Genomic DNA, 220278 nt, shown 5'->3' with positions numbered 1-220278 from the left:
GTTCTGTTTTGACCTGGTTCTGTTTTTGTGCTGGTTCTTGTTTCTTTGCCTTGACCCTTGTCAAAGCAGCAACAAATGCCTTCTTTTGCAACTTGTTGATGCCTTCCCTGGCAATGGCTGCTAGTTCTCTGGCTGATTTCTTCAGCCGCTCACTCACTGGCAAACTCAAAAACTTCAGCCCATTTTGCCACTCTGAGTCTTCATCCAGGTCCTGAGGGTGGCTCCTCTGGTGATTACATCAGCAATATTTTGTGGACCAGGAATCCACCACCAGTCCTGGATCCCTGTGCTGTTTTGAATTTCTCCGATCCTATTTGCAAAGAATGTTTGATAGCCATAGCTTTCATTCTGTATTGCGTCAAGGACTATTTGGCTATCAACGAAATGGTACCACTTCCCACCTTGGATTCGGCTATGCAGCTCAAAGTACTTTCTCAGGCATGAGGCAAACACTGCGCCACAAATCTCTGCTTTGAGTGCATCACCTTTCTGATCCAAGGGAGTTAATTTGGCTTTAGACTCCACCAGCCTGACGATTGAGCCCTGGTCCGAGTTCCACCTTAGGTACATCACTGCTCCATAGGCATGCTTGCTTCCATCAGGGAACGTGATTGCCCAGGGTTCCTCAGTGAAGCAGGTGGGAGTCAGTGCCCTGGTGAACTTTACCTTGCCAAGTTGAACGTACTCCTTGAAGAGCTTAATTGCATCCTCCCTGAGGCCATCTGAGAGTGCTATGTCCCATGTGTCTTTGAATGGACACCTTTCGCCCTTTGCCTCTTGGAATGCCCTTTGTACCAGAATAGCTCTTTTCTGCTTAGCAGGAGTTACCAGGCCAACTGGGTCATACAGCCCTGATACTTGGCTGAGCAGTTCTCTTCGTGTCAGGGTGTTTGGTGTCTGGTCTGATTTGCTCTTGTAGAAGGTCTTGGCCAAGTTTCATTTTTTTCTTTCTCTTCAAGAAATTGATTGCAATCATGACATGGAGCTTGTCCTCTTCTACTATGTAGCCCAGGCCAAGTGCCTTGTTGTCATCATCACGGATTTGGTTTGGTAAGACCATGGTTTCTTCATTCTTCAAAATTTGTCACTGCCTGATTTCTTTGGTCAAGAAATCATGTTCATAGGTGGATTACCAATAATGAAACACAGCCTCAGATGAAAATCCAAAAGCTTACCCAAATGGGCAACAAAAGAATGCTCAGTGAAGGTCAAACCTCTGACTGAGGTGGGCCTTTGTAGAAAAACACTTCCATTGTACAGACAAACTGCTGTAGATCTTCATTCTCCTGCAGCTATTCTTTCAGGTAAAGAAGTAAAGTTGCAGTTCAAAGGACAGGCACCAAGAGTATACAGAAGATAACTAGCTGTTCTTTGAATGGTATTCAGTGTGCCTTGATACTGGGATTTGATTTGGAATGTTTATTTTGTTAAGTTGGTTTTGCAAGGTGGCTAGATAATATGAAGGTCAGTGCCAGGGGGAAGACATAGAAAGCCAAATGAATTGTTTATGGATTGTCCAGGCAAAACAGCCCGTCTCTCCTCTTTTCACCCTTCTCCATACCCTCCCATTGGAACTTCCTTGGTAATGAGCTTTTAAAGCATATGACACCATGAATATTGAAACCCATTATGTTGAGTATGACAGGCTAGAATAAGCAGAGAAGTCATTATCTGTGTGGCATCATGACATTTGCAAAATGTGTAGTGTCCATTTGATGATATTTGAATAGTTTGCATACCATTTCCAACCCCTTCTAGTTTGTTATGATGGTTCCAATGCTAATCGAACAGTAAAGCACTACAGAATAAACACAATATAATTGGTACTCATCTATGTGATGCATAATGTATGGTCTCACAGTGGTTTGACAGTTAAGGGGTGGAATCACTTTTGTTTGCATTGCATGTCAGTGATGAAAAGTGGCAAATGGATGTGTGAGCAGTCAATGGCATCAGGCATCACTAGAAGAACACAAATTACTTGTGAAACTGCTAGTTGAAACATCAAGGTAAATTTATTATCAAGGTATGTATACATCACCATACACAGGTTGTCCAAGATTCAAAAATCCAAGAACCTCTGAAATCTGAAATGTTTTTTGAGCGCTGACATGACATTACAAATGGAAAATTCCACAGGGCGCTAGTCTCCACACACCACAGACATAATGTCTGAGAAGTGACCTCACACATCTAATGAACAAAAGTTAATGAAAAATAGAAAATCACTGCAAAAAGTGAAAGATTAAGATCTTGATGACGTATTGAAAGAGTGGATTTATCGGTATCAGAGTGAACATATCCTGCTTAACAGTATGCTGATCGTGAAACAAGCAAATGTCGATCCCGAGGATTTGAAAACTGAAAGGAATTATTTCATGCACAAAACTATTAAAAAATACCATATAAAACTACCCTCTCTCCCATTGAAGTTGCTGTGGAATGGGCGGCTGTTTGAAATCGATGGTGGATATGAAGCCGATTGCAGCATCTGAACCCGGTAATAGACACAGTCAAGGGTGGTGATTCAGCTCTGTGGTTTGTGGTTTGACTGCAGACTGTTCACTCTGTGAGCTTCACGCCAGTGGTACATAAGCTGTATATGTAATGTAAATGAATTTCATGTTTAGACTTGTATCCCATCCTCAAGGTACCTGGTTAAGATATGAAGCTAGGTGAGCAGCAGGTGGTTTTGAAGAAGGAGAGAGGCTAGAGAAGGATTAGAAGAATGGGCAAAGAAATGGCAGATGGAATACAGTGTTGGGAAGTGTATGGTCATGCACTTTGGTAGAAGAAATGAAAGGGTTGACTATATTGTAAATAGAGAAAAAATATAAAAAACTGAAGTGCAAGGGGACTTGGGAGTCCTTGTGCAGGACACCCTAAAGGTTATTTGCAGGTTGAGTCTGTGGTGAGGAAGGCAAATACAATGTTAGCATCCATTTCAAGAGGACTAGAATATAAAAGCAAGCATGTAATGTTGAGACTTTATAAAGCACTGGTGAGGCCCCACATGGAGCATTGTGAGCAGTTTTGAGCCCCTTATTTTAGAAAGGATGTGCTGAAACTAGAAAGGGTTTAAAGAATGTTCATGAAAACGATTCCAGGATTGAGTGGCTTGTCATATGAAGAGTGTTTGATGGCTCTGGGGCAGTCCTCAGTAGAATTTGGAAGAATGAGGGGTGACAACATTGAAACTTATCGAATGGTGAAAGGCCTTGATAGAGTGGATATGGAGAGGATGTTTTCTATGATGGGACCAGAGGACACTGCATCCAAATAGAGCGGTGCCCTTATAGAACAGAGTTGAGGAGCAATTTCTTTAGCCAGAGGATGATGAATCTGTGGAATTCGTTGCCACAGGCAGCTGTGGAGGCCAAGTCTTTATGTATATTTAAGGCAGAGGTTGATGGATTCTTGATTTGTCAGGGCATTAAGGGATACGGAGAGAAGGCAGGATATTAGGACTGAGATGAAAATTGGATCGGCCATGATGAAATGGTGGAGCAGACTCAATGGGCCAAATGGCCTAATTCTGATCCTATATCTTTTATGGTCTTATTATATAGATGCAAATATTCCAAGATCCAAAACACTTCTGACTCTAACCATTTCAGATAAGGAATACTTAACCTGTGCTACCTTGAGATTTATCTTCTTGCAATAAAACAAAGAAATACATCAGTATCAGGTTTATTATCACCGGCATATGTCGTGAAATTTGTTAACTTACCAGCAGCAGTTCAATGCAAGACATAATCTAAAAGAGAGAGAAAAAAAATAAATAAAACATAATAAAAATAAACAAGTAAATCAAATATGATTATAGAATAGATTTTTTTAAATGTGCAAAAACAGAAATACTATACATTAAAAAAAGTGAGGTAATACCCAAAGTCCATTTAGGAATCGGATGGCAGAAAGGAAGAAGCTGTTCCTGAATCACTGAATGTGTTCCTAACGATGTCCTGGGTACTTTGTAGGTTAGTGCCCAAGATGGAGCTGACTAGATTTACAACCTTCTGCAGCTTCTTTCGGTCCTGTGCAGTAGCCCCTCCATACCAGACAGTGATGCAGCCTGTCAGAATGCTCTCCACGGTACAACTATAGAAGTTTTAGAGTGTATTTGTTGACATGTATCATCAGGAAATTTGTAGATGGTATTTGAGCTATGTCTAGCCACACAGTCATGTGTATATAGAGAGTAGAGCAGTGGGCTAAGCACACACCCCTGAGATGTACCAGTGTTGGTCATCAGTGAGGAGGATATGTTATCACCAATCCACACAGACTGTGGTCTTCTGGTTAGGAAGTCGAGGATCCAGTTGAGGGAGGTACAGAGGCCCAGGTTCTGCAACTTCTCAATCAGGATTGTGGGAATGATGGTATTAAATACTGAGCTATAGTCGATGAACAGCATCCTAACGTAGATGTCTGTGTTGTCTAGGTGGTCTAAATCAGTGAAAAATTATACAGAAATAAAGACTGACAAACAATCAATGTGTAAAAGAAGACAAACCCTGCAAAATAAATAAATAAATAATGTTGAAAACTTGAGTTGTAGAGTCCATGGGTTATAGAATTAATTCATAATTGAGCTGAGTGAAGTTATCCGCGCTGGTTCTGGAACCTAATAGTTGAAGGGCAATGACTGTCCCTGAACTTGGTGGTGTGGGACCTATGGCTTCAATACTATCTTTATTCATATTATTTATTTATTTAGAGGTACAGCACAGAACAGGCCCTTCTGGCCCAACGAGCCACACCACCCAGCAACCTACCTATTTAAACCATCTTAATCATAGGACTATTTATAATGACTAATTAACGTAATAATAGGTACGTCTTTGAACTGTGGGAGGAGACCAAAGTATCCGGAGGAAACATGCAGTCACGGGGGAAATGTACAAGCTCCTTACAGGCGGTTCTGGAATTGAACTCTGAACTGGGGACCCACTACACTACCATGAAGCAAGAAGAGTGTATGGCCTGGATGGTGGAGTCCTTGATGATGGTCGCTGCTTTCTTGTAGCAGTGCTCCTTAGAGATGTGCTTAGTGGTGGGGAGGACTTTGCCTGTAATGGACTGGGCTGTTTTCAGTGTTCCCTCTATGTTGTAATGACCAGTGTGGGCAAAGGTCTAGTGCTGTGCAATTCTTTGCCCAGTGATAACAACATGTGCGCACTGCATTTTATATCTAGAGGTATTTGTTTTGACAGCTAGCAAAACACTGTCAATGAGAACTTTGATCTCTTCTGGGTTTGATCGCTTTCGCTCTTGCTCATCTGCACTCTCACAAAATATATGTAGCAGGCCTGTAACAGGTAATGAAGGTTTTTCTCACCAGAGCTTTTGCACACTGTCGATATCTGATTTGCTTGCTAAATGATGCATTAAAAAGTCAAGTTCCCAAATATCTCTCCACTTCTTCCCACTTGCAAATTCATCAGCAACTTTTGCATTGCAACAATACAGGCAGGTAACACCAGTTTCAACATTGTACAAAATTGTTTCTGATAGCTGCATGTTCCTGACCTCATGAGTTTTCAGTGTAGCAGTTTCTACTGTTTCATTAAGCCATCCTGCTTTAAATGAACTAGCAGTTCTTTTGGGCTTTACATCCTTTGCTTCTTTGGAATTTGACATAGTGAAACAATAATTTATTCAATAAAAACAACATAAATAAGCCAGTTCTAAAACCTGCAGACAAATTATCGCAAGCTCCATATTGTCAACACCATTGGCATCAGAAACCAGATTGTGATTGTGTACGATCGTGAGAGATACTTAACATGCCAACGAGGTAGATGGTGACACCACACACACACACACACACACACACACACACACACACACACACACACACACACACACACACACACACACACACACACACACACACACACACACACACACACACACACACACACTCAGAACATTGGCTGTTTTCACCACTTTTTGTAGATTTTCCTGTTCTTCAGTACTGGTGTTGTCGTGTTTTGTAACTCCATAATCTAATTGAAAGGAAAACAGGAGCCATTTAGCTTTATTAAATGGCTATTTAGCTTTTCTCTATTGAGGCGCTCACAAGCGTTGTGCTGGTGACATGATGCATGCCACTCATGTACTTCTTACGTATAACCCATAATAAATTATGTAAACTAATGCTTAATCAGACAAAATATTGTGGCGAGCATTTGGTCCATAATGACAGATGTGGAAGCTCTTTAACTCAACAACCATTTTATTGTGATAGACTCAAAACAGACCAGGCACCACGACCCGGAGAGTGAACCCAACCAGTCTCACACAGACGGGGGAGGTGACCATTTACAGTTAGGGTGACCCACAAATACACAAGCAAATAACTGTATAACCCAAGCTAAAATGTAACAATAAAAGAACTGGAACTTCCCACCATAACCCCACAAAAGCATTTTAACACAAGAACAATAAAAACTACTGGTCATTAGAAATGCAGGAGCAGGCTGTTGACCATGCCCCCACCCAGAATGTCACACAGCCCCCACCCAAGGGGTCAGCTGTCCCCAGCAACCCCAGAGTTCATAGCAAGGTCCAAAAGTTCTGGTGAGCGTGGACACTGCCACCTGTTTGTATGATGCAAGGGGCAGAGCACTCAGAGTGTCATTTCCTTCCTTCAGCCTCGCTGGATCAGTGGTGGCCAGGGCTGACGCAGTGCCAGCTGGTCCCGGTGCAGCAAAACTGCCTTCCGCTCTCAGGCAACCACATCCAATATACCTCATCGGAGGTGCAGTCGAGGACCTCTCCCGGCCCCTTCCAGTGGCTTCCAAGCTGGGGGTAGTTCCTTCTTCCGGGAGGGGTTGTGGACCCATACTGGGGCCACCCAGTGCATAGGCAACCTAGACTGGCGGCCCAGTCCCTTCTGGGACTTGCAAGCGTTGCAGCAGTGCAAAAGCAGCTCCACATCCTGCCCATACCCCGGCCAGTAGAAACGTTCACGCAGCCTGCCCAACATCTCTGCAATTCCGAGATGGCCATCCCCCACCGGCCCATGCACCGACCACAGCACCGCGGCATGGAGCCCCCGGGGGACAGCTAGCTGCAAGGGTCTGTCACCATCAAACAACTGCCACTGCCGGAACAGCAACCTGTCGTGGACCTTCAGTGTTCCCCACTATGAGTATAGGGCCTTGGTCTCTGGGTCCAGGGCGGAGACCTCTGCCCACTCAGCCATTCCCTCACCTGGGCCAACATGAGATCGCTCACCTGTTCACTGCGCAGCTGTAGGTCCATGGTGGGGAGGTTGTCACCGTCGCTTGCCCATGGTCAGCTGTGTGGTGTTGGGCTGCTGTGAGGTGTGCTGCACTGTGCTGGGCTGCTGTAAAACTGGCAGTGGCTGCCGCTCCCGCTGGGACCACTTCCTGGAGATGCCCTGCTGGAGAGCCACGGTTTCAGCACCGAGATAGAGTATTGCCCCCGACACATCCGTACGGGCTCCCCAACAGGACAGCAGGTCCAGGCCAAGGATGCAGGACTCTCAAACGTCGGCAAGCCACACCTCGTGCTCCACTACATTTCTCCCCACTGTGATGTGCAGCCTCCTCTTCCTTCGCATCGCTGCATAGTCACCGGTGACCATTGCCAGTTGGACTGCTGTCGTTGTCCACGCAGGTGGAGATGGCTGTCTGTGTTGGGGAGAACACTGGGAAGGATGATGGTGATGGTTCACCCTGTGTCCACCAATGCACGGCATCTGATGCCCTCCATGATATAGTCCAAGTATAAGCCTTGCTCTTCACTCAAACGGCCCACCCAGAGGGGCGGCAACAGAGGGGATCTGCTGGAGGATTTGGGCGGCGCTGCCCACTTGGTGTTTCCCTTTGACTGTGCTGGGCTGTGGCGTGGTGCCACTGAGGGGCAGACTCGGGCCAAATGACCTTCCTCACCACACCGGTAGCAGAGATCATTTCGTGGCCAGCGGTGGGGTCGGCACGGCGCTGGTCAGACCTGTCTCACGAGCTCCTCCTCATCAGTTTCCTCCTCCGCCTCGGTGACACAAGCCCGGGTTCACTGCATGCAGGGCGATGCTGGAACACTTCGGCGGGGGCTATGATCGCTTCTGCTCTCCCCACCTCGGCCAGTGCCTCGTCCAGCGATAATGGTGACATCAGGCGTGCATGCTGCTAAAGGCTTGGAGGGCAAGCTCTTTGTGGGCCGCGGGAGGGATTTCGGGGTAGCCATGTCGAGCACAGTAGCAGAGATCTGCTGCAAGCGTCCCCAAGTTTTCTCCCACACAGCGTTGTCTGCTGCACAATTCTTCCCTCATTGCTTCTGCCCATGGCCTCTGCTCAAAATGCCACTCCAGCGCCACTACGAGGGCCCTGTAGTCACACTGCTCTGCCAGCGTTAGGTCGAGGAGGGCCCACAAGGCATCTCCCTCCAGTGACAAGGCAAGGTGCACCACTGTCTCGGTGGGGCTCCACCCGTTGTGTCATGCAGCAAGTTTGACTTGTGCCAGGTAAGGTTCTAGGCGACTGGTACCATCGTATCTGGGGAGCTTCAGGGTAGACCTGGAGGCGCATATCATTAAGGCCCTTTGATCTTCCTGTTGCTCTGGAGGCATCTGCCATGGTGCCCATCCTTCCATGGCTACAGCATCTTGGTTTCTCCAGTGAGGGTCACTACAGAGACGATTGATGTGCTCCATTCTGTCCCCCGAGTTGGGGAGCTTGGGTACGCTCGCTCCGTCAGGGCTCCCTGGGAAGGCACGATACTCAGTTCCCAAGTCCTCCCTCCAGGTCCAGTCTTCACGAGTCCTACCCATGGGTGCAGGGGAGGCATACTGCTCAGCCCCTCATCTTCTTCCCCGGGTCTTAAGGCATGCTATCCAATGTTGTTGCTCTTCAATCTCGTTGTCTATCTCGCATCCCAATCCTGACACCAATGTGGCAAGCATTTGGTCCATAATGACAGACAAGGAAGCTCTTTAACTCAACAACCGTTCTATTGTGATAGACTCAAAACAGACCAGGCACCATGACCCGGAGAGTGAACCCAACCAGTCTCACACAGAGGGGAGAGGTGACCATCACACACCCCAGTTACAGTTAGGGTGACCCACAAATACACAATAAAATAACTGTATAACCCATGCTAAAATGTAACAATAAATGAACTGGAACTTTCCACCATAATCCCACAAAAACATTTTAACACAAGAACAATAAACAGTACTGGTCATTAGAAATGCAGGAGCAGGCTGTCAACCACGGCCCAAATGAAAACGTCACAATATTTATAATATCACTCTTCCCTGTTTAGATATAAGTTTGTGGCTATGAAACAATCTTCTGTGGTCTCCTGCTCCCTCGTGGTGATTGTAGGATCTGACTCTGGACGTGCAACAAGTGGTTCTGACAGATCTGGACACTTTTCTTCTTTAACAATTGACAATTAACTATTGACCAAGGTGCCTTCTCCAGATGACATCAAACACAATCTCCACTGTATAGGTTCAGTTCTGTAGAGAGGCACAGGTCTTAGCGTTTTCTGGACATATTGGCATTCCGAACAGTATGTGGCAAGCTGCTTGATCTGCTGATCTATCCCAGATCACCAGACAAAGCCTTGAGCCGACATTTTCATTTTGATCCTCCAATACTCTTGCTCTCAACTTGGATGGTACAACTCTCAATCCCCATATAAGACAAACTCCATCAAGGGCAAGTTCATCCTGGTACTGATAGAAGGGGGGACTGGAATTTCTTCTGCACATTCCAGTCATTCTGGGTTGCCATGTAGACCTGAGAAAGTGTGGGGTCTTCTTGAGTTTCCCTTTGTATCATGTTTGCCATAAAAGGGAGAATACATCGAGGAGATTCCTCTTTTCTAAATTTTTTAGTCATTTCCTTTTCCAAGGGTAAAGGGACAATCCATCAACATTTCCATGATTTGTCCTCTTGAGTTCAATCTTGTACTTGTGAATTCCAAGAAGAAGTGCCCATCTCTGCATTCGTACTGCTGCTGTTAGTGGAACACCCCTCTGGGGATTGAAAATGGACACTAGTGGTGGATGATCAGTGTTACGTAACCTCGTAACCAGGTAACTTACCAGCAAAGATAGCGGGATCAGCTGAGTCGGATGCTACTATTTTCAAACGTTTTATTCAAAAAGGGGCACAAGCGTATGGTTAAGACAAAACATTCAGATCATATACATCGTCAAAACTCGATCTAAAACACCGGTGTAATAATAATCAATCAGAAATAAGCTCTATAGTTGTCTAGGGGTTAATACTGAGTCCAATTGAAATATAAAGAGTCACTCAGAAGTTTGCAGGCTTTTCCCTTTTGGGAACCGCTGGGGTTTCACATTGTGGAGAGAGAGAGATGGTTGAGAAAGGATAAACACTTGCCCGTTGTCTTTACAGAGCAAATCCTTGGAATCAGGGGAGCAGGCTTCCCCGTTGTTATTTAAAAGCGGTCTTCCGATGGTTCCAGCCACAGATTCAAAATTTGGAATCTAACGCACGTGGCTTCCTTCAAAATGCCTTCCCGCTCCCACGGGAATCGGTATCGTGCTTCCTTGGTGTCTCCTTGGTGCGTCTGAGGGTTGTCCCCCCCTCAGACTCTCCTTTATACTTCTTCACGGGATCGCAGGTGTCAATCAGGTTGCAGGTGATGCGATCTCTCTCTCAACCAGCCCACTTTGCCCGAGGGCTTTTCACGTGGTCTTCATGAGACAATAGTCAATATCGCCTTTATTCTGCTTCTCGGGAGAACGTGTCCTTCCGCACGTCTCTCTCTCTCTCTCCCATTTCCTGTGTCTATTCAGCACGTCTCTCCCCCTCTTGGGTCAGTTGACCCCCCTCTTGACTAGGGCTCTTGCGATTCTCACAAAGGAGGGGGCCGAGGGCATGATCAGTAATGAAGGAAAACTCTCCCGTACAGGTACTGGTTGAAATCCTTTACACCACAAACCAGGCTCAAGGCCTCTCTGTCAATTTGTGCATATTTTTTTCTGCAACAGTAAGGGAATATGATGGGCATTCATTTCTATCACTCATGATGTGTGACATGGCTATACTGACACCACAAGGTGAGGCGTCACAGGCAAGCTTCACTGGAAGACATAGATCATAATGTGTGAGTGCAGTGTCTGACATCACCATTTCCTTTGCCTTTTGGAAAGACACCACACTGCTTTGTCCATTGCCATTTCTTCCTGATCTGTAGTAATGGGTTCAAGCGGACAAGCGCAATAGCCAATTTCGGCAGGAACCTGTTATAGTAATTGACAAATCCTAAAAAGGACCACAACTGTGACACGTCCTTTGGCCTTGGGCCATCTACCACTGCTTGAATTTTCTCAGCACATTTGTGTAAATTTTGTGTGTCAAAGGTGTGACCACAGTAAGTGACTTGGTTTGAAGAAATTTCACATGTTGAGTCATGCTCTGAGCCCATAATCTTCTAATCTTTTTACCACTGTCTTGAGATTTTGGAGATGTTCCTTGTCATCTTCAGTAATAACAATGATGTCATCCAGGTAACACTGAGTGCCTGGACAGCCTTGCAACTCCTGGTCCATAGCTTTCTGCCAGAGTGCAGATGCAGATGCTACTCTAAAAATAAGCCGATTATAGTAATAAAGCCCTTTGTAAGTGTTTATGGTGAGAAACACTTTGGATTCTTCTTCCATCTCCATCTGTAGGTAGGCTTCAGCTAAAATGTTTGAGTTTTCCAATGCCATCTTTGAACGCTGCTATGGCATCATCCAGTACCTTCCTTAATTCACTTTCAGTTGACTCTTTTGCAGAGGATGTCACATGCAAATGGTGGATGAATCTCAAAGGGTTCAAAGGTCCAATTTAATGTCAAAGAAATGTATACAATATACATCCTGAAATGCTATTTCTTCGCAACCATCCACGAAAACAGAGGAGTGCCCCAAAGAATGAACGAGAGTTAAATGTTAGAACTCCAAAGTCTCCCCCCAGCTCCCCTCCCTCCCGCACATTAAGTGGCAGCAAGCAACAATCCCGCTTCCCCCCACTGGCAAAAAAAAGCACCAGCACCCGCCACCGAGCACTCAAGCGTGAGCAAAGCAACAGCAAAGACACAGACGCAGTTACCCCAAAGACTTTGTGTTTTACCTGGTATATGACATACCACAGGTGCTCTCTCTCCTTAATAAGGGAGAAAGGGGTGACTCCATTTTCCCAGCGAGCAGGAGACATAACAAACAACTCGCTGGTTTATGATGTTAAAAGTCCATTACATCGCTTTTATCGAGCTCTGTGCCCAAAGATCTCAAAGATTTCAGGTCTCTGGGCACACAGCCGTAGATATTTCGACTCCCCCGATGACCCATGGGTCTCCTGCCGTGACACCGATCAAGTTGTAGTTGTCTCAGCCAATCACATCCTCAAAATGCTGGCCCTCTTGTTTTTGCCACATACAAGCCCAATGTGGTTTGTTGGTTGTTTTATCTCACTGTTGCAATGTCATTCACACAGGAGTTATCTTTTCTCCAGTATAAATTCTTAATTGGATATCTGCAGGCTTCAGTTCAATATCTTTGAAATGTCATTCAAACTAATTTTGTGTAAGGACTGAAACAGCCAAGCCAGTGTCCAAATCCATTTTAGTTAATTGGCCATTCACTTCTGGTATAAGTCATATTGCTTGCCTATTGTTAGCTTTAACAATTTATATCTAAAGCCTACCCAGTCCTGTATCACTCTCATCATTATCAGATTTTTCATCAACTGCTCTATTTTTCTCTTCCCTGTGCAGCCCATTTATCTTTGTCTGTCCAACATGCTCATTGTATGTGACACACACAAAATGCTGGAGGAACTCAGCAGGCCAGGTAGCATCTATGGAAAAAAGTAGCGTCGACGTTTTGGGATGAGGACTAGATTTAAATCTTTTTTTCTCCAGTACTGCCGAAGGGTCTCGGTCAGAAACCTCAACTATACTTTTTTCATAGATGCTGCCTGGCCCGCTGAGTTCCTCCAGCATTTCGTGTGTGCTGCTTTGATTTCCAGCATCTGCAGATGTTCTCTTGTTTGTCATTGTATGTGTCCTACTTTGTTGCATTTTCTGCAAGTTTCCCCTTTGAACCTGCATTGGTCTGATGTATTTGAGACCCTGCCACAATGGTAACTCAGATTGTTTACAACACGTTTCTGTTTATACAGTACATTTTTTATTGATATAGCGATTTCAACTGCTCTTTTAAATGCGAGTTGTGTTTCAGTTAGGAACCATTTTTCAATGTTTTTCTGTAAGATCCCACAAACTAAACAATCTCTCAGTACATCATTAAGCCCATCACTGAATTGACAATGCTCGGGCAATTTCTTCAGTGTAGCCATGTAACCTGAAATGGAATCCCCTTCCACTTGATTCCGCTTATGAAAACTAAAGCGTTCTGAAATCAACAGCAGTTTTGGTTCTAAATGTTTCTGCATTAACTCACAATATCAGCAAAGCTCATTTCAGCTGGTTTAGTTGGAATAGTCAAACCTCTAAGCAAACTTTTTGCTTTTCCCCCATTACACTCAGTAACACTGGCACTCGCTTTTCATTGGCTGTTTCATTTGCTTCAAAATACCATTCAATTTGTTCAGTATACATCATCCATTTATCTGTTCTGTAATCAAATGTGTCTGTCTTTCCAATGTAGCCAGCCATTTCTGCTTTTTTTAAATTTATCATTATTATCACTCATTATTCACTGTACCTAAATTTTGTCCATGTTATTTATTTTTTAATTTTGACTGTTTCTCTCCCCATCTGAAGATACACGTGCTGCTCTTTTTTTAAACTAGAATGTCTCTCTTCCCCTTCAGAAAAAAATGTTCTGCACTTCAACAGGTCGGTAGTTGTCTTGGGCTCATTTTAAAACTACTTCATTGTCACTGTTATGTTTTGTAACTCTAAAAACTAATTGAAAGAAAAACACAGGAGCCAGAAAAATGTGTCTACTTAGTTTTTCTTTAGTGAGGTGCTCAGATATGATGTGGTGGTGTAATGACGTATTCCATTCATGTACTTCTTACATATAACCAATCACAAGTTATGTAAATGAGTAAATAATGCTTACTTAAACAGTATATTTACAATATTACTGAAATATTAAATATATTTAATATTTAATTTAATTTATATATGTTTCCATTCCAGGGCCATGATGCAACCTGTCAGGATATGCTCCACTGTACATCTATAGAAGTTTGTCAAAGTTTCAGATGACATGCTGAATGCATGCAAGTGTCTAAAAAAAGTAGAAGCACTTCATGGCTTCTTTGTTATGGCACAATTGCCGTCACAAAGAAGGATACAGTCCAGTCCATTACAGGCAGGTTGCTGACTTGCTCCACCTCTAATTTATGCCATGAAATACCAACTTTAATGCAAATGCTATACGGTTAACATATGACTTACCTTGGTCAAGAAATTTCCATTGATTTCAGAAAGTTATGCTGTGGCATTGGATTAGAAAGCACTACTGTTGCAGTGATTGACTAGTTGCCTTACATTGCCACCTTGTGAAACGTTGGGTTCCTCCATTAATATAAACAATTTTCACATGAGAATAGTGGACAGATGATCACTGATTACAAAAGCTACCTATTACAACCCCAATACATATTTCAGAATATCTTACATTTCTTGCATCTTCTCCAAACAACTTAAATATTAAAACAAAATTAATCCATCCAGGGGTTCCCAACCTGGTATTGGTCCATGGCATAAGAAAGGTTGGGAACCCTAAATGTGGCAAAGCTATTCAGTAGTATTTTTTCAGCTAAAAAATTAGGCAGGTGTAAAGATAATTATTCTAATTGAAATTGAAATTGAAATATCTTTATTGTCATTGCACAGTACAATTTGTCATGCACCAATACAGCAAAAATGAGGTTGCAACTCTCGTACTCAATGCTATAAAATAACAAATAAAATAAATAAACAATAAATAAAATCAAGTAACCAGCCAGTACAAGCAATGTCCAGCAACTCAGATGCATGACAGCCATAAAATCAGTATTAAAAGTAGCAATATAACAAATTTATGAATGATGCCCGATCAATTGGTTCAGAGCAATTATAGCTCTGGGGAAAAAGCTATTTTTCAGTTTGGAAGTGCAGGCATAGAAAATCTTATAACGTCTGCCAGATGGAAAAAGTTCAAACAGATGATTGCATGGGTGTATACTGTCCTTACAGATGCTTGTAGCTTTCCTTAGGCAGCGTGAGCTGTAGGTGTCCTCCAGGGCTGGGAGATGCGTCCCGATGATCTTCTGTGCACTGGAGACGACTAGCTGAAGTGCTTTTCTATCAGCTGCTGTGCAACTGAGATACCACACAGAGATGCAGTATGTTAAGATGCTCTCTATGGTACAGCAGTAAAAGGTCACCAGCATCTGTTCAGGTAGACCAGCCTTCTTCAGCGTCCTGAGGAAAAACAAGCGTGCTGTGCTTTCTTAACTATTGTTGTGGTGTTAGTGGACCATGTAAGGTCTTCTGAGATGTGTATTCCCAGAAACCTGAAACTGGACACTCTCTCCACTATGTCTCCGTTAATGTAGACTGGAGCGTACTCGTCATCCCATGACTTGCCGAAGTTGATAATTTTGCTCCTTAATACAGCTGTATAATACAGCTCTTTAGTCCTTGCTGCATTAAGAGACAGGTTGTTCTCTGAGCACCAGCTCACTACGTTCTGTACCTCCGCTCTGTACGCTGATTCATCTCTGTTGGAGATCAACCTGATCATTGTTGTGTCGTCTGTGAATTTGATGATGGTATTGGTGTGGATTTTGTTGCTTCAGGTGTGATAGAATCAGAGGGGCAAGAGGAGGAAGTATTACATTGCTTGTCCAAGAAAATATTACAGTGGTGCTTTGGCAGGATAGATTAGAGGGCTCATCTAGGGAGACTATTTGGGTGGAATTGAAGAATGGGAAAGATGTAGTAACACTTATAGGGGTGTATTAGAGACCACCTAATGGGGAGTGAGAATTGGAGGAGCAAATTTGTAAGGAGATAGCAGATATTTGTAGTAAGTACAAGGTTGTGATTGTGGGAGATTTTGATTTTCCACACATAGACTGGGAAGCCCATTCTGTAAAAGGGCTGGATGGTTTGGAGTTTGTAAAATGTATGCAGGATAGTTTTTTGCAGTAATACATAGAGGTACCAACTAGAGAAGGGGTAGTGTTGGATCTCCTGTTAGGGAATGAGATAGGTCAGGTGACGGACGTATGTGTTGGGGAGCACTTAGGGTCCAGTGATCACAATACCATTAGTTTCAGTATAATTATGGAGAAGGATAGGACTGGACCCAGGGTTGAGATTTTTGATTGGAGAAAGGCTATCTTTGAGGAGATGTGAAAGGACTTAGAAGGAGTGGATTGGGACAATTTGTTTTATGAGAAGGATGTAATAGAGAAATGGAGGTCATTTAAAGGTGAACTTTTGAGGGTACAGAATTTTTATGTTCTTGTTAGGTTGAAAGGAAAGGTTAAAAGTTTGAGAGAGCCATGGTTTTCACGTAATATTGGAAACTTGGTTCGGAAAAAGAGGGAGATCTATAATAAATATAGGCAGCATGGAGTAAATGAGGTGCTCGAGGAATATAAAGAATGTAAAAAGAATCTTAAGAAAGAAATTAGAAAGGCTAAAAGAAGATACGGGGTTGCTTTGGCAAGGAAGGTGAAAATAAATCCGAAGGGTTTCTACAGATATATTAATAGCAAAAGGATAGTGAGGGATAAAATTGGTCCCTTAGAGAATCAGAGTGGACAGCTATGTGTGGAGCCGAAAGAGATGGGGGAGATTTTGAACAATTTCTTTTCTTCGGTATTCACTAAGGAGAAGGATATTGAATTGTGTAAGGTAAGGGAAACAAGTAGGGAAGTTATGGAAACTATGATAATTAAAGAGGAGGAAGTACTGGCACTTTTAAGGAATATAAAAGTGGATAAATCTCTGGGTCCCGACAGAATATTCCCTAGGACCTTGAGGGAAGTTGGTGTAGAAATAGCAGGGGCTCTGACAGAAATATTTCAAATGTCATTAGAAATGGGGATGGTGCCGGAGGATTGGCATATTGCTCATGTGGTTCCATTGTTTAAAAAGGGTTCTAAGAGTAAACCTAGCAATTATAGGCCTGTCAGTTTGATGTCAGTGGTGGGTAAATTAATGGAAAGTATTCTTAGAGAAGGTATATATAATTATCTGGATAGACAGAGTCTGATTAGGAATAGTCAGCATGGATTTGTGCATGGAAGGTCATGTTTGACAAATCTTATTGAACTTTTTGAAGAGGTTACAAGGAAAGTTGACGAGGGTAAAGCAGTGGATGTTGTCTATATGGACTTCAGTAAGGCCTTTGACAAGGTTCCACACAGAAGGTTAGTTAGGAAGGTTCAATGGTTAGGTATTAATTAATATTGAAGTAGTAAAATGGATTCAACAGTGGCTAGATGGGAGATGCCAGAGAGTAGTGGTGGATAACTATTTGTCAGGTTGGAGGCCGGTGACTAGTGGTGTGCCTCAGGGATCTGTATTGGGTCCAATGTTGTTTGTCATATACATTAATGATCTGGATGATGGGGTGGTAAATTGGATTAGTAAGTATGCAGATGATACTAAGGTAGGTGGCATTGTGGATAATGAAGTAGGTTTTCAAAGCTTGCAGAGAGATTTAGGCCAGTTAGAAGAGTGGGCTGAACGATGGCAGATGGAGTTTAATGCTAATAAATGTGTGGTGCTACATTTTGGTAGGAATAATCCAAATAGAAATTACATCGTAAATGGTAGGGCATTGAAGAATGCAGTAGAACAGAGTGATCTAGGAATAATGGTACATAGTTCCCTGAAGGTGGAATCTCATGTGGAGAGGGTGGTGAAGAAAGCTTTTGGTATGCTGGCCTTTATAAATCAGAGCATTGAGTATAGGAGTTGGGATGTAATGTTAAAATTGTACAATGAATTGGTATGGCCAAATTTGGAGTATTGTGTACAGTTCTGGTCACCGAATTATAGGAAATATATCAACAAAATAGAGAGAATACAGAGAAGATTTACTAGAATGTTATCTGGGTTTCAGCACCTAAGTTACAGGGAAAGGCTGAACAAGTTAGGTCTTTATTCTTTGGAGCGTAGGAGGTTGAGGGGGGACTTGATAGAGGTATTTAAAATAATGAGGGGGATAGATTGAGTTGATGTGGATAGGCTTTTTCCATTGAGAGTAGGGGAGATTCAAACAAGAGGACATGATTTGAGAGTTAGGCGGCAAAAGTTTAAGGGTAACACGAAGGGGAATTTCTTTACTCAGAGAGTGGTAACTGTGTGGAATGAGTTTCCAGTAGAAGTGGTAGAGGCAGGTTCAGTATTGTCATTTAAAGTAAAATTGGATAGGTATATAGACAGGAAAGGAATGGAGGGTTATGGGCTGAGTGCGGGTCAGTGGGACTAGGTGAGTGTAAGCGTTCGGCACGGACTAGAAGGGCCAAGATGGCCTGTTTCTGTGCTGTAATTGTTATATAGTTATATGGTTATATATGGTTGTGTATTGAGTCCCATACTCTACTCCCTCTTCACTTTCGACTGTGTACCTGCATTTAACACCAATCCCATCGACAAATTTGCAGATGACACAACAGTGATCGGGTTGATCTCTGACAGAGACAAGATTCATTTTAGTGGCATCATAAAACTAGTTTCAATCTGCATAAGTAAATGAGGAAGATTTCAACCAGATATTATTGTTGCAAGATAAAAATTTAGCTAGGTGGAACAATCACATTATTTTACAAAACAGTCAGGAAAAGTAGAAACAAAATACCTTAAAATATTCAACAGGAGAGGCATAATCCAGTAAAGCAGCTGGTCCAGACAATATTCCTGGAGAAGATCTCAAAGCACACCTGGACACTACAGTAGAGATGCTGTATCTTCTTTTTCTGAAGATCTGGGAAGAAGGGCAAGTACCAACAGACTGAAAAGAGGGAGATCTTGTCAAGATTCCAGACAAGGGAGTCTTAGCATCTGCTCTAACTACAGAGGCATCAGAGTCTTGTCAGTTCCAGGGAAAGTTTTCTGCAAGATAATACTAGACAGGATGAAAGATGGTATAGACACTAAACTAAGAGATGAACAAGCAGGTTTCCACAAGAACAGATCATGCACTGACCTAAAAGCACACCATACAACATAGTGGAGCAGTCACGTGAGTGGAATTCATCTCTGTGCATCGACTTTGTCAATTATGAAAAAGCCTTCAACAGTGTTGGCAGAGAGATCCAGTGGGGAATATGAAGTACCAGGCAAGATGGTCAGACTGTCAAGAATTTGTATGAGGGAATGTCCTGCAAAGTCAAGTATGGTGGACAGCTCAGCAGCAGCTTTCAGATGAAGACAGGAGCCAGACACGGGTTTTTGGCATCCCCCTTCCTGTCCCTTCTGGTCATAGACTGGATCATGAAGACATCTACAGCACAGAAAGGAAAGGGGTCCAGAGGACCCTATGAAAACAACTGGATAACCTGTACTTTGCTGATGATCTAGTTCTCCTATCTCTTACTCACAAGCAGATGTAGAAAAAATTAACAGACATGGCAACCACATCAGTGCAAGTTAGCCTTAACATCAATAAAAAGAAAACTAAAGTCCTCAAGATCAAGTCAACCTTCATCAACCCAGTCACTCTTGAGGGAAATCCACTTGAGAAGGTAGAAGCCTTCACCTACTTGAGTAGTGTCATGACAGACAGGACAACACTAATGCTAATGTCAAGGCAAGGACTGGCAAAGCTAGAGCAGCCATCATCCAGTACTACAACATCTAGTGCTTCAAGGAAGCATCACACTGCTGTTTAATTCTAACATGAAGTCAGTCTTCTGTACGAGGCAGAGCCTTGGAGGACAACAGAGACTATCGTCAGGAAAGTGCAGACCTTTATTAATAGCTGTCTGAGAAAAATCCTCAGGATCCACTGGCTAGTAGTCATCAGCAACACTGATGTCAAAGAACACACCAGCTACCAGCAGAAAAAGTAGTAAGGAAAAGAAAATGGGGTTGGACAGGACATACGTTGTAAACCAAGTACCAACAAGCGCTGATGTGGAATCCCAAGGGAAAGTGGAAGAGAAGCTGGCCTAAGAATACCTGGCAAGGCAACCTTGAAGCTGACACCAAGAAGATGGGCTGCACCTGGGAACAAATGGAAAGACTGGCCCAGGACAGAGGACTCTGGCAAGCTGCTGTCGGTGGATTACGCTCGAGTCAGGGTGATGGGCTTAACTAACTAACAGGCAGCATCCATGGAGAAAATCAAAATTAATGATAAATAGTATCTAGTGCTTTCCCGGCATGTATGACAAATAAACTTTTCTCGGGCTTCCAGCTGGGTACAAACATTGATTATAACTGATGTTTTGGTGAGAAACTCTGTCATCTTTATCGGCGATAATGCTTGGGTATGTCTAGTCGCTGGCATTTATACCCCTGTTGTCTGTCCCTCCTGATTAGTTAGACCTCATCCAATCAGGTTTCTGCTCTCCCACGTTGTTTACTGGAATTCAATTGTATAACCTTGTGCAACAAATGAAGCTGATATTAATTATGATTTTAGTCTATAATATTTTACCTGTAATTATATAATAAATTGAAAGAGTTAAAATCTTAATGGGGATGTGTTTATTTGAACAGAATACCTAAGAGAATGATAAATTCAAGTCCAAAAAATGACCTGCTCAGACTGTCACATATTAGTGTCATATTTACTCAGGATTTTGCCTGTCATTAGGTTTGGCAGTGCAACTGGTTAAAACTACAACTTATGTCATGAGTACATTTGCAGTTTCTGAAACTAATTAAATTCCTAGCCATTAGTGAGAGAATTTGGCAGTGTACCTCTGCTCACTGCCTGTATTAATCTCAGTTCTTACTCAGCCCAGAGAAACTGAGTAAGGGAAGATAGCTTACTGCTGTGCAAATATCCTTTGAGGAATGTAATAGAGCTTACAAAACTTAGTTTTAGTCTTCCCAAGAGTACTTATTATTGTTGCTGCCTGCAGCACTAGAATAATGCACTATTCTCTGAAAGTATCATTTCTCGCCATTATGGACACAGAAGTAGCAGAGCTTCTTCAAATGCAAATGTGCTGCTTTAGCAGACATACTGTTTGTGCTTTAATTCAATATTGGTTTCAATAATATCATGTACTATATGTTTTGCTGTAGATCCACTGAAAGAGGCAAATCACTATACGCCTCAATTAGTTCTAGATCCTGTCAGATGCATTATTACCTTTTAAGCAACTTTTCTCAAAACATTTAAAAGAAAAATAAGAAAACATTTTCAAATACTTATAATTCATATTGTAAACTTCAGCTGGGAATTAAGTAGCTTGTGATTACAATGGACAACAAAGATTTTGCTTCCTGAATACTTTTGGGTTTATCTTAGGGATATGGGGCTGCTGATTGTGAAAATCACCATGAAACTTCTCTATCACAAACCATGGTTTTGAAATTGCCTGTATTTGTTATTTTAATTAATAATTCAAGTCAATTAAAATGTTGCCCACATAGTAATCTGAAAATTATTCTATCTTGTCCAGGTATGTTTAGGCAGGGCAGATGTTGGATGGCAGGACTGGTTTTAGAAAGACTATAATTGAGCTTAGAAAAAATTAGAAGTGTTGTCTTTGATCCTTCAGTTAAATTTGAAGAAACTTGGAGACCATTTATTCAACATTTTCATATGAGCTAAACCAACTTTTCCTAAACCTTACTTTCATTATCCTTAATTATTTGGATGGAGGTACGGAGTTATTGACGCTACTGTGTATATTTGACATAATGCAATGGCCCATGTTGGTTAGTTTTTTTTTTCTTTTTTGGGGGGGGATTTTTTTTTATTTTCTCCTTTTTTCATAATTACTATGAGTTTGGGAGGTTATTATATATATATGGATTATCATCTATTTGTATGTATACTTAATCTATTAATTATGTACTCTCAAACTCTCTGTATTCATGTTTCATTTATGTTTGCTTAAAATTAATAAAAGATTTTAAAAGAAAAAGAAAAAAGAAAGACTATAAAAGCATCATGCACACACTGTTCTATGCATTGTGTTTACATGTATATTAGTTTATGATAATGTTGATGTGCAGTCTCTGCACACGTAGCATATTGTGTGCACTCATAATAAAGTAATTGTATCTTCAGGAGTACTTGTGATAGCAAAACATCTTGCCAACATTGCAACAACTACAATACTTTCTGTTATATTTGTGATGAGTATGTGCTGTCATGGTCCAGTCCGTGAAATCCGCATTCCGGTTCACAGTCTGGCCCCAGTTTCTATTAAGGCACCTGATTCTTGTTTGGGCTGGCTTCAGGATTCAGCCTCTGGTTGCTGGATTGTTCCTGTCCAAACTCCCTGTCTATATCCCTTCCCTTCAACTTCTTGCCTGGAGCCTTGCCCTGTTTGGAACTGTCTGTCTGTGTCCACACCTTCGCTAGGTAGGTCTGGCTGTTTTGCCGCTACCTAGCATTGGGAACTGTCTTGTCGTGTTCAGTGTTCTGTGTAATGAGTCCTGGCCCTACGTCCTGTACCCAAGGAGATGTCCCAGCTCAGTGTTCCATGTTCCTGTCTCTTCCTTGACCAAGGCTCTGGGTTCTCATTATGTCCGTATGCCTCGCCCAGCACAGGAGTACCTTGCCCAGCCTGGTGATGGGATTCCCTCGTCCTGTGCTGAGGTTCCCTTGTCTCATCCAGGAGTCTCTCATCCTGTCCCGTGCCTCTCCTCATCCTGTAGCCTCATCTTGTCCTCGCCTGGTTCTGGAGTCCGAGCCCGAGTCAAGACCCAGGTTTTGGGTCCTTGTCCAATCTCTGGCTCAGAGTCCAAGCCCCTGGCTCCTCGTCCCCAGTTCCATGTCCTTGTCTCGTCCGGGGCCGGGGCTAGGACCTGACCAGGATAGGGAACTAGGATAGGGGACTTCACATCCTCAAAAATTTCAATCAGGCTTGTAAGGCACAACCTGCCTTTGACAAATCCATGCTGACTATTCCTAATCATATTATGCCTCTCCAAATGTTCATAAATCCTGCCTCTCAGGATCTTTTCCATCAACTCACCAACCACTGAAGTAAGACTCACTGATCTATAATTTCCTGGGCTATCTCTACTCCCTTTCTTGAATAAGGGAACAACATCTGCAACCCTCCAATCTTTCAGAACATCTCCCGTCCCCATTGATGATGCAAAGGTCATTGCTAGAAGCTCATCAATCTCCTCCCTCTCCTCCCACAGTAGTCTGGGATACATCTCATCTGGTCCTGGAGACTTATCCAACTTGATGCTTTCCAAAAGCTCCAGCACATCTTCTTTGTTAATGTCTATATGCTCAAGCTTTTCAATCCGCTGTAAGTCACCCCTACCATCGCCAAGATCCTTTTCCATACTGAATACTGAAGCAAAGTATTCATTAAGTATCTCTGCTATCTCCTCCAGTTCCATACACACTTTTCCACTGTCACACTTGATTGGTGCTATTCTCTCACTTCTTATCCTCTTGCTCTTCACACACTTGTAGAATGCCTTGGGAGTTTTCCATAATCCTGTTTGCCAAAGCCTTCTCATGGCCCCTTCTGGCCCTCCTAATTTCATTCTTAAGCTCCTTCCTGCTAGCCTTATAATTTTCTAGATCTCTAACAGTACTAGTTTTTTGAACCTATCGTCAGCTTTCCTTGTCTTCTTGACTAGATTTTCAACTGCCTTTGTACACCACGGTTCCAGTATCCTGCCATCCTTTCCCTGTCTCATTGGAACGTAACTATGCAGAATGTCAAGCAAATATCCCCTGAACATTTGCCTCATTTCTGCCGTATGTTTCCCTAAGAACATCTGTTCCCAAAATATGCTTCCAAGTTCCTGCCTGATGGCTTCATATTTCTCTTACTCCAATTAAACGTTTCCCTAACTTGTCTGCTCCTATCCCTCTCCAATGGTAAGGTAAAGAAGATAGAATTGTGATCACTATCTCCAAAATGCTCTCCCACTGAAAGACCTGACACCTGACCAGGTTCATTTCCCAATACCAGATCAAGTACAGCCTCTCCTCTTGTAGGCTTATCTACATATTGTGTCAGGAAACCTTCCTGAACACACCTAACAAACTCCACCCTATCTAAATCCCTCACTCTAGGGAGATGCCAATCAAGGCATTTCAGCAAGGTATTTGACAAGATACCCCATGCAAGGCTTATTGAGAAAGTGAGGAGGCATGGGATCCAAGGGGACATTGCTTTGTGGATCCAGAACTGGCTTGCTCACAGAAGGCAAAGAGTGGTTGTAGACAGGTCATATTCTGCATGGAGGTCGGTGACCAGTGGTGTGCCTCAGGGATCTGTTCTGGGACCCCTACTCTATGTGATTTTTATAAATGACCTGGATGAAGAAGTGGACGGATGGGTTAGTAAACTTGCTGAAGACACAAAGGTTGGAGGTGCTGTGGATAGTGTGGAGGGCTGTCATAGGTTACAGCGGGGCATTGATAGGATGCAAAACTGGGCTGAGAAGTGGCAGATGGAGTTCAACCCAGATAAGTGTGAGGTAGTTCATTTTGGTAGGTCAGATATGATGGCAGAATATAGTATTAATGGTAAGCCTCTTGGCAGTGTGGAGAATCAGAGGGATCTTGGGGTCCGAGTCCATAGGACACTCAAAGCTGTTGCGCAGGTTGACTCTGTGGTTAAGAAAGCATACAATGCATTGGCCTTCATCAGTCGTGGGATTGAATTTAGGAGCTGAGTGGTAATGTTGCAGCTATATAGGACCCTGGTCGGACCCCACTTGGAGTACTGTGCTCAGTTCTGGTCGTCTCACTATACGAAAGATGTAGAAACCATAGAAAGGTTGCAGAGGAGATGTACAAGGATGTTTCCTGGGTTGGGGAGTATGCCTTATTAGAATAGATTGAGTGAACTTGGCCTTTTTTCCTTGGAGCGATGGAGGATGGGAGGTGGCCTGATAGGGAAGTATAAGATGATGACAGGCATTGATCATGTGAATAGCCAGAGGCTTTTTCCCAGGGATGAAATGGCTAGCATGAGAGGGCACAGTTTTAAGGTGCTTGGAAGTAGGTACAGAGGAGATGTCAGGGGTAAGTAGTGGAGGCGGATACGATAGGGTCTTTTAAGAGACTCTTGGACAGGTATATGGAGCTCTAGGTAACCCTAGGTAATCTCTCAGGTAAGGACATGTTTGGCACAGCTTTGTGGGCCAAAGGGCCTGTATTGTGCTGTAGGTTATGTTTCTATGTCTCTAATATTTGGGAAATTAAAATCTCCCACCATGACAACCCTGTTATTATTTCACCTTTCCAGAATCTCTCCCTAAATGCTCCTTGATGTCCTGTTATTACTGGGTTGTCTATAAAAAACACCCAGTAAGGTTATTAACTCCTTCCTGTTTCTAACTTCCACCCACAGAGACTCAGTAGACAACCCCTCCATGACTTCCTTCTTTTCTGCAGCCGTGACACTGTCTCTGATCAGCAATGCCACGTCCCCACCGCTTTTGCCTCCCTTCCTGTCCTTTCTGAAACATCTAAAGCCTGGCACTCTAAGTAACCATTCCTGCCCCTGAGGCATCCAAGTCTCTGTAATGGCCACAATGTCATAGCTCTAAGTACTGATCCACACTCTATGCTTATTCGCTTTGTTCATAATATTCCTTGCATTAAAATAGACACATCTCAAACAGTCGGTCTGAGCACATCGCTTCTCTATCACCTGCCTATCCTCCCTCTTGCACTGTCTCCAAGTTTTCTCTATTTGTGAGCCAACAGCCCCTTCCTCTGTCTCTTCAGTTTGGTTCCCACCCCCCAGCAATTCTAATTTAAACTCTCCCCAATGGCCTTAACAAATCTCGCTGCCAGGATATTGGTCCCCCTCAGATTCAATTGCAACCCGTCCTTTTTGTACAGGTCACGTCTGCCCCTAAAGAGGTCCCAATGATCCAGAAATCTGAATCCTTACCCCCACTCCAATCCCTCAGCCACACACTTATCCTCCACATCACTCTATTCCTATACTCACAGTCGTGTGGCATAGGCAGAAATCCCGAGATTACTACCTTGGAGGTCCTGCTTCTCAACTTCCTTCCTACCTCCCTGTAGTCTGTTTTCAGGACCTCCTCCCTTTTCCTACCTACGTTGTTGGTACCAATATGTACCACGACCTCTGGCTGTTCTCCTTCCCACTTCAGGATTTTGTGGATGTGATCAGAAACATCCTGGACCCTGGCACCTGGAAGGCAAACAACCATCCGTGTTTCTTTCCTGCGTCCACAGAATCACCTGACTGACCCCCTAACTATAGACTCCCCTATCACTGCTGCCTTCTTCCTTTCCCTACCCTTCTGAACCACAGGGCCAGACTCTGTGCCAGAGGCGCGGCCACTGTTGCTTCTCCCAGGTAGGCCGAAACCCCTCCCCAACAGTACTCAAACAGGAGTACTTATTGTTAAGGGGGATAGCCACAATTGCTCTCCTCAGGGGGCCGCTGGTTTCAAGTCGCTCTCCTCAGAGGGGCAGGGTTCAAGTCGCTCTCCTTGAAGGGGTGGCTGAGTTTGAGTTGCTCTTTTCGGAGGAGCCATTGGGTTTGAGTCGTTCCCCTCAGAGGGGCTGCTAAATTCTAGCGTTCACTCTCCTTGGAAAGGTCACTGGGTTTGAGCAGATGCACACAAAGATGTTATTGAAATTCTGAGATTTATGGATTGGACTGTAGTTCATACTAGTCTCCTTCATTTCTATGTTTTTTTCCTGAGCTTTCGCCCATTCTTTCTTGTTGCCGATTGGCAGGCTGAGGGTTTGGAACTTGATGTTCTTGTTGCTGTTTCTCTGTGTGGTCAATATGTTAATTTTTTGTGTGCAAGAAAGGAGATTGGGTGTTGTGGTGAACTAGATATACCTGTCTGACTGCTCCTGTGGCTCCTCCCAAGACCCTGCTGACTGCCCCTGTGGCTCCTCCCACAGACCCCTGTATAAAGGCGACTGTGGCCTGCTGCTCTCCCTCATTTTCCCCAGGATGTAGTGTTGTTCTTCAGTCAATAAAAGCCGATATCTCACTTCCTAAGTCTCGGCGTGAGTTATTGATGGTGCATCAGGTGTTTTATGTTATTGTCGCTGTTTCTCCATGTTCAAAGGTTCATTTATTATCGAAGTATACAACAATGAAATTCTTCTCCAGATAGCCATGAAACCAGGAAAGAAATTTACGACAGCACAATCATCAACCCCCAAATCCCTCCTCCTCACACAAAAAAATGAGAAAGATTGGGTGAAAAATACAGAATACAAAAAAAAAAACCCATAAGACTGAAAAAAGGTAAATAATCCAAGACCACATCTAAAATGCAGAAAACCTGGGCAACATTCTCCCTCTTCATAGCAGAGCGATCTCACCAGTGATTAAAAGGCAGTCTCCTATCTCTGTGCAAAGCAATCTCACCAGCAATAAAAAGGCAGTCTCCCCTCTCAATGCAGAGTGATCTCACCAGTGATCAAAAGGCAGTCGCAACTCTTTGGCAGTAGAGTGATCCCCCTGCAAAGCATGCAATGGTGAAATGGAGTCCAACATCGGCTCACAGCCTTCTTGCCATGAGGTTCCTGCATGTTGCCTCTGCCTTCCGGAATCCTCTCAGAGACTGCAGAGCGCTAAAACACCCAAGCGATCTCCAAACTGAAAATCACACTCTCTAACAGTTCCAGAATCACAGTTAAGATGAAAAACAAACATTAAAGGCATAAAAGAAGTGAAATATATGGTTTCATGATCTATTTAGAAGAATTCGAACAAAGGAGTGTCGTACGCAGACGCCATCTTGACCAGACCAGACTAATCTGTAGGTGTTCTATTAGTTTTTTGTGTATGAGAGAGGGAGCTGGGGGTTTGTTGTTATTGTGACTGTTTTTTTCCCTGGTGGGTGATACATGTTAGTTTTTCTGCAAGGGAGGAGGTACGGGTTTTGGAGTTTGATGTTCTAGCTGCCGTTTTCCAGGTGGGTGATCTATTAGTTTTTCTGTGAGGGAGGGGTTGGGGAGGTTGGGGTTTGCAAGCTTTTGTTCCTTTTTCTATTCATGCAGGGAAGATTGAAGTCTTTTAACAACTTCTATAGTTTTTCTGTATCTCATGGCTATCTGAAAAAGACAAATTTCAGAGTTGTATTCTACATATATACTTTGATAATAAAATGAACCTTCAACCTTTGAATAATTGATGCCAAGATTAAGGAAGGCATTTTTGTTGGACCACAAATCAAACAGTTCATTGATGACAGGCAATTTGAAGAACTTCCAGAGGAGAAAATTGAATGGAAGGCATTCAAGGTTGTTGTTGTAAATTTCCTTGGCAACTACAGAGCACCAAACTATGTACTGCTGGTTGACAACATGGTTCAAGCATACAAAACAATGAAGTGAAACATGATTCATTTTCTGCCTATTTAAACTTTTTCCCTGCAAATCTTGGCACTGTTAGTGACGAGTGTGGTAAAAGGTTTCCCTAGGGCATTGTAGTCATGGAGAAATGTTATCAGAGCAACTGGAATCCATCAATGCTGGCTGATTATTGTTGGCCACTGAAGCAAGAAGCCTCAGACATTGAGTACAAATAAAAATCATCAATGAAACATTTTTAGTTTAGTTGAACTATTGCAAAGTGTCAGCACTGTTGTGCAATTAAATGCATTATATTCAATAAAAGTTCATTTCTTATTTCTCCAAATTCCTACGTGATACAAGTAGTCTGAAATTATATTTGTGTTCAGCTTCAAGTGTGGTATCTGACCAGTCTTGGAATAGCATTTGTGTTTTGTAGGGTAATATGAAAAATCTTTAATTTAAACTTGACAGCAAAAGTCCAGTTTTATGTGCAAGAGAGAGAAATTGGACATTTTACTGGGTGCTATTATTCCTTTCAATGTTGTTATACCTAAGCACAGACCTGACACATATTGGACCTGATATGCTGGTAAATAAATTCTGTGTTTGCACCTGGTGACTGCTGCAAGCATGCAAAACAGGCAGACACTGATGTAATAACATCACAACCAATTTTGTGCACAATATGTTACCTTAATCTTGTGCAACTAAACACGGTCAGAGTTGCACAGATTAACCTCCAAATGAAAGGGATCTGATTGGTCAATTATTTGTCTTAGCAGTTCTGCTTCAGGCATTTTACCTTAATAAGGAGTTGCACTAACAGCAATGGCAAATAATCTGTTGATCTTGAAACTTTAATATGGTAAAAATTCCAAACTACCAAGGTTCTATAGCCTACCTTAGATGACCTGCTGGAACATTAATGAAAACCATAAATACTAGAAACTAAATATTCTTCATCATTATTCTTATATTATCTGTTCAATAACATTAGCAGTATATTTTGCAAATTCTATATTGAGATGAGGGACATTTTTGGGATAATTACAATAGCATTGGGATAATTCATTAATTATCTTTAAAAAATTGGAGATGTGTTCCTGCTAAAGACAGCGCCACAAGTATTGAGGTTATTATTTGAAAACAAAAATGCAACAAAGATCAAGCTACTTAAGTCAGGTGTATGCTTGAGACCTGAATTTACATACTGTAGATGAAATTGAGACTGCACTCCCCAGAACTGCCCAACTAAATGATTTTTCTTTGAAGTTCCTTCTTTGTCTTATCTCTCCTCTTATGATCCTGATCAGTGTGAGGTGAGGCACTTTGGAAGGACATCCACATTAAATGATAGGATCGTAGCATATAATGAAAAAGAAGGAATCCCTCAAATGGCAACACAGTTAGGGAGATAAAGGAGGCATATAAAACACTTGACTCTTTTAACTGGGGCAAGAATATAACCTGAGGACTTCACCTGCAAGAAATGCATCCAACAGCAACATCTAATACTCCACGCTAAGGAGCTGGAGCTGGAAATGGATGAATTCTGAATCATTTGGGAGGCTGAGGGGATGATAGACAGAACATATAGAGAGGTAGTTACACCCAAGTTGCAGGACACAGGAAACTGAGTGACAGGACAGAAGTGTGAAAGGGGTTAAACAGCCAGTGAAGAGTACCCTGTGGCCATTCCCTTCAACAATAGGAATATCACTTTGGACACTGATGGTGGGATGGGGGTGACATAGCAAAGAAAAGCCACAGCGCTTGGCCTCTTGGCACTGAGTCTGACTCTGTGGCTCAGAAAGGAGGGAGGAAAAGAGGCAAGCTGTGATGATAGGGGATTTGTCAGATAGGACAACAGAAAGGAGGTTCTATAGACGAGAACAAGATTCCCAGATGGCATGTTGACCACCACCACCACCTCCCACCCCATGGCCAAGGTCCAGGACATCTTGGATTGAGTTCAACTCAGCATATTGAATGAGGGTGAAAAGCCAAATATCATGACATTTTCCCTGACTAGTAACCCCACCCCTCCCCCTTTAATCCCATTCACTCTGTCTAAACGGTCCATTTAGGTATCAACGATATAGGGGCGAGGTTCTGCAAGCTAAATTCAAGGAGTTAGGTGCTATGTTAAAGGACAGGATCTCCAGGGTTGTGACCTGTGCTACATGCTAATGAGGCCATAAATAAGGAGATCATATAGTTTAACATGTGGCCAAGGTTTTTGTACAGGAAGGAGGGATTCAAATTTTTGAATCATTGGGCTCTCTTCTAGGGAATGTGCAACAGTGTGCTCCTAGACTGGAGGGGGACTAATATCCTAGCGGAAATATGTGCTATTACTGCATGGTGGTGTTTAAACGAGAGTTGCAGGGGTTGGGAACCAGAGTGTCAGAACAGTTAGTGGAGTGGAGACGTTGTTTTGACCTCAGAAAAAAAGTCATATATTAAAAGGTTGAGCATGTTCTGAGTTGCATATATTTTAATACAAGAAATATTGTAGGAAAGGCACACGAGTTCAGAGCATAGATCAACATATATTGAAGCCACTAGTGAGACTTGGTTGCAGGAGGGGCAAGACTGGCAGCTCAGTATTCTGGGTTTCTGTTGTTTTAGACACAACAGAGTGGGGGGGGGGGTTACTAGTCAGGGAAAATGTCATGGCAGTGCTTACTCAGGACAGACTGGAGAACTCATCTAGTTAGGCTTAAGACCATAAGACCATAGGACATAGGAGCAGAATTAGGCCATTTGGCCCATCATCTGCTCCACCATTCAATCATAGCTGATCCTTTTCTCGCCTCCTCAGCCCCACTTCCCAGCCTTCTCTCTGTAACCTTTGATCAATAGCCCATCAAGCTCTGCCATATTTAAGGTAATGATCCAATGATCTGGCCTCCACAGCTGCCTGTGGTAATAAATCCTAGAAATTCACCTAGAAATTTCTCTGCTGGGTGGAACTGATGAATAAGAAAGGTATGACCATGTTAATGGGGCTACGTTATAGACCACCCAACAGTCTGTGGGAATTAGAGGAACAAATTTGTAGCGAGATCACAGACTGTTGCAAGAAACATAAAGTTGTGATAGTAGGTGATTTTAACTTTCCACACATTGACTGGGACTCCCATACTGTTAAAGGATTAGATGGATAGAGCTTGTCAAATGTGTTCAGGAAAATTTCCTTAATCAGTATACAGAAGTACCCACAAAAGAGAGTGCAATATTTGATCTCCTATTAGGGAATGAGAACAGGGCAGGTGACAAAAGTTTGTGTAGGTGAACACTTTGCTTCCACTGATCATAATGCCATTAGTGTCAAAATAATTTAGAAGAGGACAGGTCTGGTCCTCAAGTTAAGATTCTAAATTGGAAAAAGGCCAATTTAGGTGGTATCAGAAAGGATCTGGCAAGTTTGGATTAGGACAGGCTATTTTCTGGCAAAGGTGTACCTAGTAAGTCGGAGGTCTTCAAAAGTGAAATTTTGAGAGTACAAAGTTTGTATATGCCTATTAGGACAAAAGGTGTAGGGAATCCTGGTTTTTGAGAGATATTGAGGCCCTGGTTAAGAAAAAATAGGAGGTGCATAGCAGGTATAGGCAGGTAGATAAAAATGAGATACTTGAGGAGTATAAGAAATACAAGAGGCACATAAGGAAGAAGTCAGAAGGGCTAAAGGAAGGCATAAGGTTGCTCCAGCAGACTAAGTGATGGAGAATCCTAATGGATTCTACAGATAGGTTAAGAGCAAAAGTATTGCAAGGAACAAAATTGGTCCTCTAGAAGATCAGAAGTGTAGTCTATGCATGGAGCCAAAGGAGTTGGGGGAGATCCTAAATGGATTTTTTGCATCTGTATTTTCTCGGGAGATGGACACAGAGTCTATAAAAGTGAGGCAAAGCGGCAGCTAGGTCATGGACCCTATACAGTTTACAGAAGAGGAGGTGTTTGCTGTCCTGAGGCAAATTAGGGTGGACAAGTCCTAGGGACTGACAAGGTGTTCCCTCAGACCCTGTGGGAAGCAAGTGCAGAAATTGCAGAGGGCCCTAGCAGAGATATTTAAATCATTCTTGGTGACAGGTGAGGTACCAGAGGATTGGAGGATAGCTAATGTTGTTCTGCTGCTTAAGAAAGGCTCATTACAGGCTTCTGAGCCTGACATCAGTAGTAGGAAAGTTATTGTAATGTATTCTAAGGAACCAGATATATGAGTATTTGGACAAGGCTAGATTAGGTAGAGTAGGCATGGCTTTGTGTGCGATAGGTCATGTCTAACCAATGTGATAGGGTTTTTTGAGGAAGTTACCAGGAAAATTCATGAAGGCATTTCACAAGCTTCTGCTTTGAAGGTTGGTCAAGAAGGTTCAGTCACTTGGTCTTCAAAGTGAGGCTGTAAATTGGATTCGACATTGGCTTTGTAGGAGAAGCTAGAGTGGTTTTAGATGGCCTGTGACTAGTGGAGTGCTGCAGAGATCGGTGCTGAGTCCTTTGTTGTTTGTCATCTATGTCAACAACCTGGATGATAATGAGGTTACCTTGATCAGCAAATTTGCAGATAACATCAAGATTAGGGGTATAGTGGACAGCGAGGAAGACTATCAAAACTTACAGTGGGATCTGGACCAGCTGGAAAAATGGGCTGTAAACTGGCAGATGGAATTTAATGCAGTAAGGTGTGAAGTGTTGCTCTTTGGGAGGACCAGCTAGGGTAGGTCTTACACACTGAGTGGTAGATCACTGAAGAGTCTGGTAGAACAAAGCGATCTGGGAAAATAGGTCCATAATTCATTGAAAGTGACATCACAGTAGAAATGGTTGTAAAGAAAACTTTTGGCATATTGGCCTTCATACATCAAAGTATTGAGTACAGGAATTGGGATGTTATGTTGAAGTTGTATAAGACGTTGGTGTGGCCTAATTTGGAATATTGTGTGCAGTTTTGGTCACTGACCTACAGGAAATATGTAAGTAAGATTTAAAGGATACAGAAAAAATTTACAAGGATATTCCTGGGACTGGAGGACCTGAGTTACAAGAAAAGATAGAACAAGTTAGAACTTTATTTCCTAGAATGTAGAAGATTGAGGGAAGATTTGATAGAGGTATACAAAATTATGAGGGGTATAGATAGAGTAAATGCAAGTAGATTATGTCCACTGAGTTTGGGTGAGACCACAACTAGAGATCATGGGTTAAGGGTGAAAGATGAAATATTTAAGGGAAACATGAGGGGGACCTCTTCCTCGTCATTGAGAGGGTGGTGAGAGTGTGGAATGATCTGCTAGTGCAAGATTTTGATTTCAATGTTTAAGTGGTTTGGATAGGTACTTGGATGGGAGGGATATGCAGGGCTATCGTTTGGGTGCAGATCAATGGGATTAGGCAGTTTAAATGGTTCAGCATAGACTAGATGGGCTGAATGGCCTCTTTGATGCTATAGTTTTTTTATGGTTCTAATCTCAGATTTGTTCCAATGTAATTTTATAGAATATTAGCTGGACTTCTGTGCAATTCTGGTCACTCACTATTGCTATGGGTGGGATATGATTGTACTGCAGAGGGTTTAGAAGAAATTCATTAGTATGTTGCCTGGAGTGGAAAATTTCATTGTAAAAAGAGTCTGGAGAGGGTGGATAGGGATAGGATGAACATGGAGTAGAAAAGGCCTCAAGGCAACCTGATAAACAGAATTATGAGGTACGTACAGTATACTATTTATGACAGAAAGCAGGAACCATTTCCCCATCACAAAGGAATCTAAAACTGGAGGGCATAGATTTTGGTAGTCAATTCAAGGTTCAGGGGATAGGAGGGTGAAACACGAAGCACTAGAATAGTGGTCACCAACCTTTTTAAGCCCAAGATCCCCTACCTCAGCCTCAGTGAAAGGCAAGATGGACCCCAAATCCATTAGTTACACACATAAGCACCGGGGCAGAAAAGACCGGAAGTAAAGCCCTGCAACCCAGAAGTAGAAATAACATATGAACACCAAGGGTCAAGGGTCACCAATCTTTTTTTGCACTGCGGACCGGTTTAATATTGACAACATTCTTGCGGACCGGCCGGCGGGGGGTGGGGAGGTGTTAAACATGACCGGAATACAGCGATACTCGAAGCAGGTTCCTTACGTCTAGTCTATTCTGCAATTTAAAATTTAGTTTTCGTGGCTCTCAGCACTTAGCTGCTGTCCCGATTGCTCACGTTCTTTCCACTGGAAAAAAACTCAGCAGGTTTGTCTTTAAGTGCAGGGTGCTTGGACTCAAGGTACCGAAGCAGTTAAGCATGCACAGCGTGCCAACTATCAGGCTGGTATATGGAGAAGATGTTTGGAGAAGGACCCACAAGTTCCAAGCCCTGTTGGCAGAAGATGGAAGATGGAGAGAGAAGAGGAAGCTGAACAGTTGGTGGTGCACTGGATGGAAGACCAGCCAGCACCCGATGCCGTCCTAACTCTACAGGCCTGTAACTGTCCAAAAAAATGTTCACTCCCAAGATGTATGTGTGTTGCAAATGGCTTCAGGTGTACTGACATGTGTAGACTGGCAGACTGTGAGAACCAGGCATCCACCTCAGAGAGTGTGGAAAGTTCAGATGAAGATGTGGAAGATGTGGAAAATTATTATGATTATTAATAGTTTATGAAAGTATGGAAAGCAGTCTTTGATTAAATATATTCATTTTACAACCAAATGGGGCCTAGGTTATGGCCGTGTTTGAATTACTATACTGTAATTCTATATGCTATGACAAAAGATTGTTTTGATTTGATACAACAATATGGAAAATATCATGACATTGATAGAACTCCAGAAATCTCTCCAAATGAGGTTTTTTACCTTTTGGGGGGTGGGGTTACATTATCTGCTGTACTGATGTTAATATGGAATATATACAAAAAGTGATTACGTATTTGAATTCCTGAATAAATTCTCTACAAATCCATGTGATTATATGTGTCCTAGGGTTTTTATTGACTTTTCCAAAATAAACAACAGGTAAATATTTTTCAAAAAATTAAATGATTCACTCTACTGAAATTGAGCATTGTACTGCGAGTGCCACCAACAACATAGTTTTCAATGTAGAATTTTATAACAACATTTGATGAAAAGTGCTCGAACTCATCTATCATTGTGACAAATTTCAATGTTGAGGGATCACTAATGACAAAATACCACTAGGTTGAATATATATGTTGTACTTTATATTGGCCACTTTTCAGAAATGCTTACAGTATTTTAGGGTAGTGTTAGAAAATGCACGATACCACACATAAAGCTACCACTGGTGCAATGCTATCACATATTTTTTAACTCTAGGGATGTATACCTTGCCAAAAATCACTATGAGCATTAATCCCTTCAGATGGTACCAATCAACCCTACTGGCTCACAGACTAATAATGTTCATGGAGAATTCTACAATCCAAAAATCTACGTCAATATTGAATCAGCTTGATAACTATATCTACTGCCCAGTAAACTGAGACTTCCAATGATTCATACTTTCAAAAAGAATTCTGAGATTTCAAATTGGCCATTTATCTTGATATGCTGTCTCCTACTTCAAGATCCTCTTAACTGGGGTAGTATCTTTAACACACTGATCGTCAAGTTCCCTTAATTCATCTCATTTTTCTACACTTCAGAAGATTAAGCCTCAATCTTTTCCCCCAGCCGCTCCCCATTCTCAGAATCAGTCTGGTGAACTTTTTCGAAATTTCCTCTGAGGAGATTCATCCACCAGTGGGCTAGATGTGCTCATGTGTCAATGTGTGCAGATGTATCTATCTCTTTCTTCAGTATACCGATCAACTGAACTTCCACAGCCTTTTGTATTAAAATAATTCAAAAACTCATTCTCATACAGCATGGGAGATAAAGGTTTTGTACAGTTATAAGACTTTATTACTCTTACAATATTGGCTAACTTTTATCCTATATGTTGTAAAACTTTACGTCTTCACAATTTCTTGTACAGAAAAGATTGTTTTACTCCCAATGTCCACATTTAATAGTTTTACACTTTTCACAAATATTTCGCTTTTGTATTCCGTTTGCCTCAGTGAATAATCTCGGATTTCCTCACGTTTCATCTCATTTACCATTTATCTTCCTCACTCAACTCGCCTGCTTTTCTCGCTCTAAACTCTAGGCTCTTCTTTCATTCTCCTTCCAATTCTAATTGCGGGGCTGCACTCCCTCTTGCTCCAGCTCATGCGCTCCTTGTTATTGCAAACACACTCTCGGGGTCGGGCGGAAGTGTCGTGCGGAGCCACTCCTTACTCCTGGTGCGGCGACGTCAGTGTGAACCGAGCGTTTGCGATTTGAAAGGTACTGTGGTTGCAGCATTCATCCCATTATTTAATTTTAATTACGCTTTCAAACATTGCAATGGAAACTAAAGGCCTCTCAGGCTTCCTCCGTTATAACCCGCTGCCCGTGCACAGGGCGCAAGGAAGCGAATCCATGGATCGCCGCTTGTGCTTAGTTTTTGGATATTGTGGAGGAGGCGGGTTCCTTGTTCACGCCATTTTTTATTGAAAGGACTTTTAAAAAAAATAAATATGTGATTTGAAGCAATATTATTTGTACCCTATTGGATGTTTGTGTGATGAGAGCTGGGAATGGAAAAGAAACACGCTCTCATTTTTTTGGGAAAAAAATCTGCTTTTCAACCTTGAAAATAGATTTTTTTAAATTACCTCTTGGACTGCGAAGATCAGTGGTTCTTTTTGATTGAAAGCTGCTTCCCCTTCCATAACCTGCATTGTGTCCATGTTGTGCAGGATTTGGGCTGACCTGTTTGTCGTTATTCACCACGTTTGATCAAATTTGTGCATCTTCTATTGTTGGGGGGGGGGGGGGGGGGGGAAGACAACAAGATATACATCCATTTACTTGTGTGTGCCAGAACAAGCAAAATTCCTAATGGGACTCTTATGAGATGGTAGTTATTGAAGTTTGTCTTCCAAAATTAGAATATTTAAAAGTTTAAGAGCTTCAGTATTAATATTGCAGTGAATAGCCTGTCAGTGCCCATTTCTGTAGGCCAGATGTGCTGATACTGCTTTTAAAGTGGCTGTTATCTGTATACTCTGAGGAGGAGGAGGAGTATGGCTCCTTTTGTGTTTCTTAATAGGGATTGCTGCATATGGTTGAGAAGAACAAGCCGATTCCTCTGCGGTAACTTTACAACAGATTGTTTCGCATCAAGGTATTTTATTTCAGGAAATGTCACCAGATCTTATTATTTCTTTTGCCATCTAGACTTGTTGATGATTTCTCTTTTACTGTCTGCATTTTTTGAGCTCACAAAGTACAAGTGTCATTCTTCAGCTCTGCAACCAAAGACTTGTTGCCAAAGTTTTTTCCTGATAAATGTTAGCCTTCATCAGAAAGAGTGGCACAGCCAGTGGAGTTGTTGCCTCATGGCTTCAAAGACACAGGTTCAATCCTGATCTTGGGTACTGGCTGTGTGGAGTTTATGTCTTCTCTCTGTCTTTGCTTGTGTTTCCTGAGGGCACTCCTGTTTCCCCTCACATTCCAAAAACCTGGGGTTGGTGGTAGCTGTTGAGGATATAAGAGTTTGCATAAATAGTTGATGGTCAGCATGGATTCAATGGGCTGGTGAGCCTGCTTCCATGTTTGTTTATTTATTGAGATACTGTGCTGTTCAGAAGAAATTGAAATGCAAAAATAAGATGGGAATACAGTCAGCATGGCTTTGTGAAGGGCAGATCGTGTCTAACAAGCCTAATAGAGTTCTTTGAGGAGGTGACCAGGCATATAGATGAGGGTAGTGCAGTGGATGTGATCTACATGGATTTTAGTAAGGCATTTGACAAGATTCCACACGGTAGGCTTATTCAGAAAGTCAGAAGGCATGGGATCCAGGGAAGTTTGGCCAGGTGGATTCAGAATTGGCTTGCCTGCAGAAGGCAGAGGGTCGTGGTGGAGGGAGTACATTCAGATTGGAGGGTTGTGACTAGTGGTGTCCCACAAGGATCTGTTCTGGAACCTCTACTTTTTGTGATTTTTATTAACAACCTGGATGTGGGTGTAGAAGGGTGGGTTGGCAAGTTTGCAGACGACACAAAGGTTGGTGGTGTTGTAGATAGTGTAGAGGATTGTCGAAGATTGCAGAGAGACATTGATAGATTGCAGAAGTGGGCTGAGAAGTGGTAGATGGAGTTCAACCCAGAGAAGTGTGAGGTGGTACACTTTGGAAGGACAAACTCCAAGGCAGAGTACAAAGTAAATGGCAGGATACTTGGTAGTGTGGAGGAGCAGAGGGATCTGGGGATACATGTCCACAGATTCCTGAAAGTTGCCTCACCGGTAGATAGGGTAGTTAAGAAAGCTTATGGGGTGTTAGCTTTCATAAGTCGAGGGATAGAGTTTAAGAGATACGATGGAATGATGCAGCTCTATAAAAGTCTAGTTAGGCCGCACTTGGAGTACTGTGTTCAGTTCTGGTCTCCTTAATATAGGAAGGATGTGGAAGCATTGGAAAGGGTACAGAGGAGATTTACCAGGATGCTGCCTGGTTTAGAGAGTATGGATTATGATCAGAGATTAAGGGAGCTAGGGCTTTACTCTTTGGAGAGAAGGAGGATGAGAGGAGACATGATAGAGGTGTACAAGATATTAAGAGGAATAGACAGAGTGGACAGCCAGCGCCTCTTCCCCAGGGCACCACTGCTCAGTACAAGAAGACATGGCTTTAAGGTAAGGGGAGGGAAGTTCAAGGGGGATATTAGAGGAAGGTTTTTCACTCAGAGAGTGTTTGGTGCGTGGAATGCACTGCCTGAGTCAGTGGTGGAGGCAGATACACTGGTGAAGTTCAAGAGACTACTAGACAGGTATATGGAGGAATTTAAGGTGGGGGGTTATATGGGAGGCAGGATTTGAGGATCGGCACAACATTGTGGGCCGAAGGGCCTGTAATGTGCTATATTATTCTATGTTCTATATGTTTTGTTTGCATATAGTATTAACGTGAATAGTGTGAAGGAATAAAAGGGTTTTATAGCCTGCAAGTACTTCATAATTTATAGTTCATGATCTGAATCTACTGTAAAGAAATAGTCAATTCATAGAAAGGAAATGACTTATCTGGTGGTAGAGGAGTGACTTGGGGAAAGTAAATTGTGTGCACTCAAGAAGTAGAGGACGTGTCATGTCAGCAGGGTGATACCAATGACTTCTAGGAGGGAAAATATTTGAAAATATGCATAGCAATCAACAGAAACTAAGTCTATTGATTAGTTTTAGAAAAAAAAATATAAAAAACTATGCACAAAAGATCAATATTTAAGATTAATGTTATTTTTCTCATATATATCAGAACATCAAAGCATACAGTGAAATGTGTTGTTTATGCTGAGAATATGCAGGGCAGCCCATAAATGTTACTATGCTCTGGCACAAACAAAACATAGCATGCCCGCAGGTCAGTAGCCCTGACCTGTACGCCTTTAGATTGTGGAAAGAAACAAGAGCACCCAGAGGAAACCCACACAGTCAAAGAGAGAACGTACAAACTCCTTACATGCAGCATTGGGAATTGAAACCCAATCTTACAGCTGGCGCTGTAAAGCATTACTCTAACCGCCATGCACCATAGGCCTTAAAAAAAAGATGAATACTTCAAAGTGCTGATCTTTATAGCTGGCAAAGCTACATAAAGAATGAATTATATATTCTTAATGGAAATAGTTGTCAAACGAAATATAAATAAAACCACTTGAAAAGAGAATGACCAAGCTTTTGGTCTTTTGCCTCAAAGTAATACTTTGTTTAGGGCTTTGGATCCGGAGGCATCACTATCAGTGATAGAACATTAAGTTTGTTGCTGGTTGATTGGCTAGCGCAGGGTGTAATTTCACAGCGCCAGAAGTGGTGCAGAAGATGTAAAAGAATCAGAAAGCAAGGAACAATTTCTAAATTGAGCTGTTTGATATGAAGTGACAAAAATCTGGGTGAATGGGGACTTCGTGTGAGTTAAGACTGCGGTGTTTGTGTTTGTCATCTCAGGTTTATAAATGGTGCAGTGCAGGAGTACATTGGTCAAGTTAAATCTTGAAGTGGTTTGCAGAACCAGATGAAGGTAGGCATAGATATGAGAGTGATGGAAATTGGCAACTTTAGTCATGTGTGGCTCTAAAGTCATTTGGAATTAAATGTCCCACTTGTGTCAATGAGGATTTTTGACAAGCAGAATGGAGAAAATGTGATTTTAAAAAATTATTAGACTTCAGTGTTTCAAAGATTTTTTTTATGAATGTGATATCAAAACTGTTAAATGCTTTATCACTTGGACACAAGGCAAAACTGAAATTCCATCTTTGCTTTCTGGAGGTGGCACATTAAGACTGCTTTACCTGGAACTTACTATCCTACTTGAGTGTGTTGGCTGTCCATATCTGGCATAGGTGAGCAGAGGCAGGTAGGGACAACAGGTGGGCCTGGTCCAGGAAGGTATAAATCAGTGGCTTTGCTTTTCCAAGTACATGGTTTTTCCTTCCTTTCCCTCCCCTCATCCCCGTTCTTGAGAGATTGAGCGGGTTGGGACTTTTTTCATTGGAGCATCAGGGAATGTGGGGTGATATTATTAAGGTGTATAAAATTATGAGGGCATAGATAGGGTTGAATGCACATGGTCGTTTACCCAGGGTTGGGGATTCAAGAAGGAAGGTGGGAAAAGATTTAATAGGAGACTGAGTAATTTTTTTTCACCTGGGGCAGGGTCAGTATATGGAATGAGCTGCCAGAGAAAGTTGTTGCAGTAGGTACATTAACAAAATTTAAAAGGCACATGGACAGGAAAAGTTTTGAAGAATAAGTTTCAAGGAAGTGGGGGGGGGGGGGGAATCTCATTGAAACCTACCGAATATTGAAATAACCAGTTAAGAGTAGAAGTACAGAGGGCATTTTGAATAGTGGGAGAGTCTAACACCATAGGGCACAGCCTCAGAATAGAAGGATTTCCCTTTCGAATGAGATGAGAATTTTTTTTCTTTAGCCAGAAGTGGAGTCCAATCAGTTGGTATATTTACATGAGCCAAATGGCCTAATTTTGCTCCAATGTTTATGGTCTACACAGGTTATCATCAGCATATGGAAACTGAAGGTGTTAGCAAGTGATCTTTCCCAGAATCTAGATGAGAATTTGTCCAAAAATAAATTTTCAGGAAACAGAGATGTACCATTTGGAGTATGGGAAGGGAAGTCTTCGCAAGTGATCAAATACTTGTGTCTAAATAGGTTGGAATTAATTCTAGTGTGGTTCCCTGCTGGAATAGAGTAGAAAGTGTTTATTGAAGGGAGATGTGGTTTTCACCAATGTTGAAGGCTGCAGATGGACCAAGATGAAGGATTGATAATATCTGTTACAATCATCTTTGCCTGTCAGAGCCAGTTTGGTATTGTAGCAGAATGGGAACATTGATGAATAATTCTTAAGTTGCAGAAAAGTAGGTACCAGTGTAAGAGGGCTTGTTGTTTCAGTCAAAGAGACAGTAGTACAGGCAAAGAAACATGCAGAAAAAGTATGAGTAAACAGTGCTGGAATTGAAGTAATACTCAAAGTACTGTAAATGGAAACAATGTACATAGAATTTCAAGGAAAAACCAAATGGAGAACTAATCAAAAGTAGAACCTGAGGGCAGAATTATTCAGAAAACTGGAGCTCAGTGGGAAGCAAATTAAGAAACCATGCGGTGAAGATAATGAGTGAACGAACAGAGCAAATAATCTAATTTGAGTGTGCAATTTTTTAAAATCAAAAATCAGTTCATACAGAGGAAATTAAAGGAACTAGACAAAATTACAATATGTCTACCATTAGTGATTTGTTTTTAGCAGTAAAAAGTAAATGTTCTAAGTTCAAAAGTACTTTAAAAGCAGTATCAGAACATGTTCTGTTTATTAATACTGTGCCTCTCTTAACACTTCACATTTAAATGTGTTCTTTATTTTCTCTAATTGAATTTTTGAAATACTGTTGAGACATATGCTAGTATTGTTACTGTTGAACAACTGAGGAATTGCCAAAAGTCCTGGTTTAAAATTTCAAATAAAAGGTGATATGGTTTAGTATCTTTCCAGCTCTATCCTCAATCCTTTTTATTAAGTTGGTTTCTTATAAAAATATATGTCTGTTTAGAACAGAGATGAAGAGGATTTTTTTAAACCAGGGGGGCAGTGAATCTGTGGAATTCATTGCCACAGGTAGCTGTGGAGGCCTAATTATTGGGTATATTTAAAGCAGAGGTTGATAAGTCATTGGTTAGTAAGGGTGTCAAGGATTCCAGGGAGAAAGCAGGAGAACAGGGTTGAGAAGGTTAATAAATCAGCCGTGATAAAATAGAGGAGCAGATTTGATGAGCTGAATGGCCTAATTCTGCTCCGATGTCTTATAATAGTCAAAACCTTTTGGCGCTGTCATAAACATCAAAGGTGTGAACTGAAGTCTTGAAGGTGCAGGGCGGTTGTGGCAAAGCATGTATGGGCCAAATCCAGGCTGTGGGACCCGGGCTCAAGAGTGGGTGTTTGTTCATAGCTGGAGCGGACATGGAGGCGATTCCATGCGGCAGAACCCAGGTGAGTAGGGTTGAGGCAGCAGGGTCCGAGAATGAGGGAAGAACTGAGGTTTGATCAATTTAAGCATTGGGCTGAATTGGAAAGGTTGGGTACGGGCCAAATCGGGGTGATGGGGCCCAGGCCTGAGAGCATATTGAAGTAGTTGGGCCTGGGTCCGAGAGTGCGGAGCAACCTGAGATTTGGAGAATTTAAGTGCTGAGCCAGATTGGAAAGGTCAGGGTGTCGGGGGGCGGGGGGGGGGGGGCAGAGACTAAGGATGGGTGAGTTCAACTCGCTGCTTTGTGAGGTTTACTCATCTTTGAGTTGAACTAAGACTACGGTGATGATTTTCATGAACTTCAGTTCATTGCCAGCTTTTATTCTTTGCACAGTTTGTTTTTTTTCCTGCACATTGGATGTTTTACTAATGGGTTCTATTTGGTTTCTTTGTTTTGTGGCTGCCTGTAAGGAGACGAATCTCAAGGTTGTAAGTAGTGTACGTACTTTGATAATAAATATACTTTGACTTTGAAAATGCTTGTGTTATGCAATAGAGCTATTGTATTAATTTATAAATGGTTCTTTCCAAGCATTACTGCACTATTCATTTTAATAACATATCAAAATTTAGTCTCCAAAGTAATGCATTTGGTTTGGTGATTGTCTTCCCTCTTTCTGCCGGATTTCCTTTGCCTGAATATGTGCATTTCTCAAGAGAGTACATGTTGATTGGCCTCAGTGCAGTAGCTTTTATTCATAAGAATCTAAACAATTAACATTAGCAACCTTTTATATTAGGAGAGAGATGTGACATCTCTCAACAGTTTGAGGAGATTTGGTATGTCACAGAAGTTACTCGCAAATTTCTACAGGTGTACCATGGAGAGCATTCTAATTGACTGCATTACTGTCTGGTATGGGAGACCACTGAACAGGATTGAAAGAAGCTGCAGAGGGTTGTAAGCTTAATCCGCTCTATCATGGGCACTAGCCTCTCCAGCTTTTTCAAGGAGCGATGCCTCAAAAAGGCAGCATCCATCATAAAGAACCCCCATTGCCCAGGTCATGTCTTCTTGTCATTGCTACCATCAGGAAGGTGGTACAAAAGCTTGAAGGCACACATTCAGTGATTCAGGAACAGCTTCTTCCCCTCTGCCATCCGGTTTCTGAGTGGACATTGAACCCATAAGCACTACCTCATTACTTCCTTATTTCTATTTTTGCACTAATTAATTTAACTACATGCACTGTAATTCACAATTTTTTCTATTATTATGTATTGCTTTGTATTGCTGCCGAAATTTCACAACATATGCCAGTGATTTTAAACGTGATTCTGATTCTGACATCAGTTCCAACTTTGTTCCTTTGTTCATCTGGCATCCACCATTAATGAACTTTATTTTAGGATTGGGAGTAAAAGCTGGCCAGTGCCAGCAACACACACATTTAAAAAGAAAGAATAAATAAAGGAAATCTATTGTGATCTATGACTTGCATAATTTGGCTACGAGGCAACAATTGGTAATAATTTTGGATTTCTGTATCCCTTGTAACTGCTACTGTTGCAGGAAGGAACTATGACCGTTTTTTTTTGGGTTTTGGGGTAAAGAAAACAGGAAGGTGAATTCTGGTGGTTTTGCTTTTATTTGTGCATGTGCTATATTTGTTCTTTGATCATTTGTTAAAACTGTCATGTCTAAAATATCATTTGATGTCTTGAATTTCTTGCAAACTGTAATGCTGAGCAGCATGTATTAGTCGTGTTTGATTGTGGGCACTGAATTACAGTGTGTATTGTTTTTTTAAAAAAAAACAAGTTTTTAAAAAAAAACTTACTTTCAGTGCTGTTTATTAATGTAACTTGTGATACTCCCCTTAGAAATCAGGAAGAATATAGGTATAATCCCTGGGCGAACTGCTGTAAGGAATGTTAGCTGGAGTACCGTGGATTCTGGTTAATTGGGGCAACCACTTATTTGGAACAACTCTTAAAGAACAAAAACTAATCGAGAAAATAGCCAGGATTCCCTTCATTTATGTGGGACATTATGCTGCTTAATTGGGACAGGAGACTGTTGCCAGACAGTGTTTAATTAGAGTCAGTTGTGTGCACTTGCGTGCCCGTTAAACACTACACTGTGCTTAGAGCGAAGAGTTTTTAAATAGCATTAGTTGCGTGTGTTTGTGTTGAAAAAGCAACGATTTTTGTTACTGATAATTGGCAAGAAATAAGAATTAAGACAATTCAGAATTGTTTTGTTCACTGTAGCTTCAAGCATTCAGGTTTAGAGATGCGAGAAATTGCCAGGAGTTAAAATGAAATGATTTCACTACTTTAGCAAGTTAGGAACTACAAAGAATGTGAAGGTGTCAACGATCATCTTGAATGTTACAATGAAAATGAAGAATTGGAGGATGTAATTTTTGAAAAAGTTGTATGAAGGTAGTTCATTATCTGAACTAGGTGCCTGCACTGATTTTGTTCATTTACAGTCAATCATAAAAATACTGTACACTATATGAATTCCTCCATCGATAACTATTAAGAAACAATACATAGTTTTATAGTACTTTAGTGGTATTAGTAGTGTTATAATTTGTTCTATATTTCATTTAAATGCATAATTTGTTATTCAGTAAACCATAGTTTGTCTTTTTTATATACCCTTTAACTATTTCCATGAAACTTCAGCTAATTTGGGCAGCTCCTTAATTGGGCCAAAATGTACTGTTCCTGATGTGTCCCAGTTAACTGGAATGCACTGTACTTAATTTCACTGAAAGTACTGCTAAATGCATTTGTCAGGTAAGGTTTGAATTGGAAACATGAGAAACTCTGCAGATGCTGGAAATCCAAAGCAATACACACAAATGCTGGAGCAACACAGCAGGTCAGGCAGCATCTATGGAAAAGAGTAAACTGTTGATGTTACGGGCTGAGACCCTGGAAAGGAAAGAAGACCTGACCTGCTGAGTTCCTCCAGTATTTTTAGTGTGTGTTGCTAAAGTTAGTTGGCTCAGAAAAATCACTGAAATCTACACTTTGTCAACTGTAAGCTGAAGCAAAATAGTGGAAATGTCATCATGAATAAAAAGGACATGATGTACGAGGGCAGAAGAAAATTGCCAAAGTAGTGGAATAATGTTTCTAAAGGAAGGGCATAATGCATTAATCATTGATAACATCTGCTTGTAAATCTATCTTTTGTGCCATTCAGAAGTTATTTTTGTTTTGTTTTTATTAATCATTTCTTTGAAGAATGAAAATGTTGATTCTCTTGACTCCCTTGATTTAATGCTTAATTTTACTTTTGGTATTTAGGTGATCTGATTATAATGGCTTCAATTGTAACAGCAGTGTTTATTTCATACCCTAATAACCCTAGAGGGAAAAAATCCTTCATGTATTCCAATGGTGTTTTGAGAACTGGTCCTACAATAAAACATAACAGCAGAATTAGGACATTTGGCCCATCGAGTCTGCTCCAGCTTTGGATCATGGTTGACTTATTTTCCCTCTCAACCCTATTCTCCTTTCTCCCTGTGACCTTTGATGCTCTTAATAATAAGAACTTGCAGACTCTTTAGATATATCCAGTGTCTTGCCTCAACATCCGCCTGTGCCCATCAATCCCTTATAAAAGAGTTTCAGGTCATAATATCATTTTTTTTGTTCTAGCAAATCCTTGCATAACCATGAACACCTGTTAATTCCTCCATTAATATTCCTTGAACCTGAAAACATAGCCATTTGCTTTATATTCTTATTGTTTGTGGTTCCTTTTCAGTTTCTTGTGATGGCACAAAAGAACAAGATAAGCTCTGCTGTGGAGGTTTCGAGCAAGAAGTTGAAATCAAAACACAAGACAAAAACACAAGGTAAATTGCAAATATGATCTTTATAGATGTGGCTTTATTAGTGACTGGGTTTTAAACTCTGTTACTTCAAAAAAATCAATTTCTTTGAGTAGATTTGAATCTAACAATAAAGCTGCATTTTAGAAATGAAGAAATGTATGATTAATAAGAACATACTGTTCAACTAAGAACAAATCTGGTCTTGAATACGAAAAACAGATTTAATTTGTAGTGTCCTTTGAGACTTTGTGGCTTATTTGGTATATATAACATAAAGATGCAAGACTCGAGGTTCTGCAGGTGCTAGAAATCTAGAGCAATGCACACAAAATGGTGAAGGAACTCAGGAGGTCAGGCAGCACCTTTGGAGGGAAATGAACAGTTGACATTTTGGGCAGAGACCCTTCATCAGTATTGCACTTACAGTTATACATAAAGATGCAATTATAGTTTTGAAATAAGTAAACTACTATCAAATAAATTACTTTGCAAGTTTGCCCCAGTTGCAGACTCCACCGTATGTTGACTTGGGAAGTTATAGATTTCAATGCTCCACATTGTAAGGATACATCTCAGGCATAAGTCCATGTGATTTACTGAGCTTGACAGTGTTAATAGGGTGTAATTAACTCAACTGTTAAAAGAAATGTCTTTTCAAAGTGTGATCTGACACACATACTTGTTCTCATTAGATATAACTACTACCCATCCAGACTGTGGAGATAGCAGAACCTAATATAAAACTCCCACAAGACAGTGCCCCATCTTTGATCAGACACAAATCATTAATTTTTGCTTACTGGGTCTTCTAGATATTTAAGCGAGAATTTTTTTTAAATGTAGAACCAGCACATGGCAGTATTTCTTTCCAGAGATCTTTTCTCAAGTTAGCCAAAGCATGCTGTAGTGGTTACGCATTTCGTTATTAATGTCCGCCTACGTTGACAAAAGTGATCCATGTTTTCCAGCATCTTACAGCGTATTATAAATGCTGGGTCAGTGTTGTGCAATGGAGGTAAAAGATAACTGCCTATCTAGTGTAAGGCTTATCATCCTGTGCAAGAGTTGACTTGAGAGTTCAATGTCTGGATGTGATCATATACTGTAAATTTATGGCAAACGTTGGGGTGATCTTTCTTCTGGAGTGGAATTGACAAAGGGGTACAAGCTTAGAGGGAGGGGGCTGATGGGAAGGGTGGGGTATGTTGGAAGGAATAGGCAGTCAGCAAAACTGTGAATATTGTGTGTCCATCTGTCTATGAGAGTGGAAAATGTGCATGTTGAGCATATGTGGATATTGCCCACAATTGCATGTTGCACAGCCCTAGGACAAGGTCTGGCCTCCAATTGCCTTACACTTGTGATTATTTTAAGACCTTGCTCTAACAAGTGCATGTTGCAGTTGATGTGCAACAATGAACCTAGCTTATAAGAAATCATGGGTATTTTGCTAAAGGAGTTTTGCATTCTTCAAGCTTAGCTCTCTTTTGAACTCATTTACAATTCCATGAACTTCAATTGAATGTAACCCAGAGTGTGAGCATGTGCAATAAATAGCGGTCACAGAACTTGTGTTTAAAAGTTAGACGATATTGGACAGATATGTAAGCAACTGAGGGAGAACTTACTCTGTAATCCTAGGTGTGTTTTGCAGCCTACAACAGAAACATTTTTGTAACCCTTTATCCTAGAAACATTTATTATGATGGGTCTTATACTGGATAGAGGCCATTTGAGGTTCCACTCAGAATATGTTGTAGCCTTAAGCCTTGGAAGTGTAGCTGTTGTCTTTGGAGTGTCCCAGCTAAACAAAGCAAGTCCAACATTTGGCCTTTCTGTTGAAGATTGTTCCATGGCCTTTTTTTTGGCTTTTTGATTTCAGTCACTTGGAGGTTCTGACTTGTATACACTTGTATCAGTGTATCCATATTTTGCAAACTCTTCAGTAGCTGCATAGACACCTGAAGAGTAGACTATCTGTTGGATGGAAGCGACCAGCAACTCTGATAGAGGCAGATGCCAAGTTGTTAAGCTCACCAGTGGGAGGTGGCGCTTTAGCGCAGCTGGCCCACCACCTCGAGAGAGTCTTGATCATAAGCGGGCCGAAACTCCTGAGGACAGGTGGCAGATCAACTGATGATCCCACTGGTGATAGCACAGGACAGTTAACACCTTAGTCCACGAGTATTTTCAATTCTATTTCTTCAGAGATCCTTGCCATTACCCAATATCAGAGTTATCCCCATCTCAGTCCATAAGGATGATGTTTTTTGCCATAATAATATTAGAATAGATAAAATTTGCAATATGTTAGTGATTTCACAAACTTTTAAGTAACTGTCAGTGAAACAGAAGGATGAAAAAATTTTAAATTTTCTTTTGAAGAGTTGCTAAAAAAAATCCAGAAGTAAGAGTATCACATTGACTGACTACAGTACAAACATGCAACACTACTGCATAAGGAATGAATATAGCATAAATTGTGAAACATCATTTTTGAAGAACTATGCAGTATGTGCATCAGACCATAAGACAAAGCAGAATTAGGCCATTTGTCTCATTGAGTCTGCGCCACTATAGCTGATCCTTTTTTCCCCTCCTCAGCCCCACTCCCAAACTTTCTACCCATAACCTTTGATGCTGTGGCCAATCAAGAATTTATCGATCTCCATCTTAAATACACCCAACGACCTGGCCTCAACAGCTGCCTGTGGTAACAATTTACACAAATTCACCACCCTCTGGCTAAAGGAATTTCTCCACACCTGTTTTAAATAGATGCCCCTCTATCCTAAGGCCCAGAGCCATCAAGCAAACTATATCTGATAACCCTTTCATTCCCAGAATCATCCTTGTGAACCTCTTTTAAACCTTCTCCAATGCCAGCACATCTTTTCTAAGATAAAGAGCCCAAAACTGTTCACAATACTCAAGAAGAGGCCTCACCAGTACCTCATAAAGCCTCAGCATCACATCCCTGTTCTTATATTCTAGACCTCTTGAAATGAATGCTAACATTGTACTTGCCTTCCACACCAACTCAACCGTTAGTTTGCATTGTTCATTATTTATCAGGTCATTTTTAGTTTTTGCTATTTCAGTCCTTATTTTTCATGTTAGCAATTGCAGGTGGAAAAAATGTAAATATAAAAAGTATGAAATTCCTATTCCATCAATTCAGATTTTAAAACTTAGTTTTTACTTGTTTATCGGCAGGAACTATAAAAGAGACTAAGAGTGAAGCAAAAGTGACAACAAAAAATACAAGCAATTTGGAATTTCAGGTAAGAGTCCATTTTCTCTTCATTTTCAGTCACGTAAATCAATACTCCTTGGCCACAGTAATCAAATTGCAGCAAAAGGCCAGAGCAATTGTTCATTGTTATCTTTTATTTAGAGCTTTTCCATGTCATAGCGAAGCCAAAACAATAATACTTTTAGAAAGGATTATACCACATGTAGCAAGTTTCATATGCCTACCTTTTACAATTTGTATCCAACACATTAAGTTTTAATAATTACTTTTTACACATTGTATATTTCCCCCTCTGAGGGTGGTAATTTGTTTCCTTAAGTAATTGTGAGGCTCACATCAGCTTGAATAGTGATTGTAAGTGTGTTAATGCAGCTAATTTTCTGAGCTGCACTTTTTGTTACTGTTAGTTTTCAGCAGCGCTCGTGTAGACTTTTAGCATTTCCTTCTCTTAGGTTTGCACTGCCTATGTACGTATGGCTTGTTTTAATTTCAACCACTCGACATTCCAAGTAGTAAAAGAATTACTGGAGTACATGTAAAAAAAAAAATCACATTTACAATCCTACTGTAGCTTTGAGAATTAATCCCACAGATTCAGTAGGTTTCACTAGGTACAGAAGATTAGAATTACAAATGTACCTTTTGTCTGTTTTCCATTTAGTCATAGCTCTTTTTACCTAGCTATATATTTTTCCATCAATCTAGCTTTAGTCAATCTGAGAATCAAGTTGACACTTTGATATGAATTGCAACTTTTCATTACATAGAAATACATGAATTGCAATGAAAATGTAGAGTAGGAATGTGTATTTCAGCTGATCCATACCTATTCATGATACCAACATTTAATAGCATAAACCACTTTTTTCACCTAATTTACCTATCTTCCTCTTACGCTTTGCATTAATCTCTCGGGTTATTCTGGGAAAAGGCATACCTGTAAGGATGAAATAGCCCAAAGTCATGCAGTGGCATGCAAAAGTTTGGGCTCCCCTGGTCAAAATTTCTGTTACTGCAAATAGTTAAGTAAGTAGATGAACTGATCTCCAGAAGTCAGAAAGTTAAAGATGAAACATTCTTTTCAACGTTTTAAACAAGATTGGTGTATTATTTATGTTTTGTACAATTTTAGAGTGGAAAAAGAAGGAAAGGAGCACCATGCAAAAGTTTGGGCACCCCAAGAGATTTGAGCTCTCATAACATTTACCAAGGTCTCAGACCTTAATTAGCTTGTTAGGGCTATGGCTTGTTCACAGTCATGGTTAGGAAAGGCCAGGTGATGCAAATTTCAAAGCTTTATAAATACCCTGACTCCTCAAACCTTGTCCCAACAATCAGCAACCATGGGCTCCTCTAGGCAGCTGCCTAGCACTGTGGAAATTAAAATATATGATTCCCACAAAGCAGGAGAAAGCTATAAGAAGATAGTAAAGCATTTTCAGGTAGCTGTTTCCTCAGTTCGTAATGTAATTAAGAAATGGCAGTTAACAGGAATGGTGGAGGTCAAGTTGAGGTCTGGAAGACCAAGAAAACTTTCCAAGAGAACTGCTAGTAGGATTGCTAGAAAGGCAAATCAAAACCCCCGTTTGACTTCAAAAGACCTTCAGGAAGATTTAGCAGACTCTGGAGTGCTGGTGCACTGTTCTACTGTGCAGCGACACCTGCACAAATATGACCTTCATGGAACAGTCATCAGAAGAAAACCTTTCCTGCGTCCTCACCACAAAATTCAGCGTCAGAAGTTTGCAAAGAAACATCTAAACAAGCCTGATGCATTTTGGAAACAAGTCCTGTGGACTGATGAAGTTAAAATAGAACTTTGTGGCCGCAATGAGCAAAGGTATGTTTGGAGAAAAAAGGGTGCAGAACTTCATGAAAAGAACACCTCTCCAATTGTTAAGCACGGGGGTGGATTGATCATGTTTTGGGCTTATGTTGTAGCCAGTGGCACGGGGAAGGAAGGAAGAATTCAATTAAATAACAGCAAATTCTGGAAGCAAACATCACACCGTATGTAAAAAAGCTGAAGGTGAAAAGAGGATGGCTTCTACAACAGGATAATGGTTCTAAACACACCTCAAAATCCACAATGGACTTCCTCAAGAAGCGCAAGCTGAAGGTTTTGCCATGGCCCTCAGTCGCCCGAACTAAACATCATCAAAAATCAGTGGATAGACCTCAAAAGAGCAGTGCATGCAAGATGACCCAAGAATCTCACAGAACTAGACGCCTTTTGCAAGGAAGAATGGGTGAAAATCCCCTGAACAAGAGTTGAAAGACTCTTAGCTGGCTACAGAAAACGTTTACAAGCTGTGATACTTGCCAAAGAGGGTGTTACTAAGTACTGACCATGCAGGGTGCCCAAACTTTTGCTTCGGGCCCTTTTCCTTTTTTGTTATTTTGAAACTGTAAAAGATGGAAATAAAAAAGTAATCTTGCTTAAAATATTGAAGAAGTGTGTCATCTTTAACTTTATACCTTTTGGAAATCAAGTTATCTTTTACTCGCTTAGCTATTCACAGTAACTTGAAATTTTGACCAGAGGTACCCAAACTTTTGCATGCCACTGTATATAGGATTTTCTTGATGTATCAGTGCTTCTTCTCCTTAGGCCATTTTTACATTTGGAGATGGCCTGCTTCTATTCCTACAGATTTCCTCCAGGTACATCTATTGAGTGCAATGTCTTCCCAGTTTTTAGATATTATGCTGAAGTGTTTTGGCCATCAAGGGCTCACTGACCTTCCTTCAACTGGGTGCAAAGGATCTGTTTGGGGAGACATGAAATAGGCATCCAGATGACATGACTATCCCTTGGAGTTGTTGTTGCTTTATCATGGTGGAGATGTTGTTCATGTTGGCCTCCTCCAGTAAGCTGCTGTTAGTGCAGATAATCCTCAGAGTCTTTCATAAGGATCTTTGGTGGTACTGTTTCTGGGTTTTCAAGTGCCTACTGTAGATTGTCCATGATTCAGCTCCATGTAATAATGTAGGAAGGAAGACTACACTATAGACCAAAAGGTTTGCATGGAGTTGTAGGTTACAGTCTTCAAAGACTCTTCCTCAATCTTGCATAAGGTCCGCTAACATTATTCAAGTGGTTTTTGATCTCTGAATCAATGTCTGCTTTTGGGGAAAGAATGCTGCCAAGGTTGTGAAAGTGGTCTGCATTTTCAAGGACAATATTATCAACTTTTATGGAAGGCTAGATAAATGGCTGGATGAATTTGATGTAGTAGAGTGGAGGTAATGCACTCATTCCACTGTTTTCTTTTTTTCTTTTTTTTAATTTATTAAATTTTAGAAATTACAAAGAATAAATGTGATATAAAATAGTAAGAAAAATAATATTAACCCTCCCCCCTCCCCTTAACCCTCCCCCCCCCTTAACTCTTATCTAAAGAAAGAAAAAAAAAAGGAAAGAGAAAGATTGCCTGGATATCGGAGGATCCCCACATGCTCCATGGAGTTCAAAATAATTTTAATATTTATTTTTACTTTCCCCCATTACTTTATAATTTTATCTTCAAAGGACCTATGTATTTAATCCTATCTTTTGTAAGTATGGGAACCAAATTTTCAAAAATATATCATATTCATTTCTTAGATTGTACATAATTTTTTCAAGTGGAATACAACTATGTATTTCATTATTCCAACGATCCATAGTTAAATATAAATCAGATTTCCAAGTAACTGTGATAACTTTTTTGGCTACTGCCAGTGCAATTTTTATAAATTTTTTCTGATACTTATTCAATTTAAGTTTCGGTACTGTCCCTTCCAATGTCTCCTAATAAAAATAATAGTGGACTATGTGGGAGTTGTACTCCAGTAATTTGTTCCAATAAAAGTCTTAAATTTATCCAAAATGGTTGAATTTTAAAACAAGACCAAGTAGAATGTAAAAAAGTACCAATTTCTTGATTACATCGAAAACATTGGTCAGGCATATTTGAATTTAATCTATTTATTTTCTGTGGTGTTATATATAATTGATGTAAAAAATTATATTGTATTAATCTAAGTTGAACATTTATTGTATTTCTCATACTATCAGAACATAATCTTGACCAGTTTTTTCCATCAATTTTAACATTCAAATCAGATTCCCATTTTTGTCTTGATTTCTGCTGCATATTCCTTCTTAATTTTAGATGTATAACTTATAATCTGACCCCTTAAATATGCTTTCATCGCTTCCCATAATACAGTTTTATCCTCAACTGATTGTAGATTTGTATCCAAAAAAAATTGAATTTGTTTTTTCATAAAATCACAAAAATCTTAATGTTTTAATAAAATTGAATTAAATCTCCATCTATAGATCGATTCCTCCTTATCCATCATTATCATTGTCATTATCAAAGGGGAATGATCTGACAGTATTCTTGCTTTATATTCCATACTTTTCACTCTATCTTGAATATTTTTTGATAATAAAAAAAATCGATCCTTGAGTAAGTTTTATGTCTATTTGAATAAAATGAATAATCTCTTTCTCTTGGATTAATTTTTCTCCCTATATCAATCAGGTTTAAATCTTTCAGTAATGATAAAGTTAGTTTTGTTACTTTTGATTTTGTAACAACTCTAGTTGACCTATCCAAAACTGGATCTAAACAAAAATTAAAATCTCCACCTATTAATATTTTATCATGTGTGTCAGCCAAGTTCAAAAAAACTTCTTGTATGAATTTTGCATCATTTTCATTTGGTGCATAAATGTTCAGAAAAGTCCATAATTCTGAAAAAATTTGACAATGTATAATCACATATCTCCCCACAGAATCAATTATTACATTCTGTATTTTAATTGGTAAAGATTTATTAACCAAAATTGCAACTCCTCTCGATTTTGAATTAAATGAAGCTGCAATGACATTTCCAACCCAATCTCTCTTTAATTTCTTATGTTCTGTTTCTGTTAAATGTGTTTCTTGTAAAAAAAAGCTATATCTCCTTTCATTTTCTTAATATATGTTAAAACTCTTTTTTCTTTTCACAAGTCCATTAATTCCATTAACATTAAAACTTAAAAAATTAATTAAATTAATCATTCATAATACCTTGGGAACTCTTTAAAATTCTCCATGTTGCTATGAGTCTCTCCCCAACCATCCAGGCAAAAAAGAAGAAAAATGGAAGAAAGATAGCTAATATATAAAAAAAACCAAAATACCCCCCCACTAATGTTGCGATTAAAAAGAACACAACATTACACCCCCCCCCCCCCCCCATTTTACGGGTCATGGCAATCGCCATGATTGTACACGTGAAAACCGCAGCCATCGATCAGGAGCTCCTCCTGCTCCCCCGCAAAAAAAAAGAAAATATATTAATGAAGAAAAAAAATAATAATAATTAATGTCTCTACTACCAATTAATACTCCTCAACTATTTTTTCCCGTTATAAATGTCCATCAAGTCCAACCTTGTTTCAATCTTCATTAGTCCATTTCAATTCTATAATTCTTTACTCCTCTTCATGAACATCAGGTAATTCTTGTACAAATTTCTCCGCTTTCCAATAGTCAACGAAAAAACTTCTTTCTTCGTTATCCAGGAAAATTATCAATTTTGCTGGGTAGCCCAATAAAAATTTATAGCCCTTTTCCCATAAAGATTTTTTCACTGGATTAAATTCCTTCCGCCTCTTCAGAAGATCGTAACTTAATGTCTGGATAAAAAAAAACTCTTTTCCCTTCTATTATCAATGGCCCATTTCTCTTTTTAGCACCTTGAGTAGCCGCCTTCAAGATCATTTCTTTATCTTGGTACCTTAAGCATTTTATCAAAATTGATCTTGGATTTTGATCTTGTTGAGGTCTTGGTCTTAAAGCTCTGTGTGCTCTTTCAATTTCAATTACTTGACTTCCTTCTTTCATTTCCAAAATTTTCAGAATCCATTCTTGAAAGAATTTTATTGGATTTTCTCCCTCTGTACCTTCCATAAGACCAACAATTTTAATATTATTTCGTCTACTAGTTCTTAAGCGCATCCATTTTTTCCAACATCCGTTTTCTTTCTATTGTCCAGGCAAGATTATTGTTTTCTATCTTATCTATTCTTTCAGTGTTTTCTTCCACTTTTACTTCCATCTCTTTAACTTTATTATCCATCTTCTTTTGTTTTTCCACCACATTATCGAGTGTATTCTGCATCCTTCTTATATCTGTTCTTATAGCTTTTAATTCATTCATCATATATATCAGGATATCTTTTATGTCTCCTTTAATCTCTTCCTTCTTTTTCTTCTTCCTCTGAACTTCCCAAAGAGTCTGGTTCTACTTCCGATTCACTTCCAGCCGTAGTTGGGATTTGTAGATTTGTTAATATCTGTTCATGCATACTTTCGCGCATGCGTTGTTCTTGCCGTTTCTTCTTAGAGACCGCCGACATTACTGCAACTTCCTGTCCTGCATCATCAGAAGTGCCATGCTCTAACTTGAGTCCGAGGCTTCGCCGATACGGTTAGGCCTTTTTCCCCGCCGATTTGCGCAGTCTTCGAAGTAGTAGCTTTCTTCTGTTTCAGTTTAGGAGCCATATCAAAAGATAATCCTGAGTTGCTTATAAATAGTTTCTAGTAGGTATTTGTTAACTCTTCTTCATTTAAACCCTATTTCATTACTTTTTACGAGGGAGCTGGATTCCCAACGTCTCGATCCTACGTCATCACGTGACGTCCCCCTTTCCACTGTTTTCAAAGTAAAAAATTATTATCAGAGTACATACATATCACCACATGCAATGCTGAGATTCTTTTTTCTGTGGGCATACTTAGCTAATCTATAGAGCAGTAACTGTAAATAGGATCAATGAATAAAGAATCCTTAAAGTGAGATCATTGGTTTTGGGAACACAAGAAATAGAATGTTTGTAGTTATCCCCTTTTGTTCAGGCGTCTGATGGTTGAGGGGTAGTAACTGTTCTTGAATCTGGTGGTGCAAGTCTTGGAGCACTTGTACCTTCTATCTGATAGCAGCGAGAAAAATACCATGGCCTAAGTGGTGAGGATCTTTGATGGATACTGTATTTCTACAGTGTTTCATGTAGATGTTGGAGGGCTTTACCCATGATGAACTGGGCTGATTCCACTACCTTTTGTAAGACTTTCCATTCAAAGGCATTAGTGTTCCTATGCCAAGCCGTAATGTAGCCAGTCAGCACACTTTCCACAAATATCTATAGAAGTTTGCCAAGGTTTTTGATGACATGCCAGATCTCTGCAGACTCCTGAGGAAGTAGAGGTGCTGTCATGCTTTCTGCAGGACAGTCCTCTAAGATGGTGACCTGCAGGAATTTAAAGTTTCTGATCCTCTGATGAGTACTGGCTCATGGACCTCTGGTTTCCCTCTCCTGAAGTCCACAATTGGTTCCTTGGTCTTGCTGACATTGAGTGGTTGTTGTTATGACACCACTCAACCAAATTTTCAATTTTCCTCTTGTATGCTGATTCATCACAACCTTTGATACGACCCATAACAGTCATACCATCAGCGAACTTGTAAATGGTGTTGAACTGTATTTAACCACACAGTCGTAGGTGTAAAGCGATAGAGCAGGGGGCTAAGCACACATCCTTGTGGTGCTCCTGTGCTGATGGAGTTGTGGTGATGCTTTTGCCAATCCAAACAGTGTGGTCTGCAGCTGAGAAAATCCAGGATCTAATTGCACAAGGAGGTATTAAGGCCCAGGTCTTGAGTTTACTGATTAGTTTTGAGGGGATGATGGTGTTAAAATGCTGATCTGTAATCCATAAATTTCATCCTGTTGTATGCATCTTTGCTGTCTAGATGTTCAGGGTTGTGTGAAGAACCAATGAGATCAAGTCAAATCAAATGGTTTATTGTCATTTAACTATGTACATGTACATAACCACATAAAGCATATAGAAACGAAACGTTTCTCCAAACCAAGGTGTAAAGCGCAGAAGTACACATAACACAAATAACTCACGTTAACTTAAAAAGGTAAGGATAAAGTTTATAGATGGATCACACAGAAATAACAAACTAAAGTGCATTAATATTAAATATTGTAAGGTGTGGAATAGATTAACCAGTGATATTTTGAATACAACGTGGTGGGGAGTTCAGAAGCCTAATGGACTGGGTAAAGAAACTGTTTCCCATCGTGACCAGTCTTGTTTTTTTATGCATCAGAGTCTCCTGCCTGATGGTCGAAGTCATAGAGGATACTGGATGGATGGGTGGGATCCTTAATAATACTAAGGGCCCTGCGTATGCAGCACCCCTGATAAATGTCCCTAATGGATGTTAGGGAGACCCTTATTATCCTCTCAGCTGTTATCATAATCCTTTGTAGGGACTTCTGGTCTGATGGCTCGACTACTCACGTACCAGATGGAAATGCAAATGTAACTTGTCAGGATACTCTCAATGATGCTCCCGTAAAACACAGTTAAGTGGGGGGGGGGGGGGGGATCTTACTTGCCTCAATCTTCTTGGGAAGTGGAGTTGTTGCTGTGTCTTCTTGTTGAGGGAGGTGATATTAAGGGACCAGATGAAGTCATCTGTGATGTGAACTCCCAGGAACTTAGTGCACTTTACTTATACAGAGGAGACATGTATTCGCAAAGGGGGTAGGTGCATCTACACCTTTAAGTCCACAATGATTTCCTTTGTCTTCTCCACGTTCAGGCACAGATTGTTCTTCTCACACCAATCCACCAGCCACTCCACTTCCTCTCTATACTCCATCTCATCTTTGTTCTTGATAAGGCCAGCCATTGTTATGTCATCTGCAAACTTGATGACACAATTTGAGCTGGATCCCGTGACACAGTCATACATCAGCAGTGCGAACAGCAACAGGCTCCTTGGGGAGCATCAGTGCTCAGTGTAATAGGATGAAAGACGTTGCTGCCCACATGAACTTTCTGTGGCCTTACTGTTAAGAAGTCCAGTATTCAATTGCAGAGGAAGGTGTTGAGATGCAGTTTCACCACCAGTTCTGGGGTATGATGGTATTGAACACCAAACTGAAGTTGAAAAACAGCAGATGGCATCTGCTGTAGACCTGTTGCTTTGGGAGGCAAATTGGACCGGATCCATGTTGCCAATCAGACAGGAACTGATGTGACCATAAGGCCATAAGATATAGGAGCAGAAGTAGGCCATTCGGCCCATTGAGTCTGCTCCACCATTTAATCATGGGCTCATTCAATTCTTCCAGTCATCCCCACTCCCCCGCTTTCACCCCATACCCTTTGATGCCCTGGCTGATCAAGAATCTATCTATCTCTGCCTTAAATACACCCAGTGACTTGGCCTCTACAGCCGCTTGTGGCAATAAATTCCACAGATTTACCACCTTCTGACTAAAGTAATTTCTCCACACCTCAGTTCTAAAAGGACATCCTTTAATCCTGAAGGTGTGCCCTCTTGTCCTAGCATCCCCTAACATGGCAAATAACTTTGCCATATCTAATCTGTTCAGGCCTTTTAACATACTGAATGTTTCTATGAGATCCCCCCTCATTCTCCTGAACTCCAGGGAATACAGTCCAAGAGCTGCTAGACGTTCCTCATACAGTAACCCTTTTATTCCTGGAATCATTTTTGTGAATCTTCTCTGAACCCTCTTCAATGTCGGTATATCCTTTCTAAAATACGGAGCCCAAAACTGCACACAGTACTCCAAGTGTGGTCTCATGAGTGCCTTACAGAGCCTAAACATCACATCCCTGCTCTTATATTCTATACCTCTAGAAATGAATGCTAACATTGCATTCGCCTTCTTCACAACTGACTCAACCTAGAGGTTAACCTTTAGGGGATCTTGCACAGGGACCTATCTACCTATCTTTGTATTATCAGCAAATTTAGCCACAAATCCATTAATCCCATAGTCCAAATCATTGACATGCATTGTAAAAAAACAGTGGTCCTGACTCCTGTGGAACTTCACTGGTAACCGGCAACCAGCCAGAAAAGGATCTCTTCATTCCCACTCTCTGTTTTCTGCCATCCGGCCAATGCTCCACCCATGCTAGTAACTTCCCTGTAATTCCACGGGCTCTTATCTTGCTAAACAGCCTCATGTGGGGCACCTTGTCAAATGCCTTCTGAAAATCCAAGTACACCACCTCTACTGCATCTCCTTTGTCTACCCTGCTTGTAATTTCCTCAAAGAATTGCAGTAGGTTTGTCAGGCAGGTTTTCCTTTCAGGAAACCATGCTGCCTTTGGCCTACAGGTTTTCCCCGCTATTCGAAGGTAGAGTGTTCCTATGAAATGGTTCGTAAGCTGGAATGTCGTAAATTGAAGAATTTATTTATATGGGAAAAATTTGGGAGCGTTCGCAGACCCAAAAAGTAACCTACCAAATCATGCCAAATAACACATAAAACCTAAAATAACAGTAACATATAGGAAAAGCAGGAATGATCTGATAAATACACAGCCTATATAATGTAGGAATACTTTTCTGCAATTATTGCAGCACTGTCCACCATAGCAAAAATCTCACGCAAGCGCTCTTGACAGCACTCGCGGCAGAAACACACGGCACAAGTACGCTTGGCAAAAAAGACACTCAGAGCAAGCGCTCTCGGCAGAAACACACTTTCCAGTAACCTTTAAGCTATTAAGCTGCCAAATCATACCAAATAACACATAAAAATACACAGCCTATATAAAGTAGAAATAATGTATGCACAGTGTAGTTTCACTTACCAGAATCGGGAAGGCAGCGAGCACACTGATGATGGTGTGTTAGGCCGAGTCGTCAGAGGTTGGGGTGGTGGGAGGTAGAGGAGACTGGTGTGTCATCTCATCGTCATCTGTTTCTATCAGGGCAGGCAGGTCACCTTCTGTGTCTGCCTGCCTCAATATCGAAGGTCGAGGTTTGTCGTCTGCTGTGGCTGATGTGGAAGGCTTGAAAAATGACAGCATGCTTGACTGCTTAGCCTTGCGCATTTTTCTATCATAAATTCTCTGTAAGCACTCAAACCATCCTGCAAATATGGCCTAAACTTACGTACCCTTGCAAAATTAAAGACATACTTTTCTGCAATCATTGCAGCGTTGTCAATTGCAGCGAAAATCTCACGCAATTGCTTCATGTTCAGTTCCTGGACAACTTCACTTTCAGGCTGTTCACTACTGCATTCGGCTTTAATTGTTATCCTTTCCTCTTCATCAGCTCTTCATCTCTCAGTTCTTGGTCATGGGATGCCAAAACCTCTTCACATCATCTTCGTCAACTTCCACAAACCCAGCCTCCTTAGCCAAACTCACTTTGTCCTTACTTGGTTCACCATGATCAAAACGCTTTATTATGTCTAGTAAAAGCCTTACGCGCTCTTTTAGGCTTTTCCGATACCTTAGAACTCATCTTGCTAACGGATGCACAAAATAAATCGACATAAAGCACAGATGCTCACAGGCACGTGTTTAAGCAATGCCGGCTAGAATGCAGTTCCGGGGGAGGAGCTTGGCTGCTCGGGATGCGTGCTGCCTTTTTTTGTAACAGTGTTACACTATTAGTGAAAATAGGTAACTAATGTAGGTCTTTTGTAACAGCGAGGTGTCTTAAAGCGAACGTTCGAAAAACGGGGGACACCTCTTGTCATGTGCCTCCAGGTATTCCGTAATCTCATCCCTAACAATCGATTCCAACAATTTCCCAACCACTGATGTCAGGCTAATAGGTCTATAGTTTCCTTTCTGCTGCCTCCCACAGTTCTTAAATAGTGGAGTAACATGTGCAATTTTCCTGTCATCCGGTTCAATGCCAGAATCAATTGATTCTTGAAAGATCATCGTCAATGCCTCCACAATCTCTCCAGCTACTTCCTTTAGAACCCGAGGGTGCACTCCATCGGGTCCAGAAGATTTATCCACCCTCAGACCTTTAAGCTTCCTGAGCACCTTCTCGGTCGTAATTTTCACTGCACAAACTTCACTTCCCTGACACTCTTGAATGTCCGGAATACTGCAGACGTCTTCCACTGTGAACACTGATGCAAAATACGCATTCAGTTCCTCTGCCATCTTTGTGTGTCTCTTTACAATATCTCCAGCATCATTTTGTATTGGTCCTATATCTACCCTCGATTCTTTTACCATTTATATACTAAAAAAAAGCTTTTTGTATCTTCTTTAATATTAGTTGCCAGCTTCCACTCATAATTCATCTTTTCCTTCCAAATGACCTTCTTAGTTTCCTTCTGAAAGTTTTTAAAAGCTCCCTGATCCTCTATCTTCCCATTAGCTCTGGCTTCCTTGTATGCCCTCTCTTTTGCTTTTACTTTGGCTCTGACTTCACTTGTCAGCCACGGTAATGTCCTTCTTCCCTTTGAAAATTTCTTCTTATTTAGAATAAATCTGTCTTGCACTTCCCTCATTTTTTTGCAGAAACTCCAGCCATTGCTGCTTTGCTGTCCTTCCTGCTAGTGTCCTTTTCCAGTCAACCTTGGCCAGTTCCCCTCTCATGTCATTGTAATTTCCTTTATTCCACTGAAATACCGACACATTGGATTTTATTTATTCCCTCTCAAATTTCAATGTGAACTCGATCATATTGTGATCACTGTTCCCTGTGGGTTCCTTAACCTTAAGCTGTCTTAACACCTTTGGATCATTGCACAACACCCAATCCAGCACAGCCGATCCCCTAGTGGGTTCAACAACAACCTGTTCTAAAAAGCCATCCCTTAGACATTCTACAAATTTTCTCTCTTCAGGTCTAGTACTGACCTGGTTTTTCCAATCCATTTTCATGTTAAAATCCCCAACGATTATCATGACATTGCTCTTCTGACACACCTTTTCTATCTCCTGCTGTAATTTGTAATCCACATCCCGGCTGCTGTTTTCAGGCCTGTATATAACTGCCATTATGGTCCTTTTACCCTTGCATTTTTTAACTCAACTGATAGAGACTACACCTTCCAATCCTATGTCTTTTCTTTCCAATGATTTAATATTATTTCTTATGCACAGAGCCACACCAACCCCTCTGCCTACTAACCTATCTTTCTGGTATATTGTATATCCTTGGACGTTCAGCTCTCAGTGGCAGCCATACTTTAGCCAAGTTTCAGAGATGGCCACAACGTTGTATTTACCATTCTGTAGCTGACTTTCAAGATCGTCCATTTTATTCCTTCTGCTGTGTGCATTCAAATTTAACATTCTCAGTCTAGTATTTGTTGCTTTCTGGTTTAACTGCACCATGCCTCCATTGCCCTGTAACTCATGCCACTGTCTTCGATTAAGCCTCGTCTCCTGCCTCTTCTTTCTATAATCTTTGTTGTGCGCTATCTTTGATTTACTTCTGTTTTCCTCTTCCTCAGCCCTAACATTCCAGTTCCCATCCCCTGCCAAATTAGTTTAAACCCTCCTTAACAGCTCTATTAAATGTGCCCACAAGGATTTTGGACCCCTTTGGGTTCAGGTATAACCTGTCCTTTTTGTACAGGCCATATTTCCCCCAGAAGAGACCCCAATGATCCAGGAATCTGAATCCTTGTCCCCTTCACCAGTCTCTCAGCCACACATTAATATGCCTGATCATGCTATTCTTGCACTCGCTAACACGTGGCACAGGCAGCAATCCTGAGATTACATAAGGAATAAAAGGTCATGCCTTTCAGCTTCCTACCTAATTCCCTGAATTCTCTCTTCAGGACCTCCTCCCTTTTTCTACCTATGTCATTGGTACCGACGTGTATCAAGACTTCTGGCTGTTCACCCTCTCCCTTCAGACTACTCTGTACCCGATCCGAGTCATCCCGTACCCTGGCACCTGGGAGGCAACACACCATGCGGGTGTCTCTATCAAGCTATCAAGACTCCTGTCTGTTCCCCTCACTATGGAGTCCCCTATGACTACTGCATTCCTCATCTTCCTCTTTCTCTTCTGCTCCACGAACCAGGCTCAGTGCCAGAAAGCCAGCACCAGCCTCTCAAAACACTTCACCACTGTGGATGTAAGTGACAATGTGCGATAGTCATTGAGGTAGGTTACCACGCAATACTTGGCATCAGTACGATTGAACCTGCTTGAAGCAGGTGGGTACCACCCACTTCTGGAGCGAGAGGTTGAAGATATCCATGAACACACCAACCAGTAGGTCTGCACAGGTCTTCAGTACTCAGTCAGGTGTTCCATCTGACTGGATACTTTCCTTGGATTCACTCCTCTTGAAGGCAGCCTGCATGTCAACTTCAGATATGGAGACCAAAGGATCATTGGGAGACATGGGGGTTCCTCCCTGATTTGGTGATCAAATCGAGCATAGAAGGCATTAAGCTCATCTGGGAGTAAAGCTCTGCTGTCCCCTGTGTCACAAGTTTTATCTTTGTAGGAGGTTAAGGTATTCCAAGCTCTGTCACAGCTGTTGAGCATCCCTCATTGATTCCAGTCTAGTCCAGGATCTCAACTTCACCCGTGAGATGGGTTTTCAGAGATCATACCTGTATCTCTTGTAACATTCTTGATCTCCAGACTTGAATGCCTCTGATCTAGCTCTCAACAAATTCCGTATTTCTTGGTTCATGTGGGGCTTCTGATTGGGATAAACCCTGAATGATTTTGTGGATACACACTCATCTACAGCTATTTTAATAAAGTCTGTTTCGACCCTGGGGTAGTCATTCAGATGCTCAGATGAGTGCTTGAACACTGCCTGGTTCATTGATTCAAGGCAATCTTGTAACTGTTCCTCTGCCTCCCATGACCACCTCTTGGTTGTCTTGATCTCCAGAGCCTTGCTTTTTAGGCTCTATCTATATGTGAGTAGTAGGAGTACAGCCAAATGGTTCAATTTGCCAATACAGTCTTGGAAAGGAACTTATCGTAGCATAGTAGTGATCTAGTGTGTTGGGACCTCTGGTGCGGCAAGTTACACGCTGGTGGTAATTGGGCAGGGCCTGGTTATCATCTTCATCAGACAGGCCTGGTTAAAGTTGCCGACTACAATTTGAAATGCGTTGGGATGGGCTGTTTCTTGCCTGCAGGTGACATCATGCAGTTTTGCAAGTGCTTGCTTATAATTAGCCACTGGTGGTATACAAGCTGGTGATATATTCACATGTTCCGTATGAAGAGACTGTTCTCAATAAAATCCTGGAAGTTGCTTTTCAACTTTAGGTGGATATGGACCACAGTATACACAGCTGTGATAATAACAGCCATGAACTCCCTAAGCAGCCAGTAAGGTCTACAGAGCAGCACCAGGTACTCCAGATCCCGGGAGCAAAAGGATTTGAGAGCATGCATGTTCTGGGGGTTGCACCAGGCATTATTGACCATGAGGCATACCCTACCTCCTAGGCTCTGAATTTGCCACCCTCGGCAGTCTTATTTTCTGCTCCCTGGGTTTTGTAGTATTACTATTGAGGGATGTTTTTTTCCAATATCCTGTCAGCCTGGGACCAATGATAGCCGGCTGGTGGCATAGTGGCATCAGCACTGGATTTCGGAGCGAAGGCTCCCGAGTTCGAATCCAGCTGGCTCCTTTGCACGTTTTCCACACGTCAAGCCAGCAACACAGCCTCATAAAAACAAGAAAGACTGCTAAAAAAAATCTGTATGAATGGTTTTCAAGACAAGCTTTTTACTCAGTACATGTGACAACAATAAACCATTTCCAATTCCTAAAAAAAAAACAACAGAAAACTGAGTGCTGGCATACAGAGATAAAAATATTTTTATAGCAGTGTCATTTTCTTTTCCCTGCGAAGTGGCAGATCTGCACCAAGCCAGTAACTGGAAAATATGATTTATATTGTATATGAATGTAGTGTTCACACTTTTATGGGAGATAAAGTTGCCTATCTCTTGGGAAACTGATTAAAATCTTAGACTGCAGGAGTGATGGAGAATACCCAAGTTAAATTAGTAACTTGAAGCCAGCTATGAAAGCATTATTTATTTGGCATGGTTTGAGCAGTCGGTATATTATCTGCATAATTATATTAATGAGGTTCTTTACAGAACCTACCTGCAGACGCCAAGCTCAAACATTTATGCCTGGATACACAACTTGATTCCCAGTCTGTAAGACTACCAGATAGCAACAGAGGAAGTAGTTTTTTACAACGTTATGCAGTTAAATAGATCTTCCTTCTATGTTCCTGCATTTCCAAATCTCCACTGACCATATCTCCTTTCAAATGTGCAATTATTGGAGCATTTGTAAGCTTGCAGCAGCTCAGAATACTGTAATATCATTTTTATTATTAAGCATTGAGAAGTGAAAAAGTGACTAACATCAACTTGTACGATGTGGTATATATGGACAGAATTATACAGAGAAGACATGTTTTAAGGTACATATTTCTAGTTGCTAAACTAAAGATAACTTGAATTTATTAATAGATCATAGAAGATTACTTTCAATTTCACCCACTGGGAGATAACCTGCCTAAATGAGTTTTCAGCCTGATACACAATCTGACTCATTTTGATTTAAAAAGAAAGAAAATAAACCCTGAAATTCTCCACTGGTGGAAAATATGCTTACCTGTGTCATCATCCAATTCTGGGTAGAAATAACATGGATTATGTAGAAAGAATGTAATGTTAGAAGCTCTGCTCTTGGTCATTATTTCAGTTCTTCAACAATATGTTGGAAAATCTTAGAAAACTCATCTGGCACTTCAGAAAATTTTAAGCATGATATATGTTATGGTAGTGAAAAATTAACTGCAAGGCCAACATATTTTTTGACTTTGGAATTATGAATTTAGAAAGAAAAGGTGTACTGATTTCTTAAACTAATATTCATTCTTGAGCTATAGAAATCTGATGGAGTTTGAATAATATGTTATGAAGAATAATACAATTTGTATTGGAGAGTACCTAGCTAACTTGATTTTTATCTCTGTGAAGTATATACTACAACTGGGTGTGCATTCCACAATCACTTAATAATAATTTGAGGATTTTCTTTTCAGACTACTGAATCTCCTGAAAAAGACTTGGAACCAAGAATTCAAAAGATAAAGATCACTTTGGGAGATGAGAAGTACGTATAGTTTAAGAGATTGAATGATTTTGTTTTTGTTTAAAATTCTGAAATAGGAAGTTTTATATTTGTTTTTCAATCGAGCATTTCCCTTCAAATCATTAGTTAGCTATCTTGCAGATTTTTATGTTTAATCTTTAATGAAATTTTTTACTTTCCTGGTGAATTTTGGCAAAAGAATCAGGAGTGATGTAAGAAGGTATTTTATAAATCAGTGTGTTGTTCTTATCAGGAGTGTCCTTACTGAAAGGGGGGTGGAAGCACTGAAAATAGTAAAATTTAAAATAGTAGCAAAGTGAGATTATTTGGAGAAATCAACCACAGGCAAAATAAGGTGAATAGCCCCTCCTTTTTGTACTGTAATAACTTGCACTTATGTGGTCTCCTTTCAAGCAGAACCAGCACTTTTTAAAGTATTTAGGGCATAGACATAGACCTGAACTCCACATTGACATCTTCCAATCTCTTTGTTCTTAACCCCAAAAGCATATCCATTTATGTTCTTTTCTCACTGGCTTCCCACTAAATGCATCTAGGTTTTTATTATTCTAACTGCCTATAGTAATCAATTTACTTTCTAATCATTGTCCAGATAAAAATTTATCTTTGATTCCCTATTTAATTTACCAGTGTTTTTTTTAATATTCATCCTAGTTTTAGTTTTACCAGAAAATGGGAATTTAATTTTGAAATACATAGTGGGGATTCCAAATAACGTGTTTAATAATTTTTTCCAAATAATTTGTCCAGAGCTATTAGTTATTTCTTTAATATTCCTTTCCACTATTTAAATGTGCTTGTGTCATAAACCAATCACAAAGTTTACTTAAACTTTTTTTTCTTATTAGGGATAAACAATACAAAAGTAACTTTGTTCCCAAGGATAGCCAAGAGGAATCTTTCAGTGATGCTTCGTCTTCAGCCTCGGAAGATAAAGCTAATGGAGAGGATGATGGACAACTGGCAATTCGCAAACCAAGATACTGGTTAGAGATGAAGGGAATGGAGGCTTATGTAGAAAATTGTAAGCAGAAAGGGAAAGGTAAATTGTGTAGTTTGTGCAGAATCTCTGATCTTCATAAACTTGAAAATGGGTAGATTACTTTGCATCAGAATTGACTCTGTAAGTCATTTAACTGCAGGGAAGATTTACATTTCTATCACTAGCATTCTTAATTCTCAAGGAATGGTTTTGGTACAGTTGGAAATTGATCTTATATAAATTAGCTAAAGAGTATTTGCATAATATCAATTGATATTTCAAAGATTCTGTATTGTACTCCAAATCCCAAACAAAACAGCATATTTTGGGTAGTATACAAAACATAATTGAATTTACTCTCAATGCAACTGTTGGTCTGGATATGAGAATGCTGAGCTCTTTTAAATATTCCTTCTTTGAATTGAATTTTCTTAGAACTTATTACATTCTGGAAACATGTTTAATGGGTGAAATGTGTAAAGAAAGCACACATATACAGTGATGTAGTAATTACTGAATTAGCATCCAGAGGTATGGACTGTTGATCAGAAGATGAAAGGTCATAGATTTACATTCAGTTATTATTAATTCAGAATTAAAAGGTCTATACTCTATATTGTTGATAGCTATAAAAGCTACCAGACTGCTGTGAAAATTCAAGTGCTTCGATGATGCCTTTCAGGAAAGGAAGTCTATCAAGGTAGTGCTATAATGTGTACTACAGATCCACTAACATTGTTACTCTTGGCTTTCCTCTAAAGTGACCCAGCAAATGCTAAGTACAGCTTTGCTAATAGAATTTTTGGAGTAGGTCAGGGAAACTATTATAGCAGATAATTGCTTAGTTTAATTCATACTGTTTAAATGTTCTAAATTTTTTTCTTTGTTATTCTGCGGACTACTTCTTTAATTTGTTTAAAACAACTGTGATGAAAAGCGAAGTGGATATTGTATTTCCCCGTATCTGTTTTGTTCTATGTTTTATGCATAAGAGTTGTATTTACAGTTGCAAGAAAAAGTTTGTGAACTTGTTGCTATTACCTGGTTTTCTGCACTAATTACTCATAAAATGCGATCTGATCTTCATCTAAGTCACAAGCACAATCTGCCTAAATTAATAACACACAAGCAATTGTATTTTTCACGTCTTTATTGAACGCATTGTTTAATCATTTGTAGTCCAGGCTGGAAAAAGTATGTGAACCCTTGTATTTAATAACTGGTGGAACCTCCTTTAGCAGCAATAACCTCCACCAAACATTTTCTGTAGCTGCTAATCAGACTTGGACAAAGGCGAGGAGGAACTTTAGATCATTCCTCCATTCAAAACTATTTCAGCTCGTCAATATTTCTGGTTACCTTGCATGAACAGCCCTCTTCAGGTTATGCCACAGCATGTCAATTGGGTTAAGGTCTGGACTTTGACTTGGCTATTCCAAAACACAAGTTTTCTTCTTTTTAAACCATTCTATTGTTAGTTTACTCTTATGTTTTGGATCATTGTCTTGTTGAACCATCCAACTTCTTTTAAGCTTCAGGTGACAAACCACTACCCTGACATTCTCCTGTAAAATGTCTTGATACAATTTTGAATTCATTGTTCCAGTAATGATTGCATACTGCCCAGGCCCTAAGGCAGCAAAGCATTTTCAAACCTTGATGTTCCTTTCACCAGTTGGGATGAGATTTTGGTGTTGCCAAAAAGTTCAACTTCTGTCTTATCTGTCTGCAGAACATTGCGCAACATCCAGCTGGTCTTTTGCAAACTTGAGGCATGCAACAATGTTTTTTTTTGGAGACCAGTAGTTTCCTCTGTGGGGTCTTTCCATGGCTCCATTCTTGTTCATTGTTTTTCTTATAGTGAACACATGAGCAGAGACTTTAGCAAGTCCTAGAGATTGTTGCAGGTATTTTGCTGTTACCCTTGGGTTGTTTTTCACCTCCTTCAGCATTGCACAATGTGCTCTTGGTGTGATCTTTGCAGGACGCCCACTCCCATGGAGATTTGCAACAGTACACCCTTTCCTCATTATATGCGGGGGATACGTTCCTCATAGTCGGCGCATAATGTGAAAACGCGTAATCTGAATAATTATTTAGATGGAGAAAATAGGGATGCGTTCCAGAGGGCTTCCTAAATATGTTTTATCAATAATTTATTAACATTTTCATACCAATACGACACAAGGAAACATTTGTATATTTCATCTATTTAAGGTAATAGTCAATGTAATAAATCATAGAAAGTTAACATAGTAGGGTGTACAGTACTCACTAATAGTGGGAGGTGTGTTTGCTCCGGGAGATGAGTGGTTGTTGGGGTGTCGGGCAGCTTTACGTGGATAAGGTGGATGGTTGTGGATCGTCAGGATCATCAAGCACAGCAAGGGGTGAAGGAAGACTCACAGAACTCTTAGAACTGCCGGCAGCAGGAGATGACACCGGTTTGAAGAAAGTGGTTTCTTTGGGTTGTTTGCTTGGCAGCATTTTGTTTATCAGCATAAATTTGCTTGTAGGGAAGAAGGGTTGACGGCAGGGAACGACTGAAATGCTGACTCCGTTCTAAACTTGGGTCCACGTCCATCGCCATTTGTACCAAGTGTTCTGACTTCAACCATTCCCTTACCGTTGGTAAACTCCTGCGTTTTTCAAAATCGTCTGTTGCTTGCAGCATCTGAGAGATAGTTCGCCGTTTTAAAAAAAGTGGTGAGTGGTTGAATCAGCGATGTTGTGTTAGGCGGCAGGAAACGCACTGTTATGTTAGGATGAATGCTGTCCAAACATTTAGGGTAGGCTGGCGCATTGTCAAGCAACAAAAGAACTTTAAAGCAAGATTCTGTTCCCGACAGCAGCGTCCCAGAGCTGTGTTACCTTCAGCTAATGCCGCGCTGTTTACTATTTCCAACTTTTTTTCAAGTGTTAAAGCGGTTCTCTACTGCTCGGATGATGGCCCAGAACATGACATCAGACGCTTAGGAGGCATAGTTAAATATTTCAAGCACAAAATCACTGCACCATAGGTAAAACCAACAGAAGTTTAAGAGCGCAAGATCGCAAATCCACACCTTGCCAAAACCAATACGAGACTGGCAGGAGTGAGATTGTGAGGCATGCGCATGTGACTTCTATTGGCAGGAAAGCAGTGCTCCTTGCATAACTGAGTTTTGGACATATATAAGGAGACATTGGTAGAAATAGGTTCCTCGCATAACTGTGAATCTGCATAGTCTGAAGACACATATAATGAGGATAAGAGTGTACTGAATTTTTCTCTATTTGTAGGCCTGACTGTGGTCTGATGAACACTCAGATCTTTAGAAATGCTTTTGTAGCCTTTTCCAGCTTCATGCATCTCTACAATTCTTCTAAGGTCCAGTGAAACTTGTTTTGATCGAGACTTGGTGTCTTTTTATAGGGCAGGACACTTCTACAACCCACACCTCCAATCTCATCTCATTGATTGGAGCACCTTACTCCAAATAGCTTTTGTAGAAGACATTACCCCAGAGGTTTACATACTTTTTTTTAAACTAGACTGTGATTATTTAAATAGTGTGCTCAGTATTGACGAGAAGTACAATTGTTTGTGTGTTATTAGCTTAGGCAGATTGTGCTTCTCTATCATTGTGACTTAAATGAAGATCAGGCCACATTTTATGAGTAAATAATGCAGAAAACCAGGCAGTTGCAAAGGGTTCACAAATTTTTTTCTTGCAACTGTATATTATGTAGTATTTTAGCAAATCAATACATTTGTCATATTCCTAAAGCTAAAACATACTTTTAAAAGTTAAACTAGGTACTTTTATAACAGAGAGCAAAGCCATGCAGAAGAAAAGAAAGATGAGAAGTACTGATAGTGAAGATGATGATGATGATGATGATGATGACGATGTATCTTCTCATAAAGGAAGAAAGCTAACAGGTATAAAATGTGAACAAATTTAAAACATTCAAATAAACAGTTATTTCTGATGCTTCATTCAAGCCTAACTAAGCCTTAACATGTGTGCAGCGGCAAAGGGCAGTTGGTTAGATTTAAATATGAATTTTAAAGCTTAGATTTGCTGTCACTGGGGACCAATTGGATTGTGACCCTCTAGAGGGTGTACATAACTTATGAGTGGTCATGTTGAAGAACCTCATTACAACCAAAAAAATCTTGTACAGAAAGTGAAAATTATTTTTAAAAAGCAGAATCAAGAAGAAGAAAAAATACATCAAAAACGGATTCAAAATGTGGAGAAATGAAAGTTCATGTTTCTAAAAGTATATTATGAGCTCCAAAATGATATTCAGCCAAGTAATGATTAATCAATAAATAGTCGTCCATTGGAATTTGCCATTCCTGGCTCCTTCAAGAGCATTTAATTTGTTAATATTGTGCAAGTTACTTACTTCTAAACCCCATAATCATTCAAAGCTCATGCTCCTTTGTTCACTGGTATATTGAGCGTATGGGAGAAAGAAAATTGGTGTAACTTAAAATTCACAACTCATATCCTCACACATCCAGTATCATCCAGTACTCCTTTTGCCCATCATAGATGTCTGTTTTCTTGCCAAAATACAAATATTTTGCTATCACTACCTGAGAAATCCATAGATCCATGCTCCTGGTCAGTCAGTATCTGATCACTATGATTTCAATCAGTATCACATCTCTCCTTTAGGCCATTTATACTCATCAGGCCTGTTATTTGTAGCTACATTTCTTCTGTTGATCATTTGTGTTAGCAAACCTATTGCCTGTCGTTTCATTCCTACAGAGCTAAGTTGTTTCAGGAGTAAGCCCATGGCCCCTTTATCTTTTTTTCCATCCTGCAGCTGTTCTATACCCTGCTGATCCAGAGTTAATGAGTCAGATTAGTCTTCCGTAAGTACTGTATCTTAATCTTGGTTGCCTTGCTTAACCTATTCTTAATAGTGACCTGCAGCCCCTAATTGTCATGAATGTTATTGCAAAGACTGCAACAATCCAGTGAATTGTTTATCTTCAGGAAGATATTCCAGTGGACTTTTTATTACTTACTGGTTTACTGTAATCAGTAAATAATTAATAGGATGGCCATTTGTTCTCCTGCAATGTACTTAATACCTGCGGCATCAGGACTCAAGTACCAAAAAATAAATCTAAAGTATTTGGTAAACCTATAATAAAGAAGGAATAAATGAAAGATTTCTATAATAATAATTTTTGCAACCTTAGGGTATCCAGAGTGCCATTGAAATCCTTCTGAAATGCTGTCTCTGTTGTATTAAAAAATATACAACAGCCAGTTTGTGTGCAGCAAACTTGCAAACAGTGAAAAAGATTGGAAAATTTTTCAGTGGCTAGAATGAATGATAGATAGTGAGCACTGGTGTAACGTCCCCTACCCCACCAAAGGGTAATGGTTTAAGACCTTTTATTCCCATCTGGGAAAACTGACAAGCCATAACTTTTGCATCAAATAGTGCAACTATGAGAATGGAACACACTTGCCTGCTTAGAACATCTGTATAAAGCACTTGTGTGAATTTAATATGTTGTATCCTTCAGTAACTTAGAATGTTGAGCCTGATATAGATTGTTTGTTCATTTAAAACTATCTTTCATTTACAGTAACAAATACATTTTCTAAAAAACAAAAGTCCTTTAAAGTCAATGCCAAAGTGCAGAGTCAAAAATCTGGAAATCGTTCTCGGTATGTGCGAAAAGAACTTCCTTCGTATCCAGCAGGTAGGAGGTAAATGCTAGCTGTGTTGAAATTAACATTGTTGCAGAGTTTCCCCTTATATTTAAATATTCCTACCAGGTGATATCTTTGTAGATAAAGGAACTGGTTGTAATATTGGAACAGGTCAGTGCAAAATATGTTAGGAGGTAATATGATTGCCCTGTGATTAAGTTAAAGCACCTCCTAAAATTTGTTTTAGAAGGCTTATTCAATTCAGTACATTTTTATTGTAGGCTCAACTACAGGGGATGTATTTGAAAACTTCATTTTGAACCAGATAATTCTGATTAATCTATTATGGAAATTTAGATATACAGAAAGATTCAAGTTGTCTGTGCTGCTTTATACCATTAGTTTCAAAATGCATCCTACTGCTCTTTGATCTCTTTGCTCTGCACCTTAAAATATTTACTTTTTACAAATTTTCAACAGCTGCCTGCACTCTTTGTAATCATTTTAGTTTGATGATCATTCTTACCAGCTCCCCAGTCAGATGAGGTAGTAAAAATTTGTTTTATTCGAACAAATGTTTCAGGTTTCTGTTCAGAATTTCCATTCATACTGGTGAGTTAATGCTCAGTAAGCTGATACAGATTTATTGCAGAGCTGGTACATTAAATAATGCAATGGTGGTGGGATTCATCACTTGGTTTGCTCTGTTGCTGGACTCCATGTGGACTTTATACAGCGAGCTAGAGTGAATATTCTATGGTACAGGATCTGAGACTTCATTGAATATTTTAGAGAAATATTGGTCTACAAGATGTGGTTAGTCCCTCTGCATCCAGCTGAGTAAGTGTGAAAATGGATAGCCTTAGAGCAGCAATTCAGGCCTTTATGAAGTGGCCAGTTATTGTCTATGTACTTTTGAATATCTTTTTCCCTGTCAGATTTTTTGGAAGGGGTCCTGGATATATATTCTTCCACTTCTTTTTCATTACCCTGATAGATTTAACTTTCTTATTTACAGCAACCCAGCAGGACTTACATACAAGTGGTATACCAGAGAATAGGAGGAAACTTCCTCTGTCTGTAACTACCTCAGTATAGCCAAATACAGAGAAAGACTCTCACCAATGCAGCACACTATACTTGAAACTCAAGGTGGCAGAGACTGTTGTTATCATTCTTAAACATCAGACACTGTAAAACCCAACTCTTAAAAACTTTAATCTGCATTGTCTATTGAGTTAGTATACTGAACAGTTTTCATTTATGAGATGCAAGAACCTTCATATAAAAATAAAATTATAAAAAAACTGGCATAGTTTAAAATTCCCAAAAAATTACAACCTTATGTTACTGCTTGCAACTGGATCAACTACCGGTAGTTCCACTGTGTGTATATAAATTTATCTGTATTTCAGCTTCATATCCATATCTAGAATTTTCAAATTATGAGATAAAAGTATAACTATCCTTTATTTAATCTCTTCCTTGTAATGTTTTACATTACATTTCTCCATGTTAAGTTTCATGTCTATTTATAAGCCACAATGAACTTGCTAAGCCATCTGTCACCTATTTGACTTTGTGTCATGCTTGACTTTTATATACTAAGCCTTATACCTAAGCTCCGACATCGATTGAACACTTCAATGAACTCCTGGCTGTGCTCCCATAATGCATTTGGTATCACACCCTTCAATTTTCCTGAACAAATCACCTATGCCGAGTATTTTCAATGTCTTTTGAAATTTACAGATTTGGATATCTATATTTACCTAATTAATAGACCCATTGTTGCTTCAAAAATTAGTTATGTTGGCTGATGTTAATTATGACCTCCCAAAGCTCTATGAGTGTTTCTGGTCAGAGATTTTAACTTATTTTCCTCTGGGATGCACATCAGAGGAAACTGCTACAGCTTTCACATACAGAAAGCATGAGGAATTTGCTTACCACATGCTAGATGAACTGCTTTTTATTCCTCCAGGTATGGGTTTATTTCCACAGCACACTCTTCTGTGAATTTAAGGGCAGAGTATCTCTATGATATTTTCTTTGATTTTATTTGAATCTCTATTAAGCCATGGATGACCATGGAGGTGCGTGTGCTGCTGAGGACCTGTGACTCCACCTTCAGAGCAGGCGACAAGGCAGCCCTAACAACAACAAGGGCCAAACTGTCCCGGGCCATCAGAGGGGCAAAGCGTGCGCATGCACATGCCCAGCGAATCCACAGCCACTTCCAGGACAGTGGCGACACGCGGTGCATGTGGAAGGGCATCCAGGACATCACCAACTACAGGACAACATCACCTGACTGTGCAGGTGATGCCTCCCTCCCAGATGTGCTGATTAGCTTCTATGTTTGTTTTGAGGTGGAAAATGACGTGGTGGCGAGGAAGTCGAACCCTCCTCCAAACGACCAGGTGCTGTGTCTCAGAGAAGAACCCTCTGCAGGGTCAACCCACGGAAGGCTGCTGGACCAGACAATATTCCTGGTAGAATGCTTAGAGGATGTGCAGACCAGCTAGCAGATGTTCTCACTGACATCTTCAACATCTCCCGGAGCAGCGCCACCATTCCAACGTGCTTCAAGGCCGCCGAAGAAGTCTTCAGTGTCTTGCCTCAGTGACTAATGTCCGTTGCACTCACATCCATCATCATGAAGTGTTTCAAGAGGCTCGTCATGAGGCACGTCAAGACCCTGTTGCCCCCCTCACTGGACCCCCTGCAGTTTGTATACCATCCCAACCGTTCAACAGACAACGCCATTGCCATCACCCTCCACCCGGCCCTAACCCACCTGGACAAAAAAGACATGTACGTTCGATTGCTGTTCATAGACTTCAGTTCAGCATTCAACACAATCATCCCTCAGAAACTGATTGGAAAGCTGAGCCTACTGGGCCTGAACATCTCCCTCTGCAACTGGATACTAGACTTCCTGACTGGGAGACCTCAGTCAGTCTGGATCGGAGACAGCATCTCCAACACCATCACACTGAGCACAGGGCTGTGTGCTTAGTCCACTGCTGACCCATGACTGTACTGCAACACACAGCTCGAACCACATATCAGGTTCGCCAATGACATGACCGTGGTGGGTCTCATCAGCAAGAACGATGAGTCAGCTTACAGAGAGGAGGTGCAGCGGCTAATGGACTGGTGCAGAACCAGCAACCTGTCTCTGAATGTGAACAAACCAAAAGGGATGGTTGTTGACCTCAGCAGGGCACGGAGCGACTGCTCCCCGCTGAACATCGATGGCTCCTCGATAAAGATCGTTAAGAGCACCAAATTTTTTGGTGTTCACCTGGCGGAGAATCTCACCTGGTCCTTCAACACCAGCTCCATAGCAAAGAAAGCCCAGCAGCGTCTCTACTTTCTGCCAATGCTGAGGAAAGTCCATCTCCCACACCCCATCACATTCTGCAGGGGTTGTATTGAGAGCATTCTGAGCAGCTGCATCACTGCCTCGTTCGGAAATTGCACCATCTCAGATTGCAAAACCCTGCAGCGGATAGTGAGGTCAGCTGAGAAGATCATCGGGGTCTCTCTTTCCGCCATTACAGACATTTACACTACACACTGCATTCGCAAAGCAAACAGCATTATGAAGGACCCCACACACCCCTCATACAAACTCTTCTCCCTCCTGCCATCTGGGAAAAGGCAACGAAGCATTCAGACTCCTCAATACCCAGAGCCTGGACTGACACCAACTTACTGCCCTCTACCTTGCCTATTGTCTTGTTATTATTTATTGTAATGCCTGTACTGTTTTGTGCACTTTATGCAGTCCTGGGTAGGTCTGTAGACTAGTGTAGTTGTTTTTTCTGTGTTGTTTTCACGTAGTTCAGTGTAGATTTTGTACTGTTTCATGTAGCACCATGGTCCTGAAAAACGTTGTCTTGTTTTTACTGTGTACTGTACCAGCAGTTATGGTCAAAATGACAATAAGAAGTGACAACTTGATACCTCTATTTTCCGCACTCTTAAAGTTCCTTTTTTATTTTCGATTGTTAAATTCTGACGTTCTACATGTTCTCTTGTTGGTCTATTGTTTTTGTTTCATTCCTTCTTTCATCTGTATTCCAATTGAGTTTATTACCACAAGATCTGTTATTTGTTTTTTTTTACTTATTTATTAAAGTCATTCAAATTAATTTCCAACTCTTACCATATTCATTTGTGTAGGAAGGAAGGGGACTTGATTATACTTGAAATGAATTTTAATTTAAGGTAAGAAATTTCTATATTAGCTTTGACTATTGATATTTAAATATGATTGGATTAAATTGGCAGGAAGTCAGGAGGAACACTGGTATCTGGAAATTCTGGAAAAGGGAAAGATTACGTGCCCTACGTGTAAGGCTGTTATGAGGAAGACAGTGGAAGGGCTGAAGAAACACATGGCCAACTGCAAAGAGGTGCTTATAAGTTTTACTGTGTAACATGAAACCTACAGAGAGTTGTGCTACAGGCTGATCAAATAATTCAAGTCTTTAATTGATTGTCATCTATATCACAATATAACTGTAGGCAATTTGTGGATTGATAAATGTAGCTACCATTTGGAGTTCTAAGCTCTTACAAAGGTTGAAAGCTTTGGCAAATTAGAGCATATTTAGTTTAAATTTTCATAGAATTGAAAAAGTAAATTATAACGTTTATACATCTTAGCATTTTAATTTTGTATAACCATCAATTTGCTCTTTTCTAAAATACTGCTCTTTCCATTCTGATTCTTCTGACTTCTGTCAAAAAGAATATTGGAACCAGTATTTAATGTAACAGTGGAACTTCAGGATGGATGATTCATTTCCCACAGAATCTTCCAGGGCTCCAACAGTAAATTAGCTTTGCCTCTACTTGGAGGTGTATTAGGGGCAAGAGAGACCACCATTCTGTGAAAGCACATTTTCTCCATTTTCAAACCTTTCCTTTCTGTGGTTTTCCATTTGGTGCTGACATTATTGTCAATTGGAGCTTTTGAATAAAACTGTATTGGTATGTGATTGCAGTGTAAAACACTGGTAATTCAGTTTGTTCTAAAACTGTTGACCAATAGATTTTCTATAACAGCATTTAAACAAAGACAGTGAGATCCCAGTAAAAATATAACAAAGAATAATAGATAAGACGAGTCTGTAATAATTTTGGAAAAGTAAAAAATGATTAGCACTAATTGTGATGTTGAATGACTGTAAGGTACAATTCACACAATCAGTTATCGAGTGATTTATAATTAACTGCTTATTCTGATTTTTATGGGGCCAAAGATGTGTGAAACTCACTGCAATTTTTATCTGCTAAGCACTTGACAAATGTTATTGCCTAAAATTGTATTGTGAAGAACAATTAAGAGGAATAGATAGAGTGGACAACCAGAGCCTCTTCCCCAGGGCACCACTGCTCAGTACAAGAGGATGTGGCTTTAAGATAGGGGGTTGAAAGTTCAAAGGGGATATTAGAGGAATGTTTTTTACTCAGAGAGTGGTTGGTGAATGGAATGCACTGCCTAAGTCGGTGGAGGCAGATACACTAGTGAAATTTAAAAGACTACTAGACAGGTATATGGAAGAATTTAAGGTGGGGGGGGGGGGTTAAGGGTTGGCACAACATTGTGGGCTGAAGGGTTTCTATGTTCTATTTCTATGAACTATTCTATGTTCTATATTCTAATACTTTAAAAAGTTGTCATCTTTCTATTTTACATTGACATATGCTATTTGCATTAATAACAATGAAATAAAGTAGCAGAAATCTGAGATTCCATTCTAAAACTGACTTCTTTTCATCTAGGAACCATTTGTATGCCAACACTGTGGAAAACAGTTGAAATCTTTAGCAGGGCTCAAGTACCATTTAATGGCAGACCATAACAATATGGTAAGATAGTTAAAATCTAAACTGAATTTTGTTTGCTATGGCAACACATCACAGAGCCACAAGGCTCTCCTGTTCCTTTTTCTTGAAATAGAATTGTATTTGTGGGTTATGATCAGGAGATGTTGCTGGACATCTCAGATGTTCCTATCTATTTGTCAGAAAAGCACATAATCAAGCTAGCCATTTACGCCAGTTCATATTCTGGATCTTGATCTGGTGGCAGGTGATTAATTTTAAACACTTAAATGAATAGCAGAGTGCTGAAGTTTGAATACTTGTGAAAATCAGCCTCATGAGTTTTTTAAAAAATCATTATGTCAGAGATTATCATTTATGGTAGTCACCTTTCAATCCATCAGTCACCATATAATCTCCCTGTGGTGTACGCTCCATGTACTCTTTGCACAGTTTTGATTTGGTGGTTGATGCCTGTATGTATGTATGTAGTGGTATGATGGCACTTTTGTCATTGCTGGGCAAACTAGTGGCATCCAGGATTCTGCCTGGATTGTTATTTGACAGCAACAAAGTTTGCAAATATACTTACAATTTTTTTCAATTTCTTTTCAGCCACTTTTGAAAGATGGGGATGTGGTTGATGAGCAGACTGATAGAGAAAGACTTCGAAAGGTTTTGAGGAGAATGGGGAGATTGAAGTGTCTCCGTGAGGTAAGGGTAGAAAATGAACTTACTGATTTTGACTTCTTGGAAGTTGATTTAAGAAGAAAATGTGAATACACTAAAAATATTGCTTAAGGGATTACATTTAAAACAAATATAATGAATTATGAAGTACTTTATTTCTGTATGAGAGCAATGTGTCTTTGTATCAGGTTGTCCCACTGGTATATAGTAGCATTGTGATTATGCTACTACTTTAATATCCAGGAGCCAGTTGACTTGCAGACTCAAGTTGAAATCCCATCTTCTGGGTAATTTAAATTTAAACAGCTTAAAGTAGGAATGCTAACCGTGAATGTAGCACACTGCAATATTGGCTTACTTATGCCCTTCACTTTCGTCTGCATCTAGTTCTCAACATACAGATTTAATTGATTCTTACTAGCGCAACAGAAACAGTTATGAATAGAAAATAAACGCAACCCTTGCCGGCAATGAAATGAATAAATAAAAAGTAACGATTCAGATCTTTTTATGTTCAGCCCAACATATAAATATTTAAAGTGCCATTACTTAGTTGTGTATGAACTTGTAAGCTAATTAGCTGTGGTTTTATAGCTGTAGATGGAACTTTTAGTGGAAGGGTGAGAAAATTACCAGAAGGTATTTTAAGAAGTTTGTTTTGCTCAGCCCTTTTTACTGTGCCTGAAAGATATTTTACTTTTGATCAACTACGATACTGCATCTGAAATCAGATGCAACGGATGTTATAATGTTTAAAAATCAATGTACCTGACGGAATAGAGGCCATTATCGATAAGTTTCTCAAGTAGTTTTGTTCTTTGCAGATGTGATTTGAAATTTGGAATGGTTTTCATACTTTGTATGTTGAGATTTAAATAAAGTATGTTGAATATAATGTGATCTCTTGAAGTGACATCAGTCTTAATTGACTGTGCATGAAATGACTGACAGAATATTAAGTAAGCTGGACACATTTCTTCAAGTTCTATGGTAACCTGAGGTGTATAAGATGATGAGGGGCATTGATCGTGTGGATAGCCAGAGGCTTTTTCCCAGGGCTGAAATGGCTAACGTGAGGGGACATAATTTTAAGGTGCTTGGAAATAGGTACCGAAGGGATGTCAGGGATAGGTTTTTCACACGGAGAGTGGTGGGTGCGTGGAATGCACTGCCAACGGCGGTGATGGAAGTGGATACAATAGGGCCCTTTAAGAGCCTCTTAGATAGGTACATGAAGTTTAGAAAAATAGAGGGCAATGTGTCATGGAAATTCTAGATTAGGTTACATGGGCGGCACAACATTGTGGGCCAAAAGTCCTGTAATGTTCTGTAAATTTCTATGTTCTAATGATGCCGTCTTCTTTCATTGAGCTCCACTAAATTACTAATGTTGTATTTTTATGATATTCAGGATTGTTCTGCCAGCTTTACTAGTATAATGGGTTACCTCTATCATTTGAAAAAGTGTGGCAAAGAAGAATCAGAATTATTGAAACAATTATTTAAATGCCAACACTGTGGAAAGCTGTACAAGTCGAAGGCAGGTCTGGATTATCACTTGAAATCAGAACATGCACCGGTAATCAAAATTTCTACAAAATCTCTTCCTATGTTTGCATAGTTGCCAGTCTTGGACTTGCATTGCTATTACCATTTCTGCAATAATACTAAAAATGTTTATTAGATACCTAATCGTTATCTTGTTGGTAGTTCAGATAGATGGTGATTAATAAAATTTACACAATACTGTGCTAAAGTCTTAGGCACATGTATAGCTGGGGAGCCTAATTTTGCACGGTACTGGACTTAATATTTTTTCTCTCCATTTTTGCCATTTTCATCTTGCATTTGTGTGGATTTAAATTAAGTGGTACAAGATATCATTTGCTCATTGTTAGTAATGTGCCATAACACACAATTTTGAGTTTCATCTGGACTTTATAGTGCACAAAACAGTACATTACAGGAACAGGTCTTTCAGTTGACCAAGTCTGCACGGAACACAATGCCAAATTAAACACAATCTCTTCTACCTGTACCTGATCCATATCCTTCCATTCTCTGTATATTCATGTATCTATCAAATAGTCTCTTTAAAATGTCATTATCATATCTGTTTCCTCCACCACCACTGATGGTCTATTCCAGGCAACTACTACTACTGTGTGTATAAAAGCAAACTTGCATCAGACACCTCCTTTGAACTATCCCTTTCTCACCTTAAATACATGTCCTCTGGTATGACGTTTTGTACCCTGGGAAGAAGATTCTGACTGTCTATACTATCAATGCCTCTCATAAACTTCTATCAGGTCTGCTCTTGGCTTCCAACACTCCAGAGAAAACAATCCAAATTTGTCCAATCTCTCCTTGTAACTGATCCTCTAACCCAGGTAGCATCCAAGTAAACCTCTTTTGCACCTTTTCTGTAGTCCCCACATCCTTCCTGAAATGGGGCGACTAGAATTGCATGTAATACTATGTGCTGTTTAACCAAGGTGCAACATGACTTCCTTAATACCTCAACTAATGATGTCAAATATGACATATTCCTTCTTTCTACTTGCATGAACACTTTTCAGTGAGCTATACGTTTGTACCCAAGATTTCTTGTTTGATATTAGAAATACTGAGTTAGAGGCATTCCCTTCAGAATTCCCATCATTGTTATCTATCAAGCTGGGCATTTAGATTCACTAGAGGTTAATTTGCTCCAACCAAGATTTGCAGTCCAGTTGTTATTAACTTTGATTTCTTTAGTACAGTGTTGACAACTGTTAGAATCCACAGTCTCTGGTGGTCAACCATTGCATGCGTTTGTGTCTTACTGACTAGTCTCCAGAAACTACAGATGATGAGGCTGCTGAAAAAGAAAGTGAACCAGAAGTGGAAAGAACATCCACTGGAAGAGTGCGAAGGAGCTCTGCCAAGTTAGCTGCATACCACCTGCATGAAATCGTGGCAGACGAACTTGCTCGGGAGTCACCTCGGAGAAAAATTCAACGTGACTTGGTACCAGATGATGATAAGGTAAAAATGACACAGCAAAGACAAATAACCCTGCAGCTAGCTATTTTATTTTTTCTTATCATTTTACTCAAGTCACATGACTAATTGTCTGTGTCAGTGGATGCATTGGTCATGATTTTTCAAGAATTCAAGAATCACTTGATTCTGGCATTGGTCCCAGAGGACTGGAAGATTGCAAATGTCACTCGACTCTTTAACAAGGGAGGAGGGCAAAAGAAAGGAAATTATAGGCCAGTTAGCCTAACCTCAGTGGTTGGGAAAGTGTTGGAGTCCATTACTAAGGAGGAGGTTTCAGGGTACTTGGAGACTATAATGAAAGTCAATTTCTGTAAAAGGATATCTTGCCTGACAAATCTGTTAGAGTTCTTTGGCAGCTTTAAGCCTGTACTGACTGGACTTTAGAAGAATGCGTGGGGATCTCATTGAAACCTACCGAATGTTAAAAGGGCTAGATAGGGTGGATTGGAGAGGATATTTCCTATGGTGTGGGTATCCAGAACTAGGGGCACGCCTCAAAATTGAGGGACAATCTTGTAGAACAGAGGTAAGGAGGAATTTTTTTAGCCAAAGAGTAGTGAATCTGTGGAATTCCCTTGCCACGGACTACGAAGGAGGCCAAGTTCGTGGGTATATTTAAGGTGGAAGTTGATTGTTTTCTGATCGGTCAGGGCATCAAAGGATATGGCAAGAATGCAGCTGTTTGGGCTAGAGTGGGATCCAGGATCAGCCATGATGGAATGGTGGAACAGTCTCAATGGGCTGAATGGCCTAACTCTGTTCCTATGTCTTATTGTCCCAGTTAGACCACAGTTTTGATGAGCCACTGATAAAGAATTGTAATAAAATACCTTCATCCACACTGAGTTGCAGTGGCCATGTAGTTCAGAATAAATAATACTACATTTTACATTTTTATTCCTGTGAATTATGACTTGTTGAATTAGATTTGAAAATGTATAGACATAATTTTATATGACAGTAAAATGTTTGGTTTGTAGATGTGCCTTATTTTCACATATATTAAGTTTTGATTAACATTGGTGTACTTGAGTCTTCACTTCTGTTTTTTTAAACTGTTTTTCCGTGCTAAACTGTATAATGAAGTTAGTCTGTTCACAATTTTGTTTTAAAATTTTTCCCAGGCTTTTTCAGAACAAAATTCTAGGAAGATGTGAGATAGAAGTTTACTATTTAGCTGCCTGTATGAGAGTTGTGTTATAGTACCATACTGTATATATATTGAAATTTGCCTCAATTATAATCATAGGAATCTAATTCCATTATCAAAACAAAATATGCAACTTGGGAAAAAATTTTACCCTATGTGCATTTGTAATTTTTGGCTTTTCTTTAGTTGAAGTACACACGGCCTGGCTTGCCTACATTCAGTCATGAAGTGCTTTGCAAGTGGAAGAATGAAATGAAAACCTATAAGAGAGTGCAGTGCCCAAACAAGGTAAAAACAGCAACTACTTGTATACTTCAGTGTTGCCAGTTATGAAGAAATCACATTCTGACTTCATCGCACTTGTACCATTGGTATTAAATCTAAAATTCCTCCCCTACCCTCTTCCCTCACTCACGTTATCCACAATACAAACAGCTCTGCTTCTCATTTCAATTAATTACAATGCACTTACTAAAGATAAAATATTATTTTAGTGGAATAAGCTAGCTTACCAAACTATAGTCAACGGTTGTTTTTTTCACACATTTTGCCCAGTCATTTTTTTTCTTTGGACAACACTTTCTCATTTAATATTCTAAGTATTAATTGGAATGAGTTACTATTCAAAATTAGTGCATAAGAATTAATTTTCAATGCATTTGGAATTATTGTGAGTTATGCCTATGCTATGGCTGTTTTATCTAGCAGTTCCCTCACAAGAATTCTATCATTTTCCTGGTAATATAAAAATTATTCCATTTATTTATAATTGAGCAGTTACGATTTCTTTCAAGCAATTAATTTCTAAAATGATTTGTATCTGCAAATCAGTTTGGTAGAACATGAATTTGTAAAAATGAATGTTCTTTGTAATATATGTCCTGACAAACACATAATGCTATATTAGGTCAGAATGGATTCTGCTGCAAAGAGCTGGCTTTCTTGGTAAGTTTGTTTGTTTTACGCTCTGATTTAGTAATGGAATACAGAGTAGCCTGATTTAATTGATCTGCGTCCTCAAACTTATGCACAATGGAAATGATTCCCTTAATATTTATGTCCCTCTCTGGTAGCCTTAATTACGAAACAAGGTAATACTTGTCCATACCTCCTACTCGATAATAAATGGTCTTAGCAATATTGAGTACAAATAAAGGACCACTTTTTTGAGTAACCAATTTCAGTTATGTGGCATGACCTTATACTGTGCATCTGTTTTGGTTGATGTAATCTTGTTGACAATTTTAACATTTATTCCAATCTAAGAGAAGTATTATGCTAAGATTATACAATTCCCACCCCAATAAATTTCTGTTAACAAATTTAGAAATAAACTACTAGGCATGCTACAGCATCATAATTTACTTTTTAGCAATTCATTCATGTAGGATGGTAGCTGTCCTGGAGAAGAGCAAGAAAACTTGAGAAAGGCTACTGCTTCAGTTAAGCAGATTGTTATGTAAATTGTCGATATTTTTAAGTTTAATGCAGGTGCATTGTTGGAATATATAGCTAAGCATTAAGGTCACAGGTGGGGCATCAATTGTATTCAGGGTCTAAAGTAATACTTGTCTGCTTAGTGTTGTACTTTGTGGCTTCTTAGAGAAGGGGAGAGTGCCAGTTGGAAGAAAAAGTATAGTTTAACTTTAATTTCAAAGGCAACACGAGTGAATCTGCAGATGCTGGAAATAAACAAAAACACAAAATGCTGGCAGAACTCAGCAGGCCAGACAGCATCTATGGGAGGAGGTAGTGATGACGTTTCAGGCCGAAACCCAGGGTTTTGGCCCGAAACATCGTCACTACCTCCTCCCATAGATGCTGTCTGGCCTGCTGAGTTCTGCCAGCATTTTGTGTTTTTATTTAACTTTAATTTGTTTGTTTACCATCTGGTGACTGATTCTTGAAGCAGAAAATTTGTGAACAGACAATCCCTTTATATTAGTCAACGATCATAGAAAACAAATAATGGAACTGAAGTAAAAACATTATAAATACAACATTTCTGAGCTAAATTGTGTTTAGATCAGAAATTTCATATACCCTGACATTTTCATTTCAGGAATGTATTTCTTGGGCATCCTTGTGTTAACTGTGTACTTTAATCACAGAAAATTTAGATTTCGTGGAACAGAAATTATCAAGCTTAGCAACATCATTTGTAATTGTATTTAACAGCTAATCTCTCTTTAGGATTGTGCTTCTTATTATACCAGCGTATCAGGATTGAAGGCTCATCTTGGTTCTTGTACAAGGGTAAGTACAACTTTCGATTTGATATCCACATTAGGATTTTAATCTCTTAGAGTAGGATGATCACTTACCAAAATGGTAAAGTGGAACACAAGCATTTTATTTCTTTAGAAAAAGAAGTGCAGTCAAACAAATTTTAAGTGAGGCTTATTCTTCTCATCTACAAGGCAGTTTTAACCTCTTGAAGTCATATGGCAAGGGAGTTGGTAGACAGACACACTCAGTGATGACAGAGTGAGCTTAGAATTAAGCTGATTAAATAATGATCTAAGAAACTTTTCTCCCTCTGCAACTGTCTGTGTTGATGCCACTTCTGGTCCATTGATGCTACCTTCAACCTTATCAGTCTGCCCATGCTCTCTCTTAAGTAGCTGTTCTACAAGGACCAGGGTTTAATTTTTTTTTGCTGACTAAGTCGAATTCAATTGACATCATTTTACTCTCTTTAGTCTCATATCTCATCCTTAGGGATAAAGCAGATTGTTCTGAATCCCTCATTGGGACGTTTCGGGTCAGGACACTTCCATTAACTACTTGTTATTTCTTTAAACCACCAGGGGGAGTATGTGGCTGGAAAGTACAAGTGCCTGATATGTGAAAAGGAATTCAGCTCTGAGAGTGGAGTAAAGTATCATATTAACAATGTGCACTTAGAGGTAAAAAGAACTTACCATTGTCTGAATTGTTTTGATAACTAACATTTTCTTCGCTTGAATTGTCAATTTCTGAATAGCCCAGGGATTTGTATTAAGTAATAATACATGTATATGCATAATGCAGGATAATAGTATAATTCCAGTTTCAGGAACAAATGCTAACATAACTGAGGACTTGGAAGAGTTTTTTTTTCATCCCTTTCTTCAGAATGAGTGGTAGAGCTGTATTTATACTCAATGCTAAACCATGTTTGAATTTATGTTTCAAAGCAAAATATTGTAGTACAGTAATTGGAAATCTAAAAAGAGTTAGAAACAGTAAATATATTAGAATGTGTTGGTGGAGAGAGAAACAGTTAATTGGAAACGATAAATGTTTTAACGTGGATTTTAGGGATCTGATGATTTTGGAGGATAGTTACAAGGTTTTTAAGTTATTTTGGCTTTATTTTAAATCTTTTATTTAGTTTTAGTTGATATCTTTTAAAATGTTTAATTCTCGTTTTCAAATTATTTGCTTAAATTTTAACATTTTTATAGATATCTGAATGACATTTTAAGGACAATTAAATCAGATGTGCGTTTTATGGAAGCTTTGCTGCGTGCTAGGTTTCGGAGATGAATTATACTGACCCAAAATTTTAAGCCAGTATTCATTTTGCAGAAATAGTAAAGCTGAACAGGTGTTAATCAAGAATAGTCAAAATCCTTCGGCAGTTAAGAAGAAAGTTAATTGACATGACCATGAACCTGATCCTCAGTTTAAAACTCCTAAATTCATACAGAAGCATTGCCTTTTAGCTATTTAACTGGCCAGAAACTATAGACTCTTAAACATGGGATGAAATCCAACCTGCTGCTTCATTTAAGTATTGGCTGCAGGGCACCTGTGCAATGCTATGGTCTGATCCTAGGGTCGAACAATGGAACACTGACTTTCTTGGATTGCATACCACTTGGGCACAGAAAATACATTTCCAATCTAAGGCTGTTAAATTTAACAGGAAGAAACAGTTGGCCACATAAATGTACACAGAAATTAATACTGCTTCTAAGTTCAGTTAATTTAAATACATTTAATTATTTAAGTTGTGTTTATAAAATTCTGGTGGTTTAATAAACTTAATATTAATTTGTAAATTAGTTTTTATTTTTCTATACTGTTTCAATGTTTGGAGTACCTGTAAATAACATTGATCTTTGTAAGATTCAGTTAACATTCTAGCTTTGACAGTCCTGAATCTAAATGTAGAGCCTCATCTACTGTCAGTCTTCTGGGTAAATATGACTCTTCTGCTGGAGAGGATCTACTTTGTCTTGGGCCTCTTGGATCAGCTGAGTAATGGCCTCTCAGTGGAAAATGATACCCAAGAGGTTGATGCAAGAAAGACCTTGCATAGAGGGTCAGTGGAAGATTACATCCAACTACCCCCTAACTATTAGATTTGTTAGATTTGTTTCTCTTCTCACATGTCTGAACTGCTGATATTTGCTGTATTTTCAATTTTTATTCTGGGTTTTATATCCTGTTTTAAAAGTTTTCTTTCACAGCTGAATAATTCCTTTGTCTATATCTGAAATATAGAAATTATATCCAGAAATTAGATAAAGGATGTGAATTATATTTTAACTCTTACAAATGAATCTTTTTAGAGGAGTTGCATTGAATAGCAGAACGTTAATAATTTTTGATTGTGAATCAAAAGATTGTAAAAACTACTGGACTTATTTCAGGATTTATGTACAATTGATGGTCAGTAAATTGATGATTAATATTTTGGTGCTTACCACGTTTTGCTGATTTATTTTCACATTCAGGACTGGTTTCTTCCTACTTCCAAGGCGGCTAAAGAATTCAAACCCTTGATGAAAGCAACCAAAAAACAACCTGCAACATCAAACAAGAAAAGATCATCTGCAAAAGTTAGCAAGAAACAAAGTGCCCAAATAGTATCAGTGAATGAAGTTTCTTATCTCAAAAAGGTGTGTGAACCTTCAAGAGAATCTGATCAGTACAGGTTCACTGATAGTGAAGAAGATGAGGACGAGCAAGAAAATATAGGGAGCTGGCGCCTTAAAAGGCCGAGTGCAAAAGCTGAATTAAAGACCGATCTTTCCAGGAAATAAGCAAAACTGGAAATTAAGATACCGAACAATTTGTGTAGCTTTATAGTAAGAAACAAAACAAGTGAAGGGCATTGATTAAAACATCATAGCAAGTCTTTAGATATAATTTGAAGCATTTTGTCTACAATGTTTTTAATTTATAAATTGTGCCCTTACCCCATTATTGGATATAAGCAATTAGATTGTACCAGATCAATTTTTATTGGGCACAAGATCGTAAAAGGGAAACTAAAAGTACTTCCAAGTTGTAAATGTAGACTTAGTAAATAATGTCAATGTGGCTTTCTGTAAAGTAGATTTCTTCCTTGGATGTCCTTAATAGTTGTAGTTTAATGTCCACGTAATGGAATATAGTGCTATTTTTTTGGAAGGGAAAAAATTATCACAAGGTCATCTTCACCTTTATATAATTATGAACAAAGTTTGTTGGTTTAAAAATTACAGTGGGTTATGTGTTCAGCATTTGTCCACTAATGGCTTAGAAGGAGCTAAGTGTCACTGGTGCTGTGTTTCAGCAATGATGGGGTTACTTTGTAAATTGCTGCTTTGTGCAAGGGAAGAATTCAGGCTACATATTCCAGTTTGACTGAACACCACTTATTTAGACGGATGGGGGTTGGGGTGGGTTGATATAAGGCTAATAGTGGAGAAATTTGTGTTTCTTCGTTAGCGCTAAGCATGTGCATGGTCATCAGTCCTCCCTACATATGGGTCCATATGTTGTGAATGTGTCAAGGTGAGCTGTCAAATGTGTTTAACGCTACCGACCAAAGCCAGATTTCTTATCAACATCTCTATTTAATAAAAAGCATTTTTGTGATAAATTTTAAATTTTAGAAATGTCTTCTTGAAGTGATTAGTTACTAAATTAGTGCTCATTATAATGCCTTAAGTCTTCAGGGTTCATGATGGGGAAAAAATAGATCGATGTGTTTTTATTTTGACATATTTTCCTACAAGAAGAAATTGTTGATTTTCAGTAGTTTTGTTGGGTCACTGGTAACGTTCCCAAAAAAAGCAAGAAAATATTACGACTTTGAAAGTAGTAATACATACACTATACTAATGCATTAATTTGGCCTGCTTTATCAAGTTGTTATTTATATGAGGGTATATAAAATTACCAGTATTACAATACAGTATCCTCTTTATTTCACTTGACATGTATACCTCAAAATTCCTGATTAATGAAGAATAAAACTTTTTATTTCACTGTTCTCTGCTTTTTTAGGATAAGTAGATTTAAGATGCATCATCTTCTTTTTAAAAAAAAAACCGAAGTTCCATTTAGTGTGTATGATATTGAAAAAAATTATTGGTAGTTTAAGCTGTATTGAGTTCTGAGGAATCAAATATGACATACAGTTAATTGGATCACAAAGAATATGCTTTTTGATATGAAATGGTGTTCATTATTTACGGTGTGGAATTTTCACATCACCTGGCAAAGAGGGTGTTTCTAGTAAAAGCCCTTTTACCAAATTCTCAATTTTAGTGTTAGCTTTGGCGATGCCAGGAGAAAAAAATTAAACAATGTTGCTGAATTCGCATTAAAAATGGATCTTTAACATACCTGCATTTCTAGTGTCAAAATAAATATATCTCATTGCCTTGACATTTCCTTATTGACTTCAGTGACTATTTTTTCATTAAGGTACCTCATTAAAGTACACCAACCTATGAACTATGCTCATTTTTCTTTTGCACTCTATTAATGCAGTTTTTTTAAGTTTTGAGAGAAGAGCTGTCAACACCATGTTTTTGAGTGTTGGCAGATATGATGTAATCTGCTAAGGCAAAAATTAATTTTATGGTGCTGAATTAGAATGAATTTCTTGTAGTTATTTACATGACCCTCAAAAACAAAACAAAAAGCAAAATTTGATTACATGCATTAAAATTAGTTTTTAAATCTTTGTAATCTGATTGAGTTTTATCATTTACAATGTTGAAACCATAATAAACAGGTATGATATTGAAATATATGTTTAAGGCCTCCAATTGTAATTATTACCTCCCTTCGAAGATGCTGAGACAGTAATTTGATGTTAAATATAATCTTCTGACATAACACATATGGGCCACTGTATCCATGCTGTTAAGCACCTGCACTGATCCTCTGCTACCCACCTACCCACAAGGGCATTAACAGTAACCAATTAACCTACCAACTAGCACATGTTTGGGAACTAGAGCATGAGGGAAACCCACATGATCCTCAAATATGCAAACTGCATGCCGTTTGGCACCCAAGGTCAGGACCCTGTTTGGACTGCTAGAGCTGCATTTGGATGAATACTCACAAGGTAAGTAGTAGACTTTAAGGAGCACCTTGAAAAGTTAGGGATGAATTTTGAGGGGCAGTATTGGTGAGAAAGGAGAGTTCTGAAGTCATGGTCAAATTTCATGAAGACAAGGCTAAAAAGATGGCATTTTGGAAACTGAGTGTAATCACAACTTCTAAATTAGTATCATTGTAATCTGGACAGTAGTGTTACTTTTTGATTGACCTTTCTTAACCCTAGAAGCTGGTACCAGTGCTCTAAGTAAGCTCTCAGAGGATATGGGGTGAAAGCAGGGGAGTGGGGATGACTGGAAGAATAGGATCAGCCCATAATCGAATGGTGAAGCAGACTCAATGGGCCGAATGGCCTAATTCTGCTCCTATTATGGTCTTATGGTCTAATTCAGCACATTTGCAGGTAAGCATCTCCTTTTAAAATATAGCAGTATTCAAAGGTTCAGTACTATCAGTACTCCAAGCTACATTTTTAAAAAATGTGGCTAATGCACAAATACAAATGACAGCAAATCGATTATTTTAGATATGTTCACTCAGCAATGTGAATATGAAATACTCAACCTAAGACATTAATTGTTGAGTCTCAGTTTTGGGTGTACTCAAGTTTTTTGTGGGGATAGAATGGGGAAATCCTGTTTGAGTAAAAGTTTGGCGATGATTTTATCGAACTGCCTAATCACACTGAATTTCTTATAGATATGTCTTCACTCACTCATTCTTTAAGTTAACAAAGGTAAATGAATGCAAAATTCTGTGATGTAGCTTTAACTGAATGCTAACCTTGGAACAGGTATAGTATTTTTATTGTTACTGAAACTTGTTTTTTATTTTGGTAAAGCTGTTAAATTAGTTATGAGTTGGTGATTTTCTACATAAGATAAAAGCCACATTAAAAGCTCTTCCTGCCCATTGTTTTGAGCACAACATTTTAACTAGAATCAATTTTAATTATTGCATTTTATTCTTTAATGCTAAAAGTGCTATACTACAATCTTAAAAGGCATTGAAGGTACTAATTTTATTTTCCATCTCAACAATCTGCTTTGATTGAGCTTATTATGTACATAGAATCTTATATAGAAGAAGAAAGCCCTTAACTCCTAGTGGATTCATCGAGTCACCATCATGACTTTTTTTTTTTAGCAGGCTTTCTTATTTTTACAAGGCCAAGTTGCTAGCTTGAAGCTCAACCCAACACGGATAGAAAGCGTGAACAGGGGCCGGCTGAATTCAAACTCAAGAGCCTTCATTCTGAAGTCCGGCACTGATGCCACTACGCCACCAGCCAGCCATATTTACATAAATATAGATTTACAATTTAACATATTTTATTTTCATTTCTTTATTGAAAAAGACAAATTTTACTTATTTTGCTGATATTTTTGATCATCTCAGTGATGGGGACAGTTCCATTTAAGCATTCTGAAAATGTATGTTCTGGTGCATGTGGCAATTAAGGTACCCACAACAGCTTGGGTGCTGTTACCACACTATTTTTACCCACCAAATATTTTCTATAGATTTTACAAGGATTATCTGATTCTGTGGAACTGCATTCACACCTATATACTAATGACAATTAAAAATTTGACATTTCACAAAATGTGGAAGTGAGTTTGTTTCAGAGAGATCTGATTTTGTATGGGTGAAATAGAGGCAAGAGCAGATATTCAATGAAAAACTTGTACTCAGAATGTGGGAAGCAGAGAATAAGTTTTGAACAGTATTTCAGCTCCAACTATTCAGTATTTTTTTTTACTTTCCTACTTTGTTCTCAACTACATTTCCTATCCTTAGAATTTCTTAAGTGCACGACATAAAAATGGCACCAACTCATGGTCATTCTCAGAGATAACATGAAAGGTTTGAACCTTTAGCTACAGTCAATTCCAAACTTGATTCAAAAATGTGCTCTAGTTTCTAAGGAAACTTGTTGCATTCACTGCAGGAGCAAATTGAAGACAAAAAACTGATTGAAATTAAATTGTAATTTGATTGCAGATGTTACATTTTTTTTAACCAAAAGTGACTATTGGTGAAATTACTTGCCAGCCAGCAAATTACTAAGCTCTGAAATAAGAATATAAAATTGAGAGGTATAGTCAGTCTTTTTCTGTGAGTGGAAATATCAGATGCTAGAGGGCAAGAGAGGGGAAATGTTTAAGGGAGATTTTATGAAGCGTCTTTTTTATTTTACATGGAGAATGGTAGGTGCCTGGAACATGCTGCTAGGGGAAGTGGTGGGAGTAGAAGCAATGGCAATAAGAGGCATTTATTAAGACACAAGAATGGGCAGGGAATGGAGAATATAGACCATGTGCTGGCAGATGGGATTAATTTGGACTGGCATCTTGGTCAGCACAGACATTGTGGCCAATAGCCTGATCTTGTGCTATACTGTTTTATGCTTTATCTATTCCATGAAATTATTCAGTGGGCTCTCGAACCTTCATCTGAAATTTCTGCCTTCATGAATTCAACAATGAGATTAACACATGCCCAAATGATAGATTGAAAGGCTGGTGGAGAATTTCCATTGATACAACAGAAAGGTTATTTATTTACTGTGGTATTGCTCAATGAGTATCAATTTTTAAAAAAAATCAAAGTTTCAAAGAACTACATTGTAATGGGAATGTTTACCATTGCATGTGAAATAAACTTCCAGCTTAGAATTAAGGATCTTATCATGAGCTTAAGCTGAATAGTATTAACTATCTTACAGCATTTTCTAGAAATCATTTTTAGAGTTTTCCTTAATTCTTTAAGACACAGAATGTCATTCAGCCAATCAAGACCATGCTGGCTCATGGGACATAACCATCAATCTAATTTGCCTCCATTTAGCTCTCTGTAATGTATCTATTTCTAATGCCAATGTATGCCTGATGCTTCTGCTGCCCATCTAAGCAAGAGGCAATCTTCAATTGCCAGTTAACCTATCAGTATGTCTAGGAAATCAGAGCACCTGGTGGAAACCCAAGTAGACACAGGAAGAATATGCAAATTCCATAAAGGCACCACTTTATTACAAATCACCTGCAGCTTCTGATAAGTGTAATTAAGAAATTCGTTTGTAATTTGTACAGGGAGGATGAGGGTGAGATTGTAGGATGAGGAAGTGAACACTTCTGGAATAATTTAAGAGCAAATCTCTTTGGAGAATTCTGTATTCTCAGAAGTTCCACTTCTTGGTAGTAGAAGCCAAATATGAAGTTGCCTGGAGCTGCTTTAGAAATTGTTGGCTTTGATTTTTGTATCTTCTTGATTGAACATTGATGTCGAGTTTTTAGAGGAATATGTTTTTAGGTACAGAATTAACAATCTGTGGATTCTGTATATTTGAAATAAAAGCAGAAAATATTCAGTGGGTGAGATATCATGTGTGCAGTGAGAAAATAAATTATTCGCCTGTGAGCCATGTGGAATGTAGTTAGTCCTACAAGGGAAGCAGTCTGAATGCCTGTCAATTTTCAGACTGCAGTCCCTTGCCGGACTCACCAGAGGACTCAGTAGTATCCAATAATAGAATTCCCTAAGTGGAAAATTCTCTCCAGATCCTGCCTGTTTTAATACCCATGAACTTATTTGAAGGGTCATCTACAACTGTGAGGAAGAATGATGAGAGTAATATCTGTGAAGAAGAAATGTTTTCCACGATATTGTAAACCCTTGAGCTCAGTGGGTGGCAAAGCTAGGTATGAAGATACGCCTTAAACAGATTTTAATGAAGTCAGTGACAACTGTGGTGTACTCATTCAGACTCAAAGATGAATCCTTGAATACGACCCGGTCCACCGAGTCCCGTAAGCTCTCCAGCGCCAACCTCGTCCATACCTTCTTGTTCCTCACTACTGGTGCTACGGTCTCGGTCTCAGGCAGTAGTAGTGTAGCCAGGTTACCAGTTTTTACAAAATGTGGGCGTGGGATGACATCAGTTCAGGTGCCTTGCCGTTCGGCGTAAGCGATCATGTCTCCATGCATCACGGTTTCTGACCCTCCGAATTGTAGTTGTTGCCTCCCCTATTTCTAACCATGATGTTAATCCATCTGTCATTTTCACTCTCTGTCTGCCTCTGCTTCTTTTTCCTTCCAGCTTTCCAGCTGTAACTAAATGTTCTAATGTCTCTTCGCATGATTTGTCCAAATAATTTTTATGTTTTCTGATTTTTTTAAAGTAATGTACTTTTTGTTTTCGTTCTCTGTAGAACTTCGTTGGCTTAAACAAAAAGAAAACTGAAGTAATGGTAATATCAAAGAAACCTGATATCCCAAACTGTAGGATCGTATTGGGAAATGAAATCCTGAAACAAGTTCATAATTTCAAGTACCTTGGATCATGGGTAACATCTGATGGCAAATGCGAAACAGACATAAAAGCAAGAATAGCAATGGCAAGAAAAGCATTTACAGATATGAAAAGCATCATAACGAACAAGAAAATAGCAATTGACATCCGTCTTAGAACTCTCAGCTGCTACATTCTTCCTATATTGATGTATGGCTGCGAGTCACGGACCATCACAAATGAAATGGGGGAAAAAAGAATGCAACAGATGTGATTCTTCAGAAGAATGCTATACATATATACGGGATGGCATAGTAAGCACTTGTAATGGTAATAGAACAGTGGTCCAGTGTGTTGGCTCCTCCTGCCCTACAAATGATACGTTGGTAATAATTGTTAAGATACTTTTCAAGCTGGCCTCCCCCAAAATGATGGGGAAGGCATCAGCGTGTGATGTTTCATGCCTGTTGATTAAGTTGCTCAGTTCAGCTAGAGCCTGTTTGACACTGGCTTGAGACAGACAGACATACTTTATTGATCCCGAGGGAAATTGGGTGGGACATATACCGCTACCGAGATGATCATTGAAATCTCCCGCGGCGGATAAAGTGGATGACATTTAATTGTGAGTTGTTCCAGATCAGGAGAGCAGGACTGGGATAGCACCGCCACGGCTGTCCACCTATAAAGTATACTCCACTTCCTTTGACTTTGACAGACTCAGCAGTCCCATCTTGGTGGTGAATTGTGAAGCCATCAAGCTGTATGACTGCATCCGGAATGGCGGGGGGACATCAAAGTCTCCGTAAAACGAAAAAAAACGCAACAGCCTTTTATTTACCAGAGACTGTACATTTGCCATCAGGATGGTCTGTATTGGAAGACGAAAACCGTGTTTCCTTAAACAAACAAACCAACACAGCATCCTCGCTTCCATTCTTTGAAAGGGGAACAGCGCCAGTGAGCAGAATCCATTCAACATTTGTCGATTTTGAGTTGCGATAGAGATTCTAATCGCCTTTAAACCATGCCACGTTACTTAACATATAGTCCATATAGGTATGTAGCTGTGTACTTCAGCTGTAGTAGTTTAAAAAGGGAATATCTCATGATTTCCATCAGACTCACTTTAATAATGCCCCAGAAGTGGACCACTGCACCATAGTCCTATATAATAATGGAGTATCTTTGCTCTTGTACTATCTATAAAATCATAAAGTTTTTTTCTTTTTGACTGATTGCTGTGCCTTCATGTTAATTTTCAGAGGTTCATTCAGATCACCAAGGTCCCTCTGAAAACCATCACTTTTCAATGCTTCACCGCACCATTTAAAAGAAAAACATTCATTTCTAAAAGTAACTTCACAATTTTTACACATTTATTTCACCTGATATCGCTTTACCCATTCACTTAACCTATTTGCATCTTCTTGGAAGCCTCTCTTGTGCATCTTCCTCACAACTCTCATTGCCAGTAACAGAATCAGAATCAAGTTTATTATCGCCGGCATCTGTCGTGAAATGTGTTAACTCAGCAGCAGTTCAATGGAATACATAACATAGAAGAAAAAATAATAAGTAAATTACAGTAATATTGAATAGACTAAAAATCGTACAAAAAACAGAAATAACATTTTTAAAGTGAGCTAGTGTTCAAGGGTTCCAACAACCAATCTGCTGAAGGAACTCAGCAGATCTATCAGAATCAGTGGGCGAGGAATTGTTGATATTTCAGGTCTAAACCCTGCATTATAATCCTTAATTTATCAACAAGTACTGATAAAGTTGATACATTTCAGCTTGAAACATCCAGAAATCTGTTACTCCCACAGATGCTGCTTGACCCACTGATTCATCTGGTAGATTGTTGTTCTAGATTCCAGCATCTGCAATTTCTTTGTCCCCCTGCAATCAGCTTTTATTGAACGAACTGAATATATTACAAATCAATACAAATCATAGATGCAGATTGAGAACAGTTATCCAAACATTGATCCCTGTGGCACTCCATTAACTGTAGACACAAACTGAAAATGACCAATTTATTCCTTCCAGTTTTTTTGTTAATTAACCAATTACCAATGTCTCACAAATCTCTTTCAAAGTTTGAACAAAGTTCAAAGTAAATTTATTATCAAAGTACGTGTGTGTGTATATATATATATATGTGTGTGTGTGTGTGTGTATATATATATATCCAACAATAGAATCAATAAAAGACTGCACCCAATATGATGAACAAATAACCAATTACAAAAGACAACATAATATGCAAATACAAAAGAAAAATACTAATAAATAAGCAATAAACATCAAGATCTTGGGATGAAGAGTTCTTCAAAGCAAATCCAAAGGTTGTGGGAACATTTCAATAATGGAGCAAGGTAAGTTGAGTGAAGTTATCCCCTTTGGTTCAAGAGCCTGATGGCTGAGGGGTAATAACTGTTTGTGAACCTGGTGCTGTGGGTCCTAAGGCTCCTGTACCTCCACCTTGATGGCAGCAAAAAGAGAGCATAGCCAGGGCGGTGTGGTGCTTGATGATGGATGCTGCTTTCCTGCAACAGTGCTCCATGCAGATGTGCTCAGTTGTGGGGAGGGCTTTACCTGTCATAGACTGGGCCATATCCACTACTTTTTGTAGAATTTTCCATTCAAGGGCAATGGTGTTTTCATACCAGGCCATGGTGCAACCAGTCAATACACTCTCCATCACACACCTATATAAGTTTGCCAAAGTTTTAGATGTCACAAACTTATGAGTAGAGGTGCTGCCCTGCTTTTATTTGTTGAACCCAGAAGACCCTCTGAAATGATAACACTGGGGAATTTAAAGTTGCTGACCTTCTCCACCTCTGATCTCTGGATCAGAACTGGTTCATGGACCTAAGGTTTCTTCCACCTGAAGTCAATAATCAGCTCCTTGGTCTTGATGACGACGAGTAAGCGGTTGTTGTGGCACAAGTCAGCCAGATTTACTGTGGGCACTATGGTAGTGCAGTGGTTAGCTCCAAAGCTATTACAGCTTGGGGCATTGTGGAACTTGGTGTTTGATCCTGGCACCGTTCTGTAAAGAGTCTCTGTATGTCTTCCCTGGAGAATAGGTGGGTTTTCCCCAGGTGCTCAGTTTTCTTCCCAGCCCAAAGACATACTGTACTGGTCATTGTAAATTTTTGTGTGATTAAATGAGTGTTAATTGGGGTTGTGGGGTTGCCAGGGCAGCGTGGCTGGAAGGGCCTATTCTGCGCTGTATCACTAAGTAAATAAATAAATTTTCCTTCTCCTTCCTATATACTAATTCATCACCACCTCTGATTCAGCTAACAATATGGGTGTCTTCAGCAAACTTAAATATGGCACTGAAGCTGTATAAAGCAGTAGAGTATCCTACAGTCATAAGTGTAAAGCGAGTAGAGCAGGGGACTAAGCACACAGCTTTGTGATGCACCTGTGCACCCTGGTATCCATTTGATTACATAGCATCAAAAGGCCAGACAGGTAGGCAAAGGGGATGGCATTGCTCTGTTATATAAAAAAGAGAAATCAAATCCTTAGAACTGACATGAATTGGAAGGAGTAGAATCCTTGTGGGTTGAGTTAAGAAACTGCAAGGGTAAAAAGACCATGATGGGAGTTATATAAAGACCTCCTGAAGGTCACTGGTTCGCGCCTCAGCTGAGGCAGCGTGTTTTATTTTGAAATTTATTTTTTTATTGAAGTTCATCAAACAAACATTTCCATAAGATGTATTTCAGACATTGTATATATATATATCATATAATCATATATATCACAAAATCTCCACAAAGTATTTATCTGGGGTATACACTTATAGAAACGAGTGGAAAGAAAAAACAAGCAAAAGGAAAGAACTATGTACAAGTAGGGAGTGATTTTTTTTTACAACAGATTCAATGATTTGTGAGAATAAAATCAGGCCTATGAGGCATTATGTAGTTAAACCATTTTTTCCAGTATGAATCAAATTGTTCCAGCTTATGATTAACAGATGCTGTTATCTTCTCCATTTTGTAAATGTCCATTGTAATTTCCATCCACGTATTTAAAGTTGGGCTCTCCTGTGATAACCATTTCCTAGTGTTACGAACCCCGTAACTGGGTCACTTACCAGCAAAGATAGAGAGGTCCGTTGAAGTCTGATGATACTATTTTTAACAGTATTTATTAGTAAAAATACACAAAAATAATATCAATGCAAATATACAGATAATATACGTCGTCAATACTAAATCTAAAAGTGCGGGTATAATAATAATCAATAAGAAATAAGCTCTATCGTTGTCTAGGGGATAATGTATTGTCCGATGGAAATATAAAGTTCACTCAGTTCATGCAGGCTGCAGCCTTTGGGGACCGCTGTGTGGCAATGATTGGAGAGAGAGAGATTTGGAGAAAAACTTGCCAGCTTTTCCGTTTATGATTTTGATCCGTCGGAGTCTCGTTGGTGTGGCCGTTCACTTGTGGCCTCTCCTTTAGCTAAGCCATTCTTCCGTGGTGAGCCCGCTAACCCTAGCAAGGGAGGATGCACACGGGCCCCCACCGGCTTCGCTATTAAACGCTGTCACGGGATTTCTAGCGTTTCTCCTGGTGCGTCTAAAGGGGTTGTTCCCCAGACCTTCTTTTATCCTTACTCACGGGGTCTCAGATGTCAATCAGGTTGGGATGATACAATCCCTCAACCAGCCCACTATGGTTGTCCCCTGAGGGTTTTCAATGAATAGTACAGTACTCAATACACAATTCCGTCTCCAAGAGACAATAGCCGTTATCAATGGTTCCATTTTGCTGAGGCCAGGACACATTCCAAACCCTGTGTATTCTAGACGTCTCTCTCTCATTTCCTGGGTTCCAGACCCGAATTAATAGCGATCTTGCGATTCTCAAAAAGGAGGGGGTGACTTTGTACCCTTCGGCCCCTCAGAGTTGCTGCACATTCATAACACTAGTAAGAGTCTTTTTACCAGCCACCAACAGTATATTCATTAAATTTGTATTAAATTTGTATCTCTTTTCAACCATTCTTGAGGTATATATCCAAAATATATGGTCTTACTCTCCAAAGGTATTTCACATTTAAAGATGTCTTGTAGGGCATTGTGTATCCCCCTCCAATAGTTTTTGATAACAGGACAGTCCCAAAAAATATGATAATGATTTGCATTTTGATTTCCACAATTTCTCCAGCAAACAGGGAGGTTACTATCATAATGGGATTTCTGAGAGGGTGTAATAAAATATCAAGTTTTTTCCATCCAAACTCCCTCCATTTCTGTGAATTGGTACACTTCCATTGATATCTCCATATTGTTGTCCATTCTTCCTCAGAAGTAATTATTCCTCCTTCATTCTCCCATTTTGTTTTAATGTATGAAGTCGAATGTGTTTTAAGATTTGACAACCCCTTATACATGCTTGAAATGATTTTACTACCATTATCTGAATTATATGCTTTTCGAAAGAGCTCTATCAAGCATGTATTTGCCTTGGTTACATTTTTAAGCATCTTATTAACATATTGTTGCATCTGTAAATACCGATAAAAATCTTGTTTTTCTAATAAGTGTTTCTCTTTAAGCATTTCAAAACTGAACAGTGTTTCTTCTTTCATTATGTTGCAAAGAACTGTTATTCCTTTAGCTGTCCAGTCCTTAAATCTAGCATCCAATTTATTTGGTGTAAAATCAGAGTCATATGCACACCATTTAAGAATTGCAATATCTCCCTCTAGATTATCTTCTTTTATAGTAGTTTTCCATATTTTTAGAGTCAATTTCACCCACGGGTTCTCAATAGTATTTATGTACCTTTGCAGGTTATCAGCCAAAATTGCTTGTATGGGGATGGGAAGTACCTGCTCCTCAATGTTTTTCCATTGAGCGTCATATGATGGGTTGCACCAACATATCACAGTTCTCAACTGTGCTGCAAAATAATAATCTCTAAGAGAAGGCAAGCCCCATCCCCCCTTTTCCTTTGCTAATTGCAAAGTTTTGAGACAAACTCTAGGCCTTTTACCCTGAGGCAGCGTGTTTGTGTCCTTGAGCAAGGCACTTAACACCATTACTCTGCGATGACACCGGTGCCAAGCTGCTTGGGTCCTAGTGCCCTTCCCTTGGACAACATCAGTGGCGCAGAGAGGGGAAGACTTGCAGCTTGGGCAACTGCCGGTCTCCCATACAAACCTGCCCAGGCCTAGGCCCTGGAAAAACCTTCCAAGGCACAAATCCATGGTCTCACGAGACTAATGGATGCCTATTACTATTATAAAGACCTCCAAAGAGCAGTGAAGATGTGCACGACAAATTACAACAGGAGAAGGAAAAGGGGAAAAGGCATGTCAAAAGGGCAATGTTATGATAGTCATAGGGGATTTCAACATGCAGATAGATTGGGAAAATCAGGTTGGTGCTGGATCCCAAGAGGGCAAATTTGTAGAATGCCCACAAGTTGGCTTTTTAGAGCAGTTCATGGTTGAGCCCATGAGGGGATCAGCTATTCTCGATTGAGTGTTGTGCAATGAACTGGAATTGATTAGAGACCTTGAGGTAAAGGAACCTTTCTGTGACAATGAGCGTAATATATAACCATATATATTCTAGTCCTTCTAGTCCTTGCCGACGCTTACACTCACCTAGTCCCACTGGCCTGCACTCAGCCCATAACCCTCCATTCCTTTCCTGTCCATATACCTATCCAATTTTACTTTAAACGACAATACCGAACCTGCCTCTACCACTTCTACTGGAAGCTCATTCCACACAGCTACCACTCTCTGAGTAAAAAAGTTCCCCCTCATGTTACCCTTAAACTTAAAGTCCCCCCTCAACCTTCTACACTCCAAAGAATAAAGACCTAACTTGTTCAACCTTTCCCTGTAACTTAGGTGCTGAAACCCAGGTAACATTCTAGTAAATCTTCTCTGTACTCGCTCTATTTTGTTGATATCTTTCCTATAATTCAGTGACCAGAACTGTACACAATACTCCAAATTCGGCCTTACCAATGCCTTGTACAATTTTAACATTACATCCCAACTCCTATACTCAATGCTCTGATTTATAAAGGCCAGCATACCAAAAGCTTTCTTCACCACCCTATCCACGAGATTCCACCTTCAGGGAACTATGCACCATTATTCCTAGATCACTCTGCTCTACTGCATTCTTCAATGCCCTACCATTTACCATGTAAGTCCTATTTGGATTATTCCTACCAAAATGTAGCACCTCACACTTATCACCATTAAACTCCATCTGCCATCATTCAGCTCACTCTTCTAACTGGCCTAAATCTCTCTGCAAGCTTTGAAAACCTACTTAATTATCCACAACACCACCTACCTTAGTATCATCTGCATACTTACTAATCCAATTTACCACCCCATCATCCAGATCATTAATGTATATGACAAACAACATTGGACCCAATACAGATCCCTGAGGCACACCACTAGTCACCGGCCTCCAACCTGACAAACAGTTATCCAGCACTACTCTCTGGCATCTCCCATCTAGCCACTGTTGAATCCATTTTACTACTTCAATAATAATACCTAATGATTGAACCTTCCTAACTAACCTTCTATGCAGAACCTTGTCAAAGGCCTTACTAAAGTCCATATAGACAACATCCACTGCTTTACCCTCGTCAACTTTTCTCATAACCTCTTCAAAAAATTGAATAAGATTTGTCAAACATGACCTTCCACGCACAAATCCATGCTGACTATTCCTAATCAGACCCTGTCTATCCAGATAATTATATATACCATCTCTAAGAATACTTTCCATTAATTTACCCACCACTGACATCAAACTGACAGGCCTATAATTGCTAGGTTTACGCTTAGTACCCTTTTTAAACAATGGAACCGCATGAGCAATACGCCAATCCTCCGGCACCATCCCCGTTTCTAATGACATTTGAAATATTTCTGTCAGAGTCCCTGCTATTTCTACACCAACTTCCCTCAAGGTCCTAGGGAATATCCTGTCAGGATCCAGAGATTTATCCACTTTTATATTCCTTAAAAGCACCAGTACTTCCTCCTCTTTAATTGTCATAGTTTCCATAACTTTCCTACTTGTTTCCCTTGCCTTACACAATTCAATATCCTTCAATATGATACAATTCACCCTGCAATTTGAGAGGGAGGTAATAAAGTCAGATGTATCAATATTACAGTGAATAAAGGAATTACAGAGGCACGAGATAGGAGCTGGTCAAAGTTGACTCATTTTGTTGAAGAGTACACTAGCAGGGATAATGCCAGAGCAGCAATGACTGCAATTTCTGCGAGCAATTTGGAAGGCGCAGGCCAGGTACATTCCAAACTCTAAAGGCAGGAAGTGGGAAGTCAAAGCCAAAGAGAGGGCATATAATAGAGCAAAAGTTAGTGGAAAGATGGAGGATTAGGAAGCTTTCAAAAACCAAAAAAGCCCATTCATGGCTACATTCCAAGGCTCTACACCTGGGCTGATTGAAGCCAATGATGTTCTTCATGCCTCTCCACACCTCCCATGTGCTACTCTGCCTAAGCTTAATCTCCAACTCTCTCCTGCATTCTGCTTTAACCACCTTGATCTCCTTTAGCTCCCTCTGCATGTTTCAATTCCTCCCTGCCTCCTGATCTCAAGGCTCTCTTTTTGCAATGTTACCATTCATTTCAAAAGGACTAGAATATAAAAGCAAGGATGTAATGTTGAGGCTTTATAAGGCACTGGTGAGGCCTCACTTGGAGTACTGCGGACATTTTGGGCCCCTTATCTATGAAATGTGTTGACATTGGAGAGGGTTCAAAGGAGCATGAAATTGATTCTGTGATTGAAAGGCTCATTGTATGGAGTGTTTGATGGCTTTGGGCCTGTACTCACTAGAATTCAGAGGCATGAGGAAGGATCTCACTGAAACCTATTGAATGTTGAAAGGCCTCGATGGAATGGATGTTTCCTATGGTGGGGAAGACCAGAGGACACAACCTCAGAAAAGTGACAGACGTCGTTTTAGAACAGAGATGAGGAATTTCTTCAGCCAGAGTGGTGTATCTGTGGAATTCGCTGCCACAGCTGGCTGCGGAAGCCAAGTCATTGGATATACTTAGGGCAGGGGTTCTTGATTAGTCAGGGCAAGAAGGAATACAGGGAGAAGATAGGAGATTGAGGCTGAGAGAGAAGTGGATTGGAGCAGACTTGATGGGCCAAATGGCTTATTTCTTGTCAGAAACGACCTGCCCCTGAATAATGGCAAAGGACAAATTCAAGGAAACAAAGTTTATTAGAACAGGTCTGCAGAGCTGGGTGCCTTTAAAAAAAGGACCCCGAGCCTTACACAGTTCCAACTTTTATTTGTCTCTCAACTCCTCCCCTCCTAACTCAGAAGAGCCAGGAAGTGAACATTCTTGAGCTTAGTACTTTTCCATTCCATATTTGGAGTTCAGGGTTGGTAGGACCTGAACAAACAGTTAGAACAACAGTACAACAGACACAAACAGTCAGAATGACAGTACCACAGCACCCATTACAACAGACCCAAACAGTCAGAACAACAATACCACAGATCCCAGAACAACAGATCCAGTCAAAACAACAGTACCATAGACCTCAAATCTTATTCTCTTTCTGTTACAACCTGCAGTCCACCTGTGGTGAACTAGATATACCTGTCTGACTGCTCCTGTGGCTCCTCCCACAGACCCCTGTATAAAGGCGACTGTGGTCTGCTGCTCTCCCTCATTTTCCCAGGATGTAGTGTTGTTCTTCCAGTCAATAAAAGCCGATATCTCACTTCCTAAGTCTCAGCGTGAGTTATTGATGGTGCATCACCACCATTACATCCTCCATGTTATTATCAGTAGCTTATTTCACAGTCTCCACGGTTACACATTTGCAGCTTTAGCGACTACCCCTCTCCCCCTTAGTCATCCTTGCGTTAGCAGTTTAGCAGAAGCTCAATATTTAACTCCTTCGGGTCACTGCACATCTTAATAACGTAATTACCTCTCACAAATCCACCCCTTTTCTTTTAAGATGTGCAATCTCTTTTTCTATTTCCTGATAGATGGACGGGCTCATTGAGACTACTGCACTTTTCACGGATTGGCGCTTCTCTGCTTCCTTCTTTTTCTCATTTTGTATTACTGTCTCTATTACCTTATCTACATGTTCCTTAACTAAACTGGAAGGAATATCCCATTGTCCCCCCTTATTTACACATAACCACCTGTCATTCTGGGGGCAGCTGAGACTTCCCATGATTCCCCCTCGTCCTAAATAGCCTTTATTATAGACCTGATAGTACCGCTTACCATTTTCCCAACACTCTTCTCTTCTGCTTTTATCATAACAACGGTCATTTACATGCGAGTGGGATACGAAGGGTCCAGGGAAGACCCGACTTCCCACCCGCACTGTTGTTCGACACTTATTACATCTTCCCTCCATCCTCCCAACACATAATATACACAGTATAATACAAATTGTCCATATTGTTGCACTCTTCATGTGACTCATCTCTGTTGCCTTTTTAGTTTCACCACCAATGGTTTTTCTCCTGGTGCACAGGTCCACTCGTCACCGCTCTCAGGCTTCACAGGCCCCTTTATTCTTGACACGTGTGTCCACCCTTTTTCTTTTGTCCGAACTGCAGCTTCAGTTGTGAGCAGGACCTGGAAGGGACCTTCCCACTGCGGTTGGAGCTCCTCTGGCTTCCAAGTTTTTACCAGAACCCAATCCCCTGGGGTTACTTGGTGTAGAGCGAAGTCAAGTGGCGGCGTCTGGGTGAGCAGACCTTTCTTGCGTAGCTCTGCAAAGGAACGGGACAAGTCCAGTAAATAGTCCTTTACAAATAAATCACCCCCCTGTAGTGTGGGATACCCCTCTATTTTATTCCAATATGGCAGTCCAAAGAGCATCTCATAAGGAGATACTCCTATGTCCTTCTGGGGCGCTGTACGTATTCTCAGGAGAGCGATCGGCAAACACTTGGTCCATGGTAGCTTGGTTTCCAACATCAACTTGGTTAGCTGTGCCTTCAGGGTGCTGTTCATTCGTTCTACTCTTCCTGAACTCCGGGGATGCCACAGGGTATGGTACTTCCATTTGATATCAAGCGCATCGCAAATTAACTGGTGCGTCTTGGAGGCGAAGTGTGTCCCCCGGTCAGAGTCTATGGACCCCACGATTCCATATCTGGGGATTAAGTTCTCAAGTAGTATCCGAGCTACTGTGGGCGCATCTGCCTTAGTAGTTGGGTATGCTTCCACCCAGCGTGTAAAGTGATCCACGATTACCAATAAGTATTTCCATCTCTGCACTGGGGGCAGCTCGGTGAAGTCGATTTGGATCCTATGGAAGGGTCTCATGGCCAGGGGTTGGCCGCCTCTTGGGATGGATCGCATCACTTTCTTGTTTATTCGCTGGCACGTTGGACATCCAGTTACCTCTTGTTGGGCCAAAGTGTAGATTCCCTTGCATGCATATTCTCTCAGAATCGTGTCACACATGGCCTGCACTCCCCAATGGGTTTGTTGGTGCAATCGTTGGAGGATACTCCAGGTAACCTCTTTATTTAGGAGCTGCCTGCCATCGGGGATCTTCCACCTTCCATCTGGGTCCTGTCGGGCTCCCAGCTGATTCATCTTGTCGATCTCAATTTGGGAGAAGACTGGGGGCTTGATGATCCCTTCTTGCATTGGGATCAAAGTCAGGAGTCTTATCGGCTCCTCAAGGGCTGCCCGTCTCGCCTCTTCGTCTGCCAGCCTGTTCCCTACTGCCTCAGGGGTTGATCCTCTCTGGTGTCCGGGTACATGCACAACGGCAATCTCTGCTGGCAACCTGAGTGCCTCCAGGGTGGTCTCTATCATTTGCTCATGTGCCAGCCCCTTCCCTCTTGCTGTAATCAGACCCCTTTCTTTCCAGATCTTCCCAAATGTATGCACTATTCCATAGGCGTATTTGGAGTCGGTGTATATTGTACCAACTTGTTCTTTTAATAGCGTTAATGCTCTCTGCAGTGCATACAATTCGCAAGACTGGGCAGACCAATGTCCTGGGAGTCTCCCTGACTCCACTACTTCTCCTTTTCTTCCGTCGATGACAGCGTACCCACTGTATCGGGTTCCGTTGATACATCGGGATGATCCATCTATGTACAGGTCCTGTCCTTCCCCTAATGGAACCTCCTGCAAGTCCTCCCTGCTTTTGGTTTGTAAGTCGACAAGCTCGATACAGTCGTGCTCCGGTTCCTCAGTATCTGAGCCTCCATATAGGAATTGGGCCGGGTTACAACTGGAGTCCTTAGTAAAGTTCAAATCTTCACCTACCATCAGGATGGTTTCATACTTCAGGATGCGAGTGTCAGTCAACCAGCGATGTGCTTTCTGGGCTAACAAGGCACTGACAGAATGCGGGGAGTGTATTGTGATCCTTCCCCCAAAAGTCAATTTCCGAGTCTCTTCCACCAGTACTGCAGTCGCTGCCACGGCCTGCACCAAGTGGGCCACCCACACGATACCGGGTCCAACATTTTTTGACAGAAATGCTACTGGTTGCCGTCTTCCCCCTCTCTCCTGGGTGAGGACCCCCTGCGCCATTCCCTCCGCGGTGTTAACATACAACTGGAAGGATTTCTCCAATGCCGGCAGGGCCAGCACGGGGGCACGGATCAGTTGCCCTTTGATATTATTAAATTTCTGTTCTTCCTCCGTAGTCCACTTTAGAACGGGCTCCTCCTGTCCGAGTTTGTCATATAGAAATTTTACTAGCGGGGTATAATTCTCAATCCAGATCCTACAATACCCTACCAGTCCCAGGAATTGTCTTATCTCTTTCTTCGTTCGGGGCAGTGGCATTCCCGTAATCCCTGCTATCCGCTCAGGTGTAATATGGCGTTGTCCTTTGCTCACCTGATGGCCCAGATACCTCACTTCTTGTTCCACAAACTGAAGCTTCTTCTTCGAGACTCTCAATCCTTGTTCTCCCAAGAAGTTTAACAGGGCGATTGTATCCGCCTGTACCTCCTCCTTCATTGGCCCGGACAGCAGTAGGTCATCTACATACTGCAGTAGTTGATTCCTTGGTGCACATTGGAACCTTTCCAGAACCTGCTCCAGTATTTGCCCAAACAGATTAGGTGATTCAGTGAACCCCTGGGGTAGAACCGTCCACCTTAGTTGTCGCTTTCGTCCAGTAAAGGGGTTCTCCCACTCGAATGCGAACATATCACAACTGTCCTCCACCAACGGGCAACTCCAAAAAGCATCCTTTAGATCTACTACACTGAACCACTCGTGGTCTGGGGAGATCTTGCTCATCAGTGTGTAGGGATTGGGGACCACAGGGTACCGAGTCTGTACCACCGCGTTTAAGCCCCTCAAGTCTTGGACCATCCTGTAACTTCCATCCGGCTTCCTCACCGGGAGGATCGGGGTGTTATATGGTGACATACACTCTTCCAGAAGTCCATCTGCGATCAGTCCTTCTATTACCGGTTGCAGGCCTTTCCTCCCTTCCATTGAAATAGGGTACTGTTTTCTCCGTACTGGTGAACTGTTAGGTAATAGTGAGATTTGCAAGGGGGGGACGTTCAAACCCCCCCCCCCCCCCCGGTTCCCTTCCTTGTACCATACCTCTGGGCTTATTTTCCTATCGTCTTCTTCCCTGAGGGCAAACAGCTGCACCATTATTTTCTCGTTCCTGGGCACAGTCCCGATGCCTAGCCTGACTTGCAGATCCCACCCGAGCAGGTTGAATCCCGCAGAGGGTAACAAAAGTAGGTCCTGTCCCATTACCCTATCCTCATGTTCAATTTTCACGTTTTCTATAACAGGTACTTGTATTATTTTCCCTCCAATACCAGATACTCCCATCAATTTTGCTCCAGTCTGGATCCCTGATGGTATCTCTATTATACTCGATCTTTCAGCTCCTGAGTCGACCATGAAGGTTGTGTCACACCCTTGGGGACCTAATTTCAAGTTTACCAGGGGTTCCTGCCGATGATTTTTCTTCCCCAAGGGTTGGAACCCCCGACACCCTCAGTACTCTTCTTCCATCATGGCGTACGAGTGCACTTCCCGTCGGTATCTGGGGCACTTGCGCTTGAAGTGTCCCTCTTCGTTGCAGTGAAAACATCTAGGGGCCTTCCTGGGTCCCCTACTTCGATCTTGGCTGCTACTTCGTCCCGGCCATGGGTCTCTTCTTTCTCTTTTGTCTGCGGTCACCTGTTGGACCGTCTGGACCATTATCTTGGCTGCTTTCTTCTGCTTCTCTTCATCCCTTCTTACAAACACTTTATGTGCCTCCCCAAGTAGCTCACTTAAGGGTTTAGTATTCTAATCTTCTAGTTTTTCCAGCTTTTTCCTTATATCTGGCCATGCCTTTGATACAAATTCAACACGAATCAGCTGTTGGCCAACCTCCGTCTCGGGGTCTTCTAATAGGCCTTTCATTTCCTTTTTAAAATTCCGTACCTCAGTGCTAGTCAGGGGAACATTAACATACCCCGTCCCTCCATTTGCTCCTCCCATAGGCACTTCTCTCAGAGGACATAGTCTGGCGGTCTGTTCGACTTCCTCTTTGTGAGTTTTAGCTGTTTGTGACCTGGTTTCCCTCCTCCTGGCTCCTATAACCTGTGGTTTTGCACGCTCCGTTTCCTCTTGACCCTGGTCTGCATCTTCTCTAGCTGCAGCTGCCGACTCATTTTCACTTCCCCTTGCCTCAGGGTCTTCGATTTGCAGAGCGGTAGGGGGCACATATGGTGGTGGCAGGTGGTCGAGCACCTCCCATGTATTCTTTTTCTGTCCCCCTTCATTTATCGTTTTCAATTTATAACTATTTGTCATTGGTAACCAGCATAGGGCATAATCACTTTCCTCGGGTTTATCGTTAGGTTTTGAATTCACGTACAGATTAAGGGCTTGTTGTACCCAATCCTCGCTAGACCCGAACTTAGGCCACCACACAGCCGACCCTTGGATCGGCTGGCAGGACCAGAATTCACAGTACTGTATCATTTTTTCTTTTGACTTCCCTTTTCGCCTCCCGTAATCCTAATTTTCTAACATCCGTCCCAACGGACTATCAGGGGGTACCCTGGGGTATTTTTCATCGTTGGCGCCTGGATTTCGTTTACCCTTTTCTCCCTTAGACCCCTTATTCCCCATCTCGAGGACTTGCCCGGTTCCTATCCACCCGCAGGCTACCCCGTAGTTCCGCACTCCTTGCGCACCACGTCACTGCAGGACTTTAATTTGAATGTGACCCACCTAACTCGATCACTCCTGTCCAATTCCGGAACCTTTACTCCCGCGATCGCCCAGCAATCCACCTGCAGGGTAACCCAGTAGTTCCACAATCCTCGTGTACTACGTCTCTGCAGGATTTAATCTCTTACCTGGGTCCTGTGCACAGGAATTACTCGATCGCTCACTGTCTCGACTGCCTCGACAACCCCTCTTTGTTTCCTTGAGTCCGCCGGATATCACTCGCTCAAGCCACGCGGGGCGACGAGCAAGGAATCAGGGACTGCCGAACTCGGCAGGGTGCACCTTCTCCGATGTCCTTCCTTGCCCCCCTCACGGCCGGAGTGTGGATCCCGGACGAGCCCCCAGGTTGTCAGAAACGTCCCGCCCCTGAATAATGGCAAAGGACAAATTCAAGGAAACAAAGTTTATTAGAACAGGTCTGCAGAGCTGGGTGCCTTTAAAAAAAGGACCCCAAGCCTTACACAGTTCCAACTTTTATATGTCTCTCTCAACTCCCCCCCCCCCTCCTAACTCAGAAGAGCCAGGAAGTGCACATTCTTGAGCTTAGTACTTTTCCATTTCATATTTGGAGTTGTCTTTCTGTTACAACCTGCAGTCCACCGTTACATCCTCCATGTCATTATCAGTAGCTTATTTCACAGTCTCCACGGTTACACATTTGCAGCTTTAGCGACTACCCCTCTCCCCCTTAGTCATCCTTGCGTTAGCAGTTTAGCAGAAGCTCAATATTTAACTCCTTCGGGTCACTGCACATCTTAATAACGTAATTACCTCTCACATAGATAGATAGATACTTTATTCATCCCCATGGGGAAATTCAACTTTTTTTTCCAATGTCCCATACACTTGTTGTAGCAAAACTAATTACATACAATACTTAACTCCCCCTATATTTTACCTTATGATAAGCACTTTGATTTAGTGTACAAGGCTTTAGAATTCCGTACCTGAGGACAAGAGGCAGCGGGCTAACCACGCTCACGGAGCACCACGTGCGCCACAGCCGCTGCGCATGCGCGGTTCGCTGCGCGGCAATGCGCATGCCTGGGCTGCATTCGGCCGGTTTCGGAGGGTGGGCAGGGCCGTTTGAACTCGCACCACCCACCCCACCCCGCGCGCACCTTGAGGTACCCTCCTGCGCCTTCTGGTCACGCGCGTCTGATTTTTCTACGTCATCAACCGCTACAATCCGGATACAAATCTCCGTGTCCGTCCTTGCCTCAGGACGGTGGCTCGTTTGGTACCTTCTCCGGCGCTGGGCGCGATCGCGATCGCGGTGTTGAATGGCCCGTCAGGCAGGCGGGGGGGAAGCAGACGCAATATAACGACGGGCAGCCGAAAGCTCCACGTGTAGCCGACACTGAGCCGTTGTTTCGTCCTCGTCCTTGTCCGTTCAGTGAGGGAGCCTGCGGACGCGGGGTGCGATGAGACAAGGTATTAAAGCTTTACCGTTTGGACGGAGCTGCGAATGATTGTGGGGGTTGGAGTGTGCCACTTTGGGCCTGTCACTCCCGCCGGCACCGAGTGCTAAGTTTCCTCGGTGCCTGCCGTTTAAAGGTGGATGATCGGTCGTGGTGTGGAGGAGATTACTTGGTCTGTTAATCCACCCAACCGAGCCATCCTGCCTGCCTGCCTATCCTTCTCCATTTTTAAAAAATATATTGCTGCCAAAACCTGAGAAGGCCGCAATAAAAATGCACACAGTACCTGTGTAAATTGTGTGCAGTTCAACCATGATTTGAGCAAGTAGCCGACTGACTGGACTATTAAAATGAATCCTTCCCGTTCTCCCTCTCCTTTGCTATATTACTCCCCCTCCCCTCGTTATTTAATGTCTTCCCCTTTCAATTCATGTGTATAGAGCGCGATTGCTAGAGTCGGGAATTCGGTTATTGGATGTCCCTTGTGTGGTGGTTTCAGAGATGACTGATATTTTATAGCTAAGTACAAATCGAAACTCTTCACGGGCATCCTGAAAAGAGCAACACCCGGTTTCACTTTTCCTGCTTTGGACTGTCCAAGTGAGGGGGAAAATAAGTCAACTTTTCATAAGCGTAGATTTTAAGCATTTTTGATTGCATCGGCTGCAAGAACATAAGAAGCATGTCTTCTGGCTCTTCAAGATTGCTCTGTCATCTATCAGAATAATGATCTCTATAAAGAGAGATGCATAAAAATTGGAGCAAAGCAATCTACATCAATGGCTCTACCGCTGGATTTAACCCCACAATTTGTTAGTGAATTGACTGGTACCACTTGCTAATTGTTAATAGAAGGATTTCTTCTAATGCTGCTAGGTTATGGTCCCTGGTATGCACCCATCGTGTTTTAATTGATCGGTTTATTTTCATATCTGCCATGGGCTTGTATTATTCAATGTTCACATTGGGAGGTGGGTGGTGTGAGTACTGATTGCCACATTTTAGCCTGTTCTGAACCCGGTCACCACTGTGCCAGGCTGCCCACAATTATCAGCAAAGTTTTGGAGGCACCTTTGACCATCTCATCAAGCAATTTTCGTGCATTACTTAAGTAACTGGTGCTCAGTCTCAATTCCACACAATTCTAATCCTTTTTGCTGATAATTGCAGGCAGCCTGGCACAGTGGTTGTTAAGTGATTGTTAAGTTAAAGTCTATCCTGAGCCTTATAGGCTCATCAGGCTGGTGCTTATGCCAGTTTCTGTGGTGTGAAGCGACTGAGAGTACGAGAGGGCACAGCCTCAGGATAGAGGGGTGCCCTCTCAAAATGGATGCAGAGAAATTTCTTTAGCCAAAGGGTGATGAATTTGTGGTATTTATTGCCACATGCAGCTGTGGAGGCAAATGGCCTAATTCTGCTCCTGTGTCTTATGGTCAATATCAAGTATGTGCATTCCTTTCTCTTTATTATCTTGCATTAATTGATTTGGGTGAAAAATTAGATGGTGTTGTGTTCAGGAGGACTGAGATCAATCATCTATTCAGAACTTTTCTGTGCTTTTTAGGATTTACTATTAAGAATTAATCTGATGAAGCATTTTTCTTCTCTCCTTTGTTGTTATCCTGTGATGCGGATGGCTCTCATAGATATTGAATTTTGAACTATTAGCGTAGCAGTTAGTGTGACTCTACTACAGCTCGGGACATTCCAGACTTCGGAGTTCAATTCTGACGCTGCCTGTAAGGAGTTTATACATCCTCCCCGTGAACTGTTTCCTGCCACAGCCCAAAGAAGTATTGGTTGGTACTTTGGTTATTGTAAGTTGTCTTGTGATTAGGCTAGGTTTAAATAGATGGGTTACTGGACAGAGTGGCTCATTTGGCCAGAAGGGCTTTTTCTATTCTGTATCTCCGAATAAAAATGAGCTAAATCATCCCCACTTTATGCAAGGATGGCACCACACAGTAAACCAATGCTCTCTGTGGAAAATATGAGTCTTCATCCCCATGTAAAAAAGGCATTCAGTCTACCAATGTCTATACTGATCGTTGGGCATTCATCCTTATTAATCCCACCTTGCAGCTCTTGGCCCTGGCCCATAGCCTGGATGATTCAATTACTTGCCCAGACATTACTTATATCCTCCCGGTGCTGTAAAAGGAATGAATTCAAACTACCAGGTCACACCTATTGAATTCTCAAGTCATTGCTATTTTTAAAAAGTTTTTGATCACTGCTAAAATCAAAAAGTCAATATTAAGTACTATTCTGAAACTATCTGTGAATTTGATGTACAGTCGGCCCTCCTTATCCGCGGGGGATTGGTTCCGAGACCCCCCCGCGGATACCAAAACATACGGATGCTCAAGTCCCTTATTTGCAGTGGTCTTTAGGACCCAGCGGAACCCCGGACTTTATTTAACATCTCAGTGCGGTGGACATGAGGACCTGGTGGTGCAGCTCTGAATCCGCAGTGTTTCTGTTCACAAAAGTAATCACAATCACGATTGAAAATAAGGTGGAAGTAATAAAGTGATCGGAAAGAGGTGAAACACCATTGGTCATTGGTAAAGGATTAGGCTACAGTCGGTCAACGATTGGAACAATTTTAATGGAGCATGTGAAACGCCTTGCCCCGATGAAAGCTACAGTTATTACTAAGCAATGCAGTGGTTTAATTATTGAAATACGTATGTTTCTAAAGTGTTTTATATGCATAGAAAGGTAAAATATATACTGTACACTAAGAAAAAAGTTTGACTAACTGACACTAAATAATACCAGATGTACCTGTTCTGACTTCAAGTCCGACTTAAAGACGGACTCGGGAATGGAACTCATTCATAACCCGGGGACTTCTTGTACTTTTAAGTCATTTCTAGATTACTTAATACCTAATACAATGTAAATGCTATGTAAATAGTTATACTGTATTGTTTAAGGAATAATGACAAGAAAAAATAGTCTGTACATGCTCAAGCAATGAGTGCTGGAGAGAGAACTTCCGGGTTTTCCCGATCCACGGTTGGTTGAATCCGCGGATAAGGAGGGCCGACTGTAATTTGTTACTGCCAGCTCACAGTATGAAAGTTGGAATTCAGATTTTGAGATGCAAAATCAAAAAATAAGCTGAAGTTATTGTGCAATAATGCTGTACATATTGCAGACTTAAATTTTAATTTTTTCAATCTTTTTTGTATAGATTTTAATGAAATTGCTGAGCCTGAGGTGATCAATTGCCCAAAGTGTACAAAGAGGAAAATATATTTATGGAACCAAATCTTCAGGAAACCTGTGAGGCTGATACAGAAGAAGCACAAAAAAAAGTTGCATCCCTAGAAACGGAACAAAGCTCTGTAGACAGCACATCTCGTGTGAATATCAATGGACTGGAACCTTTATCCAGTGCTTTTGAATTGGGTACTGCAGACAAGAGCAGTCTCCATTTGGGAAAGCGTTGTATGAGTACTTGTGGTATTACAGAAGGAGGCTGTAAGCACTTAAAAATAGGGGGCAGTAAAAATGAGGATATTTCGACTGAACCTGAAATAACCAAATATGTTGCAAAATCATTGCTTGCTCTTAAGACATCAGTGCAGCCTCTAATGGGTGATATAAAGGTGAGTCCAGAAAAGGATACTGAAACCATTTTGCCACAAAGCAATAACAGAGAAAGATGCAAGTCTGTACACCACACTTTTGGACATGCCCATTCCACAATAATTAAGGGTACCATGATGCAAGCAGAAATCTCTTCAAATGATACCAATATCCTACCTAATTCTCTACTGGTTTCACAGCAAAATACATGTCAGACAGAAAAGCATTCAAATAAAGGACATATGTCTGATCATTTAAAATGTTCTGATGTGGACAAGAATAGTCCAGCCCCAAATAAATTGGAATGCGAGTCTCAGTTCACTCCTGTTACGTTACCTTTACAACAAAATATTGGCAAAAAGAGGGGGAGATGCAAAAAAACTCAAAATAACCTGATGAGTAGTCCAGCAGTTAATCTTTCTACCAATGGCAGTTCCAGTGAAATAGATTCAGTTCCAGGATTAGTTCCTGTGAAAATCCCCAGGAAACCAGGAAGAAAGCCGAAAAGTGCCACAGTTGTACCTGTGAAAGAAATTCTAAGTCAGAGTAACATTGAAAATGGAGGTGAGAGAGAGGCAGAATGTCCTCAACAAATGGAAACTGCAAAGAAACAAAGAAGGAGGCCTAAGAACGCGAAAGCAGAGCCTGTGGAAGAAGCAGTGACTCAAACACCATCAATGGAGAATTGTACAAGTGCTGAAAATGGTGGTGACAGTGAGATGAGAATGCATGATTTAATGAAGATTCCAAAGAAGCAAGGAAGGAAACCCAAATATGTAAAAGCAGCATCTGTTGAAGGAGATGTGCTGCAAACGCCATCAACCAGGACTTGTCATAATGCTGGGAGTGGAAGTGACAGTGACGTTGGAGTGTCTCAACCAATGAAGATCCCAAAGAAACGAGGAAGAAAACCTAAGAATGCAAAACCAGTATCTTCTGAAGGAGATGGGCTGAAAATTTCCTCAGTAGAGGTGTGCATTGATACTGAGAATGGTGAAACCAGTGAGAGGAGTAAGTCTGAACCAATGAAGATTCCGAAGAAACGGGGAAGAAAGCCTAAAAGTGAAATGGTAGCCCCAGAAGAGAACACAGATACTCATGGACTTTTGAAACCATTTGTGCAAACATTATTGGAGCAAAGCGATGCAAATGAAGACTTAAAAGCAAGTGGACGACCAAAGAGAAGGGCAGCTAGAGCGTAAGGAATTGTATTTTTGGCTGTGCATGTTTGCTTGTATTGTTATTCCAAGTGAGCATGACTCCCAGCAAGGAGTGCAGAGTTTGAAAGCTAAACTTTCAGTCTTGCCATGAACAATGTATTTATAAAATGAATTAAACCTTGCAACACTTAAAACAATTTGCAGAAAGTTTGGAGCAAATAGAATGCATCTGTCCTTTATTGCCCCAAGAACATTGTAGTTCAGGGCCATTTGGTCCCTTGTGCCTACATACGCATTCAATAAGATCTTAGCAGATCTTTTACCTCAGAACCGCTTTTCTGTACAAATAGCTTATCTGTTTCTCATAATATCTGAAAATCTTTCTCAAAGTAAACAGCAGCTGGGCCTCCTTGCGCCCCCCCCCCCCCCCCACCGATAGAGAATTTGAAAGATTCATTGTGGTTTTATGAAGAAATTTTTTCTATACTGAGCGGCTCAGTGTCAGGATACTCCAGTTAGGGAAATCAACTCCACATACATCTTATCAATTATGTCACTCATTAGCAGGTTCTTTCCCTTTCCCCCCCACACCCCACCCAGGTTACATCAGGTTGAGAAAATTGCTCCTTGAGTTGCTGTTAAATCTTCCCCTCCTGCCATAAGCCAATATCAATTATTAAGGATGAGGCCTCAGGGTACTTGGAATCACATGATAAAATAGGCCAAAGTCAGCATGGTTTCTCAAGGGAAAATCTTGTTTGACAAGTCTGTTGGAATTCTTTGAAGGAATGACAAACAGGATAGACGAAGGAGTTTGGTTGATTGTTGTGTTTTCAGAAGGCCTTTGACAAGGTGCCACACATGAGGCTGCTTAAGCTACAAGCCCATGGTATTACAGGAAAGATTCTAGCATGGATAAAGCAGTGACTGATTGGCATGAGGCAAAGAGTGGGAATAAAGAGAGACTTTACTGGCTGGCTACCTGTGACTAGTGGTGTTCCACAGGGATCTATGTTGGGACCGATTCTTTTTGTGTTATATGTTAATGATTTGGCCAATGGAATTGATGGCTTTGTTGCAAAGTTTCAGATGATATGAAGATAGGAAGGGCAGGTAGTTTTGAAGAAGTAGAGAGGCTACAAAAGGACTTGGACAGATTAGGAGAATGGGCAAAGAAATGGCAGATGGAATACTGTGTTGGGAAGTGTATGGTCCTGCAATTTGGTCAAAGAAATGAAGGGGTTGACCATTTTCTAAATGGAGAGAAAATACAAAAACCTGAGGTGCAAAGGGATATGGGTGTCCTTGTGCAGGATTCCCTAAAAGTTAATTTGTAGATTGAGTTGGTGGTGAGGAAGGCAAATGCAATGTATGCATTCATTTCAAGAGGACTAGAATATAAAAGCAAGGACATAATGTTGAAACTTCATAAAGTGCTGGTGAGGCCTCAATTGGAGTGTGGTGAGCAGTTTAGGGCCTCTTCAGGAGGATGTGCTGAAAATAGAGAGTTCAAAGGAGGTTCAGGAAAAGGACTGAATGGCTTGTCATACGAAGGTAGTTTGATGGGTCTGTGCCTGTACTCACTGGAATTCAGAAAAATGAGGGATGACCTCATTGAAACTTACTGAATGTTGAAAGGCCATAATAGAGTGAATGTGGAGAGAATGTTTTCTATGGTGGGAGAGCCTAACATCAGAGGACATAGCCTCAGAGCAGAGGTGTCCTTTTAGAATAAAAAATTAGGAATTGCATGAGCCAGAAACATAAATAAAGAACATAAATAGGAGCAGGAGTCGGCCATCTGGCCCTCCGAGCCTGCTCCACCATTCAAAAAGATCAAGGCTGATCTGGCCATGGACTAATCTCCTCTTACCTGCCTTTTCCCCTTAACCCTTAATTCCTCTACAATACAAAAATATTTCCAACCTTGTCTTAAATATATTTACTGAGGTAGCTTCCACTGCTTCATTGGGTAGAGAATTCCACAGATTCACCGCTCTGGGGAAAATCAGTTCCTCCTCATCTCTGTCCTAAGTCTGCTCCCCTGGTTGTGTCCCCTAGTTCTAGTCTTACCTACTAGTGGAAACAATTTTCCTGTCGCTATCTTGCCTATCCCTTTCATAATCTTATATGTTCCTATAAGATCTGTCATTCTTCTGAATTCCTGTGAGTACAGTCGCAGGCAACTCAATCTCTCCTCATAGTCCAACCCCCTCATCTCTGGAATCAACCTGGTGAACCTCCTCTGCACCATTTCCAAAGCCAATAGATCCTTCAAGTAAGGAGACCAGAACTGCACACAGTACTCCAGGTGCGGCCTCACCAATACCCTGTACGGTTGCAGCATAACCTCCCTGCTCTTAAATTCAATCTCTCTAGCAATGAAGGCCAACATTCTATTTGCCTTCTTGTTAGCCTGCTGCACCTGCAAACCAACATTTTGTAATTCATGCACAAGCACTCCGAAGTCCCTGCACAGCAGCATGCTGCAATTTTTTTACCATTTAAATAATCTTCATTTTTTTCCTTTCAAATTGGATGACCTTGCATTTACCAACGTTATACTCCATCTGCCAGACCCTTCCTCATTCACTTGACCTCTGCAGATTCTCCATATCTTCTGCACAATTTGTTTTTCCACTCAATTTGGTGTCATCAACAAACTTGGATATACTACACTCGGTCCCCTCTTCCAAATCATTAATGTATATCATGAACAGTTGCAGGTGTGCCCCTGTGGCACACCACTCACCACTGATTGCCAACCAGAGTAACACACATTTATCCCGACTCTGCTTTCTCTTGGTTAACGAATCTTCTATCCATGCTAATATCATCACCCCCAACTATATGCGTCCTTATGGATAAGAATTTTATACAGCACCTTATCAGACACCTTCTGGAAATCCAAGTAAATAACATCCATCTGTTCCCCTCTATCCACTGCACTTGTTATATGCTCAAAGAACTCCAGTAAGTTTGTCAAACTGCCTTTGCTGAATCCATGTGACATTTGCCTGATGGATCTATTTCTTTCCAGATGCCTTGCTATTTCTTCTTTAATGATAGCTTCAAGCATTTTCCCAACTACAGATGTTAAACTAACTGGCCTGCCATTTCCTTACATCCTTTTTTTGAACAGTGACGTGATACTCGCTGTCTTCCAATCTGCCGGGATCTGCCCAGAGTCCAAAGAATTTTGGTAAATTATCACCAAATCCTCTACTACAATTTCTGCCGTTTCTTTCAGTACCCTGGGATGCATTCCATCAGGACCAGAGGACTGTATCTTCAGGCCCACAAGTTTGCTCAATTTAGTGATAGCTATTGTATCGAGGTCCTCGCCTCCCATTGCATCCATAACATCTTTTTTTGGCATGTTGGACATGTCTGCCACCATAAAGACGGACACACAATAATCATTCAACGCCTTGGCCATTTTCTTATTAGCCAATATCAATTCTCCCTTCTCGTTCTCTAAAGGACCTATGTTCACTTTAGCCACTCTTTTTGTGTTTTATATAAAGTTATTAGCACTTCTAATTATATATAAACTTTTCATTATAAGAAATTTTAATTTTGTGCTAGTTTATTTTCATAATCTGTCTTCTCTTTATTGCTCGCTTAGTAGTTCTTTTGTTGCTTTTTAAACTTTTCCCAGTCTTCCGGTTTCCCACTACTCTTGCTGATTTTTGTACGCATGAGCTTTTAGTTTGATACCTTGTTTATTTCCTTAGTTATCCAAGGTTGGCTTTCCCTTCCCTTACCACCTTTCCAGAGAGTGGTGAATCTATGGAACTGTTTGCCACAGGCAGCTGTGGAGGCCAAGTCTTAATGTATATTTAAGGCAGAGGTTGATAGATTCTTGACTGGTCAGGGCATGAAATGAGTACAGGGAGAATGGGCAATGAAGTGGAAGATGAAATGTCGTGTAGTGTATGGTCATGCATTTTGATAGAAGGAATAAAGATATAGACTATTCCTTGTGCAGTATTCCCTAAAGGTTAACTTGCAGGTTGAGTTGGTGGTTAAGCAAGGCTAATGCAATTTAGCATTCATGTGCAGAGGACTCTGATGTAATGCCAAAGCTTGATAAGGCATTGGTCAGACTGCACTTGAAGGATTGTTAGCAATTCTGGGCCCCTTAGCGAAGAAAAAATTTACTGGCACTAAAGAGGGACTAGAGGAGGTTTGATGACCTGCCTCGCTGTCCTGAAATCTTGGTGTCATCTGCAAACTTGCTGATCCAGTTTGCTGTATTATCATCCAGGTCATTAATATAGAGGACAAGCACCAACTGAACCAGCACCTGAATAAGGGTTCTTGGCCCGAAATGTCAGCTGTTTATTAATTTCCATAGATGCTGCCTGACCAGTTGAGTTCTTCCAGTATTTTTTGTGTATTGAAAGAGCATCCATTCCTGCAGCACTACTAAGCACAGGCCTCCAGTTAGAGAGGGAACCATCTACTTCCACTCTGGCTTCTCTTGCAAAGCCAATGTCTAATCCAAATCACTACCTCTTCAATGCCAGGCAACTGAACCTTCATGACTGAACTTCCATGTGGGACCTTGTCAAAGGCCTTGCTGAAGTCAATGTGGACATCTGGTAAATTCCTCAGACAGCTCTGTAACTTTGGTTAGACACAAGTTGCCACACACAAAGCTATGTTGACTATCCTTAATCACTCTCTGTCTATCCAAACAGTTGTATATACAGTCTCTTGGTATACCTTCCAAGGTAAACTAAGTGATGTGGAGAGGGGAGCCCGCTGCATGGGCAGCAGTCGGATCTTCAAATCTTCCCATATAACAATTACAGCATGGAAACGGGCCATCTCGGCCCTTCTAGTCCATGCCGAACGCTTACTCTCACCTAGTCCCACTGACCCGCATTCTGTCATAATGCTCCATTCTTTTCCTGTCCATATACCTATCCAATTTTATTTTAAATGACAATACCGAACCTGCCTCTACCACTTCTACTGGAAGCTCGTTCCACACAGCTACCACTCTCTGAGTAAAGAAATTCCCCCTCGTGTTACCCCTAACTCTCAACTCATGTCCTCTTGTTTGAATCTCCCCAACTCTCAATGGAAAAAGCCTATCAACGTCAACTCTATCTATCTCCCTCATAATTTTAAATACCTCTATCAAGTCCCCCCTCAACCTTCTACGCTCCAAAGAATAAAGACCTAACTTGTTCAACCTTTCTCTGTAACTTAGGTGCTGAAACCCAGGTGACATTCTAGTAAATCTCCTCCTGTACTCTCTCTATATTGTTGGCATCTTTCCTATAATTTGGTGACCAGAACTGTACACAATACTCCAAATTTGGCCTTACCAATGCCTTGTACAATTTTAACATTACATCCCAACTCCTATACTCAATGCTCTGATTTATAAAGGCCAGCATACCAAAAGCTTTCATCACCACCCTATCCACATGAGATTCCACCTTCAGGGAACTATGCGCCATTATTCCTAGATCACTCTGTTCTACTGCATTCTTCATTGCCCTACCATTTACCACGTATGTCCTATTTTGATTATTCCTAGCAAAATGTAGCACCTCATACTTATCAGCATTAAACTCCATCTGCCATCTAACTCTTCTAACTGGCCTAAATCCCTCTGCAAGCTTTGAAAACCTACTTCATTATCCACAACGCCACCTATCTTAGTATCATCTGCATACTTACTAATCCAATTTACCACCCCATCATCCAGATCATTAATGTATATGACAAACAACATTGGACCCAATACAGATCCCTGAGGCACACCACTAGTCACCGGCCTCCAACCTGACAAACAGTTATCTACCACTACTCTCTGGCATCTCCCATCTAGCCACTGTTGAATCCATTTTACTACTTCAATATTAACACCTTAAGATTGAACCTTCCTAACTAACCATCTGTGTGGAACCTTGTCAAAGGCCTTACTGAAGTCCATATAGACAACATCCACTGCTTTACCCTCGTCAACTTTCCTAGTAACCTCTTCAAAAAATTCAATAAGATTTGTCAAACATGACCTTCCACGCACAAATCCATGCTGACTATTCCTAATCAGACCCTGTCTATCCAGATAATTATATATACCATCTCTAAGAATACTTTCCATTAATTTATCCACCACTGACATCAAACTTACAGGCCTATAATTGCTAGGTTTACTCTTAGAACCCTTTTTAAACAATGGAACAACATGAGCAATACGCCAATCCTCCGGCACCATCCCCGTTTCTAATGACACTTGAAATATTTCTGTCAGAGCCCCTGCTATTTCTACACCAACCTCCCTCAAGGTCCTAGGGAATATCTTGTCAGGATCTGGAGACTTATCCACTTTTATATTCTTTAAAAGCGACAGTACTTCCTCTTCTTTAATCGCCATAGTTTCCATAACTTCCCTACTTGTTTCCCTTACCTTACACAATTCAATGTCCTTCTCTTTAGTGAATACCAAAAAAAAGAAATTGTTCAAAATCTCCCTCATCTCTTTTGGCTCCACACATAGCTGTCCACTCTGATTCTCTAAGGGACCAATTTTATCCCTCACTATCCTTTTGCTATCAATATAGCTGTAGAAACCCTTTGGATTTACTTTCACCTTATTTGTCAAAGCAACCTCGTGTCTTTTAGCTTTTCTAATTTCTTTCTTAAGTTTCTTTTTACATTCTTTATATTCAAGCACCTCATTTACTCCATGCTGCCTATATTTATTGTAAATCTCTTTTTTCCCAAACCAGGTTTCCAATATCCCTTGAAAACCATGGCTCTCTCAAAGTTTTAACCTTTCATTTCAACCTAACAGGAACATAAAGATTCTGTACCCTCAAAATTCCTCCTTTAAATGACCTCCATTTCTCTATTACATCCTTCCCATAAAACAAATTGTCCCAATCCACTCCTAAATCCTTTCGCATCTCCTCAAAGTTGGCCTTTCTCCAATCAAAAATCTCAACCCTGGGTCCAGACCTATCCTTCACTGTAATTATATTGAAACTAATGGCATTGTGATCACTGGACCCAATGTCCTCCTCAACACATACCTCTTGTCACCTGACCTATCTCATTTCCTAACAGGAGATCCAACACTGCCCCTTCTCTAGTTGGTACCTCTATGTATTGCTGCAAAAAACTATCCTGCACACATTTTACAAACACTGAACCATCCAGCCCTTTTACAGAATGGGCTTCCCAGTCTATGTGTGGAAAATTAAAATCTCCCACAATCACAACCCGGTGCTTACTACAAGTATCTTCTATCTCCTTACAAATTTGCTCCTACAATACTCACTCCCTAGGTGGTCTATAATACACCCCTATAAGTGTTACTACATCTTTCCCACTCCTCAATTCCACCCAAATAGCCTCCCTAGACGAGCCCTCTAATCTATCCTGCCAGAGCACCGCTGTAATATTTTCTCTGACAAGCAATGCAACACCTCCCCCCTCTTGTCCCTCCGATTCTATCACACCTGAAGCAATGAAATCCAGGAATATTTCGTTGCCAGTCACACCCCTGCTGCAACCATGTTTCACTAATAGCTACAACATTGTATTTCCAGGTGTCAATCCATGCTCTAAGCTCATCCACCTTTCTTAAATGCTCCTAGCATTAAAATAAATGCATTTAAGAAAATCTCCACCTCTTCCTCTGTTTATCTCTAACGGTGCAAACAACTTTACTATCTTTTTCTTCCTTGTCTCATACATCTGTTCCTACACCCTGGTTCCCCTCCCCCCTTGTATCTAGTTTAAATCCACTAGAGCCTCTCTAGCAAACCTACCTGCAAGAATATTTGTCCCCCTCCGGTTCAGATGTAAACCGTCCCGCCACAACAGGTCCCACCTTCCCTGGAAAACTGCCCAATTATCTATAAATCTGAAGCCCTCCCTACTGCACCATGTCTTCAGCCACGTGTTGATCTGCGCTATCTTACTATTTCTAAACCCACCTGCACGTGGCACTGGTAGCAATCCTGAGATTACTATCCTGGAGGTCCTGTCCTTTAACTTAGCGCCTAACTCCCTAAACTCAGCTTCAGGACCTCCTCACTCTTCCTACCCACATCATTGGTCCTTACATGGACCACGACATCCGGCTGCTTACCCTCCCTCTTGAGAATACTGAGAACTCGATCCGAGATATCGCGGACCCTGGCACCAGGGAGGCAACAGACCATCCGGGATTCTTGATCTCTCCCACAGAACCTCCTATCTGTCCCCATAACTATCGAATCCCCTATCACTACTGCTCTCCTCTTTCCCCTCCTTCCCTTCTGAGCTAAGGGTCCAGTCTCGGTGTCAGAGACGCAACCAATGCAGCTTGTCCCTGGTAGGTCGTCCCCACCAACAGTATCAAAAACGGTATACTTATTATTGATGGGAACAGCCACAGGGGTGCTCTGCTCTTCCTGTCTATTCCCCTTCCCTCTCCTGACAGTCACCCAGCTACCTGTCTCCGGACTCTTAGGGGTGACTATCTCCCTGAAACTCCTGTCTATTTCTGCCTCTGCCTCCCGAATGAGCTGAAGTTCATCCAGCTTCAGTTCCCTAACATGGTTTGTCAGGAGCTGCAGCTGGATGCACCTTTTGCAGGTGTAGTCATCATGGACAATTGTGCTCACCCTGACTTCCCACATACTGCAAACAGAGCACTCAACTGCCCTAACTGCTGCCTCCATTACCTACTCCTAAGCTAATTAGATTAATTAAAGGAGCTTAACCAGCCTTGCCTCACTTGGAGTGAAGCTTGTCCTCAGCTTCTGCTTGCTTTTTAAATTCTCCCGCTGCCTCACAGGCGGACTTTCACGCGCTTGCGCAGTCGTGCCCCGTTCAAACCTCGCCTCTGCCTGTTCTCGCCAAAGCCATCCCACTCTGCCTCAGTCTACTTCGACGATGGCCGCTGTATCTGGTAGTCTTTTTTTTTAAACCCTTGGCGCGCTACGTCATGTGTCTACGCAGTCTAGCCTCTTTTCCCTGATCAGTTTAAAAAAGAACGGCTTCTCTCCAGGATGCCTTTACTACTTTCCTCTCTGCCTCTTGTTTCAATTTAAAAGACCGTTGAAAACTTTCTCTCCTTTTTAAATCTTTGGCGCACTACGTCACGCACCTGGAGAGGACACAGTCCACCGGAGGTAAAACTCATGATCTCCTGGGATTAATGGCTGCCTATTACTAACACAACAAAGACCACTTCTATTGTAATGGTGGTTGGTTTTAGGGCAATACTGTTCACTTCCTTGTGTTCCCTTGCTTCTACGACCTTTGCCATGAAAAATATAAATGAAAAGCGGTCAAGACCTTACCCATTACCTATGGCTGCAAACACACCAGACTGATCCTTGAGGAGATCTGTTCTCTCATTGTTACCCTTTTGCCCTTAATATCTTGTAGGATTCTATTTTGCCATATCTGCAAAGGATATTTCATGTACCCTTTTTGCCCTCCTGATTTCCTATTTAAATATACTCCTATATCCCTCAACCAATTCACTTGATCAGGATGTATAACTCCTCTTTCCTGACCAGAGCCTCAATATCCCTCACCAATCTTATCAGAGCAACACACACACAATGCTGGCAGAAACTTGCCAGGCTTGCCCTGTGCTTTAACAGGAAGGTACTAGTCCCCAAACCTCCCTGCTTTTTTTAAAAAAAAACACACTTGCCTAACATTAATTTACTTGCCAACAGCCTCTCCATTCTTCCTTATCAGCAGAGTAACCCCTTTACCTCCCCCCCCCCCCAAAAACATCTAAAACAATGAAGCTGTAATGGCAACAACATTGTAATTCCAAGTACTGATCCAGGCTCTAAATTTGTCGTCCTGGACTATAATTCTCAGTGTCAAGATAAACACTTATCAGCCTATTAGTTTCACCACATTTACTCGTCTGTCTCTTGTCCGTCCTTTCAGGCCACGTCCACTCTAGACTGGATAAATCCGTAACTGAAGATTTTTCTCTTCGTTTTGACCCTCCGTCCACACTGAAATGGCATTTTCCTCCCCTGAAAATGGAGCTTTTCTAAAATGCCCTCCAGAGTATGTAAATTTGAAAATGCTGCTTGGGCAAGAGTAGTGTAGACGGGGTAACCGGAGATTTCTAGAAACACTGTCATGACGTGCCGGAACAGATGGCGGCATTTCATTGTTTTCTTGAACGCAACCCCCATACAACCTAACAATTTCAGAACAGACGGCAACAAGACTGAAGCCAGAAGAGTTAGAAATGTACTCATCAAATACTTTGACCCATAACTTACTAAATAAATAAGTATACTCACTTTGTCCTGTTTTCTGTCCTTGCTTGTATGAAGGTGGTTTACCTATTTATGCAAGTACTTCTCTGACAATAGATGTGTAACAGCCTACTGTAACATTGTATGGAAATACAAGATAACACTGATGCAGACATGTTATATACATTTAACAAGGTGCTTTATTAATGCAACAGTTAGTCAGTTTTTCAATGTTCGTCATCAGGCAGGTCATACTGTCTGTGAGCTCCCTGTCGGTTGCCTCCATACACTCCAGTATTTTTTTTAGTTTTAAGTCCTGCATGAGAGCCAACAGCTGTCCGTCGTTTGGCAATTTCTTTAAGTTTTTCTATCTGTAACTGCACAGACATGCACTTTCACTGTGAGATTCGATACCATACTTGTCACTTGTTTTCTGTAGATGTGTCCTGCGCATGCCCAGTAGGAGGAGATTCGCCCAAATACCCTTTTTAATGTGGATGGAGGTATTTTCAAAAACACTTGGTGTGGACGCCTTTTGTTTTTACGTGAAACCAGCGTTTTCAAAATCATATGGTCTAGTGTGGGTGTAGCCTCAGTCTTATTTATCATGTTATCTTTCTTGATCTTGCCCCTACCGTACCAGCCCTGCTGCTGTGGTTACCATACCCCTGCCTCCGTGGTTTAAATTTACTCCCCTAATCCCTACTGATTATTGGTGGCAGTGGGGGGGAGGTCTGTAGATCAAGAGATCACCACACCAGTTTCTATTGAGATCAATGTTGTAGTCCTAATACAAACAAAAGAAAATCTGCAGATGCTGGAAATCCAACCAACACACTCAAAATGCTGGAGGAACATAGTAGGCCAGGCAGCATCAGGACTGGAGTAAATAAAGAGAAGTTGTGGAGAAGAAACACAAGGTGATAGGTGAAACTGGAAAAGGGGGAGGGGTGAAGTAAAGAACTGGGAAGTTGATTGGTGAAAGAGATACAGAGCTGGAGAAGGGGGAATCTGAGAGGAGAGAACAGAAGGCCATGGAAGAAAGAAAACAGGGAGGAACACCAGAGGGAGGTGATGGGCAGGTAAGGAAATAAGTGGAGAAATGGGAATTTGGGGGGGGGGGGGGGCATTACTGGAAGTTTGAGGAATCAATGTTCATGCCATCAGATTGGAGGCTACCCAGATGGAATATAAACTGTTGCTCCCTTCAACCTGACTGGCTTCATCACGACAGTAGAAAAGGCCATTGACTGACATGCCAGTGTGGGAATGGGAAGTGGAATTAAAATGGGTGGCTACTGGGAGATCCCTCTTTTTTCTGGTGAATGGAGTATAGGTGCTCAGCGAAGCAGTCTGCTGATCTAGGTCAGGTCTGAACGATTATACAGGAAGCCACACCAGGAGCACTGAACACAGTATATGATCCCAACAGACTCACAGGTGAAGTAAAGCCTCACCTGGAAGGGCTGTTTGGGGCCCTGAATGGTAGTGAGGTAGAAGGCTTGGGACAGGTGTAGCACTTCTTCCATTTGCATAGAGAAGTGTCAGGAGGGAGATCAGTGGTGAAAGATGAATGACAAGGGAGTTGCATAGGGTGGTGGTGGGATCCCGCTGGAGATGATGGAAGTTATGGAGAATTAGGTGCTGGACATAGAGGCTGGTAGGGTGGTTGGTGAGGACAAGAGGAACCCTATCCCTGGATGGAGTGAAGGCAGATATGTGCAAAATGGAAGAGATACAGTTGAGGGCTGCATTGATGGTGAAGGAATGGAAGCCCCTTTCTTGGAAGGAGCAGAACATTCCTTTGTTCTGGAATGAAAAGCCTCATCCTGAGAGCAGATGAGACGGAGGAATTGAGGGAAGGGGATGGCATTTTTACAAGTAACAGGGTGGGAAGAGGTATAGTCCAGGTAGCTGGGAGTATCAGTGGGTTTATAATAGACATCAGTAGATAAGCTGTCTCTGGAGATAGAGACAGAGAAATCAAGAAAGGGGAGGAGGTGTTGGAAATGGACCGGGTAAATTTGAGGGCAGGGTGGAAGTTGGAGGCAAAGTTGATGAAGTCGCCAAGCTCTACATGGGTGCAGGAAGCAGCACCAGTGCAGCCCTAATACATGTATTTTCATGCAAACTGTAAGGCAACTGAAAAGTGAGAGTGCCCAAATTCCTAAACTGTCAATTTTGGAAGGCATGCTTTGGTTTACATTCAATCTAATTCTTGTGGCAGAGGACTGTTACTGGTTGTGGTTCCATTTGGCTGTTGTGGCAGATGGGTTACATTCCATTGTCTAAAGCAGCCTACTTATGTTAGTGTTACAACCGTAGTTTTAAACAACATTGTTCTTTCTTTCAGTGCCCTGCTTTACTTGCGTGAAATAGTTGAGGAGATAAAGTCACCTTCTAATAAAGCTGATGATGTGGCTGCCAATACGAATAGTGAACCGGACCAGTCTCAGTACAGGTCGTTGACAGAGCCTCAGTCATCCCCAACGGAAAGAAGAGGAAGGAGGAAAAAAAAATCCAGTGATGATGATGTCTGTGATGATTTGTCAGATGACAAAGATTTCGTGGTTTCTGATGCAGTAACTGATGAGGAAGAGGAAGAAGATGACCTTGACGTACCTGGTGCTATCTCTGAGTCTGATCTAGATGATCCTTCGAATGAGGAATGTCAAAAACCAAGAAAGACGCCAACAAATGTAAGTTATTTGCTCCGCGATCCTTCTCTGCATCATTTGCATGTAACTATTTAAAGTCTGTCCCGAGCCTTATATGTTCATCAGGCCAGTGCTAATGCCGGTTTCTGTGGTGTGAAGTGACTGAGAGTACGAGACTCCCCCCTGGACAAGGACGCCAGTCTATCGCGAGGTTAACCCCCAGCATTTTTGCCGGTACCCATTTTCAGCTGGGTGGACTGGAGCAGTGTGTGGTTTAGTGCCTTGCTCAAGGATACAACACGCTGTCTCGGCTAGGGCTCGAACTCACGACCTTCAGATCGCTAGTCCAACAACTTAACCACTTGGCAACACACCACCATGTAACTATTTGCTGGACAGTTATTCACATTTTACCTTCGTGTAGAATCTTACAAAATTGCTTTCATAGTGTCTGCACTGTATTTTTATTATTTTGGGACAATCAACAAAATGTGAATTGAAATCTATAATAAATTTGGTAAACAGAATGAATGTGAATATGATTTTAAGACTGTTAGGCAAAAAAGTAGATGAGCATAGTTTACAATTGTTTTTGTGCCCTGTGATGTACTACTGTGAAGCCGTGTCCAAGATACCCACCTCATTTAGGAGCCCCATCTTTATGATGCTTAATGAGCTTTGTGATTTCATTGATCCCTGATAAATAATAAATCTGGCCTGAGCGTCGGAAACTCTGAGAATTTTCTAACGAGGAAAAAAAACAACGAAGATTTTTTCCTATTTGTTCAGTTTAAGATTCTTTTATGTATGTGTAGCACAAGGACAAATAGGATTTAACTTTTAAGTTCTAAGGAAATTTAGGATTGCCTTCTCTGAAATACTTCCTTAGCTCGTTGTACAACTCCCACTTGGACAGGCAGCTAACTAAATGTGCACAGATCAGTTTCTGGGTTCAATTTGTTAGGGTTGGGAAGGAATTGCCACCACTTAACTGCATTGCATGCTGGTTATAATTGGAACTGTCATCTCTGAATCAAAGTTCAAAAGTTCGAAGAAAATTTATTATCAAAGTACATTTGTCATGATATGCTATGCTGAGATTTATTTTCTCACAGGTGTTTGCAGTAAATACAAAGAAACACAATGAAAAGAAGATCAAACAACCAATGTGTCAAAGACAACAAACTGCAAATGTAAAAAGAAAAAAAGCAAACAAAATAATAATAAATAAATAAGCAATAAATATTGAGAATATGAGATTGAGTCCTTGAAAGTGAATCCAAAGGTTGTGGGATCAGTTCAGTGTTGGAATTAGTGATGCTATACCTTCTGGTTCAAAAACCTGATGGTTGAGGAATAATTGTTCCTGGTAGTGTGAATCCTGAGGTTTCTGTACCTCTTTCCTGATGGCAGCAGCAAGAAGAGAGCATTGCTTAGATGGTGTGGGGTCCGTGATGATGAATGCTGCTTTCCTGCAACCACTCCTTGTAGATGTGCTCACTGGTGGGAAGGGCTTTAACAGTGATGTTCTGGGCAGTATCCTTTATTTTTTGTAGGCTTTTCCATTCAATGGCTTTCGTGTTTCTATACCAGTCTGTGTTCAAGCCACTCAGTTTACTCTCCACTGCACATCTATAGAAGTGTGTCAAAGTGATGAGGATTAGCTCATGGACCTGTGGTTTCCTCCTGTAGTCAAATATCAGCTCTTTGGTTTTGCTGACGTTGAGCGGTTTCTGTTGTGACACCATTCAGCCAGATTTTCAATCTCTGTCCTGTATGCTGATTTGTCACAACAGTGTAATATCAATGCAATGTGTTTGTACGTTAAGGATAGGCTGGAGAAGCATTTTGGGTCTGTTTAACAAATCGTGATTTTTAAACTAATTTCACTTGTGTTGAGCTTATTTGACTGGCATGGTTATAAAGAAATAACTTTATAAATGTTTTATTTTCAGAAGCAAGCTCGTAGTGCAAAACGACGATTATGTGGAAATTTCGCAAATGGCCTACCTAACAATATAATGGTACCAGTATGGGAAGCCACAACAATTACAATAAAGCAGTAAGCCTCAGAGTTTCCTTTTGATTGGGGAGGAAAAAAAAGTTGTTTAATCTTGTCAACTTATTGATTACATTCTGTATTTAAATAGTAATTTACGTTATATTATTAATTGGCTCTGCTCTGTATGGCATCCTGAAAGTTGAAGACTGCTAGCAGTATATATGAGTCAAGGTTAGATTGTGTGGTCCTTGAAGAACATCTATATGCTGGACTTGAGAATGACTGATCAGACTTTTATTTGTATAGCATTAGGTCTTGTTGAAGACCTTCATCTATTTGAATTGTGCCAGTCATGCTGTAGCAACATGAGCAGAGCACAAAGGATTTTTTTCACTATTTCTAAATATGCAGGTGGTGTCGAAATATGTGGAGGAGGAGATTAATTAACTTTGTGAAACAGGTAAAAACTGCAATGTTACACCTGTTGGTAAGAAGAATATTTATGTCAGTTATTATTAGAATTATGTAGTTATGTAGAACAGAGTCATCTAGGAATAATGGCGCATAGTTCCCTGAAGGTGGAATCTCATGTGGATGGGGTGGTGAAGAAAGCTTTTGTATGTTGGCCTTTTTAAATCAGAGCATTGAGTATAGGAGTTGGGATGTAATGTTAAAATTGTACAAGGCATTGGTAAGGCCGAATTTGGAGTATTGTGTACAGTTCTGGTCACTGAATTATAGGAAAGATGTCAACAAAATAGAGTACAGAGAAGATTTACTAGAATGTTACCTGGTTTTCAGCACCTAAGTTACAGCGAAAGATTGAACAAGTTAGGTCTTTATTCTTTGGAGTGTAGAAGGTTGAGAGGGGATGATAGAGGTATTTAAAATTATGAGGGGGATAGATAGAGTTGACGTGGATAGGCTTTTTCCATTGAGAGTTGGGGAGATTCAAACAAGAGGACATGAGTTGAGAGTTAGGGGGCAAAAGTTTAAGGGTAACATGAGGGGAAATTTCTGTACTCAGAGAGTGATAGCTGTGTGGAATGAGCTTCCTGTAGAAGTAGTAGAGGCCAGTTCAGTTGTGTCATTTAAGGTAAAATTGGATAGGTATATGGACAGGAAAGGAGTGGAGGGTTATGGGCTGAGTGCGGGTAGGTGGGACTAGGTGAGATTAAGAGTTCAGCACGTACTAGGAGGGCCGAGATGGCCTGTTTCCGTGCTGTGATTGTTATATGGTTATGCTGCTAGATTTAGATAAGCAAAGACGGAAGGAAGCTTGAGTAGGGTGTAAACACTACATTGACCGATTAGGTCAGTTGCTTTATGTCTGTGACATTTGTCAATCCACTACAGGTGTCCCCTGCTATCCGAAAGTGGAGCGTTCCTATGAAACGGTTCGTAAGCCGGAATGTCGTAAATTGAGGAACCAATTACCATTTATTTATATAAGAAAAATTTGTGAGCGTTCCCAGACCCAAAAAATGACCTACAAAATCATGCCAAATAATACATAAAACCTAAAATAACAGTAACGTATAGTAAAAGCAGGAATGATATGATAAATACACAGCCTATATAAAGTAGAAATACTTTTCTGCAATCATTGCAGCACTGTCTAGCATAACGTATAATCTGACTACATAGTGGAAGCAGTCTCTCCAGTAACCTTTAAGCTATGAAGCTGCCAAATCATACCAAATAACACATAAAAATACACAGCCTATATATAAAGTATGTACAGTGTAGTTTGACTTACCGGAATTGGGAAGACAGCGAGCATACTGTTGATGGTGTTTTAGGCTGAGTCGTCGGGAGGTTGGGGTGCTCGGCAATTTTTTCCAATAAATTGCAGTTTTGTCACAGTTAAACGCTTGCTTATACGAAAAACCACCTTCTGTAATTATTTTCTTCAGTTCTGCTTGGAAATTTTTGGCAGCTTCAGTATCAGCCAAAGCACTCTCTCCAGTAAACTTTAAGCTATGATGCTGCCCTCGCCTCAGAAACCGATCAACCCACCCATGAATACCTTTAAATTCCACTTTTGCAACACTTTCATCACCATCGTCCAGTGCTTTCTGTTTCAGCTTATTAAAAAGACTGACTGATTTCTCCTTAAGTATAAGGTAACTTAATGGAACACCACACTTTGTATACCCATCAATCCACTCAGCAATAGACTTTCCATTTTACCCATTATTGGATGCTTACTAATAGAGACCACTTTGCTACGAGCAGAACCAACAGTAACATTGGCAGCTTTCAAGATTCTTTCTCTCTGCGTATAAATAGTGCGAATAGTTCAACGCGCGGACGATGTTTTTACTTCGTTCACCACGATCGAAATGCTTAATTATGTCTAGTTTTACGCTGAGCGTAACACCCTTACGAGCTCTTTTAGGCTTTTTCGATTGCTTAGAACTCATCTTGCTAACGGATGCACAAAATATATCAACATAAAGCACAGATGCTCACAGGCACGTGTTTAAGCAATGCCGGCTAGAATGCAGTTCCGGGGGAGGAGCTTGGCTGCTCGGGATGCGTGCTGCCTTTTTTTGTAACAGTGAAAACACCTTCTGTTAGCGAAAACGGGTAACAATGTAGGTCTTTCGTAACAGCGAGGTGTCGTAAAGCGAACGTTCGAAAAACGGGGTCCACCTGTATTCAATTGTTTCAAATCTCAGTGGTTTGGCGTAAGACTCATTGGATGCTGATTCCCACATCCTCAACATACCAGTGCTCCTCCCTCAATGCTCCCTCTGGCTGAATCCCTGGTTCCCGTGTTCCATTGAAATGTACAAAATTAAGTGGAAAATCTATTGTACTGCTGTATTCTGTAACATTGCTTTTTTTTAAAAAAAAAAGTGTGTTAAAGGAGCAATGGAAAAGCATTCAGTAATTCAGAAAATCTGCCAGTCAGGCACTACAGTGTCCCAGTTGTGGCCGAACTGTGTACTCTTTGTATATAAATTAATGTAAAATTGTGCCATTTCATGTCACTCCACATGCTCATATGTATCATATATATGTAGGCTTCAGAACTAGTTTTGAAACTTGCATAACCTGAGTAATCAGTAGTCATTTGAATTGTGTGCATGTGAAAAATCGTACCAATATTGCACTGCGGTTGAGAATTCTTAACTATAGAGGAAATAGGTGATAGCTTAGAATATTCACAAGACACAAATGACATAGAAACTTTTGTTTCTCATGCTGGAAATACTCAGTAGATGAAGCAGCATCTGTGTAGAGCAGGGGTTTCCATCCTTTTTTTTATGCCATGGACCAATACCAATAAGCAAGGAGTCCTTGGTCCCAGGTTGGAAATACCTGTTTATAGTGGGAAAAAGATTTAAATTTTTATAACTTGAAAGTTCTGATGGAAGTTCCTTGTCTTGAAACATTAACTCTATTTCCTTCTCCGTATGGCTGACCTGCTAATTGTTTTCAGTATTCTCTAAGTTTAGATGAAGAAAAGTGTTTTGTTGAGCTAGTTAAGCAGATAGCTAATTGTTGGCATGTTTTTAAACCCTTTGGTTGCCTAATTTTTTAAATTAATAATATTGCTGATATAAAAGCAAGTAATTTAGACAAAAAATTCCATTTTGTTCATAGTCGAGAAGAGCATCACACCCCTTGGGTATTTCCAGATTGGATTCCTTCATCTCAGGAATGGAGTTTTCTTTCTCAAAGGTAAGAGCTGATCTACTTTTGAGCTGTACTTCCTTGTCTATAAGATGCTGTCAAAGCAGTGTGGAACTTACACTGAAGACCGTTGCTGTTTTATGAACAAATAATAATTATTGAGTTTTGTACATTTTAATTCTTCATGAATTGCAGTATTTGCTTTGGAAATGTATTAGAAAATGCTGTATTCTTTCCAAACCTATCATATCAATTTCTAAGGTTTGGTGGTTAAAACAGAATTATTGAATGGGATTTGACTAGGTACTATCTAATTGGAAAGTCTCTATTTGTCAATTTCAGCCCCTCTAAGATAATTGTATGTTTTGGCACAGATGCTAAGGGAACTTTAGTTACTGGGAGATTAACTACAAAAAGATCTAAACAAATTTAATTGTGCTTGCATTAATCTGCAAGGATTTTACTATCTCCATTCTGTGATGAGGAATGCCTGTATTCCTTTAATAAGTCAATGGGCACATACGCTGTCTTTATCAATCCCAAGCCCATACTACTTTTGCACCATTGGGTACAGAAGCTCAGCTATTTAAGGCTTCATGGCCTTGCTTTGAAGATTTTGGCTCCTAGTGTATCATACCTTGTATAACTAATAACCTTTCAGCTCCAGTTCTATGGGAGTTACTATAAAGCACTCCAGAAGATTTTGTTTCCAGGTGTAAAATCACTATTTCACACTTGCCTTCTTTAAGTTTCAATTTTTTGATTGTGATGATAGAAATGGTGCTCTTGTATGCAATCATCTGTATGCCCCATATTAAATCTCAGTTATGCAAATTAGGGAATACTCAGCTATATTTTAAAAAGATTTTGTCGTATTTTATCTTGGCAATGCTCAAACTGAAATTACTGCAGCTATCCACAAGAAGGCAAAAGGAAGGATTAATCAAAGACAATTCATTCTTTTGTATCACTTATCAGGTAATGCCACTTGCCTTTGTTTGTGATCTAATTTTCAGTCATTACATTACAAAAAGAATGTAGATGTGCTAAACAATTGATGATAAGGTTGATGCCAGAATCCAGAATGTTCAACAGTCAAGCAAAACTGAATAAGTTGGGACAATTTACCATCCTGGTAATCCAAGATGTCACCAAGCTGCAACCTCCGTTGAGCTGTAGCTCAGATATAGTTGTTTATTAGATTTATAAGTATGGTTTTGAGAACAGAGAGAGGTGTTAAGGGTTAGGTTAGGGTCTTAGGAAAAGGATGCGGAGGAATTAGAGATCAGACCGGAGTCTTAAGTCTAGGTTCATGTCCAAGGTCCGCAGTGTGAATATGGGACATCAGTGGTCAGATGTCTGATGTTGGCCAGCGGAAAATGGACATGGTCTCCCCTGTGAGCTGTCAGCAGGTTCCAGTGTTGGAGTCCCATGCAGGCAGGAGGAACAATTTCCAATGATGTCCTGGGTTCACATATTGGTGAGACTGGAGTTAGTGGTCTAGTGTTTGGAGTTCCATCATCAGAAAGTACAGGGTTCAAGGCCTAATGTTTGGTGTTCAACCTGTCCTGGGATCAGGGCCCAGGAGTCAAATTGGAAGTCTGGAAATCAAGACTCAGGCCAATGGGCCTAGTTTGTGAATCTCTGGAAGTCTGCTGGGTCTGAAAGTGTAACCTAGAGCCCTCTGGAGGCTGAATGCCAAATAAGATGGCCTGCCCCAAGGGTAAAGGACTGTGTGGGTAGGAGGGAGGGATAGGATTTGTTTTACTGTTGTCGGTTTTCATATTCTGAGTTGTTCTGCGGAACATTGTGGGTATGGTAGGCTAGTGCTTGAATGTGTGGCAACACTTGTGGGTTGCCCCAAGCACATCCTTGGATGTGTCATTTGTTAACACAAATGATGCCTTTCACTATGTTCCAACGCACATAAATAAACTTGACATGTGATTTTTGTGGGCATGCAACACACCAATTTTACCCCCTCTTCTTTCTTCACACCCCCCCCCCCCCCACACCACAATTTTCTGCATGGAAAATGCAGAATATAACAATATTTAAGCAAGAAGAAGCCACTTAGACCCTTGTGCCATTCAGTAATCTTCTGGCTGATCTTTTACTTCAGTGCCACTTTCTTGCATTAGACCCATTACCCTTAATATCCAAAGATGTATTGATCCCACTGATTGCACCTCTAGGAGTGGATTTGATATCCTGCAGAGAGGGAGAAACTTTTTCTCATTTCAATTATGAATGGCTAAACACTTATCTGAAGTTTTTGTACTGTACATCCCAGCTGTGAAAGCATTATCAAATAGCACATGAATTTACTATATCTTAATAAGATCATTTCTAATTGCTTTTGTATTCTAGAGAATACAGACCAGTCTGCCCAAGGTTCTTGTTAGGATAATTCCTCCCACCCCAGGAAGTAATCTGATGTAAACATAGCCTTCCTTTAGTATGGTGATCTGATTGATATATAGTATTCTAAGGGCATTCTCACAAAAGGTTTGTCTTGCAGTTATTATTACCCTTGTATTCAATTCTTTTTGTAGTAAAAACGAGCATACTGTTTGCCTTCTGAATTGCTTGTTATCCTAGATGTTAACTTAAAATGATTCATGTGTAAGGGCCATCGGGTCCCTCTAAATACCAGCTCATTTTTGTGTGTTTTCCTACTTTTTTCCTTTAGGTGGCAGGAAAATTGTATTTGGTGACAATTCATTCACAACTTATGCCATGCCTTTCTTTTCCTTTAGTGAATCACTTAAATATTTGCCAAGTGAAACAACTTCACCTTCTTTTAAAATTAAAAGGGAAGGTCTTCGAGAGGACCTCACAATTCAGAACCTGAACAGGTAACATAAATTTTCATTAAGTGAAAAATGTTGATTTGTTAACTGAAACAAAAAAAAACACTAATTGATGTATAAAATCACCTTATTCCAAGCTGCTTCCCAGTTAATTTGGTGTTTGATGGTTTCTGTAGCATTTAAGTAGTTGCCCTCAAAATCCTTGACTTAGAGTGTAATGGAGGTCCATTAGTTTTACTTACTTGCAGTTTCCAGAAAATGGTGCAAGTTATTTCCTGAACTCCTTGTCTGTTAAAGAAGGGAACATCTTGTTAACCCTCTTGTAGGAGCTTTAATATAGAAGACTATACATGTGTTCAAGTTGTTAAATAAGAATTAATTAAAATAAAATTAAACAATTATTGTCATTAGATCCTTCTGATAGAACATAACTTCAGGACTTATCACAATTTTACAGTTATCTTATTATATGGATATATTTCATTTTGCAGGTTCCAGTCATTACCTGCTCACACAGAACGTTGGGATGTAAACTTTTTTGTAGGTGGTCCAGTGTGGTGTCTAGAATGGTGTCCAACTCCAGAGGGTTCAGCTGCCTGTCAGTATGCTGCCATTTATTGCAACAAAGGAATGAACGATAGACATAAACTAATGTGCCAGCACGTAGAGCCGACATTGCTTCAGATATGGCAGCTGGGTGATCTCCAGCAGGAAAAATGGTAAGCAAGTAGCAATGACTTTTTGATTTCTGGTTGGAAGTAGTGATGCAGGATAATTGCGAGTAGTGTCAAACAGCAAAAACAAGAATCAAATTTCTACCTGACGTGTAAGTTCATTTACTATCATTGGCTTTTGGATTTATAAGAACAATCACTTTCCTAAGTATTTATCTGTGAGACTAAAATCAGAATGAGAATCAGAAACAGGTTTATTATAGCCGGCATGTGACATGACATTTGTTAACTTTGCAGCAGCAATTCAATGCAACACATAATCTAGCAGAGAAAGGGGAAAAATAAATAAAATAAAACATAATAAACAAGTAAATCAATTACCTATATTGAATAGATGATTAAAAAATATGCAAAAACAGAAATACTGTATGTAAAAATAGTGAGGTAGTGTCCAAAGCTTCAATATCCATTTAGGAATCAGATAGCAGAGGGGAAGAAAGTTCCTGCAAAGCTAATGATTACACTACTTTAAAATAAACACAGGAAAGCTCAAAAATAGTATAAGTAAAAGAAGGATGTGAGGTCAAAGCTTGTTAGGTAAGATTTGATCAGCTAGTAGTCAGTTAGGATAATTTATTAAATAACTTTTAAAAAAAATTAAGTCACTCAGAGAAAAGTCATCCCCATCTTTTCAAGAAGCAGTTGGGGATGGCCAGTGATGCCCAGATGTAGAACAGTAAGTTTTGAATAACTTGTAAGGTGCCACCTGAAATGCCCTTGACTTTGCCAGCAGAGTAAATGACTTGTCCTTTTATTCACCCACATATTTTTTACATCATTTACTGAAGCCCTTTATGTTACAGTGACATCTGCAAGGGTTTTACCTTCAATACCCACTTGATTAGGTGCACCTGTACACCTGCCTATTAATGCAAATAATCTAATCAGCCAATCTTGTGGTAGCAACTCAATGCATAAGAGCATGCTGACATGGTCAAGAGGTTCATTTGTTGTTCAGACAAAACATCAGAGTGGGGAAGAAAAGTGATCTAAGTGGCTTTGACTGTGGAATGGTTGTTGGTGTCATATGGAGTGGAAACTGATGTATCAAAATGAAAAGATTCTGAACTTGATTCGTTGGACAAATTAACTTTGTAAGAGACATTGAATCAACAAAACTTGCTCTTTGTTTGCATTTTGTGTTCAGCTTAAATCAGAGTAAGTTTATGTACGTTTGGAAGAAACATAGTATATTCTGTAACTTTTATAGCCCTCAAATGAATGCTGCATTAGCTTATGGCATTGCAACAGATTATGGATGTATCTGGGATATGAAGTGGTGTCCTAGTGGGACTTGGGAACTACCAGAAACCACTAGAAAGGTAAGTAACTTGTTCACTTTCAAATTTATGTAAACTTTTATACACAATTGTTCTAAAATACATTAGGAGATTAGTCTATGATTTTAAGAAGGTTACAAAAAGTGGCATTGAATTTTCAACTGGTTCAGAATGAAAATAGGCTTTGTGATATCTGTCTTTAATTATGGTAAAACATACAAAATCTAACTTGAACTTAACAATACTTTAAGGTAATATTGGATGCGTGATTGAGCATTATCTCTGAAATCAAGTTTTGTTTTTACAGTGCAGCCTACAATCTTGTACTCACATGTAATTTCTGTAACTATCATCCAGCAATAATTCCATTGTCTTAAATCGTACGTGGCTGCTTGAATATTGTTGGGATTTAGTAGCAGTGCTGTTTGAAATGTTCTTTTAACGAAAGCTGTATTGCAACCTGAAATATCCTTGTGCAGACCATACTCATCCTCAGACAAAACTTCCATTGCTGGCACCATTTGGAGCAGTTCTGCAGGATGTCTCCAGATCTGTGAATGAATGCTAGATATCCTTGCTGTACTGAGAGACCAGTCCTTGCCACCAAATGGTTGAAAAAAAACTCTTCATCTTCCATACAAATGAAATTATTTTACTTAAATTATCCATTTCCTTCCTGAGATGCAGTCCTTTTTCTATTTTCCTTGTAACTCACAGTCTTAATGCCTTCCTCCAGTTCAGCTTTGTAGCGCCATCTTTTGATTGATTACAAATACTAATTGTTAAACAAAATCAAGTTTTTGTAGCAACTCAGTTTATAGCCATATAATCTTTAAAATGTGAAAATATAGAAACATAGAAACATGGAAAACCTACAGCACAATATAGGCCCTTCAGCCCGCAAAGTTGTGCCGAACATGTCCCCAGCTTAAAAATTACTAGGGTTACCCTTAGTTCTCTATTTTTCTAAGCTCCATGTACTTATCCAAAAATCTCTTAAGAGACCCTATCGTATCCGCCTCCACCACCGTTGCCAGCAGCCCTGGCTCCTAATCTTCCTCTAGCTCCTTTGAGGTACAACATTAGTGGTTGTAGCTTGAAATTTTCTGTAAATTCCTGCAAGAAATCGAATCTCAAGGTAGTATGGTAACATATTTGGAACTTCAGATATGAAATTGTGTTATGTTGAGGCCACCATCTGTCTCTGCGGTTGATTTTAAGGAGCTCTTGGTTATGAGGGTTTCCCTACGCATTGCAACCTTTTTGATGGGAGCTAGAACATTTTGGCTCAGCTGGCAATGTGGCACTGACAAGATGTAAGTGATAAGGCCAAAGATATGTTGACAGTTTGAAGTCTATATAAAAATGGTTTATCTGAAATGTCTGTGACTTGCAAGGCAACATTATCTTACCCAGAAAATATATTCCTGGTTTCCAAGGTTTATCATAATCATAATTTGAAAGCATGCTCTTCCCCTTAAAACTATTTTTAAGGACAAGGTATAGTATCCACACAGACAGGAAGCAGGAGGGGTGAAGAGAAAAAATGTTTGCAGGCATAAATGTGTGATCTTTGTTAAACATTCTCAAGTTTACAATATAGAGGAAGGACCCTTAGTATGCTGAAGAGCCTGATCATCATGACCAGAATGCCACCATTTTCTTAATGCTTATTCCTAATTATACTCACAACTCTCCTGTCTCATGATTTTTATCTTCTATGAATTAGATGTTTTATCCCTTTCAAGGTTATCTGGAAAAAGGAGGAAAGAATGAACAAAAAAAAGCTGTGCAGTAAACATTGATACAACAATAAGAATGAATGTTCCTGAAGCCTTTCAGAGCCACTTGACCCCTTACAAGTGCTGAGAAGAGCAGTAATTAATGAATTTCCCTAAAACAGCGATAAGATAAGTTACAGGTTCCCCCCGCAATTGGAAGGTAGAGCGTTCCTATGAAACTGTTTGTAATCCGAAATGTCGTAAAGCAAAGAAGCAATCACCGTTAGTTTATATGGGAAAACTTTTTGAGGGTTCCCAGACCCAAAAAAGTAACCTACCAAATCAAAGCAAATAACACATAAAACCTAAAATAACACTAACGTATAGTAAAAGCAGGAATGATATAATAAATTTACACCCTATATAAAGTAGAAATATTGTAGGTACGGTGTAGTTTCACTTATCAAACTCGGGAAGGCAGCAAACCAAAATCGATTTGGAGGAAAAAACGGCACGTACACGCATACGTACGCACATGCGTACACGCGTACACAAACAAATGCTCGCACGAGGCTTCGGGGTCATTGTCGACTTCCTCGGGGTAAACACATGTATAAAGTAGGTGTCTTTTTATCGTAAAAGCGAAAATCCTCTTTGGTTAGCAAAAACAGGTACTAATGTAAGTCTTTTGTAACAGCGAGTTGTTGTAAATCGAAAGTTCGAAAAGCGGGGGCCACCTGTATTAGTTAACATATGTTAGTGGTGTTGATTCACCAATAGAAGAGTTCATCTCTTCTTGGAATAGTTCCTGTGAAGTTTTTTTTTTCGCCCATTTGTACCACCTGGTCTAGCCTCAGCACTGCCTTAGTAATACACAGGAGCACTAGCATTACTTGCGTGCTCAAGTCTCTGAAATAGAGTTTGAATCTACATCTTTTACCCCAGATTCATAGATTAGAAATAAAAGTAATATCTATTATTAAAATCCTGTATTTTTTTTGTAGCTTCCTCAGATGGCAAGACTTGGTGTTCTAGCAGCTGCATTTTCCTCTGGAAAAGTTGTTGTCTACAGTTTGCCACATCCAGAATCCCTAAATATGTATAAAATGAAACTTCTAAAAGGTATGTAATCGGGAAACTCGGCTCAGGTGAACATTTGAAGTGCCTTTTTCCCATGTAGAACAATGAAATTTTTCCTCTGTTACAATGATCGGTTACTCTGGAGAGAATTAGGAGTTGTTACATTTTTACCAAACGTGTATTAATGTGCACTACATTTTAAACAAGACTAGAAAGCTTACAGATGAAAGTTAAGGAGAATGAAACTCAAAATTGTCTGCATCAGAAATGATGGTTGTTATTAATCCACTTTGTCATCCCCACATCCATGGTTTCTTGCTCCTTCACTGCATTCTGAAAATATGCCAGCAGAGGGCAGCAAATAACTAAATTGACATTCAATTCTATTTATCACATGTGCATCAAAACATACAGTTAGTTAGATGGGTTATTTGCGTTAAGAACCAACATGAACTAAAGGTGTGCTGGGGGCAGCTTGTAAGGGTGTTACTAAACAAAACAAGCCCCTTTCCTCCTTCCAACCTATCCACATGCTTTCACACACACGGTCGTACCTCTAACCCCTGTACAGGCTGCCTCTGAGCCTTGAGCCTCCATCCTCCAACGGCCTCGCAGACAGCAGGCCACCATTGGGCTCACAGATAATGGACCCTTCCAGTCACACTGAGCCAGAGCTTCAAACATTGGGTCTCCAATTCTGGACTTGCTGACTTCGGTCTTTGATCTCAGGCTTTAGTCTTCGGTATCAATTCCAAGACTTGCCAACCACCAAACTCTGAATTCCAGGCCTCAAACTCCAGGCATGCACAGAATGCTCTTAATTTGGACCCTTGTACATAAATCCAGTAATGGTCTTGCTCTTCATTCTGTTTCAGTTAGGTAGAATTCTGAGTCACCATTTCGCCACAGAGTTTTAAAGGTTAGGCTTGCACAAAATTTCCCAAACCAGAAATTGATTTTTTTATTGCATTGAGTGTTTGAAATAATAAACAGTATGGTGCTGCAACTGGTGTAAGAGATGTATAGTGCTTGCTTGTTATGACTTGAAGCAGAACTATGCTATCCAATTGATTACTCAAAAAGTCTTATTTAAGCAACATTTTTCTAAAAAGTTTTGAAACTTGTGGAAAACTTCTAAACAGGTGCTTTCAAATTACAAGTATCAGTAAGATACACTGTCTTGTACGATATTTGCAGTGTTTCAACTAGTTAAAGAGTATATTTTACATCCTTGGTTTAATTTCCTTTAGTTTGCAAATTAGCTTTGCATACTGAAATGCTATTACTGCAATGTTTCTTTGCCATATTTGAGCTCCAAAGATGGTTGATCTGTATATGTATGCATTGCTGGTTGTATGGTAATTTATTTGGGATTTCAATTGGCATAAGAAATTGTTCATTTTCTTTTTATATTGCCAATTACAGCTATTTTTATCAGGACCTTTCAAAATCATTTTTCCATTTTTATACTTACATTAAATGATTTAATTGGATTGTTTTCTACCTTGTTTCTTTCCTAAAGTATATTTTTTCAAGACTGCAGCATTGTGAAGTTTCAGAGTTTAAATATCAGGGAGTGGCAGCTGAGATGTAAATTCAAATAATTCTGACCTCTTGCGATTGAAAAGGAATAAGTAACTTTTGTTCACTTTGATGGTACTTCATAAGTTCCATTCAACTTGAAAATATCAATGTCATCTTTTCAAAATTTATTTCCTTGCATTTAATAGACATATTAGACTTAATAGACATCTAATAGATGACTTTATGGCAAATTATCATAAAAATGAACATAGTGGGATAGACTTTTCAGAAGCCACATATTTAATCAACATCCTCTTTTTAAGGTTTTTTTTCTAACTCTATCTGATATTTAGCCAATTTTGAACTGGATTTGATTGACTTTTTGTGATAAATGGAGACAGTGAGTACAATGAGAGAATATACTAAAGAATCCATTTCTGTCAAACAACTTGTGACTGGTGCAAACTGAAGTTAGTTGACCATGATGATTTGAGAAAATAAATTCAATTTTGTAGGTTACACAGAATCAATCCTGGGTCAGTAGTTTTTGGATGCAAGAATAAAATTAGAAATAGATTTTAAAAAAACACAATGCTGGCAGAACTCAGCAGGCCAGACAGCATCTATGGGAGGAGGTAGTGATGACGTTTCGGGCCGAAACCCTTCATCAGGAGTCAATAGATTTAGGTTTTTTTTGCAATTTAGGTGAATAGTTCTTGGTCAAAAGGGATCCAGTTAATCAGTTGGCAACACTACATTTTCTCATTTTTATCTCATTACAGAAGAACAGCTCTAACTGAGTAGCTGTGGTGGAAATCAACAACTTAAATAAGATGAATTACTGAAGTTCCTCTATGATTAGCAGAAATGTTTGTTCCTTAAACTGACAGCTGTTTCACTTCCTTGAGAAGCCCTGAATTATTTTTTTAAGTTTACATTTTTTCCATTATGATTTTTTTTTTACCTCTTGCACCTTGGCCACAGGTAGGGCACGTGGTCTTCGTATGTGTACTGAAACCTCAGCAATCTGGCACCTTTGGTAGTGTCATACCTACAGATTTTCTGCATTATCAGATCTTCTATAAATACTCAAGCACATTTTCATTTCAGTTTATTTTCATCTTGTGCAGCAGTATAATAAATTTTTCAGTCAGCCCAGTGCATTCAAAGGGAGTGGGAAATGTCCAAGTACTCTGGATCCCAGCTTCAACCACAAATCTACCCACGTTCCTGAACCCTGGTGTAGGGACACCAATCCATGCTCTGGCTGTACACGCAGCCCACAGTCTGGATCCCAGTCCCAGCAGCGCTCTGGAACTATTGGCTCTGGACCCAGTAGCCATGAGGATTTCTGAGCAAATTCTTATCAGAGTTCCACTAAATGAGGATATAGAATTAGATGTTTAATTTTTTAAAAAAGTTTTTTTCCATGCATAACATTGTAACAATGGATTTATCCAATAATTATATTGGGAAGCACATCAAAATTGCAGATTTTTGTGTTGTATTGATGCAGATACAGTGTAAGGAAGCGGATTTCTGATGTTGGGTAGTTAGTGTCCCTGCTCCTTTCATTTTGTGCACTTCATTGAGCACACTTCAATATCTGCGGTGGCACGAAGTGTCAGCCAATAATAGTTTTATAATGTTCAGCTACTCTATTCAATCCAAGGCAAGTGCAATCATACTTAATATTTCCTTAGGATGTAAAAGGGCGTTCTGTCCGTTAAGTTTGTTGGCTCACTGAGCGATTCAACACACCATTAACTTTCTTGTTAACCTGCTATCCATACAGTCTGTCAGTACCCTCCCCAGAACTTATCACTTGCCCATGGATTAGAGGCAATTTTGATAGGGCTGTTAATCTACTGCCCTACATATCTTTGGGATGTGGGAGGAAACCAGAGCATCTGGAAGAAATTCTGCAGTCAAACATAACTCAGCACACAAGTTAGGGATTGAATCTGGATTACTACCTCTTCTAGCTACACTGCTGTGTCTCAGTATTATCAGGCTCATATTACTAGCAGGCAGAGTTCAGTCACTAGTGATGAGCCAAAATAGGGATGTGCATATTTGAAATGAAGCACATAGTCATTCTAGTACAATAATTGTATAGTATAATATAGATGATCTGTGGGCAAGAATGGAATAGTCTCATGTTGCAATTAAAGCTGTCTGTGGGAGACTGGCTGATTTTAAAGGAACAGCGGGAAGGAAGTTTTAGTGTGTAGCTGTACTCTGTGCAAGGAAGCAGAATTGTGTGCACTATTCCTGTTTGGTAAGTGGTTTGTACAGATGTCAATCATAATTTCAGCTTACCTGTTACTGATCCACAACTGAATATCTTTCAATATATATGGACATGGCTTATGTTGTATAAAAGACACTAGTGAGTGACCAATACAAAAGACTGGGTTTCAGCAAAGAATTGGTGCCTTCAAGAGGAAATGCTTTTTAAAAGATGAACTGCTCATTGCTAACATAACCTGATAGTAGGGAGCTCCAGCCCAAGGCAGACTGCTAAGGGCTAGATCAGCAAGATCCAAGACTGGCAATCCAAAATCTTATAAGAAGATCAGGTACGATCTACAGGAGGCCATCATAATAGTGAAAAGGCACTTCAGGGTGAAGTTAGAGACACAGTTGGATACAGGACAGCCGTTACTGGGATTTACATAGCATTGCTTCCTATAAGGCGGACCCTAACAGCATAAATGGCACTGATGCTTCACTCCCCAATGACTGAATACATTTTATGCACACTTTGAAGGGAGGATAACCCTATACCTGTGCAAATCCATACAGATCCTGTGATCTCTGAGGCTGATGTCAGAACATCCTTTAAGAGGGAGAACCCGATGGTGTACTTGGCCAGGTAGTGAAAACCACTGCTGACCAAATGGCTAGAGTGTTCAAGAAATCTGGCACTGCTGCATTCTGAAGTTTCAACCTGCTACAAAAAGACAGTGATTATACTGGTCCCCATTGTCAGGGTGAGCTAGCTGAAGGACTATTGACTAGTAGCTCTCACATCTACCATTGTGCAGTGTCTCAAGAGATTTGTTATGGCTGCCTCAGCAAGGACCTGCGCATATGGTAATAGCTTACTGCTGCAACAGGTCTACGGCAAATGCAATTTCACTGGCTCTCCACTCTGCTTTAGAGCAGCTGGATAACAGGAAAACTTAACATCAAGCTGCAATTTATCAATTATATTTCAGCACTAAGTGTCCTCATCCCTTAGTATTAATCACCAAGCTTCTAAGCTTGGCTCTGTTTATCCCTTTCTGCAACTGAATCCTCGACTTCCTCAATCAGTACAGATTGGTGATAACATCTTCTTGCTGACAATCAATGCAGGTGCACCTCGGAGATATGTGGTTAGCTTACTGCTCTGCTCTCTACACTCATGACTGTATGACTAGGTACAGCTCAAGTGCCATCTATAAATTTGCAGATGAATCTACTGTTGGTAAAATCTCAGATGGAGACAAGGAGGTATATTATGTTCTGTAACTTCGAAACATTAAACTAATTCGAAGGACGACATGGGAGTCTAGAAAGCGGGTTGAACATTGTTTACTTGAAGCGTGGTACACATAAATCATGTGGTAGCATGATGATGTATACAATTAACATTTTTATATAGCCTGTAGTTAATTATTTAAATGAACAATACTTAATCAAGCAGTGTGTATATATGTGTGTGTGTGTGTGTATATAGATATTTATTATTGAAATATTAAATACACAATAGTCCTCCCCTAACTAAAACCACCTACTCAATATAGAATGAATCCCAATGATATACGCAGCATGCTATATAATACAACTTACTATATACAGACATCCACAGCATAGTGTATTTATAAATAATCCTATACAGGCCTAAAGATTTAATTGCTGTGGAGGATTTTTTACTCTTGTGCGATAACTGCTTTCTTGACAAGGAAGATCACTGCTTGGCGGGTGAGACTTGTGGCTGTAAAAATAGTCTCAGGTTCTGGGACCTTGTCTGTGGTAGTTGTAGGAGTTGCCTCTGAGACTGCTGGAAGTGGTTCTGACAGCTCTGGACTCCTTTCTTCACCTTCCCTTTTCTTCGCATTTGTGCATCTTGACCTTAGGAAGGAGCATTTAGTTCACTGGACTGTTCTCTTATTAATCCCTTTATTGCTCCTTTTACGATCTGATTGCTCCTCTTTGTTTCTTCATCCACAACATCATCTGACAAATCTTGTGTTTTTGTATCTCCATTGACTCCTTTCTTTTTGGCCTTCCATTCATCCAGCTGGGTTTTGGTCTTTGCATCTACTTTTATAAGTAGTTTTTTGTCTCCCACTTGAAGTTCATGCAATAGCCTTAATACATACAGAGTATATTCTGCTTCTTTTTAATCATAAAAGCTGAATGCTCGCAACTTTCCTGAAGCTTCTTGAATGCTTTCAGCTTAAAACCAAGCCACATTTTGTAAGTAACTGCCTAATTAACATATCAGAAGCTTTCTCAGCTATGTTGTCTACAAAAACAGTTGTAATTGGACCACTGCTTTCGTCACTTTAACACTTCCTCTGTGCAGCATGGTCCTTCCTTGTTCAAACTAGAGGCACAGGGATTAGCATCAATACCTGTTTGTCCTCTTGGGCAGCAGTTCATGGGGTTCAGCATGGAGACAGTTGTGGCATCATCCAGTATCTTTTCTTAATTCAATTGCAGTTGGCTTTATTGCAAGGAATATGGCAAACCCCACTCCCCACCCCCCACCTTTATACTGTGACCTCATCTTTATTTCTTGGCCCAAAACGTTGACTGCTCTTTTCCATAGATGCTGCTTGACCTGCTGAGTTCCTCCAGTGTTTTATGTGTGTGTTGCTTGGATTTCTCTTCTTTTTGCTTGTCTGTTGTTAGTTTTCACATTGAAAATCTCAAAGCTACACAGTCCTGTGTCACTCTCAACAGATTTTTCATCAATAGCATGCAAATTAGTTATTTTTGAAACTGCAACTTGACTTCATAGCTTTTTTCCCTTCCCTATGCTGTCTATTTTTGTCTGCCTGACATGCATTTTTTTTTTGCAAGTTTTGCCTTTAAATCTGTGTTTGTTTGGTGTTTGTGAGCCCCTGCCACAATGGTTACACAATTTGTTTGTCCAGGCAGTTTCTGTTTAGACATTGCAATTTTGTGCATGCTCACTTTCATTCTTGACTGCAACTCATTTGTGTTTCTATCTGCAGTTTCCATTGATACAGTAATTTCATAATTTCAACTGCTCTTTTAAATGTGAATTGTGCTTCAGGAGCTGTTTTTGAATGTTATTTTTAAGATTCTACAAATAAAATATCTCCTGGCTTTTCATTAAGCAAAATAACAAACTGATGGGGGGGGGGGAGGGGGGAGAGGGTGGCAGTGCGTGTGTGTGTGTGAGAACTGATTGTGGAACTCAGAAGAATACAACTGGTCCTCATAGAGAGGTCAGCTTCAAATTTCTGGGTATCAGCGTCTTGTAGGTTCTGCCACGGGCGCAACACATTGATGTAATCATGAAGAAAGCATCCCAGCAACTCTACTTCATTAAGAATCTGAGAGGATTTAGTATGGCACCAAAGATTCTTGCAAATCTCCAAAGATGAATGGCGGTAAACAATTTGACTACTATCACAACCCAATATGGAGGCTCCAGTGCACAGGATAAAAAAAAGGCTGCAGAGGGTTGAGACTCAGCCAGCTCCATCACGGACATAATCCTCCTCATTATTGAGGACATCTTCCAGAGCCGGCACCTCAAGAAGGAGGCATTCACCTCTAAGGAACCTCACCATTTGGAACATGCACTTTTGTTACTACCATCGGGGAAGAGCTACAGGAGCCTGAAGACCAACCTCAATGATTCAGTTTCTTCCCCTGGCCATCAGATTTCTAACAGTCCATGAGCACTACATCATTATTACTCATCTTTTTGCACCACTTATTTACTTTGTATATGTAGTAATTTTATGTCTATACACTATTGCTGCAGCAGAACTACAAATTTCACGTATACAGTAAGATAGTGATAATAAACCTGATTCTGATTCTGAGCTGCTAGAGCTCATGTTCCCTTTCCCACCATGTCTTGCTTTCTAACTAAAGCAAGTGTGTTTTAAGAACAGTATGCACATCATTAATGTAACAATTTAATTTAAAAGAATTAAAACACTTATGAACACTAGAGAATAAAAAAGAATTTCAGTTCATTAATTCACCATTGTAAATTACCTACAACTTTCCTTTGACATCTGCTGTTTTTCATTGAGATGAAACAAGAGGTTAGTCTGAGGCTAGACTGAATTCTTCACACAGTCACAGTGACAGTGGTCAGGAAGTTGCTGCCTATTCAGAAATTCCAAATTTCCTGAGATTTATATGGGCAAAATCAGACAGTTCAATGTGGAAATATTGTTATTTCTGAAGAAATGTGTGTCTTTTTACCTTTTTAGTGCCTTTTGCATCGTTTTTATTTTCCTCATCATTTACTTCCAAAATCTGTGGCAGGGCTATTTTGTAGAGTGAGTTGTGACTTAGAAGATAAGAGCTCCTGAAGGGGGCCCTGGAAGGTTAATTAATGCTAAGAATCTTCCGTCATCAATTTGACAGTCAGTTTTTATCTTGAGGTTTGCAGTGCAACTGTAATTACAAACTCAGGCCAGCCTGAAAATGATACAAGGAGCAACATAAATTCTCTTGATATTTATTTACTTGTGGCTTTATTTAGGGAACTCTAGTAAATATAAATTTGATTCTAGAGAGAGTTTACCTTTTGCTGTTGGGAGGTGATGGGCCTAGATAAATTAATTGCACAATTGCCTCATTTAATCACATTCGCAGTGAAGATGTATGCTTGGTGTAAAAAGATAATGCAGTACACTGTATTTTCTTTTTATCATGTTAATCTCAAAAAGAAAGTGCAAGACTTGAAAATTCAGTGTTCTAAAATTGTCAACTTGTTATTTCTTCAGATTGCCAGATAATTAGTAGTTATAGCTTTCTTTGCAGTGCCCTTGATTACTTCTGGTAAAAATCAAAGATACTGAATTACTTAATTTTTTTTTGAATTTACCCACTACCATTGAAAGCTTGGTCTCACTCTTTCTTTTTTTCTTTAAAGCCTACCACCTTGACCAAGCTTTATACCTTGTATGGTTTATTTTAATCTTTGGTAAGGTGACTCTGAAAGTACCTTGGCATTTTTGTCTTTCTACTTGAAAGATACTACATAAATGGATATCAGGATTGTAAATCGTAGTCCCAAACTTTGCATATTATATATATATTTCACAATCTGTTGATGTTAGCTGCTTGGGTGATATCAAGGCAAGTACATCTATCTGCATCTCCTGTATTTTTGTCCACTGTTATTAATTTACAGTGCACAGTTGCAAAAGCAGGTAATTTTTTGAACTTTTCTAAGAAGGAATCTTCATTAATGGTGAAAGAATGGAAGGAGTAGAAAATGGACCTCATTCCAGTCAAATGTTTTTTTTCTTGTTGGGCATTGGAGTAGTTGGGGGGAATGGTTTGTGGTATGACCTACTTTATCTAATATATGGTCAGAACAGCTGTAGGGAAGAATTATTTTCAAATCCTATCCCTGACTTTATTTCTGCTGAAGAATTATCTTCTAGACTATTCTGGGGAAAGGGTTAAAAATAAGTGGGGTGGGCAGGGAATTAGATTGTAGATGCAATATAGAAATTGATGCACATTTGGAAGGAATCGGAATAACACAGGCCATTGCCAACCCCAGTTTCAAAGGTGGCAGGCACTCAAGTAACTGGCAATGGAACAGCAGTTATCATAAGGGACTTGCACATAGATTGGGTGAGACAAGTTGGTTAAGGCACCTGAGGACTTCAGAGAGTGCATCCATGACGGATTTCTTAAACAGCATGTTACAGCTGCTTACCAAGTTAAAAGCCCATGGTATTACAGGAAAGTTACTAGCATGGTTAGAGCAGTGAGTGGGAATAAAAAGATCCTTTTCTGGTTGACTGCTGGTGACTAGTGGTGTTCCACAGGGGCCAGTGTTGGGACCACTTCTTTTTATGCTGTATGTAAATGATTTTGATGATGGAATAGATGACTTTGTTGCCAAGTTTGCAGATGATACAAAGATTGGTGATGGGGCAGGTAGTGTTGAGGAAACATTAAAGATGCAGAAGGATTTAGACAGATTAGAAGAATTGGCCAGAAAGTGGCAGATGAAATACAATGTTGGAAAATGAAAACACGAGGAAATCTGCAGATGCTGGAAATTCAAGCAACACACACAAAATGCTGGAGGAACGCAGCAGGCCAGGCAGCATCTATAGGAAGAAGCACTGTCGACGTTTCGGGCCAAGACCCTTCGTCAGGACTAACTGAAAGGAAAGATAGTAACAGATTTGAAAGTAGGAGGGTGATGGGGAAATGTGAAATGATGGAAGACCGGAAGGGGTGGGGTAAAGCTGAGAGCTGGATGGGGTGAGAGCAGATGTGTTGGGAAATGAGAGAGATGCATTTGAGAGCAGAGTTGATGGTGGAAGAAGGGAAGCCTCTTTGTTTAAAAAAGGAAGACATCTCCTTCGTCCTGGAATGAAAAGCCTAATCCTGAGAGCAGATGCGGTGGAGATGGAGGAATTGCAAGAAGGTCATGCATTTTGGTAGTAGAAATAAATGTGCAGACTATTTTCTAAATGGGGAAAAAATCCAGGAATCTGGGATGCAGAGAATCTTGGGTGTCCTTGTGCAGAACACCCTGAAGGTTAACTTGCAGGCTGAATTGGTGGTGAGGAAGGCAAATGCCATGTTAGCATTCATTCCAAGAGGTCTATAATACAGGAGCAAGGATGCATTGCTGAGGCTTTATAAGGTACTGGTGAGGCCTCACCTTGAGTATTATGAACAGTACTCAAGAAAAGATGTGTTGGCATTGGAGAAGATCCAGAGGAGGTTCACGAGGATGATTCCAGGAATTAAAGGGTTATCATACAAGGAACATTTGATGGCTCTGGGTTTGTACTCACTGGAATTCAGAAGGATTGGGGGGGATCTCATTGAAACCTTTCGAATGTTGAAAGGTCTAGACAGAGTAGATATGGAAAGGATGTTTCTCATGGTGGGAGAGTCTAGGACAAGAGGACATAGGTCAAAGGGTGGTGAATTTGTGGAATTTGTTGCCACATGTATCTGTGGAGGCCAGGTTGTTGGGTGTATTTAAGGCAGAGATTGATAGGTTCTTGATTGGACATGGCATCAAAGGTTACAGGACAAGGCTGGGAACTGGGGTTGAGGAGGAGATAGGAAAAAAGGATCAGCTATGATTGAAAGGCGGAGCAGACTTGATGGGCCAGCTGGCCTAATTCTGCTGTTATGTCCTATGGTTACTGAACTTACAAGGGAATGTGCTATCTTAGATCTGGTCCTGTGCAGTGAAACAGGTCAAATTGGTGATCTTGTAGTTAAGGATCCTCTTGGAAAGAGTGATCACGGTATGAGTGAATTTCTCATACAAATGGATGGTGCAGTCATTCAATCTAAAACCAGTGTATTATGCCTAAACAATGGAAACTACAATGGGATGAGGGAGGATTTGGGTAGTGTAGACTGGGAAAACAGGCTATTTGGTGTGACAGCTGAGGAACAGTGGAAGACTTCCAGAGATTTTTCACAATGCTCAACAAAATTAGATTCCAGTTAAAAACATGGACAGTAGGGGTCAGGAGAGCCATCCATGGATAACTAAAGAGGTAAAAGAAGGCATCAAACTGAAAGCTCATGCATACAAAGTCGCCAAAAGTAGTGGGAAACTGGGAAAATTGGGAAAACTTTAAAAAGCAACAAAGTACCACTAAGCGAGCAATAAAGAAAGGAAGGCTAGATTATGAAAATAAACTGGCACAAAACATGAAAGCAGACTGTGAAAGTTTTTATTATATGAAGCAGAAAAGGGTGACTAAAGTGAATTTAGGTCCCTTGGATGACAAGAAGGAGGAATTGATATTTGGTAATGAGGAAATGTCCGAGGCTTTGAATGACTATTTTGTGTTGGTCTTCACAATGGAGGACATATCTAACATGCCAACGAGAGATGTTATGGATGCGATGGGACGTGAGGACTTCGATGCAGTAGCTATTACTAAGGAGGTGGTGCTGAGCAAATTTAAGGGCCTGAAGATAGATGAGTCTCCTCGTCCCGATGGAATGCATCCCAAAGTACTGGAAGAAGCAGCAGAAGTTGTAGTAGAGGCTTTGGTGATGATTTACCAAAATTCTCTGGGCAGGTCCCAGCAGACTGGAAGATGGTGAATGTCATGCCCTATTCAAAAAAGGATGTAGGCAAAAGGCAGGCAAGTATAGACCAGTTAGTTTAACATCTGTAGTTGGGAAAATTTTCGAAGCTTTCATTCAGGAAGAAATAGTGAGGCATCTGGAAAGAAATGGATCCATGAGGCAGACGCAGCATGGATTCAGCAAAGGCAAGTCCTGTTTCACAAACTTACTGGAGTTCTTTGAGGATATAATGAGCGCAGTAGATAGAGGGGAACAGATGGACGTTATTTGCTTGGATTTCCAGAAGGCGTTCGATAAGGTGCCACATACAAGACTTCAGATTCAGATTCAGTTTATTGTCATTTAGAAACCACAAATGCAATGCAGTTAAAAAATGAGACAACGTTCCCCCAGAATTATATCACAAAAGCATATGACAAAACAGACTACACCAGAAAATCCACGTAACATTTGGCAATCCCCAATCCAGAGTCCGGAGAGGCTGCTGCGTATTAATATCGCGCTACCGTCTAGCGCGTTCCCCGGAAAGGAGCTCCAAATCCACCAGACAAAAACAAGACCAAAAACTAAAACTACAAGACCTGCACAAAACCACATAATTACAACATATAGTTTCAACAGTGCAAACAATAGCATAATTGATAAAAAACAGACTATGGGCACAGTAAAAATAGTCCAAGATGTTAAAGGACTGTAAGTTCAAAAGAAATCACCACAGTTTCCACAAGTCCCCAGGGTCCCGACAGACTCACCATCCCACGCCGGCGGCAGAAGGGAGTACCCCCGCTATGGACTTCCACGGCGCCGCCCGACTCAGCCTCGCAGACGCAGCACACAATGAAAGCTCCGTCGAAACCAGCCTCGCAGACGCAGCACACACCGAAAGCAACCTGAGTCCATCGAACCTCTGAGCCAATGACTATCCCCTCCAGCACAGCTTCTCCAAGCACCATCCTCTGCCGAGCATATTAAGACAGCCCCACCAATGTCCATCGGCAACACGACCCCGAGGACTGGGGGCCTGTTCTTCCCAGCAGAGTCCCGGACCTCACAGCAGCAGCAGCAACGAAGAAGGTCTTCCAGGAATTTCCGGATGTTTCTCTGTGCTCCCATGTGCGTTTTCAATCGATTATGATTGCGCACGGCACCCCACTTCACAAATAACAGATAATCAGTTCCAGAGTGGCTGCTGCAAGCTGCGTCACGCTGCCATCTTTGACTTATCCATAAGATAAGGATGCATTGAGTTGGGGGTGATGTATTTCCATAGATAGAAGATTGGTTAACCAGAGAAAGCAGAGAGCTGGGATACACGGGTGTTACTCTGGTTGGCAATCAGTGGTGAGCGGTGTGCCACAGATCAGTGCTGGGCCCGCAACTGTTCACAATATACATTATTGATCTGGAAGAGGGGACTGAGAGTAGTGTATCTAAGTTTGTTGATGATATTAAATTGAATGGAAAAGGCAAACTGTGCAGAAGATACGGAGATTCTGCAGAGATATAGATAGGTTAAGTGAGTGGGCAAGGGTTTGGCAGGTGAGTACAATGTTGGTAAGTGCAAGGTCATCCACTTTGGAAAGAAAAATGAAAGCAGATAAGTGGTAAAAAAAAATTGCAGCATGCTGCTGTGCAGAAGGGACTTGGGCGTGTTTGTGCATGAATCACAAAGAATTGGTTTGTTTGTGCAGCAGGCTATTCAGAAGGCAAATAGAACGTTGGCTTTCATTGCTTGAGGAATTGAATTCAAGAGCAGGGAGGTTATGCTGCAACTGTACAGGGTACTGGTGAGGCTGCACCTGGAGTACTGCATGCAATTCTGGTCTCCTTACTTGAGGAAGGATAATACAGGCTTTGGAGGCAGTGCAGAGGAGGTTCACCAGATTGATTCCAGAGATGAGGGGTAAACTATGAGGAGAGATTGAGTCACCTAGGACTCTAGTCGCTGGAGTTCAGAAGAATGAGAGGAGATCTTATAGAAACATAAAATTGTGAAAGATAAGGTAGAGGCAGGAAAGTTGTTTCCACTGGTAGATGAGACTAGAACTAGGGGACATAGCCTCGAGATTTGGGGGAGTAGATTTAGGAGCAACTGCTTTTCTCAGAGAGTGGTGAATATGTGGAATTCTCTGCCCAGTGAGGCTACCTCAGTAAATATATTTAAGACAAGGTTGGATAGATTTTTGCATATTAAAGAACTAAGAGTTATGGGGCAAAGGCAGGTAGGGGGAGATGAGTCAATGGCTAGATCATCCATGATCCTATTCAATGGCGGAGTAGGCTCAACGGGCCAGATGGCCTACTCCTGCTCCGCAGCATACTCCTCACCACCTTCCCCTTAAACTGGGAAATAGCAGGTGTTTAGCAAATACCAGCTGAATTTGGATGGAATCTGATATTTCTGGATATGGATGTGGTAGTTCTGGTTTGTTGAGTGATAAGTATTGAATTATTCTAATCTATGGTGTGCAATGATAATTCATTAATCTAGTTAATCAGATACATCACTGCTTGTCCTTTTTTCACAGATTTCAAATCCTCTGTTATATTTCTACTATTTTCTTACTCGATTCCTTCTGAGTTTAGAAATTTAGCTCCTAAAATATACTTAGCAACTTGGCCTCCATAGCATTCTGAAGGTACATGTTCATGATTTTTCACTCCAGTCCTAAATATTCTAGGATTGTGTCTCTGATCCTAGACCTCCACAGCCAGAGGAAATGTCCTCTCTCTATTCAGCCTGCCAAGCCTTATTAGAACTTTGCATGTTTCCATAAGAATTCCTCTCATACTGCTAAACTTTAGTGAGCATGGACCGAATTGATCCAATTTCTCCTTGAGTGACAGTCCTGCCATGACAGGAATCAGTCTGATGAACCTTGGTTACATTCGTTCTACAACATGTACATCATTTCTTTGGTAAACAGACCACGACTGTATACCATGCCATTTGCTTTCCTGACTGCTTGCTGCATCTGAATGTCACTCCCTGCCAACCAACTTTGAGTCTTTGTCATTATAATTACTCCAATCCCATGTTCTTCTGTTTTGCACACTTGTATCTCATGGGACTTCAAAGGCTTTTTGAAACTCTACATCCACTGTTTCTCCACATCTATTCTACCAATTATATCCTCAAAAAAAAAAGTTCCAGTAGGTTCATCATTATTCCAGCATTATCAAATGCTGTTTCCGTTTCATAAATACATGTTTTCTAATTCTCTTGGTATTTTGTAAGTGCCCTGTTACGATATCCTTTGCATTTTCCCTAACACTGATAGCCTGTCATAGATGTAAGTCCAAACTGAACGAAAGTTTCAAAGAGTAATTTGAAAATTCCATGAAACTATGAAGTACAATCTAGGTAAAGGTTTAGAAGAAATCGTTTATAATAGAAAAGTGGAGAAACTTTTAAATTTTCTCAAAGAATACTAGAGATGTTAGAACAGTTAAACTGAATGCGAATTACAACAATTAAAGACTTGATATTTTGTGTTTTAAAATATAAAGAATGACATATTTTAAATGTTGATGTTTCAGGAACAAAAATCCAAAAATGCAGTTATGATGTATGTAAGTTTTTCCAACATTATTTACTAAGGTGTCTTATTTTATGGTTACAGCTTCATCTATACAAGGACCAATTATATGCAAGGCAAGTTCACTTAATTGGATTTACAACTACATACCGAAAAAATATATCACTGTTTATATGGTTTCTAATTTTAAGGTTTAACAATATGTGAAATTATTTTTATGTAGGTGCAATGTACTGTAATTCTGGAAATTGGATCCGTTCAGTATAGTGGGTCTTCTCAATGTGGACAGTGTTTTTGCCTTGACTGGATGCCCTCTGAGGAACATCAATGTTTGGCAGCAGGTTTTTATGATGGTATGTATCAATGTGAGCTCTGAAGCTTAATATTATCTTCCTTGCCTCAGCAACTAGTTCTGAGCTCGAGTGCTGCTGGTTCCTTTATTGTTTTGCTCTGTCAAGCAATTGCATTTTGTTTAAGTATTGGCAAGTTTCATTTTCTGGCCACCTTCAATCTCAGTTGTGCATACGCCATGTCATGTTTTACAACACTGTGTACTGTACATAGGGAATTATATAAGGTAATGCTACATTTTAATAATTGAACTTGCACCATACTACATCCATGTTACTTTCCACTTAAAAGTTATAAAAGTTTCAAAACTGAAGTAAACAACAAAAATCCAATCTGTTTTCACCATCTGCATTGAACTGATTTGTATGCAAGGCATATTGCATGGTTAGATTCATACCAATATTTTCAAGTACAGTGACTGCTTTTTAAAGACCAAATTTTGTGATGGCCAAGTCTAAAAGAATGTTTCTTTTGACTCTGAAGCATACCATCTAAAATCACTTTTATCTTCAGTTTTTAATTCATTATTTTTATTACCATTAACCCAAAGAAAAAGCAACATTTAATATTTAAACTATACAGGCTATACAATGTTATTTCCTTCTAAAGCCTTTAGGAATTATGATCATTAACCTAGCAGTCCAAAAAGAGAACATCTTAAAGCTTTCTAGTTGAAAGTGTGTATCTTTATCATAACATTTCCTAAATTTATAGATTAGCTTTTGTAACTCTTGCTTCAGCTAGCAGCTTGATGATAGCTCCCTCGCCCCCCCAGCCCTGCCAAACTGGATGCTGCACGATGTGTCCCATTACAAATCAGTACCACAAAATGACAAACAGAACACAATATGTGATTAAACGATTGAGCTTTATCATTCTTAATTTGACTATATGGTTAGTAAAGAAAACAAAAAAGAAAATGGGCCCATTCTCATAAAACTGTCTGATTAGCAAGGTTGGAGCTCACTGATAAGGCCATTTGTCTACCATCGACCTCCTCCGATCGTCGCTGACCTTCAGAATCTTGCTCCAAGTCCACTCCGTCTGAGGTCTACCAACACTCTCCGTTCATGTCTTCTCTCCTCATCTCTCCCCAACAAAAGACTGCAAATTCCCAGCTCTCAGACACACAAGAAAGAACAATGTCCTGCTCATTGGCTAGCATACCCCGTTATCTCTAGTCATAACCCAAACATTGCTGCTACAGAGAAACTATTACCTCTGCAATGGAAGATTACAGAGAAGCCATTACATTAATAGTGAAACCTTACAGCATGATACACTCTGCCCCACCAAATTTAGTTATGTCCTCGTGACATTGAGATAATTTGCCAACCCCTCCTGCAAAACACAAAGTCCAATCCAGATGCACAAGGCAGTGATGTATCTCCCCAGAATGGTAGGGTTCATACTCTGCTCATCTGGTGCTACATAGGCCAGCCTATCTGGTGGTCTCCTAATTCTCTGAGACCTTCGCACTCCCTCACCTAACTCTTCAGGTTCAGACATTACTGGGGATACTTCCGGTCTACCTGGCAAGGCTCTCCCGACCTCAGACCTCTGTCCCGTGGCTAAACCCCATTTCCTCAAAAGCAGCTCACTGATAATGTCGTTTGTCCACCATCAATCTCCTCCAATCTTCGCTGACCTTCAGACCCTCGCTCCAAGTCCACTCCTTCCGAGGTCTACCAACTTTTTCCATTCACTTCTTCTCTCCTGATCTCTCCGTGAATTCCCGGCTCTCAGACACACAAGAAAGCAACATCCCGCTCATTGGTTAGCATGCCTTGTTATCTCTAGTCATAGCCCAAACATTGCTGCTACAGAGACACCATTTCCTTAGCAGTGGAACACTACAGAGAAACCATTACATTAGCAGTGAAACCTTACAGTGTGCTACACTTGCATTGTCAGTTACCTCCGAAGAAATAATTGAGAAATATGCATTAAGCAGCAGAATTTGGGCAGATAGTCATACAACACCATGTCCATGCTGAACATCTAGCATCCATCTATACTAATCCCACCTACCAGCACTTCATCTCTAGCTTCCTATGCTTGGAGATTAAAGGATTCGTGTTAATAAATCATAAATGTTTTGAAAAGACCTGTCTCCAGGACCCCTCAGTGTTTCCAGATTCCACCCCCACTCTGGGAGAGAATATTTAAAGGTTCAAAGGTCCAATTTAATGTCAGATAAATGTATACAATATACATCCTGAAATGTTTTTCTTCACAACCATCCACGAAAACAGAGTGCCCCAAGGAATGAACGACTGTTAAACATGAGAACCCCAAAATACCCCCCCAGCTCCCCCCGCATGTAAACAGCAGCAAGCAACGATCCCGCCCCTCCAAAAACAAAGCGCACCCACTACTGAGCTGTGATGCAGCCATACTCTCCATCACGCATCTACAGAAGTTAGTCAAAGTTATGGATGTCATGCAAACTCCTAAGTTGAGGCACTGCCATGTTTTTTCCATAATTGCACTTGCATGCTAGGCCAGGACAGGTCCTCTGAAATGATGACACCAAAGAATTTAAAGTTGCTGACCCTCTCCACCTCTGATCCCCTAATGAGGACTGGCTCATGGACCTCCAGTTTCTTCCTCCTGGATTCAATAACCATCTCCTTGGTAATACTGATATTGAGTAAGAAGTTGTTGTACGACCACTCAGCAGGATTTTCAGTCTCTGTATACTATATGTTGATTCATCACCACCTTTCATTCGGCCTACACAATGGTGTTGTCAACAAACTTGAATATGGCATTTGAGCTGTGCTCAGCCACACGGTCATAACTGTAAAGTGAGTGGTGCAGGGGGCTAAGCACACAGACTTGTGGTGCACCTGTGCTGATGGACATTGTGAAGGAGATATTGTTGCCAATTGCAACAGACTAGGGTCTGCAAATGTGTAAATTAAGGATCCAATTGCACAAGGAGGTAATGAGCCCAAGGTCTTGAAGCTTATTGATTAATTTTGAGGGGAGGATAGTATTGAGTGCCGAGCTGTAGTCGATAAAGAGCATTCTGATGTATGCATCTTTGCTGTCCAGTTGTTCCAAGGTTGAGTGAAGAACCAAAGAAATGACATCTGTGAACATGCTGTGTCAGTAGGCAAATAGGAGCAGATCCAAATCACTTCTCAGGCAGGTGATGTTTCATCACCAACCTCTCAAAATACTTCATCACAGTGGATTTAAGTAGTACTGGCTGATGGTCATTGAGGCTGATTACACACCAGTATAACTGAAGCCTGCTTAAAGCAGATGGGTACTTCAGACTGCCGAAGCAAGAGGTTAAAGATCTCAGTAAACACTTCAGCCAGTTGATCAGCACGGGACTTTAGTACTCAGCCAAGTCACCCCCATTTGGGCTAGATGCTTTCAATGGGTTCACCTTTCCAAAGGATGCACTTGTATCTGCCTCAGAGACTGAAATCACAAGATTGCTAATTGCAACTGACTGGGGTCTGCAAGTGAGTAAATCGAGGATCCAATTGCACAAAGTTGTAATGAGGCCAAGGTCTTGAAGCTGTGGGAATTCATGATGGTTCCTCCATGTTTTGACAGTCAAAGTGAGCATAGGTATTGAGTTTTATCTGGAAGCAAAAGCCCTGTTGTCACCTATATCGCTTGATTTTGCTTTATAAGAGGTGATAGCATTCAAGCCCTGCCTTTGCTGTTGAGCATCCTTCATTGATTCATATTTAGTCCAGAATTGCCACTTCGCCCATGAGATAGTTTCCTGTAGGTCATGCCTGCCTGACCTCTTGTAATTTACTTGGTTGCCAGACTTGAATGCCTCTGATCTGGCCTTTAGCAGGTCGTGGATCTCATGATTCATCCAAGGCTTCTGCTTGGGAAAGACTGAATGATTTTCTAGGGACACACTTGTCTGCAACTGTTTTTGTAAAGTCTGTGACAACGATGGTCCCCAGATGAGTCCTTGAACTCAGTCAGACCCCCAGATGTGTCCTTGAACATGGCTCAGTTCACCGACTTGAGGCAATCCAGCAACCACTCGCTTCTCTGCCTCCCATGACCATCTTTTTGTTGTACTAATATCTGGAAATTTGCTCTCTAGCCACTGCCTGTATGCAGATAGGACAGCCAGAGGGTCAAATTTCCCAAAGTGCAGTCTGGGTATGAAACAGGCATTCCTTATAGCAGTGGTTTAGTATGTTGGGACCTCTGGTGCTACAGTTTGTACACTGATGGTAATTGGGTAGGGATTTCTTAAGACAAGCCTGACTGAAATCCCCGTCTGCGATTTGAACTGCGTCATGGTGAACTGTTTCTTGTTTGGTGACAGCATCATGTCACAGCATGAAGAATTTGAAATTGAATTTGAATTTAAAAATGAATGCTGCCTTTGCCAGTCACCACCTTGTCAAAGGAAATGAAATTCTAGATTTGGCTATTGCTGTGCTCTCCAGATCACCTTTGTATCAACTTTGGTGCTGTACAAAACGATCAGGTATATATCATATAAATATCAAGTCTTACTTGGCAGCATTACTTTACTTGCTGACCTATAAATCCCAGATCACCATTCCCTCAGATTTAAAATTCTCAACACATTTTGCTTTTCAAGCCCCTGCAACCTTGCAGTTTCCTAGAAATTCGTTTTTAATCTTTACTTTCTTGCTTATCAATAAATTTGTGGATGATACAACCATTGTTGGTAGAATCTCAGATGGAGATGAGGGCATACAGGAGCGAGATATACCAGCTAGATGAGTGGTGTCATAGCAACAACCTTGCACTCAATGTCAGTAAGACCATTGTGAATTTCTCAATGGGTAGGACAAGGGAACATGAACCAATCCTTAAAGGGGGATCAGAAGTGGAGAGTGTGAGCAATTTCAAAATCTTCAGTGTCAAGATCTCTGAGGGTCTAACCTGGTCCCAACATATCAATGCAGCTATAAAGAAGGCAAGACAGTGGTTATATTTCATTAGGAGTTTGAAGAGATTTGGTTTGTCATCTAAAAGACTCAAAAACTTCTATAGATGTACCTTGGAGAGCTACTGTACAGCACCAAAAGAAGCTACAGAAAGTTGTAAAATTAGTCAGCTCCATCACGGATACTCGCCTCTATAGTATCCAAGACATCTTCAAGGAGCGGTGCCTGAGAAAAGTGGTGTCCAATATTAAGGAGTTCCATCACCCAGGTCATACCCTCTGCTCATTGTTATCATGCAAGAGCTTAAAGGCACGCACGGGGCAATTCAGGAACAGCTTCTTCCCCTGTGCCGTCTGGACGATGAACCCATAGACAGTACCTCATTTTTATCATTTCTGTTTTTGCACTATTTTTAATTTAACTATTATATACATGTGTGTATGTGTAAGTCATGCACTTTGGTAGTAGAAATAAATGTGCGGACTATTTTCTAAATGGGGAGAAAATCCAGGAATCTGAGATGCAGAAGGACTTGGGAGTCCTTGTGCAGAACATCCTGAAGGTTAACTTGCAGGTTGAGTCAGTGGTGAGGAAGGCAAATGCCATGTTGGCATTCATTTCAAACGGTCTAGAATACAAGAGCAAGGATGTGATGCTGAGGCTTTATAAGGCACAGATGAGGCCTCGCCTGGAGTATTGTGAACAGTTTTGGGCCCCTCATCTTAGAAAAGGTGTGCTAGCATTGGAGAGGGTCCAGAGGAGGTTCACAAGGATGATTCCAGGAATGAAAGGGTTATCATATGAGGAGTGTTTGATGGCTCTGGGTCTGTACTTGCTGGAGTTCAGAAGGATGGTGGGGGTGGGGGGGAGTCTCATTGAAACCTTTTGAATGTTGAAAGACCTAGATGGAATAGATGTGGAAAGGATGTCTCCCATGATGGGAGAGTCTAGGACAAGAGGGCACAGCCTCAGGATAGAGGGGCTCCCTCTCAAAACAGATGTGGAGTAATTTCTTTAGTCAAAGGATGGTGAATTTATGGAATTTGATGCTACATGCAGCTGTGGAGGTCAGGTTGTTGGGTTCGATTGGACATGACATCAAAGGTTATGGGGAGAAGGCAGGGAACCGGGGTTGAGGAGGAGATAGAAAAGAAGGATCAGTCATAATTGAATGGTGGAGCAGACTCAATGGGCCAGATGGCCTAATTCTACTTCTATGTCTTATGGTCTTGTATGTGTATGTATATGTATATATGTGTGTATATCTCAATTGATTTGTTTATTTTTAATGTATGTTATGTATTGCATTGTACTGATATCACTAAGTTAACAAATTTCACAATGTATGCCAGTGATATTAAATCTGATTCTTATCTCAATTCTACTAATTCAGTTGTCAGGGATTAGATGTTTTAAAAGGGATGGGGAGGAAAGTAGAAGAGATGAAGGAGTGGCAGTGCTAATCAGGAATAGTATCACAGCTGCAGAAACAGGGTGTTGTGGAGGAATCATCTCAGAGTCAGTGTGGGTGGAAGTCAGAAACAGGAAAGGAACAATCACCCTGTTGGGAGTACAGTGGATTCTAGTTAATTGGGATATATGCAGACCACTATATTTTGGCCCAATTCAACTGCCGCCCCAATTAGCTCAAGTTACATGAAGATAGTTAAAAAGCTATAAAAAAAGACAAAGTAGTCTGAGTAACAAGTTATGCATTTAAATGAAATGCAGAACAAATTAGAACACTGCCAATACTACTGCAGTACTATAAAACTATTAGTTCCTACTAGTTATCGACGGAGGAATTCATCTAATGTACATTGATGTGTTTTTTTGACTGTAAGTAAGCAAGATCCACACAGACACCTAAGCCAGATAATGGACTGCCTCCATTGCCTTCCTGCATAAAGTAATATAATCCAGCATCCTGTGTAGTGACTAGCTCAAGTTCAGATGTGTCATCACTTTCCTCGTCTTCATATTGGTGTTTCGAACAATGATTTTGACAATTGTGTCCTCCAAATCTTCACTGCCTTTTGAATTGGCATCTGTCGGCCCAAATTGAAAACAGTACACAATCATATGCAACCAACACCATATAAAAACTGTTTGCTCTAAGCATGGTGTAGTATCTAATGTCCACACAAGGGCACACAACTGACACTAGTTAGGAACTGTTTGGCAACAACCTCCTGTTCTAATTAAGTAGAATAGTGTTCCAATTAAACAAAGGGAATTCTGGTTATTTTTTCAAATTGAATTTTTGTTCTTTTAGGGTTAACCCACATAACCACTGCCCCGATTAACCGATGGCCCAATTAATGTGAATCCACTTATTTTATAGGCATCTCAATAGCCACCAGGACACAGGGGCAAATAAATAGGCAAATTTTGGAAAGGTGCAGAAATAAGTTTTTAATGGATGACTTAAAATTCCCTAATATTGATTGTCACCTCCTTCATGCAGAAAGTTTTGATGGGGCAGAATTTGTTACTGTGTCCAGCAAGAATTCCTGACACTATATGAGCAGGCTGACCAGAGGAGAGACTATACTGGACCTAATACAAGGCAATGAACCTTGTCAGGTTTCACACCTCTCAGTAGGTGTACGTTTCAGAGATACGAACCACAACAATCTTTACCATAGCTATACACAAGGATAGGAGCAGATGATATGAGAAAGCATTTAATTGGGAGAGCTAATTACAATGATAATAGGCAGGAACTTGAGAGTGTAAATTGGGAACAGATGTTCTCATGAAAATTCACAGCAGAAATGCAAAGATTGCTTAGGGAATACTTGCATGGGGTTTGGATAGGTTTGTCCCACTGAGACAGGGAAAGGATGTAACAGTAAAGGAACCATTTGGACAAGACAGGTGGACCATTTAGTCAAGAGGAAGAAGGAAGCATACTTGAGGTTTAGGAAGCAAAAATCAGGGAAGGTTCTTGAGAAGATCTTAAGAAAGATAGAAGGGGACATGAGAAGGCTTTGTTAAATCAGATTAAGGAAAATCCCAAGGTGTTTGATTATGTACTGTACGTGAAGAACAGGATAATGATTAGAATGAGGGCAGGACCACAGATAGAGGAGGAAGTAGGGAAAGTCCCTAATGAATACTTCATTGTTCACCAGGAAGAGGGACTTTGACAAATGTGAGATCAGCTTGGAGCAGACTAATGTGTTGAAGCATGCTGAGGTTAAAAAAGCAGTGTTGGGATTCTGGAAAAACATTAAGATGGGTAAGTCCCTGGGGCTAGATGGGATATATCCCAGGTTGTTATGAAAAGTGAGGAAAGAGATTTCTAGGACATTGGCAATTATCTTTGTGTCCTCTGTGGCTATAGGAGGGATTGGAGGATGGAAAATGTTCTTCAAGAAAAGTAATAGGCACAACCTTGGGAATTTATAGACCAGTGAGTCTTGCGCGAATAGTTTGTGGGCAAACTATTGGAGAGGATTCTCAGGGACTGAATTTATGAGCATTTGGAGAATCAGGTCGTACCTTAGAAGCCTAATTGAGTTTTTCAAGTAGGTGACAAAGCAAATCAATGAAGCTAGAGTGGTGGATGTAATGCATATGGATTTTAGTAAGGCATTTAACAAGATTCCCCATTTTAAGCATATCAAGAGAGTCATGAAGTATGGGATCCTTGGAAATTTGGCTGCATGGATTCAGAAATGTCTTGCCAACGGAAAGCAGAAAGTATAGTAAATGGAGCATATTCTACCTGGAGGTTCATGACTGTAGCAGTGTTCTGCAGGAATCTGTTCTGGGACCCTTGGTTTTTGTGATTTTTTTTAAGTATCAATGATTTCGTAGAGGAGTGGGTTAGGAAGTTTGCAGATGGCACGAAGGATAGCATGGAAGGTTATAGAAGGTTGCAATAGGATTTGGACAGAATACGCAGTTGGTCAGAAAAATGTGAAATGATACACTTCAGAAGATTGAACTTGAAGGTGAGTATATCATTAATGGCAGAATTCTTGGCAATATGAAAGAACACAAAGATCTTGGGATCCAGGTCCATAGATCCTCAAAGTTACTGAACGAGTTGATAACATGGTTAAGAAGGTGCATGATGTGCTGGTGTTCATTAGTTAGGGGACTAAGTTCAAGAGCCATGAGGTAATGTTGCAGCTTTAAAACTCTGGTTTGACCACACTTGGTTTATTGTGCTCAGTTCTGATCATTTTAGTATAAGAGGATGTGGAAGCTTTCTAGAGGGTGCAAAGGAGGTGTACAAGGATGCTGCCTGCTTTTTTGAGGAAAGGTTGAGAGAGCAAGGGCTTCCCTCTTTGGAGTGATGGAGGTTGTGAAGTGACTTGTTAGAGGCGTATAAAATTATGAGAGGCATAGATAGAGTAGGCACCCAACACCTTACTCCCGGGGTGACACTGGCCATTTATGGTGAGTGGAGGAAAGTTTAGGAGAGATGTTAGAGGTAGGCTTTTTACATAGAAAATGATGCATACCTGAAATGCACTGCCTAGAGTGGTAGTAGAAGCTGATGCAATAGGGTCTTCTAAATCGGTACATGAATATATGAAAAATGAACTCGTGGAGTAGGTTTATATTAGCCAGGACAACATCTAGGAACTTTGAAATTTCCCCCATAAACTACTTTTCCCATTTCTTATCATGATCCAAATTAAATCTTGGCATTTTTAACAACTTTTAAGTTTATTGTATATGAAAGCAAAAGGAGGTCTTAAAGCTGCAGAGATCTTGATTGCAAACTATGCATTAAGCCCAAGGAAGAAATCAAATTGATATTGCCATAATTCAGTTCCTGTGTCACACTGCACCTTGCAGTAGCTATTATATGAGGGTAATATTTGTTAAATTTCCATTTGATTCTGCCCTTAGTTCTTCTATTCATCCATGAAAGGCTGCTAATTTTATAAAATTCAGTCCGAATTGTATATGCCTACCATACAATTATGTTCCAAGTTTATCTACTGTTACACAATGATATGAGCCTTAAAGAAATGCTGCATGGCCAAGATCTCGCATGTCTTTGTCTTAGTACCTTCATGCGATAGTGTGATTCAAGTTAATTCCTTATTATGGACCATGATAACTCTGTAACTTGTAAGAAGAGTACATAAAAAGTAATTATGTATTGACTTTCAACTGTAATGAATTTAAGTAAACTGATATTAGAATGTGCATTTTTTTAATATTCATTTCATTAAATAGGTACAGTTGCTCTCTGGAATCTGAATTCAAAATCATTACTGTTGCGAGTCCAGCAAGGTGACGGAAGTTTGAAAATCTATCCCTTCCATTCCTTTGTTGCACACGACCATGCAGTCAAAGCTATTGCTTGGAGTAAAGCCCACAGGTAAGTTCTTAAACAAAGACAATAATGTGGGAAATCAACTACAGTTAGAAGAGACATGGGATTGTAAATTAAGATTCCATTGCAATATGGGTTCCTGGAACTAATTGTTAGACTGCATTAAATAAGACATTTACTTCAACAGTTCTCCTGAAGCTAAACAGCATTCTTTTAACTTAATCTATGGCAGAATAAATTTGGGGATAATGATTTTTCAAGACATATTGTCAGGACGGGAGAAAGAGCTTAACTCTACATGTGGCATTACCCAGTGAGGAAAGCATGAGGTAGATACGGAAATTTGGTAGAAATTCAATTTTTCACATGACTGGTATACAAAATAAAATGAAAACAAAACACAGTTGTATTTTTCCAAATATCATTTTAAATAGGTTGCATAAGGCAATAAATCAAATTAATTGACAAAATAATATACTGCAGATGCTGGGAATCTGAAACAAAAGTAGAAAATGCTAGAAGTATTCTGCCAGATTATTGGCAATATTTTAATTGCAATATGCAATTTCCAGGTGGTCTGTGGAAAGAGGGAATGTTTAGAGAGTAAAATAATTTTGTCACATTTTCTCTCCTTGTGTTCTGAGCCATGAATAATTAGCATTTGTAGAATTTGTCACATTCTGAGCCAGATTCTGTAATGCATGCACCAAAAACAAACAGCAGATTGAATCCTTTTTTCCCTCAATCTCACCACTCATTATGTACATTTCTCACCAGCACAGCTGCAGCTTGTGCTGTCCTACTTTTACAGATTGCAAAAACCATCTGCCTCTGAATTTTAGTCCATATTCTTCAATTTAATGCAAACTCCTCCTTTATGTCGGCAAACTCTGCATTCACTGGTATACAAGCCAGCTAGTGTCTTGTATATATGATTACCCAGTTACTAGTGAGAAGGTTTAGAAACTACACTCCTTCACCTTTTAGTGTTTTCTGCTTCTCTCTTGATGCTGTGTCTTACACCGTTAGATTTAGCTTGACAGTTAAGTTCATAGAACTTGGTTCTACCTTACTCCTGCCAATTTCAGTTCTAAATTTGTTGTTATGGTAACTGAAGCCAAATTCAATATCAACTAATTAATGAGCCAAAGATTCCTCCAGCTCAGTATTAAGAACCCACATCTATTTTTTAATCTTAAAAATATATGTGCCTATCCATTTCCCAAGTGAACTCATACAGAATAGGACCGTGTGTGAAACCACTATTCTCAGCTGACCTTGCTGACCCACATCCCATTAATTATTTTCTCAGCTGTTCCACATTGACCATTTGGATCCCTTTCTCCCCCTCAAGCTAAAACTCTAAATGATACCTCTTGCCTGTTTTACAATAGACATTTTCCAAGTGATCTCGTTAATTCTGGCAGTTTTCTCCACCATTCCCACTCTCCCCCAATTCTCCATTTTCTATAGGGATCACTTCCTTTGTGATTCCCTTGCCCATTTGTTCCTTTCCACTAATCTCCCTCATGGCATTTATCCATGCAAGCAGTCTAAGTGCTACACCTGCCCATTATGCACCTCCCTCACATCCATTCAGGGCCCCAAACAGTCTGAAGTGAGGCAACGCTTCACCTGTTAATCTGCTGGGGTTGTCTATTGCATCCAGTAATCCTGATACGGCCTCCACTACGTTGGTGAGACTTGTTGTAAATTGAGGGACCATTCATCGAGCACCTCAGTTCCATCTGCAAAAAGCAGAACTTCCCAGTGGCCCTATGTTTTAATTTTAATTCCCACTCCCATTCTGACATGACAGTCCACGGCCTCCTTTTGTGCCTCAATGAGGCCACCCTCAGAGTGGAGAAGCAACAATTTGCATTTCATCTGGGTAGACTCCAATCTCAATTTCAATATCAAATTCTCTTTCTGGTTTATATGTTTTTAAAAAAAAGTCCCTCCCCTCTTCTCTTCCCCTTACCTCTTCTCACCTGCCTGTCGCCTTCCCCCCACGTCCCCTCTTCTTTCCTCTCCTTATGGTCCACTCTCCTCTCCTATCAGATTCCTTTATCTCCAGCCCTTTATCTTTTCTACGCACCTGCCATCACCTATTACCTTCTATCTATTCTTCTTCCCCTCACCTAACCTTTTTATTCTGGCGTCTTCCCCCTTCCTTTCCAGTCCTGAAGAAGGGTCTTGGGTGGAAATGTTGACTATTAGTTCATTTCCATGGATGCTGCCTGATCTGCTGAGTATCTCCAGCATTTTACATATGTTGCTTTAGACTTGCAGCATCTGTAGAATTTATTGTGTTTATCTTTCAGAAGAGATGAGGTCAGCATGGACCAGCGTGATCCTATTAAATGATGGGGCATGTTTGCTGAGCCTGAGTCTTGTTCTTACTTTCTTTTGATCTTTCAAGTATTCCATTCACCCATAACAGTACACTGAGTCCCACATTCTCCTTTTCACTGCTTATGTGGGTTTCTGCTGAATATCCTGTCCAGTTGGCTACATGGCAACTTGTAGATCATTTATTTCAAATCATTCTTAATGCATTCTAAGTGAGATATCATCCTAGTCATGTTTTATCTGTATCCGAACTCTTGAAATACTACTTTTTGTGTTCCTGTTTGGATCAGTTCATTATAAATGGATGTCGAATTAACTCTTCTTGGGCTTCCCAGGTATCGATTATATCGGATATTTCAATAACAAACTCTGCCATCTCCATAGCCCATCCTTGCTGATGCAGGTTTCCACCGGATTAATACCATCCACAAACATGAAAAGACGCTCGAATCACAGCTTGATGACCTGGGACTCAGGTTGGCTGGCGTTTACAGGATTCCCTGTGAATGCAGAGCAGTGTATATCAGCCAAACGGGACACATGGTGGAAATCCGCATCAAGAAGCACAGGATATGTATCCATTTGGGTTACCTGGAGAAATCGGCGGTAGCAGAACATTGCATTCGCAATGGCCTTGAGGATTGACTTCAGCACAAACTACTGTACCACACCAATGGGTTTTGGGACCACCTGGTAAAGGAAGCCATTGAAATAAAACTAGAGGAAAAGAATTTTAACAAAGACAAAGGTCTCACTCTGAGTAAGAATTGGAATTCGATTGTAAGCAAGGTGGGAGAAAGGAAACCTGATCGGATGAGGACTAACTAATCAGGAGGAACGGACTTCAGAGGTATTAATACCACCAGATTAGACATGCCCAAGCATCGTCCCTGATGAGGATTGCAGAGTTTGTCATTGAGGTGTTGGTTATAATCAATACCTGTACCCAGCTGGAAGCCTGAGAAGAATTACATCATCATATATGCCGGGAAAGCACTAAATCTTTTTTCGTATGTGGATGTGTTACTAGATCGTTAATTCAGAGGCCTGTTGAAGAGATGGATTTAAATCCATCATTGGAGCTGGGAAACATCATTTCAATTAATTAAATTGGAAAGAAAAATGTTGTATCATCACTGGTATCCTTGAAATTACTGGATTGATACTTAAAATTTCACCTGGCTTACTAATGTTCTTTTTAGGAAGGAAATCTGCCATCATCATCCATTCTGATCTGTATATAATTTGACTTAGAAATTTATTCCATTCAACAGCAATAAAGGATGGGAAATAATTAAAAGGAAATGCTCACTTTTCAAAACTCTTTCAAGACCATTTTGTACAACTTTACTATCCCTCTCACCCATTTTCCATCCTACCTGCCTTGTTGCTCTGTATGAATTTCTGAATATGTATACATGTCCATTGTACCCCTTATGTCTCTGTCTTATTGTCCAATACAACCAACTCTGCTTTATCTCATTTGCCACTTGGGAATACATAGCCTTTCAGTGATAAGGTGTTTTACACTTCCCAAGCTGCTTTATAGCAGTACACTATTCTTTGTGTTTAATAAAGTAAGTGCAGCAGCCAATCTGCACAGAAGCAAGCTGCCATAAAGACCAGGTTATAACTTCTAAATAAATGCATAATGTTGATCGGGGTTAAAAAAATGGCCAGAACACTTAGAATTTTCTAACTACCTCGTTTTCTTTGAAATTGTGCTACTATATATACACTTCTGTCCACCTCAGGAAAAACCTTTGGTATTTCATGGACATTGTATCTTCCAGTTCATCAATTTTAATTAATACAAAGGAGTCAGTCTAGATTCTTCTGATGCCTTATTAAATCCCTTTGTTACCTCAACACTCAACTAGTCCCATGTTCTTGTGATTGCACTTTCTGTAACTTCAGCTCCTCAATAATTCTGTTGCCTGTATTCAAGTCTGGCCACCTGTTGTCTGTCTGGTAGCAACTTCATTGTCTCTTGATTCCTCAATGATATCTTGATTTTTAACATTCACATCTTAGTTTTAAATCTTCTGTCTTTAAAGTAAACAGGACTTCCTTCAATTAAAGGTATGACAGGGGAACTCAGTCCTATGTGTTATAAGGCCTGCAACATGTGGGAACTCCTAGCAGATTTTCAAATTCTGCAAGGCCATGTCTGCAGGAATTGCCATCATTCTGACCAGCTTGAATGCTGTGTTTCAGAGCTTGAGGATCAACTAGAGGCACTATGATGCATCCATGAAGCTGAGAGTTATACTAATGACCAATTTTTTAGAACTGATCATGCTCCAGCTAAGGAATTGCAGAAAGAGTGAATGAGTGAACACCAGATCCAGGAAGGGAGGCAGGCAAAAGATGGGGAAGCCTTAGAATGCAAGTCATTCCATTACTGTTTATTGGAAAATGTTGCGAATGGTGAATGTGGATATTGCTCTGGAAATGTAGACATTTCCAATGGTTGGCTGTGCTGCTTAATATCTGGGGCAGTTGTAAGTGGGATAGATGGGTGCTTTTACAGTCTTAGTCACAAATTCTGGATGCTGTGTTGTTTCCTCGGGTCAAGGATGTCATTGAATGACTTTACCATTTTGTTTGTACCACCTTGCAATCAAAGGTTTCAATTCACATTGGTATAAATAGAGCAAAAATTAGGGATGAGATTCTGCAACTTGCTTTTGTATCTACTACTCGGCTTGCTAAATTCAGGATTGTGAACTTATCTCTCTGTTACTTTCAGAGCCAAATGCTAACCAGTGCAGAATTAGGAGTAGGTCGACAGGTAAGATGAATGTGACTGAAGAGATGGTGCAAGCGGGTTAAGTTATATTTTTAGATTATTGAAAAGGTGGGACCTGTACAAGTTAAGCAGATTGTTCTTGGACATGATGGGAGTCAGTGTCCTTGGAAAAAGAAGGAATAGTGTTACTAGAACTGTTGGGGAGGATTGAAATTACTTTTACAGGGAGAAAGGTATGTCAGGGAGTGAGTAACAGCCAAATATAGAAGGAAAGCCAAGGCTGAAGGCACATGGAAGGAATGTAATGCAAGTTCTTTTTAGTATCTGGATGCTGATAAATAAGGTTGCTGAACAAAGGGTGATAGTCATTGTGTGGAAGTATATTGTTGCTTCATGGAAACTTTTTTTATAATTTTTTTATTGAATTTTCAAATAGGTTACAGAAGGAAAAAAACTATTAAAAAAAAATTCAACCCTTCCCCCCCCCCTTAACCCCTCCCCCCTAACATATCCCTATAGAAAGAGGAAAAAAAAGAGAGAAGAAAAAAGAAAGAAAGAAAGAATGCCTGGATATCGGAAGATCCCCACATGCTCCATGGAGTTCATAATAGCTTTAATATATATATATTTATTTATTTCCCCGGTTTCATGGAAACTTTGATGAAAGACTAAGTACGTAGCATTCCAGGGTCTTCAGGTGGGCTAGGACGGAGGTGGGGATTGGAATGTAAGAGAGGTGGCATTGCAATATTAGTTAAGGCATCCATCACTGTAGTAAGGAGAGACAATGTCCTAATGTTCTACAAATAAGGCCACATGGTGAGACTTTGGAAGCAAAAATGAAGTCATCAGTTTGCCACCACTGTCTCAAAGACCTCCAAGTAATTAGCAAGTGATAGAGAAACAGTTATGTAAGCAAATCAGAAAGAAAAGTTAAAATGAGACCCTCTATTGGTCGAGGTCCACCATGTATGTTGCGTCCCAGCTGTCTAATTGATATGCATGTCAGAGAGCAAGCTGTTGCCCATGTAGCAGGCTTGCCCTCTCCACGCAGCTGATGGATTCAAAGGAACGGCAGAGACTGATACTGTTCGGCACCAGTGACGTTTCAGGAGTTGTCAGTCAACGTAGAACTCAATGTAGGACTGCCTTAGGAACTCCAGTTCTGGAGTTTTCCTCAGGGTTTACTCTGAAGCCTTCCCCATGAGTGGGTATAGCTGCTAGGCAGCATAGGTTGAGTTCAGAGTTTTCCTTTCCTAGGTGAGCTGCCAAACACGACCGAAGAGCCCCATCTGCCCAAAGCGACTGGTTTTAAGATGCCAGTGACCCGCTTTTGCCCTTCTCTTGTCAATAGAAATAGTTCCACCAGCTTTAGTATCTAAGCCACACATGAAGGAAAGGAGCTGGACTTGGTTGTCAGAAGCTATTTGAGTCACACATCATAGGGAGCATTTAATAGGTAGTCGGAGCTTATCCCCCTGCCATCCCCAGCTGTAACAACCATAAGGAACCACTGTTAAAATAATACTGTAATAATTGTATTGTATCTTATAATCCCCAATATTAATTGGGATCACCTTAATGTAAAGACTGGAAGGGGTGGAATTTTTTAGAGTGCATCTAGGAGATCTTTTGAGATACTGGAGCAAGTTTCATTGGGAGAACATTTCGGAAATGATGACAGTAAATGTTAAGTTTTAAGAATATAAAGGTGGTCAAGGATTGTTTGGAAGTTAACTTCCTGAACTGGGCAAGTCTGGTTTTAATATAATAAAATAACCTGGAAGAAGTGGGTTGGGAGCAGCTATTTGCAGTTTGGTCTACAGGCCATAAATGGGGGGGGGGGGGGGCAATCAGAAGCAAAATAGAGTTCAGGGACAAACAAGAGAAGATCTGCAGATGCTGGAAGTCCAAGCAACACACAAAATGTTGGAGGAACTCAGCAGGCCAGGCAGCATCTGAGTTCCTCCAGCATTTTGTGTGTGTGTGTGTGTTGTTTAGAGTTCTGGGACAACTGCTTCCCTAAGGATGAACGATAAAGCATGCAAATCTAAAAAATTCTGGATATCATAGGTTAAAGTTTGTGGCAGGTTTGGAGATCTCAACATCGGTGAGGCTCTACAGGACTCTTGTGTGTTTGTTTGTCTGTTTTGGGCTGGAGGGGTACATGTGGGTTGGGGATTATTTCTAAAACAAGTAGTTAAGGGAAGAAGAGGGGGTGTGAAAGGCTGACAGTCAAATTAATGAAAATTGAGGAAAAGATAAACCTATTAGGGGCCAAAGTTGCAATCTGCATTTGAGGTTGTAAGTGAGATCTGAAATTAATGCTGTTTTATTTGTATTTAACATGGAAATAATACTATTGAATAATTCAGGAGGTGGACAGTAGAATTATGATCATGCATATTTAAATTCTACATGAACAAGTCCTTTGGCTCACCTGAAAAATAAGATATTAGCTGCCTCAGCAAGTTTGAAGGTGGATAAATTCCCTGATGAGTTGAATTCCAGGTTGTTGTAGAAATGGAGGGAGGAGATAACTCTGAGGAAATTTTCAGATCTTCTCTGGCCACTTAAGAGGTACCAGATGAATGGAGCATAGTAGATGTCGTAACTTTATTCAGGAACGGAAGCACGAATAAGCCAAATAAGACTCACGAGCTGGTGAGCTGAAGATCAGTGGTAGGGAGATTATTGGGGAAAAAGTTATATAATCTGCACTTAGAAAGGCAAGAATAGTCAGTATGGATCTTTAGAGGGACTACCCTGAATGCCTATTTGATTGAATTATTTTGAGAATATAAAGTGTGGTGGTGAGAATAATATTGCTGATTATGTCCATATTGACGTCAGTAACGCTTATAATCAGGTTTCAACTGGGGGACTGGTCTTATGAATCCAGGGCTGTTTGGAAATTTAGATCCAAAATTGGCTTTGTGATAGGAGGCAGAAGGTGGCTGAGCGGTGCTTCTCTGAAAAGCCTGTTCAGTGCTTTGCTTGAGGGTTTGGTGCTTGGAACCCTTGCTATTTTTTGTATACATTAATAATTTGGATGTGAATGCAGAAGGCAATTTTAGAGAACATGCAGACGACGTGAAAACTAAGGGTAGTCTTTGGCATCGGAACAATATAATTTTATTTATTTTATGTGAAGATACAGCAGGGTAACAGAACCTTGTGGCTCATTGAGCCAGTGCTGCCCAAATACACCCATGTGATCAATTAACCTATTGTCCCACATGTCTTTGGAATGTGGGAGGCACCCAAATAAAATCCACGTTGTCACAGGGAGAACGTAAAACATCCTTATAGACAGCGGTCTGTAAAGATGAACAGTAGTCACTGGCACTTAAAGCATTATGGTAACCACTACACAACTGTCCCATCCCAGTTACTTAGTAACATTGGCAGATAAATTCCTTGGTCTTAATGATGTTGAGTGCAAGGTTGTTGTTGCGAGCCTACTCAACCAGCCGATCTGTCTCACTCGTACAGTATATGCCTCATGGTCACCATATACAGTAGGTAACTCCTGAATCTATACTAATTGTACATGCATATAAATCTATAACATAAATTTACAATAATTTCTTCCAACTTTAGCAATTTCCATATTTTAAGTAGAATTTAAATCCTTAATGCCCCAACTTTAAACTTGAGCTGAACTCCTGAATTATTTGTCTTGCAAATTAGCTTCTTTGAATTTTCTTGACGTTTGCATTGAATGAAAGTTTAAGGTTGTAAAAAGTGTCACACGGCATTAAACTGTTAATGCTTCACACCAGTACTCCTGAATATCTATTTTTAAGTAGTTATGGAATATATGATGAGGGTAGTGCAGTGGATGTGATCTACATGGATTTTAGTAAGGCATTTGACAAGGTTCCACACGGTAGGCTTATTCAGAAAGTCAGAAGGCATGGGATCCAGAGAAGTTTGGCCAGGTGGATTCAGAATTGGCTTGCCTGCAGAAGGCAGAGGGTCGTGGTGGAGGGAGTACGTTCAGATTGGAGGGTTGTGACTAGTGGTGTCCCACAAGGATCTGTTCTGGGACCTCTACTTTTTGTGATTTTTATTAACGACCTGGATGTGGGGGTAGAAGGGTGGGTTGGCAAGTTTGCAGATGACACAAAGGTTGGTGGTGTTGGAGATAGTGCAGAGGATTCTCAAAGATTGCAGAGGGACATTGATAGGATGCAGAAGTGGGCTGAGAAGTGGCAGATGGCGTTCAACCCGGAGAAATGTGAGGTGGTATACTTTGGAAGGACAAACTCCAAGGCAGAGTACAAAGTAAATGGCAGGATACTTGGTAGTGTGGAGGAGCTGAGGGCTCTGGGGGTACATGTCCACAGATCCCTGAAAGTTGCCTCACAGGTAGATAGGGTAGTTAAGAAAGCATATGGAGTGTTAGCTTTCATAAGTTGAGGGATAGAGTTTAAGAGACGCGATGTAATGATGCAGCTCTATAAAATGCTAATTAGGGCACACTTGGAGTACTGTGTCCAGTTCTGGTCACCTCACTATAGGAAGGATGTGGAAGCATTGGAAAGGGTACAGAGGAGATTTACCAGGATGCTGCCTGGTTTAGAGAGTATGGATTATGATCAGAGATTAAGGGAGCTAGGGCTTTACTCTTTGGAGAGAAGGAGAATGAGAGGAGACATAGAGGTGTACAAGATATTAAGAGGAATAGACAGAATGGACAGCCAGCGCCTCTTCCCCAGGGCACCACTGCTCAGTACAAGAGGACATGGCTTTAAGGTAAGGGGAGGGAAGTTCAAGGGGGATATTAGAGGAAGGTTTTTCACTCAAAGAGTGGTTGGTGCGTGGAGTGCACTGCCTGAGTCAGTGGTGGGGGCAGATACACTAGTGAAGTTTAAGAGACTACTAGACATGTATATGGAGGAATTTAAGGTGGGGAGGTTATATGGGAGGCAGGATTTGAGGATCGGCACAACATTGTGGGCTGAAGGGCCTGTAATGTGCTGTACTATTCTATGTTCTGTATTTCTGCAGGCTTTAATATGGTGCGAAGTACTATATTTAAGAGATCATTCATTGATCAACAGTTTGTGAAATTAATTTCTCTGTTTCAGTATTATATTTGCAACTAGGTAGCAAATTTGGGACCAGTTGATTCTTAGCTAGTTCAGCTATAGATTACTGGTTTCAAAATATGTAATATGTTGAAGCTGGCAATAAATAGAACAAGTTAAGGACTTACTATCATGTTCATTATCTTCATTGCTCACATAGCCTAACCTGTACTGTTAATAAATAGCAGTTTTATATGTCATTCAATCTATATTAAATTATCTACTGTTTCCATGGACAAACTAGGGTTCATTTAGAAATGTTCAATCCTTGCACCTTCATTGTTATGTATCAGAATTGTTGTGAAATACCAACACTAATGAAGAAAAATGCAGCTTGGTATTAGGTTATATAAGTCAGATTAAGTAAATAATGCATTTACTTCTGCTTTTGTTAAAAAAAAATTGCCAATAATCAGGTATTAAAACTTTATAGCAATATTTTGAAACTTAGTAAAAGTAGGATTTAGTGAAAGGGCTGAAAACTTTTACTTTTTTTAAGTTCTTATTTGGAACATACCTTGCCTCCAGCAATGATCAAGAAACACTGTTCAAATCAAAGAATGGAAGAGATGTCACCAAGAAAATACAAAATGTTCTCTAATTAATAAGCCTTGGGTGGAAAACTGTCAATCAGCTTGACAGGGTGGTAGGGGTGATGTTTATGTGCCCTATAGTTCAGCAATTAATTCTTTGTTTCCACCAAGGAATTGGTGCCCACGTGCCTCTTTTTCCAGCACTCGCATTCATCCAAGTATACATTTTATTTTAAACTTGTTCAAACCAAAGCATATAATAACTTAATTTCAAGATTCATGATAGAATTTTGTATGGTGTTTGTCTCCAAATTTCTCAAGTGATACTGTATAAATGGGCTTAAATTAATTAAATGTGGTTGGTCTGGAACTCAAACTGTATACTATTCAGAAAGATCTGCCTTTTCTATTTTTATAATGCTCACATTTGTATTTCAAGACTAGAAGTACCATCTTAAGCAGAAAGTATATATAGTGGATTGCAGTTAATTGTGCCAAGGGTTAATTGGGATCACCATTTATTTGGGACAACTCTAAAAGAACAAAAACTAATCAAAAAAATAGCCACAATTCCCTTTGTTTATTAGGGACAAAAGACTTGCCAAAGTTTCTACTTGGCATCAGTTGTGTGCACGTCTTTAAAAGCCACACACTACACTGTGCTTAGAGTGAACAGTTTTTAAGTAATGTCCGTTGCGTGTGTTTGTTTTCAAAAGGCAGTGAATTTTCTCGCTCATAGTTGGTAGAAAAATTAGCAGTAAGACAATTTGGAGCAGGTTTGCTCACTGCAGTTTCAAGCATTCAGGCTTGGAGATCCTAAAACCAGCAGGAGTGAAAGTGAAACAATTTCACTACTTCAAGTTAGGTGAAGAATTTGAAGGTATCAACAATCATCTTGAATGTTAAAATGAAAATGAAGATTTGGAGGATGCAACCAGAAGCTTTGTATGCAGGTAGTACATTAAGTGCGCTAGGTGTCTGTATAAATTCTGTTCATTTACAATCAATCAAAAGAACATAGCAGCGTACACTGGATGAATTCCTCTGACAGTAAATTACTAGGAACTACACTTTAACAATGCTATAGTACTATAAATGTTATAATTTGTTCTGTATTTCATTTAAGTATGTAATTTGTTACTCAGTTAAATGGTAGCTTGGCTTTTTTATGTTTTTAACTATTTCCATGAACCTTTGCCTAATTGGGGCAGCCGCTTAATTAGCCAAAATGTACTGGTCCCGATGTAACCCAATTAACTGGAATCTACTGTATGTGAAGTCACTGAATCTTGTTTTATAAATGATTCTGCAGGAACTGAATGAGGTATTATGAGGAATATTTAAGAATATAAATTCAGAATCAAAAAGTGTTTTTTCTTACTTGTCAAAATGGGATTGAATGCAGTCAATATCAGTAGCAATACTAAACTCAATTTGTAACAAGATTTGGCATTATATGTGAAAGAAGTTTATGCTCTTTTTTTTAAGTTTAGAAATGTTGTATTGCTATCTGGTTAATTCACAGAGCATTATCTGTTAGCAGTATTTATGTTGAATGAAAATAAGCGGATAAATTTAACAGTCTAGGTTTTGCTTTTTGTTAATGAGGTGAATAAAAAGTGTCATTTAATTGTCATTAATGTGTAAACTTGTATTTTTATTCATGTTAGTTAATTTTCATTTATCTTCTCTCAAATTGTCTACAAAAAGCAATTTTCTAGTGACAGCTAGCCCTGACAGGAAAATCAAGTTTTGGGATCTCAGGAGAACATACCAACCTGTCAATGACATCAAGCGATACTTAAACACTGAAGTTGCGTGGTTGTTGCCCTGGTGCGGAGTTATGGTGGCACAAGAAAATTGCTATGCAGCGTAAGTTTTAATTCTGGTTACAAATCAATTCATGTAATTAAAGTGCAAATTAACACCTTCATATGTTACTAGTGAATTATACTTCTAACTTTTAGAGTAATGTTGAAAAAGATAGGAATACTCAATAAGACAGGCAGTATCTGCGGCATGCAAAGCTGAATTAATTCTTCATGTCAAAGCTCCATTACCAGCTGTGGTTTACTGTTTACTTTCACTACCCTAATATACTCACTTTGGTCCAGAGTGACCAAATAATATGCTGAAGAAATGCATACCAAAATTGCCTTCTGGGACAATACAGTGAATGCCATGTGAACTGGGACTAATGGGAATTATCATTTAGTGACTTTTTGTTCATTAAAAGTAAGTCTTTAAACCTACTATTAGGATAGAGGAGCTGGAATTATCAGTGTAAGTATAGAACTCCATGAGCAATTGTTGGTCTCCCATAATGTGTATAATCAAACACCAGTGTAAAAGTTTGTTAATCATAAATTCACTGATCAGAAGCTATGCTATAATAGGTGCACTGAAAAGATGCTAAACCATATCATGAACCAATTTATTAATGGCTTAGGTTGTTACATTCAGGACCATTGATTTGTTTAAACAGCAAATTATACTCTATTCTATGAATCCAGACATTTGGAGATATATCACGCCAAATTACCATAAGACCAAAGGTTTAGGAGCAGGATTAAGCCATTTGGCCCAACAAGTCTGCTCTGCCATTTCATTGTGGCTGATCCATTTTTCCTCTCAATGCTTGTGACTAATCAGGAACCTATCAACCTTCATTTTAAATACACCCAATGACCTGGCCTTTACAGCTGTCTGTGGCAATAAATCCCTCTGACTAAAGAAATTCCTCCTCATCTCCATTCTACATGGATGTCCCTCTATTTGGAGGCTGTGTACTCTTGTCTAGACTCCCCCACTATTGGAAACATCCTGTCCACATCCACTCTATCTTTGCGCAAAGTTCAAAAAATGGTTTGTTCGTTTATTTATTTAATTGATCGATCAATCATGATCTCTGATGGAACCCCAGTTGAGAAATTGTGAACTAGGCCTTTCAACATTAGATAGGTTTCATTGAGATCCACCTTCATTCTTCTAAATTACCTGCCCTGATTATTAAATATGTAAGACTGGGGGTCCATCTAATGTTAAGCACACTATTATTGGACCTTTTCATTACTTTTGTATTATTTCAGGAGGAGCATTAAAATCAAGTATTTAATCATTTGTTTACCAAGTTTGTGACACAAAGAGCTGATAGATTTTTTTTGAGGTGTACTATTTTTGGGGAAGCAGTAATTACGGTTAGACCCTGTTAGAGGTAAATCTTGAGAATAATGGGCCAATTTATTTGTTTACACCACAAATGATGATAGTTAAGGAAACATCCATGCTGGATCAATGACATGTTTTTCTTGTAGGTTTGGCCTCAGTGGAATTCACTATTTGGATGCTGGTTTTCTAGGATTTAAACCTTATTTTGCTGCTCCAAGAGCAGGAACTGTGTGGGTAGGTTTGTTTTTCCTTTGATGCTATTTAAAAATTGCATTGACTCCTTTGCTATAGAAATATATTTCCTTATACCAACAGGGAGAATATCATCATTTTGCAATTTAATGAAGCATTTCAGCAGTGGTCCAAGCAATTTAGACTAAATTTATACTGAGGACTTTTTCTGAAGGACATAATTTGTAAATTATAGTCACAGTTAAAACATGGCAACATCAGTTGCTCATTTACAGAGTTTAAAATGCCTGTGGGCTTTTAACCAGAAAATACCCACTTCTTCTTTCTAATTTTATCTCCTTACTGTTATTGGTTCGCCTACTGCTATTCCATTCAAGATGACAAGATTTTCACAAGTTGCTGAGATACAAGTTGCCCAAAAAAAGAACTTAAGGATCTAGGACATCTATCACAATATTCCAACCTAATCATAACATGATTCAGGTTGCTGATGTAGAAAATAGGGGTATAAACCTGCATTTTTTTAATTGGAACATTGTCGTCTTGTTCATTATCATAATATTGGACAAGGGAAAGTGTTGTTGATCACCAATATTTGCAATGCACACCTTTTATTTCAAAAATGCTGATCATAAATTTGCTTATAATAATTTCTGTTATTTAAATAAGAATAAAAGCAGAAGGATTCGTTCTTCAGTTATTTTCTGTGTATGATGTACAGATGGGGACAAAATGTAAGGTATCCACATTTGCTGATACCATGAAAATGAGTTAAGTTTGCTGTCATTTGACTATATACAAGTATATAGCATATATAACCATATAACTGTAATACCCTGGTTCACATTTTTACTGTTATGCTGTATGTATTTCATTTAGCTGCTCTGTAAGAGCGGTCTGTTCTGTGTTCAGCCTGTTTGGGTTATTATTGAAGGTGAGGGATGATGTGGAATGTGTGCCATCCAGTTAGCGGGAGGTTTTCTTGGTGAGGGGCAATAAGGTTAGTCTTGGGTTTTTGTTTGGGGGAAGATGAAGAGAACCGGTCGTAGCAAACGATCTGGTGGGAGACCTGTTTGTTTGAGATGGATTGCAAACGATTTTCGGAAGGTGGTGTGGGCTTTCACACGGACCGAGGGCTCAGCGCGTGAGTGACAGAGAAGTTCAAGATGAACTCCAACATTTGCACATTTGACTTTTTAATTAGAATGGGCTGTTTTCTTTTTTGGTTTCTTTACGAACTCTTTAGTTAAGATTCATAAATATAATTCCTTTAATCTTTTGCAGTGTGCTCTCTGTTATTTCATGGCATTAATTTATAACAAGGTAGCAAGTTACACAGCATCCACACAAACCGAGGGTTGGGATGGGAGAGCCATTCGAATCTCGTAGGCTTGATGGGACCAGAGAGTGTTTTCCCTAGACTTGTGCAGCCAAGGAAGCCAGTGGGTTTCATAACATATATGGAAATGAGGCATTCCTCTGAACCAGGGTGCAAAACACACTAGTACACATAATGTGCAATAACTTATGAAGGCAAGTATAAAATCTACAGATGAATCATGCATAAATAACAAACTAAAGTGCATGAATTATCACAGGAGCCTACAGAGTTGTGGGCACAGCTCAGCACATGAAAACCAGCCTCCCTTCATGAAGTCAGCATAATCAAAAACCCCATGCGTGCTGTACAGTCTGTCTTCCTCTCTCCTATCATCAGAAAGTTACAAAACCCTTAAAGCAAGTGCCACCAGGCTCAAGGGCAAGTAGTATGACGAGATGTTTTGAATTGACAATCTACCTCATCATGGATTTTGTCTGCTTGTACTATGCTTTCTCTGTAACTGTAACATTCTCTTGTATTCTGTTATTGTTTTCCCTTGTACTACCTCTGTTGTAATAACATGATCTATATGGATAGCATCCAAAACAAGATTTTCAGTGTACCTTGGTACATATGATAATAAAAAAAATTCAATTTATAGTACTACAGGGTGTTAGCGAGTCCACACCTGGAAAACTGCACAGTTTTGCTCCCTTGCCTAGGAAAGGATACAATCATATTGGTGGCAGTTCAAAGGAAATTCACAAGGCCTGTTGCTGGAATGAGTATTGTCTGATCTGAAAAATTAAACATGTTGGATCTGTATTTTTTTTGGAGCCTGAGAGAATGACAAGTGACCTTATTGAGAGAAACAAGACCATAAATGATCATGATAGAACACATTTTTGAGGTGTTTACACTTGTTGGGAAAGTCCTAATTAAAGTTTCAATATCATTTAAAACTCAGATAGGTAGAAATTTCTTTTCAAAGATGGTAGTGAGTCTTTGGAATTCTACACCCCAGATAGTTGTGAAAGATCGATACAGTGGTTCCAGTTAATTGTGACACAGTGGAACCAATACATTTTGGCTCAATTAAGTGGCTGTCCCAATTAGCAGAAGTTTCATGGAAATCGTAAAAAGGTATATAAAAAAGATCAACTGCTTAACTAAGAAACAAGTTGTATATTTAAATGAAATGCACAACAAATTAGAACATTATCAATACTACTACTGTACAGTACTATAAAACTGTATATTAGTTCCTAATAATTATGAATGGAGGAATTCAGCATACTCTGTCACATTCTTTTGTTTAACAAAATCATCGCAGACACCCCGTGCAGCCTTCGTGCAATCTGTCAATGATTGCATCCTCCAAATCTTCCTTTTCATTGTCAATTTCAAGATTGTCAATACCTTCATATTATTCTCAGTTCTTAACTTGTTGAAATAGTGATATCATTTTATTTTCACTCTCAGCCATTTCTGGCATCTCCAAGCCTGAATGCTTGAAACCACAGTGAGCAAAACAGTTCTGATTGTCTTACTGCTTATTTCTTGCCAACTATCAGTGACAGAAATGATTGATTGTTCAGCACAATCACACACAACTAATGCTATTTAAAAACTATGTAGAGTCTAATGGCCACAAGTGCACTTGTCTGACACTAGTTAGAAACTGTTAAGCCGCAGTTTTCCACCCTAATTAAGTGTCATAGTGTTCTAAATAAACAGAGAATCCCATTTATTTTCTCAATTAGGTTTATTCTTTAAGAATTGGCCCAATTAACTGGTTGGCCCAATTAACTGGAATCCACTGTGTTTTAAAAATCAGGGAATTTGAAGTGATAGGAAACCAGCACAGAGGAGATTGAGGCCTGGGTTTAATCAGGACTGTGTTCATATTGAATGGAAGAGCAGGCTTTTAGTGGTCAAGTAGCCTATTGTTGCTTCTATTTTCTGTAATTTGCTTAACCCCCCCCCCCCACCTCCTCCCTTAATTTGAGTTACATTTGTCTGTTTCCTTAAACTAGTTGTCTTGTATCTTGCTTGTAGAGTATTTCTGGGTCTGATTGGCTAAATACCTGTGTGTCAGGAGACAATACAGGAGAAGTGATAGCTGTGATCCTTCCAGACTGTATGAACAATACCATGAATATCAAGCGACCTAATGAGCGTCGATTTGTGAGTATGCAGTGAGATGTTACATGAAAAACGGTCAATTTGGTAAAATGTATGAACATGCCAAGTATGTATTTAAAGCTATGTAGTACTCATGAAAATACCAATGCATTAAAGTACAAATTATAAGCAGTTGTATTTAATCAAAATCTGTAGAATATTTGTCTTTATTTGTGTGGTAAGTGTAATAACTTTGGTTTTGTATTGCAGTCATTTTGGTCAGTAGAACAGGGGAATGTTCAAAGTAAATTTATTTTCGAAATATATATATGTCACTATATGCAACTCTGGGATTCATTTTTGTTTGGGCATCCACAGTAAATACATGAAACACAATAGAATCAATGAAAGACCACTCCCAACAGGGTGGACAACTATCATTGTGCAAAAGACGACAAACTGCAAATACAAAAATAATAATAGTGATAATAAATAAACAATAAATAAGACCATAAGATATAGGAGCAGAAGTATGCCATTTGACCCATTGAGTCTGCTCCGCCATTCAATCATGGCTGATCCAATTCTTCCAGTTATCCCCATTCCCCTGCCTTCTCCCCATATCCTTTGATGGAATGAAGTCCTTGTGAGTCCACTGTGAGAACAGTTCAGTGATGGTGTGAGTGAAGTTATACCCTCTAGTTCAAGAGCCAGCTAGTTCTAGTCATATTTTAAGTTGTTGATAGAGAAATTTTGCTTGGAGGTTTCCAAATAATATTTAATCATCAAATGTACACTTATTTAATGTCTGTATTTTGATTTCACATCTGTTGCCTATTCTCCCCCAAAAGAATTCATTTTAGAGCTATTTAAGGTTGGGCTATATCATCATAATCTCCAGAGCAAGCTGTTATACTGTAAATTTTCAGTTGACCAGTCTAAATTGTCAGAAAGTGTCATTAAAAAAGTCTGAGAAATATAGTCTTTCGGCTTTACCCTGAAATTTCCACTATTCAGTCAGCAAGCACCAAAAAAGTTGTGCAAATTTCTTATGGTATATTAGTTCTTCGGACTAAATTAACTTAAATCAATGTAAAATTAGTTTATAATGTGTCCGAATTTTAAATTTCCTGAGGTCCATCAATCCTTGTGATTTTCACAAACAAACAATTTCTACATGTATGAGACCATAGTGTACGGAATACTTTACAAGGACCAGTGTGGAAGTTGTATTATGCAAATATTAACAAATAAGAAATGCAAAAAAGAAAAATAAGTAAAATATTCATTTCTTCTTGCATTTTATATAGCCTTAAAATCTATATTTTGAGATGTGCTTCTTTGTTTTCTGAGGGCAATTGTGTTTTAAACTTAGATCCTTGATATTGATCCTTAATTCCAGGATTGAATGATTTGTCATATGAATTCACTAGAATTCCGAAGAATAAGGGATGACCTCGTTGAACCCTATCAAATGGTGAAAGGCCTTGTTAGATTGGATGTGGGGGGGATATTTCCTATTGTGGGAGAGTCTAAGACCAGAGGACACAGCCTCAGAATAGAATGGAGATGAGGAATTTCTTCAGTTAGAGCATGGTAAATCGTGGAATTCTTTGCCGCAAGTAGATGTGGAGGCCAAGTCTTTATGTGTATTTAAGGCAAAGATTGACAGATTCTTGATTGGTCAGGATATGGAGGGTTACAGGGAGAAGGCAGGAGACTGAGGCTGAGAGAAAAGTTGAATCAACCATGATAAAAGGCAGATGTGATGGGCCAAATGGCCTAATTCTGCTCCCGTATCTTATTGTTTTGTATGTGAATGTTAGTTGGGCAGTAAAATACAGATTGTCCATACAAGTGCTTTCTAGTAAGTAAGGATAATAACTTTGAAGTAGTACTATATTTAACATGCATGGGTAAAAGTAATCCCAAGTTTTCTACTTGTCCTCGCTGGTATGTGCTCTAAGTGAAGACTTATGAGGAATTACTTTAAGATTCTAAATAGTGTTATGAAGAACTTTTACAGCCAACAATAGGGAAAAAACCCACCATCTATTCACTGAGGATTGGATCTGGATATTAAAGATATTCCAAATTCATATGCAATTTTAAAAACATACTTGAGAGAACTCTTAAATTCCTTATTTTGCTGTACTCTTGCTTAATGACCTTTATCTTTGTGCAGCCTATTTATAAAGCTGACCTTGTTGATCACAATGCTGTCAGCAGCATTTCAACTGGAAGTTCAAATCAAGAAGAGAAGGAGACCAAAGTCCAAAAGAAATCTTCCACGAAGGAGAAAGATTTAAATACAAGCTGTGTCGCTGAACCAAAGACTTATAGTGAGGCAGTTAAGAAATATTACCTAATGTTTGATGACACTGACCTGGTGAGTGAAAGGATTTGAACCTGGTTTATTTTGTGTTCCTCTTGATCTTATGCAATGTTACAGTTGGGTATGGCCAAATATAAACTCTAATGTATAAACACAAAGAGCAACACACACACGCACAATGCTAGAGGAACTCAGCAGGCCAGGCAGCATCTATGGAGAGGTATAAAACAGTCAGTATTCCAAATGAAGGGTCTGAGATCAAAATGTCAATTACTTGTTCCTCTCCATAGATACTACCTGACCTACTGAGTTCTTTCAATATTTTGTGTGTGTTGCTCTAAACTCTGAAGTGTTTGGATGTGTTTTCATCCCCTCTCCATCCCACATACTTGTGCCCTATGAATATCTCTCTGCCAGTAGTTTCTCTGTCACCAAATCTCCTAACCTATTCTGCCCAGCACCTCCTATCCCAATTTAACCGTCTCCATAGATTAACTCTCTCCTCCCCATACATCTCCAGTCATTCCCAATATGCCACCAAACATATTTGTAGAATGGACTTTGCATAGGTAAGGGTAAGGTTCCTGTGTAGCAGAATATGGTGGACTAAATTCTTCCACTACTGGTCCCATCCATTTCTATTTTAATGCATGTTGAGTGTATTGCCATTTCTAGCACTTTATCTCAGCGGTGGAGTCAAAAATATCTCCCTAATTATCAAATGCGGGAGAAAGTATGAAGCAGAGAGTGAATGGCGCACATGAGATGAAGTGAATGAAATACAAAATAGGTAATAAAACAACATGAGAATTAAACAACAGTTAATATTGAAATTGAGTGGTTATCAAGGATAGCCGTAACCAATTAGATACCAAGTAAGTAACCTGACCCATAACGATAGAAGCAAGAGTGAAGATATTAGACAACTAACATGTACTCAATAAGGAGTACAAGGAAGAGGATGTTCCCAATCTTCCCATAGAAGTGGGTGTAAAACAGATAAGAGTATGTGATGGATGATTGTTCAGTAGGTATTAGAAGGCCTGTATTAGTAGATTTAATGTAAATAGGTCACCTAATCTAATTGGGATGCATCCTAGGATGCTGTGGGAAGTGTGGCTGGTAATTGTAGAACAGCTTGCCTTCATTTTCTTGTTCTCCCAAGGTACATGGTAGGTTCCAGAAGATTGGAAAACAGTAAATTTGGCATTCTTGATCAACATGAGTATAAAAGCATGATTGACAACCACAAATACTGAACTCTGGGGATGGGGAAATATCTGGAAACAAAAATTGGGGAAGAATACATGCAATTAATAAAGGAGAACAAACAAGGATTTATTGAGTAAATTTTGTGGGACAACCCTGATTTTCTTTTTAATAAAGTTGCAGAACATTATGCATTAAGTGTAAGTGTGTAGATTTTCAGAAGTAACTTGATAAAGTTTAAAGGTGTTAAAGGTTGGTTCATAAAATTGAGGTCTATTGGCAGCATGGATTAACAAAAGATTTGTCTCAAAAACAGCAGGATATAATATAGTAAATTACAGTTTTATATATTAGCGAATAGCTGGCCAGTGGTGTAGTGACATTCACACTTTCCATCCGTGCTGGGTTGAGCGTCAAGTTAGCAACTCGGCCTTGTAAGAAAACAGACAAAAATCCCAAAGAAACAGCAAGGATGCCACCCAGTGCACCACAGGGCAAGGAAAGGAACAAAAACAACATTAGAAAATGGTAGACAAAAGTATTCCGCAGGAATTGATATTAGGACCACAGCCTTTTGTGTTACATGTAAATGATTTGGATGTGAGTATATTCTCTCTTTCAGGCAATATGAAACTTTGGGCTGTTGTGATCAATAAATAGGGGAGATAAAGATTACAAGAGGATATAGACAATAGGTGCAGGAGTATGCCATTCAGCCCTTTGTGCCAGCATTGCCATTCAATGTGATTATGGCTGATCATCCACAATCAGTACCCCGTTCCTGCCTTCTCCCCATATCCCTTGACTCCGCTATCTTTAAGAGCTTTATCTAACTTCCTTGAAAGCATCCAGAGAATTGGCCTCCACTGCCTTCTGAGGCAGAGCATTCCATAGATCCACAACTCTCTGGGTGAAAAAGTTTTTCCTGAACTCTGTTCTAAATGGCCTACCCCTTGTTCTTAAACTGTGGCCTCTGGTTCTGGACTCCCCCCAACATCGGGAACATGTTTCCTGCCTCTAGCATGTCCAATCCCCTAATAACCTTATATGTTTCAATCAGATCCCCTCTCATCCTTCTAAATTCCAGTGTATACAAGCCCAGTCGCTCCAATCTTTCAACATGTGACAGTCCCCCCATCCCAGGAATTAACCTCGTGAACCTACGCTGCACTCCCTCAATAGCAAGAATGTCCTTCCTCAAATTTGGAGACCAAAACTGCACACAATACTCCAGGCGGAGTCTCACCAGGGCCCTGTACAACTGTAGAAAGACCTCTTTACTCCTATACTCAACTCCCCTTGTTATGAAGGCCAACATGCCATTAGCTTTCTTCACTGCCTGCTGTACCTGCATGCTTACTTTCATTGACTGATGTACAAGAACACCTAGATCTCATTGTACTTCCCCTTTTCCTAACTTGACACCATTCAGATAGTAATCTGCCTTCCTGTTCTTGCCGCCTAAGTGGATAACCTCACATTTATCCACATTAAACTGCATCTGCCCACTCACCCAACCTGTCCAAGTTACCCTGCATCCTCCTAACATCCTCCTCATATTTCACACTGCCACCCAACTTTGTGTCATCTGCAAATTTGCTAATGTTACTTTTAATCCCTACATCTAAATCATTAATGTATATTGTAAATAGCTGCGGTCCCAGCACCGAGCCTTGCGGTACCCCACTAGTCACTGCCTGCCATTCTGAAAAGGACCTGTTAATCCCTACTCTTTGCTTCCTGTCTGCCAACCAATTTTCTATCCATGTTAGTACCCTACCCCCAATACCATGTGCTCTAATTCTGCTCACTAATCTCCTATGTGGGACCTTATCAATGGCTTTCTGAAAGTCCAGGTACACTACATCCACGGGCTCTCCCTTGTCCATTTTCATAGTTACATCCTCAAAAAACTCCAGTAGATTAGTCAAGCATGATTTCCCCTTCGCAAATCCATGCTGACTCGGACCGATCCTGTTAATGCTATCCAAATGTACCACTATTTCATCTTTTATAATTGACTCCAGCATCTTCCCCACCACTGATGTCAGGCTAACTGGTCTATAATTCCCTGTTTTCTCTCTCCCTCCTTTCTTAAAAAGTGGGATAATATTAGCTACCGTCCAATCCTCAGGAACTTATCCTGAATCTATAGAATATTGGAAAATGATTACCAATGCATCCACGATTTCTAGAGCCACCTCCATAAGTACCCTGGGATGCAGACCAAGAGTCCCTAGGGATTTATCAGCTTTCAGTTCCATCAGTCTACCCAACACCATTTTCCGCCTAATGTGAATTTCCTTCAGTTCCTCTGTTACCCTAGTTCCTCTGGCCACTATTACATCTGGGAGATTGTCTGTGTCTTCCCTAGTGAAAACAGATCCAAAGTACCTGTTCAACTCATCTGCCATTTCCTTGTTCCCCATAATAAATTCACCCGTTTCTGCCTTCAAGGGCCCAACTTTGGTCTTAACGAATTTTTTCCTCTTCACGTACCTAAAGCTTTTACTGTCCTCCTTTATATATAGGATATAGGTGGGCTAAAAGGATTGGCAAGTGGCAGGTGAAATTTATGCAAAACAGTGTTAGGTGTTAAGTTTTGGCATAAACAACACAACTAAATAGCACTGTTCTGTAGCTCATGCAGGAACCAAAGGGCCTCCGTGTATGTATGCATAAAGCTTAGAAAATGGCAGTATGTGCTTCATAAATAAGGCACAGAATTTTAAAGCAGAAGCACTGAAGTATTATGTAGTTTTTGTGTTGGTTTATGTAGTTCAGTGTAGTTTTTGTATTGTTCATGTAGCACCATGGTCCTGAAATACGTTGTCTCGTTTTTACTGTGTACTGTACCAGCAGTAATGGTCGAAATTACAATAAAAAGTGACGACTTTTTTGACCAAAGTGTAGTAGGGATGGTGTGAAGGTCCCAGAGAGATTACAAAAGAAATGTACTAGAATATTTCTAGAAACTAGGGACTTCAGCTATAAAGTTAGATGAGAAGTTGAGACTGGTCCTCTTGGAGAATACAGCATTATGAAGGGGTTTGAGAGAGCTGTGCAAGATCATGACAAGTTTAGATAGAATAAGTAGAAGCTGTTTCAAGAAGCAATTGCTAGATGGTTTGCTGGACAAGGAGTAATGAATAAAAACCATTATGGGGTTATAAGAGAAACAAATATGAGAACAGGTATGATCTCTTCTCGACATTCTATTCTCCAAGAGAAACAGTCTCAACTTCATTTGTCCAACTTTATAGCCAAAATCCCTTATCCTTGGAAATATTCTAGTATATTGCTTAATAGACTTGGTCACTGAATGGCCAGCCTTGTGCAGCACCAGTATTGAGGAAATATAGTGACAGAGGTCTATAAAAAGGACTTCAAGAAAGTATAATAAGGGAGAAAATGAACAATGGGAATTATGTTAATTAAAGTTGGATTGGTCTGTATCATTTTTACACTATGTTTGCTTTTAATGAGGCTGTTCTTTCAAGATATTGATTTGCATTTTAACCTTCACTATCTTCTATGTGTAACTCTGGCTTCGCCTAGCGGCTTAATATAGGGGGTGATAGCCCCCCGGCCTGGCCAAACTTAAGAAATCTCATTTGGGTGGATGCTGCACTAAGTGTCCCCTTTTTTTTTAAAAAAAAGATTAGCATCCTGAAATAACAAACAGTACACAATATGCGATTAAACAATTAAGCTTTATAATTCTTACTTTGACTATAGGGTTAATAAAGAAAACAGGGGGAAAAAAGAGAAAGAGCCCAATCTTATCAAACAGTCTATTGCGCAATGTTGGAGCTCACTGATCAGCCAGTCGTCCATCATCGACTCCTCAGATTGTCGCTGCCCTTTGGACCCTGTCCACCCCGTCCGGCGGTCTCCCAACTCTCCATTTGCATCTTCTCTCTTCATCTCTCCCCAGCAAAAGACCCTGAAAATCTCTCTTCCAGACTCACAAGAAAGAACAACAGCATTCTAAACTCCGTTATCTCTAGTCATAACCCAAACATTGATGCTACAGAGAAACCTTTACATTGTCAGTGAAACCTTACATCGTGTTACGTATAGAATTGGATTTGGGTAGAGTCTACCTGAAAAACTAAGATTCTGTAGAACCAGCTGAAAGTTTAAATACTGGGGGCAATCTTTTCTTGAGTAAAGGTCATTCTGTTGAAGAACATGCTGGTATAACTTGGCTGCTTCCATGTAGTTAAGTGGTTATGCGATGCTTTGAACATACAACAGTATGAAAGCCACAGTATACTACCATAAAGAACATTATTCCCAATGAATAGTAATTATAAAAGATATCTAATAGTCCTACATGCACTAATGTATGAAATATAAATGGGGTACAGTGTAGTCTCATAATAATGGACATGTTGATGTTATCAAATTAACTGATTTTAATCAATTCTATTGTTTCTCTTCATAATTTGTATTTCCACCATTTAAAATATTGTTTATGTGGTGTGTGACTCCTAAGGCATAGAAGTCTTGCTAACTACATTGAAAATTCATTATAAATACAAACTCTTAAAACTTAGTTTATTTATATTAAGACAGACTGACATCTGTAAGCTGGTTCCATCACTAAAACTGGTAAATCACACTTCCTTATCTCACACAGAATCAAAAAGCCATAAAAATGAGTTTGTATTAAAAATAATAGCAGGTGTTTATTTACAGTTAACATTGCTAAGGAATGGTAAGCAGTGCCATTTCTCAGAATTCAAGAATAATATGTAAGAATGTTGAAGAAGCTTCCCTGATTTTTTAATTACAGTCACAGTGCCTATCAAGCCCTATAGTAGTTTAGTGAAGTTCTAAGTTAAATAATGAACAGAAGAACATTAAATACTTTAATCTATTGACTTCAAAGGAATATTTAATTAACTACAGAAGCTGATGCAATGGAGCATGCTTTTAAATAAAAGCTGTGAAATGCTCATCAGAAGGTACCAGAGTTGTAAAGGAGAGTCAAGGTGTCCCTTGATTCTATAATTATACTTTGGTCAGTGGTAGTGTAAAAAGTTGTAGTCTGGAGAGGCAGTGGTAGTTGGCAGGGAGTGTCAATGTGTGACGCACATTTCTCTTAATTTCACAGTTATACTTGCCAATCCCAGCGACCCCGTGAACAGCAAAGGCCTTGTTCAGGGATGAGCAAACATTCCGCAGACTGACATGAGGAGAGGGAATTTGTGCTGTGGTTGGGCACAGGATGGTGCCCTACCTAAATACGTATTCGGAACATATGAAAACCTAATCTGATGTAATTTACTGTGATGTGTATTGATGCAGTAATCAGAAATTGCTTTTTCTTTAAAAACAAAACAAGGAAATTTTGTGTAATAATGTTGGTACAGGTAATTGTGAGAAGCCAAAACGTGCCAAAATTATTTTGTATATCTATATACAGCTATTTATCTGTGACTTCTACTAGCTACAAATGTACAGTATAACTACATTAAAACAAAAGGTGAAACAAGTTTGAAATGTATTGATTGTAGCCTGAGAATAATATTGGCTTCTGAGATAAGGAAGAAAAAGCATCTTCTCTTCACTGTATTGCAGTCAACAGGAAGCTGGTGGACTGAATAGAACATAACAGATGGCATATCCTGGGCAGAGTGAGAGAGATTAATTTTTAAGTTAATGAAGGATGAGGCATTTAATCAACAGAGTGCCTGTAAAATCAACTGTTTAAGGCCATTGTTAGTGCCTGTTGAAATTGCTGGCTTTTCTGACGGCACTTCCTTGAAAATGTCGTAATTTCTCTCTGAAGTATATTGCAAATATGACCAAAATAATAAATTCTTTTGTTTTCAAAGATGCCTAATTGCAGTAGTAAATCCAAGGACAATTTGAAGAGCTTCATTTTTCAGAAGCAAATTTCCACGAGCTGTCCTTTTCAATAAGTTGAATTTTGCAGGCATTAGGCAGATAAGTTTGAACATGGAGCTATCTCCCACACAGATTCTTTTGGATATCCAGTGGTTTATCATCCTTCCAAGAATTCTGATTATCCAATTTGCAACTGGGATGTAGTATAAGCCCAGGGCTATTTCTCTTTGCCCTTTGTAGCTAGCTGCATGGCCAAAAGTGAAGGCATAATTTTTGGAACTGTGTCTTGGATCATTAAATCTGCAGCTGTCACAGAGATTTGATGTGATATAATTTGCATGTCGGCAGCATAGCCATTAGATTCTTGGAATTTAAACAGATAATGAACTGTGCATTCTGAGCTTCTATTGGTCCAGCTAAATAGATCATAAAAGGTTAGTTGATGTAAATAAAAAGGAAGCTTTATTATTGCTCTTGTTTTACTCAAAGAAATTCTTTGCATTCCAAGTTTGCCATCCAAAGGGACTCAGAGGAAGTCAGCTATAGGAACTAGGGTGACAATAGAGAAATAGAATTATGCATCAATGACGTACCTTTGTGTAGACAGCCCTATAGTTGGAATGTACTTGTCTCCAGATTATTTAGGTTGCATGTTCAAATAACAAACTAGAGAAACAAATTTAAAACAATATGTTTTGCAATTTTAGATTCAAAAATCATTAGAAAAAAGGTATTTCACACTTCCATAAGACTATAGACTCATTTGACATAAATCTTTTTTAAAAATTCATAAAATCAGCACAAAACCCATTAGCACCTGCGTCTAAGTTAGAGGTTCTAGTCCAATCACAAGTCCCAAACTTCTGACAGCCAGTTGTCAGGAACAGAGCTACTACATTTGATGCAATAATATCTTGGGGAGTAGTGCAAACTCCCATATTAATTTAAAGTAATTAACTACATTTAAATTGTGTATTGCTGAGTGTTTTATAATATTTTACATTTTAACGTGTAATATTTAAATGTTAATTATATTGAATTTTATAAATACAGGCAGTCTCTTTAAAATTAAAACAGAAAATACTGGAAAACTCAGTATAAATCAATATCAATGGAGTGATGTTTCATAAGACATCGGAGTAGAATTAGTCTATTCAGTCTATTGAGAAATTCCTCCTCGTATCTGTTCTAAATGGACGTCCCTCTGTTTTGAGGCTGTGCCCTCTTGTCCTAGGCTTCCCCCACTATCAGAAACTTTCTTTCCACAGCTACTGTATTTAGGCCTTTCACTGAGATCCTGCGCTCCCCCAACTCCTGCGAGTACAGACCCTCCTCATACGTTAACCCTTTCCTGGAATTGTTCTTGTGAACCTCCACTGGACACTCTGCAGTAGATAAGGTGCTAAAACTGCTCGCAATACTCCCAAGTATGGTCTGACCAATGCCTTATAGAGTCTCAGCATTACATCCTTTATACTCTAGATCTCTAGAAGATAAATGCTAACATTGCATTTGACTTCCATACCACCAACTCAACCTGCAAGTTAACAAGGACTCTGAAGTCCCTTTGGACATCTGATTTTTTTTTTGTTTGAATTTTCTACTCATTTAGAAAATTGTCTACACCTTTATTCCTTCTACCAGAGTTCATGACCATACACTTCCCTGCACTATATTCCATCTGTCACTTCTTTGCCAATTCTTCTCATCTGTTTTAAGTCCTTTTGCAGATTCCCTGCATCCTCAACGCTACCTGCCCCTCCACCTATCTTTGTGTCATCCATAAACTTAGCCATAAAGCAATCAATCCATCAGCCAAACTATTGTATATAATGTGAAAAGAAGCAGTCCCAACACCAATCCCTACAGAACACCGACACCACTAGACACCGGCAGTCAACGAGAAATGGGCCCTTTTCTTCCCACTCTTTGCCTCCTGCCAGTCAGCCAATTTTCTATCCATGCGGGTTTCAGTTTAATAACATTTCAAAAGAAATCTAAAAGTGAGAAAGCAAGCTGGTTTTAAGTTGCAGAGAGAAGAGGTTGAGACAACATATGAAATTGAGATTATCCATGTGACACACAGACAGCCTTTGCTGTTTACATCAGAACTGACCTGTTCTGATGTCAGATCATCCACCTATTGGGTTAACTCAGTTTTCCTCTGTCCTCAATTTTATGGCATCTTTCATTTCCAGTGTGTTTGTCTCCCTCTGTGCTGTTCTCCTTCATTTCCCTCTGTTTTGTTTTCTCTATACACATTACCTTATTTAATAAGCATTCAACATCTTCTGTAAAGACAATGGCAACATAATTTCTATAATCTTGGTTTTTACCCTTTTGTAGTAATTCCCCTTTGTTTTCTCATTGCTGACTCTCCCTGCAATTTAAAATCATACTTATTCCTCTCTTTTCCAGTACTGATAAAAGATTATTAACTTGAAATCTCTGCACAGATGCCATCTAATCTGCTGAGTATCACTGACACTTAACTATTTTCATTTCAGATTTTCCAGCATCAACATATTTCTTGCTTCTCGGTTTATTCCTATCCATTGTGTTGTCAGCTGGTAAGGGTGGGGATCTGTCTGGCTTAGCTAGTTTTCAAAGCAACTTTAATCATCATGTGGATTGGACAAATCAAATTGACATGAATACCATTGAGGATAAGTTCATAGAATGTTGGGGGAAACAACCAATGACTAATTCTTTTTTTTATTATGCAGCTAGATATAATTAATTGATAATTGCATAGTAAACTGCCCTAGGAAAGAGTGAGAATAGCATGATAGAGTTTCAAGTTCAATATGAGGATGACAAATGTGTGTCTGAAATTGGTGTCTAAATAAAAGCAGTTTCAACTGTATGAGCACAGATATTTAAGGAGATATTTCATAAATGTCAGCAAAGATAAACTTCAGTAAGAAAGAGAGGCTCAACAAAAAAGAATGCACATTCTGTCTCTAACTGAAATAGAGATTATGCCAAATTTGGAAAAAAGTTAATAATACACAGAATACTGATAGGCCACAGGATTGTGAAATTTTTAGAAACTAAAGAATGATTAAGAAATGATTCTGAAGAGGGAAAAGATGGAGAATAAGAGCAAATTAGTAAGCAATACAATGATAGAGCTTCTGGTATATAAAATGGAAGAGATTGGTCACATAAAAATTGCTTATAATAAAACATAAGATCTAATACATTTAAGTTTATTTAAGGAAGATTATGTTTGAATTGGAGGTTGTGCAGAGATAGTTGTCAAAGTTGGCTCCCAGGATGAAATGGTTGATTTACAAAGAAAGGTTAATTAAATTAGGCCCTTGTTCATTGAAGTTTTCAGGGTGGGTGCTGAAAAGCTGTTCACCTGAGTAGATATATGTAAAACTAATGGCATACTTTCAGAATAAGGATTGCCCCTTCATGGGAAATGAGAAGGAATTTCTTCTTCAAAGTTTGTTACTCTTTGGAATTCCATATGCTTAGAGCTGTGAAGACAGAGTTATTGAATATGTCCACAATGGAGCTTGGTATGGGAACTGCTCAGCCCAAACAGCAAGAAATTTTATGAGTGCAGCCCAGTTCATCTCGCAAACCCACCTCTCCTTTCCAAATCCTGTCTGCACTTCTTACTGCCTTGGGAAAGCAGTCAACATAATTAAGTGCCCCTCCCATCAGGCAATGCTTAAAAGGATAGACCACAAGACTTAAGGACAGCTTAAATCCCACTATTAGCAAATCTTGAACAAACCTCTCAAATGCTAAAAGCTGAACTGTTGACTTTCCAATCTACTTTGTTGTGGCCCTTATACTTTGTCTACCTTCATTGCATTTCTCTGTAACAATATATTGCCTTCTGTTTATAATTTTACTACTTCTGTGTACTTGTAAGGGACTAAACCAGGGGGGATAAAACTGAGTCAAGGTATGCAGATATGAGTTCAATGGGCAGGAACAAGCTGAACCAATGGATCTACCTGGATAAGCAAGTTTGTGGATCTTAGGTAGGAGGAAGAAACAGGAGGTGTGGGATATGGAAACTATGAAGTTTGTGGCAGATAATGGGAGATCCCCAGAGATAATAAGTTCTGTAATGGTGTGGGAGGCAATGCCCTAGTGCTCCTTAGTGGGATCCTGTTTGAGGGGTATGTAAGAGGAGGTGTCTGACAGTTGTCGCTGGGCCTCAGCAAGGTGGATGTCAGTCTGCCAGACTACTACAGTACACCACCCCCCGCCTGCAGGTTCTCAAACTTCGGGTAATGCGCCCCCATCTCACCATTCTCCATTCCCTTTTCTCTCTTTCGCCTTGTCTCCTTGCCTGCCCATCGCTTTCCTCTGGTACTTTTCCCCCTTTTTTTTCCATGGCCTTATGACCTCTCCTACTTCACCCCTTCCCCCCAGTTTCATCTATCACCTTGTTTTTCTCCAGCCCTGCTGAAGGGTCTTGGCCCGAAATGTTGACTGTACTCTTTTCCATAGATGCTGCCTGGCCTGCTAAGTTCCTCCAGCATTTTGGTGTGTTGCTAGGAGGAATAGTGTCGTGGTAGAAGCCAGGTGGAAAGTTCAGACACCACTGTAAAAATTGGTGGCCATATTTCGATTAGAATTATGCAGGAATCAGTAGCAAGAAGGTGAGAGAAAAGATCTGATGCTCAAGAGATTAATGGTCAAAGACTGAAGCAGACATTGGAGGCTTCTTGGAAGTAGGATGATTGACGTAGGGAGGAAGAGAAGCCATATGACTGTTGTTACGTACCCCGTAACTGGGTCACTTAGCAGCAAAGATAGAGAGGTCTGTTGAAGTCTGATGGTACTATTTTTAACAGTATTTATTGATTTAAAAAATACACAAAATAATGTCAATGCAAACATGCAGATAATATACGTCGTCAATACTAAATCTAAAAGCGCGGGTATAATAATAATCAATAAGAAATAGCTCTATCGTTGTCTAGGGGATAATGTATTGTCCGATGGAAATATAAAAGTCACTCAGTTCATTCAAGCTGCAGCTTTTGGGTCGGAGAGAAAGACGGGTTTAAAACTTGCCCATTCCTTTTATGATGTCAATCCTTCGAGAGTCTTTGGGAGTTGGTTTCCCCGTTGTTAGCTAAAAACCTTTCGGCCGTGGAAAAGGGCCCACCGATTCCAGGGCAAATGGAACCGGACGCACGTGGCCTTTCCCCTGGTTTCTTGCTATTACGGGATCGCTGGTGTTTCTTCTGGTGCGTCTGAGGGGCTGTTCCCACAGACCCTCTTTTTATCCTGACTCACAGGGTCTCAGATGTCAATCAGGTTGGGATGAGGCAATCCCTCCACCAACCTCCCCCTCGTTTCATTGCCTGGGGCGTCAATGCATCGTACAGGATGCAATACACAAGTCCATCTCCAAGAGACAATAGCCGGCATCAATGGGTCCACCTCTTGGAGGCCAAGACACATTCCAACGACTTGTGGATTCTGCATGTCTTTCTCTCATTTCCTGGGTCTCCTGAATGGACTTAATAGTGATCTTGCGATTCTCACAAAGGAGGGGGCTACCCTGCACCCTTTGGCCCCGCAGAGCTGTGGTACATTCATAACACTATAAGGTACACAGTTGGAAAGAATAGCCAGAAATGTGAGCATTAGCTAAATATGGTGAGGTGGGGAATCAGAAGAATTGAAGATGACGTGGAATGGTGGTTAGGGACTGGAAGGATTTGCAAGTATGAAGCATTAAGGTATACTGAATTTAGGAGCCAGTCCTTTACTAGTCAAGTTTCCCTTGGTCTAGCAAACTAGTTTGTTTTGATTTTAAAGAGTGGATAAACATTGTTAACCCATCTCCCTGGAAGGAATGCTACCACCTTTAAAGCCAGATTTAGGATGCATATTTATATCAGTTTACATTTACAATTGGTTCATTAGGCCTTTCCTTGCCCCTTTGTGAAGGTTTCCTTTAATTTATGCAATTATTGAAAAGTTCACTGGTAACTTCACTTGGATGTTAAGTAACTGATGTTGATGTCTGGTCTGATCCTGCATTTTAGGTGTATAAAACTACTCTGTTTTAAAACTGTTTTTTTAATTTTTTTTAGAGGAGTTTCAAGAACTTGTTTTCCAGAGGACCTTTTAAGAGAATGCAGACTGTTGACAAAGAAAAAACATACCCTGACAGAATGCCATTGGAATCTGTATACAAGGTAAACTGAATATCAATATTGCAATGCATAATGGAATAATTATCCAAAATCCTCTTGAAACTTTCACATTCAAAATGTTATATAAAATGCAAAAAGTGTTTTCAATCTACATTTTAATTTCAGTGCTCGGCTAAATTTCACTGGCCTAACATTGCTTCCTTCTAATTTTTTTTGCTACTCAAATCATATTGTGGATCACCATAATACTAAGTCACGTACAAGGTTGTATGTGAGGTCACAGGAAGTAAAAGATAGTATTACAATCATGCATTATTTGTTTCCCTTAACCCCATTTCTCCCAACTTTCTGTGATTTTATAAAACCTGGTGGTTTCACACTTTGTCGTTTTCCAAGCAAGGAGGTTGCAAATCTCCCAGTAGATAAATTTTGCATTTTCCATTCCTGTTCACATCATAGCTATTTTGCACCAGTAAAAGATAAGTCCTACGGAAACAAAAATGTTTGCAAAATATTAGATGAATTTCTGAAAGGCTGTCAGAGTATCCAGAAATTTTTTTCTATTCTGGATTAATGTAATAGCACACCTTTTTTTGTTTGGAGTGTTGTCAACAAAGTTGTAAATTGTTTTCTTCATTAGAAACATAGAAACCCTACAGCACAATACAGGTCCTTCGGCCCACAAATTTGTGCCGAACATGTCCCTACCTTAGAAATAACTAGGCTTACCCATAGTCCTCTATTTTTCTAAGCTCCATGTACCTATCCAAATGTCTCTTAAAAGACCCCATCGTATCCGCCTCTTCTACCGTTGTCGGCAGCCCATTCCACGCTCTCATCACTCTCTGCATAAAAAAACTTACCCCTGACATCTCCTTTGTACCTGCTCCCCAGCACCTTAAATCTGTGTCCTCTTCTGGCAACCATTTCAGCACTGGGGAAAAAGCCTCTAACATTTGTTACATACCCCATAACTGGGTGTCTTACCAGCAAAGACAGAAGTATCCGTTGGAGTCTGGTACTATTTTCCAAACAGTGTTTATTAGTAAAATATACAAATCAATATCAACAATGCAAACATACAGATAATACACGTTAGCAATACTAAACCTAAAAGTGTGGGTATAATAATAATCAATAATAAACAAGCTCTATCGTTGTCTAGGGGATAATGAATTGTCATATGTGAGTATAAAGTTCAGTTCAGTTCATACAGGCTGAGGTAGTTGTTGATTCTTTTGTTGTAACTGTTGGAGGGAGAGAGAGAGAGAGAGAAAGATCGAGCAAACAGTGACAGCTATTGTCTTGTAAACCTTCCTTTATGTTCTTGATCCGTCATATCGGTGTGGTCATTCAGTTATGACCCCTCTGTCCTTTAGCTAGACCGTTCTTCTATGGTGGACTCATCACCCAGGCAAGGGTGGACACACACACAAGCCCCCACTGTGACTTGCGCTATAAACACTGTGAGTTAAAATTGACCAATCCTTCTTTCAGTCTCCGATGCCCCACACTTTCTCGTGGGTTCCAACACTTAAGCAGTGCTCACTAGTGTGTCTCTTGGTGCGTCTCCTGGTGTGTCTGAGGGGTGTCTCCCCAGACCTCACTTTTATCCCTACTCACGGGGTCTCAGGTGTCAATCAGTTTTGAATGGCTTAGTCCATCAAACCAGCCCACTCCGGCTGTCCACTGAGGAATTTTAATGAACAGAATAGTACCAAGTGTTACGTATCCCGTAACTGGATCACTTACCAGCAAAGATAGAGAGGTCCACTGAAGTCTGATGGCACCATTTTTAAACGTTTTTGTTTATAAAGGGGCACAAAAGGAAGGTTAATACAAACATTTTGATAACATACGTCGTCAATACTCAATCTAAAGCGCAGGTATAGTAATGATCAATCAGAAATCAGCTCTATCGTTGTCTAGGGGATAATATCTTGTCCATTTAGAAATATAACAGTCATTCAAAAGTCGGCAGGCTTCAGCCTTTTGGGAACCGCTGGGTTTCCCGTGTTGGAGAGAGAGATTGGTGAGAAAAGGAACATTTGCCCGGGTCCTTACGAAGCAAAACCGTGGAATTAGGGGAGCCGGGTTTCCTGTTGTTAGTTAAAAGCGATTTTCCGTGATTCCAGCCACAGACTCCCGATTCGGAATCTAACGCACGTGGCTTCCTTCAAAATGGCTTCCCACTACGACGGGATCGCTACTGTGTCTCCTTGGTGCATCTGGAGGGGTCGTCCCCCCCAGACCCTCCTTTATACTTCCTCACGGGATCGCAGGTGTCAATCTCTCTCTCAACCAGCCCACTTTGCCCGAGGGCTTTACACGTGGTCTTCATGAGACAATAGTCAAGGTTGCTTTATTCTGCATCCCGGTGGAATGCGGTATTCAGCACGTCTCTCTCTCTCTTGGGTCATTGACCCCCCCCCTTCACTAGGGCTCTTGCGATTCTCACAAAGGAGGGGGCTGGTATCATAACACAAGTAAACAGCCCTCTCCGGAGCCGTGAGTCTTACAGGAGTCATAATATGGTCTCTCTCCCCCGGTTATCTCTCCCTTATCTGAAGCAAATGTTCCAGTCCAAGTATGTTTTTGTTCCATCTCTTTCTCTCTCATTAACAGCCTGGCAACAGTAACAGTTTGTGATTCTCCCAGGGGAGGGGGCATGGGCAACCTTGCACCCTTCTGCCCATCAGAGCTGTTCATCCTTCGTAACACTATCCACTTGATCAATGCCTCTCATTATCTTATACACCTCTGTCAGGTCACCTCTCATTCTCCATCACTCCAAGGAGAAAAGGGCGAGTTTACTCAACCTGTTTTTATAAGGTATGTTCCCCAATCCAGGAAACACCCTTGTAAATCTCCTCTGCACCCTTTCTAAGGTTTCCATATACTTCCTGTAGTGAGGTGACCAGAACTGAGCACAGTACTTCAAGTGGGGTCTGACCAGAGTCCTATATAGCTGCAACATTACCTCTCGGCCCCTAAGTTCAATTCCACGATTGATGAAGGCCAGTACACCATACGCCTTCTTAACCACAGAGTCAACCTGCACAGCTGCTTTCAGCATCCTATAGACTTGGACCTCAAGATCCCTCTGATTCTCCACACTGCCAAGAGTCTTACCATTAATACTATATTCTGCCATCATATTTGGCCTACCAAAGTGAACCACCCCACACTTAACTGGGTTGAACTCCATCTGCCACTTCTCAGCCCAGTTTTGCATGCTATCAGTGTCCTGCTGTAACCTCTAAGAGCCCTCCACACTATCCACAACACCTCCAAACTTTGTGTCATCAGCAAATTTACTAATCCATCCCTCCATTTCCTCATCCAGGTCATTTATAAAAATCATGGAGAGTAAGGGTCCCAGAACAGATCCCTGAGGCGCACACCACTGGTCACTGATCTCCATGCAGAATACAACCATTCTTTGTCTTCTGTGGGCAAGCCAGTTCTGGATCCAGAAAGCAATGTCCCCTTGGATCCCATGCCTCCTTACTTTCTCAATAAGCCTTGCATGGGGTACCTTATCAAATGCCTTGCTGAAATCCATATACATTACATCTACTGCACTTCCTTCATCTATGTGTTTAGTCACATCCTCAAAAAATTCAATCAGGCTCATAAGGCACGACCTGCCCTTGACAAAGCCATGCTGACTATTCCTAATCATATTATACCTCTCCAGAAGTTCATAAATCCTGCCTCTCAGCATCTTCTCCATCAGCTTACCAACCACTGAAGTAAGATTCACTGGTCTATATTTTTCTGGGCAATCTCTACTTCCTTTCTTGAATAAAGGAGCAACATCTGCAGCCCTCCAATCCTCTGGAACCTCTCCTATTCCCATTGATGATGCAAAGATCATTGCCAGAGGCTCAGCAATCTCCTCCCTCACCTCCCACAGTAGCCTGGGGTACGTCTCATCCAGTCCCAGCGACTTATCCAACTTGATGCTTTTCAAAAGCTCCAGCACATCCTCTTTCTTAATATCTACATGCTCAAGCTTTTCAGTCCGCTGCAGTCATCACTACAATCACCAAGGTCCTTTTCCATAGTGAATACTGAAGTAAAGTATTCATTAAGTACCTCTGCTATTTCCTCCGCTTCCATACACACTTTCCCACTTGATAGGTCCTATTCTTTCACATCTTATCCTCTTGCTCTTCACATACTTGTAGAATGCCTTGGGGTTTTCCTTAATTCTGCCTGCCAAGGCCTTCTTATGGCCCCTTCTGGCTCTCCTAATTTCCTTCTTAAGCTCCTTCCTGTTAGCCATATCTTCTAGATCTCTAACATTACCTAGCTCGCACAGTTCCTGTACTCTACCATAACTTCCCTGTCTCATTGGAACATACCTCTGCAGAACTCCACACAAATATCTCCTGAACATTTGCCACATTTCTCCCATACTTTTCCCTGGGAACATCTGTTTCCAATTTAATCTTCCGGTTTCCTGCCTGATAGCCTTCTAGTTCCCCTTACTCCAATTAAATGCTTTTCTAACTTGGCTGTTCCTATCACTATCTCCAAAATGCTCTCCCACTGAGAGATCTGACACCAGACTGGGTAAATTAGAGCTGTTGTTTATACAGTCAAATCCTGATGCAGGACTTAGGAATCAGAGATCATTACTTTGTGATTCTGTGATATTTATATTTGATTACATTGATAGACAGGGGAGAGGTTAGGTATGCTTGTATCAGGTAAATCCCTGTTTCAGTTACTATTTAATTGCTGTTGACAGTGATAATGACAGATTATCCAGATGTGAAACCATTGCCAATAATACCCTCCACAATAAAAAAAAGGATTTTGGTTGTCATAAGTGGAGGGCAGTGCAGGTAGTTAAGATGAATTTATATACGGTAGTTATTAAATCTTTATGCTTATTAAATGGGCAGAGGTTGTATATAGTTACAAGGCGACAAGTAAGTTACGGGCTGTCATTGCTAAAATAAAAGAGATTTAATGAGTTTTAAGTAATGAAAAGGTGAATTGGTATGGATTATTTTGTTTAGAGAGTTTATAAGTTGCTTTAAGGAAAAGTAGTTAGTTTTATTTATTGAAGGGAAGCATAAAATAAGGACATCTTTCCATATTAAATATTTGAAGCAGAGACCACGGTTTTATACGAGAGTACAGATACTATCAGGATCAAGAAGTATTGGAAGGGAAGTAGGAGTATTCCTTGCAAGACAGAAGTCATGGGGAAAACATCCAAATTCCTTACTGGCAGCAGTGGTATTGAACCTGGGTCACTGGCACTATCATAGCAATATGCTACCTGCTGTGCTAATGTGCAGCCAGTAACACATCCTTGGATACCTGCTCCCTGATTTCTTGCCCACCATTTTCAGCAAGGCCTCCTATCCTTTGTGAGTCTGTGCACTGGTGTCCATACCCTGCCCAGGCTATTTTAAACTACTTTAAATCCTGCCCAAATGAACTGCCAAATCTTTGGTGTAGCAATATTGAGTCTAGCAATATAGTTAAATGTAAAGCTGTTCTTGCTGGACAGCTGGGACTCTGGGACAAAGCATGTAGAAGATGAGCATGAGACTGAGCAAGAACACTATTGATTTATGGAAGGGGATTAATATTTGACAAAACTTGTTTTTGAGGTTATAATTACCAAAATAGATGATGGTGAACCAGTTGATGTGATGCATTTGATTTTGCAGATGCATTTGTTGAGCTGCTACAAGAGATATTTGAGCAAAATCAGAGTGTAGAGTATTGGTGTTAATGTACTGTAATGAGGATTGGTTATTAGATGGAAAATAATGTAGGAGTAAACGGGTCACTTTTGGTTTTGGTGGCTGGTGCTATGATGCTATGGTTCCAGCTGTTTGCAATCTACATCAGTGATTTGAGGGTTTTATGTGTGCTGAAATCATGATTATTTCCTCTGCCTGACCTGCTCCATTTTATTATTTCTCTCTGTTATTCTCATTATCCTTTTGAAAATTTGAAAACCTATCACTTGTAAATCAGGGCATGACTCCTTGTGAAAGGCTAAAGTAAGGATTCACCAGAATAATTCCTGCAAGGAGTGTTTGTCCTTTTAAGCAGTCTGGGCCTATCTCCTGAGCATGGAAGAATTAGATCATGTTGGAATAGACAGAGTTCTTATTGGTTTTAGCCAGTGCTGGAATTAGGATGAGCTGTTTTGAAGCATGGCTCCCAGTCTCAAAATAAGTGGTTGGCAATTTAGCTTGGAGATTAAAAGAAATTTCTTCACCCAAGACATAGTGGAACTTAATAGCTCAATTATTGAGTAGATAATTGGAGTTCAGAATTTTAAGGAAGTCAAGGGAAATATGGTTTGTGCAGGAAAGTAGCACTGAGGATATGCTTCATCTGTGAATTTGTTTAGGTCATCTACTGTATCTGGTGCCTCCTCTACATTGCTGAGAACCGGCGAAAATTGAGGGACTGTTTTATTGAGCAGAGGTGCTCTATCCATAAAAAGCAGAATTTCCTGGTTGTAAGCCATTTTAATTCCTGTCCCCATTCCCTTTCCTCCTCTTTTTGCCACAATGAGGCCACTCTCAGGTTGGAGGAACATCTCATAACACATCTAGGTAGCCTCCAACCTAATAACATGAACACTGATCTCTCCAATTTCTGGTCATTTTTTTCCACCCCCCCACTTTCTAATCCCCGCTCTGGCCTTCTGCCACTTTTTCTCACCTGCTTATTGCCTCCCCCTTGTGCCCCTCTTCCTGCCCTCTCTCTTCCTCTATAAGATGCCTTCTTTACCAGCCTGTTGCCTTTTCCACGTACTACCTCTCAGCACCTAACTTCCCATCCTCCCCACCTTCTTATTCTGGCATCTTTCCCTTTCCTTTCCAGTTCTGATGAACAACCAGAAAAGCTGACTGTTCCATAGATTCTGCCTAACCTGAGTTCCTCCAGCATTTTGTGTGTGTTGCTCAGGATTTCTAGTGTCTGTAGAATTTCTCGTGTTTCTGAGGAAAGGTGGCCATGAAAATTAAATGAAGGGTCATTCACATCAGCCAAATAGATTTCTACATTAGCCTTCTCTAACATCTATTTCTCATGGTTTTGTAGCTTGTGTTCACTTTCTTTCAGTTCCAGGTTATATGGCTTGGGTCTCTTTAAAGCCACACACCATCAAATTGTCTGTTGTATATGTTTACTGAGTGGCACGTACTCTTAAGTTCTGAATGTCAGAGAATGCAGTTAAGCTCCATTTGGCATTCTGGTGCAGTATTGTGTCACAGTTGCCTTTATATAAAGACAGACAAGAACAAATGGAGTGTAAAATGAAGAAAATTTAATTTTACAGTCCAGTGTCTGGGACTGTAATAGCAACATTGGAAGCTTATCCTCTAGGCCTGATGATCTAGCACAAAACATACTTGTTATTTGTGGCTCTCTGTGTACAGCTAAATTGAAGATACAAAAAGTTATCCAAAGCCTAAATTCTTTTTCAGATGTCACACTTCCAAAGAGTCCATCCGATTTCTTGGATCAAAACAAGGAACTTCTAATTGTTGTTAAATGTGGAGTTCTACTCGTATTCTGCCAAGAACAGTTATCAATAATAAACTATAAATATTTTTCAGGGTATATTAAATCAACTTAGACAGAAATGTTATCCTCTTCTTCTGTTCTTATAAAGCCTACTTATGATTTCACTTATGAATTTTTATCATCCACTTATTTTACACCTACATTTAATGTTCTCTGGCCATTTGTTTCTAATTAAGGGACATTGATCAGAACTCTTAACTTAGTTTCCCTCTCCACAGGTACTGCCTGACATGCAAAGTATTTTGAGCATTTTTTGCTTTGTTTCAGATTTCTAGTTCAAAGTAAAATTTATTATCAGAGCACATATAACTACCATACAACCCTGAGAATCTTTTTCTGTGAGCGTACTTAGCAAATCTATAGAACATTAACTGTAAACTATAAACATCAAGAACTGTTAACTGTAAACAAACTGTTGCTTCTAACATGTTGCTTTTAAGCTCTTAGTATTTGGTATCATTTTTTTTTTGTCTTGTTTTGCCCTTTTTTTAAATATAAGCTATTGTGGAATGCTGTCCCCATTTTTAAGCATTGTTTTAAATTAGGTTTTGCTACATTACTCTTGCTCTTAACAAGTATGTTGCGTTCAGATTTCATGTATGGACCTAACATTTAATATTTCTTGAAGTTTGAAAAGTCATATTTGTTAAAATAATAAAGTTTGTCTATCTAATTTAGCTGTCTTTTTCTACCAGGTCCGTTTCAATCCCAATCTGGATGCCCATGGATGGGTTCTTTCTGCTGGGCAATCTGGCATTGTTCGAGCCCACTGTGTACGGAGCCTTAACACACATGTCAGCAGGAAGTTGATCAAGGAATACCAAGCACAATTCAGTTCTATGTTCCAGCCTACAGTGACAACCAATTGAGAGTCCCATTGTCTCTAACATTATGCACAGTGTAGAAACAGTGATGCAAACAATAATATGAAGCCACCATTCTTGGGTTGACATACCGCCACTTTGGATTTTCCAAGGAACAAATGGCGTTACAACATAGCTGTCACCTACTGGATCCTGTTGGGGCACAATAATTGAATGAGGCACAGCTATTCCTGCCTGCTAGGTTCAGCTGTGTATGCTTTTTTTAAAAGTTTGTTGTATAGAATAATGTCTTATTTAAATGTATTACTGGAATTCAATCAAATGAATCAGACACATCGGGGTAAAAATTTGTCTTTGATTGCAGACTCTAAAGTGGCGCAATGATATCAGTCACCATTTGTATTCGTCCCACCCATTTATTGGCTTCAGTGGATATGAATATTTAGAGAGGAGTACAAGTGTCAATGTTATAGACCCTGTTTAGCGCTGCTGATCAAAACAAATTCTGCCACCGGTTTTTCAAAAGAAGTAGTCAAAAAGTTTCACTTTGGTTGTTATGATTTTCCTGAAACTTACTTAGATGTTGTGAGTGAGGAGTAGCATTGGCCTTTAATCAACAAAAAAGTTTTGAGACAAAAGTGAACGTGTCTGATTTCACAGGATTGACAGGTTTTTAGCTGCTAGGAACAATTTTACAAAACCAATGTTATTAAAATCATGAAATGTCATGCAATTTTTTTTTTGCAAACTTTTTTTAAGAAATTGAACTGGAAATAGTTTTCCCAGGTTTTCTGCCATCTTGCTAAGCACCCTCCCTTTACTAAGCTAGTGTTTTGGTTATATAATAGAAAATCATAATATCTTTGCATGAAAATATTGTTTGAGAATTGGTTTATTGGTTGGTGTCTTGTCTGAGGCAGGTAACAACAGGTCACATTTACTTTTAAGAGAAACAATCAGATTAAAGTATGAAAGGACTGAATTAACTTATTTAGTTTATGTACAGTAAATAGTTCAGGATTTTATAATTACCGTATACATACAAAGCAAAATTTATATTTGCATGGCAATAACTTTATTCCTGGTCTTACCTATAATTAGCTTTATAAAGTAAGAGAGTTATAAAGTAAGACTCTCAAAAAAAATTGATTCATCCTTGTTCTATGATTGTGCTACTTCATTGGTACACTGAAGTTATAAAAGGTTGGTCTCACTCTGGATGCATCCACAAGGTTCCCTTTAATTTTGGATCGGAAGTGTAATTTTCCTCAGGTTTCATTGCTTTTCCTTTGATAGATCATTAGTCCGAAGTCTGTGTGCTGCTGGTGTTGTGACCTGTAGTGCATGCTAGTGAAGAGCTATGCTAGCTATCAACATAAATGATATTCATAGGAGTATGAAATTTAGCAAACAATTTCCTCTGAATACATTATTGCTGAAAATTGATCGGCATTTCATGATTTTTTTAACATGGCGATTTGTAAAACAGGCAATGATCAATTGCTCACACTGAGCATTGCTGTCATTTCCATCTTGCTTTTTCAAGTTAAATATGCACTATGTGTAACATTTGGCTTTTTGGCTATGAACCTTTCTAAAGAATGCTTTGAACAGTTCATGCTCTCCCTTTATTCCATCTTGCAACTCCCTGCCCCCCAAAAAAATCCTGTAAAATTGATTCAGAATTTGTAGTTTTTCAAGTTGTTTTCTACAAGTGATGTTTGTTTTATAATAATTATAATACAACCAGTGATATAATTGCCTTTCTAATTTCTCTTGAATTTCTGTTTTATGTTGTGTGTATTTCATTTATTTGCTGTTGCATGTAGGTTGGGCATTTAAAGATCTGTAAATCTGAACCTAGCTGATGTAGTTGGATGCACCTTGTAATACAACTACCTCAAAACAATAGACTCTCTGTAAGGTTTCATAGTCACTTTGTTGTGAATGGTCATTGCAAAGCTAGTGAACTACATAACGTCAGTACATTTATAGTCTTTGTTGTTTCACATTACTACCTTTACCCTAGTTCAAACATTGTTTTCCATGTGCATTTATTACACATTTGCACACTGGAATTGTGTTGAATAAATGGAATGGCCTTTACCATTTTGTGGCTGAAATACATCACTCCCACATGACTTGCACAGGAATTGCCTTCTGTATTGAAATTCTCAATTCCCTACGACCAGGACAAATTAATAACTGCCTTCCCTGCTATGGCAAAATCACAACTCAGTTATTTTTTATTGTAGGTACAGAAGTTGATAGTGATATTGGCACTTTCAATGTAGATGCATTTAAGCTACCAGTTAAGCTTTTTTTCCCTCCATGTAAAGTATATGAAACTAAAAATTGCTCTATTTTTAAAGGTACTCCCTAACCTAGTGAGTGACTCTGGGTGAGCAATGTCATGCAACATTTTATCCTTGTTATATGAATTCCACATCAAAAGACATTTGGCTTCATTCCTGTTTGTAAACCATTGTAAAAGGGAGAGAAAGCACTGTTAAAATGTAGCATGTTCCAAAGAGTTTGGTGGCATGGATGTTTTCATACCAGTGCTTTGTCCTCAAACATTGTATCACTTATATTCATGAATTGATTTCTTTGTCTTTTAATCTTGAATGGAAATGTATTCAAGATGTGCTGTATTTTAGGTTGCATATAAATAACTTATTTTAATGCAATTCCCACACTTTGCTTTTTCTTTTACATCTGACCAAAACTACGGGAAAGCGGTTCATTTCCAAATCTTTGACAATGCTAATACTCTCCATCATTATTGCATTTGAGGGGTGCCTTCCTCGAATAACATTATTTTATTTTTTGCTTAGCATATGTAACTGGATACCAAATTTTACCATTCTGAGTGCAGTGTATCAATATGTAACACAGCAATGCAGCGATGTACTAAATGTCTTGGTTTAGATTAATGTACAGCATTTAGATTAGTGCACTGTGTTTATCTGCACTTTCCATTTTATATATTTCTTTTCCCAAGTCAGCCTTAAATTCAGAAAACTCCCCTGGAAGTTCAGTCAACAAGAAGTTCACTTTTCAAGATAATTTAATTACCTCTTGCATTAATGCAGCTTAAGTCTTGTTTAACTACACTATAAAGCACCATTAGTTTTGATCAACCACAAAGAGTACTTTCCTTTCTGACATGGCTGAACTGCTTTGAGGGAAATGCTAGATTTTGTATTTTTAATACATTCCACGTTGGTCTTTCCCCCACCCGTATGCTGCTATTTCTGTATTAATGTCATAATCAAGGCTTGTTTTCCTGTTGGTCATCCTTTGCAAGTAGTATGATTTTTTTAAGAGTACCCTGAAGAGTTTAAATATTATAATTGCAATTCTCATCATGTAACATTAGTGAATTTGATTGTTCAAGACAAAGAGTGGAATGAAACTTTAGAACATGAATTTAAAACATTTGACAGAGTGTACAGTTGCTAATAAGAGTTTGTTAATTATTTCTTCTCAGAAATTAAAAGCTGTGAATGTGGCACAGAGATTAAAATGTTGCCTTTTGTTATAAAATGTTTCATTTTAGTTTCATCATTCTCTGATCCATCATGTATGTTTATGCTCCTATACTTCCCAGTTGCTCCTTTCAGAAAGCCATAGCCATTGGTGCACTGGCCAGTTGAGCATGCAACATAATATTTTGCATCCTTGGGTAACTGGCTTTAATCAATCAGGAAAATTTGGCTTTTGTAAAAATTATTTGGGCAATTAGTAGTTTTGCAGTGCATTTTCTACTATGCTTCTGCAAATTCATTAGCTTTGGAAGTGCACTAGAACGTGCTAGAGCTATTATGCAGCTTGATTAAAATAGAGCAGGTTGAATTTCTTGACACTAATTTCTTAAATATTTACATAATTATTGTAAAAAGTACCAAGTTAGTTCTATATAGAAATCTGTGCATAGTTAGCAAATGTCTAACTTGATAACATTTATAATTTGGGAAGTTTGACACACTGTTCACATGCTGATGATTAAATTTTAAAATGGTTACCATTAGCCATTTAGTCTTTGTAGCTGCTTCTTTTAAAGAAGCTGGTGAGCCCTTCATATTGATAACTATTCTATTCCATCTATTTATAACACAGCAAGTCATTTATTAAAATGGCTTGGTGATACCATATTTATTTAGAAAGAAGTGTTGTTGAGTTATCGCAAAATGGATACCTTTTAAGAAAAATACCGCATTCTGATGTCATATTGTCTGATTTAGTAGACTTCTCTCCTGACCATATTGTTCTGCAGTGCAGCTTGTATATAACATCTGATAAGAAAAGGACAGAATGTGGAAAGAATTGTTGTTTTTCATCCACCAGTACATTTTGTAGAAGGGAAGGAAGGCTTCTTGCTGGCTCGAGCCAAAGCAAATGCCTGTTTATTTTGCAGTAATTACTAATCCATAAGGGTGTTACCCAAGGTCAGTTTATATATCCCTTTCAATTAATCTTTCACCTTGCTTAATGTTATCTCACTTTTTGATCTTTGTGTCAATATGTCTGCCTGTACTTTAGTATTTGGAGTATGACTAATACTCTGATATTCTCGGGTTTCAAGTCTGAGTGGTTATGTCATTTTATATTTAAATGTTACTTTGGTCATAATATGCAATTAAAACATTTTAATTTTTTACTTGTTTTCTTCCTATGCTTGAATATTATTCTGGCAACTTAGTAAATAAAGTTATGATTATTTTAATTACAGCGATTGTGACAGAGACCGTGCAATATGTAAAGTGGGCACTGGAGATGATAAGTAAACACTGTCAGCTTTCTTGGATTGTTTTGGAGATTGCAAAAAATTAAAGCCTGCCTCCTGAGGGAAAGTTTTGGGGTGGTGGGTTGTCTGGGCCTAGTCTGTCCTGAATTACTATAATGTTCCATACAGTAATACTTCCATCATTTCCAACTTCAGGGAAAGGATGAGATGGTTTTGCAGGAAGAGTGATGTCTGGATCACTTGTGAGATCAGAACCAGGTTTCGTAGCAACATTTCTGGTCAGCTAACCTGTTAACTTGCCTTATTTTTAATCAGCTGGGTTGTAACATTCATGCAAACTCATCACAATGAATAAGCTGAGCTCACAAGAAATCCGTACAAATCTTGTTGTCCAATGTGCAATGTCCAATATCGCTTTGAGGACCATTGTCATTAACTGAAATTGATATAAAACTAGGATTACTAACTACTTGAGACATCTTTAGTGTTAAAACAATGGAAACAGGGAAGGTGACTCATTCAAATGATTCCATTTTTCCTGAGTACTTGAAATTCAAGGAACTGCTGGAAATGTTTATAATGTCTGTCAGCATCTGTGAAAAGAAAAGTAATTAATAATTCTGGTTAAGGATCCTTCATTATAGCTGACTGCCCTTAGAGTTTCCAGTATTTTCTTTTTTTTTCAAAATGTTAGCTTGCAGTGATACCTGGAGATCATTGGAAAAGGCCTTTTCCTGTCACTGGCATGTTTTGTGTTCAAGGGCTATGCAATTAATTTTGATACTGCATCGGCATCATTTCTTCCATTTTGTGCATTTCATGATGGATCATATTTGAATATCCTCCCAGAAAATGATTCGTAGCTGTGTATTGGGTAATAAGTGTATATTTACCATGTTTCTGATGAAAACTTAGTCTACAGTCCTTTCTACAATTTCCTTTTTGATGCAAATCCTCTTAAAAGTTTAGTTGTGAATCTTGCATATGTGGGAAGAGGAAGCCTTCTTGGTGCATATCTATTAATTTAAGAGCCATGCAACAAACTTGATGCTCAAAGCTTAATGATCTTTCAGATTATTATATACTTGGGAATAGGCTTCCTACTTTGCACATAAGTTTTTGATATATTTTTCGTCAGGAGGCCCAGCTTATAGTGCTATGATGGTCCAAGCATGCATAGTTGGGAAAGCATTCTTTATTTTTAGGTTCACATGTAAAATGATGAATTGAGTAGGGGACTGGATGGAGGTCAGTATCTCATCATCGTGAGGAACTTAGAATAGAATGCCATCTGTCTCAGTAGTTACTGCTGCTGTTAATGTACCTCATCTGGCATCTAGAGAGATCCAACTAAATTGTAACATGTAGGCACAATTCAGATTCAATCCTTATCAGGCACAATGGGAAAAGAGTTGTATCACGGCTTGGAATTTTGTTGAGCTGTCCCATGAAGTGCTTTAATGTGTCACTTCTATTAAATGTTATAGTAAGCAATTGATCATCTTACTTTTCATATTCTCCATAAAAATGATTAAATGTTGGGTTTAATTTCACTTCATGCACTTTTTTCCTCAAAGACATTTGATAAATTGCAATTTGAAAAGCACATGTTTGGTGAAAATTGTTTTAAAAATGCTAGTGAAAACATCAAGAAATTAAGTCTTTATTGTAACAACAATCTATTGAAAATTCATGTCCAACACATAAAAAGTCAATCTGTAATTGCTCAAGAATGGACCCATCTGGGATTGCAAGACTAATAAGTGATGATGGGAAAAGTTTTCTATATGCAGTCATTTTTATTGACATGAAAATATTTCAAAAGTACACAACATCTGATGTTCAACACTCCAGTGCACATGTTCACCCACATATAAAACAGAACATTTACCTCTATTTACAAAACAGTACAACAAAGAACATTGGCTCCTGTAGAGTTTGACACTTTATTACATGGAAATCTCTGTACTTCAAAATATGTTACACACAACACAGCACACATAAAATTCACACCATAATTTTCATATGAGCATTCACAAAGGCCAGCTATAAACTATGAATCAATCCAACTTCTGAACCCATGTTTTTACCTTCAACCTATTTTTATGTGAGTAAATTCTAGCCATCCCAAAATTTGTTAACACTATTGTGTGACATGAAAGGTTTATTTCACAGGCTTCTAACAGCTTCTCTTTAGAGAAATTACGCTTTCATTTGAAGGGGCAGTAGGTTTTAAAAGTAGTGTTTTGTAGTACCACTGAGTTTTGCAGCTCAATAACGTTTAGGTACATTTCAGGTTCAATCCTTATCAGGCATTATGGGAAAGGGGGTGTATCACAGTTTAAAATATTGTTGAGCTGTCCCATGAAATGCTTTAATGTAGACTTGTACATGTATGATCAGGGATCTTGGCTCACCACACAATGGACTATTATTTTGTGTCTGTGATTCTGCTGCTGACTATATGATGTTTATGACATTTCACACTATTTTCATAATCAATCTTTAAATAGATTAACTGTCATTTTATGGAAAAGATTATCTTCAGTCTGAGAGAAGTAAGAAATTGGGATCTTTGTGTGTACTGTATGTGCACTTGAGGGAGGGTGGAAAAGGAATGTATATTAGTGGAGATGATGAATGTGTGGAAAGAGTCTCAAAGCATATAGGGGTAAACTTGTTTGCTGTCAATTCTTTATAATATTTCCAAATGCTGAAGATTTTAATTTATTTTTCTTCTGTAAATGATCAGGATATAATAATCCCTTAATTTAGTGAGTTTGACCAGCTACCTGTACTGAGCCAATGTATGATGACACTCGGCTTCATCTGAACATGTATGATCACTCAAATCTGAAGAGAATTATTCTTCGTCTATTCAAAGTAGATTTCATCCACGTTTTTAAAAACAATTCACCTTTTCTTCTAATAAACTCTAGAATAGGCAATATGATACTAGATGTGAACGTGGCACATTCTGCAACATGTATTCTATCTTGGGTATGATCTGCATCTCCTGTAAAATTGCAGCAAATATCCCTTGCTTTTCTTTTACAACTCCACCACCACTTTTCTACATTACCATTTTGATTGGTCTTGGTACATGGATCTTACAAAAATAGAGGGCTATGCACTAGGGAAAATATGTAGTCTTGAGTCAGCTGAAGGACCTGTAATGTGCTGTAAATTTTTATGTTTTATGTTGTGAATAGTTGAAAATTTAACAATTCTATCGTGGGTAACTGCACATTTAATTGTCATTTTAATGAAATTAAGACGTGAAATCAAAATTTGGAAAAGATTAATTCAGATTTGTAAGAAAGAATAAGCAACTTTTTTAAAGTGTCTTTTTTCCTTAACTAACCTGGTTTGGTGGATTAACATGACCAACTTCAACTCTTAATATTTAGTTTAAAGTGGGGTATTTGTTATCTTACTATACTTCAATAACATCACATATTGCAATCTTTAGCAACAATTAAGATGGTCTATTTAATTGAAAAATAATTTATTTCTAAATTGGACAAGAAGCCTTGATTGTTGAAATTTACAAGTACTTTGCCAGGAATCTATTGTATAGAGGTCTCAATGCATTATGCCTGCAATTAATATTGAGTACACTACGTTTTAACAAAAAAGTTAGGTGTATGTAATTCAATTAATAGGAACTTGTTCCTGATTTCTTTCAAATGTGAGCATATTTCATACCATACAGAAAATGGTGCATCTTAACTGATATAAATACTGTACAGTAAAATTATTGGTCTATTTAAATGTAGTGTAACTGGATTAAATTGTGCGCATCAATAAACAATAACCAATTATAAATATAATGATCATACTAGACAAGACAGGCCACGAGATGCAATTTGCCAAGAAACTTTGCGCATTGCTATGTGTGCTTCAAGGAAGATCTGAGCAGCTTTCACCACTGCAGTTGTCTAACATGCATTGATGACTAGTTCATATTTGTGCTACCATCATTCTCTCCATCTTCGTGTTTAACTCTTGTTAGCACAAATTTCCATATGTCCAGATTTCAGGATCCATTTTGCCTTGTTTCAGAAGCTTCTTAAAGAGTGGCAGTCACTTTTAATTGTTTCCTCAACCACTTCATTCTACCGTATGCACAGAAGCTAATCCACAATCACATGCAGGATTCTGCCGCTGCTCAATTTTTACCACACTCAATAGTTGAAATTGTAACAACTGTCAGTTGACGTGGTAAACATGATTGAAATTTTATGCTATACAGTACCTTTATT

The 220278-nt window shown here is 39.9% G+C and overlaps 2 protein-coding genes and 1 long non-coding RNA gene across 4 annotated transcripts; 2 read left to right on the top strand and 1 right to left on the bottom strand.

The window, feature by feature from the left end:
- The first annotated feature begins 36702 nt into the window (after positions 1-36702).
- On the top strand, positions 36703-91589 carry znf512 (zinc finger protein 512). 2 transcript variants are annotated; one of them, XM_073057135.1, is made up of 16 exons: positions 36703-36810; positions 46855-46945; positions 50141-50208; positions 67112-67182; positions 68031-68224; positions 71979-72089; positions 73770-73886; positions 78139-78263; positions 79639-79725; positions 80296-80394; positions 81782-81949; positions 83206-83400; positions 84755-84856; positions 86762-86824; positions 87379-87477; positions 89296-91589. In XM_073057135.1, the coding sequence occupies exons 2-16, from the start codon at positions 46864-46866 to the stop codon at positions 89602-89604; spliced, it is 1890 nt and encodes a 629-aa protein (XP_072913236.1). In that variant the 5' UTR covers positions 36703-36810; positions 46855-46863; the 3' UTR covers positions 89605-91589. The 2 variants fall into 2 exon arrangements, with proteins under 2 accessions (XP_072913236.1, XP_072913235.1); XM_073057134.1 differs by having other exon boundaries at positions 71955-72089.
- Positions 91590-105502: 13913 nt separating this feature from the next.
- On the bottom strand, positions 105503-112503 carry LOC140733589 (uncharacterized). Its single transcript, XR_012100320.1, has 3 exons — positions 112422-112503; positions 111603-111840; positions 105503-107012 (listed from the first exon to the last, which is right to left on the bottom strand). It is a non-coding gene; the product is annotated as an uncharacterized lncRNA (long non-coding RNA).
- Positions 112504-112569: 66 nt separating this feature from the next.
- gtf3c2 (general transcription factor IIIC, polypeptide 2, beta) lies at positions 112570-215924 on the top strand. The gene is made up of 18 exons (XM_073057132.1): positions 112570-112908; positions 116098-117693; positions 130262-130607; positions 132521-132627; positions 136183-136260; positions 138972-139070; positions 139517-139744; positions 140970-141081; positions 143765-143882; positions 159296-159327; positions 159435-159564; positions 169681-169825; positions 182224-182385; positions 183828-183915; positions 187253-187381; positions 189504-189707; positions 202802-202906; positions 211135-215924. The coding sequence occupies exons 2-18, from the start codon at positions 116165-116167 to the stop codon at positions 211306-211308; spliced, it is 3786 nt and encodes a 1261-aa protein (XP_072913233.1). The 5' UTR covers positions 112570-112908; positions 116098-116164; the 3' UTR covers positions 211309-215924.
- The last annotated feature ends 4354 nt before the right edge of the window (positions 215925-220278 follow it).

This window comes from Hemitrygon akajei, chromosome 9, assembly GCF_048418815.1.
Source record: "Hemitrygon akajei chromosome 9, sHemAka1.3, whole genome shotgun sequence".
NCBI lineage: Eukaryota > Metazoa > Chordata > Chondrichthyes > Myliobatiformes > Dasyatidae > Hemitrygon > Hemitrygon akajei.
Note: the sequence above shows the minus strand (reverse complement) of the source record. Positions and strands in the feature narration are given on the sequence as shown.

Coding starts and splice junctions, on each gene's coding strand:
- gtf3c2 (XM_073057132.1), top strand. CDS start 116,165: ATGGAACCAAATCTTCAGGAAACCTGTGAGGCTGATACAGAAGAAGCA. Junction 130,608..132,520: donor CAAGAAAGACGCCAACAAAT/GTAAGTTATTTG, acceptor TTTTATTTTCAG/AAGCAAGCTCGTAGTGCAAA. Junction 143,883..159,295: donor TAAAATGAAACTTCTAAAAG/GTATGTAATCGG, acceptor TTATGGTTACAG/CTTCATCTATACAAGGACCA.
- znf512 (XM_073057134.1), top strand. CDS start 46,864: ATGGCACAAAAGAACAAGATAAGCTCTGCTGTGGAGGTTTCGAGCAAG. Junction 84,857..86,761: donor GAGTGCAGTGCCCAAACAAG/GTAAAAACAGCA, acceptor ATCTCTCTTTAG/GATTGTGCTTCTTATTATAC. Junction 87,478..89,295: donor TTAACAATGTGCACTTAGAG/GTAAAAAGAACT, acceptor TTTCACATTCAG/GACTGGTTTCTTCCTACTTC.